Genomic DNA, 243,793 nt, shown 5'->3' with positions numbered 1-243,793 from the left:
GAAATAAAACAAAAGGACCACTAACATGAAAAACAAATTTTAAAACAAAGTACTGAAACATAAAAGGCCAAGAATCCCAAAGAAGAAAAAAAAGAAAAAAGAAGAGGAAAAAAAGCAAAAGTAAAGAGAAAAAAAGGAAAAAGAAAAAAGAAGTAAAACGAGGAGAAAAACAAAAGGGGGACTGGGAGATGGTGGTGGTGAAGAAGTTGTAGTGGAGGGAGAATGTAGTCTACCTGAGGGGTCCTAGAGGGTGAACTTCTTGGTTCTGAGTTTGTTAAGTTCTGTGTGTTAGAAGATGCTCAGTCCCAATTTTATATAAACCAGCAATACTTGTAGAAAGCCCCAGCATTGACCATCAAAAGAAAAATGAGATAAAAGGGGGCAGAATGGGAATGAAGAGAGTTTATAATCTCACAGAATGTACCAGCACGGTATACCACTTGGTTCTGTGTGCAGGCTGGTCATGTTTTAGAAGGTATTAACTTCCACCGTTGTAGAACAAAATGAGGCAGAAAAAGCAAAAGAAACAAAACAAAAAAACATATTTTGTATATCCCCCCAAATTAAATGGAGTATGTTGAAGTGAATCTAGAAGTGCAAAATATATCTAAGACCTGTAATTGTAGAAATATGAAATTCAAAAAGGAAGAAACTTAAAAATGAAGAGGTGGAAAAATATTGTGGTTAAGGTGGGTAAAGAGAAAAAATATTGAAAACTTATAGTCTGATATAAAAACGAGGTGTACTGGAAAATGGGGTGGGGAAAGGAGGGTATCCTCTAGTTCTATGTACTATAAATCTCTCAACCTCACCTGGAGCTTTCCAGAGCAGCTCGGTCAAGAACTTGCTCTTCCCCCGTCCTTCCAGCTGGTCTTCTGGGGGAGGGGCCTGCTGTGCTGGTTCTCAGGTGTGTGCACCTGGGGAGATGCTCCGCCCCTGCCGGGTGCCGGGCTCGGTGGGAGCTGTTGACCCCGTGAGGCCCCTGTCCCCTGGCGGCCCCGCCCCTCCCAGGCACAGGGTGACACCAGGAGGGACAACCCTACTGGTGGCGGCCAGGTCCCCAGCCCTGGCGTCAGCTCCCGCAGTACCGACCGCAGCTCCCCGTCCGCACTGGCCTGGATGCTCCGGGGGCGGGGGGGCACTGACCCGCACAGCTCGGGGGCACCCGGCAGCGGTGGCAGGAGCGTCCCCGCTGTCCTGGGCCCTCCCCGCCCCCCTGTCCCGGGGGGAGCGCAGGATCCTGGGCTCCGGGGCTTGCGCTGCTGGGGTCGCTCCCGGGGCCGCGGCTCCCGAAGGCAGCAGGGCGCAGCCCCCTCCGCCCGGAGCCCCCGCCTGACCGACCGGCTGCTCCTCTCACTGCTTGGGATGCTTGCTGCCTTTATAAAGGCTCACTGCAAAACAAACGCTGAATGCTATTTTTGCTTTTCTCTCTCTCTCTCTCTCTCTTTTTTTTTTTTTTGTAAAAGAGAAAAACCTCTTTGGATTTCCTTTGGTTAGCAAAACCAGATACTAATGGAGGTCTTTTGTAAAAGTGAAGTAGAATAATGCAAACTTTTGAAAATTGGGGCAAACCTATAGTTTCTCTTTTTGTCACTTCTCTGTTGCTACCATCACTACTAGATAATGTTTTCATATACCTTCTTGATTCACCTAGAAACTTCCCAATTGTCTTGTCTCTAGTCAAGTAAATGATAGCAGGTACTATTTATTAAACATTTATTTGGTAGCAGACTTTGGGCCCAGTGTGTTACATAAATTATCATATCTAACCCTCACAATGATCTTGCAAGGTAATTTAATTGGTCTTTCTGTTAATACTCATTGCTTCAAAGGCCTCAGTAGCATCCTAACTACTTTCAGAACATTTTTCAATTCTTTAATGCTCTACTCACCTATTTTTTAGTTATTCCCCATTGGCCCTCTTAACTAATAATATCCCATTCAAACTCAATTGCTCTGCTCCCTAAATGCTACTTGTGCTTTTCTTTAAAATTGAGATATAACTGACATATAACATTGTATTTAGGTTTACGTAATTTACATATATATTATAGAACTATCACCACATTGTCTAGTTAACACCTGTCACCACACAGTTACAATTTTACTTATGAAGAAATTTTTTACATCTACTCTTACCAACTTTCAAATGTGCAACACAGTATTAACTTCTCTGTTTTTCTCAGTCCTTGCAAGCTCAGTTCTACAAATACTTCCCATCCCAGCACAAATGCCACCTCTTGTATGAAACCTTTATCACACTGAGGCTAAATTCTTAAGAGTTCTTTATTCTGATGACATTTACTTTTAACTTGTTATATTCTTTTATTGTCTTTTGTGTTGAGGACAGGGATGGGATCTTATTCATCTGTGTTGTTCCTACATCTTCTGCAATTACATGGTTCTCAACAAATGTGTCAAATGGATTTATACCTCTTTGAACTTGAAACTTATGTTGACAATTATATTTTCCAATTACATTGATAATTACCTTAAGAATGATATTAAGGATTACATACACATAAAAACACGTTTGATTCTTTAGTACTTCTTCATATATTAACTACAGAATTCTCACACTCAGATTTTGTCTCCAAGTTAAATTCTAAGAATCTGAACTCTGTCATGCCCTTCACCTTTCCTGTCAATAAACCAAACACCAAGTCATGCATAATAAATTCTTGTTGAATAAGTTAGTAAAAATGCCTGGGAGGATTGACAGCATTATAGCAGCAATGAGTCTTCAGGCCCAAGTGACAGCAAAACAACCTGTGGAATGACTTACGGTAAATTGTAGACCATCTCTGTTACAGTACAGTGTAATTCCGGATAACTCATCAAATTTCTTAGATCACTTTCAGAATTTGCTACATTCTCAAATTTTTAATATTAAAGATTTCTTAATCCACTAAGTTAATGTGATATACTGGATCAAGTAAACATTTTCATTCATTTTAGTGTACATATTATAGACATTACTGCTTTAATTATAAAGCTATTGATGTCAATTAATTAAATGCACCCAAAAAATTGGAGACTTGAAATGGAAACAGGGATCTAAAGAGACGTTTAGTACTTTACATATAATTTTTTTTTATTACTCACAAAGGAGAATTAAAAAATTTTCAGCAAAAACCATACAGGAAATGAGAGGAAAGAGCTAACATACCAGGAAGAGATGTTATTTTAGCATGTTTTAACTTAACTTTTAAAATGATGCTGAATAGGGATGCCTGGGTGGCTCAGCGGTTGAGCATCTGCCTTGGGCTCAGGGTGTGATCCCGGGGTCCTGGGACGGAATCCTCCCCCCCCTTCACATTGGGCTTCCCGCAGGGAGCCTGCTTTTCCCTCAGCCTCTCTCTCTGATGAATACATAAATAAATCTTAAAAAAAAAATGATGCTGAATACAGACTTCCAAGTGTCCTAATTCTACACTATGTGTGGTAACATACTATTCCAGTACCATAAAGCCATTCAGGTAGCATTGTAATGACTTTTCTTCCTTTGCATTAATGCCTTTATAAACAACTGTTGAAGAATACTTAATGATAACACTGTATACAAAGAACTGAGTAGTTTGACTTTGTACTCGTTGGCCAAGATCCCAGGAATCCACCTGACCTACCAAACTGGAAGCAAAGGAAAAAGAATTTGGCTTTTGATTATACAAATCCATTAATTCAGTCAAATTTCTAGTAAAAAGTGGAGTATTAATTTTAAAAAGTAAACAGACCTTAGATAATGTAAGAAGCTATCTAGATTTTTCACTGATTTATTCAACAACTATATGTTGAATGTCTATTGGGTGCCAGTGGCTGAGGTGACAATGATGGAGACAAATGACAAGGTCCCTCTTTAAAAAGGAAGATAGGCTTTAAATAATTGCATATAAATAATCTCATTACAGTAGTATAGTACTATGTCCTTTTTAAACTATGTCCTCAATCTGTAAGTGACTGCGGTATCTCATGCTGAGTGTGGTAAGGAGAGGGAGTTATGTCATATGTAAGGAGATCTGTAATGAAACATTAAGTCAAAGAGAACAAATGGGAAGACCCCGATTTGTCTTGAACAATTTTAGAAACCAAAAGAAAACTAGAGTGCAAATAGCAAGGAAAGAATATGTTGAAAAGAAGCTAGTGAGGAAAAAAAAAAAAGAAGCTAGTGAGGTAAGCAGGAATAGACTAAAGAGCTTTTTAAGCCCTAAGGGGATGGGGGTAGGGGCCTGGGCTTCATTGTAAAAAGTTCACCAGATCACAGAGTTTCAAAGGTCATATTAGGATTTTGTATTTAAGAGTTAGAAAAGAATTAGTGGTTAATAATTAGTTTAGGTCTCTCACTGGGATTAAAGTTGGGCCATAGGTAATTCAGTAAATTAGTTTCTGGAAATGGCTTAGAGAATTCTTTTCAGGCAAAAGATGAATAATTCCAGGTTGTTTTGCTTTAAAGTATGTAAATATATTCATTTATTGAGCACCATCTAGGCACAATTCAATGAATTTCCAAACATTACCCAAATCCCCTTGAAATCCAAGGTCTTCCTAAACTGATAGGGAGAGGGGAAGGGTGACCACATAGTAAAGCATAGACAAAATTGGCAAAGGTACTGTTTTAGAACATAACTATAATTTTTTGAGAGCCTTTAGCAACTTTCCACGAACACTCTCACTGCCCTCTCCACTTTGATAACTAATAAATTTCAATGTAGTTTCAAAGAAAGTCTTAGGTCTACTCTTCTCTATTTTCAACTCCAGACTATAACTCCACGTGACGAGGTTTAACAATATCATTATAAACGTAATGTGAAAGAGTATACAATCAGTATCCCAAATAAGATAATGGATATAAAGATTCAATAAATATAAAATCTTTTTTTTTACTTTTTAATATAAAATCTATCTTCTTGCTTTGTCTTTTTAAAAATATTTATTTATAACTAAACAATTACATTGTGTGTGTGTGCGCGCGCGCATGTCTTCCCTATGTTCCTTTGTTCTTCTTTTTTAAATTTTAATTCCAGTATAGTTAACATACAGTGTTATAGTTTCAGGTACACAATATAGTGATTTTAACAATTCTATACACTACTCAGTGTTCCTCGTGAAATAAAATCTATCTTTTATTTAAAATGAGGCATAATCTGAAATACCACAAAGTCAAACCCTGAGAATAAGCTGACCAATAAAAATTGCTTGCTTTACAACAGAATATAAGTAACTGCTCTGTGATCGAAAAATACAGTAAAAGCAAAGAATACTTATAAATAATTGAAGGTGTCCATATTCATTTGTTATTCTAAATTTAAAAAGAAAAATTCATGTTTTTATCATTTTGGAAAATCAGTTAATTATGAAAAAACACCTCAGTATAAAAATAGACATATCAGAGGGAAACTAAAGAGTATGTAGAACCTTTTCATACTAGCATCAGAACTTCTTGTGAATCTAAGATTTAAAAATAAAAAGTTAATAAAACATATCGGAGGTGCATAAACACATACCAAATATACTGGGCCTGAAAAAAGATTACTTATTTTGGTCAATGTAGAATTTGGTGGTGAAATAAGAGAAAAAACTTAAAACAATGAAATCCAGAGTGAAATTTTATACCAGAAGTAATGCACAGTCTATGGAAAAAAGATTTAAAGCATCAGGTTTACCACTACCAGCTCAGGTTTACCACCCACTAGCTGGGTGACCTTGGACAACATCATGTAACCTTTCAAGAGTACTGTGAAAATTAAATATGTGAAGTAAAGTTTGTAAACTGCAAAACATTGTGCAAATGCTAGCCATTAATTCAAATTTCCCAGCCTTAATTCCTTTTTGTAAAGGGCTATCTTCATTTTATATAATGTATTCTTTCAACGGGATAAGAACGCACTTTAAAAATGGTATTCAAACGCAGAAATACAGCAACTCAATTTATTACATGCAGATTCCTCTGCATTGTTGCTAACAGTTCACTGGTCCAAAATTACTAAAATACTTAAAAAACTATACATTATGTAAACAAAACATAAATAAGACAACATAGTTCTTTGTACATATAGTTTAGTACAGGTTGTTAGGGATTTAGGAATATGTACAATTTTACACAATGGACTGCATTTTCACAATGCATAAATATATATATATATATTTATATTTTTACAGAAACAAAAACAAGATTTCACTAATGACACAAGATATCGTATTGTAGATACACGTTCCAAAAGTCCAAATTCAAGAAGAAACATGTCAATGCAAATGTGCAACAGCTAGCTTACTCCAAACTAGTGAAACTTGACTGTTCAATTTATGTGACACAGACAGGTAAATCCTAACTGTCTATTTTAAGCATTCTTTGAAAACATACTCATACCAATGAGTGAAATGGAATAGATCTTTTCTTCCCCAAGAAAACAAAGCCTTGTTGCAAGCTAATGAAAAGATACATTAATACACACACACACACAACTATGTATAGCATGTTTTCAACAGTATAATAAAGTTAAAATTTTTTTGAGAGTCAAAACAATGCCCCATTATTTAAAAACTGGCTCATTTAGTCTAAATTCAAGATGCAGCTGTGTCGGGATTCTCTAAATCAGATGAATGAAAAGTAGGGAAGACAGAGGCAGGATTTCGACTGGCAGATACGACAATTTGAGACAGAGATGGAGAGACAGAAGAAACCTTAGATGCTGGAGTATTTATGGTATTCAAAATGGCTCCTTCTGGGCTAACCAACAATTTTTTGACTGATGTGTCCAAATGAAATACTGATGTATTACTTGGCAGTGGAGGATTAGTAGAGCAAATGGCAGAAACCAAAGATGTCTTAGCCAAAAGAGGAGCGGGAGGAGACTTAATTACTGAAGTCAATGACACTGTTGGTGTGGGAGGTGGAACAGAAACTTTAGCAGTTGTGTTTATGATTTGTGGAGTTGTATGTACTGTGGGTAGATGACTGGCATTCCCAAGAGAGTTTACAATTTTTGTAGAGCTTCTTAGAGACTGTTTCACAGGCTGCCCACTTAAAGAATTATTTGATGTTAGTGTAATCTCGGCAGGGTTATCTACTGATGTAGGTGGAAGGCCTTGGCCACTGTTAAGAACTAAGGGAGGTCCATATTTTGGATTAGTAGATATAAGAAGAACATGGCTGCCAACTCCAAGACCTTGTGGTGGAACAATAAACCGGGTTCCATTAATCATGATCTGAGTGCCAGGTGCCAAAGGTGTACTGGTGTTGATGACTATTTTTTGCTGAATACAAGATTCACTGAACTGACCCCCTATCACACTATTTACATTAGATGGTGCTGTAGCAGTGTGAATGGCAGAACCACCTGGAGCTGAACTGTAACTGGGAGTTGATTTTACTAAAGCAGGAGATATTTTTTGCTGGTTTGGCAGAGAAGCAAAATTGGAAATATTAATTACTTTACCTGGACTTGGTGAAAGGGGTGGCAATTCAGTCTGAGGTTTATTTGTGTTTATATTTGTTGGCACTGTAGTTGAAGTCCCTGGTGACTGAAACTGGACAGAAGTCCAAGATTGTCTTTTAGAAAGAGATATAGAACGTGTGGCTCCTGGTACTGTTGCCACTTGTGGAACTGTGTTGATTATTTTAGGGGATATAGTCACAGGTGTAGGCAAGCCAACAGTAACAGGGATTTGCAAAGCTGACGTTAAACATTTAGGAGACACTGTTGGTTGTGTAGCTGAAATCAGAACAGATGATGCAAGATGTCCTGTTTTCACAGTTGATATAGCCACAGTGTTTCCGAGATTTGATGTGCAAAGTCTATTTGACAACATAGGCATAATTCTTGAAGAGGTATCATTTCCACTGACTAAAACAGGAGGTCGTGTCCCAACAGAAGCAGAGGTTGAGGTCACTGAAAGAGAACCCAAAGACATATTTGCTCCTGTTACTGAAAACATGTTTACTGCTCTTGTTGCAGAAACCACTGATTCATTAACAGGAGTAATATTTTGACTCACAAAATTTGAGCTTACGGGAATTGAATTACCACTTGTTGACAATGGCAAAACATAGCCTTTCGTACTTTTTTCTTCTCCTTTTGGGGTTACGTTTTGCAATATGTTAATTGATGGTACAGCAGGCACACTGCCTGAACTATTTACAATTGCCTGACCTATGTTCAATCCAATTTTCACATCTTTTATCTGAGACACAGTTGGTGATGAATTTATTTTTATTGGTGCTCCCACTGTAGATGGAATTAGCACTATCTGGGGTTGTTCTGAACTCTTAACATATGTTTTATTCAAAGGGGGAGGAAGAGTTTGTTTTAATGGTTCTGCTACAATAGCTGGAGTTGAAGAGCCACTGGGAATTGGAGCGTTAATAAAAACTAATTTCTGGGCAGAAACACCTGTAGATGTTGGTGCAGGTGTCACATTAATTGCAGTTCCACTGCCAGAAGAAAGAATAGATGGAGCTGACACCAACATAAGTTTGTGAACTGCAGTCCCGCTGATCGCATCTCCATCTGTTGCTGCTGTTGCTTCTGATCTTGTAACAGGGAAATTTTTCATGAAATAATCTACTTGTTGCTGTTTACTTGGAGTATGAATAACATTTGCATTGGTTTGTCCAAGATTTCCTGTTGATATGCTAATTACACTTAGTGAATTATTTGCTGTTGATGGTAGTAGAACGCCAGAAGAAACAGAGGACTTTAAGGGAGAAGAAGGCATGTGTGAAGCTTTATCTATCATGTGGCCCAAATTACCACTGCAGGAAGGTTGGCCTAATGTAAGCCTGAGATTCTTACCCACTGACGGATTAAAGCCAGTTGGAATAGAAACAGAAGTTGGTGTTTGGCTAAAAGGTGGGAGACTAGATGTAGTAGTTATTCCAACTGCAGGTGAAAAAACAGAGGATGATGAAGTTGTAGATTTGGGCACCAGAAATGCCTGAAGCTGAGGAGCAAAAGTGAAAACTGAACTTGCAGATAAGCTATTAGGTGAATTTTGATCTGGACTGGTCTGTACTTTTACAACTCCAGTGTTCCCACCTCGTGTCCTAACAAGAATTGACTGTGAATCTCTTATACACACAGTTTTCAGTTCTTGCTTTGCTTCAGAAGAATCAGCAGTTTGTTGTGCAAAACAGTTAAGGGAACTACCAGGATCTGTAGATCTACTTAGTGTAGATGCTGATAACAGAGGCTGAACTGTTGAGGAAATGGATGAAGCAACTGGCTGGGAGAATGTAGCTGCTGAAACTGCATGCTTGCCTTTTCCTGACTCACTCTGGCTAGTCTTAACTGGTGGTGTTAAAAAATTACTTATGGAGGTTGTAGGTGACAAAGGTTGTGGCCTACCACTACTCACATTTGACAAAGGTGGAATAGTCCTATTGAAAACTATATTAGGTAGTTGGTTAGAAACAGTTCCCACTGAGCTGACAAGAACTGATGCTAAAGAAGAGTTTACATTTGCTGTCTGTGGGAAAGATGAACAATGTTGTTCTGTACCTTTCTGTTCAAGTGGCAGTATTTCTTTTGCAACTGCTTTCCCTTCTTTGTGCTGAATCACAAAATTCTTAGGCAGAATGAGAACCTGCTGCATGATTTTTTCTCCTGTTTTAGGATCTAGCACAGGTTGCATCTGAATCTTCACAGAGCTGTTTTGGAGATCTATGGGCAACCACTGGCCACAGGGCATTTTGTAGACCATTTGTAAAGGACCTTTTGTACTGCTGTGGCAGGTCAATGCTGGCTTTATGGGGCTTGCTTCTGGAGGAGACAGAATTGCTTTATCCACTGCAGGAGGACTTCTACCTGTGGAAGGGGACAGTTGATTTGTTAAGGTCACTTTGTTCCCAATATTCTTTGCAAGCAAGGCCTGAATAGGTTTGGTCCCTTTCTGGAGAATAGATACTGGTGTTGAATCCACTGAGGCAAATGACTCTGGAAACAGTGGCTCCGTATGCTTTAATTCATTCACACAGTCAATCTGCATCTCACCTTCTACATTCTCAACTGTTGTCTCATTTGTGCTTAACTTTGCTCTCTTCCTTGGGGAAAGCTCTTTTGTGCTATCATCCAGATAATTTGTTTGTTTGGACTGTCGTTTAAGTGTTTTAGGCAGTATCTTCGGAACATCTTTAGAAGGCAATTCCTTTTTCAACGACTTGCTTCTGGCCATAGGAAAATCTATTTCAGACAGTTTCTTATCATCTAAAAAAAATTACAAAAGTATTTTGTTTAAATAAAACAGCAACTGAATAGCAGTAATAAGACCAATTATAAAAAAGGAAATCAATCTCTGAACGGGTAATTTATTAAATTTATTATAGGATGATTCAAAAGTCTCAGCACCCTGATTGGAAATTAATGTAACATGATCTTTGATACAGCAATCTTGATGACATAACAATAATGAGAAATTTGTTTTTGTTCAAACTACTGATTCTGCTGTCAATACAAATACAAAGGAAAATTTACATCTCTTAAAGAGATACTCGGGATCCCTGGGTGGCGCAGCGGTTTGGCGCCTGCCTTTGGCCCAGGGCGCGATCCTGGAGACCCGGGATCGAATCCCACGTCAGGCTCCTGGTGCATGGAGCCTGCTTCTCCCTCCTCCTGTGTCTCTGCCCCTCTCTCTCTCTATGACTATCATAAATAAATAAAAATTAAAAAAAAAAAAAAGAGATACTCAAGCCAGCAATTAGAGCTCAGAATTCTAATCCAATTTCAGAGACTCTAAAGGATGGAAAATGTCCAGTTTTTCCTGGTGCTTACTTATTCATTCCTACAGTAAAAAATTTATGTTCATATATGGTCAAGCTGGGTTGATGAGAAGTTACTCCTTTTCAATGCACTAAAGACATGTAAAACAACATTTCTAACTGCAAATTTTCATACTAAACTCTTATGTAACTAAAGGGAGTTATTTAACTAGATTTAAAGAAAAAAGTAACTAGATTTATGGAATAACATAATCTGATAAATTGAAATGAATTACAAATAATCTTTTTTTAAAATTTATTCATGAGACACACACACACACACACACACACACACACACACACACAGGCAGAGACACAGGCAGAGGGAGAAGCAGGCTCCATGCAGGGAGCCTGACGTGAGACTCAATTCCAGGTCTCTAGGATCACACCCCAGGCTGAAGGTGGCGCTAAACCGCTAAACCACTGGGGTTGCCCGAATTACAGATAATCTAATCCAACCTCCTTATTAGAAAGATATGTCTACTCTGAGGTTTCATTTGGCCATCAACCTTGGTCATTCCTCATAAAAGTCTTCACAGTATTAGGGACTTGTCAAGTTGAATTTAAATCAAATTTAAGAACAGTGCTTCAAAATAGTAATAATAAAAAGAAGAGGATGAAGCTGTTTTAGAGATCTATGATTGTAGATCAAAGATGTGTGGTCTATAATGCGCAAAGACATGCCTACAGTTCAGAGACAGGCAGTGGCTCCAAAAACTCCTAGAAATATAATAATGACTCCAAGGAACCTTTTTATAAGGACAAAGGACACTTAAAAATATACCAGATTTCCCTAATCAATACACATCATTAACACAGATTACCCTTTACGTTAACAAAAGTTACTAAAACTTCTCTTTGTGGTATAAGTAATTTTATTTTTTTAAAGATTTATTTATTTATTTGACAGAGAGAGCAAGAGAGCATAAGCAGGGGGAGCAGTGGAGGCTTCCCAGCAAGCAGGGAGTCCAATGCTGGACTTGATTCTAGGACCCCAGGATCCTGACTTAAGTAGAAGGCAGACACTAATTGACTGAGCCACCCTGGTGCTCCTTTAGTGTTGATTTTAAAAAAGTTTTAATAACTACCTGAATCAAAGTGTTCTTTTTCCAGGATATCTAGAGGTTCTGTCGCATCTACACACTTGATAATTTCTAATTTAGGAGATTCTTTTCCAGGATCTCCTTCACCTTCTTCAGTAGTCCACAGTTCTCTAGTAAATTTATCATGATCAGGCTGTCTTCTGAAATCATCATAGTCTTTCTTTAGGCGGCTCCTGAAATAAAATGCCCAACATAACAAATAATACACATGTATTAAACTCTTGGAAGCTAAAGTAAATATTTTATTTTTTTATTTTTTGTTTTTTTTGTTGTTGTTGTTTTTTTTTTTTAAAGTAAATATTTTAAAAAATATCTTGAAATTAAGTCACTAAAAGCTACATTATCAACAATAGCCAAACTATGGAAAGAGCTCAAATGTCCACTGACTGATGAATGGATAAAGAATATGTGGTGTGCATGCACACACACACACACACACACACAGAATATTACTCAGTGAGCAAAAAGAATGAAATCTTGTCATTTGCAACAATGCGGATAGAACTAGAGTGTATTATGATAAGCAAAATAAGTCAGAAAACAGCAACTGAATAGCAGTAACAAGACCATGAGATTTCACTCGTAGAATTTATGAACAAAACAGATGAATATATGGGAGGGAAAGAGAGCAAGAGGGGGAAACAAACTATAAGAGACTTAACGATAAAGAACAAACAGGGTTGATGGAGTGAGGTGGTTAGAGGATAAGCTAGATGGGTGATGGGTGTTAAGGAGTGCACTTGTTATGATGAGCCCTGGGTACTGTATGTAAATGATGAACCACTGAACTCTACTCCTGAAACCAATATTGCACTCTATGTTAACTAACTAGGATTTAAGTACAAATTTGAAAGAAAAAAAAAAAAGCCACTGAAAGCTATGTTTTAATTTCAAATGTGTCTAAGATGCTTAACTCAGATTATATATAATTTCAGAATACAGTGTTTGAACATATCACCAATTTGTCTAAAGGCTGCTATAAGACCTATTAAATGAGACAGAGGTAGTTTTTTTTCTAACTGCATGAGACATAGATTTGATATAGTTTTATAATTACTGATTATAATATGGTGAAAAGGCCATTTAAAAAAGTTAATAAAATTCTAGACACTCCACCAAAAAACTAGAATAAATGAATTCAGTAAAGTTGCAGGATACAAAATTAATACCCCGAAATTGGTAGTACTTCCATATACTTACTAATAACAAGTAGTAGAAAGAGAAGTTAAGAAAACAATTCTATTTATAATTGCACTGAAAAGAATAAAATACATCAGAATAAACTTAACCAAAGAGGCAAAAAAGACCTGCACTCTGAAAACTATAGAACACTGATGAAAGAAATTAAAGATGACACAAATGGAAACATATTCCATGCTCATTGACTGGAAGAATTAATATTGTTAAATGTTCTTATTGCCCAATGCAATCTACAGATTCAATATAATTACCAAAATACCAACAGCATTTTCCACAAAACTAGAGGAAGCAATATGAAAATTTCAAAAGACCCCAAACTGCCAAAGCAATTTTGAGCAACAAAAACAAAGCTGGAGGTATCTCAATTCCAGATTTCTAGATATACTAGAAAGCTGAAGTAATCAAAATAGTATGTTACTTAAACAAAACTAGACACACAGATCAAGGGAAGAGAATAAAGAATGCAGAAATAAACACACACTTACATGGTCAATTAATTTACAACGAAAAAGGCAAGACTATACACTGGGAAAAAGTCTCTTCAATAAATAGTGCTTGGAAAACTGAACAGCTACGTGTAAAAAGAATGAAGCTGGACTGCTTTCTAACACCACACATCAAAATTAACCTCAAATTAGTTAAAGACCTAAATGTGAGACCTGAAACCAGAAAAATCTTAAAAGAGAACACAGGCAGTAATTTCTCTAGTATTGGCATAGCAACATTTTTCTAGATTTGTCTCCTAAAACAAGAGATATAAAAGCAAAAATAATTTTTTTTAAAGATTTTATTTATTTATTCAGAGAGAGAGAGAGAGAGAGAGAGAGAGAGAGAGAGAGAGAGGAACAGAGACACAGGCAGAGGGAGAAGCAGGCTCCATGCAGAAAGCCTGACGTGGGACTTGATCCAGGGTCTCCAGGATCACGCCCTGGGCTGCAGGCGGCGCTAAACCGCTGCGCCACCGGGGCTGCCCAAGCAAAAATAAATTATTGGGACTATAAAAAACTAAAAAGTTTCTGCACACCAAAGGGAATGATCAACAAAACAAATAGGCAACCTACTGAATGGAAAAAAGTATTTGCAAATGACATATCCAATAAAGGGTTATAACCAAAATATATAAAGAACTTACACAGCGCAACATCAGAAAGCAAACTACCTGATAATGAGCAGAGGACTTGAATAGACACGTTTCCAAAGAAGACATACTGATGGCCAACAGACATATGAAAAGAAGCTCAGCATCATCAGAGAAATACAAATCAAAACTATAATGTGATTATCACCTTACACCCGTCAGAATGGCTAAAATAAAAAAAATCAAGAAGTAACACGTATTGGAAAATGTTATTTCTCCATTAATGAAAACAAACAACAAAACAAAGCACCCTCTCTTGATTCCAGCAACTGCCCTATTTCTCTGCTCCACTTTATAACAAAACTCTAATTCCTCTCCCTTAATTCTCTTGAATAGACTCTACCTTACTGAACACTTCTTTTTAGTCTCCTCTACTGAGTCCTACTCCTCTTCACCATCTCTAAACGTCAGAATGCTCCAGGGTTCAGTCTCTCTTCTTCGCTATCTATGCTCACATTCTAGGTAATTTCTACCAGTCAGAGCTTAAATATAATCCATATTCTGACAATTCCTCAATTTATGCCTCCAGTCTGGTTTACTCCCTTGAACGGGGACTCATACTAAAGTGCTGGCTCAACTAGCATCCAACTGGATATCTAAAAATCCTATCAAACTTTACAGGTTGAAATTTTTTTAAAAAACATTTTATTTATTCATGAGAGACACAGAAGGAGAGAGGCAGAGATATAGGCAGAGGGAGAAGCAGGCTCCTTGCAGGGAGCCCAATGTGGGACTCGATCCTGGAACTCCAGGATCATGCCCTGAGCCAAAAGCAGACGCTTAACTGCTGAGCTACCCAGGTATCCCTACAGGTTGAAATTCAAACTCTTAAAGAATTCCTGCCCTGCAGACCCCCTACTCCTTTAGTTTCCCCCATCTAAACTAACAACAATTCCATTATCAGTTGTTTAGACCAAAAATACTGGGCATCATCTTTTTACTGTTCATTTTTTTTTTTTTACACTCTATATCCAATGTTTAAGAAAATTCTGCCAATCCCACTTTCAAGACACATCCAGAATCCAACCATTCCTTGCCATCTGCATTGTTACTCTTGGGGAACATTATCAAAAAGATGAGACGGCCAAGTGACCCATGAGTTGGACCTGGGTAGGTTCTGCTTGCCTTTCCTGTTCCCAGAGGCTGTTCCAAGAACACAGCCTTGAGATAGTGATATAATACTGAAAACACCTGCATACTATATGGCTGCATCCAGTTAACACCTCTCCTATAAACCTAAGATCTGGCAGGCAGGTGCAGAGATCCATTTGTCTTGCTGCCACCCAAGACAAGCCTCACTGAATTTAAGATCTATTTACTTATTCAGACACCTACAAACCTGGAGTGGCCTGCTTCTTTTTTTATCTCTCCCTGCCCTCTGAATACAAATGCCAGTTTCAGATTATACCAGGGAAACTCCTAAGAGGGTTGTGAATCAAGAGCTACCACCTTGTTCCAAGCCACCATCATTTTTTTTTTTGCCTGAATTATTGCTTTTTGCAACTGATTTCCCTGTTGTCCCACACTACATTAATCTCAATATAAGAGGCTGTGTAAGTGCTTTAAAAGGTAAGTCAGATCATGTTCCTCCTCTGCTTAAAACTCTTCAATGTTCTGTCACCTTAGAGTAAAAACAAAATGTAAAGACATACACAACCTGTCTATGGTTTCCTATACTATTCTTGTTTTTTTTTTTAAATTTATTTTTTATTGGTGTTCAATTTGCCAACATAGAATAACACCCAGTGCTCATCCCATCAAGTGCCCCCCTCAGTGCCCATCACCCAGTTACCACCACCCCCCGCCCACCTCCCTTTCTACCACCCCTTGTTCGTTTCTCAGAGTTAGGAGTCTCTCATGTTCTGTCTCCCTTTCTGATATTTCCCACTCATTTTTTCTCCTTTCCCCTTTATTCCCTTTCACTATTTTTTATATTCCCCAAATGAATGAGATCATATAATGTTTGTCCTTCTCTGATTGACTTATTTCACTCAGCATAATACCCTCCAGTTCCATCAACGTCAAAGCAAATGGTGGGTATTTGTTGTTTCTAATGGCTGAGTAATATTCCATTGTACACATAAACCACATCTTCTTTATCCATTCATCTTTCGATGGACACCAAGGCTCCTTCCACAGTTTGGCTATTGTGGATACTGCTGCTATAAACATCGGGGTGCAGGTGTTCCGGCGTTTCACTGCATCTTCCTATACTATTCTGATTATTGACTCTTACTCCTCACTCACTCAGCTCTTGTGACATTTGTCTGTTTGTACTTCCTCCAAATGCCAAACCTTAGATCTTCTGCCTCTTCTTTTCCCTCAGATATTCATATGACTTTATCCCTCACTTGTAGGTCTCTGTTTGAATATCAACTCATCAGGGGGCCTTTCCCTGAAACCTTAGTAAAAGAGTATCCATCATCTAATCCAATCAGGCATTTCCTGTTCTCCTTATCCCACTTTATTTTTCTTCACAGAGCTTATCACTAACATTTTGAGTTCATCTGTTTCTTCCAAGAATGCAAGCCACAGATGAAGTTAGAAATTAGTAACACAAGGAAAACTGGAAAAATTTACAAATTTATGGAAATTAAACAACATACTCTTAAACAACCAATAGATCAAGAAGAAATTATAAGAAAAATTACAAAATACTTATAAATTGAAATGAAAACAACATACCAAAACAATGGGACATGGTAAAAAACAAAAAAAATCTCAAATCAACATCCTAACTTTATAACATTAGGAATTTGAATAAGAAAAACAAATTAAATCTAAAGCTAAGGGAAGGAAATAATAAAGATTAGATCAGAGATCAAGGAAACAGAGAAAAGAGGAAATCAATGAAACCAAAAGACCAAAAGATTTAACAACCCTTTAGATTGATGAACTTAGAAAAAAAAAAGAGAGACTCAAATTTGGAAAATCAAAGATGAAAGTGAGGCCATTATGACTGATTCTATAAAAGGAATTTTAGGAGTACTATGAAAATTGCCTCCAAATTGGATAATCTAGATGGATAATCACAAATTCCTAAAAATAAAAATCTACCAAGATTAAGTTACAAAAAAACCTCAGAAAATCTGAATACACCTATAACTATTAAAGGAGAAATGAATCAATAATTTAAAAATCTCTCAACAAGGAAGAGTCCTGATCTGAAGGATTCATTGTTGAATTCTACCAAAAACTTAAAGAATACCATTCCTTTTCAAACTTTCCCCAAAAATCTGAAAAGGAAGAAACACTTCCTAACTTGTTTGAGGCTAGCATGACACTAATGCCAAAGCCTGACAGAAACATCACAAGAAAACTAGATCAGTATCTTTTTATTTCATTTTTTGTTTATATTTTAATTCTTGTTGGTGAACATATAAAGTGTACAATATAGTGATTCAACAATTCCATACATGACCCCCCAGTGCTTATCACCAGAAGTGCACTCCTTAATTGCCACCACATATTTAACTCACGCCCCACTCTCTTTCTGATAACCATTAGTTTGTTCTCTATAGATAAGAGTCTGTTTCCTGGTTTGTCTCTCTCTCTCTCTTCTTCCCCTTTGCTTGTTTTGTTTCTTAAATTCCACATATGAGTGAAATCATATGGTATTTGTCTTTTTCTGATTGATTTATTTCAATTAGCATTATACTCTAGCTCCATCCACGTCATTGTAAATGGCAAGATTTCATTCTTCTTTATAGTTGAATAATAATATTCCAGTGTGTGTATGTCTATGCCACTTTATCAATCAATGGAGACTTGAAATGCTCCCATATCTTCACTACTGTACATAATGCTGCTGTAACATAGGGGTACATGTACCCCTTTGAATTAGTCTTCTTGGATTCTTTGGATATCCAGTAGTGACACTGCTGGATCATAGGTCATTTTTTAACTTGAGTAGCCTCCATATTGTTTTCCACAGTATCTGTGTATGCATTCCCATCAACACTGTAAGAGGCCTGGTTCCCCTTTCTCTACATCCTAGCCAATATCTGTTTTTCTTATGTTATTGATTTAGGCCATTCTGACAGGGGTGAGGTGATACCTGTAGTTTTGATTTGCAGTTCCCTGATGAGGGGTGATGAATATCTTCTGTGTCCATTTTGCCATCTGGAGGTCTTCTTTGGAAAAATGTCTGTTCATATCTTCTTTATATATTTTGGATACTATCCCTTTATCAGATATGTCATTTGCAAATATCTTCTGCCATTGTGAAAGTTGTCTTTTAGTTTTGTTGGCTGTTTCCTTCTCTGTGCTGAAGCTTTTTTTTTTTTTTTGAAGCTTTTTATTTTGATGTAGTCCAATAGTTATTTTTGCTTTTGTTTCCTTTGCCTCAGGAAACATTATCTAGAAAGACACTGCTATGGCCAATGTCAAAGAAGTTACTGCCTGTGTCTTCCTCTAGAATTTTGATGGCTTAAGGTGTCACATTAGGTCTTTAATCCATTTAATTTAGTGTATGGTGTAAGAAAGGGGTCCAGTTTTCCCAACATCATTTACTGAAGCGTCATTTTCCCACTGGATATTCTTTCCTGCTTTGTCAAAGATTAATTGACCATATTAACTGTGGGTTTATTTCTGAGGTTTCTAATTGGTTTCCATTGATCTATGTATCTATTTTTGTAACAGTACAATAAATACTGTTTTGATTACTACAGCTTTGTAATATAACTTGAAGTCCAAAATTGTGATGCCTCCTGCTTTGCTTTCCTTTTTCAAGATTGCTTTGCCTATTCAGGATCTTTTGTGATTCCATGCAAATTTTAGGATTGTCTGTTCTTGGTCTATAAAAAATGCTGTTGGTATTTTGATAGGGATTGCATTAAATGTGTAGATTGTTTTGGGTGGCACAGACATTTTAATAATATTTGTTCTTCTAATCCTTGAACATGGAATATCTTTCCATTTCTTTGATCTTCTTCAATTTTTTTTTCAATTTTTTAAACCACTGTTTTATAAATTTCAGAATACAGGTCTTTTACTCTTTGGTTAGATTTACTTCTAGGTATCTTATTATTTTGGGTGCAAATGTAAATAGGACTGATTCCTTAATTTCCCTTTTTGCTGCTTCATTATTGCTGTATAGAAACAACAGATTTCTGTACACTGATTTTGTATCCTGTGATTTTATTGAATTTGTGTATCAGTTCTAGCAATCTTTTGGTGGAGTCTTTTGACTTTCTATGTAGAGTATTATGTCATCTGCAAATACTTAAAGTTTTACCTCTTTCTTGCTGATTTGGATGTCTTTTATTTTCGTTTTCTGACTTTTGTGACTAGGACTTTCTGTTCTATGTTTAATAAAAGTTGTGAGATGGGACATCCTTCCCTTGTTCCTGACCTTGGGGAAAAGCTCTGTTTTTTCCCATTAAGCATGATGTTTATTTATTTTTTTTAAAGAAGGATGATGTCAGCTGTGGGTTTTTTAATGTATGGTCTTTATGATGCTGAGGTATGTTCCCTCTAAACCTACTTTGTTGAAGGTTTTTATCATGAATGGATGTTGTACTTGGTCAAATGCTTTTTTGCATCTATTGAAAAGATCTTTAAATGTCTAGTTATTTTCACCTGTGAAGAATTCACCTGGTCCTTGAGTTTTCTTTGTCAGGAATTTTTTGGTTACTCATTCAATTTTGATTGGTTATCAGTCTTAAAATTTTCTATTTCCTTCTGTTTCAGTTTTGGTAGTTTATAGGTTTCTAGGATTTATCCATTTCTTCTAAGTTGTCCAATTTGTTGGCATATAGTTTTTCATAATATTGTCTTACAAGTATTTGTACTTCTGTGGTATTGGTTATTTCTCCTCTCTCATTTGTGATTTTGAGTTTTTTTCTTGATAAGTCTAGCTAAATGTTTATCAATTTTATTGCTATTTGTTCAAAGAACCAGCTCCTGGTTTCAGTGATCTGTTCTATTGATTTTTTTTTTTAAGTTTCTGTATCATTTATTTCTGTTCTAATCTTTATTCTATCCTTCCTTCTGCTGGTTTTCAGTTTTGATTGTTGTTCTTTTTTTGCTCTCTTAGAAGTAAAGCTAGGTTGCTTATCTGAGATAGGTGTTGCTATAAACTTCCCTCTTAGAACTGGTTTTGCTGCATCCCAGAGATTTTGGACTGTTGTGTTTTCATTTTCATTTGTTTCCATGTACTTTTCCATTTCTGCTTTGACTGCCTTGTTGACCCATTCGTTGTTTAGTAGCATGTTATTCAACCTCCACATATTAGTGGTCTTTTAAGATTTCTCTTATGGCTGTCTTCTAGTTTCACAGCATTGTGGTCAGAAAAGATACGTGGTAGGAGTCTGATCTTCTTCAGTTTGTTCAGGTTTGTTTTGTGGGTCGATATGTGATATATTCTGGAGAACGTTCCATGTCTATCTGAAAAGAATGTGTATTCTGTTCTAGGATGGAATGTTCTGAATATATCTGTTAAATCCATCTGGTCCAATGTGTCCTTCAAAACCACTGTTTCCTTGTTGATTTTGTTTACATGATCTGTCTGTTGATCTAAGTGGGGTGTTAAAATCCCCTACTATTATTGTATTATTATTGATTAATCCTTTATGTTTGTTATTAACTGTTTTATGTATTTGGGTGCTCCTATGATGGGTTAATAAATATTTACAGTTGTTATCTCTTCTTGTTATTGTTCTCTTTATCTTCATATAGTATCCTCCTTTGTCTCTTGTTACAGTCTTTCTTTTAAAGTCTAGTTTATATAAGTGTTACCACTCTGGCTTTCTTTTGGGATTGATTTGCATGATAGTTGTTTTCTTCATCTCTCCACTTTCAGGTTGCAGGTGTCTCCTGGTCTGAAATGAGTCTCTTATATGCAGCATATAGATGGGACTTTTTTTTTAATATATACATTCTGTCACTCTATGTCTTTTGATTGGAGCATTTAGTCCATTTACATTCAAAGTAATTATTGATAGTATGTATTTATTGTTATTTTATTACTTGTTTTGTGGTTGTTTCTGAGGATTTTCTCTGACAGCTGTCTTTCATGTTTTGCTGATTTTCTTTAGTGATGTATTTGGATTTCTTTATATTCTTTGCATATTGTTATCAGTGGATTTTTATATATGGTTACCATTGGGGTTATATATAATCTCTTCTGCATACATCAGTCTATATTAAGTGACAGTCATTTAAGTTTGAACCCATTCTCTTCTGTTATTATATTTTATATTCTTTCGTGAGTTTCTTGACTGATATTTTTAACAAATAGCCACTTTTATTGCTTTTGTGTTTTCATTCCTTTACACTGTCACTCCTGGTCTCTCCTTACCACTCAGAGTCCCCTTTAATATTTCCTACAGGGCTAATTTAGTGGTCAACAACTCCTTCAGTGTTTGGGAAATTTTTCTCTCTCCTGTTCTGAATGACAGCCTTGCTGGACAGGGTGTTCTTGGCTGCAGATTTTTCCCATTTATCACTTTGAATATATTATGCCACTCCCTTGTAGCTTGCAAAGTTGTTGAAAAATCTTTTCCTAGCCTTAGCCTTTTTTTTTTTTTTCTAGCCTTAGCTTTTAAGGCACTTTCTTTATCACCATATTTTGACAATTAATTAGTGTGCCTTGGTGTGGGTCTGTTTTTGTTAATTTTGATGGGAGTTCTCTGTGTTTCCTGGATTGGATATCTGTTTCCTTCCTAAGATTAGGGAAGTCAGCTACTATTTCTTCAAAGAAATTTTCTGTCCTTTGATGAAGTCACTGAGTCCCCTAAGTGTATTCTTGTTTTGTGTAATTCTTTTTTCTTTCTTTTGTTCAGCTTGATTGCTTTCCACTACTCTGTCTTCAAGGTCACTAATTTATTCCTCTGCTTCTTTCATCCTGCTATATTCCATCAAGAGTATGTCTCATTTTGTTTATTGAGCCTTTTATCTCTGCTACTTCTTTTTTTTAAGATTTTATTTTTAATTAATCTATATACCCAATGTGGGGCTTGAACTCACAAGATCAAGAGTCTCAGGATCTACTGACTGAGCCAATCAGATGCCCTTTTATGTTAGTCCTTAACTCTGTGTTAAGGGTCTTACTCATGTCTTCTACTCTTTTCTTGAGTCTAGTGAGTACCCTCATGATCATTGCTTTAAACTCTCTATCAGGTATGTTCCTTATATCTGTTTGGCTTAGATCTCTGGCTGTGGCCTTGTCCTGTTCTTTCATCTGGGACAAATTTCTCTGTCTCATTTTGTTTGCCTCTCTGTGTCTATTTCTGTGTTAAAAAAGTCAGCTATATCACCTGCTCTTGAAAGAAGGGATTTCATGAAGAGGAGGTCCTAGAGTCCTCTGCAGTATAGTGTCCCCTGTTTATCAGAACCTGACAGTTCAGGAGAGTATTCTATATGTGTTGCTTACATCCTGCTGTTGTGTCTGAGTCACTTTTCCTTTCAGTGCAGTTGTCTGCACTGCCCGTCTGGTTGTGGAATGTGCTTACTCTGTGGTTAGAAGGACTCAGACAGACCTGTTCTCAGGGGGCATGCCCACCAGGGAAGTTGGGAATAGGGCATCAGTGTTAGCCAGATTGCCTTGGACCACTACTCCTATGCAAGATCACCCAAAGTGCTGTGGCTGCTGGGGACATGGAGCTGGTTGACAGTGCGTGACAATGGCTGGTCATGGCCTGTAGCAGTAACAGGTTTGCACTCAAGAGTCTGGGCAGGTTGCACAGGCAGCTTTAAAATTTGCTCTGGGCCCTTGGTCCAGGCTATAAGTGTCTATGCAGCCTCTTCTCCCACAGAAAGTTTATGTTTAACGCTGGGAGCTTGGGAGAACCAGTTTCCTCATTTTCAAAGAAGTCCACCAACATGCTCTGAAATCAATATGAACAAATCTGTCCCCTGTTGGCCTGTGGTGTTGTGTAAACTGCCAATTTTATGTTGCCTCTCTGAACAGGCTGCTGTCTCTTTAAGGGCAGCAGCCCAGCTATCATTTTCCCTTCAGGCTCCCCCAGTGCTGAGTCAGCAGACTTTTAAAGGTACAGATCCAATTCCCACTGGTTTACAAACTCATAGAATTCAGTTCTTCTGGTTTTCTGTTTTATTTTATTTTTAAAGATTTTATTTATTCATTCTTGAGAGACATAGAGAGAGAGGGGCAGAGACATAAGCAGAAGGAGAAGCAGGATCCCTGCGAGGATCCTGATGTGGGATTCAGTCCCGGGACCCTGGGACCACAACTTGAGCAGAAGGCAGACATTCCACCACTGAGCCACCCAGGCATCCCACTCCTCTGGTATTAAAGCCAAACATTATGGGGATTAGTCTTCCCCTTATGAGTTCCCAAACAAGTGTTTCTTTGCCCTCTCTGCATGCGCAGCTCCCTCCCTCTGCAGGTAGATTCCTTCTTTCTGACTTTCCTAACCTTTCAGATACAGCTTCTTCTCTATATTTAGTTGTGGAGTTTGTTCTGCCAATCTTCAGACTGCTCTCTGGTTTATTGACTTGGATGTGGATGATATCTAGTTGTAAACACTGGGTGGTGAGCTCAGGGTCCTCCCACTCTGCCATCTTCCCATGCTCCCCCATATCAGTATCTTTTATAAACAGAAGCAGAAATCAACAAAATACAAGCAAATCAAATTCTGCAGCATACTGAAAGGATTATATATCATGATGCAATGAGATCTATTCCTGGAATGCAAGGATAGTCCAACATATGAAAACTGATTAATGTCATACATTATATTAAGACAATAAAGCAAAGGAACCACACGATTATCTCAAGAGCAGAAAAAGCATTTGACAAAATTCAACATTCTTTCATGATAAAAACACTCAACAAACTAGGAATAGAAGGAAGCTAACTCAACATAAGAACAGCCATACAAGAAAAACCCATAGTGAACATCATATTTAATGGTGAAAGATTAAACCTTTTTCTTCTAACTTTGGGTACAAGGCAAAGATGTTCACTTTTGCTGTTTCTATTCAACATTTAACTGTTCTAGACCATGCATTAGGCAAGAAAAAAGAAAAAGCATCCAAATTGCAAAGAAAAAAAAAATCTCTTTTTACAGATGACATGATCTTACATGTAGAAAACCTTAAAGATTCCAAGGAAAAAATTGTTAGAATGAGGTCAGCAAAGTAGCAGGATACAAAGTCAACACAAAAGAATCAGTTGCATTTTTATACAGTAACAACAATCTGAAAAGGAACATAAAACAATTATTTTAATAGCATCAAAAAGAATAAAATAACTTAGGAAATATCATCAAGCCTTAAAAAGGAAGAAAATTCTGACCTGTTACAACATGGATGAACCTTGAAAATACAATAGGTGAAATAATACAGTCACAAAACCACAAATGTTTTATATTATATGAGGTACTTAAGAGTAGTCAAAGCATATGGACAAAGTAGAATGGTGGGGGAGGAGGATGGGGAGTTATTTAATAGTTACAGAGTTTCAGTTTTACAAACTGAAGAGTTCAGGAGATACAGTGGGAATAATAATATAACATTGATTATGAATGTATTTAATACTAATGAACTGTACACTTACAACTGGTTAAGAGGGTAAATTTTGTCTGTGCATTTTATTGCAATGGAAAAATATTGGGGGAAAAGAAGGAATGTAACCCACAGAGTAGGGCTCTATTTAATCAACACTACTTTTTCAAGGCTTAGGAAGTAACTTGGACACAGCAAGCACTGAAAAATATCTGTTGAATTATAAAGACTGAAGAAAGGGAAATTAAGGAATCAATCCCAATTAAAATTGCACCCAAAACCATAAGATATCTAGAAATAAACCTAACCAAATAGCTAAAGGAACTATACTCCAAAAACTACAGAACACTTATGAAAGAAATCAAGGAAGATGTAAAGAGATGAAAAAACATACCATGCTCATGGATTGGAAGAATTAATATTGTGACAATGTCTATGCTACCCAGAGCAATTTACACATTCAATGCAATCACTATTAAAATACCAAGGGCGGGATCCCTGGGTGGCGCAGCGGTTTGGCGCCTGCCTTTGGCCCAGGGCGCGATCCTGGAGACCCGAGATCGAATCCCACATCAGGCTCCTGGTGCATGGAGCCTGCTTCTCCCTCCGCCTGTGTCTCTGCCTCTCTCTCTCTCTGTGACTATCATAAATAAATAAAAATTAAAAAAATTTAAGAAAAAAATAAAATACCAAGGGCTTTCTTCACAGAGTTGGAATAAATCATCTTAAGAATTGCATAGAACTAGGAAAGATCCTGAACAGCCAGAGCAATGTTTGAAAAAAGAAAACCAAAGCTGGGGGAATCACAATGCCTGACTTTAAGCTGTATTATGAAGCTGTGATCATCAAGACAGTACAGTACTGGAACAAAAACAGACCCACAGATCAATGGAACAGAATAGAGAACCCAGAAATGAACCTTCAACTCTGTGGTGAACTCATCTTTGACAAAGCAGGAAACAATATCCACTGGAAAAAAGGACAGTTTCTTCAATAAATGGTGCTGGGAAAATTGGACAGTCACATGCAGAAGAATGAAACTAGACCATTCCCTTACACCATACACAAAGATAAACTCAAAATGGATGAAAGATCTAAATGTGAGACAAGATTCCATCAAAATCCTAGAGAAGAACACAGGCAACACCCTGTTTGAACTTGGCCACAGCAACTTCTTACAAGATACATCTATGAAGGCAAGGGAAACAAAAGTAAAAGTGAACTATTGGGACTTCATCAAGATAAGAAGCTTCTGCACAGCAAAGGAAACAGTCAAAAAAACTAAAAGACAACCTACAGAATAGGAGAAGATATTTGCAAATGATGTAGCAGATACACGGCTAGTGTCCAAGATCTATAAAAACTTATTAAACTCAACACCCCAAGAAACAAACAATCCAGTCATGAAACGGGCAAAAGACGTAAACTGAAATTTCACCAAGGAAGACATTCATAAGGCCAACAAGCAAAAGAAAAAATGTTCTACATTACTTGTCATCAGGGAAATACAAATCAAAATCACAATGAGATACCACCTCATACCAGTGAGAATGGTGAAAATTAACAAGACAGGAAACAACAAATGTTGGAGAGGATGTGGAGAAAGGGGAACCCTCTTGCACTGTTGGTGGGAATGAGAACTGGTACAGCCACTCTGGAAAACGGTGTGGAGAAATTTAATTTCAAGAAATTAAAATTAGAACTGCCCTATGACCCAGCAATTGCACTACTGGGTATTTAACCCAAAGATATAGATGTAGTGAAATGATAGGACACTTGCACCCCAATGTTCATAGCAGCAATGTCCAAAACAGCCAACCTGTGGAAGAAGCCATGATGTCCTTTGACAGAGGAATGGATAGGGAAGATACATATATGTGTATATATATGCGCATATATTATACACACACACACAATGGAATATTACTCAGCCATTAGAAAGGACGAATACCCACCATTTGCTTTGACGTGGATGGAACTGGAGGATATTATGCTGAGTGAAATAAGTCAAGTGGAGAAGGACAATCATCACATGGTTTCACTTATATGTGGAATATAAGAAATATTGAAAGGGATTATAAGGGAAAGGAGGGAAACTCAGTGGGAAAAATTAAAGAGGAAGACAAACCATGAGAAACTCTTAACCTTGGGAAACAATCAAAGGGTAGCAGAAGGGGAGGTAGGTCGGGGGGACGGGATGACTGGGTGATGAGCACTGAGGAGGGCACTTGATTGGATGAGCACTGGGTATTGCACTATATATTGACCAACTGATTTTAAATTAAAAAAACGAAAAAAAAATCTGTTGCATTATTTATCAATGGAAAGTTACAAAATGATTCCAGGATATCTTCCCATAATCATAAATTAAGAGCCCTAAAACAGGTAAAACAAATTATAAAGCTCAAATTACCTGTTTCTTTGAAAAGCTTTCATCAACTTTGGTTCCCATGGCAGCAATTCATTTAAAAGGCGTATCAATGTACCATGCAATTCTTTTACAGCTTGCCTCCGATGATACCATTTGCCCTAAAAACACAATGTTAAAGTAAATCCTTTAGATTTAATCCAAAGTGAATGTTAAGCCTATTTTCTGAGTAAAACACAAAATGAAATGCCAATACTCAAATGAGTATGTCTTCTGCAGAAGGTTGTAAAGGGGAAAAATAACCTGCAATAAATCTTATTTGTAATATTTTAAAGATTCTCAATTCTACAGGAGCAATCTAAAACCTATTTAATCAAACAAGGAGACAAGTTTTAAAACAATTTTTAATTGGATCAATTATAAATATTTTAATAAATCATTTACTAAGTACATGTAAAAATAGATGTATATAAATTCACTAAACATGTAACTGATATGGCTCACTTTTGTAAAGTTTTTATAATTATCCAAAAGCAGTCTTAAACTTCCTTAGAAAATTTTACAATTATTGCATTCAAAAATGTTTCCAGCCCAGACAAGAAGACAAGTGGTCATAATTTTTAATATTATAATGCTATCGCTACAGTAAGAGTTAATAATTACTGACACCCCCTTCTCCATTTGCTAAGTATTAGCGTAAGTATTTCATTCATATATCTATATCTAGTGGGGAAAGGAAAGGAGTGAAGAGGAAGAAGAAAGTGAGGAGGAGAGGAGGAAGGAAGGGGCGGAGCACACATGTACTCAAGCAGTTATGAAAACCTTTCTAATGTATGTGCATTTTAGACTCACTTAAATGATGAAACTAAGGCTCAGAGAGATTAAATGACTTGTTCAAGGTCCTATGACTTAACTTGTTCAAGGTCCTATGACTTAAACCTAGATCTATCTGATGCTGAAGTCCAAGCTCTTAGAACTACATCATCACCTCTTAAAAGCTGTATCACATAATTCAATCTGACATATGTTATAAAAATCTCTAGAAAAACACACACCAGTAAGCAAAAGTTATTCAAATACAATAGGAACACTAAGTCTATAGAAGTTGTATCTTAAGGTAGCCCCACTTCCCCCTTCCCCACGTTAGTATATACCTATGAACATCACCACCACCACCACCACCACCACCATCATCACCATCTTTATTTACCATTATATAACCATGTTGTATTTTTTTGAGATATAATTCACATACCATTCAGTCCACTCATTTTTTTTTTTTGTAACAAAAAATACACAACTATATATTATGGGTCATATTTAACATGCAAAAATTAGACTTCATCTCATCAACTTTTCAGTTAATCTGCACATATGTAGAACATTAAGGCAGGTAAATAAACAACTACATTTCTACTTCTGAGGTTTTTAAATTGTTTATTAGAAGAGCAGGAAGATGTGGAATTACATGTGTATGTGCATATAATGAATATGGAACCTAGGTTCAATGACTAATTCTTGTGTCTTCTTAATGGCATGACAAATGATAGTATTGTGAAAAAAATTTCAAGGAAAGTAAATATTTCATATAATAACCTAGACAGACCTTCTCGCTTGTCAAATACTTTCTCAAAGGGCCTAACAGTAAGTTATACCTTAAAAGTTTCTTTTTCTCCAGGAAAAAAAAGGGTAGGAGACAGTATAAAGCACTTATTCTAACCCATGCAAACAAAACCATTAAACAAAAAAACGATACTTTCCTCTAGGGAGAACTAAGTGACGACGATGAAAAGGCAGATGATAGTTACCCTAAAATCCTTTGCAGAATGATGTAGTATTGTTTCAGTTAAAAAAAAAAAAAGGCACATCAACATTACTTCTTTACTTTTCAACTATTATTTGGCTCAAAAATGAAATGGTGAGAATAAATGTTTACTAAGCTAAAGAAAGCAGAAAAAGGTATGAGTAATGAATTATACCACCTTTGTGGTATAATTATTTGGAAAAGTGTTAAAAGACTAGAGAGTGACAGGCATATCAAATTCTTTGTATCTGAGAGTTTTTTTGGGGAAGCAGATGCAACATTAACCTGGGCAGTATGCTGCTGTTTGGATTAGTGTCGTGGTGATGGTGTGGGAAATGCAGGACTAGTGGTACTGTCAGACCTTGGGACTGGGTAGATTGAGGCACAGGAAGAGGAGTCTGCATGGCTGAATGTCATTATTTCAAGACATCTGTCAGTTGTGTTTGTGTCTCTCTAAATTACAGCATTAATTTTTGTAGAAAAGAGTTCTAAAAAGATTAGAAGATTTTGTCTTTTGATTTTGTCTTTTTTTGTTGTCTTTTGATTTTATTCTGATTATTAAATTTTAATTAATCTAATGCCCAGAAAATATATTACTAAACTAGCCAAATATATAGAGAAGGTATCATAAATATTAATCAGAGTAGATTTCTATCTTTCATATAATTCTGTCTTATCTGCTGACCTATTTGAAAATGTCTATGGCCCTCTAACTTTATATAATGCTTTTTGGCCTTCCCTTTCCTTTTATTGTATATTCTCAACTTGGGGTTGTGATAGTATGTTATTTCATTATTTTAAAATGCATATGTAATAATTTTGTGTTTGGAAAACAAAAAGTCTATTATTCTTATAACAGAAATTATAGAAAGTAAAGATTGATAAAACTAGAAGATACATATAAAGAATACAGTGACCTCAGTGAAGGATATCACCATATCCAGCCATGGGGTATGTGTGTCCACAGTTTTTATGTTTATCAAAATAGGTTATACATTTAAAAAAGTTTGGAATCACTGCTCTGGGACTGGTATTTTAGGTAAAGTGTTTTAACCAATTGACAGTAACAAAGAAACTCACACTGCCTGCTTCATTATTTGTCTTCTTTGGTCAATACAACCAAAATAGAATTAAAACATGTCCCTTTCTACCTAGAGATAGTCTTAGAGTGTTACAATATACAATGAGACTAATATAAACAGAAAAAAAAGTTGTGAATTTTAAAAAGAAGTTAGACATGGCAACGATTTGCCTTAACTTGGGTTTAATGTAAAATCAAACAAATATCTCCTGAATTTAAAGCAAGTCAATAACTAAAAGCTAGCAATAGCTTTTCTGACTGATTAACTTTACTTACACAGAAAGGAAAAACTGAGAACAACTAATTGTGTTTCTTCTACGGTGAAATTATTAAAGCTAAAGAGAATGAGGTGAACATAATTTTCTAGAAGGAAATTGGCTCAGTGAATCACAGAGAAGAATTTTTAGATAGAAGTACACTTTCAGTTAGAATTCTAGGTCTTCTGAATGTTAAAATCCACTACATAATGCTGTCCCCCACTTGGTCTACACATATACAATTCCTAAAGAATAAAAGATCATATTGCACAAGTACTTATCCTTACATGTATGTGCCTCTGTAATGCAAAATTTAAAATCTATATAATTTATTTTCATTTAATTACAGTAGTACTTAAAATTACAGTTTCTAAAGTTTAAAAGTGAATTAAAAAAACAAGGCATACAAGTTTCTCATTCTTCAAATATATAAGAAAGCATATGGATGTAATAAAAATCAGAAAGCTCTTATAATCTTTATCTATAGTGATCAATATAGAATCAAAGACAAGTATGAGGATTAGATTAGTAAAAGGTCATTTGTGGAACAGTGTTATAATCATTTCTCTAATAAAAAATATATCTAATAAGCTTTATGTATATAAACGTAGCCTTAACATTTTTTACAGTTATGTGAAAATAGGGATAAATGAACTGTTTTCATTTGATATTATTTTCATTTACTATTTCATTCAATATTAGAATTCTCACAATATTCAGGGATAAAAATTATCTTCTAAGGTAATTCTAATGTATTATGTGAACTTAATTAATAACGTAAACTTTACTGAGGATCACTTTAAAAAAGAGGAGAGTAGTATTTTTCTTTTATACATTTACTGTAAAGTTTAACAAAGTATGAATTTCAAGCATATACCATGGAACCAAAGACATACAATATGGTCTAAATCTGAAGCTTACCTTTCAATACTTTCTCATCCAATGTCCACAGCAGCTGCAGATTGCCAGCTCCCTTTCCATGAGATGCCCCAAATGTCAAACAATGGAGGTTTTATAACCTCATAGGGATTATTACAAAAAGAAGCTGGTCTATGGTCACAAGATAAATCTTTTATTATATTATGCAGTTTTATAAGTTTTTGAATATGATACATTAGTAACCTAAGGAACCATATGGGAAAAGAAACTTTAAAAAAACTTACAAAACTACACAATATTATAAAACAAAAAGCTGAGTCAATGTGTGTGAAATGAGTGGGGAGGGAAACTTACCTTTCAACTAAAGAAGGACTCCATTCTGCTGCAGTAATCGGGGGTGGGCATGACAGAACCAGCATAAGTGCTGGCTGGGGTGCTGCAAGGACAGGGAGTTGGCAATCTACTGATGCTGGAGACATTGGACACCTAAAAGGAAGAGAAAAAGGAAAACAAATAAATTCCAGGTTTCTTATATGTCTCATCATCATGGACATATTTTATACATTTTCATAAATTTAGATGCTTTGAATGTTAAACTTAGGTGACAGTAACTTGTTTACCGAAACCATCCTGTTACTTATGTAGATTTTCTTATAACATTATATGTAAACAAAATAGCTATCAATAGCTATATGAAGAAAACTAAAATCATATATAAATATACAAAGTAAACAAAGAATGCTTTTATAAACTGAAAGGGTAAGCACCATTACTGTGGAGATAGTAAAAAAACATTTTTGTTAAGGAACAGTACAAAAACAGATGTACATAACAAAAGTATCAATGCCATTTTTTCTATACACTTTTACTTATAAATGTTAGATCACAGAAACTGGATCATATAACAAAATATTTTTTTTTCCAGGCTTGGCTCTTGTCACATAAATCCCATTGTGGAAAAGGGATTAAATAACAATAGATCTCACTTTTCAAATAAAATGCAAATAACTCTGAGAAAAGCCACAGATCTATGCACAAAGATGTCTCATTTAAAATCACTAGCAGTATCTGAAGATAGCTTGTAAATAATTTAAAAACATATGTATAAAAACAGCACAAATAAAATTAACTATATTAGTAAACCAATTATTTGACATTCTCCTTAGTCTAAACAATATTAAATGAAAAGGTAGTATTTACTTTTTTAAATTGTTTACCTAAAGAAAACTATCACCATACTCAGTTTTAGGTGTAAAACATCACATTCATTTTGTTGATATACAGTCCTTTGAAAAAGTGCTAGTTTGACGGAACAGTGAAATGTACGCATATTAACATGGGAAAAGTCAAAAGGTATTTTAACACTGCCAGAAGTTTTAATATGAACTATCACATGCTAGTATTTTCTCTCATCCATTTTCATTTAAGACTAATTTAACAGAAAAGGAAAGCATTTGTACTTTATTTTAAAGGCATCCTATATGTATATATTTTTTCTTAAGATTTTATTTATTTATTCATGAGAGACACACAGAGAGAGGCAGACACACAGGCAGAGGGAGAAGCTGGCTCCATGCAGGGAGCCCGATGCAGGACTTGATCCCGGGACTCCAGGACTGTCCTGGGCCGAAGGCAGGCGCTAAACCACTGGGCCACTCAGGGATCCCCCTAAAGGCATCCCATATTGAACATTTCCATATTATTTCTAAATTAGCATTTAGCTAGAAAGCATGAAAACAAACAACTATATTAGTGATTAGAATTTACTGCAAATTTCAATGTCCTTTAGCTCTGTAGAGAGGAAAAACTGGATGACATCATGTTCCTAGTAAGGTAGTTACTACTACTGGGGAAGAAAATCTAACAATATATACATATTGATGGTATATAACCACTTTCATTTACAAAGAAGAAAGAATCCTGGACTGGAAATTAACCGCTGGCTGAGTATCTGAATTTGACCCATTTCACTACATTAGGGGTAGCAAATTAAGTTGGTAACATTGGATCAAATCTATACTTGATATATCAGAAAGGTAGGTTCTCAAGCAAGTCACTACACAATCTAAATCACTAAGTAATGCTATATTTGGTGTCATTGGAGCATAAAAATTCCACATAAGTGACATGAAAACTGGGAATATCTTAAGAGCAAGGACAGCAGCTTACTTATTTTCACTTTCTCAGATTATATCACAAAGCCTAGCACAGAGTGGGCCCACAAAAAGTATTCAAACTACACGAGTAAATTTCTTAGTTAACTGAGGTTTTCTCCTTATATGCAAAAGGTTTTTTTAAATTGAGAGAAATATGTCTGCCAGATTTTCTGAACACACGATGAATATAATTTAATTCTTGATCATTATGAACAAATTATGTTACATTTTAATACACTGACTCTCAGGCCCTGTTCAAATTTCTCTCTGATCTATATATTTAAAAAAATATTTTATTTAATTATTTGAGAGATCAACCTCAAGCAGGGGTGGGGGTGGGGAGAAGCCCTGGGAAAGGGAAAAGCAGACTCCCCTGCTGAGAAGGGAGCCCGACTTGGAGTTGGATCCCATGACCCTCGGATCATGAGCTGAGCTAAAGGCAGACACTTAACCAACTGAATCATTCAGGCACCCCTACAATCTATATTTCTATATTAAATGGTTATTGACAATTTATACGTTTAGACTCCCAAAAGATGCTTTTATAGTTTCTTTTTTCAATTGCCTGTCAGTGTTTCATGTGTCAATAAAACTGTTCCTGTCCTAAGAAATGCACCTGCTACTACTTGTTAGAATCACATCTTCAATTAAAAAAATAGTTCCAGGTAGGCCTTTTCCTATAGTATTTTTAAATTTTAATTCCAGTGTAGTTAAATACAGTGTTATATTGGTTTCAAGTGTACAATATAGTGACTCAACAGCTCCATATATTACTCAGGTGCTCATCAAGATAAGTGTACTATCTCCATCACCCATTTTACCCATCCCCCCTCCCATCTCCCCTCTGGTGACCATCTCTTCTAATCTCTATAGTTAGGAAGAGTCTGTTTTTTGGTTTGTCTCTTTTGTGGACTCTGTGCCCTCTATGAGCCTCCTTTTTGTCACTCTGCAGATTCTGGGTTGACTTTTCAACCCAGGAGGAGAGACAGGCAGAGGGAGAGGGAGAAGCAGACTCCCTGCTGAGCAGAAAACCTGATACAGGGCTCAATCCCATGACCCCAAGATCATGATCTGAGCCAAAGATAGATGCTTAACCGACTGAGCCAACCAGGTACCCCTAAACTATTCTACTTTTAAATTTTGGGGTCTTTCCCAAGATTTCAATATCTTCTCTAATATAAAAAAACCAGAATGATGTGGAAATTTTTTTTTTTGCCTTAAGTACCCGAAGGATTTCAATTCAATTTTCCAGAACTCTTTTCAGTGTAAGTAACTATTAAGTGGATAATGCAAATTTAGTTGGTGCTTTGAAAATTATTTGACATGTAAGTGTTATATTTGTGTATGATATGTAATTCAGAAGGGTTTAAGGCAAATTATAAAAGCTACAGGTACAGAAGAATCTGTCAACTTCAACCCTTCCTTGAAGCTCACTCCATGCTGGGAATATACAGCATCAATCTGCCTGACGTAAAAATACCAGATAGCCCTTTTCCCTTTTAATTGCAACTTTCTTTGGAAGAAAAGGGATTTTCAAATACTTTTTTTTTTTTTTTTAAGATTTTATTTATTTATTTGGGGGCGGGACAGAACAAGCAAGCGGGGCAGGGAGGGGAAGAGGGAGAAGCAGACTCCCAGCTGAGCAGGCAGCCAGATGCAGGGCTCAATCCCAGGATCCCAGGATCATGACCTAAGCTGAAGACAGATGCTTAACTGACTGAGCCACTCAGGCTGCCCCTCAAATAATTCTTTTTATCAAATTTTCCTTAATGGTATTCAAACTATGCCAAATTGTAGTAAGTAGAAACAATGAGCACTATTGATGAGGGTTAAAATCCATTTCTTAGCAGAGTAGTTATAAAACGTTAAAAAACCCAAAGAACAAAATTTACCATAGATAAATGCAGACAATACATTCTTAGATAATTCAGTGACTAACTGAAGATTTGTCTTACCAGTCATATACTGCTGGTTCACATTTCCTGTCATCTAGCTTTCTTTTCTCACTATTATTTTGAGTATGTCAGTTACCATTTGATTCTTCATAAAATGCATGTTACTTTCCTCCACCCTACTCCCAAACATGTAATTAAGGGAAATGAGCAAGTATCTGGAGTTGTTTGGTTACTTCTGAATTAACATTGCTTGAAAAGATTAAGACTTTTATAAAAGGACAGAAGCTAGCCCAATTTACCTTGATTAAAATTAAAAATTTATCCCTAGGGTTGGGGATAAAATTTTAAGCTCTGTAAGTGAATTCTTTGAGGATAAGGACTTTGTTTTAATTTCTGAATCCCTACCAAGTTCCTGGTACTACCATAACAAACAGAAGACACTAAGCAAGTACTTGTCTTATGAATAAGACTTGAATCTGTAATTAAAATAGGTAAAGAAATATTTTTATCTGTGATGCAGGCCTTCCAAAAGGGTGTTTTAATTTTTAAAAGCTTTAAATATAGCTCTTTAACGACAAAGTGATCCCTGTTCCCCAACAGCTGAGATTATTTTGTTTTCTTAACCAGCAGTTTACCAGAAATCTAGAATAAGAAAATGATATATATAATGATGTAATTGTAAAAAACTTAAATAAAACTCATTTTAAGGTCAATTTAGAGATTATTGTAACCATATCTACAAGAAAATCCATTGAATAAAGTTAATTAGTGCATATTCAGGACTCAATGTATCCAATGTTTCTTACACTCTAGTAAAATAGATTTTGTACTCAACAGCAGCGAGCTATAAAGTAATTTTGATTTGATGCCTCACTGTGAACACATGAATAATGGATATGGAATAGAGAGAGGAGGGAAAAACCTCATAATCCTTCATTATAATAAAATTTCTGTTATGGTATTAGAAAGTAAGATTAATGTATAAATAGTCCCTGTGTCTTACGTTATACTACATGCAATTATGTTTTGGAGATCCATATAAACTCATGTTAAGTTTTAAACATAATTTGACTATATTTTTCTATTTATCTGTTTCTATTCCTTACTACATCTTCATTTTTTAAAGAATTTATCACATCATCTTTCTAAAAATAAAATACATATGCAATTATGTTATTTATAACTTCTTCATTTCCTATACAAAGGAAGATAAAGAGTGAACATATTTGAGAGAGGCCATAAATCATAATAAATTGAAAATAGTTGGCTATAAAGTCAAGAATCTTTTTAAACTGATGGAATTACAAAGGGTAAAGGTTAAAACTAACATTCACAAGTTTCACCAAATGTGAGTCTAAATTATAAGTATATGTTCTAATAAAGTACTCTCAATTATGGGATCAGATGTCTGATTCCACTTACTTCTAACTTTCACAATATCAACTTGTTTTCTCCCCACAGTAAATTTGCAGTGGCAGGCAAAGTGAGAGAATAGGGCCCTTAGCAAATACATGTTTATGCTAGGGCTTTGCAATTTCCACACAACTGACATTTGAGGCCAGGTAATTTTTTTGCAGAGGATTATCATTTGCATTACAGGGTCATTATAATGTAGGATATTTTTAGCAGCATTGCAGGCCTCTATCCATTAAATGCCAGTACTATCTCTTCAACAACCAAAAATGTCTTTGGACATTGTCAAAAGTCTCCTTGGGGGTGGAGGGGTGGGGTGGGGGAATCATTCCTGATTCATAACAGTGGCTTACACAGAACTCTGTGACCAAAAAATGGGGTGTCACAATCTGATCCAAGCTTCTGAATTCTCTATTTGGTCTTGCTAATGTACAGCCTTTGGTTAGGCAAGGGAAATATTATTATTGTATGATGAATTTAAATTATCTTAAAAACATAACAAAGATTAATTTTATCCATTACTTGAAATTCCTTTCCCATTCTTAACAAGTCTTTTTATATGTTGTAATCATTAGTCACATATTATTTTGTGTATTTAAAAAATTTAACATTTCACAAATACTTCTATATAGTAACAAGTATTTTATTTTTCTAGCTATATGATATACCATTGTGCTAATATTGTTTGGCTAATCATCTCACCACTGTTGGTCATATAGGCTTTTTCCAAATTTCCACTATTAGAGGTAGTCTGCTGAACACACCACTGTGTAAAATGCTTTCTTTGGGGAGAAGGGGCAATGAAATGGGAAAAATGAAAGTGAAATTCCTTTTTTTTTTTTTTTGAAAGTGAAATTCCAAACAGGATTACAAGATCAAAGAGCTAGGCAGTTTTATAGCTTTTCTTACATATTGATTATGATATTTATCCTAAGTGTTGAGTTATTTAATTGCTAAAAGATGTATTAGAAGAGAAAAAGGTCTTACATTTTAAATTTTAGTTTCTCTATATTAATAAGACTATTATTCATCATTATATAATCCAGACAAGGTTTCTTTTCTATTAAATAACATCTTTTTTTTTTTTTTTTGGACAAATTGTTCACACTTTTCCTTATACCCAATTTCTATATGGATCTTTCCTTATTAAAGAAAAATAGGTTGAAACCTCTTTGAAAATCTAAATTATGATATAAAACATAAGGAAATTAGGCAGATATGAGGGGGTCAAAAGGGTCACACAAAAAACTCAGAAATACAACCACTTCTGTTGTAAGCCTGGCAGAGTTTTCCAATTTTGATGATTTAGAAAGCAACAATGTCTAATAAATTTCAAACACAATAGGATGAGGCAAACTTATCAATATCTTAGCTCTATCTTTCTGGAAAACTAATATATTTCCTCAATTTAAAAAGATATTTTCCAAATAATTGGGCAAAACGCAAATTTTCTCTCTTAACTAAAACCACAAAAATAAAATGTTATTTCTCCTTTAACTTACTAAAGAATCCTATGATCTAAATAATAATGAGAAAGATAAAATTTAAAAACTATATACTTCTAATTTATCTCAACCAGATGTCTCACTTTAAACAAATCTCAGGTAGATAATTAAGTCTAGCTCAGCAGGATCTAAAGGATGTTGAGACTTTTTAGAATAATTTGCTAAATGAAGTAATGGTACCACTAAGTGTGCTAGAACAAACTCAAGAAAACTATTTTTCTCTCCTTATATTATTATTATTTTTTTCTCCTTATATTAACTATAAGTGGAATCAGTTGTCTGGCAAAAATAAACAGTCTAGATTTTATAAGACTATAAATCTTCCAATACAATGAGTAGCTCAATGGCAAAAACTCTAAGAGGTTAGGAAAGCTTTTATAATGGAATGTTGACAACGGGTAAGGAAATGGGATAATTCTTCCTTGTTGCTTTGGTGGAAAGGCCCCGCAGAGAAAAAATCCTCTAAAGAAGTGAAGTATTTGTATGGATCCATGTTAAATCCTCTATCACACAAATGTTTCCATCTTTAGCAATGGCATTCATGACAACCAAATGTCCATATGGAATACAACCTTTTTGTTATTAGAGTCATTATTATAGATATAAAGGTTGATGATGAGTAAAAGAATTGTTTTGACTCTAAATACTATTTTGACAGTGATATGTTCTTATGAAGATCAAAATTAATACTCTATTTGGCAATAGTGAAGAAAGCTGAGAGGCAATGAATCAGTCAAAATGGCTATCACTATCGCTAAGGTCAGGCTTTAATTATTAAGAAAGTCTCTTGGGTCCTTACTCTGAGTCCAATTCTTATAAATATTGTTACTTGTTTTGTAATTTATAGTGTATCAGCTAGGCAAATACATGGACAAACACAAGAAACAACAGGCAGACAATGAGGAAAGAGAACAAAAGCAAAAATACAAACACGTACCTTAAAAATATAAAGGTCTTTTGGTAAATGTTTAATTAGAGTTACTGATATCAATACATTTTTAGGGTATCAGTACAATTATGGATATTCATAATGATCCTTGAGTCATCAAAAAAGGGTTAAAATTTTGTTCAATATAGTAAAGGGAGGCATGGAAGTTTCTCATTAAATAATTAAAATAAGAAATTTTTTAAAAAAGAAAGAAATTTAGTCCTAAAGTTCAGGTTTCAGTTATCTAGAAAATTCAGTTAAGTAAAACACTTTATTCCCAAATGACAGAATGGCAGACAAATAACCTAGTATTTAATATTACTATAAATATTCAATAAAGTTAATTTCTACACCATCTATGACAATCAGTATTAGCTTCTGGAGAAAAATAAGGAATGATACTAAAATGTAAACCTTTACTGTCTATTGCTACCTTTATGCTTTGGGGCCATTATAAGCTGTCCATGAAAACAACCTTTTAGGCAGTTCAAAGGTAAATAGCTTATATGTTAGTAATCTCAAGAAGATTATCCCTACTAAGTACAGTCCTAAGAATTTCTATTTCTTGAAGAACAGAAAACATATTTTAAAACTAATATGTGGGGCACCTGGGTGGCTCAGTCGGTTGAATGTCCAACTCTTGGTTTCAGTTTAGGTCATGATCAGCGTCCTGCACTCAGACCAGAGTCTGCTTGTCCCTCTCCCTCTGCTCTTCCCCTTACTAGAGCTCTCTCTCTCAAATAATAAATCTTAAAAAGAAAAAACTAATATGCAAATACTAGGAGTCATGGACAAGTTAAAAATTTAGAGTCACAAAATTTAATTAATTAAACCCCATATGTAACCTGAAATTTTCTTATAAACATGCCTTCAAAGACTACAGTGTTAAGTATTTGTAATCTGTGTTTTCTTTTACCCTTCTAATCATTTCTGTAAAGGAAGGCAGTATGTGTATACCTCCTATCACTAATGTAAGTGATGTGGAAGGCTTTACAGAAAAATTCTAGGATGCTTGCAGAAGTCTTTTTCTCTTACAATGCATGCTATAATTACATAAATCTATTATGCATAAAACTATTCATTAAAAACAAATAAAACACTAATTTATAATACGGGAACAAGTTCAGATGCATCTGTTATGTTTACCTGCAGCATAAAAAACAATTAGCAAATATATTTAACAATTCTATTTAGATTCATGAAGAATAGACAACTCACTAAAAATAAACAGCTTCTGCAAAAATTATAATAGCCTGATTAAAAGAAGAGAATCAGTCCTTTATGAGGATATAATATCAAATATACTAAAAATAACTTTGTTGAGAAAATATTCTAAATGTTGTTTGAGAAATATATTACAGAGGTAAATTTTAAAACAACCCCTGGTGTTCCATATCAAGTAACTGCCCATATACCAAAGTATGTGTACATACACCACACACACATACACACACACACACACACACACACACGAACACAGAAGAATTTAACAAGGATTTAAACCATTTTTAATAGAAATATTTCTAAAAATATACAGTTTTCTGTATTCTTGGATTGTACATTGAACATAATGTTTTCCTGTTAAGTAATGGCTTATCACTATAAACAGTATTCTCTTAGACTATACTGATATTTTCAGGGATATCACATGAAACTTCTGAAATGCTTAAGGCTGTTTTACACCTATATTAAATAACCTCAGAAGGTTGTATTTTTATGGCACTTAAGTCTCCTCCCTTCAGAGTGCTACCAATATGTCTTTTCTAAACAGCATATCAAATGACTACCACAAATCTGCTGATATGAAGCTTGCTGTATCACTATCTTTATTTTATACATAATTCTAGATTAATAGGTTTGAGCAAAGACCTAACTAAAACTGAGTGGCTTCATGGCATTCCTAAGACATAAAATAAAGGGATTTTTAAAATAATGATTTATTTTCTTCAGTGCTTCAAGACTTCCCTATTTATTTACTGATGTATAATTGTGTTTCAAATCTGTAATATCACTGAATGTCAGTTAAGTAAGTATTACTGATTTAATAGCATAACTGAGTGTTTTACCAAGTGTTGAGTGAATAAATATAATGGTTTATACTCTACACTCTCAGAGAACAAAAAATGAAGCTAAAATTGTGAATTTTGAATATATAGTGAAAGTTTAAAAATGACCTCTAGCTAATAAAGGTGTTTTAAGAAGACATACTGTTAAATATATATAAAAAACATCTGGGGCAGGACTAAACAATTTATATCTGTTATTTATGTCACAGTTAACTAAAGTTTTTATTTTACTAAGTGATAAACTTCCATTAAAAGCATATGCTTATTAACTAAGAATATTTGCAAGGTAAGCATTACCCAAAAAACTACCAGTCAGAAAACAACCAACCAGTATATTGGGAAATATCTACAACTATACCTGATATAAACCAGGCAAACAAATTAAATTACTTGCCTTGGTACCATTTTTTTCTATGAAAAATGAAAACTAGACCACACAGGAGAAATAAAAGGAACAATGTTTCTATTTTTCATTGCAAATTTTTATGTAATCCAGAGAACAAGATTTTTTTTTAAAAAGCTTTAGAAAAAAGCAGGAATAAGTTTTAATGCTGACAATAACAGATAGAACTTTTGGATCAACACCTACCGATTTTTTTCTACTGTTTTCCAGATCTTTGAGTTCATTCTCGATTTTTGTGATTAATTCCCTGAGTTCATCAAGATTAGTGCAAATAAGCTAAAATAAAACACAAAAACACAGCTTGATAACACATAATATAAAACACCCAAAATGTGGTAACAGAAGTTGTTTTAACATACACTAAATTCACAATTATTTGTATTTGTCATAGCAAAAAGCAAAGAAGGCCCCACAAGTTTATGTTTTAAAAGATATTACTTTTATAATGTATCAACTCCAGGCTTAGTAAAAATAGCTGAAATTTCAACATTGGTGGTTTCATACCACACCCCCCTGTCTCAGCTTGCTTTATAATCCAGGTACTTTCTTAACATTATTAACTCTCAGCCCAGAATGACAAAGATCTGGAAACTCACCCTAGATTTCACAGGTTACTGAATCACCTTTAAGAATCATCATCAGGCAGTCTCCTAGTTGGTGAATAATGCAAACTTGGAGAACTGTCTTTATACCTTTGCTTTGGTTTGCTAACTATACACAATTAAACTAATTGTATTGCTGTTGGCATTGCTCAGAAAAAAGGATTTCCATGGTCTGTAATATATTCAAAGAAGTAAATGAAATTAAGTACACATTCTTAATATCATCTTAGTAGTCTTTAATAAAACCATCTCCATAGATAGCAAGTATTTCCTCTCACAATTTTGCGGCTCATTTTACTTCACCTTGGTAATTTTGGCAAATCACCAAAATAATTGGGTTTTAGTTACGAATAATCAAACTAGTTTGGCTTAACTACTAAAGCTTTAAACAGTGAAGTGTCAGCAACAACAAAAATATTAATAACTACATTTTAGTTCTTGTAAAATTATATGGAGTTCCCCCTAATATATTTAACTTTTTTCCTAAAATAATTTAAATTCATATTTTAAAAAATCTATTATGAAAAAGAAATAGGTTTCTAGAACAAAACTACAAGCACATAAAGAGGAAAAGTTTTAGATTAATGAAAGTCTTGTAATGCTTATACTGCGATAACTTTTTTGAAATTCTACATTTATAAAACTATTAATCATCATAAGATTTTATTATTCCATGTTTGTGACATTCATTAATCTTTGTGTAAGGGTACTGTTTTCCTAAAAGGCATATTTCTTGTAAGAGAAAACAAAAACAACAAAAGAAGCTACAGCAAGATCATTCCTAGTGACTACTGTGACAAAAATGGGAAAGCAGGACTCCTTTAAACTTCCTTTATTAGATTAAACCATATGAAATCACTGATATGCCTTTGATCTACATAAGTGGCAATATATGGCCTACTCAATCTAATAGGCTAAGAAAAAATATCACAGATATTATAAATTATAATTAGTATTAACAATTATTATTAGAAATGTTTACATAATTTCAAACTCACAGACCTGACAATGCAGAGAAAATATGCATAAGTAACCCAACTTAAATAATTCCAGAGTAGAAAACAGTTCACAATAATAGTGCTACTGCTATTTATTATAAATTACACATTGCCATTTGCCAAATCTAGAGGTATAGAAGAAATGCTGATAGGCAGGGGACTGGACAACTATGTAATTGCTCTAAAACTTGATAATGTCTTCAACTTCTATTTTGTTGGCCCTACATCAGGTTTTCAGTAAGTACTCAGCAGGAACTAAAACTTCCCATTGTATAATTTGCTATTTTTGATTGTCATGTCAAATTTGCCCCAGAGCTTGCAGATGGTTACATGCCTTTTTACTGAACTTGGTGCACTAATTAATATCACAGCACAGATTCCTCATTTGCACACATGGCAAAGCTCAGAGTTGTTTTTACTTGCATCTTAGGTATCTCATTATACAAAGAATAAAGGTACATTTTGCATATATATAGTTTGTAGAAACTTACAGTAACAATGAAAACATACACCATTACAACTAGACACACTCTAAGACACTTAAAACCTTTCAATTCATGGGATCAACAAATAATATTTCATTTGAAAGAAGAGGTAACACAGTTCTGAAGGCAAACTCTGAATGATTTCCACAGCTTAAGAGCTAGGTAAAACAGTACGTTGAAGTGGCTTACCTAGTTAGTAAGTTGTACAAAATCAATGCTTCTCCAACTTTAATGTGCATAAGAATCACCTGGGAATCTTGTTAAAATAGAGTTTTTGATTTAGTAAGTCTGAGGTGCGGACCTGAGATTCTACATTTCTAACAAGTTCCCAGGTATGGGCTGCAGATCATACTTTTAAGCAGTAAAGGTACTAAATGATTATGAATTCCAAATCTTCATGGCTCTTGAAACATTATGGTACTATGTAGCTAAAGAATATGAAGATTCAAAAAGACTAATTTCCAAATAGGGGATGAAATACTGATTTAAATGCACAATGATAAGATAAATATTCCTTAAATGACATGACTCAAATATAAATTTTGCTGAATTTGAGGTTGAAAATATTTTTAGCAATATTTACTTTGAATTTCTCTTAAAATGAGTTAATAGCTATATAACAACTTATAATCTCTTTCTATACTCTCTAGAATTAGATATGATATACACCTAGTAGAGATACTCAACATATAGAGCCAAGTAAGGTCTGAGAAAATTCTTGTATAAGAACATAATTTTTTTTTTTAAGATTTTATTTATTTATCCATGAGAGACACAGAGAGAGAGGTAGAGAGACACAGGTAGAGGGAGAAGCAGGCTCCATGCAAGGAGCCTGACGTGGGACTCAATCCTAGGTCTCCAGGATCACGCCCTGGGACTGAAGGTGGTGCTAAACTGCTGAGCCAAAAATAAATAAATAAATAAACTGCTGAGCCACCGGTGCTGCCCTAGGAACATAATTCTGATTGTGTTACTAACACTGAAGGAAAAAAATAATCTGATTCATGTCAATATACCCTCTACTCCTTCTCTTTTACTAGTAAGGCGTATGTGTGGCCTTTAAACTCGACTCAGCTTCAAATGGGTGCTTTTATAAACAGAATCAATCCAGAACTTCACCTATATAAGGGAGAACAGATGCATTTTTTTGATCAAGGCAAAACATTTTATTAAAACATCCTTCTCGTTGCCTTGAATTTGGAAAAACCAATCTGAGACTCAGGGCCTCCAGGGGTGAAAAGGAAAGCTCCCCAGTAGATCAGATTACAGTTGGATCACACTGCCAACACTCACAAGAGAAGGCTTTTCAGTCATACTGCAGAAGTTACAATAAGAATCACCCAGGAAAACCTCTTGAAAGCTATCACACTCTTCCTCAAGTTAACTTTTCACTTGAGGCAACCCATTACAAAGCCACAAAACCATCAATCTTAGAGCTGAAAGGACTAAAAATATGTAATTTTTAGACTAAAAAGGTTACCTCTCCACTTCATATATGAACTAATTAAAACTAACAGAGGCAAAGTATAAGATGACACACTGGTAGAGGAGACCACAGAATGTAGAACTCATCCACCTCTTACTCTATCATGTTCTTTAAGGAGTCTTTCTAAACAAAACAAAAAAATCTAGGAACTGAACATGTATAATAGTTTTAGGATTTAATTTATACCTAAGCTTTCATTTCTATTATTTCATTTCTATTAGTATTCTAGTGGTAAATATCTTCAACTCAAGAAGCAGGAATGTTTATATATAGAGGGAGAGGGGAGGTCCTATAGAAGTAAAAAGAATTCCATGACACATCTCAGAAAAATTACAAGATTAAATCATTTCTTACTTTAGCATTACTTCAAACTAGAAATTGTGCTCTTAGGGTTTATACTCAATAGATCTGAGAGGTATTTACATCATTTGTTCCAAAAAGGACATAGGTAGCATACAAAACTAGAGCAATAGAGCAAATCATATTAAAACACAAGGGGAAAGTAATGCAGAAGTCAACATTAATAGGTGCAAACTGGACCTCTCATTCAGTATCATGCTAATACAGCAAACCTACACTTTATTATAAAAATTATAAGCAAAATATTAAATTCAGGGTATAAATTTAAATTTCATATTGTATTTAAACTAAAATTACATTAACATCTTAAAACTATGAGGACAGGAAAATTCCTTCTCATTCCTTATGATCACCATACCAAGGAGAATGACTGCTTCAAAATCTGCAAATGCAGTATTGTGTGATGTGAAAAGTAAGTCTGATTAACAAGATGTTTATATTTATTAATGAGATACGTTTCTCTCAATGCACAATATTTAAAAATTGAAAGAATTTAAAAAGGGAAGTAAAGCCCATCCTGTTAGAAATGAAAAAGATGAAGCTGAAAACATTTACATTAAGAGGTAGCAATTCAAAATAATAATATAATCAAAAGGTCCTTAACACAGTGAAGTAGTTGAACTCTAACTTTAATTTTTCTAACTTTAATTTTTCATTTTGTTACACTGAGGGCCTCAATTTGTTACTTTATTTCATATCTTTTATTTTATTTTTAATATTTTATTTATTTATTCATGAGTGACACAGAGAGAGAAGCAGAGACATAGGCAGAGGGACAAGCAGGCTCCTGCAGGGAACCCAATGAGGGACTTGATCCTGGACCCTGGGATCATGCCCCGAGCCAAAGGTAGAGAGGCTCAACCGCTGAGCCACCCAGGCATCCCTATTTCATATCTTTTAGTTTTGCCATTGGTTAAATGGAGATACAGTTTTTTTCAGAGGTATGTCAAGGATCTGTGAGTTTATGCTTATGTTTGAAAACAATACTAATACATAAGTCTTAGCAGCTGGATTCTGGATTTCCTCTGCAAAATAGGCTTTACAGCAAATCATACGTATACTACAGTAGCGAGTATGCATTACATTCAAAGATCTTGGTTACCAATGAAAAGCAAAGTCAAGGTAACTAAGGCTCTCACATTATTTTAGAAACTGACCTCATTGAGACTTGACACACTAAGTTTTAAAAATACTTTCTATGACTTTGTAACAATTGCATACAAAATGAAAATTCACATAATATTAGATTCCTCTTTTAAATATTAAAATAAAAGGCTTTTGGCAAAAATTAATTTTATGAAGAAAATTGATATTTAGTTTTCAGTTTAACAGTCTTATAAAACTGATTTTAAAAAGTCAATTTAACAAAGTCATAATTGTTAAAGATGATATCAAAGCTTAAATCACCAACATGCTAAATACTATAAATAAAAATATTTCCTAATTTTTTTGCAACTACTACTAAATAAAAAAAATCTAAAAATTCCCCTACATGCCAATTATATAACCACTATAACACTACAGTAGGGCTAAGCATAAGTTTTCCCTTTGATTAGACATAATGATGCAAATAATATTACTTGGTTTTTCACTTTTCAAATTCTTGCAGGCTTAATCATGACATTTCATGATTTATGAAACATGACCAACTTCAAGATTTCAAGGTCTTAAGTAGCTGAAAAAAGTGGTAAAGGTCAATAATAGATGCTTTTAAGCCAGTTCTTAGTTGATTTTCCTACTCATAACACTATTTATGTCTGAAGCACCTGACATGCTTTTTTGAAAAAAATAAGAATAAATAAAATAGTAAGCTCTATCATTTAATCCTCACAATACCCTATGAAGTAGGTACTATTATTACCTGACTATACAGATAAGGAATTGGAGGCACAAAGGGGTTAAGGATACAGAGTTAGTGGTAAAGCTGGCATTAGAACCTATATCGCCTGGTCCCATAATCCATACGTTTAACCACTATGCACATTACTGGTATCCACCTAGATCCACTGAATCAAGGATGAAATCTTGGAAGATAAACCCAGGAATTTTCATTCTTAATAAAGGCATTAGATTATTTTTATGCTATCTAAAGTTTGAGAATCACTGACATAACTCTTGGAATAAAGGGCACAGATATGGTTAGTCCTTTTATAATACACACAAAAAAACAGATCCAATCCACCATTTGAATATCTATAGTGTATACCTTAAATAAAGGTGGGATAATTATCTTCTTAAACTGAGATACAGATATTAGGTATACATGTAAGTAAACATGGATTCCTCCTAAGCAAATAGGCAGACAAGGTTAATTTCTAGCTTTAAAAAAAGTCAACAAAAACACTACCAAATTAAAAAGTAAATGAGGGGTTAGGGTGACTGGGTGACGGGCACTGAGGGGGGCACTGAGGGGGGCACTTGACGGGATGAGCACTGGGTATTATGCTCTATGTTGGCAAACTGAACTCCAATTAAAAAAAAAAAAAAAAGTAATTGAGGCCAAAACAGGATTCACTCATTAGACTTAACAAAAAATAAACTTCACAATTTAATTCCTCAACACATTTATCTCTTAGCATGTTTTTAGAATATATACTACAAAGAAAACCTTCCAGCAATATTTTTCTATAAAGTATTTTTATATTTAATGCTAGAAATGTGATCTTTAAAGAACTTGGATAAAATGAATAATTTGCAGGGGCACCTGGGTGGCTCATTTGGTTAAGTGTCCGACTCTTGGTTTCGGCTCATGTCATGATCTCAGGGTTGTGAGATCAAGCCCCACATCAGGTTCCTTGCTGGGCATGGAGACTGCTTAAGACTGTCTCTCTCTCCCTTTCCCTCTGCCCCATAGCCCCCCTGACACCTTTCTCTCTCTCTCTATTAAAAAAAAAAAAAGAAAAAAAAAGAAAAAAAGAACAATTTGCAGAATCTGAAATGCTTTTGCGAAGGAAATAAATTCACTTCTTTATTATATAATAATCAGTGTCTTACATGTGGGGAATTTCCAAATAATCAAAGAAACAAACTATATAAAGTTCTTTTGAAAGGCAAAACTGTAGGTTTCATCCATAACAAAGTTTACTAGTAACTAATACTGTCTTATCTCCTGTTCTTTATTTGAAGCAAATGATGTATTTCCTAGGAGACAGCTGTCAATTTTCTTTTTTGAGTGATACCATGGTATTTGTATTATAAACTAGGCATAAGAACCAGTTCTCATGAGTCTATTCCCCATCCTAACCACACACACACACTCTCTCTCTCTAGGACACCTTAAGAACCAGGAAGGGGATTTTACTTATTTATTTTAAACACCTCAATTTGGCAAAACGCATACTTTCACTTTAAGTTTCTGAGAGTGGTAAGCAAATGGTCAGTAACTGATAAAGCATCACTTAGTACTGTGCCTTTCTAATTTTTTTGCTCATGACCCATAGTCAAAAATATATTTTACGTTGCATGCAAACACAACATCAAAACCAAACTTTCATGAAATATTACCCTTGCTATATCTGACACAATCATAATTTCTTTTCTATTTTAACTGTTAGTTTAAAAAAGGAATGCTGGTCATGTAATCCACTAGATTAATTTCATGCCTCACTAATAAATACCATTTGCCATTTTAACACTGTCTATGCCACTTATAACATATGAAAGTCCATCCACTAAGACAGGAATGGAGACAAATATCAACAGCAGGCCAGATCTCTTCTGAGATTTATATCCCTGGACCAATATTTTAAGGGATTGAGAGGGAAAGTGAATGGGAAAAATAGCATAGCAGAGGCTATGATGATATCAGTGACAGAATGACCATATACTATTCAAGTACTGAATGAGAGATACAAACAATAGAAAGGCCTCCCAGTAAAACAGTAAATACATATTTTTCACTAAATATTCTGTAACCAAGGTTACATTATATAAAATGATTTTGTAAAAATGTTTTTAATTCATTCTAAGATCATTAAAAATATTCTATCATAAAAAACTAAAAGAAAATGTCTATTTTCTTTCACTGCTTATTTAAAAATATTAAATTTTTACTAATCAACTTCTATAAAAACACTTCCAAAAATAAGATTTTTACTGAAATGTAGGTCTACATTTTTGAATAAATATATTAAATTAACATTACAAATTACCAATATTTTCATAGTTATTACTCCTTTATTTTTTTTCTTGACTTGAGACCGACAAAAATTAATTTTAACATCACTTTTATTTTTTGGCAATTAAGTGTTAGGTTATAAAACCTTTGGAACTGGATTGGACACAGTAATGCAAAGAAATTTTTTAAAAAGAATCATTTGAAGAAAATACATCTTTTATAAAACAGGAAATAAAAGTATTATTTAGAGTTAGATTCTCTATTTATCCTAGTACCAGCTACAAATGAAAAACTCTTCACATAATAATATAACAAATATACTTTTTTATTTTTGCAGAAATATTTAAAGACCACTCAATTAAATGTTACTTAGTATTCTCTCTGAAGTTCATATATAGCTAAGAGTTGAAAGATTTGTTTTGAGCTAATACATCTAACCATTTCTACAGTGTTCAAATAAATGAAAGTAAATTGCCTATTTACAATTACGCTTTGTTCTTGAAGAGTTTCATGTACACATTTATTTTCATATATAAACACTTAATATATAAATATATAAATGTATAAAATTTATAATATATAATATATATTCTATTAAACTACTTCTGCACAGCAATATAGCATATTAAAAAAACCAAAGAAATTTTTGGCTATCAAGGACGAAAACAGAGGTAAAAAATATTGAAGATTAAATCTTAGCTATGCCTTGCACTTGAAGGGAAAAAAGTCAAAGATGGAAACATTTCATTGAAAGTATGTGTGTTACAGTGGAATTTAGCCAATCTCTTGAGGAGCAATATAAACACTAAAACAGAAATTTAAACTAAAAAATGCTAAGACAAAATTGAAACATTACCTGAAATTCTGGTACAGTAGGTGACTTTGTGACAGTTTTCCTCTTCTTTGTGATTGCTTTTTTAGATATGGATTTTTTTCCTTTCAAGATTAAAAGAGAAAAGCTTCATAATACTGTTTATAGCACTTCATTAACAAAAAACAAATTACATAGAACCTTGAAAGTTAAAATATAACAGATGGTTGCTAGTGAGTCAAATAAAAATGATGAATCAAAACAAGTCCTAGTAAAAGCAAACATTAAACTATAACTACCTGTAACAGACATATTAACAAACACGGGTTTCTTTACATATGAATGAAACTATCAAAATCTGCGATGACTTGCACAGTATCAGAATTTACTGTAATAAGATTTGGCAAAAAAATGTCACATTACTACTGCTTAGTTAAAATCTAATTCACAACTTAAAATGATATTACATAAGGAAAAAAAAAACTTACCTTTTAACAATGACTTCCACAGTTGGAAACTTGCATAAAACTATACTCTGAAGACTATGGTCTTAAGCCAACCTAATGTGAAAATCCTCTCAGCAGCTTAGGAAACAAGGTTTTTCTATCCCTTTAGCTCTGCACTCACCTAATGGGCTGGGCTGCCTTTGAAAGTATTCAATAACCAGATTTAAAACAAAGTAAAGATATCCCTTTAAAAAGTGCAACTAGTCATTTGTGCAATCAGAAAACACTGGGGAAAAAAAATCCACATTCTTGAAGAAATCTAATTCATACCATAAACTGAAGTATATCTACTCTGGTGTATTTAACATGACAAAAGAGATACTATATGCATATAATCTCTATTTTTTGAAAGGAACATCTTAAATTATGTTTTGTTTCCACTTGCATTTAGCAAAAATCAGTAACAAACTGGCTGTTAATTATTCTACAAACATGAGATACAGGGCACTGGACAACTGATGGGGAAAACAAAGAATTATAAAATGGAAACCCTGTACTGCAGGAGATGAAAATCTATGTAGGGGAATAAAAAATTAACCGGAAACACTTAAAAGTTAATTTTAGTCCACAATCATTTGTAAACTAAAACCAGTTTAAAAGTTACTATTTTTTGCAGAAGGGAAAATGAGTACACAAAGTAACTCTGTTCAACACAACCCCTATTGCTCCTTTCTAAGTATTCTATATAGATTATGATCTGTCATGCAAACAGTCCATTTGATTGCAACATTTTATTCAACTTGTAGGCACAATTCCATTTACAATATAATTGTATTTTCTTCTGTATTCCCTTTTTAACCATATCACAGAACTATAATTTGATAATTTCTAACTTTTGACTCAATCAAATGCATGTATACTATGTCCGAACTACTACAAATTTTGAGTTACTGAGGTTCACATGGATTTTACTGTCTTATTCTAATAAGTATCAACTGCTGCCAAACGACATTTACTTTTAATTAAAATGACCTGTCATATTCAAAACCCTTATCACTATTATTTGTTTCTGTGCTTACACAGAACCTATACCAAAATTAAGCTTCTACAAAATTAGGTTAGGGAGTGGTCGGTTTAACCAATATTTAGGGAGAAGTGATTAAATTCCTGGTATCTCTATAATACAGCTAGAGTAATTTCTAAACTGGGTGCAATAGATACCTCTGAAGGTATCTCATGACTCCAGAGAGAAGAATGCCTTTCCTCTATAAACTACCATATTTTAAAGTTCATAGGAAAAGATTTAATCGCCTCACCGAGTCTGGGAAAGTTATAGAAACAATTTGAAGGAGATGAAATCCTTCCTTACCCTCCCCTCCCCCTCCTCACAGCACCGTTCTAATTAGCTTTTTAAAAATCATTTGATTTTGTTTTTACTCATAAGCACAAGAGGTCACCCTTGATATTCCCAATAAATTCCATATTGTAGCCTCATAGGCACTAATATCAGGTACATTTTCAGTTAATTCTAGAAGTCACTCTTATTTTAATGGATTAAGCACCTCAAATGGTTACTGGGTATTTCCTTTCACCATATCATTAGTTTATTTATTTATTTATTTATTTATTTATTTATTTATTTATTTTCATTAGTATATTTAAATGTGATTAAGTAAACAGAAGTAGTATTCTGGTTTAAGCTTGAGTTTTGGAACTAAACTACCTGAGTTTGAATATCAGTTCTAATCAACTATTAGCTGCAAGTTACTTTATTTCCTTGTGTAGTTTTTTTTCTTTTCCCTTGTGTAGTTTCTTGTGTGTTTCTTATCTAGAAAACAGAGATAATGATATCACCTACTTTCTTTATGAGAATTAAAGGAATTAAGACATGTAAAGAACTTAGACTACTGTTAATCACATGGTTAAGTGATTGTTATCTCCCTTAGGTAAGCCATGATGATAAAGGTCTAAACCAAATATTATCTTTAACCTTCTTCAAATTCTTTTACTAACTTACTCCTGCTCTTAGCCCTTCTTGCTCATATGTCCTCTGTGCTACCACTCTACTTTGTATGTATATTAGTGTAACATTTATCATGCAGTATTATAATGATTTGTGTTTCTCGTTCTTACTAGGCCGAATTATTAACAGAAATCACATTATTCATTTTGTATTTACAGCATTTTTCATTAAAGAAGTTATGAGAAATGATCCTTAAATAGAATAACCCTATTTTTCTATTTCAACAGAAATTTCACCAGTCTGGAGATAGGAAAAGGAAAGCAGGTAATTGTCTATAATTCTTAGGGCCCATCTGAGTCCATTATTTTTTTAATAAAGAAAACACTGACAATAAATAGTTTACACAATTTACCAAAGAGTTTTATAACATGATCTAGGAGTGGTAGTAAGAACACTAACATTTATTGAGAGCCTATTATATATCAGACATTTAGCAAGATAATTTATGTAAATTATCTCAGTTAATTCTCAAAACAATCTTCTAAGGTATGCAATACCTCACTTTAATGTGGGATAACAAAATTTAATGTGGGAAGATAAAAAATATTCCTTAAGTTACCCAAGTGTTACACTGTAAGTAAGCACCATAGCCAGGGATTCTAACTCCAAAGTCCAAGTTCTTTCCATTATGTAATTTACCTCTTGAAAATCATGGTTACCATTTATTGATTCCTATCACATGCCATGCACTATGTTAGTAGTATGCATTTGCTATTCCAATTAATCTCTGTTAATGATTGTAGCAAGGTAGGTATTACCTCATTTTTCACAGATAAAGAAACAGACCACCAATAAGGTAAATAAACTGATAAAGGACTTGTAGCTAATAAGCACTGGAACATATATTTGCACTAGATCTGTCTCACTTCAAAGCTGTGCTCTTTTTATGATAAAATACTGCATTCCTTCAAATGTTCTGCAGGAATGTAATCTGCTTCTGATTGATTTTCAGCATCTCTTTTGGTGAGAAGATTTGCATATACTATTAATATCTTCATTCTATACCCTCATAAGAATTTGAATTCAAATTTTCTGTATTCTTCAGTAAAAATCTGCTCTTCCTTTTTATTATACTACTTTTAAAATGGAGCATGGGAAACTACAAAACCACATAGCCTTATGTGGTAATCTGTTTTTATTCCATGGCAAGATATATACAGGCAAGTTACATACTGCCCCCCAGTGGGCTTCCATTCCTCTACCAAGAGCTTGATCATATTACCCACCTCCACCCCCCACCTCCACTGCCCTAAGTCACCTGGTCCCATAAAACAGATTACAATTCTCAGATCTAGGATTGTACTAAAGTCAGAAGTCACTTTAAAGCATTTACAGAATTTCAACACAATTCTTGGGCCTAACACATAGACATGGGTAATATAGTTTTAAGAAGCTTCCTTAGGCTGCACTTGAACACTAATTACTAGGCCATATTAAGTTTTCCTTATCTATTTTCCAGGCACAAGTTGACATATGGCCTAGTAATTAGTGTTCAATGCAGCGTAAGGAAGCTTTTTAAAACCATAACCGCTATAGTAAGGAAGCCTGACTTGACAGAAAAACAATATAACTAAAAATATATTTTACATTTTAACTTAGACTCAGAATTCTAGTCTTTCAGAATGTGGGGATACACCTCTTAACTAGAAAAATGAAGATGTGCCTCAGTTTTTTAATTCTATAAAATCTATATATTGGAGAATAACAATAGCATTTAGTGGAGTTTTTATGAAAATTAAATGAGACAATATGTATAAAAAAGGCTTAGACTATTGCCTGGTATACAGTTAGCATTACAAGTATTAGCTTTTGAAGAGGAAAAGAGCAGAAAGCATTAAAGTAAAAGGACAAGGTGTTCTATCAGTTCTTTCATTCTCTTGTATCTTGGCACCTTAAGTTGGTCCTCTAAAAATTTTCCTATGTGTATCTAAAGCCACATAGAACCTGTAGTTAGGTTCTATAATGTTTATCAACAAAATACTGTGAAATTTCTTATAATAATGGGCCTGGATGTGATCCAATATTGCAGATTACATTGCTGTCTCAGTTATTCCCTATAAAGAAGCTTACTGCTTTTTGCACATTAAGTCTTATTTTAAGCTCATTTCCTTGCACTGGGCACCTGGTGCAATTATTTAAAATAGCACTGCCTGCCCAAAAAGAGATCACCCCAAATTGGCATATTCTTCTCATCATTCAAACTGCTTCTAAAACCTCAACTTTGCAACTTTTTCCTTAAGCTTTTCTGTGTTTTTTTTTTCTTCAGTGATACCAGCTTAATTATACCTCCACACTTTTGCTCGTATTAGTAACCAATTTTCATTTATCCCATCCCCATTATTTTTCAGTCCTTTATCCTCCGTGAAACCTTCTGAGACTACGATAGCACACTGATTTACCCTCTGCTTGATCTTTTATTATATACTTAACAATTATTAAAACAAATTACTTACCATTTCTGAACCTTAGTTTACACACTTATGAAAGAATAACATCAATTGTCTTACTTATTTTAAGCAGTCTAGAGAAGCTACCACAAAATGATTTCATTAAAAATAATGACCATGTGAGGAGGGGGAAAAGACCCTCCAAACCAAATTGGTTTAAACGAATAACTTAAAACACAGTAAGCTTTTTCTAACAATTGATGTATATTTAATCATTTTGCCTATTTTTTCAGATTTTATAAAAAGCTTTCTAACTTTTAAAATCTACTTGATTTCAGCCAACTCTACCTGCTCTACACAATCTATAACAAAACATCAAGAACAACCAAAGGTTGGTTAAATAACTACAAAACACACATGACAGAATCCCATGCAGTCATTTAAAATGCTACAGAAATCTATTTATCACACAAAGATATTTACAGTATATTGTATGCAGAAAATAGACCGTAAAATGGTATGTATTAATCTAATCCTATTCAAAAATAAAAATGCTTGAAAAGATACAAAAGACATATTAAGGGGTTAAGCTCAGTTGTATCTGAGTTAACCATATCATGTGTATTCATGTATTTATTCAACAGATTCTTAAACAATGTGTTGTGCTAACCTTCTGTCCTCAAGAATGTTATAAAATAAGAGAGACAATTATCAAAATAATCTAGAAATAAATGCAACCATTATAAATAAATTTTACAAATTTTATAAAGTAGAAGTATATGGTGCTATAAGCATGTACAACAGAAACTATTCCAATGTTTTTCTCTTCTATAATGTTTCTAAGAGTAAGAAACAGACTTAAACACTTGCCATCAGGGAAATACAAATCAAAACCACAATGAGATACCACCTCACACCGGTCAGAATGGTGAAAATTACAAGACAGGAGGATGTGGAGAAAGGGGAACCCCCTTGCACTGTTGGTGGGAATGTGAACTGGTACAGCCACTCTGGAAAACTGTGTGGAGGTTCCTCAGAGTTAAAAATAGAACTACCCTACGATCCAGCTATTGCACTGCTGGGGATTTACCCCAAAGATACAGATGCAGTGAAATGGCAGCACACCTGCACCCCCCCCAATGTTTATAGTAGCAATGTCCACAATAGCCAAACTGTGGAAGGAGCCTCAGTGTCCATCGAAAGATGAATGGATAAAGAAGATGTGGTCTATATATACAATGGAATATTGCCATTAGAAATGACAAATACCCACCATTTGCTTCATTGGTCTCATTCATTTGGGGAATATAAAGAATAGTGAGAGGGATTATAGGGGAAAGGAGAGAAATGAGTGGGAAATATCAGTGAGGGTGACAGAACATGAGAGACTCCTAACTCCTAACTCTGGGAAACGAACAAGGGGTAGTGGAAGGGGAGGTGGGCGGCGAGATGGGGTGACTGGGTGATGGGCACTGAGGGGGGCACTTGGCAGGATGAGCACTGGGTGTTATGCTATATGTTGGCAAATTGAACTCCAATAAAAAAATATACCAAAAAAACCCAGGCTTAAATAACCAAATTAAAATGAACTGAAAAATTAAGAACTAGAAAGAAAACTCTGAAAAATAGATAAAAATGCTTAAAAGTTGCAAAACTGCTTCACAGTGCTCTAAAATTATCAAATCATTCTCAATTGATTTTTCTTTGTACTTTCTATTAAAAATTATCTCCCAGCTACTAAATGCAGAGATTCTACCAAAAATTAAAGCCTGTAGTAATGTAAGATGGATATTAACTATAGATAGAATTTAGTTCATCCTAAGTGAAGATTCGTGGATGACATAACTTATCCCATAGCATGTTCTACAAGAATGCTATTACTTGAAAAAAAAGTTCTATGTTCAAATAAACTTGAAAAATGCCAGGTTAAACAAAACTAAACAGTTCCTTTTCTTCAAGACTTCCCAGTCCTTAAAACACAGGCCCAGAATCACCTATCCACAGTTCTTAAGTTCAAAGAGTTCTCAAAACTGGGACACCTGGGTGGCTCAGCAGTTGAGTGTCTGCCTTTGGCTCAGGGCGTGATCCTGGAGTCCTGGGATCAAGTCCTGCATTGGGCTCCCTGCATGTAGCCTACTTCTCCCTCTGCCTATGTGTCTGCCTCTCTCTCTCTCTCTCTCTCTGTGTGTGTGTCTCTCATGAATAAATAAATAAAATCTTTTTTTTTTAAATGGTTCTCAAAACTAAAGTTTTAAGAATAATTTATATGGTAGCAAAACCTGAACAAACTGTTCTATGGTTCTTTATCGTCTTTATCTCATTTAATCTATTCACACATTTTTCTGTAGAAATTATGTTTACTTACAGGTGCTACCCAAACTCAACAGGAGATGTAACTTACTAAACATATACATCATAATATCCTTCTATAATCTAATGATTTCTGAATTCCAAAACATACCCGATACAGGAGTTTTGTAAAGTGCATGGACCTGTACTAATGCACAAAGTGAACTTATCAGAGGAGGATTTCCACATTTTCCAAACTTGTCACCATGGAGCCCACTTTTAAAAAGACTGAAAGAGGAAACATTGAATTAGGGTTTGCCCAAAACTGACTGTAAAAAGCCACAATGTCTCACAACTAATAAAGGAGCCCAGGGCAAAGCCTCAGAAAGACAAGTGTAGAAAATGATCTAAAACAAATGTTTTGTTGTTGTCGTAACATTTTATGTAACACTGTTAGAAGAGAGTTTAGTATCTGATAAAGAGAGAATGGGCATATGCTTACCCAGTACTATTAAGGGAAAAAGGAACTGTATTTGCCAGATTTAAGAATTTTTGTTACTGAAGACTTTCTAAAATTTGCTCTGAAGATAAAATTAGAAAGTATAGAGGCAAGTGCATTATTTTATTTCATACCTGTAAGACTTCTGTACCCACCTAAATAAACATGCTCAGAGAGGGTACATAAATAACTTGCTGAATTTGCTTCCAAGTTTTTTTCATTCACTCTTCTAAAACTGGACATGAAACTCCCACAAATTTTCTCTCTGATCTACAAATATTCTGAACTTCCATTTAAAAAATGTGGTAACACTTTAATTGCTTACAATATAAATTCCTTTTAATCCAATGCCAAGCAGTTAATATTGGTATAGTCTGTATAGGAACTACATCAATATCTACCCCTGTAAGTCATAATCACCTTAGGTCATGAATAAACACTTAATAAAAGGTTTCAGATGACAATGGTAATAAATAATACAATATTGCATACTTATGTATGAACTAGACAAATAATTCTAATTTAAAACAATTATTTAATATTTTAGAGGCTAACAATTCAAAGAGAACTTGCCAAATCAAACTAAATTTATATAACTTAATGGGTTATTATAAAAGTTAAAAGGCTTATTTCTCAAAGTTACTTTAAGCAACTGTAGTTTTTCATCACCTGGGTCAATGTAGACCACTTTGCAATTTTCAGTTTAACAAATTAAGCCTGTTAATAGTACTTTTATGCTTCCTTATCAATGATACATTACATATTATAAAATATATTTGATTGTATTTATTTAAATAACTAAGATATAACAGTGACTACATCAGCTAAACAAAATTCACTCCCTCATTTGCCAAATTATTGAATTATCTTTGTTACTGAGCAAAGACATAAAAACTGAAATCCAGAAATAATGATGATAAACCGAAACTCGTTTTAGTGAACAAGTTTTTCCCAACCAGACAACTTTTATAACTTTTTAATACATGGAGTTAATCATCTGTTTTTATCTCACATATCTTCTCGACAAACAAGACATAAACTGATTAAAAGGCAAGCAATAGGAAAAGCAAAAACATCTGAGTAAAGAAAAGATAGAACAACCAAGCATTGAAGTATTGGTTCCTATCATTTATGAGAAGTGGTTTTATTTTTTCTTAGTATTTTTTCTTAGTATACAAAACCTCTTCTGCTCTGGGTTTTAATCATGTGGCAAAATATAAAACTTCACCCCTTAAATACACACACACACACACACACACACACACACACACGCACACTTTTCATTCTATTAGAGTCTTCCATGATGCCTAATTGAAAGAATAACATGAAGTATGCTTAAATGTAATCCTCACCCATTTGTGTTAGCTTACCGGATTTGTGCTTCTTGTGTTTTGCTTTCTTTTTGATGATCAGTAACTTATTCTGGATCTCAGGTTTGTAAGATTTGAATGCCAGAGAATGAAGATTTTCACGCTTTCTCTGTAAGTTTTCATTTAAAACATCTTTCAATTTCTTTTTTTTCTTTTTCTTTTTTTTTGCCCTCATTTTAGTTAACTTGATTTTCTTGTGACTCTGCTCTAACAGAATGTCCCTTACAACTTTGTGGCAGTTAATTTCTGGATGATCACTGTGACTTCCATTTACATGTATTTGGCAAGATTTTAGAGCATTTTCTTTTAATGGACTGGGTTCAGGCTTTACTCTGGAAGCTTCACCATATTTTTCTTGATTTTCTATAAACCTTATTTCACCTGGACTAAGAGGCTCTCCAAAGCCAGTAACTTCCCCTGGACTCCCTGGTTCCTCTAAATTTTCTTTATAACAATCAGTTTTTTTAATTTCACAGGGCCTGTGAATTCTAATTTCACAGCTAGATTTCACATCCATTTCATCAGAGATGTCATGATTATCCAAGTTCATTTTAGTAGAACCCCAAGTTGCATCAAAATTAAGTTCTTGCTCTTTCTTGAAGCCAGAGGACAGGCCTCTACTACACCTATGTTCACCATTGCTTGTACTGACATAGTCACACTTTAATTTCTCCAGTTTAATCCGAGGTACTCTTTGTATTTTAATGGGTGGAACTGGAAATTCTGGGGCCTGAAAAGGTCTCTGTTTATAAATCCGTACATCTGCACCACAAAACTGTGGAAAATGCACATAAGCATTTTCCAAATAATCATAACCAAGGATAACTTCCCTGCATTCATGAATAGGCTGTCCAAGTACAGCATCTTGAACTTCTTTTTGTGTTTCATAAACAAAGTCACAGAGACCCTTAAGTAACCACACTTTTTGGTAAAAAGGCAGTTCATGAAAAGGTTTTTCTTCCAATGGATTAACTTCTCCAAGAACTTTAAAAAACTGAGGACATAACCCAAGCTTTTCAGCACAGTTATCGGGATTTTCAGTCTGCCCTACAGCAGTGTACCACTGCTGTACTTTCTGCCTTAGTGCTGCTTCCCAGGTCCTATAAGGCAAAGTAGGTCTTCGATGTAAGGTAGGTCTGCGATGAGGAGGACTTAACAGAGAAGTCATTATTTTAGAAAGAAAAGCATTACACTGAGGCATTAGAAGACAACGTTCCAGTTCGTAAAAGACTATTTCTGGCAAATTTAGAATTTGCTGGGCTAAACAAAGAAAATGCCCAATAGCTGGAATTTCCCACAAAGTCTCCATACAAGTTGGAGCTGCTTGAGCTAGTAGTTTTCTTTCCCATTCTTCCATTTCCTTTTGACTAGCTTCTTCTGCTTCTTTTCTTTCCTGCTCCCGAAGCCTAAAGAAAATTTGACAAATTATACTCTTATTAAAATAGAAAATACTAAAAATACTAAGTTTTTAGTGTCACATTAATCTTCAGTTAACAAGGCAACTAGCTGTTCCAGGTTTTAGCATCAGAACAGTGTCCCATTAAGATGTACACTCTTTGTCTTCAGATGACGAAATATACATATAATTTGATCCTGGGTTTTATCATTGACATAACTGCCACCCAAAGTAAAATTCTTCACCTTATGATATGTATAAACTTCCAAATAAATGAAAAAAATTTTTTAAGCATATTTATTAAACAAAAGCATAGATTACTTTCTAAAAGTAATATGTTGTCATTTAAGAGCTAAAAAGGTATTTACATCCTTCGACTCCATAATTCCACTCTTAGAAAATTATACTAAGATTGTATTTGTCAGGGCTAACTGGTCAGTGTTAGCTTTTAACCATATGACAAAAGCAAAATTATAAAGAAGTTGTACTATTAGAAATAGAACTACCCCATGACCCAGTAATTGCTCTACTAGGTATTTATCCAAAGGACACAAAAATAGTGATTCGAGGGGGCACATGCATCCCAATGTTTATAGCAGCACTGTACACAATAGCCAAAGTATGGAAAGAGCCCAGATGTCCAATGACAGATGAATGGATAAAGAAGATGTGAGACAGATAGACAATGAAATAGTACTCAGCCATCAAAAAGAATGAAATCTTGCCATTTGCAATGACAGGGATGGAAGTAGAGTGTATTATATGCTATATGAAATAAGTCAGAGAAAGACAAATACATATGGTTTCACTCGTGTGGAATTTAAGAAACAAAACAGATGAACATAGGGGAAGGGAAGGGACTTATTTTATCAAATAAAATAAGATAAAAACAGAGAGGGAGGCAAATCGTAAGAGACTCAACTATAGGGAACAAACAGGGTTAGGGTTGGTTGTAGGGGGTGGGTGGGTGAGGGGATGGGGTAATTGGATGATGGGCATTAAGGAGGGCACTTGATGTAATGAGCACTGGTGCAACTGATGAATCACTAAATTCTACCCCCGAAACTAATACACCATATGTTAACTAAACTGAATTTAAATTTTAAAACTTTTTAAATAAAGAAAGAAAGGAAGAAAGAAGTTATATTACACAACTGGGAAATAAGCTGGCTATTATTATGTAGCCACATGATCTAAGGGACGTACATACCCAAGAGAAATGAAAAGACCTATCCCCACAAAAACCTGTATATGAATGTTCATAGCATGATTACTCACAATAGCCAAAGAATAGAAACACCCCAAATGTCCATCAATTGCGCAATGAATAAATAAAATGTGGCATATCTGTACAATAGAATATTTGGCAATTAAAAAGAAAAATAAAGTGCTGATATATGTTACAACACAGATGAACCTTGATACTATGATACTAAGTGAAAGAAGCCATCCACAAAAGACTACATTTGTATAATTTAATTTACACGAAATGTCCAGAAATCTATGGAGATAGAATGTAGGTTCATAGTTTCTTAAGATTGGAGAGCTTGAGGGAAATGGAAAATGGGTATTTTGGTTTTGTTTTGAGAATGACTTGTTAGTAGTCTTTCTTTTTCCAGTGATGAATGTTCTAACATTGACTGTGGCCATGGGTGAACAAGTCTGTGCATACAATAAAAGCAACTGAATTTTATACTTTAAAATAGGTGATTGTATGGTGCATCAATTATATTTCAATGAAGTTGCCAAAAAAAGAAAACATAAAGTTTGGGAAGGAGAAATAACAGCAACAAAGGAGGGAAAATATAATAATTTATTTTACTTGTGATTTTTCAAGAGGACTGTTCCTCTAGAAAAGGTGTGTAAAAGTACTGAGGTATTTCTATTCCCTGAGCTCTAGAGGAAAACTGAGGCATGGTATCTGACACTGGCTATTCATCTGTACTCTCACAGTGTTATCTGCAAAACAAATACACAGTAAGAATACCACTCTGGCAATATCAGAACATTCTCTTTTACAAAACAGGCCTACTTATATACTTCTAGCTAAAGGATCACACTATAACTACCTTGGCATTACAGATACAACAAATTATCAAGTAGTCCTGGTTTATTTTAAACAATTAAAAAAAAACTTTCATAAGTGATTGGACATTTATGCATACTGATTATATTTAAGCAATCAATGTTAGATAATCTCCATAAAATTAAAATTTTTTTCAAATGTACTTATAGTTTTGAAGACTTTAAACCTTTACAAAATGGAGGTGCTGGTGGGCTGGTAGAATCTGGTTTCCTAAATACAAAGCTGGGACTCTGAAACCCCACACAATCAGTAGAAGGTTGTACCAGAAACGACAGTCCCTTCCTGTCCCCAATTAAGGAGCTATAAGGAAAATTGTCTTCACAATAGATGTGGTAGATGGAAAAAAATAAAATCTCTCCTAAGAAATTGTAACTATAAGCTGATTCTCAATGGATCTATTGTCATTCACATTTCTGGGAGCTCAGAAAAATATCACACTAAGAAAGAAGTTTAATGTGGTCTCAGCCAAATTTGTTGTCTGGTACTCAAACAGAAAAAAAAAAAAATCTCTAAGGAAGTGTAACTTACACCTAGATCTTTAAAAATCCCCACTGATATAGTGACAAAAACTTAGGTCACAAAGATTAACAAAATATAAAAAGAAATAAGGTACTATGAGGGGCACGAAAAAAATATGGTCCCTCAAAACCAAAGATATAGGAATTATAGAACATACAAAATACAACGTTCAGTGAAAAGAAACTGAAAACATGGTTGAAAAAAAGACTACAAAAAAAAAATTAAAAAAAAAAAGAAAAAAAAAAAAAAGAAAAAAAGACTACAAAAAACAACTAAGCACTTGTGGAAAGAAACTGAAGAGAACTTCTAAACATGAAAAACATAAAAAAATGAAAAAAGTTAACTCTTCAATAGCCATAATGAAGGCCAACAGACAATGGAATATAGTTAATATACTTAAAAATAACTATCAATGTAAATTCATATTCAGAGTAAAAATAACTTTCAAAAAGGAAGACAAAATTAAAATATTTCAGACAAACAAAAACTCAGTATTTGTGATGAACAGACCTCATCTATAGGAAATTCTAAAAGATGTTTTTCAGATGGGAAGACAGGCCTCTGCCTAAAGATCAGAGACAGGAAAAGAGCAAAAAAGTGGTGATATATAATCTAAATACTCATGGTATAAAATAATGATAAAAATGTTTTGTGGACTTTCTTTTTTAAAAGAAGGTTTTATTTACTTCAGAGACAATGATAAAGAACATGAATAGGAGGGGGCAGAGGGATGGGAGAGGGGCAGAGGGAGGGGAGAGGGAGAAGCAGGATCCCCACTGAGCAGAGAGCCCAAAATGGGGCTCAATCCTAGGACCCCAGGATCACAACCGGAGCTGAAGATTAACTGACTGAGCCACCCAGGTACCCCTGTTTATAGACTTTAAAAAGAAGATAGAATTAAAATACATTATAACAAAAGGAAATAAACTGTGCAAAAAACTATTAAAGTATTCCAGGGTGCCTGGGTGGCTCAGCAGTTGAGTGTCTGCCTTCGGCTCAGGGCATGATCCTGGAGTCCTGGAATTGAGTCCCACATCAGGCTCCTCGCAGGGAGCCTGCTTCTCTCTCTCCCTGTGTCTCTCATGAATAAATAAATAAAATCTTAAAAAAAAAAAAAGTCAAAGTATTCCAAGGTTTCTGCATTAATCAGGAAGAGGGTAAAAATATGGATTGATAGATTGATTTTAGGCTTTGATAGTAAACAACGAATGTGAAAATGTCTAGGGTAACTACTAAAATAATAGACTTTATAATATTCAAATTAGCAGCGATGGAAATATGGAAGAAAAAATAATACAATATTCAAAAGTGGTGGGGTGCAGCCAAAGCAGTATTTTGAGGGAAATTTATAAATGAAGAATATATTTAAGATGGTGGAGCAGGAGGATCCTGAGCTCACCTCATCCTATGGACACCAAGGCAACTACATCTAACTCATGGAACTAACTGAAAATGACATGAAGACTGGCAGAACAGATTTCTATAGGTAGTCACTGAATGGCCACCCATTGAAAAAGGTAGAAGAGGCAGACACATAATCAGGAACCAAAGCCCTGGCAAAACTAACCACAAAATGGGAGGGATATCACAAGGACAGGAGTGAGGGGATTAGTCACTACACCCTGGCCTTGGGGATCCACATGGGTAAGACAAGTCTCCGTAACATCTAGCTAGCTTTGAAAATTAGTGAGGCTTAACTCCAGGAGTTTTAAAAATAAACAGAGCTTAACTCCAGGAGAGCAAGAAGGTGAGAGCAAGACCATGTCCCTGCCCCTAAAAGCCAGTATGCTAAATAGCTTGGCCAAGGCACAGCACAGAAGTAGTATTTTGAAAAGTGCCTGGGAAGACTTGACTAATCTTAGGACCTTTGCCAGAACGGCAAGGATACGTAGATCTCTCCAGGGAGAAAAGCTCTACCAAGCACCATTTTTCTTACCCTCTCCCAGTGTAGATAGTCAGATGCAGTTAGAGAGGTAGTGCTATCACTCTTCATCAGTCCTTCTAGCAAAATGGGCCTTGCCCTGGCATTATTACCCTGCAGACCCAAGCCACTCAACCTGCCTACACAAGAATGCAACCTTCCGAAACAGCCCCTGCCCTGCCATACCATTAGGCAGTTCTAGCTGGGACTGACACCACTCCAAACTGACTCCCTGGATGGGGGTGAGGGATGTGTGGAGGACGAGATAACCCTATATGCCAGCGTGTCCATAGTGTCCATAGTTTCTGCAGCCAGACCTCTTAGCTGGCTGTACAATGAGCAAGCCCTGATCTTCAATACACCTGTAGCTGTTACAGAGGCTAACTGCAGCCAGCTAGTTTAGGGCCCCACTGCTCCTACCAGTGCGGTCACAGCAATGGCTCAGTCACAACTGGAGGGAATGTGCGCCCCACATGGGGGGGACACGATGGAGCACCTAGTTTGGGTGCCTGGGGGGGGATTGTGTTACAAGGTACCCTCAGGACCTCTACAGGAGGCCACTTCTTTTAAAATTTTTTAAAGTTTATTTATTTAGGTAATCTCTACCCCAAACATGGGGCTCAAACTCACAACTCCAAGATGAAAAGCTGCTCGTTCTTCTGACTGAGCCAGCTAGACGCCCCTCAGGAAGCTACTTCTTACAAGGCCAGAAAGTGCAGCTGACTTACTTAATTAGTACAAAGACACACAGGGAGTTTGAAAAAAAATAAGGACAGAGTAACATGTCCTAAATGAAAGAACAAGATAAAAATAACAGAAAAACAGCTAAACAGAACAGATATAAGCAAAATGATTAATAGAGTTCAAAGTAATAGTCATAAAGATACTCACTAGCCTTGAGAAAAAGTGGATGAACTCAATGAGAACTTCAACAAGATAGAAAATATAAAGAAAAGCCAGTCAGAGAGGAACAATACAATCAGTGAAATGAAAAATACACTAGAGGGAGTCAAAAGCAAGTCAGAGGATGCAGAACAGATCAGTAATCTGGAAGACGGGGTAACAGAATGCAACCAAACAGAAACAAACTACCAAAAAAACAAAATGAGAGCAGGTTAAGGGACCTCTTTGACATTATAAAATATAGTAACATTCACATTATAAGGGATCCCAGAAGGAGAAGAGGAAAAAGGGGGCAAAAAACTTATTGAAGAAATAATAGCTGAAAACTTCCCTAATCTGGAAAAGAAAACAGACATCCAGGTCCAGGATTCAAAAAAAGCCCAAACAGGATGAACCCAAAGAGGTCCAATCAAAATGCATTATAATTAAAATGGCAAAAATTAAAGATAAAGAGAGACTGCTAAAAGCAACAGAAGAAAAACAGTTACATGTAAGGGAAACCCATAAGGCTATTTCAGCAGAGACTTTTCAGGTCAGAAGAAAATAGCATGATACATTCAAAGTGCTGAAAGCAAAAAACCTGCAACCAAGAATAACTATCCAACAAGGTTGAAAGAGATAAGAAATCCCCCAAACAAATGCTAAAGGAGTTCATCACTACTAAACCAGTGTTACAAGAAATATTTAAGCAGAATTCTTTAAGTGGAAAGAAAAGACCGTAACTAGAAGAAAGAAAATTATGAAAGGAAAACATTTCAATGGTAAATGCAACCATATAGTAAAGGTAATAGATTAATCATTTAGAAAGCCAGTATGGAGGCTAAAATACAAAAGTAGAAAAATAAATTATATCTAGAAATTAGTCAAGAGATACACAAAATAAAAAGATGTAAAATATGACATTACATAAAACATGGAGGAATAAAAACTTAGTGCTTTTAGAATGTGTTTGAACTTAAATGACCATCAACTTAAATATAGATTGCTATACACACAAAATGTAATATATGAATCCACTGGTAACCACAAACCAAAAACCTGTAATAGACAAAAAAAAAAAAAAAAAAGGAATTCAAGCACAATACTAAAGAAAGAGGGAGGGCGGGGCAAGATGGCAGAAGAGTAGGGGTCCTCAACTCACCTGGACCCACCAGCTTACCTAGACAACTTTCAAAACTTCCTGAACACCTACGAATTTGACCTGAGATTTAAAGAGAAAACAGCCAGAACACTACAGAAACGTTTTCACTTCCAGCAAAGTAGGAAGGTGGAAAAAAATAAAAAATCAAGTTGGGGAGGGTCACCTTGAGGACCCAGGTGAAAGCAGAGTGGCGAGAGCCTCCCGGGCAGTAAAGCCCAGCCCTGGAGAGGCAGGAACTTTAAAAATCTGTCCCGGAATTTTCCCTGGATGGAAAAGTCCTTAGGGAAATCGGACAAAATCTTAGGAGGGGCAGTGAAGCCTCCAGATTTCCCGAGTCACTATTAGAGGACGGGAGCAAAAAGGAAAGTGCACCACAAACCGCCTACGGATCTTGGTAAAGGGTTGGTGCTCGCAGCCCTGAAGGCAATTGGTTAGGTGGGCCGGCTCCGGACAGAAGTGGCTGAGTCTCCAGCCTTCGGGAGCCACGCCCCCCTAGCAGACAAAGCTGGTGTTCCTGCATTACCCCTGGAACACATGGGACAGCAAGGACTCTCCTGCAACTGCTGTGCAGATCAGTGCACCTGCGTCACCGCCAGGAGCATCTAGGCCAGTGAGTACTGGGAGACTGCATTAGTTACTAGCAGGGAGCTGACTGACTCTAGAGCTGGAAATCTGGGTGCAGCCATTGTTGTTTTCCTTCCTTGTTTCACATGTACCTCGGAGAGGCGGGGCTACCAGGGAACAAAGGCCTCACAGGATAAACAGCTCACACTGAGCCCTGCACCCAGCAGGGAGCCAGGCATCCTTGCCCAGGCACAGACACCTGAAAATCAGCATAGCAGAAGACCAGCTCGAAGAACAGGGTAAGAGCCAAGTTCTTGACAAAGCAGAGCTGGAAAGCTCCAGGGCCAAGGGAATATTAAGGGAATAATATAGTATATAGAACTAAAGGGTCCGTCCCCCTCTTTTTTAAAAAATTTTTTCCTTTTCTCATTACAACTTGCTTTTATATCAGACTAAAAATTTCCAATATTTTCCCTCTTTTCCCACCTTAACTACAATATTTTGCCACCACTTCATTTTTAAGTTTCTTCCTTTTTGACTTTCATATTTCTACAATTACATGTCTTAGATATATTTTTCACTTCTGGATTTCCTTCAACGTACTCAATTCAATTTTGGGAGATATACAAGATATGTTTTTTTGAGTCTTTTGTTTTCTCTGCCTCATTTTCTTCTAAAATGGCAGAGATTAGTAACTTCTAAAACATGACCATCATACACACAGAACCACCAAGTGGAATACCAAGCTGGTTCATTCTGTGAGATTATATACTCCCTTCATTCCCAGTCTGCCCCCCTCTTTTGTCATTTATATTTTGGTGGTCAATGTTGCAGCTTTCTACAAGTATTGCTGGTTTATATAAATTTAGGATTGACCATCTTCTAACATATAAAACTTAATACACTCAGAACCAAGATCACCTTCTAGGACCCCTCAGGTAGACTACATTCTCCCTCCACTACAACTTCTTCAGCACCACCATCTCTCAGTACTGCCTCCCTTTTTTTCCTAATTTCTATTTTTCCACTTTACTTTTTCCCTTCTTCTTTGGGATTCTTGGACTTCTATTTCTTACTATTTGTTTTAAAGTTTGTGCTTTTTCATTTTGGTCCTTTTGTTTTATTTTGTTCTGATCTGCATTTCATTTTCTAGGCTCTGACCTCGTCAAAATCATCTAGGGGAAAATTTACTTAGGTCATAGATGATATTCTTGACTCAGCCCGCTCATACAGCCACTCTGCACTGAAGAAAATGACTAGAAGGAAAAATTTATCGCAAAAGAAAGAATCAGTGACAGTACTCTCTGCCAGAGATAAAGAATATAGATTACAATTCAATGGATTACAATTCAATGTCAGAAAGCCAATTCAACAGCACAATTATAAAGCTACTGGTGGCTCTGGAAAAAAAGCATAAAGGATTCTAGAGACTTCATGACTGGAGAATTTAGATCTAATCAGGCTGAAATTAAAAATCAAATAAATGAGATACCATCCAAACTGGAGGTCCTAACGACGAGGGCTAATGAAGTGGAAAAAAGAGTGAGTGACATAGAAGACAAGTTGATGGTAAGGAAGGAAGTTGAGGGAAAGGAGAGAAAATGAGTGGGAAAAATCAGAGAGGCTGACAAAGCATGAGAGACTCCTAACTCTGGGAAATGAACAGGGGGTAATGGAAGCGGAGTTGAGCAAGATGGGGTGACTGGGTGATGGGCACTGGGGGGGGGGGAACTTGATGGGATGAGCACTGGGTGTTATACATTATGTTGGCAATTGAACTCCAACAACAACAACAACAAAAAAAGGGAAGGAAACTGGAAGAAAAAAGAGAAAAACAATCAAGAGACCATGAGGAAAGGCTAAGGGACATAAATGATAGCCTGAGAAAGAAGATTCTATGTATAATTGGGGTACCAGAAAACAGTGAGGGGGAGAGAGGGTCAGAAACCATATTTGAACAAATCATAGTTGAGAACTTCCCTACTTTGGGGAAGGAAACAGGCATTCAGATCCAGGAGTTAGTGAGGTCCTCGCCAGAATCAATGAAAACCATTCAATACCTCGTATTCACCTTTAATAGTGAAACTTGCAAATTCCAAAGATAAAGAGAAAATCCTTAAAGCAGCAAGAGACAAGAAAGGCTTAACTTATATGCTGAGAAATATCAGATTAACAGCAGACCTTACCACACAGACCCAGCAAGCCAGAAAGGGCTGGCATGATCTATTAGGGGTGCTAAATGAGAAGAACATGAAACGAAAAATACTTTATGCAGCAAGACTCTCATTCAGAACAGAAGGAGAGACAAAGAGCTTCCAAGATAAGCAGAAATAGAAAGAAAAAGTGACCATTAAACTAGCTCTGCAAGAAAGAGTAAAGGGGACCCTATAAAAGAAAGAGGAAGCCCCCCAAAAATAATCCAAAAAAACAGGGACTGAATAGGTAATAGGATGACACTAAATTTCAACAGTTACTCTGAACGTTAATGGGCTAAATGATCCCACCAAAAGATGTAGGGTGTCAGACTGGATAAGAAAGCAAGATCCATCTATATGCTCTCTACAAGAGACTCAGTTTAGACCTAAGAAACTCCAGCCTGAAAATGAAGGGGTGGAAAACCATTTACCATCCAAATGGTCCTCAAAAGAAAGCTGATAGCCATCCTCTCAGATAAGTTTATCCCAAAGACTGTAGTATGAGATGAAGAGGGACACTATATCATACTTAAAGGGTTTTCCAACAAAAAGACCTAACAATCATGAATATTTATGCCTCTAATGTGGGAGTTGCCAAATATATGAATTAATTAATATCCAAAGTAAAGACATACGTAGGTAATAATGTGCTACTAGTAGAAGACTTCAATATGGCACTTTCTGCAAAAGACATACCTTCTAAGCACATCATCATCAAAGAAACAAAGGCCTTAAATGACACACTGGACCAAATGGATTTCAAGATATATACAGAGCTTTCCAACCAAACGCAACTGAATACATATTCTTCTCAAGAGCATGGAACTTTCTCCAGAATAGAACACATTCTGGGTCACAAATCAGGTCTCAACCAACACCAAAAGATTAGGATTGTCCCCTGCATATTTTCAGACCACAATGCTTTGAAACTAGAACTCACTTACAAGAAGAAATTTGGAAGAAACTCAAACACATGGAGGTTAAACAGCTTCCTACTAAAAGATGAATGGGTCAACCAGGAACTTAGAGAAGAATTTAAAAGATTCATGGAAACTAATGAAAATGAAGATACAACTGCTCAAAATCTTTGGGATACAGCAGAAGCAGTCCTAAGAGGGAAATACATTGTAATATAAGCCTCCCTCACAAAATTGGAAAAAACTCAAATACACAAGCTAACCTTACACCTAAAGGAATTGGAGAAAGAACAGCAAGTAAAACCTACACCAAGCAGAAGAAGAGAGTTACTAAAGATTTGAGAACTCAATGAAATGGACACCAGAAGAACTGTAGAACAGATGAACAAAACTAGGAGTTGGTTCTTTGAGAAAATAAGATAGATAAACCATTAGCCAGCCTTGTTAAAAGAAAAAAGACTCAAATTAATAAAATCATGAATGCAAGTGGAGAGATCACAACCAATAACAAGGAAGTACAAATGATTTTTAAAATGTATTATGAGCAGCTTATATGCCAATATATTAGGCAATCTAGAAGAAATGGATGCATTTCTCGAAAACCACAAATTACCAAAACTGGAACAGGAAGAAACAGAAAACCTGAACAGGCCATTAACCAGGGAAGAAATTGAAGCAGTCATCAAAGACCTCCCAATACATAAAAGTCTAGGAACAGATGGCTTCCCTGAGAAATTCGATTAATAAACATTTAAGGAAGAAATAATACCTATTCTACTAATGCTGTTCTGAAGGATAGAGACTGATGGAATACTTCCAAACTTATTTTATGAGGTATCACCTTGATTCCGAAACCAGAAACAGACCCCACCCAAAGAGAGAATTATAGACCAATATCCCTAAAATGAACACAGATGCAAAAAGTCTGAACAAGATACTAGCCAATAGGATCCAACAGGACATTTTTTTAATTGGAGTTCAATTTGCTAACGTATAGCATATCACCCACTGCTCATCCCGTCAAGTGCCCCCCTCAGTGCCCGTCACCCAGTCACCCCAAACCCCCCACCGATCTCACTTTCCACTACCCCTTGTTCTTTTCCCAGCGTTCTTTTCCCACTTAGAGTTCTTGTCTCTCATGTTCTGTCATGAGAGACTCCTAACTCTCACTGATATTTCCACTCATTTTCTCTTCTTTCCCTTTTATTATCTTTCAGTATTCTTTATATTCCCCAAATGAATGAGACCATATAATGTTTGTCTTTCTCCAATTGACTTATTTCACTCAGCATAATACCCTTCAGTTCCATCCACATTGAAGCAAATGGTGGGTATTTGTTGTTTCTAATGGCTGAGTAATCCATTGTATATACAGACTACATCTTTATCCATTCATCTTTCAATGGACACCGAGACTCCTTCCAAAGTTTGGCTATTGTGGACATTGTTGCTATAAACATTGGGGTGCAGGTGTTCCAGCGTTTCACTGCATCTGATTCTTGACAGTAAAGCCCCAGCAGTGCAATTGCTGGGTCGTAGGGTAGTTCTAGTTTTAATTCTTTGAGGAACCGCCACACAGTTTTCCACAGTGGCTGTACCAGTTCACATCCCACCAACAGTGCAAGAGGGTTCCCCTTTCTCCACATCCTCTCCAACATTTGTTGTTTCCTGTCTTGTTAATTTTCCCCTTTCTCACTGGTGTGAGGTGGTATCTCATTGTGGTTTTGATTTGTATTTCCCTGATGGCCAGTGACGCGGAGGAGCATTTTCTCATGTGCTTGTTGGCCATGTCTATATCTCCCTCGGTGGAATTTCTGTTCGTGTCTTTTGCCCATTTCATGATTGGATTGTTTGTTTCATTGCTGTTGGGTTTAATAAGTTGTTTATAGATCTTGGATACTAGCCCTCTATCTGATATGTCATATCTTCTCCCATTCTGTAGGTTGTCTTATATTTTTGTTGACTGTTTTTTTTTTTTGCTGTGCAGAAGCTTTTTATCTTCATTAAGTCCCAATAATTCATTTTTGCATTTGTTTTCCCTTGCCTTCATAGATATGTCTTGCATGAAGTTGCTGAGGCCAAGTTCAAAAAGGGTGTTGCCTGTGTTCTCCTCTAGGAACATTCCTCATCATCTTAAAAGCCATTTATGAAAAGCCCACAGCAAATATCATTCTCAATGGGGAAACACTGGAAGCCTTTCCCCTAAGATTAGGAACATGACAGGGATGTCATGTCCACTCTCACCACAGCTATTCAACAGAATACTAGAAGTCCTAACTTCAGCAATCAGGCAACAAAAAGAAATAAAAGGCATTCAAATTGGCAAAGAAGAAGTCAAACTTTCCCTCTTTGCAGGTGACATGATACTGTACATAGAAAACCCAAAAGACTCCACCTCAAGATTGCTAGAACTCATACAGCAATTCGGCAGTGTGGCAGGATACAAAATCAATGCCCAGAAATCAGTGGCATTGCTATACACTAACAATGAGACTGAAGAGAGAAATTAAGGAGTCAATCCCATTTACAATTGTACCCAAAAGCCTAAGATACTTAGGAAAAAACCTAACCAAAGAGGTAAAGGATCTATACCCTAAAAACTATAGAACACTTCTGAAAGAAATTGAGGAAGACACAAAAAGATGGAAAAATATTCCATGCTCATGGATTGGAAGAATATTGTGAAAATGTCTATGCTACCCAGGACAATTTACACGTTCAATGCAGTCCCTGTCAAAATACCATGTACTTACTTCAGAGAATTGGAACAAATCATCTTAAGATTTATATGGAATCAGAAAAGACCCCGAATAGCCAGGGGAATTTTAAAAAAGAAAACCATAGCTGGGGGCATCACAATGCCAGATTTCAGGTTGTATTATAAAGCTGTGGTCATCAAGACAGTGTGGCACCGGCACAAAAACAGACACTTAGATCAATGGAACAGAATTGAGAAGCCAGAAATGGGTCCTCAACTCTCTGGTCAACTCATATTCGACAAAGCAGGAAAGATTATCCACTGGAAAAAGGACAGTCTCTTCGATAAATAGTGCTGGGAAAATTGGACAGCCACGTGCAGAAGAATGAAACTAGACCAACCTCTTACACCATACACAAAGATAAACTCAAAATGGATGAAAGATGTACATGTGAGACAAGAATCCATCAAAATCCTAGAGTACACAGGCAACACCCTTTTTGAACTTGGCTATAGCAACTTCATGCAAGATACATCTAAGAAGGCAAAGGAAACAAAAGCAAAAAGGAATTATTGGGACTTAATGAAGATAAAAAGCTTCTGCACAGTAAAAGAAACAGTCAACAAAAATATAAGACAACCTACAGAATGGGAGAAGATATGACATATCAGATATAGGGCTAGTATCCAAGATCTATAAACAACTTATTAAACCCAACAGCAATGAAACAAACAATCCAATCATAAAATGGGCAAAAGACACGAACAGAAATTCCACCGAGGGAGATATAGACATGGCCAACAAGCACATGAGAAAATGCTCCTCCGCATCACTGGCCATCAGGGAAATACAAATCAAAACCACAATGAGATACCACCTCACACCAGTGAGAAGGGGGAAAACTAACAAGACAGGAAACAACAAATGTTGGAGAGGATGTGGAGAAAGGGGAACCCTCTTGCACTATTGGTGGGAATGTGAACTGGTACAGCCACTGTGGAAAACTGTGTGGCAGTTCCTCAAAGAATTAAAACTAGAACTACCCTACGACCCAGCAATTGCACTGCTGGGGATTTACCCCAAGGATACAGATGCACTGAAACAGCAGGACACCTGTACCCCAATGTTTACTGCAGCAATGTCCACAATAGCCAAACTGTGGAAGGAGTCTTGATGTCCATTGAATGATGAATGGATAAAGAAGATGTGGTCTATATATACAATGGAATGTTACTCAGCCATTAGAAACGACAAATACCCACCATTTGCTTCAACGTGGATGGGATTGGAGGGTATTATGCTGAGTGAAATAAGTCAATCAGAGTAGGACAATCATTATATGGTTTCACTCTAATGAGGAATATAAGAAATAGTGAAAGGGATTATAAGGGAAAGGAAAGAAAATTAAAGGGAAAAATTAGGGAGGGTGATAGAACATGAGAGACTCCTAACTCTGGGAAATGAACAAGTTGTGGAAGGGGAGGCAGGCGGGGGAGGATGGGGGTGACTGGGTGATGGGCACTGAGGAGGGCACCTGAAAGGATGAGCACTGGGTTTCATAGTATATGTTGACTAATCGAGTTTCAATAAAAATGTATATATATAGGGATCCCTGGGTGGCACAGCGGTTTAGCGCCTGCCTTCGGCCCAGGGCGCGATCCTGGAGACCTGGGATCGAATCCCACGTCGGGTTCCCGGTGCATGGAGCCTGCTTCTCCATCTGCCTATGTCTCTGCCTCTCTCTCTCTCTCTCTGTGACTATCATAAATAAATAAAAATTAAAAAAAAAGTTTAAAAAATGTATATATATATATAAAGAGAAAACTAGAAGCCAATATACCTTGTGAATGGAAAAATATCGACAAAATATTAGGAAACCAAATTCATCAATACATTAAAAGGATAATTCACCACCAACAGGTGGGATTTATTTTAGGTTGCAAGGATTGTTTAATATTTGCAAATAAATCAATGTGATATACATCATATTAACAAGAAGGATGAAAACCATATGATCCTCTTGATAGATGTACAAAAAGCATTTGACAAAATATAACGTCCATTCATGATAGAAAAAAAAAAAAACCTCTCAATAATATGGTTTTAGAGAGAAAATACCTCAACATAATAAGGCCATTAAAAAAGAAAGAAAAAAGTCTCACAGCTAACATCATAATCAATGTGAAATCCGATACAAGGCAAGAATATTCAGTCTCACCACTTTTATTCAACATACTATTGGAAGTCCCAGCCACAGCAACCAAATAAGAGAAAAAACTAAAAGGCATCCAAATTGGTAAGGAAGTAAAACTTTTACTATTTGCAAATGATGTAATACTATATATAGAAAACCCTAAAGAATCCACCACAAAATTATTAGAATAAGTGAATTCAGTAAAGTTTCAAAATATAAAATTAACATAGAAATCTGTTGCATTTCTATACAGTAATCACAAAATAGCAGAAAGAGAAATTAAAGAAAAAAATCACATTTACATCTGCACCAAAAAAAAACCTTGTAAATAAATTTATCCAAGGAAGTGAAAGACCTATACTTTAAATATATTATAAGACATTGATAAAAGAAACTAAAGATAACAGAAATAGATATACTATGCTTATGGTTTGCAATAATTAATATTGTTAAAATGTCCATCCTACTCAAAGCAATCTATAGATTAAGTGGAAGCCTTATCAAAATACCGACAGTTATTTTTTACAGATATAAAACAAATAATCTTAAAATTTGTATGGAACCACAAAGGCCCTAAATAACCAAATACTCTTAAGAAAGAAGAAAGCTGGAGGAATCATGACCCACAATTTCATACTATACTATAAAGCTACAGTAATGAAAACAATATTACGCTGGCAAAAAACAGGTATATAGATCAACAGAACAAGAGAGCCCAGAAATAAACCCACACTTACATTGACTTACATCGTCAATTAATCTACAACAAAGGAGGCAAGAATTTACAATGAGGAAAAGATAATCTTTTAAATAAATGGTGATAGTGGGAATGTAAACTGGTACAATCAGTGTGGAAAACAGTATGGAGGCTCCTCAGAAAATTAAAATAGAAATGTACTGTGATTGAGGAAGACATAGACATGGTCAACAAGCACAGGAGAAAATGCTCCGCATCACTTGCCATCAGGGAAATACAAATCAAAACCACAATGAGATACCACCTCACACCAGTGAGAAGGGGGAAAATTAACAAGACAGGAAACAACAAATGTTGGAGAGGATGTGGAGAAAGGGGAACCCTCTTGCACTGTTGGTGGGACTGTGAACTGGTACAGCCACTCTGGAGAACTGTGTGGAGGTTCCTCAAAGAGTTAAAAATAGATCTGCCCTATGACCCAGCAATTGCACTGCTCGAGATTTACCCCAAAGATACAGATGCAGTGAAATGCTGGGACACCTGCACCCCAATGTTTATAGCAGCAATGTCCACAATAGCCAAACTGGAAGGAACCTCCGTGTCCATCGAAAGATGAATGGATAAAGAAGATGTGGTCTATGTATACAATGGAATATTACTCAGCCATTAGAAATGACAAATACCCACCATTTGCTTCGACGTGGATGGAACTGGAGGGTATTATGCTGAGTGAAATAAGTCAATCGGAGAAGGACAAACATTATATGGTCTCATTCATTTGGGGAACATAAAAAATAGTGAAAGGGAATAAAGGGGAAAGGAGAAAAAATGAGTGGGAAATATCAGAAAGGGAGACAGAACATGAGAGACTCCTAACTCTAGGAAATGAACAAGGGGTGGTAGAAAGGGAGGTGGGGGGGATGGGGGCGAATGGGTGACGGGCACTGAGGCGGGCACTTGATGGGATGAGCACTGGGTGTTATTCTATATGTTGGCAAATTGAACACCAATAAAAAAAAAAAAAAGAAATGTACTGTGATCTACTAATTCCACCACTGGGTATTTACCCAAAGAAAATGAAAATGCTAATTTGAAAAGATATATGCACCCTATTTTTATTGTAGGATTATTTACAATAGCCAAGATATAAAAGCAACTGAAGTAGAGTTTGAATAAATAGAAAATGTGGCAAGTGTATATAGAAAGGAATAAAATTCAGCTACATAAAAGAATTAGATCTTTCCATTTGCAATAACAAGAATGGATCTAGAGGGTATGAGCTAAGTGAAGTAAATGTGACAGAGAAAAACAAATACCATATTTCACTAACAATGTGGAATTTAAAAGAGTAAACAAAAGAATTAACACAAAAACAGAAACAGAATCCTAAATAAAGAGAATAAACTGGTGGTTGAAAGGAGAGGGAGTGGGAAAATGAGAAAATAGCTGAAGGGAATGAAGAGATAAAATCTTCCAGTTATAAAATAAGTAAGTCAGAGATGAAAAGTACAGTAGAGAACTGTCAGTAATACTGTAATAACACTGAATGTAAACAAATGGTGACTGTACTTATCATAGTAAGCGCTGAGTAATATACAGAATTGTTCAATCACTATGTCATACACTTGAAACAAATAGAACATTGTGTCAACTATACATCAATGAATATTTTCTTTTTTAAAAGAATGTACATTTAGGAGAGAGGTAAGATAGTGAGGAGTAGAGGAGCCTAATTTCGTCTGATTCCTAGCAATCATCTAGATACTCATCAAATCATCCTGAACACCTGCAAAATCAACCTGAGATCTAAGAAAAGAATTGCTGCAATTCTACAATATAAAAGTGACCACTTTTTTACAAAGTAGGAGGTGTGGAAACGTGGTTCTGAGGAGATATATCAGAAGATAAGCCACGCAAGGGAGGGAGGGAGCCTCCGTAAGCTGGGTACCAGAAAGTGTTATAAGCAGTAGAGTGCAAAATCAGAACTATTAGAAGTCTGCCTGAAAGACACCCAGGAGGCAAAGCAGGGCAGAATCCCAGGTGGGACAGCATGGTATATCAGGATCCCTAGAGTCACAAAAAGAAAGGGGGTGCCTGAGAGTGAGAGTTTACAGGCATTGAAGTAGGGAAGCCAGCTGCAAGCAGTGAGGCCAGGCACCTCCTTTCTGCTCAGTATTGCCATAAACCATGAATCACAGTACACCTGTGCAACCACTCTCCCAACTGGGGGCCAGCAGGAGGCAGAACCCCAGCGAGAATCTTCTCTTTCCTTTAGGAGGAGTGGTTAGGGGGAGTGCTGGAAGAGTCCATAAAGTTTGGAGACTTGAAAGGGGGTCCTGTGCATGAAAAAAAGAACGCTGGGTCACAGGATAGGTGAACACAGATTTCCAATGGAAACCATGCAGACAAGAGCTATTGCTTTTCTGCAAGGACTCACTGAAGAATGGGGGGGACAAACTTTCAACTCCAGGGCTAGAGATGAAGGCACTGCCATTTCAATCCTCCACAACAGTTCCAGAGAGACAAACACTGAGTTCAGCTCCCTGCCAAAGGCAGTGAAATTCTGCTTGGGCAAAAAAAATTGAAAATCACTACAAAAGGCCCCTCTCCCAGAAGAAGAGCAGGAACTTCCCACTAATACCAAGTTTATCAATCATACAGAATTGTAAAAGTCCAATTCCTGGGTAAAGACCAGCATTCATGTTTTTTTCTTACTAGTCTTTAATCCTCCAGTTTTATATTTTATTTTCCTTTTCAGCAATCATCTTATTTTATCAATTATTTTTAAAGACTTTTAAAATTTTTATTGTTACAGTTATGGTGTGTGTATATATATATATATTTTTCAGTTTTATATGTACATACACACACACGTATGTTTTCATTTTTGGCTTCCTTTCATTGGATTCAACTTCATTTTTGTATCCACATACACACCTATATTAGGTTCTAGCTTCCTCTAACAGGCCAAAATACACCCAAAATCTACTTTATTATTCTGTTCTATAAAATTTCTTGTTTGTTTTTATTCTCATTTTTCCTTTCTTTTCTTTCCTTTTCTTCTTTTTTCTTTTCCTTTTCTTTCCTTTTGTTTTGATTTTGTTTGGGTTTCTGTTCTCTTCTGATTTGTGTAGTATATATTTTCCTGGTGTCCCTGTTATTATTATTATTTTTTATTTTCCCTCTCTTGCATTTACTCTTTTCTGGACATAATGACAAGTTGGATGAACTCACCCCAAAAAACAGGCAGTACTCAATGCCAGAAATTTAATTAATATGGATATAAGTAAGGTGCCAGAACTAGAATTCAAAGCAACAATTATAAAGATACTAGCTGGGTTTGAAAAAAGCATAGAAGACACTGGAGAATAACTTACTGGAGAAATCAAAGAACTAAAACCTAATCAAGTCAAAATAAAAAGGCGATTACTACAATGCAATCAAACAGGGAGGCTCTAACTGCTAGGATGAATGAGGCAGAAGAAAGAGTGATATAAAAGACAAAATGATGGAGAATGAGGAAGCTGAGAAAAAGAGAGATAAATAACTCCTGGATCACCAGACATCAGCAAAACCATAAAGCAAAACAATATTAGAATAATTGAGGTCCCAGAAGAGGAAAGAGAAAAGGGGCAAAAAGTTTATCTGAACAAATTATAGCTGAGAACTTCCCTGATCTGGGGAAGGAAACAGGCATTCAAGTCCAGGAGGCACAGAGAACTCCCCCTCAAAATCAATGAAAATAGGTCAACACCTTGACATATAATAGCAAAGCTTGCAAATTTCAGAAATAAAGAGAAAATCCTGAAAGCAGTTTGGGACAAGAGGGCCTTAACCTACAGAGTTAGAAACATAAGGCTGGTAGCAGACTTATCCACAAAAAACTGGCAGGCCAGAAAGGGCAGGCATGATATATTTGGGGTGCTAAATGAGAAACATACAAATCCAAGAATACTTTATTCAGCAAGGCTGTCATTCAGAATACAAAAATATAAAGAACTTCCAGGACAAACAGAAACTAAAAGAATTTGTGACTATCAAACCAGCTCTGCGAGAAATAGTAAAGGAGACCCTATAAGCAAAGAGAGAACCCAAAAGTAACACAGACCAGAAGGGAAAAGAGACAATATACAGAAGCAGGGACTGTGCAAGTAATACAATAGCACTAATTTCATACCTTTCAATAATTATTCTGAACATAAATGGGGTAAATGCTCCAGTCAAAAGGAACAGGGTATCAGAGTGGATAAAACAAAAACAAAATCAAAACAAGACTCAAGATACCTCCAGATTGAAAATGAGGGGTTAGAGAACCAGTTTTCATGCTATTAGACATCAAAAGAAAGCTGGGGTAGCAAACTTATATCAGACAAAATAGATTTTAAACCAAAGACTACAATAAGAGATGAAGAGGGACATTATGTCATAATAAAAGGGTTTAACCAACAAGAAGGTCTAACAATTATAAATATTTATGCCCTTAACTTGGAAGCAGCCAAATATATAAACCAATTAATAACAAAATTAAAGAAATACACTGATAATAAAATAATTGTATGGGACTTTAACGCTCCACTGACACCAATGGACAGATGATCTAACCAGAAGATCAACAAGGAAATGAAGGCTTTGAATGACACACTGGACCAAATGGACTTCACAGATATATTCAGAATACTCCATATTCATGAATTGGAGCTGTCTACATAACCCAAAACAATCCACACATTCAATGCAATCCCTATCAAAATACCGTCAACTTTTTCCACAGAGCTGGAACATAATTGTAAAATTTGTATGGAACCAGAAAAGACCCCCAAGTAGCCAAAGGAAAGCTGAAAAAGAAAATCAAAGCTGGTAGAATCACAATCTCAGACTGCAAGCTGTATTACAAAGCTTTAATCATCAAGACAGTACAGTACTGGCACAAAAACAAGTAACAGATCAATGGAACAAAACAGAGAATCCAGTAATGGACCCTCAGGTCTATCACCAACTCATCTTCCACAAAGTAGGAAACAATATCCAAAGGAAAAAAGACAGTCTCTCCAACAATGATGTTGAGAAAATTGGAGAGCCACATACAGAAGAATGAAATTCTACCGTTTTCTTAAACCACACACAAAAATAAACTCAAAATGGATAAAACATCTAAACTGAGACAGGAATCCATCAAAATCCTAGAGAAGAAGACAGGCATTGAGCAACCTCTGTCACCTCAGCCACAGCAACTTCTTGCTAGATACATCTCTAATGGCAAGAGAAACAAATGCAAAAATGAACTACTGGGACTTCATCAAGATAAAAAGCTTTTGGGATGCCTGGGTGACTCAGTGGTTGAGCATCTGCCTTTGGTCAGGGCATGACCCTGGGATCCAGGATCAAGTCCCACATCAGGCTCTCTTTGAGAGCCTACTTCTCCCTCTGCCTATGTCTTTGCCTCTCTCTCTCTGTATCTTATGAATAAATAAATAAATATTTTTTAAAAAATTTTATTTTTTTATTTTTATTTATTTATGATAGTCACACACACAGAGAGAGAGAGAGAGAGAGAGAGAGAGAGAGGCAGAAACATAGGCAGAGGGAGAAGCAGGCTCCATGCACCGGGAGTCCGACGTGGGATTCGATCCCGGGTCTCCAGGATCGTGCCCTGGGACAAAGGCAGGTGCTCAACCGCTGTACCACCCAGGGATCCCAATAAATAAATCTTTAAAAGAAAAAAGATAAAAAGCTTTTGCACAGTAAAGGAAACAGTTGGCAAAACCAAAAGACAACTGACAGAATGGGAGAAGATATTTCCAAATGACACATCACATAAAAGGCTAGTATCCAAAATCTGTAAAGAACTTACCAAACTCAACACATACAAAAAAACAAATAATCCAATCAAGAAATGGGCAGAAGGCATAAACAGACATTTCTCCAAAGAAGACATACAAATGCCCAATAGACACATTAAAAAATGCTCCATATCACTCAACATCAGGGAAATACAAATCAAAACCACAATGAGATACCACCTCACACCAGTCAGAATGGTGAAAATTAACAGGATAGGAAACAACAAATGTTGGAGAGGATGTGGAGAAAGGGGAACCCTCTTGTACTCTTGGTGGGAATGCAAACTGGTACAGCCACTCTAGAAAACTGTGTGGAGGTTCCTCAAAGAGTTAAAAATAGAGCTACCCTACAACCCAGCAATTGCACTACTAGGTAGGTATTTACTCAAAAAAAAAAAAAAAATAGTGATCCAAAGGGGCACCTGCACCCCAATGTTTATAGCAACACTGTCCACATAGCCAAAGAATGGAAGATCCCAGATGTCCGTGGACAGATGAATGGATAAAGAAAATAAATGTGAGATATATATATAAATATCTGATGAAAGATATATATACTTATACATACATATATACATGCATACATACACACACATATATACACAATATTACTCAGCCATGAAAAAGATGAAATCTTACCATTTGCAACGACATAGAACTAGAAGGTATTATGCTAAGAGATATATGTCAATCAGAGAAAGAATATTATATGATTTTACTCATATGAGGAATTTCAGAAACAAAACGGAGGAGCATAAAGGAAGGGAGGGAAAAATTTTTCCTTTTATTCAGAAAGACAAAATCAGAGAGGGATATAAACCATAAGAGACTCTTAACTATAAGAAATAAGCTGAGAGTTGCTGGCGGGGCTGGGGAGGATGAGGTAACTAGGTGATGGGCATTAAGTATATGTGCTGCTGAAGCGAGCACTGATGGACATTAAGGAGGGCAATAATGATATAATGAGCACTGGGTATTACAAATAACTCTTGAATCACTGAACTGTACCTCTGAAACTAATAATACACTGTAAACATACAGTGAATTTAATACAGTGAATTTAATTCATACTAAATGAATTTAAATAAAACTTTTTTTTTTATAAATTAATTTTTATTGGTGTTCAATTTACCAACATACAGAAAAACACCCAGTGCTCAGTCCCACATCGGGCTGCCTACATGGGGCCTACTTCTCCCTCTGCCTGTGTCTCTGCCTCTCTCTCTCTCTGTGTCTCATGAATAAATAAATAAAATATTTTTAAAAAATTAAAAAAAAAAAAGAACAAAAAAGCAGCAGCAGCGCTACCACCACCGCCTAAGCCCATGGCTAAAGTAGAACTACAGTAATGTGATCTTTCCATACTTCAATGTCTCCCAATATGACCCTTTCTTATGAGGATTTCAAAGTCCCTGTCTAGAACTGACTTTATAGTATTCTCAGGCACTCTCTGACCGTTTGACAGAAGAATTAAAAGGTTGATAGAATGTCAAGTATCATGATAGGTGGCAGGTTAATTATACACGGGAAGGAAAGATTTGTTTAGCACTCCCACGTTATCATACAACATGTTGTTGCCTAAATGTCACACTTCCCTTCTGAGGACTCAAATCTTGGGATGGGCTAAAAAAAAAACTTAAAAACCTGCCTATCCCACTATCTGTATGGCACATTACAAATTCAATATTTATTTTATGTTTAATTTAGGATGCTAAGGTCAGAGAAAGAAAAGCATGCTTAGGTCAGAAAATTTAGAAAACAGAGTTTAAAAAAAGGCTCACCATTCCTGTGTTTTTATGTGAACTCCAATTTGGTTCCACATAAGTTAATAATTTCTTGGCACTGAAAAGAAGGCAAAAGGCCATTGCAGCTAGGAAGCAAGAATCAGGAAAAGAATGATAAGAGGTTAGACAGGTATGGTGAAACTTAAAGGTGAAAGAGGGTTTTATTAATAATATTAAGCCATTAATAGTTTTTGTGTGTACTTGCTTTGTTTTGGGGAGATCACAGGTACTAGGATAGGTAAGTGGCACCATCAAATTTGCACGTGGGAAAATTCACTCTAGCTTTAATGTAAAAAACAGCCTGGAATTATGTAAGTATGGACACTGTTAAACCAATTAAGAGAAGATTACCACAGTCTTAAGTGAGAAATAAAGGAACTAGACGGTGGTAGAAAACAAAGAGGAAAGTGGGCAAATTCAAGAAAGATTTAAGAAATAAAATGGTCAGGATTTGGGGATGGATTTGTGAGGGAAAGGAAAGTGTCATGGATGCATCCCAGGTTTCTAACTTTAATGATCAAATAGATGGTGGTGCCTCCTGCCAAGGTAGGGAACACTACAGTGGGACAAAGTTTCAGGGAAAATCATGCTTTCTTATTTAATTTTGGACGTAATCATTTTGAAGAAAATACCTACAGTATCTTTTGTTTGCCACCAGCTTTACACTCTATCCTTCTGTATAGCTTATCTGTATATTCTGTATAGCTTATCCGTGTCAGCAGGCAACCTCACCCACTAGCTTCCCTTTGGTTCAGTCAAGGGAACCCCGGCAGATGATCCAAGAGGAAAGGAGGGTGAAATAGTTATTCCCTTGGCTCCTTCTCTGTGAGGCTGTTTTGGGCTGTGTCCTTCAATAGGAGGTGTCATCTCAATACAGTCTCTTCTTTGTAACTCTCTTCTGGGTATGAGTAACTACTCCCTTTTCCTCATTCTGGTTAATAGCGTTATTTCCTAACATTCTGCTATATTTCAACCTCTGAAAAGAAACCGTCTTCGAATGATCTTAAGTTGAATGTGGCACTTATTTCCAGACAGTTGAGAGACACTGGCACTGACAGAGCCCACATCCAGAAAATGTGTGAAGTAGGCAATTAGATCTGAACCTTAGAGGAGAAGTTTGGGCAAAAGACATGTATCTATGAGTCTTCTGCAATAGGTGATATAGGAATAGATGAGATCACTTACAAAGAAAGTAAAACATGAGAAAAGGAAAGCTCTTGGACAAAAACTTGAGATTTGGCAACATTTGGGCAGTAAGAACTAGATGGAACTAAAATATTGGACAAGGATGACACTTAAGGCCAAGGGAAAGTGAATGGAGTTAAAAAGTTGGAAGATTCATGTGTTGTTGGAAAGGAGTAGGTATATTAAATTTACTTTCTAAATTAACAATGCATAATGAGACATTTTATTGCTATAGTGTATTAAACAGTATACAGAGAACCAGTAAGATGGTAACTACTTTATCTTCACAACCTTAAGAGTATATTATAATGGTGGGGCACCTGAGTGGCTCAGTGGTTGAGCATCTGCCTTTGACTCAGGTCGTGATCCCGGGCTCCTGGGATCAAGTCCCATGATAGGCTCCCCACAGGAGTCCTGCTTCTCCCTCTGCCTATGTCTCTGCCTCTCTGTGTCTCTCATGAATAAATAAAATCTTAAAAAATAAGTATATGATTATGGCAACATTCCTTAAAATATTAAAGAACTTGCTACAACATTTAATTAAAAACATAATGAATTCACACACACACACAGACACTCCTATCTCTATCTTCATCCTTAAGGAAGACATGTACAAGAATGTCTAAAGTAGCATTCTCTAAGAACAAAACACTACAAAAAATCAAAAATATCCATCCCATCAGGTAAGTAAACTATAATACAGTCAATAACATAATATAGTAGCACTTGAAATAAACTAGAATGAAATAAATCAGCACAGATAAATCTGAGACACAATGTTCAATGTAAACAGAAAGCTGGGGATCCCTGGGTGGCGCAGCGGTTTGGCGCCTGCCTTTGGCCCAGGGCGCGATCCTGGAAACCCGGGATCGAATCCCACATCGGGCTCCTGGTGCATGGAGCCTGCTTCTCCCTCTGCCTGTGTCTCTGCCTCTCTCTCTCAATCTGTGACTATCATAAATAAATAAAAATTAAAAAAAAAATTTAAACAGAAAGCTGTTAAATCATTTATATAAAAGTTAAGTCATGCAAAAAATGCTATATATTATCTACAAATACCTACATGTGCTTAAAACAAAAACTGCATAGAAATGACCTCTTTTTATGGTCATGAAGGAGTAAACTGGAGCAAACTTACCTTCTGACTATAAACAATTACAAAACTGAACAAAATATATGAGGTGGAGCCACAGTGGAAAACAGTATGGAGCTTTCTCCGAAAGTTAAAAATAGAACTAACTTATGATCCCAATCACACTATTGGGTATTTATCCAAAGAATACAAAAACACTAATTTAAAGGGATATATACACATTTACATTTATAGCAACACTATTTACATTAGCAATGTTACGAAGCAGTCCAAGTGCCCATCAATTGATGAATGGAAAAAGGAGATGTGTTAATACATGCAATAGAGTATTATTCAGCCATAAAATATAATGAAATCTTGCCATTTGCAACAACACGCATGGAGCTAGAATATTAAGCTAAGTGAAATAAGTCAGCCAGAGAAAGACAAAAATCATACAATTTCACTCATATGTGGAATTTAAGAAACAAAACAAAGAGGAAAGATGAAAGAGAGAGTCAAACCAAGGAATAGATTCTTAATTATAGAGAACAATCTGATGGTTGGGAGGGAGGGGGAGGATGGGCTAAATAGGTGATGAGGATTAAGGAGAACACTTATTGTGATGAATACAGGGTAATGTATGGCACTATGAACTTACTATGTTATATACCCCCAACTAATATAACACTGTATGTTAACTAATTAGAATTAAAATAAAAACTTTATATTATAAATATATATTTATATATTTTATATATATAAAAATTTATATATATATGAATGAATCAAATGTTTTCAGATCTGAATATTAAATAGTGCAGGACTGTGATCTCCAAGAAATAAAGCAAATTAAGTGATCCCTACAACTGACAAGCTTTCTGAGTAAAGACAATTTCCAAACTCTGAATACAAAAACAGGGCAACCCAAACAGTTCAATGGATTTCAGCTAAAGAGATGGACATGAGCATTGGGGGAAAACAAGGCACCTAGAAGTTGTGAGATAATTCTGAAAAGAAGGCAGCTATGCAGAAAAGAGCTTCAGAAATCTACACAAAGATCCTCTTCAGGTTTGCTGAGTACTAGCCTGTGACTGCACAGTGTAAAACTGCAAAAAGTTTAAAAAGAATGACCAGGACACTGTAAGCACAGAAGCTTAAAGACAATGGGGAAAGCATCTGGAGTGGAAAGTCCTCATCCCTTGGAAGCATTCTGTGGAGAAGCCCCAGAGGTCATGCATTAGTAAATAGGGCCAAACTGGAGGGAATACTATTCTAAATCCACTCTAGAACTTAAAATCTGGACTTGAAATGATCATCAAGCTGATCTACAAAGAAGCTAACTGCTTGCCAGAATAAAGCCCAATTCTCTTTTTTATTTTTTAAAGATTTTTAATTTATTTATTCATAGAGATACAGAGAGAGAGGCAGAGACATAGGCAAAGGGAGAAGCAGGCTCCTCATAGGAAGCCCGATTGGGACTTGATCCCCAGACCAGAATCACGCCCTGAGCTGAAGGCAGAAGCTCAACTGCTGAGCCACCCAGGTGTCCCAAGCCCAATTCTCTTTAAGAAAGAAAATAAAATTTCAGATATGCATCAAGGTAACATTCATATTGTCCAAATTCCAATTAAAATACAAAAACAAACAAACAAAAAATCACTGTACATGCCAAGAACAGAAACCAGGAGAAAACAACCAGGAGAAAAACTAGCCAAAAGGAAGACCTAAAAAAACTAAGATAATGGAGCTAACAGAGGAGGACATTAAAACCCAAACTTAATGATGAGAACTTCTATATTCTTAAAAAGAACTAAGTATCTAGAGTTGAAAAAAATACAAATCTGAAAAAGTTCTCTGGATTAGACACTGCAGAAGAGAAAACTGGTAAATTTAAAAACTTTCACAGACAAAATTGAAAGCCTATACATCAGAAAACAAAATGAAACCTAAGCAAGAGAAAGATAGCAGAAAATTTATCTGAAGAAATAACTGCTGAAATCTTCCTTTGTCTGAGAAAGGAAACAGACATCCAGATCCAGAAGGCAAAGATAACTCCCAACAAAATCAACAACCACAGACCCACACCAAGACACGCTGTAATTAAATTGGTAAAATATAGTGATAAAGAAAATATCTTAAAAGCAGCAAGACAAAAGAAGTCCTTAGTTTCCAAGGCAAAATCCATAAGGCCACTTGTAGATTTCTCAACAGAAACTTGGCAAGCCAGAAGAGAGTGGCATAATATATTCAATAGGCTGAAAGGGAAAAATCTGCAGCCAAAAATATTTTATCAGGCAAGGTTATCAGTCAGAATAAAAGGGGAGATAAGGAATTTCCCAAACAAAAGCTAAAGGAGTTTGTGACCACTAAACCAGTCCTACAAGAAATATTAAAGGGGGCACGTCTGAGTGGCTCAGCATGGTCCCAGGATCGAATCCTGCATCACGCTCCCTGCATGGAGCCTGCTTCTCCCTCTGCCTCTCGCTCTCTGTTTCTTATGAATGAATAAATAAATAAAATCTTAAAAAAATAAGAAATATTAAAGGGGATTCTTTGAGTGGAAGGGAAAAACCAAAAGTGACAGTAAGAAGGAAGGAAACATAAAAACAGTAAAAGTGAGTATTTCTGTAAAAATCAGTCAAGGAGCTCATTTAAAAAAAGATGGAATATAATATATACCAAAGTTGTGGAGAGGTGAGGGGAAGATTAGATTCAAACTTGAACAACCATCAACTTAATGTAGACTGCTATTTGCAGAAGAAGTTATATACAAACCTAATGGCAACTATATATAAAAAGCACTAATAAATATGCAAAGAATAAAGAAAAAGGAATCCAAATATATTACTAAAGAGTATCAGCAATGGGACACCTGGGTGGCTTAGCAGTTGAGCGTCTGCCTTTGGCTCAGGGCGTGATCCCAGGATCCGGGATCGAGTCCCACATCCCCAGGATCTGGGATTGAGTCCCACATCAGGCTCCTTGCAGGAAGCCTGCCTCTCTCTCTGCCTCTCTCTCAGTGTGTGTCTCTCGTGCATAAATAAGTAAAATCTTTAAAAAAAAAAAAAAAAAAGAGTATCAGCAAAATATAAAAGGATCAGAGAAAATTTCCAGGAACAACCACAAAACAAGTAATAAAATGGCAATAAATATATTATCTATCGATACTTTCAATGTAAATGGACTAAATACTCCTAATAAGACTCAACTCTATGTTGTCTAAAATAGACACATATCAGACCTAAAGAAGTTGCAGATTGAAAGTGAGAAGATGGAGAAACAGTTACGCAAATGGAAGTCAAGAGAAAGCCAGGTAGCAATACTTGTATCAGGCAAACCAGACTTTGAAATAAAGACTGTAACAAGAGACAAAGAAGAGCACTCTATAATTATAAAGCAGACAACCCAACAGGAAGATATAACAATTGTAAATATTTATGCACACAACATTGGAGCACTCAATATCTAAAACAATTAATAACAAACATAAAGGAACTCATTAATTATATTAGTAGGGGCCTTTAACATCCCATTTGTTTCAATGCACAGATCATAACACAAAATCAACAACAAAACAATGGTGTTGAATGACACAATGGACCAAATGGACTTAACAGATATATTCAGAACATTCCATCCTAAAAGAGCAAGATACATATTTTTTTCAAGTGCACACAGAACATTCTCCACAATATATCACATATTAGGTTATAAAACAGGCCTCAACAAATACAGTAAGATTGAAGTCATACTATGCACCTTTTCTGACAACAGTATGAAAACTAGAAATCAACCACAAGAAAACACTTAGAGACCACAAATACATGGAGATTAAACACATGCTACTAAACAATGAATGTGTCAACAAGGAACTCAAAGATAAATTTAAAAACGTGGAAATAAATGAAAATTGAAACACAAAAGTCCAGAATCGTTCGGATGCAACAAAAGCAGTCCAAAGAAGAAAGTATATAGCAATATAGGCCTACCTCAAGAAGCAGGGAAAATCTCAAATAAACAACCTAACCTTACACTGAAAGGAGCTAGAAAAGAACCATAAATGATGTCTAGAGCCAGTAGAAGGAAGGAAATAATAAAGATTAGGGCAGAAATAAATAATGTAGAAACTAAAAAACAACAGAACAGATGGAAAAAACCAGGAGCTGCTTCTTTGAAAAAATTAATAAAATTGATAAACCTCCAGCCAGACTTATCAAAAAAGGGAAAGGACCCAAATAAATAAAATCACCAATGAGAGAGGAGATACAATAGCAATCAACAACAGAGAAATACAATTCTTAGAAAATATTATGAAAAACTATATTTCAACAAATTAGACAACCTAGAAGAAATGGATAAATTCCTCGACACTTATAAATTACCAGAAGTGAAGCAGGGAGAAATACAAAGCTTGAACAGACCAATAACCAGCAAAGAAACCAAATCATTACCCAAAGAACTCCCAATATACAAAAGTCCAGGGCCAGACGGCTTCCCAGAGGAATTTTACCAACCATTTAAAGAAGAATTAATACCTTTTCTTCTCAAACGATACCAAAAAATAAGAGAAGGAAAGAAAACTTCCAAATTTATTCTATAAGCCTAGCATTACCCTGGTTCCAAAACCAGATAGATATAATTAAAAAAAGAGAACTAAAGCCATTATCATTGATGAAGACAGATGCAAAAATTCTCAATAAAATACTAGCAAATGGAATTTAACAATACACTATAAAAATCATTCACCCACCATCAAGTGGGATTTATTCCCAGGTTGCAAAGGTGGTTTGATATTCACAAATTAATCAACTTGATAAAACACATCAACAAGAGGATAAGAAGCATATGATAATTTCAATAGATGTAGGAAAAGCATTTGACAAAATACAACAAAGAACAACCTCCATTTATGATGAAAAGCCCACAATAAAGTAGTGTGTTCCAAATCTAACATAATAAAAACTATACATGAAAGATCCACAACCAGTATCTTAGATGAGGAAAAACGGAGAACTTTTTCTCTATTATCAGAAACAAGACAGGGATGTCCAGTCTCACTACTTTTATTCAACATAGTATTAGAAGTCCTAGTCATAGCAATTAGACAATGAAAAGAAATAAAAGGAATCCCAATCAGCAAGGAAGAAGTCAAACTTTCACTCTCTGAAAGGAGCTGATGTTATATACAGAAAAGCTAAGAGTCACCAAAAAACGGCTAGAACTAACAGACCAACTCAGTAAAGTCGCAGGACACAAAATCAACATACAGAAATCTATTACATTTGTACATGCCAGCAATCAAGCAGCAGAAAAAGAAATTAAGTAAGTGGAATCCGTTCCATTTCCAATTGCACCAAAACCCATATGATACCTAGGAATAATCCTAACCAAAGAGGTAAAAAACCTGTACATTGAAAACTATAAAACAATGGTGAAAGAAATTGGAAATGCACAAAGAAATGGAGAAACAGTCCATGCTCTTGGATGGGAAGAGAAATTTTGTTAAAATGTCTATACTACCCAAAACTATCTATATATTCAATGTAATCCCTATCAAAATAACAGCAGCATTTTTCATAGAGCTAAAACAAAGAATCCTAAAATTTGCATTGGAACCATGAAAGACCCCTATCCCAAATAGCCAAAGCAACCCTGAAAAAGAAAAGGAAAGATGGAGGTGTCACAATTCCAGACCTCAAGCTACATTACAAAGCTGTAGTGATCAAGACAGTATGGTACTAGCATAAAAACAGATCAATTGAACAAAATAGAAAACCCAGAAATGAATCTACAATTATATGGTCAACTAATTTCAAAAGAAGCAGGAAAGAATATGGGAAAAAGCAGTCTCTTCGACAAATGGTATTGGGAAAACTGGACAGTAACATGCAAAAGAATGAACCTGAACCACCTTCTTATACCATATTCAAAAATACACTGAAAATGGATTAAAGACCTAAATGTGAGACCTGAAACCTTAAAAAATACTAGAGGAGAACACAGGCAGTAACTTCTTTGACATCAGCCATAGCAACTTCTTTTTAGCTATTTCTACTGAGGCTAGGTAAACAAAAGGGAAAATATACTGCTAGGATTACACCAAAATAAAAAGCTGTGTACAGTGAAGGAAACCATCAACAAAACTCAAAGGCAACCTACAGAATGGGAGAAGATATTTGGAAATGACATAGCTGATAAAGAGCTAGTATCCAAAATATATAAAGCACTTATAAAACTCCACACTCAAAAAACAATCCAATTTAAAATATGGATGACATGAAGACATGAATGACAGAAGACACAAATAAGACATTTTTCCAAAGAAGACATTAAGATTGGCCAACAGACACATGAAAAGATGCTTAGCATCACTGATCATTAGGGAAATGCAAATCAAAACTACAATGAGATATTACCTCACACCTGTTAGAATAGCTAAACATCAACAAAACAAGAAACAACGGGTGTTGGCAAGGGTGTGGAGAAAAGGGAACCCTCTTGCACTGTTGATGGGAATGCAAATTGGTGCAGCCACTCTGGAAAATATTATGGAGGTTCCTCAAAAAGTTAAAAATAGAACTACCCTATGATCCAGCAATTGTACTACTAGGTATTTACCTGAAGTATACAAAAATACCAATTCAAAGGGACATAGGCTCTGATGTTTATACCACCATTATCTACAATAGCCAAATTATGGAAACAGCCCAAGTGCCTACTGACTAATTTATGGATAAAGAAAATGTGGGGTATATATACAAGGGAATATTACTCAGCCATAAAAAAGAACACAATCTTGCCATTTACAAGGACATGATAGAGCTAAGGTGTATTAATAGTAAATAAAATAAGTCAGTCAAAATAAGACTTATGATTTTATTCATATGTGGAATTTAAGAAACAAACAAGGAAAGGTTAAAGAAAAAGAGAGAGACAAACCAAGAAACAGACTATCAACTACAGAGAACATACTGAGAGTTACTTAGAAGGAAAGTAAAATGGGGGATGGGTTAAACATCATAAAAAGATATGCATGCAATAGCAGACTTTCAAACTACATGAAGCAAAATCTTTCAGAATTCAAAGACAAAGAGACAAAGGTCCATACACTAAAATCAACTGTAGTTCTACATATTAGCAACAAAAAATTGTAAGCTGAATATAAAAATGATTTATAGTTTCATCAAAAATATGAATATGTGGATAAAGATAACCAAATATGTGGAAAATGTAATCACTGAATACTAAAAAATATCACTGAAATTTACAATTATCCAGAAACTTATATTCAAAGTACTTACATCCATAATATATATAAGACAAAATCCATGCAATTTCAATCAAAATTTCCTCAGGCTGGTTTTTTTTTTTTTTGGTAGGAGTTTACAATATGATCTAAATTCCACAGAAATGAGAAAATCCTAGTATAGCCTAATAATTTTGAAAACAAAAAAACAAAATACAACGCTGGAAGACTTTTATTATCAAATTTCAAAGCTTACTATAAAGCTATAGTAAATGGACTAACCATATGGAAAAAAATAAATTTTTACCTTTACTTCAAACCACACACAAAAATTAACTTCAAATGTATCACAGGCCTAATCATAAAAAATAAAATTTAGAGGTGCTCCTGGGTGGCTCAGTCGGTTGTCAAACTCTTGATTTTGGCTCAGGTCATGATCTCAGGTTGTGAGATGAAGTCCGTGCAGGCTCTGTATTAGGCATGGAGCCTGCTTAAGATTCTCTCTCTGGCCCTCCTACCCCTACTCTCTCTCTCCCTTTCTAAATATAAATTAATCAATCAAAATAAAATAAAATTTAGAGATTTCTGGGGGAGACAGGGAGAAAATTCATAATCTTAGGTAAGCTTTCTTAGGTCATAAAAAGCACAAAACATTAAAAAAAGAATAAATCTAAAGTGAAAATGTTCTGTTTCTTAAAAAACACTGAAAATGAAAAGGTAGGCAAAAGACTAGGAGAAAATATTTGGAATAAATATATATCTGACAAAGCACTTACATCCATAATATATAAAAGAATTCTTAAAATTCAATAATAAAATGCACAGGAATGATAAAGTGAGAGTAGTGGTTTCTTCTGGGGACAAAGGAAAAATGTAGGGAATACTGATTTAACTATGTTAATTTCTTTAAAAATTACTGAATAGTGGGTACACAGACTTTTATTACAATTTTATTTATTCCTTGCTTCAATTTAAAACTTAAAAGTTAACACTAAACTCAAATAAAAAGTTTAATTCATATTACTATATGAAATTATTGTAGACCCTAAGATATTTAGTGGATTTTTGCCTGTATCTTATTCACCTATGTTTGACATTAAGCACAGGACACACAAACATATGTAAAACTGGAGAAAAGAAAAAGACTTAGATTCCTAGTTTCCTACTAGATATTTCCCTCATTGCTTCAAACAACTTACTGAAAAGAGTTCACTGATCTTTCCTCATACTATAGACTCAGGCTCTTCTCTTTTCTTTGCTGGTTTCATCTTTATACGTCATAAGGACAGTGTATTACTTAGGAGCACGAGCTTTAAAGCCAAAATGCCTGGGTTCCAATCTTGATTACCATTCAAAAGTTGCCTGACCTTGGGCAAGTTAATGAATCTCTCTGTACTTCAGGGTAAATGTTAAGTACATTAGAGCTAAACCTGGCAAATAATCATGTTCCGTAACTATTAACTATTCTTTTTATCTTCTTATTGCTGCTATAACTATTATTACAACTATATCCTGACTTATCTTTGTCTCTTCCTTTGTTCCCCCTTAGTATTAAGGAAGGTACTAAGTCTTTACTTGACCACACAACAATCTGACCTCTCTCTCCCTATTTCTGGTCATCAGTAGTGAAGATCTAGACTCCTATAGCTTTCTTCCTACAGGCCTTTTCTCTATTTTCTCTCTATTCCAATCTATTATATACTATTGTCAGATTAATCATTATCCCTTTTCATAAGATCCCCTTTCCTACAGCAGGAGTAGTTCTGTGAGGTTCTGTAGAAGGGGAAAAAAAGGATTTCCAGTGGTTCTGAATTAATCACTAGAATAAAAAGTATGGGGGATAAAGTCTCAAGGTTGAATTTTAATCATACAAATATCAAAGCAAGCTAAATTATGAAAGTAGCAAAGACATATAAATTGCCTTTGAGTAGCAATAGCAGTTCCCTATTACATCAGCAATCACTCTTACTATAGTTTGAGTCTGAGATTTGATTTAGTATGAAAATCACCAATCATTTTTGAGTAATCACTTACTTCTTAGGGCCCTAGTCTCTTTTGTTATAAATAGTTATATAAATGCCATCAATCTATGCTCCCAGACAGTAGAAGGTAACACTGATTAAGCACAACATTTCTGATGAGCCCAGGGTAAGCTGAGTTAGCCAGAAAGTTAATATCCAATGGAGGAACTGGGAGAGGTGAACTTATACATCATTTTGAACTATATAATCTCTGAAGTTTCTCCTAATTTTAAAGATTGTGAATCTATTCTAAATATATACAAATCTATATAAAACTCTTCTAATTTAAAATTTGATAACACTTCTATATTCATTTATAATTCATTTAGTAATACTTCTAGAAATCTAGGAAGCATTCTGAAATCTTCTGTAAAAATTATTTTTGTATAGCTTCAAGTAATTTGGTTTGAAATTTAAAACTGTATTTTTAAACAAATTTCATTATGAATTCATACTAGGGTGGCAATATATTTTGTAACACTATAAAATGCACCCAAATTTGATATGAGCACACAAAGGTTATATAGCTGTTCTTTGAAAACCAGTCCTAGAAATCTAAACATGAAACTTTTTTTTTGTTAACATTTACCTTTTTTCTTCTTTTGCTCTCAGCTGTTCTTCCTGTCTCAAAACTTGGACCATTATAGATTCAAAAACTCCACTTGTCAAGCCTGCCAAACTTCGTGGTGTTGACCGACGCCTTGTTGAGGTACATGCAGTTCCCTTTTCATCCTCCAATCCGTAATAGCCTTTAGATGTAACTGCTATCGTTGTCTTTTCTCTCAAGTGCCTTGGAGAAGAATAAGTCAATTCATAAGGTCAAATCTTCTGGGTAAGCAACAAGTCCCCTTAACCAGCATCTTAAGAATAATCTCTTTTGCTAACTGTATAAAAAGTATATAGTTAAACCTTACTTAGCTACACTCAAGATTTTTATCTGCCCTATATTTAATTTCTAATTTTCTATACCCATATCATAAAAATCAGTCTAAGAGACAGTCCCTTCCCTACATTTAAGAAATACACAAATCTTGGTGCACTTAGGTGGCTCAGTTGGTTGGGTGTCTGACTTTGGCTCAGGTCATGATCTTCGGATCCTGGGATCAAGCCCTAAGTGGGCTCCCTGCTCAATGGGGAGTCTGCTCTTCCCTCTCGCTCTCCTTCTGTACCTTCCCCTGTGTGTGCTCCCTCTCTAATAATTTTTTTTAAAAACTTTCTTTAAAAAAAAAGAAATATATAAATCTTTCACATTAAAATTAAAGATTAAAACACTATTAAGGGAAAAAAGTTTATTGTTTGCAAAATTAAATGCAGCTAATCTATACATTTCTTCATATATTTCATACTACCTATTATTGGTATAGGAAAATGTAGAATATTATCAAAACATTTTAAAAGAAAATTCATGGTACATAAACACTTGGGAGAAATTATAAACAAATAAGTACTACAATATATTAAGTATTATAATATGTAATTGCAAATCTGGAAACCTGACTTACCTATAAAAAGAATCTAGGAATCAAGATTCTCTCTTCAATGTCACACCTATGTCTCCCTACCCTATAATATTCATTCTATTAATGCACTAAGATACTAATCTAATACTTGAAAATAATACTGATAGAAAAGTTTCTCAGTAGTTTAATTATCCATAAATCCCCTTAGTGAATTTGAAATAATTGATTAAAAACATTTATACTAAAAAGGAAACATTAATCTTATCAAGTTTTTTAGTCTAAATCAAAACCTGATCTTGACCTTTCATCTATAAAAAGGGCTTATCATAAAAAGGCATCAGGGAAAACATCTGCTTTTCTATCTTTGTAAAATATGCCAGAACATCTGAAGTTTTTTTTTTTAATGGTATATACACTTTTTAAAAGATTATTTATTTATTCATGAGACACACACACACACACAGAGGAAGAGACATAGGCAGAGGGAGAAGCAGGCTCCCTGAGGGAAGCCTGATGTGGGACTCAATCCCAGGACCCCAGGATCATGACCTGAGCCTAAGGCAGATGCTCAACCACTGAGCTACCCAGGCATATGACATCTGAAAATTTTAAACATGTTGTTTCTACAAGCGCAAAATCAAGTCAATACCCCAAGTAAGTATTAAATAGGCTAGATGAATTGTATGTAAATTAAAAGTTGACCCTGTAATCAAATTTTCCTGCTTTCCTGTAGGCTTTTCCTAATACAAAATAGGGTAAGGTTTAACAAAACAAACCTTTACAGCATGAAATACAATCAAATGCCTTTCCATCTTGGACTTTGTTCACAGTGGTTTGTGATATATAATAAACACAGTGGTTGTGATATATAATAAACACAGTGGTTTATTACCCCAAGAAGAACTGATTGCTATAAGCAATCTCAGTCTCAAGGCCATCTGAAGCAAGGTTCTATTGAACTATGGCACTGCTATATGTTTTCTTTGTTATAAGGACATAATGTTGTAACCAATTCAGCTTTAAGTAACACATGAACTTTTAGTTTTCAAGTAATCCTGAAGAACCTAGGCTGATCGAGCAATAATGTTTCAGGCTGTGATTTTTTTTATGTACAATAGCATATATCTATCTGTACGATGGCTAACTGGGCCAAAAGGAATGTGGGCCAAAAGATAATAAGCTGACTGGTAATAACAGACACTGAATGAGTATATCTGAGATCATTTTAAAGGTGAACTAACTAGTTCTATAATTTTAATTACTTCTTCATCAATACTATTGGAAGAGAACATTAATGAACAATATTGCATTGAAACATGATAGCTCAAAGGTCACAGTGTATGTAGAGCACTGGGGATAAAAGGAGTTGAGGGAAATAGTAAGTCACATGGCTAAATTATTATGTAATAAACGAGTCAGAAACTTTATCCTTTAACTTCACTCCTACTTTTTTAAATAGTTATTTTCTCAGAACAAAGACCAAAGAGAAATTAATATCCTTCACTTGTCATCAGAAATTAAAAAGGTATGTATTTTGATATTTGTCATTCAAGATTAAAATACAAGAGAGAAAACTATGATGTCTCTTTCATATCAACGTGCAAAGATTAAAAAGATATATCACTCAGTGTTGGGGAGAATATGAAAAGAAAAATTTTCATAAAACATTATTGGATATATAAAATTGGCACAGCATTTCTGGAAATCAATTTGGTAATGATCATTAAGATTTAATGTGCACATATCTTTTTGACCCATCACAGTCCTAAGAATTTACCCTACAGACGTATCTCCACAACTGTGAGCAATCTCTTTCTCTGCCCCTTCTTCTCCCACACAGAGTATTACTGAAAAAGAACAACCTGTAAACATAAATGTCCTTTTATACAACATGGATTAAACAATGTATACCATAATATGGAATAACATCCATTCATCAAAAGGAATTAGGAAGTCTGTATATACTCACTGTAAAAGATGTATTACATCGCTGAATGTAAACCAGTTTCTGAATATATCTTTTAACCCAAAAGGAATTATATATATGTAAATGTAAAAATACATATGGCACTAAGCAGTATGTGTGGTTGTTTGAAGTTCTAACTCTCACCTAGACTATTGCAATCTCTTCATGACAGGCATCCTGGCTTCTATTCTGATCTCCTTACAATCTATTCATGCAGCAACCCAGGTAATCAGATCATATCATTCCCCTACTCTGTCTCCTCCAAAGACTTTCAGTTACACTTAAAATCCATAATTCTGAAGACCTACAAGATCCAGTGTAACATGACCCTTATCTACCTCAGACTTCACTTTCTACCACTCTGTTCATTATAGCTTTGTATTCTGGCCACAAACGTCTGTGTTATTCTCAGTCACACCAACATCAGCTTTGCCTTTCCCCTTGTCCTCACATAAGGCACTCCTCTCCCAAATATCTGTATGGCTAGGTATTAACATTTCTTCCAAATCAGTTCAAATGCCAGCTTATTTGAAAGGACTTCCCTGACCAACATAACTAATAAAGGATTCCCGGTCACTCCTCTTTGTTCCCTTACTCATTTCTTTTTTTTCCCCTGTTTATCACTACATTATACTGTATAATTATCTATTTATTTGGTAATTTTCGATCCTACCAGAATGAAAGTTCCAGAAGATAAAGATTTCGTTTGTAACGGATGTAACCTCAGAGCCTCAAACACATACACATACACACACACCCACACGCAATATTTGGAAGGATATAAGCAATTTATTCGTCATTTTAAATTTACATACATAATTTAAGATGAAAAATTCCAGTCAACTATTTTCTCTACAGTAAAATACCTATTAAATATTTGTTACTAACTACCTAGTCTTCATTTATCAGAGAATAAAATGCAGAAAGATAAAAATAAGTAAGTCTCACCTCCAAATAATACTTGTCAGATAATTAACAACCAAAACACTACACTAAAATAACTCTCCTTTTCTAAAATTCAAGTTTTCCTACCTATTAGGAAAATTATTTTATAAAATCAGTCTGACAATAGTTTGAAAATAACAGATTGCTAACTATTAGCAAAAGCTTAGCAATAATTACAGTTGACTCACTGAGTTTTAGTTATCCTTTTTTCTTTTTCACAAAGCATGAAATGTCTTTTCTGTGTTGCTAATACATTCCAAATTTCAGAATTCAGAGGCTTAATTCTGTTTCAAATTATTAAAGTAGTAAGAAAGTGAATTGATATTAAGCTTTACTTATGGTTAATGTATGTACTAACACTACCCTCTCCCCCACTAAAAATGGATGTTTGAAAAGGTTTCATTATGTGATTTTTTTGTTGTTGTTGTCACCTATAAAATTCTATCTGCATAATTATAACTTGGAAATAATTATCTAATCTGTTTAAAAATACTATAGTGTTTCAGTCATTTTTGTAATCTATTTACTTAAACATTTTTTCAATGCAACTATAGCCCTCAGGGTCTTGGCAAGATAAACTAAAAAGTAGATGATGCTTAGGGATGCCTGGTGGCTCAGTGGTAAAGCGTCTGCCTTCGGCTCAGGTCATGATCCTCAAGGTCCTGGGACAGAGTTCCACATCGGGCTCCCCATGTGGAGTCTGTTTCTCCCTCTGCCTGTCTCTGCCTCTGTTTCTCATGCATAAATAAATAAAATCTTAAAAAAAAAAAAAAGGAGGTGATGTTTAATGAAGAGACTATTCACAAATGTATAGCCAAGGTTAAGGAAAAACTAGAAAGGGATGCCACTCTTGGGCCAGGTAGGTAGCTATGCTCAAAAGGAGAAAGAGAAGGGATAGTTATGGAACAAAGAATCCTATAAGTATCGAAGAGGGCCACAGAATGATGGAGCACAGTTACTGACAATTTGTTGCCCAGCAAAGAGAAAGCTGTTAGAATACCCCAACCCTCTCTGTCCTCCTGTCAGTGCCTCCCACCGACTGAACCCAATCAGATGCCAGAGCACAGGCAGACCGGTTGATGCAGTCCTTAGAAATCAACCTTCTGGAACACGGAGCACAGAGCACACTGCACAAAGATGGAGAATAGATTTGGAGGGACAAATGAAAATTATCCAGCAAAACAGAACTTTCACATCAGTATTCAAGAGCAACTAATTAAAATTAGGGACGACAGGACTCTTACTGGTGAATTTCAACAAAAACTTTTGCCTGTTTGATAAGCATCACACTGTAGTCAGCCCAGCTTACAATGCCCTTCTTCTACCTGGATTTATGCATCTTTAGGAGTTCTGAACTACAAAAGCTATTAAAACCAAGTACCAAAATAAACTTAAAAGAAACCTTTCAAATAGCTTTATAGCTAACTATTGAACCAAGATTTTCAAAACTAATGAAGTATCACAATGCTCTCACCCATACTAATGTTTTGTAACATTAATGTTAAAACTTATTTTTAAAATAAGCTTAAACTTTCATGTTTAAGTATCTAGACTGTAACACTTTACAATATATAAAACATAATAGTACAGAATATGATTAAATGATTCATATAGAAAAATTGAGGGTACATAGTCAAAATATTTTCTTCTTTGGAAACCAGATCATTAAAGTTTGGAAATCACTGCTCTCAGATTCAGCTGCACCAAATACTCAAAAAAGTCTTCAGGAAAAAATAAGTCTTCATACCTACAAAAAGTATTTTTGCATTTATCAGACTATGAAATTTATTTCTCACTTGATATTCTTTACATTCTATTCTCTCAGTTAACTTTTATTCCCCCCCACATTTTTAAAAAGAGGCTTTATTTATTTTAGAGCAATAGAGCACAGGGGAGAAGGGGCAGAGGGAGAAAGTCTCAAGCAGATTCCACAATGAGCACAGAGCCCACAGGAGGCTCCATCTCACAATCTTGAAATCACAATCTCAGCAAAACCAAGAGTCCCAGACTTAACCAACTGCCACCACTCAGGCATCCCATCCCCTCTGCCCCTACATTTTTAACTCATCGTGTCATCCAGACCTCCAATCCTTTATTCGATTCCTTCATTTGCTCTAATGATAATTCAGCCTCTTTTAGCCATTCACATAGACAAGTATTGGGACCAACATTAAGACAAACCTCTTATCTCTCTTTTTTTTTTTTTTTTTATTTATGATAGTCACAGAGAGAGAGAGAGAGAGAGAGAGAGAGAGAGAGGGGCAGAGACACAGGCAAAGGGAGAAGCAGGCTCCATGCACCGGGAGCCCGATGTGGGATTCGATCCCGGGTCTCCAGGATCGCGCCCTGGGCCAAAGACAGGCGCCAAACCGCTGCGCCACCCAGGGATCCCTCTCTCTTAACAATTATCTGTCTCAGGCATTCCATCTCTTTCTTGCATCTCAGCCAAAAACTCCTTCATTCCTAATACCTACATTACTAAGCACTACAGGAAAAATCACCACCTTGTACTTGGTTGCCTGTATAACCTAAATTGAATTCAACCCCACCTAAGAGGACTTTTTTTAACAGCAATTTAAAAACACAATCATTATTCAAACAGCAATTTCAAAATATAATCAAACACTTCACTCCATTACCCATCATAAAACTTAGTAACTGATTTTCCCCACCACTTGTTTCATAGAGAGAACGGTAGGTTTTTTTGTCTTTTTCTTTATGTAGGCTCCATACCCAGCATGAAGCCCAATGAAGGGCTTGAACTTACAACCTTAAGATCAAGACCTGATATCAAGAGTCAGACGCTTAACCAACTGAGCCACCCAGAAGCCCTGAAGTTTTTGTGGAAGAGCTCCCACTTCCTACTTCTCACTGAACAAAATTATCTAAATGTTACTTTAAATTGCAGTGAAAAAATGTGCTCTTCATTCTCTTGCCAAAAGCTAATCCCACCACAAGTTTTCAGAATTCATATTCCATTTACTATCTTCTACAAATTCAACATCTACATGCTAGCTGTCTTTATAAGCATACAAACATGTAAAACTTTATCTTAAAAACAAACCATCCCCCCTCCCCCCCCCAAAAAAACCACCATTCCCCTTGATGGGACAACTCAGTCAGTTAAGCATCTGACTCTTGGTTTTGGCTCAGGTTCATGATCTCAGGGCATGAGATTGAGCCCTGAGATTGAGATTCTCTACCTCTCCCTTGCCCCTCCCCCTGCTCTTGTTCTCATGCTAACATAAAATCTTTAAATGAAAAAAACCATTCCCCTTGAAAAGAGTGACATCTAAATTCTCTGCCATTTCATGTTTCATTCACATACCAACCTAGCATTTGCCTGCACTTACTGAAATCACTATTCCAAATGATCTATTTTTAAACCTCAAACAATATTTTAATGAAATTTTTTATTTGAATTCCATTATAGTTACCAAACGCTATTTATTGTATTACTTTTAGGTGTATGAAATAGTGATTCAACAATTCCATACATACTCAGTGCACATTATCCTAAGTGTACTGTGTAATCCCCATCGCATAGTTCACCTATTCCCCACCCACCTCCCCCCGATAACTATCAGTTTCTCTATAGTTAAGAGTCTGTTTGTTTTGTCTTCTCCCCCTCCTTTGCTTGTCTTACTTCTCAAATTCCACCTATGAGTGAAATCATACAGTATCTTTTTTAAAAAATATTTTTACTTATTCATGAGAAACACAGAGAGAGAGAGTGAGAGAGAGAGAGAGAGGGGCAGAGACACAGGCAGAGGGAGCCCGATGTGGGACTCGGATCCTGGGACTCCAGGATCATGCCCTGGGCTGAAGGCAGGCGCTAAACCACTGAGCCACCCAGGGATCCCAGTATCTATCTTTTCCTGACTTAATTTAATAGCTTCATCCATGTCATTGCAAATGACAAGATTTCATTTGTTTTTATGGCTGAATAATATTCCACTGTAGATCCATGCCACTATTTCTTTATTCATCTTTCAGTTGATGGACACTTAGGCTTCCTCCACAATTCCTCCTTCCACCATAATTATCTACATAAATTGTAGACAATGATGGTATAAACATAGGGGCACATGTATCCCTCTGAATTAGTGTTCTTGTATTCTTTGGGTAAATACTCAGTAGTTCAACTACTGGATCACAGTCATTCTATTTTTAACTTTTTGAGGAAACTCAATACTGTTTTCCAGAATGGCTGCATCAATTTGCATTCCTGCCAAGAGTGCACAAGTGTTCCTTTTTTCCACATCCTCACCAACATTTGTTTCTTGTGTTGTTGATTTTAATCTTTCTGATGATAGCTTACTGTAGTTTTGATTTGCATTTCTCTGATGATCAGTAATGCTGAGCATCTCTTCAGGTGTCTTTTGACCATTTGTATGTCTTCTTTGAAGAAATGTCCTCCCGAATTTTTAACTGGATTATTTATTTTTTTGGTGTTGTTTCATAAATTCTTTATATATATCCCAATACTGACCATTTATCAGATATGTCATTTCCAAATATCTTCTCCCATTCTGTAGGTTGCTTTTTAGTTTTGTTGATGGAAGTTTCCCTTGCTGTGCAGAAGCTTTTATTTTGAGATAGTCCCATAAGTATATTTTTGTTTTTCTTTCCTTTTGCCTGATGAGACATATTCAGAAAAAAGTTGCTACAGCTGATGTTGAAGAAGTTAGTGCCTGTGTTCTCTTCTAGGATTTTCAGAGTTTCATATTTTACATTCAGGTCTTTTGAATTTAGTTTTCTATATGGTATCAGAAAATGGTTCAGGTTTCATTCTTTTGCATGTTGCTGTCCAGTTTTCCCAACATCATTTGTTAAAGAGATTTAATTTTTTCTCAGTTGATATTCTTTCCTACTTTAATTAGCCCTGTAAGTTTGGGTCCACTTCTGGGTTTCCTATTATCTATGTGTTTATTTTTGTGACAGTACCATACTGTTTCGATCACTACAACTTTATAATGTAACTTGAAATCCAGAATTGTGAAGCCTCCAGCTTTGCTTTTCTTTTGCAAGATTGCTTTGGCTATTTAAAGTCTTCTGTGGTTCTGTGCAAATTTTAGGATTCTTTGTTCTAGCTCTGTAAAAAATGCTGGTGGTATTTTGACAGGGATTGCATTGAATCTGTAGATAGTTTTGGGTGTTATAGACATTTTAACAATATTTGTTCTTCCAATTCATGAGCATAGAATGCTTCTCCATTTCTTTGTGTCATATCCAATTTCTTTCACCATTGTTTTATAGTTTTCAGAGTGCAGGTCTTTTACCTGTTCGGTTAGGTTTATTCCTAGGTTCTTATGGTTTTGGTTCAATTATAAATGGAACTGATTCCTTAATTTTTCTTTCTGCTGGTTCATTACTGGTGTATAGAAATGCAACAGATTTCTGTATGTTGGATTTTGTGTCCAGCGACTTTACTGAATTTATGTACCAGTTCTAACAGTTTTTTGGTGGAGTATTTAGGGTTTTCTATACATAGTATCATGTCATCTCCAAATAGTGAAAGTTGACTTCTTTCTCATAGACTTGGATTCCTTTTATTTCTTTTCATTGTCTGATTGCTGTGGCTAGGACTATGTTGAATTAAAGTCCTAAGAGTGGACATCCCTGTCTTCTTCCTGACCTTAGGCAAACAGCTCTCTTTGGAAAAATGTCTATTCATGTTATCTGCCTACTTTTCAATTAGATTATTCATTTCTTGGGTGTTGAGTTTTGTTAAGTTCAACATCACTGATCATCAGGGAAATACAAATCATAAACCACAATTATACTACGAGGTATTTACCCCTCAAATACAAAAATACTAATTCAAAGGGATACATGCACCCCAATACAATAGCCAAATTATGGAAAGAGCCCAAGTGTTCATCAACTGATAAATCGATAAATAAGATGTAGGCTATATATACATGGGAATATTACTCAGACATAAAAGAAGAATGAAATCTTGCCATTTGCACCAACACAGATGGAGCTAGAGAATTTTTATGCTAAGTGAACTAAGTCAAAAAAGATAAATACCATATGATTTCACTCATATGTGGAATTTAAGAAACAATACAAATGAGCAAAAGGAAAAAAGATAGAGGCAAACCAAGAAACAGACTCTTCACTGTAGAGAACAAACTGATGGTCACCAGAGGAGAGATGGGCAGGGGGATGGGTTAAATAGTAGGTGAGAGGGATTAGCAAGGGCACTTGTAATGAGCACCAAGTAATGTATGGAAGTGTTAAATTGCTATATTGTACACCTGAAACGAATATTACACTGTATGTTAACTAAATGGTATTTACATAAAAACATAAAAAAATAGATTGGAACACACTAAGAATTCAATGTATTATATAAATGGTATAACAAAACAATGGAAAAAATAACGCTGCAACAACTGGCTGAATGTGAGAGAAAATAAAGGTGGATTTCAACCTCATTCCTTGAACAAAACAAAGTCCAGAGAGATCCATTCATTTGTTCGTTCATTCATGTATTCCTTCATTCGATATTAATTACTTATAGATAGTGAACTAAGTGTTGACAACACAAGATCAACAAAGGCAAGATTCCTATTCTTACTTTAAATATACAAAATAATATACAAAAAGTGAGTGAACAAACACATACATACAAACATAAGTTCTAACTGTAAGTTACATACTGTAAGTTCTGGGAAAATGGTCAAGAACAAAGACAGTCAAGAACTGACAGGAGGAGCAGCCATGACAAAAACAAACAAATAAATAAATAAATAAAATCTTGAGGATAGAGCATTCTAGATAAAAGAAAGAAAAAGTATCAAGGCTTTCAGGTGAGGAATGGATTGGCTGGTAGGTACAACAGAAAACCAAACTCCTTACTATAGTTTAAGTGCCAATAAAGTACTTTAAGCAGGAGAGTGACTTCCCTTACTGTACATTTTTAAATGTTCACTCTGGCTGCTAAGTAGAAAATGGGACTCTAGGAGAAAAAAGCAGAAAAAAAAAAAGAAAACAACTTGTGAGTAAATAATACATATGATACAGATGAGATAAAAAGACTACCAAGTGATAAGTGATTACCTCTGTCTGATGGGATGGGTGATTTTTTATTTTAATTTTTTGACAACTTTCTATTTTTTTCAAATCTTCTTCAAAAAAGAGTATGCTTGGCAGAGTATTTATAGAATATGGAAAGAAATGAATAAATTTTAACTATTAGAGAAAAAAGATTTAAACTGCTATTAAAAAACTAAACTAGGGCAGCCCCGGTGGCTCAGCAGTTTAGCACCAGCTTCAGCCCAGGGTGTGATCCTGGAGACCCAGGATCAAGTCCCACGTCGGGCTCCCTGCATGGAGCCTGCTTTTCCCTCTGCTTGTGTCTCTGCCCCCCACCCCACCAACCTCCTGGTCTCATGAATAAATAAATAAAATCTTAAAAAAAAAATTAAACTAGATCTCAGTTATCCTATAGTGAAGGATATAAATGGTTCTCCTACTTGTTCAGTACTCTGTGGATCACCATGAAATACTGTCATATTTAACTGTTTCTTAAAACCTTTTATTTAACATGTTATTTGAGATTATATTCTTATAAATTACATTACACATACATATTTGGGTCTATAAAAACTGTCAAATTACCATAATTAGCTGATACTGTCGATGTGTATTTGCAATTTATTAATTATATTTGCCATATTCTTTTTTTTTTTTTTTTTTTTTGCTTCCTGGCAAACAAAATTGTTCAAAATAACCTATAAAACTTGGTAGACAGAATGACATATTGGTAGAATTCTGTATTGTACCTACCTTTTCTTTCCTGTGAATTGGGAGAAGACTGAAATTATTCAATTAAAAAACACCCAAAGTCCAACGTAACATTATTTAGATATTTAAATATAGCATCTAATCTAAATTATTTGGCAAAAACAGTGCTGTCTTTCTCTTCTTTCTAGCATTATTCTTGGACTTAATATAAAACAATTTTTTCCAGATAGATTTCTATATAATCCTCCACCAAGCTTGCTACTGAAGAGAAATAAAGTCAAATGCAAAATTAAAATTGAGAAGCCAAAAATTAAGGGACAGAAAACAATCAAATTAATGTAAGTTTTCTTTTCTAATTCGTGTCATTTAAGTGTCCTTTGTAATTCTCCACCTTAAAAGCTTTAATAACTAATTTAGAATATCAAACTCTGTATTAGGACAGCACATTAGGCCCTATGTGATCTGGCTCCATAATCTGCACTGCATAACACCTGCCACTACTTTTCTATATATAACTACACTCCAGCCAAACTGCTGGTCATTCCCAGCAAATGGCGGTCATTCCCTAGCATATGGTGGCTTTTTTTGCCTTTATACTTTTGAATATTCTATTCTTGTTGACTGAATGACCTTCACATCAACTTAGTTTATCAACTCCTATCTTTCCATATTTATCTCTGAATCCCTCTACAGTGCCTTATCAAATAGTAAGCACTGTAAATACATGTTGAATATAATTAACTGTCTTAATACATTAACATACACTACCTTCTATTATGCTTTTAAATACTATGTCCATCCTCTAAGGGAAGACACGGTTATCTGCATTAAACTTAACCATTATCTACTGAACTTCTCTGTACCTGAAGAGCCAGATTCTAGCGATACAAAAATGCATGACATAATCTTAAAATTTAATGACGCAAATATATATGCAAACAGACAAACAGTATCATGGTATTCAAAAACTTCAATACAAACCATATGAATCCAAAAGGTATACCCTGTAAGAACAGAGAAGTACAGCTACCCCATGCTGAAAAGAAGAGAGAGGAAGAGATGGGCAAAGAAGTTTTCTTGAGATGACAACTGTGCTGAGTCTTTAAGAACAAGCAGGAATTTTGACTTCTTGTAACAGAATATTTCATTTGATCTTTTTTTTTTTTCCATATGCTCATCTATTGCATTAATTTAAGAACTACCAAACAACTATTATATATGCCTTAGACTCTGAAGATGCAATGGTGAATAAAACATATTCCCTGATCTCTTGGAGAGTACAATAAGATAGAGAGCCAGATATATCCCTAACAATTTTCTTACATGCTATATATAAGCAGATGCAAAACGAAGAATCATAAGGTACAGGGGAAAGAGCAATTAATTCTGTATCAGGCTTTGGGGAGGTGTTAAGATCTGAACTGAGTTTCAAATAATAATTAGGAATAGGAAAAAGAGACTTCTAATTAAAAAAAGGTACTCTAGATGTTTTGAAATTGTTCTGAATTTGATAAAGTTAATTGTCAATGACTATAAATGGAATTCTAGAGAAAACCAATATCTAATTCAGTACAAGTGTCGGTGGCAAAACCAGAAGTAAATTCACTTTACTCACAAAGGTATGACATCTCTAGTATAGTAAGTCATACATTCACTATCACTAAATTCTAGAATATCAAGAAAACTATTTTAAAGACATTCTTCCTCTAACTCAACTGCAAAGTAAAACATTACTCAAAGGTCAGAGTTATACAAGTCTCTTTAAACACTTAATAGTATAAATGTGGGCATAATGTAAACATATTTACCTTCGGGTAAATACTTGGGTATTATTTCTGTTAAAAGCCTAATTTTTCCTTCATTTAGTTAACTGGAATTTTTTTCCATTTTAACCAAACATTATTACAACTTACTGGATACTTACTAATTTTGTGGTTTAAATACTAATTTTGTGGTTTAAACCTATCCTTCTTAATCTTTCTTGGTCTATGTGACTCTGCTGACCTAATAAAGTTTTTTTTTTTTTTTTTGCATTCTCTCCCTAGAAAAATTTAAATATACACACAAATACACACACTCTTCTGCATACTGTATAGAGGGATGGGGGTGTGTAGAACTCCGGTTAAAAAGTTCACATTTTATAAAGGCTTGGAACTCATACTGAACAACAAAAGAGAAACACAAAATTTAAAAATCAACCAAAAGGCTATGAGGTCAATTAATATAATACTTTACCTGATATAGTGCAGAGCAACACTACAATAGCTAACCTTTGATCTCTTTCCACTGCTCCCAAAAATAAGAAACACAAAGAATAGTATTCATGTCCAAAGGTGATATATAAGATCATACAAACAAATTTAAATGGATATAAACAGATGAGAATAAAACCCATAGTCTTTAACCTCAGACTTTTAAAAATATTGATGTTATTTTATAGTAACATGATAATATTAACCCAATGTAGTAAAAGGAATTACTCCTAGAATTAATGTTTTAATATGATTCTAAGTTAAAAATTTTCTCAGATTATATATAAAGTAGCTTGCTCTTGAAATTACTTTCATGTTCTAAACTCTACTAGAGGAAGAAACTGAGAAAAAACTACTTGTCATATAAAGTTCAATAGATTAATTTTAAACATGAAGAAAAAACTCCAAAAACCTCATAAAATCACTACTCATAATACTCCTTTAGCAGAGTCAGCCAAATTACATTATGCCATCATGCTAAATCTAAAAATTCATAATTTTTTAAAAAGATTTATTCATTCATGAGAGACACACAGAGCGAGAGAGAGAGAGTGAGAGGCAGAAGCACAGGCAGAGGGAGAAGCAGGCTCCATGCAGGGAGCCCGATGTGGGACTTGATCCTGGGACTCCAGGATCACAGCCTCGCCTGAAGGCAGGCACCAAACCGCTGAGGCACCCAGGATTCCCCTAAAAATTCATAACTGATTTATTTATTTTTTTTTAAAATTTTTTAATTATTTATTTATGATAGTCATACAGAGAGAGAGAGAGAGAGGCAGAGACAAGGCAGAGACATAGGTAGAGGGAGAAGCAGGCTCCATGCACCAGGAGCCTGACGTGGGATTCGATCCCGGGTCTCCAGGATCACGCCCTGGGCCAAAGGCAGGCGCCAAACCGCTGCGCCACCCAGGGATCCCTCATAACTGATTTAGAAGGCAAAACTAGAAACTGATAAACTCATCATAAGCTCAGGAACTAATCTTGACCCTTGCCTCAAAAAAAAAAAAAAAAATTGATTCTAAATTTGATGGAGCTTCCAGAACCAGCTACCTATTTATAGGAAATACAGAGAACAAAAGAATGGAATGCTATCAGCAAAATCCAAAACTAGACTCCAAATAACCTGATTTCTTCAACAAAACCAATGCAAGAATGAAGGGGAAGAGTAGGGGAGAAATAAGAGAGAGAAGGAAGAAAGAGAAATCTATAAAGAGACATACAAACTGATCACAAATGTGTGGACTTCCGTTTGAATCATGTTGAAACAATATAAAAATTTAAAAATTACAATTTTTGAAAAAACTGGAAATGTGATTTTTGCTATTAGGAAATTTGTTTTGGTTTATTATGGTACTATAGTTACATTTTATTTTATTTATTTTTTTTTTAATTTTTTTTATTTATTTATGATAGTCACAGAGAGAGAGAGAGAGGCAGAGACACAGGCAGAGGGAGAAGCAGGCTCCATGCACCGGGAGCCTGATGTGGGATTCGATCCCGGGTCTCCAGGATCGCGCCCTGGGCCAAAGGCAGGCGCCAAACCGCTGCGCCACCCAGGGATCCCTATAGTTACATTTTAAATCAAAAAGTTACAAACTGAAGCATTTACAGAATAATCTGTTGTCAATGATCTGCTTCAAAACAATACAGAAAGGAGGTATACAAAAGGTATGGATGGGGCAGAACCAGCCATGAATAAATACTATAGGGGACTGAGTAATAGGCATGTAGGGGTTCAAACATTCTGTTTTGCTTTCATGTATATTAGAAATATTCTAATAAAAGGTTTTAACACAATGTGAAAAAATCTAAAATCAGAAATTTTTCTGTGTAATAATTTGTGACAAACATGACTTTCAAGGTCTCTCAGTTTTTTTTCAGAGGAATAATACAAATACCAAGTATTGTCTCCTCACCCCATCCCCAACACACTCACTTTTTACCAGTTATTTCTGCAAACACTATTCCACATGAAAATATGAGTATAGGATTCTCCTCTCACTTCTCTCCTGCCTCCCCTTCATTCCAACTATAATTCAAACTGCAATGCAAATAAGGGCTGACAAGGGTAAAGGCAGTAGTAAATACTTCAACCAAAACTCTAAATTCTGAGAAGTCAAACATGACACAGTGTTACTATATCCTGAAGTAACAGTCCTCAAACTTCATTGTGCATAAAAGTCATTCAGGGAGTTTATTAAAAAGGTAGATTTCCTTATCTCCACTCTGAGAATCTCAGTTAACAGATTTAAATATGCTATTCTGCAGCTAGGAAATCTGCTTTTTAACACCATTTTATGTTGGGGATCTAGGAAATACCTTTTGAGGGATATGCCCCCAATACCTTTGAAAATGACCTTTAGGACTTATAACCATGTATTGCTTAACTGCAAGCCAACATTTATAGAAGTCAAACAGCAACAAACCAAAGCAGAAAAAGTCCCTGCCCTCATAGATTTTACACTCTAGCAAGAGAGAGGAGAAAAAGGTACAGGTAATTACTCCTGAAACTAATAATAAACTATAATGTTAACTAAATTGAATTTAAATTAAAAAATTTTTAAAAAAGATATACGTAATTAAATCCTATTTTAATGCTACATTGCAATAAATGCTTCCTTCATAGGAAGGAAAACAAAGTTAAGGAGGATAGATAATGACTAGGGAGAGGAACACTTTTTTTTAATTTAAATTCAACTGGCCAATATACAGTACATACTTAGTTTCAGATGTAGTGCTCAATAATTCATCAGTTGTTTAGAACACCCATGCTCATCACTTCATGGGTCTCCCATTATGCACATCACCAAATTATCCCACCCCCTACCCACTTCCCTTCCAGCAACACTCTGTTTCCTACTAGTCAATGCAAGTCTATGAGAGTCAAGAGTCTCTTATGGTTTTTCTCCCTTTCTGATGACTTCCCATTCAGTTTTTCCTCTCTGACCCTATGATCCTCTGCCCTGTTTCTTGTATTCCACATGAGTGAAACCATACGATAAGTGTCTTTCTCTGGTTGACTTATTTCATTCAGCATAATACCTCCAGGTGCATCCACTAAGATGCTTAGGAAAGACCTGCAAATAAGGTAGCATCAGAGAAGTGAATAAGTTGAGAAATGAGTTTATCTCTAGGAAGGGTCTAAATTTAAACCTACTTTTCCTCAAGTACAAGTATTTAAGACAAACATAAAATATATCTTCAATTTTATTGATTATATTCTAACATTTTTACCTTCCAATTATAGTAATTCAGATTTTTAAAAATTAAGCTTAGGGGCACCTGGGTGGCTCAGTCAGTTAAACATTTGCCTTTGCCTTAGGTCATGATATAAGACCAGGGTCCTGAGATAGAGCCTCACACCTGGCTCCCTGCTCAGCGGGAGACTGCTTCTCCTTTTCCCTCTGCTATTCCCCTTGCTTGTGCTTTCTCTCTCCCTCTCTCCCCCTCTCTCTCTCGAATAAATAAAATTAAAAAAAAAAAATAAAACAAAAATAAAAATTTAAGCTTATAGGCTAATTGTTTCCACGGGAAAACATTTCTATGTTGTAAGTTTTTCAGATGACCTGTTCCTCTCTTTCAATGCAAATGAAGTGGACTCTGTTCTTATTTTTAGAACAAACATGAGAAAAGCCCTTGAATTCACTTGGAAGTATATATTTCCAGATATGCTAAGACATTTAAAGAGATATAAAAGAGCTATCGGAGAAGTTATTTTTGTGAACATATTTTCAGATAGATGGCTATACTCAAAGCTTTAAAATAAAATTCTGGGGTGAATTATCATTAACTATTTCAACTCCTTAAAAGTGTACTTACAAAATCTATATATTTTATATTTTGAATGGTAGTACAAAAATAACAACAGTAGGGATCCCTGGGTGGCGCAGCGGTTTGGCGCCTGCCTTTGGCCCAGGGCGCGATCCTGGGGACCCGGGATCGAATCCCACATCAGGCTCCCGGTGCATGGAGCCTGCTTCTCCCTCTGCCTGTGTCTCTGCCTCTCTCTCTTTCTCTCTGTATGACTATCATAAATAAATAAAATTAAAAAAAAATTAAAAAAAAAATAACAACAGTAATACATGTTCATTATAAACAAACAAAATTAGGAATGGAAGGGAAAATTTAAAACACCCACAGTTCCACTACCCAGTTATGACATTTTACATGTATATACTACCTTACAACTTTGGTGTTACAAATTTTTAATCTAATTTCTTAACGTACACACTTTTTCCAGTTGTAAATACTAATTTCCTTTAAATAAAATATTTTTTTAACCAGAAAGTAATATATTTAATACAGATAATCTAGGACATACAGAAAAGTTAAAAGAAGAAAATGAAAAATATTCAGAATCTTGCTACTTAGCAATAACCACTATAAACACTTTGTTCATGTTCCTAAGTCTTTTTTTCAAAGTGAACATACTTAATATACTAACTTTTAAGCACAATTAATTCTGGAACACTCCGAGGTCCCAAGTGGAAGATGATATAACAAAGAGCATGGTGATAATACTACCACTGGGGTTTATTAGTCTTTCCCAATTAAAAAAAGAAGAGCCTCAAATAATTTCAAAGATTCATATTACTATGCAAGTTCCTTGGAAATGAAAACAGCTATTATTTGCTATGGGCATCTCTAATTTTATGGAGATAGCCTAGAGATGATTTGAAAGTTGAACTACAACTATGAAAGGGATCCAATCTCTCTGAAACATGAATTTTCCCTGCTCTAGTTTTTTTCCTTAGGAAAAATAATAAATAAAAAGACACAATACAATGAGAAACATGCCATAAAGGCAAAACATATTTGAATCTATTAAGATTTTTATTCTACTAAACCTAAATCATTCTCAAATTAACAAGTGGAACAAAATCTCCTAAAATAATAGACTATAAATTTACAATATTCCCAATAATACCTTTTACTTATTCCAGAATGAACTCACTTCAGTTTTATTAATTGCCTATCCTTAATTATTTCAACGTTTAGTATACGTTATACAGATTTTAATTGCATTCTTCTTATGTCTCATCTTTCCAGTTTGAAGACAATCAATCCTCACACAAAGTTCTGTTTTTGGTCCTCTTGTATTTTTACTAGATTCCCTCCTCAGCAATTTTAATCATTCCATTTCTTCAACCACCATCCTTCCACAGATTCTTTTTTTTTTAAAGATTTTATTTATTTTATTTATTCACGAGAGACAGAGAGAGAGAGAGAGAGAGAGAGAGAGAGAGAGAGGCAGAGACACAGGCAGAGGGAGAAGCAGGCTCCATGCAGGGAGTCTGATGTGGGGCTTGATCCCAGGTCTCCAGGATCACACCCTGGGCTGAAGGCGGCGCTAAATGGCTGAGCCACTGGGGCTGCCCAAATTAATTCCTAATTAAACATCTCTAATCTAACCCTAGTCACTCTGCTGAATTCTATCTGCAGCCTTCTAATAATTCTCAGTTGCGTATCTTCAAATGAATGCCTCATGTTCCCTTAGCATCACTATCACCTGGGCTCAAGTTCACTTTGTATATCATCCTTTCCTTCATACCCCACATCCAACAGCTTGCCATTTGATCACTTTCACCTCCTTCACAGTAGTCTTCAAACTATACGCCATCAAAAATCCAAAAGTGATTATGTTCTCCCCGTTTGTAGGGGGAAAAAAACTAATGTACTTCAATTAAGGGTTTCATCCCACAATCTGTTTAAGCTTTTTGGATCCCCTAACAAAAAAATCTCATAATACAATTAAACATAATTTATCAATATTTCTCAGTGTTCTGCAAATGGTACCATACTTCCAGATCTGACAATGGCACAGGTTAGAGAATCACAGTTTTAACATATTTAACCTTTTATTATAACTGTGTATGTACCACCTTTTAAACCTTTTGGGCGGGACGCCTGGGTGGCTCAGTGGTTACGTGTCTGCCTTTGGCTCAGGGCATGATCCTGGAGTCCTGGGATCGAGTCCTGCATCAGGCTCCCTGCTTCTCCCTATGCCTATGTTTCTGCCTCTCTCTTTCTGTGTCTCTCATGAATAAATAAATACAATCTTAAAAAAAAGTAAACCATTTGGGGACAGGAACTGTTCTCTAAATTCTAACACATAACAGGTGCTCAATAAATGTCTTATTAACTGAAATCCTTCATCCTTTCATCAGTACACTTAAACATTTTCTGACTCTTCTCTCAATAACACAGTAATTTTTTTAGAATGCAACTGTAATAAATAGAACTACATGGAGTTTCAAGGTCTAACATTCTATAGTTCTGAACACGAGGTAAATCCAAGTTCTATTACCAAAGGTCCCCAATTTTTAAAGATTTACATTAAAAAGATAGAATTACAGAATCCAGTAGAGGTGGGGGAAGTTAGATTACTAGGGAGAGAGAAATATCCTGTCTAAATTCCCAGTTAATTTCTGGAATTTGATCTCAACTGAGAATAAGCAAGTCAACAAAATTCAAAATTTTATCTAGGAAGTAACTAAAATTGGTCTATAAAATTTATTTTTCAGTTTGTGTACTTGGGAACCTCTAGTATTTTTACATTTTTGAGGTTTATGATGATGCTGTTGTACTCTCACCCCCAAGAAAAACATTCTGTCAAAAAGCAATCACAAAACTAAGAACCTTTAGCTATATTTTAAGAAAACATTTAAGTCCATTACATGTACCATTTTTTAACAGCAAGTTAATTGAGAAATCAAAAATAATTTTAACAAGGAAGTATTACAGATGACTTTCACCAAAATATTATTTTTTAAGTTTTTAAATTTTAATTCCAGTAGAGTTAACATATAGTATTCTACTAATATCAGGTGTACAATTCAGTGATGCAGCAATTCTACATTGCTTAGTACTCATCATGATAAGTATACTTTTTAATCCCCATCACCTATTTAACCCATTCCCCCCCCAACTTCTCCCTCTAGTAACCATCAGTTTGTTCTATATAGTTAAGAGTCTCTTTCTTGGTTTGTCTCTTTTTTTTTACCTTTGCTTGTTTGTTTTGCCAAAACATTATTTTAAGTTGCCAAAATTAAAAATTTAAATTCAGCTCTGTTGGAGGGTCACAGGTGGTAACTCTTCTACAGCTATAGCCTTTCAAAACTACAAAAAGCCATCTTCTAGCTACATAGCAATATTCTTAAAGATTTCAACAATATTTTGGGATGCCTGGGTGGCTCAGTGGTTGGGTGTCAGCCTTCAGCTCAGGGCATGATACTGGGTGCCCTGGATCAAGTCCCACATCAGGCTCCCCACAGACAGCCTGTTCTTCCCTCTGCCTGTGTCTAAATAAATAAAAACTTTCAACAATATTTAAAAATTTAAAAGCTTTCAAATATATCATTATTTAAAATTTGGAGGAGTCAAAAATTCTTATTCATATTTGACAGTTTCTACAGATCTGCACATAACTTTCTATTAAGTATTTTTTATTCTTTTTCACTTAGTAGATGAATTTCTCCCTATTTCTAATGCTAATTGCTATTTCTCTCAGTTGTTTCAAATAAACGAATGAGATCCCTTCTAAAATAGAACTTTGAGAAGAGTTATGTTGTCTTAGTCCTAGTTCTATCACAAATTATACATATAAAACATATTGTTATTTATTGCTATATTTATATATAAAATTATATTTACGAATTCATAGATTTTTATACATGTAATGCTATTATATACATGAAAGGCAAAACAAAAATAGATATTTAAAAAAGAATTTAAAAAACAACATTATACTATAGTTGTAATATTTTCTTCTCTCACCTCAATCATTCAATCATCCTGTATACCTGCTGTGGTGCAAACACTACTCTAGAGACCACACTGTAGCCATAGAGAGGTACTTGTAATTCCCAGAAACACTATACTGTTTCATAGCTTGCATTCACTGTAGTTGAGCATTCTAGTAGACTGCCCCCCTCAAGCCCTCTAAAAAATATCCAGCAGCAATCTTCAACTTCTTTAATAATCAGGTCACATATAAGCTTTTTTTTTTTTTTTTTTTTTTAATATTTATTTATGAGAGACACAGAGGCAGAGACATAGCTAGAGGGAGAAGCAAGCCGACTCCCTGCAGGAGCCTGATGTGGGTCTCGATTCCAGAACTCTAGAATCAAGCCCTGAGTCGAAGGCAGAGGCTCAATTGCTGAGCCACCAGGCATCCCACGTATAAACTTCTTTACCAAACCTTTTACCTAATCTCTTTACCCCTTTTCATTTCCTCCTCTCATTTGCCACGCCCATGTTTCAGACTTAGGTCTCCCTCTTAAATTCTCCTTGCACCTTTTCATATGCCCACTATAGAATCATTATCTTTTTAAGTTTCTGTTTCCCTACTCACTATAAATCACTTTAGAGCAGGGGACTTATCTTTTGATCTCAGGGACTTGAACGTCTACCTTTGGCAAATACTCTCATATTTGTACAATTAACTAACCTAGCCTAACACTTTCACAGTATGAATGACTGAACTGAGATTCAAATTAAACACTGTGTCCCCAGTCCAGGGTACTAATGCCATTGGGCTGCTCTATGATAATAATGTGGCATCTTCTCTAATGTACCTCATTTCTTATTCATAAAATACTCATAAAAGCTCAGCAGTATATGAAACAGCTGTAAAGTTCTCTTTACAATAATCTAAAACTAAGAATTCAGTATTTCACACATATATATAAAACAAAAGAAAAATTATATCTAAGTGATTTTTTAAATTACTAAAACACCACATAATTTACAAATAAAGTATCTGAATCAACTGCTGAAAATCATACTCATGTGTCCAGTCTATAGAATGTTGTTCTGTAATGTCTATGTATCTTAATTGCATACCAAACAGTTATAAACAATGCTTTTCTCAAAGTTATGCCCATTCAAAGTATTTATTTAGTAATAACTCAGATTTTAGGCTCTTGCAGAAAAAGAAATGAATTCCTAATATCTACAAGTGTGGACCAGCAAACCTATTATTTACAAAATGTTTACATACATCAAATACAATAAAAGCAAGGGACTCAAAACTTAAATCTGAGACCATCATATTATTTTTTTGCTACTAAATTGCAAGAATTTTATCTCTCTTGAATTAAGAATGCCAGAAATACATTATTACGTTTATAAACAACATAACATTTTAAGTTTAATTTCTTTTTTTTTTTTTTTAAGGTTTTATGTATTTATTCATGAGACACACAAAGAGAGAGAGGCAGAGACACAGGCAGAGGGAGAAGCAGGCTCCCTACAGAGAGCCTGGTACTGGATCCGGGTCTCCAGAATCACACCCTAGGCTGAAGGCGGTGCTAAAGGGCTGAGCCACCCGGGCTGCCCTTAAGTTTAATTTCTAAGTATGGATTTAACTATTAGATCATATGGGAATACAGTATTCTGAGCATTGGCCACCAGGAATCATTCTAAGCATTCAGAAATTAAGTTTATGAAGAACAGAAATAATCCCCCTGCTTTTTGTAAGACTCAAGAAGTATTTATTATACACCCATTGACTCTGAAAACACCTGTAATTCATCCAAACCAATATGCTACTTCTTAGCAACCATTTTCTCTCATTCTATATCCCTGTTTCCACACTTATAAAACTGGATGCTGGGCCTAGATGAATTCTATGGTGCTTTCCAGGTCTAAAATCTTGTGACATCAATTTGGAGTATACCTTACTACTTTAAAAAAATGACATGTGAATGGATTTTTTAAAGGAGTCATAACTATAATGACTGTGGAGACGAGTAATAAACCCACAAATATAACATCACTAAATAAAATATTAAAAGAAAACCCGTGAATAATTATTACTGAATAATTCTACTTTATGAAAGAATTCAAGAAGGGATTCCTTAAATAGAGACCCTCTAGTGAGTCAGGCACGATGTTAACTAATGTTTTCAGTAAAAGAAGTCACTGACAGTCTTGCAAACATCATATGGGAAGCCAGTGACAGATTAGACTACTTTTAAATTACCATTATAAATTAAGGAGCAAAAACCTACAAGTTCTCAGGAGCTATTCATAAAAGTACTGGTATAATGCCCGGTTTCAGATATGAGGAAAATATTCACTTTATTCAACTATTACTAATACTGTCATGGTTATAATTTATATGAGACTATGGAATCGACACTGTTGACTTTACATTTATTACCTCATTTAATCCTACAGTAAACCCCATGAGGTACTATCCTCATTTTACAGAAGAAACTGAAGCCAAAATGGTAAAGTGACTTGCTCAAGTTCACTCAGCTCATTAAAAAAAAAAAAAAAAAATCAAACTAGTATTCCACTTCAACTACCATTTCCAACATTGAATCATTTTTCTATTCTATTCTATTTTTCTATTCCTGAAGCATTTCCACTTGAGAAAGCAATTTGGTCACATCAAATATATAATTATAAATACGTTTATTTTGTACTTATTGTGTTACATTACTTCCTCTCAGTTAAGAAAAATAATTGAATATATGGGTGTAGAATACCAAGAGCACAGTGCCACCTGAATTGACTATGATTTCTGGTCGAATAAACACAAATGTCTAAACGTCTTAAAAATTTTTTGTTGATGTATCCACCATTACGGCCAAAATGTAGTCTGCTCACATGAAGCTAGGAGAAAAGATCAGGAACACGCCAGAGTAATTATTAATCATTTAAAAACAATCCATAACTTTACGACGGCCGACGTAGGTAGTGAAACATTTTTTGAGTGGTTTGAAACGACTACCTTTTTACATGAGCCAAACACATTTTTCTAACAGTATTTCATTCCAGAAACTTTTTAAATGTCATGTTAAAACTGTCTAAAAGTTGTGACCTAACCCACTAAAACTTTTTCTCTACCCTATCCTATCCCCGTCATTCTTCCCGTGGGCATCACTTTACACCTACAAACTTGACCTGTTTTTCGGCGCTCAGGGCTCTAATCCCTTTCAGGTCGGTCTTCATCTGGGTGTCCACCTCCAGCACGGCCCTGAAGGCCCCCAACCAGAGCCGCTCCTCCTCCTCGGGCTCCCGGGCACCAGCTCAGCACCTATCAGCTACGCCCCCGGCCCCTGGCCCAACCCATCCTCGGACACGTGCGAGGCAGTTTGTGTCACTCCATCAGTCCCACTTACCGAGAGAGAAGCGCCAACTTTTGCTCCAGCATCATCTCCAGCTTCTGGCCCTGTTTGGAGATCCAATGGTCCACCCCATGCAGGCGGTAGCACGTTTCCAGCATCAACCTGAAGTCCGCCACGAAGTCGGTGATGCCCCCATACAGGCCGCTGGCGAACTTCTCCTCCATCTTCAGCAGACACATGCCCTGCCCGAGCTGCGGCGGGAGGGTGCGACCGCCCCGGCCCCAGCTGCGCGGCCCCTCGGCCACCTCCTCCTCCCCGGCGGCAACGCCCCCCAAGGGCTGCAGGAAGGGGGCGGTGAGGCCCCGGTGCTTCTCCTGCAGGAACTCGCCCAGGATGCGGTAGCCCTGCTGCAGCTCATAGGTCAGCTCCTGCTCCTTGCAGCCCCCGCCCCCGACCACCATCGCCTCTTCCTCCTCCTCCTGGTCGCCCTCATTCTCCCGCGACGAGGCACTCCTCCCTTGGGCCGGCCCTGAGGCCGGGACCGCCGCTGCCATCGCCTCCTCGCCGTCCTCTTCCTCGGGCGCGGGTGGCGGCCGCTCCTCCTCCCCGGCCGGCTCCATCTGCCCCGGCGTCCTGGGCACGCTCATGGCCCCAGCGGGATCAGGTGGGGCGGTGTGGAGCCGCCGCTCGAGGCGCCGGGGACGCGTGAGCGCGGGCCGCCTCCTCAGGGCACGGTGGTGCAGCGCAGCCCCAGCCGCATCGGGTTCTCTCTCCGCCGCCCGCTCCGCTCACTACGCCGGGGGTGGGGTGGGGGGGAGTGGGGGGGTCCTGAGCTCGCGGCCGGCGGGGCGGGGTTACATGGCGCGCGGGGGAGGGGGAGAGAAGAGGAGAGCCGAGGTGCCCTCCCCCCCTCCCCCCAGCGGCGGCGCGCGCCAGGCCCTCCTCGGCCTCACCCCTCCGCGCCCCTCCCGCCCGCCCGCCCGCTCTCCGCAGGCCCCGCAGGGCCAGGCGGCAGAGGCCTCGGCGCCCCACCCCCTCCGGGACGGCTGGGAGGGGGCGAAAAGGAAGTGGGGCTTCTTCTCTCACCGCCCCCGAGGGGGCCGCAGGCCTGGGCTGCGGCGTCTGGGGCTCCTCCTCTCCCTCACACCCTCTCCCGCCCCTCTCTACCTGCGGGGTACCCGGGCAGGAGGAGGCGGCGCGCGGACCCGGCCCGGCGGCAACTGTCAGTTAGAAGTCCCGCTGGGCCGGGGGCGGGGGGGGCGGGGAGGAAGGGGAGGGGCAAGGAGAGAAGGGGGAGGGCCCTCAAGCTACTCCCGGGCTCTGGGGCAGGCTGTGGAAAGACGCAAATAAAGAGACCCTGTCGCCATCCATGGTGCGCATGCGTGGTAGGACAGCCCCACCCACTCTCTCGCGTCCCGCCGGGCTTCGCGAAAGCACAGGCTTCGGCTCAACTGCCCGCCCCGAGGCTTGGTAGGTGGCGCGGCCGAATGATGTCATCAGTTTGTAGACGACTGTTAAGGACGGAATGGAGAGGGTCGCAGCTGTACTCGTCGCTGCCAGAGGCCAAAAAGGGCTTTTAAAAACGTGTACCGCAAGCCCTTCTTTCTTTTGCGAGATCCTAATTAGCCCTGAAAACTAAGATTAATTCTGAAGGAACTTGCTAGATAACTCTCCTTAATGGCAAATGAATGGTGAGAAGGCACAAAATGTAAATCCTATCCTGTTGTAAATGTTATATCCACTGCATCCACCGTCCCCTTTGTGACTGCCAGATTTTTAATATAAAACTAGAATTTTCAAAAGTTTATAGAGAGGAGGTTCAAGGACTCAACCAGCTGAATCCTACGTTCACATGCAAAAGAACGAGATAATTTGTAGAACTCAAATTTCTAAAACTCCGGTCTCCGGAGTTCCTATTTAAGTAAAATCATGTCATGCGTTAAAATTAAAAACCTATTATCACCTCGATTCTTGAGATTTGCTAAGAATAAATGAAGGGAATGGAAGCTTATTAAAAATCCTTGGGATTAAAAGCAGTCTTCAAATAATTCAAGTCTAAGTTGTACAGCTTTAGTCAAGTCGTTAGCCTTAAAACGTCACTACCCATTTAAAAATTACTGTTGAGAGAATGTCTAATAAGTGGAATCATTCACTTTATATATTGCTTAAAGTAAGTGGAGAGAAAGGAGCTAATGGTTCCATAAAGCAGGTATTACTATTTTCTCATGTTCTTTTAGAAAGATGCACATATCTTTCTACTTACACAGAATGTTCTAGCTTGAAACCTGCAATAACTGTCCTAGAAGCCAAGCATTTTAAAAGTACAAGCTATCTGGGACTCCTGGGTGGTTCAGTGGTTGAGCCTCTGCCTTTGGCTCAAGGTGTAATCCTGCGTCTGGAGATTGAATCCCACATTGGGCTCCCTGTGAGGAGCCTGCTTTTCCCTCTATGTCTCTGCCTCTCTGTGTCTCTCATAAATAAATAAAATCTTTAAAATAAAATAAGTACAAGCTATCTAATCAAATGGTCAGGATACTTAATTTTTGGTTATTGTGAACTTTCAAAGTACTGATAACGTCACAACTTCAAAGCTTGGTGGGGGGCAATAAGTTAAATAGCAATATTAGGTAAAATAGTTAAATGGGAACAGTTGAGTATTGACACTCCCATAGACACATCCATTATCCAGTTTTCAAGGTCGTCTCTCATCAGACATTTGTAATTTATTAGGCATTTACAGCATTCTCTCCTCAGAGGCCTTATATGTATCTCAGCTCACAGGAACAAAGCCAGGGACCAGTCTAACTTCAGCAACAGGCAAAGAAAAAATGTGTCTGACTGGACATCCCTCATTTCTTTTGACAAAGCTCAAGAATCTGGACCTACCCTCCCCCAGCAAATATCCCCTCATCTTTATCTACCAACCCTATTTTATATAATACAGATTGCATTTATTGAACCCTGTGCCACCAAGCACTTTATGTGATTATCTCCTTTAATTCTCCCAACAATCCTAGATATCATGCCTATCTTACAGATGTAGAAACTATAACTGATGCTTAGGTTGAAAAAGTAGTTTGCCAAATTCAAATTTACGTCTATCATACTTAAAAATTCTCTATGATGTCTTATTCCAAGTCATCTGGCAGGATTTCCAGTTCCTCATGCACAAGAGTGTAGGGAATTGCTAGAAATTTGATCAAGGGCTTCTGAAAGAATATTAAGATAAATAGGTTTGAGTTGAAGGAACATCAGCTATAAGTCATGGAGAAGCCAAGATGATTGCGATCTTAGCTATTACAAAAGTAAGATTGGGTCCTTAAACTTAAAAAAAAAAAGACTATCATACAAGAAATACATTGGTTGTAGGTAAATTAGAAAATATAGATTAGAAGGAAAACTGCCATTTAATCCCACCATCCAGAGAAAACTTCTATTAATATTTTGTGGTAGGATTTTTCTATTTATTCATGTATACTTTTATCTATCTTAAATAAAATTAAGGCTATACCATACTTAATGTCCTTTCCTTTTTTCCCCATATTAATAATAAATCATTGCAATAAATATAAATTCCATAGCTAAAACCTCAACTTCATATTTAGTCCACAACAGCCTAGATGGCCTGTTTAACTGGCAGGGAGTGAATCAGGGAAAATCTAATGAAAAAGGAATTCTAAACCATAAAAAAACACAGTAGCGGTACAAACAACAGCACTAACAGGTACCATTTATTAAGCACTTACTTGGTCTTAAATATTTGCTAAATACTTTACATACACAGTACTCACAATAACCTCAGGAAATCATGACATATATTTCTTCTTAAGTTTTGGATCAATGATTTGCTGACTAGAAAGCTTTTCTTCCATATAAAAAGCTTGACATTAAAGATCAACATTCCAATTAACAAAATTAACTCTAGATTTATAGAACAGTTTTCTTAAAATGCACATCTACTGCTAAATGATCTCAAAGCTTTTTTTTCATGCTTAAAGATAAAATTAATTTTGCTTCCCTTTCATTTTCATAATACAATAGTATCTATTAAGAACTTCTAAATAGAAATCTATCTAAGCCCCATTTTGAACCAGGGCTTCTCTTTTTGTTGGGCTGCTTTGCATGGGGAAAATGGCATACATACACAATGTAATATTCTGCTCAAACACATAATATTGATAGACTCCCACAAATATTGATTACTTTTTGTAAACACTGAGTAATAGTGTTACATGCTACCAATGTTACATGTACCAGGACAGCCTATTCAGTAAACATAGTTCTTAAGAGTCCTGAATAACTTGAAAAATAAGAGACCAGACAGGCTAAGATTTTAAAGTTCTCTTAATTCTCAGCTGGACACCTGGGGGACTAGAATATGAATATGCCTCACCCCGTTCCCAGGAGGACAATATGAAAAAGTTCACACACTACATAGAGAAGACTCCCTACATCCATGGCAATATCTCAAAACTCTCTCCCAATTTCAGCATCCTACCATTACCATGATAGTATCATCAAGGAGGAAGAAGCTTGCCACTATTTTTCATCCACAATTCCAAAGATATTTGTCCTGGAAGTTCTCCTATCTTTGTAAGCTCTCAGCATCTTGTGATAGGCAGTATAACATCTTAACACAAGTATATTGTTTGCCCAGCATCAATAATTCATACAAGCAGCAACAATTTATACACTTCACATCAACTAGGGGAAAGTTGACAAACATTCTAAGACAATGGAAGCATGGTTATCACCAAGTTCTGTGTTTAAGAGATAAAACATGCAAGGTGAACACCAGGCTAGAACACTGACTAATTCTGGAGAAACATATAGGAAAGGAATATAACTGTTTGGCAGGGAAAGAACAGTTCTCTCAATTATAATGGAATACATTCACAATAGTTATTTAGAATTACTTTTATGGTAAAAGACAGTCAAGTGACATTAAAGTGCATCAAGCAAAATTTAGCAGCTCCTGTAAAGCTTCCTGCTGCTCATCATCAAGTTGGGATATGCATTCCAACCATAATTCTTCAGAAGTCTGTACCTGACGCACAACATTAGCTAGGCGTTTGGCACAAGGATCTTCATAGTTAATAGTCTCATTAACTTTTCCTTCTGCAATTATACTGATTATTTTGGGAAGATTGGAATTATTTGGACCAAGTACAACTGGATGATTACTTTCAATTAAGTCACAGAGAAAACTCAAAGACTGAATAGCTTCCTCTTTATCCTCATGCAGTGGAAGCCATGATAACCAATGTGGAAGCACTTCATCTACATTTACACAGTTAGGCTTAAACCTCAAAATCTTCCCTACTGCTGAAATACAGTTCTCTGTAGCAATGACATTTTTTTTGGTTTTGGAATTTGCACACTTAATAACTTTTACCAGCAGTGGAACAGCTTCTGAACATAAAGAACGATAATCATCTCCACCAAACTGTGCCATAACACCCAGGCCATAAGCAGCAGCTTGTCTGACTTCAGGGTTATTGTCTCGCATATTTAGTAGCATTGGCCACCTAAAATATTCTACATATTTAAATGAGGTTGGACTGCAGTGCTCTATAATATCATCAAAAATGCACAATCCCCACTGTCTGTCTGGCCATGGCCTACTTGAACAAATTAGATTTACAATTAATGGAAGCAGCTGTTCAAACCATGGTAAAATCTTTTCCTTATAAGTACTAAATAATGAGTGCAAAATATCTGATACTTTGGTCAGAATATAAACATCACATTCATCCTCATCTTGTAGAGACATTTCAACCTGTTGGTCATAGTTTTCTTCCTGTCTTTTAACCTGTCTCAATTCTTGGTTTTTAAAATGCCCTTCAAGTTTTGCTTTCAGTATTTCTCCTAGTTCTTCCAAGTGTTCATCATTAAGGCACCCATCTCCCATTACTTCAATGGATTTTGCAAAAGAATTCATTACTTCTGAGAGTACATCTGTATCAGGTTCAGTCCCAATAGCCTTGATTAAAGGATCACATATGAATTGCCACATCTGTGCAAGATACTCTGGGCCACGAATTCTTGCACATTCCAGGAGAAAAGGCATAGACTCTGCTGCTGCCACTCGAACATTGTCATGGAAATAAAATTTCAATAAAGGAACCATAAGCTTTACAACTTGTTCTGTATATTCCACAAATCCTTCCCCTAATTCCTTAGCATAGTAAACCAACATTTGACAAGCAGTTGCTTTTGCTTCAAGTCCTGAAGTTTTAATTCCAAAACTTTGTTGGTCTCCAAGATTTACAAATTGCCATCCATCATCATCACTCATATTTTCCACATCTTGTGTGTCTAAGAGAGCAACATCAGGTTTTGCTGAAGCAGTCTTAATGAGAGGCTCAATAACCAGTGGAAGATACTGTTGAAAATCACTTCCAAGAATTTTACACATTCTGGCCCATGCTGAAACCATGTAAGATGTCTGAGGGTCATCATCTTCCATATTATTTAAGTCTGATTGTGTCTTCAACAATAGCTGCATCACATTTGATGCATCTTGCATAAATTTTTCCTTTCCAACAGCAAGACCAACATGGCTAATGCACTCAATAGTTTTTCCTTTCAGAAGCTTGAGTTCCTTTTGAATAGCAAGCTCAACAATGTGCTTTAGTGATGGCATAAATATATCATAATATGGAACAAATTTTTCTTCTATCGTATCTGCAACTGAGGCAATGGTTGTCACAAGCTGTTCCAAGGCCAATTTAGTTCCATTCCGAATCAACTCTTGAAGTTTAATCACCAAGATAGAATGTAGATTTCTCACCATACTATCCAAATATAGAACTAGCAATGCTTTGGGGCAGTCTTCTATAAAAATAATAAGTGCAGAAGCCGCATGTGATTGCACACGCTGATTACCTTGATTTTCCATGGTACGCAACAGAGCTGCAATCACTGTTTCATGGAATTTCTTTTGGAAGTTAGGCGCAAAATCTGTAGCCATCTGTCCAAGCGTAGTACAGGCTGCAGCCCTCACCCTTGGGTGAGGATCCTGAAGAAAAAGCAAAACAGAGTTAACTGTTTCATCTAGAATTGATTCCATTTGCTGATGGCATCCTTCTCCAATGGCAGATAAGGCCATTAATCCAGCATGTCGATATTTCCAGTCAGGGCTCTGAAGCATCTGCATGATGTGCTCCTTAGTCATTGGTAAAACAAGTTTTCCACCGAGCCCACAAGCCAGTCTGTCTAGTGCACTCTCAGCAGCAACTGCATTGCTGTCAAAATCATCTTCTTCCATCTCATCAGCATTTACCCAGTCCTCATCATCTTGTAGATCAACCATCATTGCTAATATATGAGGAACTGCCTGTGCAATTATATTTGTATGTTTTTTCAACATTGGGGTTGCAGTTTCAGACAAGGTCACTATTATTTCAAGGGCCAGCTGGCGTTGCAGATTACTAAGTCTAGAGTCTCCACATAACTTCAGACTCAACTGCAGAGTGTCTTCTAAATAAGGACCCAAGTATTTAGGTACAGTATCTGCAATCTCAACAAGGGATTCTAGCACTGAATCATCATCCTGGTAGCATGAGTCACTCACAGCCTGTAAGATTCCGGGAAGCAAGTCTGAAAAGTCTTTGAAAAGAGCAATATTATTCTCATTAGCAAGTACAAATGCAGCTGCAGCTCTAGCAGATAATGTCCTGATTGCTGGATGTTCTTGATCCTGAATGCACTGGTCCAACAACCGTTTGATGATATCCAAATCATGCCGCTCTTGGTTCCCAAAGATCCCAGGAAAGTGCCAGAAAACATGAAGTGCAACTTCCCATAGAACTACATTTTTAGAGTAGATTGAATCGATAAGGAACTTCAGACCTTCGGGCCAGTGGTTAGTGCCATCCTCATCTATCAAATTCCTGGCCAGCACTGCAAAAATATCACAAAGTTTTTTCCTCATGCTAGCATGTGTTTCTAACTTAACAGCCAGTATCAGTTCAATCTTGACGTCCCTCTGAACATCAGAAGGCAGATTTGGATAGACTTCCTCAAACCCAGAGGACAAAAGCCGTCGTAGCAGTGCGGCAGCCATTTGTCTCACCTCATAACCTGCTCTTCTATTTCTGACAGCATCTAAGAGGAATGTAGTCTTACACAGACCTGGGATATTTTCATAGATTTCCTCTGCCTGCCTCCGCACCATACAGCTTGGATTGATCAAGTTCTTCAGAAGCTGATAAAACTCTTGCTTTCCCGACACAGTAGCCGGTCCCCCTGCAGACACGGCCGCCGCCATCGCGCTCTGTCAGAGAAATCGCGACCGGGAAGGAAAGAGGGGGTCTGCGGCCAGAAGCGGTGACGTCAGCGGAGCGCCGGCGGGGATGGGAGGGGCCGCTGGCCCAGGCAGCCGGCGGTTTGGCGGCGCAGCGGGGCTGGGCCGCCGGGCGTCCGGGGATAGCAGGATGCGGTGGGGGCGGCCGCCGTCCTCCAGCTGTTGGCCAATCAGATTTAAAATGGATTAAATCTGATCTAAAATGGATAACTTTAAAAAAAAAAAAAAAAAAAAAAAAAAAAAAAGCACTTGCAGAAAGAGAGAGAGAGAAAAAAAAGAAAATTATGATATTGAATGTATTAGAATGGGATTATGGGTGATTTTTCCGGCTTTATTTCTAAACTGTTGTTACCCTGATAATTTTAAAACAATAATTACATCTTGAAAACTCCCCAGGTGAAAAGCCAGTCACAAAAGGCCAAATATTGTATGATTCCATTTATAGTAAATGTCTTGAAAAGGCAAATCTATATAGTAGATTAGTGGTTGCCAGAGGCAGTGGGAATGAGAGAATGTAAAATGACTGCTGTCAGGTAATGGGTTTCTTTTGGAGTAATGAAATGTTCTAAAATTAATTGTGGTAATGGTTGCACAACTCCGTGATTATACTTAAAATCACTGCATTATACAATTGAAACTGGTGAATTGTATAGTATGAATAATAATACCTCAATAAATCCGTTTATCAAATAAGTGCGATAAAAGATAATGATTACCATCCCACTACCACATCTAATGAGTAAGAACAGTGGTGCTCAGACTCTAGTGTGTCAATCACCTGGCCTATGGATGATAATAAAGAATGAGGAAGACAACTAAATATAGTGGACAGTGACCTGGGCTAGTAATCAGAAGACTTGAATCCTGGTCTTATCTGTAAATTAATTTTGTATCCATGGTCATGTCACTCAAGGTTTTCTTTGTATATTGCCTAACTTAAGATGCGTTTACAGTTTTCCTTTTAGTAGGAAGATGCTGAGATTATTCCAAGAAACAAAACAGTCTCATAAATTACATTGTAATATGAAATACTATACTCATTTAGGAAGAAGTATTACTCTCTAAACTGTGGGCTTAAAACCGACAGCATCAGAATCACTTGAGGTACTTACTTTTAAATATACATATTAGGGCCCAAGATCTAAACTACTGAAGCAGAATTTCTGGGGAATGCAACCCAAGAACGTTTAATTTTAACAACATACTGGGTTTTCATTTTACACCAAAATTCGAGAACCCCTGATTAGATTAGTTCTGGTTCTGATTCCAAGATCTTGACTACAATTTTATATCTTTCTCCAGATTACTGGTTTTCCTACTGTTTCTTAAATAAGTTTAACTGCAGGGCCTTTGCATTTGCTATTTTAGGAAATGTTAATAATTATATGAGGGTCAGGGGAAGGAGAGGAGGCTTCTCTTAACACCATATCTATTAGTATATTAAAGACTTATTTAAAAATACAATAATATCACCATAGACCTACCACAATGTTTTAAATTTTAAAATTTGACAATAGCAATGGTTGGTGACAATGCGAGGAACAAGGAACTCAGTTATGTTTTTGGTAGTAGTATAAGTAAATTGGTACAACTACTTTGAAAAAATGTTTGGAAAATGCTGGGCTAAGATTATGCAACTATTCATTCAATCTCTCAACAAACATTCATTGAGGTATACTCAAGCATGGTGCTGGGTGCTGGGGTTAAAGATTAAATACATGAGGATGCTCAGGAGAGACAGTAAATGCCACTTGGCATAGTTATCTCTGTGGGGATGCCAAGTTGGCCAAGGAACCAAATGAGATTGTAGAGGCAACTAATCTTCTCTGAGTGTGAAGGAGATCAGGTAAGGCTTCCCAGAGGAAGTGATAACAGGGCCTTCTTTTGAAGGATGAATCTTCATTAACTATTTGGGAAAAAAAAAGAGAAGAAAGTTGTTCTAAATGGAGGAAACAGCTTTATTTAAGGGCAGAGAGGCATTAGAGCCTGGTGTAGTTAAGTGTTCTGCCACTATTTCAGAATTGCTGGAGCACTGAGGACAGGACTTGAGGGGGCCTGAGATGCCACAGGAGGCAGAAAGGAGGAACACAGAAAGTTAAATAAAGGCCACATCATGAAGGGTCTTATATTCCGTGTTAAGAAATGTAGATTTTGGGATGCCTGGGTGGCTCAGCGTTTGAGTGCCTGCCTTTGGCCCAGGGCATGATCCTGGAGTCCTGGGATCGAGTCCCAAATGGGGCTCCCTGAGTGGAGCCTGCTTCTCTCTCTGCCTGTGTCTCTGCCTCTGTATGTGTGTGTGTGTGTGTGTCTCTCATAAAAAAATAAAATCTTTATTTAAAAAGTGTGGATTTATTTTCTAAAGGCAACAAGCTGTTTAAGGATTTTAATCAAGGACTGTGATATAATCAATTTACAGAAAGATTACTTTGATAATAGTGTGAAGATTGGAGGCAAATAGGAGGCCAATTAACATAGTTCAGTTAAGCTGAAAGTCTAAACTATAACAACATGGAGGGGGGGGAGGGGAAAGAGGGCAAGGATTCAAGAGTTTTTAAGAAAGAATGTCAGTGGCACTTAGAGAAGGGGAAGCTTTGGAAATTTTCCCCCAAGTTTTAACCTGGGCACCTGGCTGGAGGTACTACCATTTATCTATTTATTCACCTATACATTGATAAATAGAAGTGTTAATGTGGACCAAAAGACGGCTAACTCTAGATGAAAAAGAGGCTTCCTTAAAAAGTTGAGTCCCAGAATCTATATTGAGTTCTCTAGTTGCTTCCACATGCTATAGTGACAGTCATCATTTCAATAGTAGGAGGTAAACTGAATCCATTTTAGGAAATGTATGATCTTTTATTTTAGAAAAACCACACATTGATTTAAAATCTTAAAGTACTTCCTCTCTATGTTGTATAATTTTCTTCTACTTACTCGTTGCTCTGTTATTTCCTCCCCTCCACTTCTGCCCCAGGAACACATATAATAGCCAAGATTTCAAGACTAGACTTGCAGAGTTGGTTAGAATTGAGAAACTTTATTAAATTTTATAATTAAAGTTGGCTTTTTAAATTGTTTGTACTGTTGAGAGGCCACTTAAGAATGTTTCCATAAGATAGCTCAACACCAGACAATTCAAGTGTTTATTAGCAGCTTACGAAGTGGAAAAAGTACGAAATAAGTTGTAAATTTCTTCCAAGATCTGACAGATTTAGAGTCAAATGAGAGAGGGGACAGAATTAAATTGGACATAGTTGATATTTTTATAAGAATAACCTAGAATAGGGCACCCAGGGATGCTCAGCGGTTTAGTGCTGCTTTCAGCCCAGGGCCTGATCCTGGAGACCCGGGATCGAGTCCCACTTTGGGCTCCCTGTGTGGAGCCTGCTTCTCCCTTTGCCTGTGTCTCTCCCTCTCTCTCTCTCTCTCTCTCTCTCTCTGTGTCTCTCATGAATAAATAAACAAAATCTTTTTTTTTTAAAAAAAGAACAATGCCTATAACGGATTTAAAAATATCAAGTATATAAACAAAAGTGATGAGTCTCTAATATTAACAAAAGCCACTAATTCATTGATTATTTTTAGAGGTTGCTAGGTCACCATGAAATCAATAGAAATAATCAAGATTTTTCCTGTCTTTCCTGTACAAATTGTATTTTAGGATAAACAAATTGTTCATGAGAATACATTCTTCTTCACAGAACTGCAGCTAATGAGGGCGCAAATAATACTAAAATCAGAAAATTTCTGTGTTGTAACCCCAAATGAAATCATGAATCTAGGTAATAATAACCAATAGATGTTAAAACCATTAAGTGAAACAATGATTGGGAATGTAATAATAGAGGGATTAAGCTGAAATCACCTGAAATTACTGATTAATCTTATTATTAAAGTGGGATAAATCAGACATGTCATTGACCTGTTGTCTTTCAGCTCCACATCCATACTTCCTATAATTTGTTCTCTGATCCTGAGATTAGGCTCTTGAAAAAAAATATTTTCTTTCTGGGTGCCTGGGTGGCTCAGTCGGTTAAGCGTCTGCCTTTGGCTCAGGTCAGGATCAGGTCATGATCCCAGGGTCCTGCTATTGAGTCCTGTACAGGGCTCCCTGCTCAGCAAGGAGTCTACTTCTCCCTCTATCCCTTCCCCTGCTCATGTTCTCTCTTTCTCTCTCTCTCTCTCACACACACACACATTCTCTTTCTCTCAAATAAATAAATTATATTAAAATAAAAAATCTTCAAAAAGATTATTTTCCATAGCTGAGTTCCTGATGATTTCACCAATAGGAGCCATTAGAGATTTGGAGGATTTAAAAAAGGACAGAAAAAAAATGATTAATCAATCATTCCTGTTTTTCCTTTTCTTGTCATTGTCCCAGCAATGGCCCTTCCTCCTGGTGGCAACCATTTCCTCCCTCGTGCAACACTCAGAAAATCTAATCTCTCTCATCTATGCAGAGATACCACCAGTAGTCTGGGGTACCCCTTCCTCAGAAGTTTCACCCACAGCTCTGGAAAGTCCCTCCTCTGAGCTTAACAAGACCAGTTCCATTTTGTTTCCTCAACTTTGGGGATTTTAACAGTTCTTTCAGTTATCATCTTTTGATTATCTCAATTCTATTGATTTACTCTTTCAAATCTCCCACACCTCCATAACCAATCCCTTAAATAAAATCTCTTCTTGAAGTAGAGACCCGGCATGTGATTTGTTCTCCTAACTAGACCTTGACTCATGCCAGGCATTAAGTGATACAATAGAAAGTATACTGAACCAACTATGAAGCATTTGTATTTTAAATCAGGTTTATTAAGATATAATTTATATGCAATAAAATTCACCAAGTCCAGTAACCATGACCACAATTATATATAGAATATTTTTGTTACCCAAAAAAGTTCCCTTGGGTCCCTCAGTAGAAAATCTCCTTCCCCTACTCCTGGCTCCAAGCCACTACAGATCTGATTTCTGTTGCTATGGCTTTGTTTCTTCCAGAATTTCATATAAATGAAATCATTTAGTATGTGGCTTTTTGCGTCTGGCTGCTCTCTCTTAGCACAATGCTTTTGACATTCATCCATTCTGTTACATATTTGTTTCTTTTTATTCCATCATATGAATCTGCCACAATTTGTGCATTCATCAACTAAGAGACATTTGAATTGTTCTCAATTTTAGGTTATTATGAATAAAGGTCCTATGAACATACTAGAACAAGTTTTTATGTGAAAATATGTTTTAATTTCTCTTGACAAATACTAGGAGTGGAATTGTTTGGTTTAATGATAAGAAGTGCTCTTCAAAGTAGTTGTACTATTTTGCATTCCAGCAGCAATGTATGAAAGCGCCGGTTATTCTACATCATTGTCAGCACTTGGGATTGTCAGTATTTTATTTTATTTTTATTTTTATTTATTTATGATAGTCACACAGAGAGAGAGAGAGGCAGAGACATAGGCAGAGGGAGAAGCAGGCTCCATGCACCGGGAGCCCGACGTGGGATTCCATCCCGGGTCTCCAGGATCGCGCCCTGGGCCAAAGGCAGGCGCCAAACCACTGCGCCACCCAGGGATCCCGATCCCAGTATTTTAAATTTTAGTCATTCCAGTGAGTATGCAGTGGAATCTGACTGTGATTTTAGCTTGCGGGTTTTTTTTTTTTTTTAAGATTGTATTTATTTATTCATGAGAGACAAACAGAGAGACGGGCAGAGACACAGGCAGAGGAAGAAGCAGGCTCCTCACAGGGAACCTGATGCAGGACTCAATCCCTGGACCCAGAATCATGCCCAGAGCCCAAGGCAGATGCTCAACTGCTGAGCCACCTAGGCATCCCTAGCTTGCGTTTTCTTAAGAACTAACAGTGTTGACATCTTTTCATGGGCTTATTTGAGTACCCAGTTGTATATCTTCTTTGGTTAGGTGTTTATTCAAACTTTTGCCCATTTTTTTTTTTAAGTAATCTCTATGCCCAATATGGTGCTCAAACTCATGACCCTGAGTTAAAGAGTCACATGCTCTACTGATTGAGTCACTTAGGAGCTCCTCCCTTGCCCATTTTTAAAATTCTAAATTTTTTGTCTTATTTTTGAGTTTTGAGAGTTATTTTTTGGGGGGAGGCCAGGGGCGGGGGCTGATGAGCTGACACTGGGTGTTGAGTTCTTTATATGTATTGTATACAAATCCTTTACTAGATACATATTTTCAAATATTTTCTCCCTTCCTTTTTCTTAATTATGTTTTAGAAAAATCAAAAGTTTTAAATTTTCATGAAGTTTAATTTATCAATTTAAAAATTTTAAGGTTTGTGCTTTTTATAACCTATTTAAGAAATCTTTACCCAACCCAAGATGACAAAGATTTTCTCTAATGTTTTCTTCAATAACTCTATATTTTAGGTTTTATATTTAATTCTAGGATCTATTTCAAGTTGATTTTTGTAGATGGAGTGAGGCATGTGAGGTTCATTTCTTTTTGCATATGGACTTAAAAGTTGCACCACTTTTCCCCCACTGAATTCTCTTGATATCCTTGTTGAGTTGACCATATATACATAGATCTATTTCTGAGCCTTTTATTCTGTTTCATTTATCTATGTCTATACTTACTCCAATATCACAATGACTGTCTCAATTACTGTAGCTTTATGATAAGTGTTGACCCAACTAGTTATACTCTTCCATCATTCTGTTTTTTGTAATAATGACCCAATTTCTCATCAAAAAAGGGAAGGAAAATTGTTACAGAATAAAAGAAACAGAACAGATATAAAATCACCACTCCCATTGAAAATGTTAACATAGTGAAGATATTTATTTTTTGTTTTTTTTCAGCCATTCATTCTGCTAATATCTCTTTTGTTATCAGCTCATCTCCTTTCAGTGCTCTACTTTTGCCTTTAAAGTAAATAGGAAACATCTATAATCCAACTTATTAATGTAGGTCTTTTTTTTCCTAGATTTATTGTGAAGAATCATTGTTAATAAGATTCTGAATAAGAATTAAGATGGTGGCATAGTAGAATGATCCTAGGCTTGCCTTGTCCCATGAACACAGCTAGATAGTTATCAAATCGTATTTCTTGAATACCCAAGAAATTGACCTGTGGATAACTAGATGGAGAGAAGAGGCCAAATTGTGGAAAGTAAGAGGTATGGAGATGTGGCTTGGGGGAGAAATAGATCGTGAGTATTGCAGAGGGGAAGAAACGCTCAGCACCGAGAAAGGTGTGTGTGTGTGTGTGTGTGTGTGTGTGTGTGTGTGTGTGTGACAGAGAGAGAGAGAGAGAGAGAGAGAGAGAGAGAGAGAACAGGGGAATCACACAAAGAGAACACTTCCCCAAAGCCATTGGCTAGAAAAACAAGAGGGGCTGATTTCCATGAGTTTTTGCAACCACTTGGACTCAAAGACTGGAGTTTTAGAGGTTCCAGGCTTGGCTGAGATAGAACCTTGAGGGTGCTGCCCTACTCCTGGAGAGAAGGCATATAAGCAACCTGGGGGCAGATGGGGCAATCTTAGGATCACCTAAGAGACACAGGGAGAGACCGTTTGCTTTTCTTGGAGTGTATCTGTGAGAAGTGGGGTTCACAGAGATGCCTCTCCAGAGACAAAAGAGCCAGTGGGTTCCATTTCCCTCCTCAACCCCTCAGCAAAGGTGCAGAAACACCTACTGAGGGTGGCTAACAAGGACACTGGCTCTTTAGCCATCCTTGTTCCAAATCCCATGCACCTACACTCTGGTGCAACTGCCCTTTATAATAAAAAAAAAGCTAAAAGTAGGGAAGCCTAGGTGGCTCAGCAGTTTAGTGCTGCCTTCAGACCAGGGCCTGATCCTGGAGACTCGTCAGGATCGAATCCCACGTCAGGCTCCCTGCATGGAGCCTGCTTCTCCCTCTGCCTGTGTCTCTGCATCTCTCTCTCTCTCTCTCTCTCTCATGAATAAATAAAATCTTTAAAAAAAACGTTGAAAGTAGAACTATCTTATGATCCAGCAACTGCACTACAAGGTATTTACCCAAAGGATACAAAAATCCTGATTCAAAGGGATACATGCACCCTGATATTTATAGTAGCGTTACCAACAATAGCCAAATTATGGGAGAAGCCCAAATGTCCATCAACTGATGGATGGATAAAGATGTGGTACACATGCACTGGACTATTATTGCTCAGCCATCAAAAAGAATGAAATCTTGCCATTTGCAATGATGTGGATGGAGCTAGAGGGTATTATGCTAGGTGAAATATGTCAGAGAAAGACAAATAACATATGATCTCACTCAAATGCAGAATTTAAGAAACAAAACAGATGAACATAGGGGGAAAGAATAGGGGGAGGCAAACCATAAAGCAGACTCTTAACTGTAAAGAACAAACTAAGGGTTACTGGATAGGAGGTGGGCAGGAGGATGGATCAAATGGGTGACAGGTATTAAGGAGGGCACTTGTGGTGTTGAGCACCAGGTGTCATGTACAGGTGATGAATCACTAACTCTACACCAGAAACTAATATTACACTGTATGTTAACTAATTGGAATTTAAATAAAAACTTGATAAAGAGATTCTAAAATCAATGAGCATTGTAATTTTTAGAAAGTACTCTCTAGGCTACAGTAAATTTAAGATAGTTTTAAGCTGGTTAAAGTCCATACCAATTTGTTAAATCTAAATATAAACTATTTGTAATCCATATACACTGTGCATTAAAAAGTTAAATGATGAGCTAGAAAAAAATTATTATTTTTTCTTCTATTCTTATTTTTTTCAGTGTCAACTTAGTGATTTTGAATATTTCAACTTTTCCACTCAGACCTCCTCCCAAAAATAACTGAAGAGAAAGATATTCCTGACATATAGGGCTGTAACCTAAAGCAGTTTATGTTTTAACCTAAAATTTTTATGTGAATATATTTCAATTGCTAATATTTTCAAGTTTATTCCTATGAACTTGTTTTCTTCCTAAGCCTTTTATATTTCATTTATTTAACAAGTATTTATTGCTTGCCTTCTATGTGTCAGCCATTGTGCTGAGGCATTGGGGATACAATGGTGAATAAAATAGACAGAAAGCCTACCTTTTTTATTTTTTAAAGATTTTATTTATTTATTTATTCATGAGAAACACAGAGAGGAGAGAGAGAGAGGCAGAGGGAGAAGCAGGCTCCATGCAGGGAGCCTGACGTGGGACTTGATGCTGGCTCTCCAGGATCACACCCTGGGCTGAAATGAAGGCAGCACTAAACCGCTGAGCCACTCAGGCTGCCCAAAGCCTACCTTTATGAAATTTATAATCTAGTCTGGAATTCATTAGCTAATGCCAGGAAGACCATCCATGGTCAAACTATGGTTTTGTGTATTTTCCAGCATATTAGCTCTTCCCTCCAGATGTATGAGAAACACAGTAGTAAAATATTGTTGTCATCTTTAAGAATTGCGTGGCAATAACTCAAAGTATCCAAAGTTGAATAAAAATATAATGAATTGGAGGGAACAGAAAACTCACTGTGTGAGTACTCAACTGGTTTCTTCTCTAAGTGATTGGGAATATTTACATAGTTCTTTCAAACAGCAATCAATTTAATGCCACAGGGTCTTCCTCCATGGGAGTTAATTTAATGCTCATAACAAATAAAGAATGACACAGACAAGTTTTTAAATAAAATACAGATTAAATTACTAAATAATTGATGCGGAGAAAAGTTATAATAGTGATTGATGGAGGATATCAACCATCCAGACATTTTATGTCATTTGTTCTTAAATTAGGATGTTTGGCTCCTACTCCCAGGATGTGAGAGAGCCCAGTAGAAGCAATGCCCAGGGACAGAAGTGGTGGGGAATGAGAAAAAATCCAAAGTAGGCATCAGATTTGGTTCCACTAAAATCAATTGTAAATTATATCAGCTATAATTTTAAGAGAAAAGACAAAGCAGACATTAAACTCTGTTATAAATATAAAAAACTCAGAAAAGTGTTTCTATTATTCTGCTACTAATATTAAGATTATAAAAATGAGGATATATCTGATTAGAGACAATGTTTTTCACAATTTCTTGTGTAATAGACAAAATAGAAGTTACAAAAATTATAATGTATTCGGTAACATAATCCTGAAAGATGATAAAACATTGTTATTTGCATTTTCAGCTGATGTGAGAAATAACCCTGACTTTCTACATAAGTTGAGGAAATTGTACATTTATGTAGAAATAATAATGAAATAATAAAGAATAAATTATTTATCTGCTTAATTGGAGTTCTTATTAGTGTAAAACTGACACTGGTGTACTGATCTGTTTTACAGCCATTGTGTTGTCATGGGTCTAACTGTATTGGTTTGCTTAGAAATGGGCTTTCTTGGTATGCTGGATTTTTCAGTTCTGGAACAGTCCCAGGCAAAGAGGGAGAGTTCGTTTTCCTAACTTTTAATCAATTTTTAAGTATTAGAAAAGTATGGTTTCTTTTTTTTTTAATTAATTTTTATTGGTGTTCAATTTACCAACATACAGAAAAACACCCAGTGCTCATCCCGTCAAGTGTCCACCTCAGTGCCCGTCACCCATTCCCCTCCAACACCCGCCCTCCTCCCCTTCCACCACCCCTAGTTCGTTTCCCAGAGTTAGGAGTCTTTATGTTCTGTCTCCCTTCCTGATATTTCCCAACATTTCTTTTCCCTTCCTTTATATTCCCTTTCACTATTATTCATATTCCCCAAATGAATGAGAACATACACTGTTTGTCCTTCTCCGATTGACTTATTTCACTCAGCATAATACCCTCCAGTTCCATCCACGTTGAAGCAAATGGTGGGTATTTGTTGTTTCTAATTGCTGAGTAATATTCCATTGTATACATAAACCACAGCTTCTTTATCCATTCATCTTTCGATGGGCACCGAGGCTCCTTCCACAGTTTGGCTATTGTGGCCATTGCTGATAGAAACATCGGGTTTCATCAACGCAGGTGTCCCGACGTTTCATTGCATCTGAATCTTTGGGGTAGATCCCCAACAGTGCAATTGCTGGGTCGTAGGGTAGGTCTATTTTTAACTCTTTGAGGAACCTCCACACAGTTTTCCAGAGTGGCTGCACCAGTTCACATTCCCACCAACAGTGTAAGAGGGTTCCCTTTTCTCCGCATCCTCTCCAACATTTGTTGTTTCCTGCCTTGTTAATTTTCCCCATTCTCACTGGTGTGAGGTGGTATCTCATTGTGGTTTTGATTTGTATTTCCCTGATGGCAAGTGATGCAGAGCATTTTCTCATGTGCATGTTGGCCATGTCCATGTCTTCCTCTGTGAGATTTCTCTTCATGTCTTTTGCCCATTTCATGATTGGATTGTTTGTTTCTTTGGTGTTGAGTTTAATAAGTTCTTTATAGATTTTGGAAACTAGCCCTTTATCTGATATGTCATTTGCAAATATCTTCTCCCATTCTGTAGGTTGTCTTTTAGTTTTGTTGACTGTATCCTTTGCTGTGCAAAAGCTTCTTATCTTGATGAAGTCCCAATAGTTCATTTTTGCTTTTGTTTCTTTTGCCTTTGTGGATGTATCTTGCAAGAAGTTACTGTGGCCGAGTTCAAAAAGGGTGTTGCCTGTGTTCTCTTCTATGATTTTGATGGACTCTTGTCTCACATTTAGATCTCTCATCCATTTTGAGTTTATAGAAAAGTATGGTTTCTTAAAAGATATTAACTCTAAAGGTTAAATTAGATGCAAGGTAAACATTTTTGACAAGAATCCTTTATAAGTGATGCTATATACTTCATACACATCACATCAAGATGTGCATAATGTTTGTCCTATAATTATTGTTACTAAGCTTTAAATGGTAACTGCTTAATCTCTGTTTTGTTTTTCCCCTTGAGCTCAGTAAGTTATCTTTGGGCTGATACTTTACAACCTGCAAACTATTCTTGCCTGAATAAGTTTTTTCTTCCAGGAGTGGGAAAAGGGTGATTAATTTTCTAGTTTCATAATTTCGTCTATGTTTATAAGGTGGCATTTTTCTTTATTGAAGAATTCTCCCTAGTTATCTCAGTCCATTCAGCCACTTTGAAGGAGTGATTAATTCTTTCTCTTTTATTATCAATTTTCAGAGTAAGGAGTTGTGTAATAGCCACCTTCACTGGCCTTCTCTTTTTTTTGAATTGTCAAGAGCTGTGAAAGGTCTGGTTTTATCCTACTTCAGAGCTAACAAGTTAGCTTGCCATAATTTCATGAATGACATTAAAAGATATAAGACTCCTGCATCAGAGACAAAAAATAGTTTATTAATCACAGTAGTAGCAGTAAAGTATCAGCATTTTTCACCAGTTCCCAACTCCTAATTTCTACAGCATGATGCAAAGAGGGATAGGTGACAGGTGCATACACTGTGGATTGTGTTGTAGGAGAGAAACACTGAGAGTTTAGATCCTCAAATCTTTTATAGCAAACAGTAAGTTTGATTTCTTTTTCTCCAGAATGAGATATATCTTTTTAGTCTGTACAGTAATTATGCTTACTCTTTTCCCCAGAGGGAGTTATTATCTCCAGCCTCTAGTATAATTGCTTCATAAAAATCCTCAGTAAGATAGTTCAGAATGGCTTTAAATACAAGATGTGAAATGTGACAGATGACAGACCATAAGTATCATTATGTGCTGGTTCTCCTTTGTCTCCTTCCCTTCTTAAAATTCCCTGACCTGGGACGCCTGGGTGGCTCAGTGGTTGAGTGTCTGCCTTTGGCTCAGCACATGATCTCGGGGTCCTGGGATCGAGTCCCACATTGGGCTCCCTGCAAGGAGCCTGCTTCTCTGTGTATTTCTCTTCTGTGTATGTCTCTGCCTCTCTCTGTGTGTCTCTCATGAATAAATAAAATCTTAAAAAATAATCCCTGTCCCTTTCTGTAGCCAAGAGGTTGACATCTACAGACTGCCTCACCCAGGCTCCTTTGCTCTCTGGCTTCTGATTGGATTAGCCAGTAAGGCATCAGCAAGAGATTTGGAAGAGGGGTTTAAGTATTCATTCCCTTCTCTCCACCCTGTTCTGTCTTCATCTTGTTGCAGTTCTGGTACTGGCTGCATTTCTTATCAGGAGGCCCTTCTTCCATGCTACAAACTGTATCTACACTCAATCTCTCTCTCATATCCCCTGTCTTAAAGATGGTAAAAGTATATCATTCTTCCTAGTGCCTGAGCTTTGTCATGTTCTATTAACCTTGTCTGGGTCTTTATAAATAATACGTTCAAGGGCACCTTGGTGGCTCAGTCAACTAAGTGTCTGTCTGCCTTTTGCTCCTTTCATAATCCCAGGGTGCTGGAGATTGAGCACCACATTGGGCTCCCTGCTCAGCAGGGAGTCTGCTTTGCCCTTTCCGTCTGCCCTTCCCCCCCAAATCGTGCTCTCTCAAATAAATAAATAAAATCTTTTTAAAAAACTTTCAAAAAATAATATTCTTTCAGTACACTCTCTCTAGTTACATTTTAAAAATATATTTTCTGTTTTTTGCCAGGACACTAACATGAACTCATAGATTCCATTAATTTTGAAAAGAGAAAAAAACAAAATTTAATGAAACCAAGGATAAAAAAGTAGTTTAAGCAAAAAAAGATATTTTTAAAATAGGAAAATACTATTAGTTTCAGTATGCTAATTTGTGTGACTATATTTGTATAAGATCAAAACCAATAAAATCCTTTAAGGATAATTTACAGAATGTGACTATGCAGTAGCAATGAGATTATTTGAAAAATCAAAGACTCAAAACTTCAAAAGATTTTTATCTAAATTGATAAATGGCAGGAGCAGATGATTTACCAACAAAGAAACATAGACTCTAAGTCCTAACATGAAAAATTTTCCAATTTTGGTAGCAATTAAAGCAAAGCAAATTAAAGGCACAACTACGTTTCTTCATAATTATAATTTTTTTTTTTTTATTTATTTATGATAGTCACAGAGAGAGAGAGAGAGAGGCAGAGACACAGGCGGAGGGAGAAGCATGCTCCATGCACCGGGAGCCCGATGTGGGATTCGATCCCAGGTCTCCAGGATCGCGCCCTGGGCCAAAGGCAGGCGCCAAACCGCTGCGCCACCCAGGGATCCCGTTTCTTCGTAATTATAAATCACACCAGCAACACAGCATTGGTGGACTGTTAGAAAATGAATATATTGCTGGTGGCCTCTGATGTCTTAGTTGATGATCTAGAATGGTAGTTACAAAAGTCTTCGATGCAGCAATTACACTTTGAGCAATAGTTCTGTGTTGTCTTAATTTTTTCATAGCCATGTATCTCTGCCCTAATTGCATAAAAAAAAGGAAGTATGAAGTGGTGGTTTAGTAAAGGCTAGGTTTCTGAAGATGTTCCCATCTCCATAGAGATCATGTAGGCCCTATTCTACAGTGACTTGAAGCTTCAGACCCAGAAAAAGTCCTACTTGTCTCCTCTCAGCATAGCTCACAGTTGCTCCATAAGCCACATGGCTTAAAACAGAGCGAGTATTTGAAGTTAATGGTATCTGGTTCCACTATTGCTGTAGTGGGAGATTCCAACTGCTCATAATGCTTTAATCTGTCCAGAAAAAGCTATTTAGACTTGGAAAAGATCTGGAAGATTCGTAAAATTACTTTTTTCCCAACTGCTGAAAAATATACCTATAGGGAATTTCCTTCCAGCTGATGGGAGAGCTCTCCAGGTTCTGTTTTGGCACCTATGATGAGCGACAGTCACAAATATGCATGGTTGGCCCAGAACATAAGTGACTTTCTTCTTTATATTTATATGTCAATATGAATTTAAAGCAATGGCAATTAATTTCTTGAAATAGTTCTAGTCAGTGTGATTTTCCCGAGAAGACTAATTCTACAGAACAAGACAGGGAGATGTCAATGATACATAAAGGAACATTGAATAAGCAAAATTCTTTTCTTGGTAAAGAGAAATTGAACATTAAAGGCCCTAAATAAAAATAAAACCATCCATACTAATTACCTTACATTTGTAGTGGGAAGACCTTAAGAGGTAGACAGGGCTAGTTTAGAATTTGAGCTTCATCCTTTAAGAAGTGTGAGACTTTGGACTAGAGGCTGGGAAGATGTCAGAGTAGGAAGACCTTAAGCTTTGATAGCCATGAGACAGCTGGGTAATACATCAGCATAAATAACCCATAAAATGACCCAAAGATTAGAAAAATAAACTCCACAACTAAAGGTAGAAAAGAAAAAAAAAAATAAAGGTAGGAAAGAGGCTTCATTAAAGAAGGTAGTAAGAGGGGAGATGTGGTTTGGTAGTGAAACCAGACTGTGGCCATCTATGGTTAGGAGGGAGCTAAGGTCTCAGAGGAGAATGAAAATCAGACTACCAAATCATGGAGCCTGCATAGGAAAGACCAATCCCTTTAAAATTTGGCTTTGAAAGTGAGAGGGGCTGAATTTTGTGAGTTCCCAATCAGCAGGACTTAAAGCCTGGAATTTTAAAAATCAGCAGGTTTAGCTCTGGGAGAGCTCAGAGGGTGTTAGGAAGCTGAGTTCCTGCATTTAAGAGACAGCAGATGGATGCCTGTGTGGCTCAGTTGGTTAAGTGTCCAACTCTTAGTTTTAGCTCAGGTCATGACCTCAGGGGCCTGGAATTGAGCCCTGCAATGGGCTCCGCATTCAGCAAGAAGTCTGCTTCAGCTTCTTTCTGTTGTTCCCCTCTGCCCCTTCCCCCATTCATACTCTGTCTCTCTCTTTAAAATAAAAAAAAAAAAAAAAAAAAAAAAAAAAAATAAATAAATCCTTAAGAGTGAGAAAGATAAGGAGAGAGAGAGAGAGAGAGAGAGAGAGAGAGAGAGAGAGAGCAGAACCAGCTGTTTGAAAACACGTGGATAAATAGGAGTGAGAGTTAATGACTTAGAAGACAGAGACATGAAAAATCAATCAAGTATAAAAATTAGAGAAAAAAAGTATGCAAAATAAGAATAGACTTAGGGAACTCAGGAACTCCATCAAGCCTAATAACAATGGTCTTACAGGGATCCCAGAAGAAGAGACAGAAAAGAGGATAGAAAAATTTATTTAAAGAAATAATAGCAGAAAATTTCTCTCATCTGGGAATCAAAATAAGCAAGGAAGAAGTAAAACTTCCACTACTTTTAGATGACATAATACTATATATAGAAAACACTAAAGTCTCCAACAAAAAACTACTAGAACTGATAAATGAATTCAATAAAGATGCTGAAAATTAATGGAAAGACATTCCATGCTCATGGGTTGGAAGATCAAATATTGTTAAAATGTCTACAGTACTCAGAGAAATCTACAGATTTAATACATCACTATCAAAATATCAACAGCATTTTTCATAGAACTAGAAAAAACAATCCTAAAGTTTGTATGGAACCACAAAAGATCCTGAAGAGCCAAAGCAACCAGAAAAAGAAAACCAAACTGGAGGTTCACAAGTTATACTACGAAGCTATAGTAAACCAAACAGTAGGTACTGGAATAAAAATAGACACCTAGATTAATGGAACAGAATAGAAAACCCAGAAATAAACCCACAATTATATGGTCAATTAACTTTTGATAAAGCATGAGAAATATCCAATGGGAAAAAAAGCAGTTTCTTCAACAAATGGTGGTGGGAAAACTGGACAGCAACATTCAAAAAGAATGAAACTGTACCACTTTCTTACACCATATACAAAAATAAATTAAAAATGGATTAAAGACTGAAACATGAGAAATGAAACCATAAAATACTAGAAGCAAGCACAGAGTATAATTTTCCTGACATAAGCCTTAGCAACATTTTTCTAGATATATCTCCTGAAGCAAGGGAAACTAAAGGAAAAATACACTATTAGGACTACATTAAAATTAAAAGTTTCTGCACAGAGAGGGGAACATTCAACAAAATAAAAGATAACCCATGGAATGGGATAAGATATTCAAAATTGACATATATGATAAAGGGTTAGTATCCAAAATATACAAAGAACTGATACAACTCAACACCCCAAAAAACCATGTATTCCAATTAAAATATTGGCAGAAGACATGAACAAACATTTCTCCAAAGAAGATACCAAGATGGACAATAGACACATGAAAACACACTCAACATCACTGATCATCAGGGAAATGCAAATCAAAACTACAATGAGATATTACCTCATATCTGTCAGAATGGCTAAAATCAGCAGCACAAGAAAAAAACAGATGTTGGTGAGGATGTAGAGAAAGGAGAGCCCTCTTGCACTGTTGGTGGGAATGCAAACTGCCGCAGTCACTCTGGAAACCAATATGGAGGTTCCTCAAAAAGTTAAACATAAAACTACACTATTATTTAGCAGTTGCACCACTAGATATTTACTCAAAGTATACAAAATACTAATTTAAGGGATACAGCACTCCAAAATTTATTCCAGCATTATCTACAATAGCCAAATTATGGAAACAGCCCAAATGTCCATTGATTGATGAATGGATAAAGAAATGAATATATATATCCATAAATATTTATAAATGGAATATTATTCAGCCATAAAAATAATGAAATTTTGTCATTTGCAATGACATGGATGGAGGAGTATTATGCTAAGCAAAATAGGGAAAGGCAAATGTCATATGATTTCACTTATGTGGAATTTAAGAAACAAAACAAATGAATGAGAGAAAGAAAGAGAGAGGATGGGGAACTACATTTCTTCCATAGGCTGGATCCCACAGGTATGTGGTGTACAGGTGAGACTGGATACTAAAACTTGGGTTTCCAGTTGTAAATATTACTATGCTCAAAGGAAGGTAACCTGATAACTGAATAATACCAAGGGACTACTTAGGTTTGGTTAATGAACATCTCAAGTGGTGGCCTGAATTGTGTATCAAAGCCTGGTTCATTTATTTTGCTCTTTGGAAGACTCAGGATCCTTTGTGTAACTTTATTAGATGGGAATACCTTTTTCCCTTATGCCCTTGAGCTGGCAGTTTGAGATAAGGGCTTGGATGTAGCTAATTTATTTGGAAAGTAATCCTATGGAGTAGGTATATGGGACAGAAAATGGAACAATGGAACATAATGTTGCATTACTGAGCTGGTTATGGGCATGAACTGAAATCCGAATTGCTGAAGGGACTATTTGAACAAAAACAAGAGGGAGACTTATTCCTCTGCTCCTGCCTCTCATTTTGGGGGACATTAATCTCTCTGGTCTATACCTTTGTGAGTGCTAAGCAGGCACTATGAGCACTCACAGAAAGGAACCAGAGCAGCCCTCAGGCAGGAAGTGAGAGAAACAAGGCACAGGCTTGAAGCGAGGTGTTGTCAGTGCCAACAGGAAGGAAGCCTGAAGGAAGGAAGCCTACAGTGCCAAGAGGAAAATGTGTTTGCCACAACCATGGCTGAGGCTTAGAGGATGTGAAGTGGGGTTCAAGTGGGGTTCAAGTGAGATAGATATCTCTACCAAAGGGAAAGCCTCAGTAATGACTGAACAATATAGGGTGTGTAGATACTTTTAGAAATTTATCTTCCTTCAGGTTAAAAGAACACATATTTTTTTAGACTGGAAACTCATTTAATTTGATTAAATACAAATGTAATCTTTTTGGTATTTCCTTGTTTGTGGTCTAAGGTTGAAACCTGCTAACTATCACAATACCTTACATAACAGGTGCTAAACACAAACAAACCTCTCTCCCCAAAATAGGATGTTTCCTTCTTCTTCTTTTTTTTTTATGTTTCCTTCTTCTAATCACACACCAATACATACAAGCACACACACACATAACACATACAAACACACCCTTCTGTTACATCTCTGGACACTTATCACACTGCCTAGTACCCAATACTCAGGTCTATGAACACCACTGCTCTTCTCCGATGGCCCACATAAGTCAGAGGCGCTTTGGGGCCCACAGGCCTCACATTGACTCAGACCTCAGAGTGAGTCCAAGAGGAGGAATCCTAGAAAACAAGAGCAGAAACCACCCCAAAGCCCAGTCATGTCTGAAATAACCCTGATTCATACCAGTTACAGAGCTTGGGGGGAATGGGCCCCCCAAAGCAGTTTTCTAAGCCTTGAGACTCCACAAGAAGAATGACTGGGGTAGGGGTATGGGGGAGAGGTGAGGAAACTCCTGCGCTCACCAACCTTGAAGCACGTGGAGAATAGCAAGTAGCACAGGGAATATATGTCGGGGGTGGGTAGATTGGTTGTGTGTCAAATGGAAAAGCAGGCTGATGGTTTCCTTGTTGGAAAATCATTCATGGAATCAGATGGACACAGGCAGTGAAGAAGGTTCACACTACAAATACCGTGTTCTCATCTCAGAGCAAATTGTAGTTCCACAAGGAAGTATATGTGTCAGCTAAGCAGACAGAACACAATCTTATACCAGAATGTGTCCCTCTGCCCCTGAAATGGGGCTTCTGTCAACCCCCCAGCAGCGATGGGTAACAGCTGCTGTTCTCAGCTCACCTGACTGAGCCAATCCGGAAATTCTTCATGCCCTGGGGAGGCTGCCTCCCACTGCACCCCTGGGCGGTTAGGGAGGACTTGTCTTCTGAAGAGACAGCACCTGTTTGCCTCCACTGCAGCTTTTGGCCCAAGCCGAGCTCCGCCGAAGTGGGGACACCGAGGGGAGATGGCCCTCAGTTCTCCTCTCCTCAGCCTCAGTGTGTCTTTTTGTAACGTGGGCTGGTGTCATACAAAGGGCAGGGAAGCACACACATGCCCAAAACTCTTGCTGGTCAGAGATTCCCTGACCAGCAGTGTCCTCGCCAGAGCTTGTTATGTGTGTCTGTGTTGTGAAGTTTGGGACTCTGGAGAGAAACTGGGAGTGGGAGGGGTAAATGTTGACCTAAGAAAGCTGATCATTCTTTGGTTGTTGGTCTCTGTTCTTGGGGCAGGTGGGGGTCGGGGGGAAGCCTGACCTTGTGTCTTGGTCAGTAAACTCATTTACACAAAATGAAAATAAATAAAATAAAATAAAATAAAATAAAATAAAATAAAATAAAATAAAAAAATAAAAATAAGAGGAAATATTTTTTTAGGAAGTGCTTTGATTCCATTGTGAGTTTGTACCTGTGTGATTTTAGCATTTGACTCTGAAAATCCAAGAAACTGACATGGGATCTCCCTGCTTCCCAAAAAGATCTGGCTTGATGTCTGATGTGTATCTCTATTTATTATTCTGAAGAGAATTCCTATAAGGAATAATACTTCATTTACAGCACAGCTCCTCAAACTTTAATCTGCGTACAAATAACTCAAATAGACACTCATCTACCACTTCTGTTTTGTGTTTCTCCTCAGCACTTAACATCTCCTAATATCCTACATATATAACTTATTTCTCACATTCATTTTCGTGTCACCCTACAAAGTAAGCTTTACAAAATCAGGGATTTTTGTGTGTTGTATAGTAATGTCTGGCTCATAATAGGCACTCAATATTTGTTGAATGAATGAATAAATATTTAACTCATCTATCGAAATTGCATTTTAAAGAATACTAAGCACTTGTTAGATATCAAGCACTGCAAGAGGCACTTTGTGGAATACTAAGATAAAATAACCCTGGGCAAAAAGGAAAAAACTAAACACTGGGCCTGCCCTCCCTTCAGGAATTGACAGCCTAGTAGGGAAGACAGACGTGTATAAATAAATGTAATAAAGGCAGGAGTGATCCAAGGAATTAAGTATCTATTCTGACGTGAGGTAGCGTGGGGACACTAAGTGGAGGAGGTAGCACTTAAAGGGTGGTAGAATTTTTACCTATGGGGAAGAGGAAAAAATTCCAGACAAAGGGAACAATTGGAGGAGAGATCAGGAGAAAGAAAAATATTCTTAATGTTTTTTTGAGGGATATTAATTTCTTTACTGCAACTGAAGCATGGAGGAGGGTTGTGTGGGCAGTAAAATTAGAAAAGGTTATGTGGAACTTGTTATTATGGAAACGTGAGATCATGGTCTTTCATAAGGGTCCTTAGTTGTAGCCAAATACAAAAAATACACTTGCCCAAGCCCCTATTGACCTTTGCATGTGTATTTGCAAGGTTCCACCAGTATCCCTGGTGGCTGCCTAGAGCTAAAGTCCACTAACTGAAAAGATGATTTGGGAGACAGTGTAAGATGTGAGATGACTAGGAGGAGGCTGAGGCTTGAGACAAAGAATTGAGGTAGAAAACTTGCAAACCCCAGAGAGGGTTTGTGGAGAAAAGAGAAGAAAGATCCAGCTCAAATCAGTGAGAAGAGATCGGTAGGACTCTTATCTGCTAAATGTTATTGGGATCTATAGACTAGAAACTAGCTTTAGCACTCCTCCTTCTTGCCTTCCTGGTTCCATATATTTCTCCTTTCTCTATTGGGACTGTGTAATGCAGGTTCTAAAAAGTCTTGGGAGGTAGGATAACATAGTAAAGAGAAACAATATAGATTCAAAGGACTTGCCTTGCTTCATGACATTGGTAAGTACTTAAACTCTTTAAGCCTCAGTTTCTTCATCTGAAAAATGGAAAAAAAGAGGAATAAATCCATTGAAAAGCTTGAATAGGAAAATATTTAAGCACTTAGTTGAACATCTTGCTGTGATAGTTGAGGTAGATCATGTTATACTACACTAATAAATAATCCCTAAATATCTGTGGTTTAAAATGAGCTTTATTTCTCAATCATGCTACATGTCCACTATGAATCAGCAGGAGAGCTCTTTCCATTATAGACAGAGTAGCTACTATCTGGAAAATCACCCTTCCCTATGTCAAAGAGAAAGAGAATCCTGGAGGGTCTCACACTGACAAATAAATGCTTGGCCCAAAAGAGATACATATCACTCTCACTGATGACTCATTGGCTGGTGCCAATTTTATGGCCTCACTTACTACAATGGGGCCAAAAGTGGAATCCTACCATATGCCCAGGAGATAGGAGAGCCTGAAATATTTGGTGTTTATTATTCCTATTATAATCTAAGATCTATGATGTTGTTTTCCTTTCTACACTCCCAGCCTCCTTTCTTGAACTTCCATTTCAGGGGGCTGCAGTACAGTAACCGCCTCTCACTTTAATGGCCAGAGAATCCTCACAGTGCTTTCTAGTGGTCCTAGAGTTACTTCATTAGCCCTTGGAGGGAAGTTAATTTCAACCCCCCAGAGTACAATTTACCTAGCAGAGCTAATAATAGCATTAATTGTTATAGCATTAATTGTCCGGTTTGCCCCTTTGTAGGCCTCATAAAAGCACTCAGGATAAGTCCTTATGTTCCAAGACCACCCTTTCAGGAGTACTCTGAAATTCATCCTTTCTTCCTGGAAAGAATACCCAAATTTCAAGTATTTAAAGGCCTGAATACAAAACTCAACATTTTTTCACTGTTCAGACTGTTTTTATTGAATATAAACTCCCCTCTGGCTTCAATACCTTCTCCCTTCTTATAATATATATTATGTGTGTAAATATTCAGAGATTAAGCCAAAACTGTTTCATAATTCCTGAAGACCTATCTGCAAATCCAACTAGAATAATGATCCTTAATTACAAATAATAGAGAGGAGTTGCTTCTGAAGGAACCATAATTTCATGTTTCTAAGTCTCCCATTGTGTCTTCCTAACGGGAGTTCAAGGACACTTGGTTACAACAGAATTTCAAATAATTAGTTTCCTTTGTAATTTAATGTATTGTATTTTCTGCATTTAAAGCCATTAGTCTGAGAGGACATCCAAAACTTCACCAGACTGGGACGCCCAGGTGGCTCAGTGGTTGAGCATCTGCCTTTGGCTCAGGATGGGGTCCTGGGATCAAGTCCTGCATCAGGCTCTCCATAGGGAGCCTGCTTCTCCCTCTGCCTATGTCTCTGCCTCTCTTTCTCTGTTTCTTTTTTTTCTTTCTCTGTTTCTATCATGAAAAAATAAATAGCATCTTAAAAAAAAAAAAAAACAAAAAAAAAACGGCTTCACCAAACTGCTTAAGTTACTTGGCCTGTTTAAGAACAGCTATAAAAAGTTCTAAACGCTAGTTTGGGGCAACAATTTAATCTTACCACTGGGTGGTGCTATTGCTCTAAGTAAGGAAGAGCAAGGCACACTCCTTGAGGACTGGAGGAGTAGAGGTCTTGTGGTCACAGTTACAATACTCTTAGACATAAAAGACGTTTTCAAATTCTTAGCAGATGAAATGCAAATCTGTTAACTGACACGCTGTGATCTAGTATATAAAATGTGATCAGTAATGGGTTTTACTACTTTAAAGAAGTATGTAATAGAAATGCAAGGTTTTGAGGACCTGTTAGCCAATCCATTCCCTAAAGATTTATTCTACACAATATTATAGATTTTCTTCAATGCACAGATGGCTCATTAGGTATCAGGATATCTCCCATTGTCTCCATTCTGGATTTTGTTTGTAGATAGCATACTTAAAATGCAATAAATTCCAGCTAGATTCAATCATTTATTAGATGCAATGGCAAGTTCAAAGTTGAAAGTTATGTAATTGAAATTATAGGAAGAACCCAAAGAAGAAACAAAATAGAACTGGTTATGCTGACAAAAGTAACATATACTTGAAACAAATTGCTTAAAAACAATGAAACAATTTGCTTCAAGAGAATCTGAGGGAGAAGAGAAGAGGGAAGATGGTGGAAGAGTAGGGGATCCTTATTTCATCTGGCCCCTCAAGATATCACCTAGGTATCTATCAAATCATTCTGAATATCTGTGAATTCAACTTGATATCTAAGAAAAGAATTGCTGCAATCCTACAAATAGAAAAGTGACCACTTTTTGCAAGGTAGTAGGTGTGGAGAAGTGAATCTGAGGGGATATATGGGAAGATAAATGCCAAGGGAAGGGAGCCTACATAAGCTGGCTACTGACAAGTGATATAGCAGCTAAGTGCAAAATTGGAACTTTTACAAGTCTGCTCCTGTGAGGGACGTCCCTGCCTGAAAGGAGCTCAGGTGGTGAAGCAGGGCAGAGTCCTGGGTGGGACAGTGTGGTCTCAGGATCCCCCGGGGTCACAGAAAGAATGAGGTATCTGACTGTGGCAGAGATTGTAGCATTGGAGAGGCCTCTCAGCTGGGTGTTGCCATGAATCCTGAACCATGGCACCATTGGCCTACCACCCTCCAAGTAGGGGCCCAGCAAATGACAACTGCTTCAAGACCCTGCTGCTTCCCTGGGGAGGAGGGCCTGGGTGCTCCTGTGAATAGGCAACTGCTCCACAGCAGGGTCCCAGCAACCAATGAGGCTTCCATAAGAACCATCCTTTCCCCCCATTCCCTATCCTGGGAGGATTGGTGCAGGTATGGACCACAGGAGTCTGCATAGTTTGGCTTACACAAAAGGGATTGACTGCTTTTCCCTGAGGGTGCACTGAAAAGTGGGGGCAGAGATCACTCAGCTCCAGGGATGGAGATCAGGTCTAAGCAATTTCTACTGTTTTTTTTTTTTTTTTTTTTTCATCCTCCAAATTTGCAGCAAAAGCCTTCAGGGAACAAAAGCCACACAGAGCAACTGAAAGCCTATTTACTGAGCCCCCCCTGGAAGGGGCTGTGCCACTCTACTGAGACAAAGACACCTGACAATCAGTGTAGCAGTGCTCTGCCCTCAAGACCAGCAGGAACATCAGGCTAAGACCAAGTTTATGGATCACACAGAACTGAAAAACTCTGATGCTAGGGGAAAATAATATACAGAATTCAAGGTATTTTCTCATGAGACTTTAGTCTTTCAGTTTAAAATTTTCTTCATTTTGGCTTCCTTTCACTGTATTCAATTTTATTTTTGTATATATATGTTTTTCTTTACAATTTTGGGATTTAGTGTCTTCTAACAAAAAGATCAAAATACACCTAGGACCAAGTGGATCATCCTGCTTTGTCCACCTGTAAGATTATATTCTCTCTTCTCTCGCTTTTCTTTTTTAGATTCTATGGGTTTGGCTAGTGTGTATTTCACTGGGATTGTGGTTGATATTTTTTATTTTGTTCTCTCTTTCCTCTACACTTCTCTGGACAAAATGACTAAAAGGAGAAATTCATAACAAAAGAAAGAACCAGAGGTATACTCTCTGCCATAGATCTAATTGATAAGGATATAAGTAAAATGTCAGACCTAGAATTCAGAATGATTATAAAGTTACTAGGTGAGCTTCAAAAAAGCATTAAAAATCCTAGAGAATATCTTAGTGCAGAAATAAAACTAATCAGGCCAAAATTAAAAATACTTTGACTGAGATGGAGTCTAAAATGGATGTTTTAACAGCTAAGGTAAATGAGGCAGAAGAGAGAAAGTCAGGGATATAAAAGAAAATTATGGAAAGGAAGGCAGCAGATGAAAAGAGACAAAAACAACTAATGGACCATGAAGAGAGGCTTCGAGAAATGAGCAATACCATAAAGCAAAACAATATTAGAATTATTGGGGTCCCAGAAGAAGGAGAAAGAGAGAGAAAAGGACAGAAGGTATATTTGAGCAAATCACTGCTGAGAAATTCCCTGATCAGGGGAGGAAAACAGGTATTGAAGTCCAGAAGGAACAGAGATGCCCCCTCAAAATCAATTAACACTAGATCAATACCCCAACATAGAATAATGAAGCTTACAAATTTCAGACAAAGAGAAAATTCTGAAAGCAACCTGAGACAATATTCCATTGTGTATGTACATATATACATAGATATATGTAACACATCCTCTTTTTAAAAAAAGATTTTATTTATTCAGGAGAGACACACAAAGAGGCAGAGACATAGGCAGAGGGAAAAGTATGCAGGCTCCCTGTGGGGAGCCCAAATGGGACTCAATCCCAGGATCCCAGGATCACCACTTGAGCCAAAGGCAGACACTCAACCACTGAGCCACCCAGGAATCCCTATACCACATCTTCTTTATCCATTCATCTGTCAGTAGACATCTGGGCTCATTCCATATTTTGGTTAATGTGGACATTGCTGCTATGAACATTGGGGTGCAGATGCCCCTTCATTTCACTACATCTATATTTTAGGGGTAAATATCCAGTAGTGCAATAGCTGGTTGAAGGGTTGCTCTATATTTAACTTCTTGAGGAGCCTCCATACTTTTTCAAGAGTGACTGTATCAGCTTACATTCCCACCAACAGTATAAGATGGCTCCCCTTTCTCCACATCCTCACCAACATTTGTTGTTTCCTGTCTTGTTAATTTTAGCCATTTTACTGGTGTAAAGTGGTACCTCATTGTAGTTTTGATCTGTTTTCCCTGATGACAGGTGATGTGGAGCATTTTTTCATGTGCCTGTTGGTCATGTGTATGTCTTCTTTGGAGAAATGTCTGTTTGTGTCTTCTGCTCATCTCGACTGGATTGTTTTTTGGGTGTTGAGTTTAACAAGTTCTTTATAGATCTTGGATACTAGCCTTTTACCTGATATGTCATTTGCAAATTATCTTCGCCCATTATGTAGGTTACCTTTTACTTTTGTTGGCTGTTTCCTTTGCTGTGCAGAAGCTTTTTATCTTGATTAAGTCCTAATAGTTCATTTTTGCTTTTGTTTCCCTTGCCTTTGGAAATGTGTCTTGCAAGAAGTTCTTATGGCTGAGGTCAAATAGGTTGCTGCTTGTGTTCTTCCCTAGGATTTTGATGGATCCTTGTCTCACATTTAGATTTTTCAACCATTTTAAGTGTATCTTTGTGTATGGTGTAAGAGAATGGTCCACTTTCATTCTTCTGCACATGGCTGTCCAATTTTCCCAACACCATTTTTAAAAGAGACTGTCTTTTTTCCAGTGGATATTCTTTCTTTCTTTGTTGAAGATGAATTGACCATCCAGTTGAAGGTCCATTTCTAGGTTCTCTATTCTGTTTCATTGATCTCTGTGTCTGTTTTTGTGCCAGTGCCACACTGTCTTGATCACAGTTTTGTAATACATCTTGAAGTCAGGCATTGTGATGCTTTGTTTTTCTTTTTTCAATATTCCTCTGGCTATGTTTTTTTTTTTCTGGTTCAACTCAAATTTTAGGATTATTTGTTCCTATTGTTTCTGTGAAAAATGTCGATGGTGTCTTGATAGGGATTGCATTGAAAGTATAGATTGCTCTGGGTAACATAGACATTTTCACAATATTTATTCTTCTGATCCATGAGCATGGAATGTTTTTTCATCTCTTCCTCAATTTCTTTCATAAGTGTTCTGTAGTTTTTAGAGTACAGATCCTTTATCTCTCGGAATATTACCTTACCAGATATCTTATGGTTTTTCATGCAATAATAAATGGGATAGATTCTCTAATTTCTCTTTCTTCAGTGTCATTGTTAGTGTACAGAAATGCCACTGACTTCTGTGCATTGATTTTGTAGTCTGCCACATTGCTGAATTTTTGTATGAATTCTAGCAATTTTGGGGTGAAGTCTTTTGGGTTTTCCACATAGAGTATCATGCCATCTGGGAAGAGTGAGAGTTTGACTTCTTCTTTGCCAATTTGAATGCCTTTTATTTCTTTTTGTTGTCTGATTGCTGAGGCTAGGACTTCTAGTACTATGCTAAACAAAACTGGTGAGAATGGGCATCCCTGTTGTGTTCCTGACCTTAGGGAAAAGCTGTTTTTCCCTATTGAGAATGATATATGCTGTGGGCTTTTCATAGATGGCTTTTATGATATTGATGTATGTTCCCTCTATCCCTATAATGTGGAGAGTTTTAATCAAGAAAGGATGACACATTTTGTAAAATGCTTTTTTCACATCTATTGAGTTGATCATATGGTTCTTGTCCTTTCTTTTATTGATGTGATCTATCATGTTGATTGACTTGCGGATCTTGAACCACCCTTGCATCCCAGGGATAAATCCCTCTTGGTCGTGGTGAATAATCCTTTTAATGTACTGTTGGATCCTACTGGCTAATATCTTGGCCAGTATTTTGACATCTGTGTTCATCAAGGATATCGGTCTGTAAGTCTCCTTTTTTGATGGAGTCTTTGTCTGGTTTTGGAAACAAAGTAATGTTGGCCTCATAGCACAAGTTTGGAAGTTTCCCTTCCATTTCTGTCTTTTGAAACAGATTGGTAAAATAGCTATTATTCTTTCTCTGTATGTTTGGTAGAATTCCTCTGGGAAGCCATCTGGCCCTGGACTCTTGTTTCTTGGGAGGTTTTTGATGACTGCTTCAATTTTCTTGCTGGTTATAGGTCTGGTCAGGTTTTCTATATCTTCCTGTTTCAGTTATAGTAGTTTATATGTTTCTAGGAATGCATCCATTTCTTCCAAATTGTATGATTTGTTGGTATATAGTTGCTCATAATATGTTCTTAAAATCATTGGTTTTTCTTTGGTGTTGGTTGTGATCTCTCCTCTTTCATTCATGATTTTATCAGTTTGGGTCTTTTTTCTTTTTGATGAGTCTGGCAAGGAGCTGATCTATCTTATTACTTCTTTCAAAGAACCAGCTCCTAGTTTCAATGATCTGTTCTACTGTTCTGGTTTGTAATTGCATTGATTTCTGCTCCAATATTTATCATTTTCTTCTCCTGCTTCATTTAGGCTTTATTTGTTGTTCTTTCTCCAGCTCCTTTAGCTGTAAGGTTACCTTATATACTTGAGACTTTTCTAATTTCTTTAGAGATGTTTGTAAAAAAAAAAAAAGAAGAAGCTGCATAAGTGAATTTTTGGTGATTAGAGTTAGATATGTGAGAATACATACCAACTCAGAGAATTAGTGAAAAGAAAGGATGAATACTCATGTAGGAAATTTTTTAAGGTACAGGAAATGAATAAACTGGAGGAGACTGTTTTACTGAGTTCTATTACTCAATTTTCATTTATATTAAGCTCTTTTGTCAAGGAAAAGATTTTACAACACTTTCTTATCAGATCTAAAAATCAATTTTCATGAAACTTGATGAAAATTAATGTCTCATGAAACATTAATTTTCCTGGCCTTTTGTTTGGGGGTAAGGAGATGTTGAGAGAGTCAGCAAAGAACTAAGTGTTAGGAAACATGACAGACTCTTTTCAGCATTTTTAGGTAAAAGGGTCTGGAAGAAAGCTGCTCTTTCCAATTAGATTTGTAAATTCTTCATGGCTTTAAAAAGAGAAGACTTAATTTGTTCATTTTTATTTTCTATGGTCCACATGAAGACATATATTTTGAACCAGAAGTCTGGTTCAACTCTACTGACAAAAAGGGATATTCCCAGGTTGTTACAAATGTATGTGTATGGGATGTAATATTTCGGAGAGGTTGAATAAAACTGGCTTTTATCCATGAATACCTCAATTTCTGCTCTAACCACAAGAGGAAAAAAATACCTTTAGCGTAATTTTTCTTAGCACTCAGAAACCTCCTCATTTTTTACTTTTTCCAGGATAACAGAAAGAAGGCGTTTCTACTGGGGCACCTGAGTAACTCAGTCAAGTTAAGCACCTGCCTTCCACTGGGTTGGTTATCCTAGGGTCCTGGGATAGAGCCCCACATTGGGCTTCTTGCTCAGTGGAGAGACTACTTCTCCCTCAGCCCATCCCCCCACTTGTGTTCTCTCTCTCAAATGGATAAATAAAATATTTTTTAAAGAATACATTTCTATTCTTAGTTTTACAATGACAAGTAGGAATCAGAACTTACTTTCTGTCAATATAAGTGTAGTATGCTGTCCTATTAAATAAACAATTTATTAATAATAATATTTTGCATTTTTATTTAAGCTAAAAACAATTTATAATCCAATTAGTCATGGAATCAGTTCATATGTTGAGGGAGATAATACTTTGAATTACCTCAAATTTAAGTAGTCTTAGGACGGCTGGGTGGCTCTGCGGTTGAGTGTCTGCCTTCAACTCAGGGTGTGATCCCAGAGTCTCAGGATCGAGTCCCATCTCAGGCTCTCCTCGAGGAGACTGCTTCTCCCTCTGCCTATGTCCCTGCCCCTCTCTCTCTCTGTTTCTCTCATGAATAAATAAATACAATCTTTAAAAAAAATCAAGTAGTCTCATTAGTAAACTGATTTTTTTGCTCCCACACTATTAAGGTTCAGCCATGAAGTTGGAATCCAGGAGAAGGAGAATATGACTTACAGGAAGTCTCAAATTTGAATGTTGCCTCTTTGGGCCTGTTTCAGTCAATGTTCTTCAGATAAAGAATAAATAGGATAGATGATAGACAGATAGATAGATAGATAGATAGATAGATAGATAGAAAAGAAGATTTATTGTAGCAATTGGCTCACATGATTATGGAGGCTGAGAAATCCCATGATATTCTATCTGCAAATTAGAGACCAGGAAAGTCAGTGGTATAATTCAGTTGAGTCCAAAGGATTGAGAACCAGAGAAGCCAATGATATAAGCTCCAGCTTGACTCCAAAGGCCCAAGAACTAGCAACACCCATGTCTGTTGTCAAAGGGCAGAAGAAGATGGATGTCACAGGCTTCTTTGCTGTGTGGTGATCTTGGATGTTGGAGCAGCATCCCCAGCCTCTACCTACAAGATACCAGTATCACTTTCCCCTCCCTGCAGTTGTGAAAAATAAATATGTCTCTAGATATTGTCAATATCTTCCCTTGGAGGCAAAACTTCCCCAATTGAGAGCCAGCTCTCTAAAGGTGGGTAGTTATTCCACTAACTTTGGGAGCCAGTGTGACTTACTTTAGTCAAGGAAGAGATTGAAATATATAGGAAATTTGATCTCTTGTGCATTTTCCATTGCCATGAGAAAAATGTCTCCAAGATAGCTGCACCCTCTCTAGCCTAGGCTCTAGAATGAGACATATGGAGCACAGCCACTTCAGCTGTGAGAGGTGCCTCAGCTACTACAGCCTTATTCAACCTCAGGCATTTGGGAAATAAGTACTACACATATTATATGCCACTGAGATTTTGTAGTTGTCATGCAGCAAAAGCTGACTGTTACAGACCCCTTAGCCAAAGTAAAGTATGTCCAACTCTTAGTAATACTGATTGGATTCTCCAATTGCTTACTACATCTTAAGACTATCCCTCATTCCTTATTTCCTTCCTTTGATTGTAGATAATCCTCTAGGCAGAGGATGCTTCTGCTTCATAGCAAACAAATCCATCTAGCTCTCCCTGAGAGCTACCTGTAACCACCTGGCCACCTACTTAGAATGAACTTAGGTGATGAAACTGGTTTGGTTTTTTATTATTGAATTTTATGAGGGGTTCTTTATGCATACAGGATGTAAGTCCTTTGTCACATATATGGATTGCAAATATTTTCTCCAAATTTGTGGCTTATTTTTCACTTTCTTAACAGCACCTCTTGATGAGCAAAAACTTTTAATTTTGATGAATCTGTTCTATCACTTTCTTCCTTTATGATTAATGCTTCTTTCTTCTAAGAAATCATTGCTTAGATTGCAAATATAATCTCCTATATTTCCTTTATCATTTTAGCTATAGTGCTTAGCTTTTATAGTTTAGTTTTTATATTAGGGCTATTATTTATCTAGAATTAATTTTTGTAAATGGTGTGAGTTGTAGGTCAAGATTAATTGTCATCTAAAAAAAAAAGATTGTCATCTGTGTAATTGCCTAATTGTTCCAGCAATATGTGTTGAAAAGATATTTCTTTCCCCGTTTAATTGCTTTAGGTACTTAGTCATAAATTAATTGACGAAGTTATATGGGTCTATTCGTGGGCTCTATTTATTCTGCTCATCTATTGGTATGTCCTAATGTCTATACTGTCTATTAAAGTTTAGTAAATTTTAACATGTTTTATGTTGTTGCAAAATAGCAGGGCACAAAGTAAATATTGAAGGATCAGAACCATTTTTTAAAGGCATAGAAGTGATTGAAAGTAAATGAAATCAGATTATTTGGTATACCTTGTTATTGGTAGGACTTTGGATGATTGTTTTCTTCTTCCTACTTTTACATATTTTCTAAATTTTCTACAGTGAAATTGTACTATGTTCATAATTGGGAGGAAATTTTATTTTGTTTTGGTTTTGTTCTTTTTAAAGTTTTTGTTTAAATTCAAGTTAGTAACATACAGTAATATTAGTTTCAGGTGTACAATATAGTAGTGATTCAGCACTTCCAAACAACACTTGGTTCTCATCATAACAAGTGCACTTCTTTAATCCCCATCACCTATTTCAGCCATTCCCCTTTCCATCTCCCCTCTGGTAACCTGTTTGTTCTCTATAGTTAAGAGTCTGTTTTTCGCTTTGCCTCCCTCTCTTTCCTTCCCCTTATGCTCATTTGTTTAGTTTATTAAATTTTACCACATGAGTGAAATCATATGGTATTTGTCTTTCTCAGATGAGCTTATTTCATTTAGCATAATGCTCTCTAGCTCCATCCACATCATTGCAAATGACAATTTTCATCTTTTTTATGGCTAAATAATATTCCATTGATACCACATCTTTATCCATTCATCAGTCAATGGACACTTGGGCTGCTACCATAATTTGGCTATTGTAAATAATGCTGCTATAAATATAGGAGTGCATGTATCCTTTTAAATTAGCATTTTTGTATTCTCTGAGTAAAAACACCTGGTAGTACAATTACTAAGTCATAAGTTAGTTCTATTTTTTAAAACATTTTATTTATTTATTCATGAAAGACACAGAGAGAGAGAGAGAGAGAGAGGCAGAGACACAGGCAGAGGGAGAAGCAGGCTCCATGCAGGGAGCCCGATGTGGGACTCGATCCCGGGTCTCCAGGATCACACCCTGGGCTGAAGGCGGTGCTAAACCACTGGGCCACCCAGGCTGCCCATCTATTTTTTGACTTTATGAGGAATCTCCATACTGATTTAAGAAATTGAAAACAACACAAAGAAATGGAAGACATTCTATGATCATGGACTAGAAGAACAAATATTGTTAAAATGTCTCTAATACCCAAAGTGATCTACACATTTAATCCAATCCCTATCAAAATAGCAACAACATTTTTTTTTTTTAGCAACAACATTTTTCACAGACAGAAACAAGCAATCCTTATATTTGTTTAGGAATTTAAAAAGAGTCTGAATAGCCAAAGCAATCTTGAAAAAGAAAAATAAAGCTGGGGGCATCAAAATTCTGTACTTTAAGTTATACTTCAAATCTGTAGTAATCAAAACAGTATGATATTGCCTCAAAAATAAACAGATCAATGGAAGAGAATAGAAAACCCAGAAAAAACCCCCACAACTATATGGTTAATTAATCTTTGATAAATCAGGAAAGAATATTCAATGGGGAAAGTCTCTTCAACAAATGGTGTTGGGAAACAAATGGTGTCAGCTACATGCAAAAGAATGAAACTGGACCACTTTCTTACACCATGCACAAAAATAAATTCAAAATGATTAGAGACCTAAATGTGAGACCTGGAACCATAAAAATCCTAGAGGAGAGCACAGGCAGTAATTTTTCTGACATCAGCTGTAGCAACATTCTACTTGATATGTCTCCTGAGGCAAGGGAAATAAAAACAAAAATAAAGTATTGGGACTACATCAAGATAAAAAGCTTCTGCACAGTGAAGGAAGCAATCAATAAAACTAAAAGCAACCTACTGAATAAGAGACGATATTTGCAAATGACATATATGATAAGGGGTTAATATTCAAAATATATAAAGAATTTATATAATTCAACCCCCCAAGTAATCCAATAAATATTGGCAGAAGAAATTTCTCCACAGAAGATATCAAGATGACACGAGAAAAAGCTCATCACTCATCATCAGGAAAATGAAAATCAAAATTACAGTGAGACATCACCTCACACCTGTTAGAATGGCTAAAATTAACAACACAAGAAACAACAAGTGTTGATGAGGATACAGAGAGAAAGGAACCCTCTTTCAGTGTTCAGAATGCAAACTGGTGCAGCCACTGTGGAAAATACAGTAGGGAGGTTCCTCAAAAGTTAAAAACAGAACTATGATACAATAATTACACTACTTTGGAGTATTTACCTCCAAAATACAAGAACACTAATTCAAAGGGATAAATGAATCCCTTTGTTTATAGCAGCATTATTTGCAATAACCAAATTATGGAAACAGCCCAAATGTCTATTGACAGATGAATGGATAAAGAATATGTAGTATGTACACATTATGGAATATCATTTAGCCATAAAAAAGAAGGTAAATTGCCATTTGCACTGTGGGTTAAGTTAAGGAGTATTATGTTAAGCAAAATAAGTCCGTAAGAGAAAAATAAAAACCATAGGATTTCACTCATATGTGGAATTTAAGAAACAAAACAAACTAGGAAAAGAGAGTGAGAGAGAGAGAGAGAGAGAAACAAACCAAGAAACAGACTCTTAGCTATAGAGAACAAACTAATGGTTACCAGAGAGGAGGTGGGTGAGGACGGATGGATGAAATACGTGATGGGGATTAAGAAGGGCACATATTGTGATGAGCACTGAGCAATGATTGCTGAATCACTGTATGGTACACCTGAAATTAATATAACACTGTATGTTAACTATACAGGAACTAAAATTTTGAAAAAGACATAAAGAAAACTAAAATGCATATTATTAAGTTATAAAACTGGATATGAAAAGGCTACATACTGTATTATTACAAGCTATGCCATTTTGGAAAAGGAAAAACTATGATAATAGTGAAAATATTAGTGGTTTTTAGGGGCTTGGGGAGCGGAAAGAATGAGTAGACAGAGAACAGAGGATTTTTTTGAGCATGGAAACTATTCTGTATGATATTGTAATGATGGATGTAAACTAAGGACTTTGGGTGATAATGATGTTTTAAGGGATGTTCATCAATTGTAACAAATATACCACTTTGGACAACCAAAGATGTTGATAGTGGAGGCGATTGTGCGTGTGTGGGAACAGGAGGTATATGGGAAATTTATATATATTTTTTAACATGAAACTGCTCTAAGAAGTAAAGTTTATTAATTAAAAAAAATCACAGCTCTTAGGTATAATAGCTCTTTTAAAAAATCACATCTAAAAATTAATTAATATTTTTTTAATATAATCAAATTTTCAATGCCAGGGCTTAAATTTCCCCATATATACATGAATATCTTTTTATGCTTAATTTGTTTATATCTCAATCTGTATACTTTACAGTTAAGTTGATGTATCTCTAAAATTCTCTTACTCTAAAAATTTGGTAATGATGTTTAATATTTCACTATGTATAAATAAATATATTTGAATTTTTAAGCCATGGATATATATTTTTTAAAGGCTTAAAACGTATTTTAATAAGTTGATGCTGCATCACTACTCCATTTCTCAGAAAAACTCCAAAGGTATCAGAGACAAATCAAACATGGTACACCAATTTAAAAAAAAATGCACAGCATAACTACCTAAGATAGGCAAGGCTAAGAGCTACTACCTGACCTTCAGCATACAGCAACCCTGTTCCCAAGATTGTACTAAGGCTATCAAGAAAAGCTGTGAACAGCATCATAGACATAAAAGGGCCATTCCTGGGTTGTCCTTACCCAGAAAAAAGATGGAGGCAACTTAACACAAGATTTTTTAAAGATACACTAAAATGAAAATCTCTAAGAGAAAGGTCTTGCTTCAGACATGAAGGGGTAATATATGGGATATAACAGAATCATATGTATGTTGTCTGTGACCTCTGTGGACATTTGCCTGAATTCCCACCTGTGAGTGAATGGAGTGGGGCTAAGGTCATTGGGGGATATTTGTTTTTGTGGTGTATGTGGCAGTGTCTATGGGGTTGGAGGATATAAGAATGAGAAAGCAAAAAGAACAGGATGGACAAGATTGGAATGATCAAGATTAATGGGGGCTCTAACTGGATTTTTCTAACCATTTTGCCATGGTTCCACCCCTCAAGACCCTCAACAATAACATGAGACTTCAGGAATGCACCACACAGAATCAATTAGTTAAACGATATACCACACAGAACTGATTTGTTAAATATCACCCCTCCCTTGCCCTCTGCCTCCAGTAAACTCCCTCAGAGTAGTACAGGCAAGGAAGACCTAACTATTGGGAGGAATCCCTAACACTTTTCCAGGGCTGAATTCTGACTAGTTCAAAAAGGCTCCTTCTTTTAAGGGTTTTTGGGAAACTAGACATTGAAATTTTTATTAGTATTTGTGACGTTTGTTTGGAGCAAATTCAGCTCCAGGAGCTGCATGGTTGAATGCAGGAGGGGGTCCACCAATTGCCCCAATTCCTTCCATTGTAGCAGCCTGGCCAAAGCATTCAGTTGTTGGTGGGGTCAACCCCAAGGTTCCGTCTGGCATCATAGTGGCAGGTCCTGGAGGAGCTGGGGTACCAGGTGGCACTGGAGCAGGGGGCATGGCACCTCTATTGTTTATGCCCATAGCACCTCCCATAGCCATCTGGCCCACCCATATCTCCTGTTCTTTCGCATCAGGGAATGTTCCCTTGAATCCTGCCTGCTGTCGCCGCATCATTTCTTCTTCTTCTTCTTTTTTTTTTTTATCATTTCTTCTTTTTGCTGCCACATTTCTTCCTCTCGGTGTCTGAGTTCCTCCTCCTGCCTGAGCTCCAGTTGCTTTCATTTTTGCACTTCTTGGTTGTGCAGCTCTTCCATTCTCCTAAGTCCTTCTTGACGCCTCATCAAATCCTGTCTCATTAGCATGACCTGGTGCTTATAGCGGGCAGCCTCCACCTCCATCTCCAGCTTCTCATGAGCTTCCTTGATGTGGCAGCCCACTTGGTCCTGCTGCTGCTTCTCCATCTCAGTCAGTGCCTTCCAGCACATAGCATACTCATACTCAAAGGATCCAGGCTGTGCAAATCTGGGTGGCTGCTCTCGCTCCTTGTGAAATTGCTCTGGAAGTCCCTCTTTATCATCCAACTGGTCCATGGGCTCCACAGTCCCAGGCCGAGAAAATGTGGTTAGCAGGAAGGAGCCTTCCCCTGCACCTGTCCAGAGCTTTCCGAGCAGCTGACTTCCCTGAGAATTCAACAATGCCTTTTCCTGAGGGCCTTCCTCCATCATCCATGATGAATACAGCCCTTTCCACCTGGCCAAACGCAGAAAAGGCTTCCTTCAGCAGTTCATTGGAAACATACTGAGGAAGGTTTCCGACCATAAGGGATGCACTATAGCAGGCAAAGCGCACACGCAGCTGCTTTCCATGAAGTGGCATGTTGTCCAATTCTACTTTGGCAATCTCCACTAGGGTTTGTGTTTCCAAGCGGATAAAGCCAAAGCCCTTATCCTTATGAATGAAGACTTCACCTGCTTTCCCATATTTCTCAAATAGTTTCCTCATCTCCTCCTCAGTGATATCAGGAGGAAGATTGCCCACAAAGAGCCGGCTACGTTGGGTGAAGGTCTTCTCTCCTGGTTCCCAAAAATTCCTCAGGTCAATAGTCAAGCCTTCATTTTGGCTGCTGGCTTGTTGCCCATTTGCAGGTATTGGTAAGCCATGGATATATTATTTGTAACCACTAGTATATCATTTGGGGCTTGTCTATATACTAATACTTACTGGTATTAAGGAAAGCTTATTTTTTTTTTAAAAAAAGCATAAATCTTTGTTTATACTTTCTCTGCTGAAAACCCTTCAATTGTTTCTCTCAGCCTCCAAAAAATGTCCAACTTCTACAGGATTTTCAAGATTCTTGAAAGTTTTTCAAGAAGGTGTTGACTCCTTTCTTTCTTTTGTTCGAACTCTCATCTTTTCCAACTGTCCCACTGCAATCACACTGATTCCTTTTCAGGTTCCAGAATAAGCTATAATCTTCATCTTTAGTGTTTCTTTGAATAAACTGCTTCCCTACTTGATGGCTTCCCTACTTCCTATTTCTCCTGTGACATCTACTCATTATTTAGCTTTAAATTAGGAGATGATTTCCCTAACCTAAGATTCAGTTACAGAGCACTCTGTGCTTACAGCTATCACAGGTCTTATTACACTGGAAATCAACTGTCAATTCATACATAGTTCTCTTGAATTGGATTATGTCTTATAATTTTTGTAACTTTGATTGCTCTTAGAAATGTTCGATACATGATAGGTTCTTATTAAATATTTATTGAGTGCATGAGTTAGATATTTTGCCCAAGGTCACAACTTAACAATTTTTTGTTAGAGTTAGTATTGCCAAATGGTTAATTTTGAACCATTTAGGCTTATAATTTTCTTTTCTCCCTCAATTTGTGTTCCTTTTCTTCTCTTTTGTTAGAATGCAAGCTCCATGATAACAGGGATCTTCATCTGTTTTGTTCATTGATGATACAAACCTTACAGAAGAAAGCTAGGACATAGTAAGCACTCAATAAATATTTATTGAATGAATAAACTCCCTTCTCTAGAAATAATGTAGAGCAATGCTTTCTTATCAACTTTATTGAGGTATACTTTACATATGGTAAAATATATCTATTCTAATTGTATAGTTTCATGTGTTTTTGACAAATCATTATGCCCATATAACTACTATTATAATCAAGATATGGAACAATTTCATCACTTCAAAAGTTGCCTTGTACTCTTTCTCAGTCAATAAGTCCAGACCCAGGGCAGCCTGGGTGGCTCAGCGGTTTAGCACCGCCTTTGGCCCAGGGCATGATCCTGGAAACCTGGGATCAAGTCCCACGTCGAGCTCCCTGCATGGAGCCTGCTTCTCCCTCTGCCTGTGTCTCTTCCTTTTTTGTCTGTCTCTCTCTCTCTTTGTGTGTCTCTCATGAATAAATAAATAAATAAAATCTTTAAAAAATAACAATAAGTTCAGGCCCAGGTAACCACTGATGTATTATTAGTATAGATTGGATTTGCCTTTTCTAAAGTTTCTCATAAATGGGATCATATGATATGTATGTTTAAAAATCTAATTTTTTCCCCTCAGCATAATGTTTTAGAGATAATGATTTATAGTAAATTTCTTGTTTTATGTGAGTTTTGTTGTATCCATGTCATGGCTTGACTTTTAAGCATTCTTTCTCCCCACATTTTAGCCCAGTACTGGATATTCCTATGCCCAGTGTTCCTGTTTCCAGTTTCCTGCAGTGTTATTGTAGGAACCAGGTGGTGGCACCAGCCCACTGCACAGAACCCACTTCAGAGTTCTGAGCCCATGTCTCAGTGTCCTCTAGTTAGATGATGTATGGCTGAAAGAGGGTCTGAATATGATTCTTTCTCTAAATGATTAATTGTGGCAATGTTTTTCCTTGGCAAGTTTTCTTTATTTTTATAATTCTTTCTTTAAGAAATGAGACTTGATAGCTTTAGATTTGGGACCACAACTTTTAGAAATAAAATGTATGAGTCCTGAAATCAGACTTCAGAATTCAAATTCTGTCTGTATCACTAACTAGCTATGTGACCCTGGGCAAGTTAACTAGTCTGTAAACTACAGGTGCTTTTTAGGGTCACAGTGAGGATTAGATATGTTAAATTGTGCTAAGTACTTAGAAGAGTGCCCAGCATGCAGTACCTCTCAGTAAGTTTTTGTTGATATTGTTACCTATGTCGTTGAAGGAATATTTTATGATATATAAATACAAATATATTTATCTCTGAAACCTGAATATATACACAAGAGTCCTTAAAACTTTCTGGCAGTCACTTACTTTTGAAACTTTGATATGTTCTGAGTGCTCTGATTTATTTTTGAGAAACTTCCATATTTTTATTATACAATTCAAATCCTGCTCAAATCCCATGAGAAAAAAGATCTTGTCCAAATCTTAGGATGAAGTGACAACCCCTTAGACATACTTACTTTCCTTGAGGAAAAGACATTTCCTTATAAGTGAATATATTTTCTCAATAAATGAAGGTTTAATTTCCACATGGAAAGATGATGTCTGACAAACTGAATTATTATGTCAGTCAGAAATAACCTTTAAAAAGTATAATTAAAAATATAATTTTAAATTTTAAATCACTTATTTAAAAGCAAAGGATATTTTTGTAAAGCAGAAGTGGAAAACACTAACATCTAAACTAATATGTGTGTAGATAGTTAAACTATTATCTCTTAGCTTCAGATCCATTCTCTGTTCACCTTTATGATGTAGGGGCTGGGATTCTCAAACCCCATTACTTCTTTGCCAGCTGGCTCCCTGTTAAGCCAGGTCAACAGTGCTAGAAGGAGACCAGAAGACTGGAGGAAGCAGAAAAGCCTGCCCCATCCTGTCTCCTTCCAATTTCTTTCCCATCAACCAAGCAAAGGCACCTTGAATGCAGTGACTTTCATTAACCACAGTTGATTCTAGTTTGCAATGATCCCAGTACTCCTAGAACCAGCTCCATTGTACCATCCAGAGACATTAGCGCCAGCTAGCTCATGTCCCTTCTTCAGAGGTCTCTGTCTTGCTCTCTGGTCCCTCCTCCAAACACCTGGAGCTCCACTAACTGCTGAGCAGCAACGATTCCTCAGGGGTCTGAATCTTAGCCTGAAGAGTTTCTTCCTTCAATCTTCTTAGATTTAATTTCCAAACACTCTCTTTATTCTATATCTATAGCAGTGATAACTGCTTTCTTCAATATCCATTTTCACAATAGTTTCAGTATTCCGTTTGCTTTGTCAGTTTTCCAATACCTGTTAATAATACTTTATATTAAATATGTGGCAATATGTCATGTAAGTCATCATCAGTAAACTTTCCAGACCACCTGTCCATTTATTTATTTATTATCAACCTGCCTTTCTTTTAATCTATTTATCTATTTATCTAGTCAGTACATTTTTATCAAGAGGTTTACATTTTGTGGAGAGCACTTGTCAGTCTGAGTTGGGGTAAACAATTCTCTTTGTGGTGTGGTTTGAAATATACTTTCTGGCACCAGCATATCTCTCTCTTTAGCTTGTTGCTTACTAAAATTTCCATCATGAAGAGAGTCATCCTTTTGATGAGTGATGAGTTTTGTATCTCTGGAGATCCTCTTAAAATGCAAGTACTCAGGCATCTGGAGTGGCTCAGCAGTTTAGCGCCGCCTTCAGCTCAGGGTGTGATCCTGGAGACCCGGGATCGAGTCCCACGTTGGGCTCCTTGCATGGAGCCTACTTCTCTCTCTGCCTGTGTCTCTGCCTCTCTCTCTCGAATAAATAATAAATAAAATCTTTAAAAAATGCAAATACTCCTTAGAGGGTAAGGTATAGTGTCATTGATATTATAACATAAATTAATGGATCATATTGGAACATTGTAAGTCTTCATAACTAGCCTATGAGCCCTGTCTTCCATGTCCTCCTGTATCCTCTGGACTCTCTTGGTGACCATTCCCTCAATGAGTATGTGTCAAATGCATGGGGCAATTGAGGTAGGGAAGACTTGAGGTATAGGACAAGAGGCAATGTCTGAGTGTGGTGATCTCATAGCCAGGAAGCAGCCTGAGAGCAATGGCTGTCTGGGAGAGGAAGGAGCAGAGAAATGGCAGGAAAGAATGTTGAGGATAAACTTTATTTCAAAAATTATGTCTCATGCTGGCTTCCTGAGGCAGAGATTGTGTTTAAGAGAAATAATAGAATAGAATAATCTTTTATGGGAAAAGTAATAAGAAATTATTGATTGAATCATAGTATTGGCCCACCCCTTCCTCTACTCTATCCCATCTATATTAATGTAAAATTAGTCATGAAATCAAGTTTACTAAGAATCACTGACCTAGGCAAACTAAGTAGGTGGAATAAATCAGAGATAAAAAATTGTATTTCTTGGGGCACCTGGGTGGCTCAGTCAGTTAAGCATCCAACTCTTGATTTCTTCTCAGGTCATAATCTCTGGGTTGTGAGATCCAGACCAGCAGTGGGCTCTGCACTGGGTGTAGAACCTGCTTGGGATTCTCTCACCCTCTCTCTCTGTCCCTCCCCCCAGTCCCACTTATGCTATTGGTCTCTCTAAAAAACCAAACAAACTGTATTTCTTCTGTAATCCATTTCCTCCCCTCAGGCAAGATCAGTTTTCCTTAAGCAGTTATGGGGGGGGGGGGGGATTGATAAAGACCAAATCAGCCCCTGTTATCTCCATCTCTCCTCATTATCATTTACAAGGTTTCTAGCACTGACATTTTTCATCAGCTTTTTTCTTGTCTCCAAAAATTGTCAAATAAATGTTTATTTATATCAATATCTATGTCCAAATCTATATTTCTTTTTTTCTTAAGAGAGTTGTCCTTACAAAGGGCTTCTTTGTAGGATAAGCTGCATTGTAGAAGTATTACAAAATCAAACGAAAAGATGGCTCAAAGGGAGTAATGTCAACATCATGGTAGAAAAATAAGACATCTTTTGTTTTTGTTCCCCAACTCAATGACAATAATTTGGTATTTATCCATAGATAAAAGAGCTTTTATGAAACCTGTGGGATCAAGTACCATCTGACAAAAGACCCAGGAGGAGTCTCACTCACATGTGTATTGAGCAATAAGTATACAAACCTAAGTACTGGCTGTGTTTTCTGCAGCGGTCCATGAACCTGCTCCAGCCCACCTTAACCACTGTCCACTGTCTAGGGCCTCCTCAAAAACACTGTCATAGACACTCACCTATAGATGAGAGAGACTTTGTGAAAGTCCAGGCTTCTGAGAAGTTCCAGCACACTGCTGGAGGAAACACAAACAAACAAACAAACAAAAATATATTTATATATACATATTTTTTTTCTAAGTTTGGACATACTGGATTAAGAGAATTAGCTTGACTTTACCCACATCACCCCTTTCCTCAGGCAGTACAGCTCAGGGTCAGGAAAGATCTTCCTCAACCTGTAATTTATCCTGTGGGGGAAAGGGAGAGCATGTGAGTGCACTGGCTTCCCCAGTTGTGCAGGACACTGCAAAAGGGGATCATTTCTCTCTTACCTACTCAGAATACTGAATAATGAGATATAAAGTTTAGGGCATGTAGGGGGTCCTGGGTGGCTCATTTGGTTAAACATTTGCTTTCATCTCAGGTCATGATCCAGGGTCCTGGGATCAAGCCCCTCATTGGGCTGCCTGCTCAACGAGGAGCCTGCTTTTTCCTCTTCCTCTGCCTGTCGCTCCCCCTGTTTGTGTGTGTGCTCTCTCTCTTTCTGTCTAATAAATACATAAAATCTTTTAAAAATTAGGGGAGGGAAGAGACTGGGAGAGAGGCAGATAAGACTCTCAAGGGGCATTAAAGGGGTACAGATCCTAACTTCACTGTGGTCCCCATCAAGAGGCTTGCTTACGAGCCACTGGGAATGCCACACTTGTGGATGCCCCCAACTAGCCTACAGGCATCCCCAGCATCTAATGAGCCTTGCCCTCCCCTCCTATGACCAACAGCACTCCTGATAGCAGTGGTGGGAATAAACTTTGATAGATATCTGGTTGAGAATGTGGCGAAAGCTGGGCTGAATTTGAGGGTCAGGCAGAGATCACAAATTTGAGCTTTAGTGCCACCTTTGGGAAAACGAAAAAGAAGCTATCCTTACTCAGCCGAATGGAGAGAAGGCATAAAAACTTGAAAATCCTGCCACAAGAGGGAATAAGTAGCACAGAACAGTTGTATCTATATAGAAAGTTTGAGAAAGTCTCAGAATCCCTATCAGGGTTAATGGAAGATATTTCTTATTTGAAGACAATTGGTAAAGATGGAGAAGGTGACTGCTACTTCAAATGCAAACACAGCAATGCAACACTTTAAGTAACATGAAATTGAAAGAAACATGACATAACCAAAGGATCACAATAATTTCCAGGGACCAACCCCAAAGACATGGAGGTCTGCAATTTAAAGAATTAAAAATAGCTGTTTCAAGAATTCAGTGAGGTACAACAAAACACAGAAAGACAATTCAATGAAATAAAGAAAATGAGAAGTTAAACAGAGATAGAAACCCTAAAAATTCAGACAAAAAGTTTTCGAGCTGAGGAATATAATGAATAAAATTAAAAATAAAATAGAAAACATCAGCAAAAGAATGACTCAAGCAAAAGAAAAAAATATTTGAGAAAGAAGACATGAACTATGAAATTATGTAGTCAAAGGAGAATCAAAAAAATTGGGGAGGGAAAGGAGTTAAGACAGTCGAATAGTAAGGGGACCCTGCGCTTGCCTCGACCTTCCAACACAGCTAGATCAATATCAAATCATTTTGAACACTTAGAAATTGATCTAAGGATTAAGAAAACAGTCTTCAAAATTAGAGGGTGAGAAACCAGCAGGTATGACGTGTGGAGACATGAATTGAGGAAGAGAAAAGCCAGGGTGCCACAGAGGAAAATGAGTCCTTTCTGCAGAGAAAGTGTTGCAGAATTGCAGGGTTCTTGTCTCAAAGTCGAAGAATGAATCTTAAAAACAAAAACAAAGAATGAATCTTGTGGACACAAAATGGTAAACCAAAAGTTTTTTAATTGAAAGTGAGAGCAAAAAGGAAAGATGAAATCTCTCTAGAGTGAGAGGGATCCTGAAGATTGCCACTGAGGGCTTTTAGTGGCAGTCTTTTATTAAGAACTGACTGGGATTCTTGTGGCCTTGAGGTTCTTGTGCTGACTTGGTTTGTTCCCTTACCTTTTGGTCAGCTCTGTCTCCACTTGCCGGGAATAGTTTTGGAATCCAATCAGGGAAGTCAGGGCTTCCTATCCCACCTGCCTACAATTTAATCCCTTCCCTACTCACCGGACAGGACCTGTAGGCAGAAAGAGCTATACTGGGAGTGTAAAGAGTGATTCATTGTATACTTTTTAGTTACTAGGGGTTAGGGAGAGTGCAAGTCTCCAAGAAATCTGGAAGCAAAACTTTCAGGACCTTGAGGGGCCAGATGCCACCAAGATATGTTTACTTTTAAACATTAAGGTAGAAACACAGCCATGAGTTCCTTGAGGAAGGTCATGCTTTTTATGTTTCAGATATCTATCAGTGGGCTGCAAGCTGTAGAAGATTTTGATTTAAGCTACATTTCTTATGCCTTTGTTTCCCACATCAAGAAGACAGAGAGAGACACAGAGAGAGGGAGTGAGAGCAGCATGTTGGGTTCATGCAAGAAAAACACTCCCCCAAAAGCATTGTTTAGGGAATTGAGAGAAACTGACTATTGAAAGTTTTTACAAAAATAGAGCCCAAATTCTACGGGTTTAGAAGTCCATGCCACTTGCCAGAGTCAAGCCAGGCACTCAGCAGTGCTCATATGGAGAGGGAGGGCAAACAACCAGGATTGGACAGTGGACAGGGTTCCTCTAGTTTGCACAGGGAGAGAACATTCCCATTCCTGGAGCAGATTTGAAAGAGGGTATATTGCCTTTCCAAGGACAAAAGACCCACCAGGTGCCATGAGTGGCTGTTCATCAGTAAGGGACAGAAACATGCACAAAGGTAGATAACCTGGTTGCAGCTCTTTGCTGTGCTTCACCATAAACTCCAATCACTTGTGCAGCCCTGAGACTGCTTTTCTGGGAAAACAAAACAAAACAAAACAAAACAAAACAGCAACAGAAACAGCTCTGCAAGTTTCTCCTCCAGGGGATGGGAGTGGGTCTGTGCCTTGCAGGGTCCTTTAATATTTGGAATGTTGAATCCCAGCCCAGGACCAAACACAGGAGAACTGTGGCATATCATTGGCCTGGACACAGGTGGGTTGAGGGCAGGGATCTGATGGAAGCTTGGGACTGAAGAGATTGTTTGATTTTATGTGAGGGCTTCCTGAACAGCAGTAGGTGGGCCTCCCCTTCCTGGGATGGGGGGTGGTGGAGGTGGGAGTGGTGGTGACACCATCTTCCTCTCACCCATTAGCACAGACTTCAGTGTGCAACACAGCGCCCCCAGTGGAGGCTGGAGGCATTTACACCAAACCCTGCCCCCGCTGCACCCAGGAGGGCATCTTTATAATAGGGGAGGTCTGACTGTGAGACAGCGCAGTGGGCCTCTCTCCCAGAGGACCAGTACCGGCTGCCCCACATCCATTAAGTCTACTGATCATAGAGTGCTTCAAAACATCAGCTTCGGGATCCCTGGGTGGCTCAACGGTTTGGCGCCTGCCTTCGGCCCAGGGCGTGATCCTGGGGTCCCGAGATGGAGTCCTGCGTCAGGCTCCCTGCAGGGAGCCTGCTTCTCCCTCTGCCTCTCTCTCTGTGTCTCTCATGAATAAATAGACTCTTAAAAAAAAACAAAAACCAAAAACCGAAAAACACCAGCTTTAGTTGTGGTGGAAATAGGACCAGGCTTTTTTTTTTTTTTAACTTTGGAATCAGTAAAAAAAAAAAAAAAAAAAAAAAAAAATCTATCTATCTATCTATCTATATATATATGATATATTTTGTCTTCTTACCTTTTCTCTCTTTAATTTTTTTTATTTTTTTATTTTTAAAGATTTTATTTATTTATTCATAGAGATGCAGAGACAGAGAGAGAGGCAGAGACACAGGCAGAGGGAGAAGCAGGCTACAGGCAGAGAGCCCGACGTGGGACTCAATCCAGGGTCTCCAGGATCACGCCCTGGGCTGCAGGCGGAGCTAAACCGCTGCGCCACCGGGGCTGCCCTTCCCTCTCTTTTAAAATCAGAATTCCTTTTTATATTCTTTCTTTATATTCTTTCTTTTTCTTTGGAATCAGGTTTATAGTTTTTTGTTTCTTTTTTGGTTCCTCTTCATCTTCTCTTTTGGGTCAGGCTTTCTTTTCTTCTCTCTCTCTCTCTCTCTCTTTTTTAACCAGGTTTAACAAACAAATCAAAGCACACCTAGTTAAGCGTCCAAATTCACCACTACAAGCAAGGAGGAACTCTGCAGAGGACTAAGCTAGGAGAAAGAGTAGCCAAGACACAACAGCAGAGAGCACACAGCATATGCCATAAACACATCCTGAAGCATTAGACCCTGGACAATGCATGACCTCTTCTTAATATAGCATTACTCTCAAAAGCAGAAAACATAACAAGCTTTCATTACACGCAAAAGACAGAAACTTAGCCAAAATGACAAGACAGAGGAATTGCCCCCCCCCCAAAATCAAGAATAAACCACAGCAAAAGATTCACTTAAAACAGATATAAGCAATATATCTGAACAAGTATTTAGGACTATAGTCATAAGTATATTACTTGGGCTTGAAAAAAAAAAAAAACATAGAAGACACCAGAGAAACCCAGGCTGCAGAGATAAACAACCTGAAAACAAGTCAAGACAAAATAACCTCTTATTTTTCAGGGTCTTTTCTAACTCCACACAAATATTAAGGTGATTTGTTCCAAATCTGTGAAGAAAGTCTATGGTGTTTTGACAGGGATTGCATTGAACGTGTAAATTGTCCTGGGTAGCATAGATGTTTTCCACAATATCTATTCTTTCAATTAATGAGCATGGAATGTTTTTCCATCACTTTGTGTCTTCCTTAATTTCTTTCAAAAGTGTTCTGTAGTTTTTAGGGTATAGATCCTTTACCTCCTCGGTTAGGTTTACTCCTCGGTATCTTATACTGCTTTTGGGTGCAATTGTAAATGGGATTGACTCCTTAATTTCTCTTTCTTCAGTCTCATTGTTAGTGCATACAAATGCCACTGACTTCTGGACATTGATTTTGTGTCCTGCCACACTGCCGAATTGCTGTATGAGTTCTAGCAATCTGGCGGTGGAGTCTTTTGGGTTTTCTATGTACAGTATCATGTCATCTGTGAAGAGGGAGAGTTTGACTTTTTTGCCAGTTTGAATGCCTTGTATTTCTTTTTGTTGTCTGATTGCTGACGCTTGACTTCTAGTACTATGTTGAATAGCAGTGGTGAGAGTGGACATCCCTGTCTTGTTCCTGATCTTAGGGGAAAGGCTCTCAGTGTTTCCCCATTGAGAATATTTGCTGTGGGCTTTTCATAGATGGTTTTTAAGATGCTGAGGAATATTCCCTCTATCGCTACACTCTGAAGAATTTTGGTCAGGAATGGATGCTGTATTTTCTCAAATGCTTTCTCTCCATCTATTGAGAGGATCATATGGTTCTTGTGTTTTCTCTTGTTGATATGATCTATCATGTTGATTGTTTTACAAGTGTTGAACCAACCCTGCATCCTGGGGATAAATCCCACTTGGTCATGGTGAATAATCTTCTCAATGTGCTGTTGGATCCCATTGACTAGTATCTTGTTGAGAATTTTGCATCTGTGTTCATCAGCGATATTGGTCTATAATTCTCCTTTTTGTTGGGGTCTTTGTCTGGTTTTGGACTTAAGGTGATGCTGCCCTCATAAAATGAGCTCGGAAGTATTCTATCTTTTCTATCCTTTGGAACAGCTTTAGTAGAATAGGTATTATTTCTTCTTGAAACGTTTTATAGAATTCCCCTGGGAAGACATCTGGCCTTGGAGTTTTGTGTCTTGGGAGGTGTTTGATGACCGCTTCAATTTCCTCCCTGGTTATTGGCTTGTTCAGGTTTTCTATTTCTTCCTGTTCCACTTTGGGTAATTTGTGGTTTTCCAGAAATGCATCCATTTCTTCTAGATTGCCTAATTTATTGGCATATAGCGCTCATAATACGTTTTTAAAATTGTTTGTATTTCCTTAGTATCGGTTGTGATCTCTCCTCTTTCATTCATGATTTTATTAATTTGAGACTTCTTTCTTTATAATAAGGCTGGCTAATGGTTTATCTATCTTATCAATTCTTTCAAAGAACCAACTCCTGGGTTTGTTGATCTGTTCTACAGTTCTTCTCGTCTATTTCATTGAGTTCTGCTCGCATCCTTATTATTGCTCTTCTTTTGCTTGTTGTAGGTTTTATTTGCTTTTATTTCTCCAGTTCCTTTAGGTGTGAGGTATATTTGATTTTTTTCCAATTTTTTGAGGGATGTTTGTATTGTGATGTATTTCCCTCTTAGGACTGCTTTTGCTGTATCCCAAAGATTTTGAACGGTTGTATCTTCATTTTCATTAATTTCCATGAATTTTTTAAATTCTCTAATTTCCTGGTTGACCCTTTCATCTTTTAGTAGGATGCTATTTAACCTCCACATGTCTGAGTTTCTTCCAAATTTCTTCTTGTGATTGAGTTCTGGTTTCAAAGCATTGTGGTCTGAAAATATGCAGGGGACAATCACAATCTTTTGGTATCGATTGAGACCTGATTTGTGGCCCAGTATGTGGTCTATTCTGGAGAAAGTTTCATGTACACTTCAGAAGAATGTGTATTCCATTGTATTTGGATACAAAGTTTTGTATATATCTGTGAAATCCATCTTGTCTAGTATATCATTTAAAGCCCTTGTTTCTTTGGTGATGTTGTGCTTGGAATATCTGCCATTTGCAGAAAGTGCCATGTTGAAGTCTCCCACTATTAGCGTATTATTATCTAAGTACCTCTTTATTTTGGTTATTAATTGATTGATATACTTGGCAGCTCCCACATTAGGGGCATAAATATTCATGATTGTTATGTCTTCTTGTTGTATAGACCCTTAAGTATGATATAGTGTCCTTTTTCATCTCTTGCTACAGTCTTTGGGATAAACTTTAATTTATCTGATATGAGGATGCTACCCCTGCTTTCTTTTGAGGACCATTTGAATGGTAAATGGTTCTCCAACCTTTCAGTTTCAGGCTGGAGGTGTCTTAGGTCTAAAGTGTGTCTCTTGTAGGCAGCAAATATATGGGTCTTGCTTTTTTATCCAGTCTGAAACCCTGTGTCTTTTGATGGGATCCTTTAGCCCATTCTCCTTCAAAGGAACTATTGAAAGATATGAATTTAGTGTCATAGTAATACCTATTCAGTCCCTGGGTTTGTGGATTATTTTTTGGGGTTTCCTCTTTCTTTTAACAGGTCCCCCTTAATATTTCTTGAAGAGTTGTTTTGGTGGTCACATATCCTTTCAGTTTCTGCCTATTTTGGAAGCTCTTTATCTCTCCTTATATTCTGAATGAGAGCCTTGCTGGATAAAGTATTCTTGGCTGCATGTTCTTCTCATTTAGTAACATGAATAGATCCTGCTAGCCCTTTCTGGCCTTCAAGGTCTCTGTGGAGAGGTCTGCTGTTAATCTCATTTCTCCCCATATAATTAGGAATCTCTTGTCTCTTGCTGCTTTAAGAATGTTCTCTTTATCTTTGGAATTTGTAAGTTTCACTATTAAATGTTGAGGTGTTGAACGATTTTTATTGATTTTGGTGGGGGGACCTCTCCATTTCCTGGATCTAAATGTCTGTTTCCCTCCCCAAATTAGGGAATTTCTCAGGTATGATTTGTTCAAATATGCTTTCTGGCCCTCTGGCCCTCTCGGCACTTTCTGGAGCCCCAATTATACATAGATCCTTCCTTCTGAAGCTATCATTTATTTCCCTTAACCTTTCCTCATGGTGTTTTGTTTTTCTCTTTTTTCCTCAGCTTCCTTCTTTGTCATCAACTTGTCTTCTATGTCACTCACTCTTTCTTCCACCTCATTAACTCTGGTTGTTAGGACCTCCAGTTTGGATTGCATCTCATTTAATTGATTTTTAATTTCAGCCTGATTAGACCTAAATTCTGTAGTCATGAAGTCTCTGGAATCCTTTATGCTTTTTTCCAGAGCCACTAGTAGCTTTATAATTGTGCTTCTGAATTTGCTTTCCGACATCGAACTGAAATCCATATTCTGTAACTCTGTGGCAGAGAGTACTGTTTCTGCTTCTTTCTTTTGTGGTGAATTCTTTCTTCTGGTCATTTTGCTCAGTGCAGAGCGGTTGTATGAGCAGGCTGAGTCAAGAATATCAACCACGACCTAAGTAAGTTTTTCCCTAGATGATTCTGATGAGGTCAGAGATCAGAAAATGGAAACAAAGATCAGAACAAAATAAAAGGACCACTAGAGTGAAAAACAAATTTTAAAACAAAGTAGTAAGAAATAAATGGCCTAGAATCCCAAAGAAGAAGGAAAAAGAAAAAAAGAAGAGAAGGAAGCAAAAGTAAAGAAAAGAAAAAAGAAAAAAGAAGAAAAAATGCAGAAAAAAAGGGGAGGACTGTGAGGTGGTGGTGGTGAAGAAGTTGTAGTGGAGGGAGAATGTAGTCTGCCTGAGGGGTCCTAGAGGGTGATCCTCTTGGTTCTGAGTGTATTAAGTTCTGTAAGTTAGATGTTCAGTCCCAAATTTATATTAACCAGCAATACGTGTACAAAGTCCCAGCATTGACCACCAAAACATAAATGACATAAAATATGGGGGCAGAATGGAAATGAAGAGACAGTATTATCTCACAGAATGAACTAGCATGGTATACCTCTTCGTTCTGGGGGCATGCTGATTTCTTTAGAAGGTATTAACTTCCACCATTGTAGAACAAAATGAGGCAGAGAATACAAAAAATACAAAACAAAAAAACATATCTCGTATATGTCCCAAAATTAAATTGAGTATGTTGAAGTGAATCTAGAAGTGCAAAATATATCTAAGACCTGTAATTGTATAAATATGAAAGTCAAAAAGGAAGAAACTTAAAAATGAAGAGGTGGTAAATATTGTAGTCAAGGTGGGAAAAGAGAAAAAATATTGGAAATTTTTAGTCTGATACAAAAATGAGTTGTACTGGGAAAAGGGGGGAAAAAGGAGCTGGGTACCCTCTAGTTGTATCTACTATAAATCCTTGGATTTCCCCTGAAGCTTTTCAGCCTGCTTGGTGAAGAACCTGCTCTTCCCCCGTCCTTCCAGCTGGTCTTCTGGGGGAAGGTCCTGCTGTGCTGATTCTCAGGTGTGTGAGGGAGTTGCCTTGGGGAGTTGCCCCACCCCTTGCTGGGTGCCGGGCTCAGTGGGAGCTGTTGACCCCGTGAGGCCCCTGTCCCCTGGCGGCCCCGCCCCTCCCAGGCACAGGGTGACACCAGGAGGCACAACCCCACTGGCGGCGGCCAGGTCCCCAGCCCTGGCGTCAGCTCCCGCAGTACCGACCGCAGCTCCCCGTCCGCACTGGCCTGGATGCTCCGGGGGCGGGGGGCGCTGACCCGCACAGCTCGGGGGCCCCGGCGGCGGTGGCAGGAGCGTCCCCGCTGTCCTGGGCCCTCCCCGCCCCCCTGTCCCGGGGGGAGCGCAGGATCCTGGGCTCCGGGGCCTGCGCTGCTGGGGTCGCTCCCGGGGCCGCGGCTCCCGAAGGCAGCAGGGCGCAGCCCCCTCCCCCGGAGCCCCCGCCTGACCGACCGGCTGCTCCCCGAGGCCCCGCCGGGCGCTCCAGCCCTTTACCGCGCTCGGCCCGCGGGGTGTGGGGCGCCCTCCCCCGGGCGCACGTCCTCTGTCAGCGACCCCGGGGGGCTGGAGGCCCCACGGCCCCTCCTGCGGTTCTGCCCGGGCTCCCTGCTCAGCGCCTTTCCCTCCGGGAAGAATCCGGGGCGGATTCCACGTTCCCGCTTCTCCGGGGCGGGGCCTCCCTGTGCGGGGGCTTTCACCGCGGCCTCGGCCCGGCGCCTCGGGGCCTCCCCCACTGGATTCTTTTTTATTTCATTTTTCCACACCTCCCTACCTTGCTAGAAGCGAAAACCCTTCCCTCTGTAGCGTTCCAGCTGTTCTCTCTAAGTCTCAGGTCGGATTCACAGGTGTTCAGGATGGTTTGGAAGTTATCTAGGTGAGTTGGTGGGGCCAGGCGAGGTGAGGACCCCTACTCTTCTGCCATCTTGCCCACCCCTCTAAATTTTTTTTTCTAAATTTTTTTTTAAATAAAGCACTGTTCCTAAGGATACTCACTAGACTGGAGAAAAGAGTGGAAGACATAAGTGAGATCCTTAACAGAGAAATAATGAATAACATAGTGGAGATAAAATACTCAATAAGTAAAATGAGAAACATGCTTTATGGGATGAACAAAAGAATGGAAGAAGCAGAGGAATGAATTAGTGACCTAGAATACAAGAGTAATGGAAAGTAATCAAGCAGAATAGAGAAAAAAAGTTACACACACCGAGAATAGGTTAGGGGACTCAGTGACTCTATCAATCATAAGAACATGTGTATTATAGGAGTCCCAGAAGAGAAAGAGAGAGAAAAGGGGGCAGAAAATCTATTTGAGGAAATCATAGCTAGAAACTCTCCTAATTGAGAGTAGGAAATAAATATACAGATCCAAGAAGCACAGGGAACTCTCATCAAAATCACAAAGCAGATGCACATTGAGACATGTTGTAATTAAATTTGCAGAATATAGTGATAAAGGAAAAAATTTAAAAATAGCCAAAGAAGTTCTTACCTTACAAGAGAAAACCCATAAGGCTAGCAGATTTTTCAATAGAAGCTTTGCAAGCCAGAAGAAAGTGGCAGGACATATTGAAAGTGCTGAATGGGAAAAATCTGCAGCCAAGAATACTCTGTCTAGAGAGGCTATCATTCAGAATACAAGGAGATATAAAGAGTTCCCCAAACAAAAACCAAACGAGTTTGAGACTACTAAACAAGCTTGCAAGAAATATTGAAGGGGACACTTTGAGTGAAAAGGAGAGACCAAAAGTGACAGTATTAGGGTAGGAAACACAAAGGCAGAAAAAGGACTATTTTGTAAAAAATCAGTCAAGGAACTCATCAAAAAAAAAAAAAAAGATATAAAATATAATAGCATATACCTAAAACCTGAAGAGGAAAACAGAAAGGAATGGGAAAAGAATGACTATCAATATAGATTGCTATTTGCAGTAGAAGTTATATACAAACCTAATGGTAACTATATTTCAAAACCCACTAATAAAAATGCAAGGAATAAAAAGAAAGAAATCCAAATATATCACTAGAGAAAATCAGCAAAACATGAAAGAAAGACAAGATCAGAGAAAATCTTCAGAAACAATCACAAAGAACATGATAAAATGGCAGTAATGAGTATCTATCAATAATTACTTTGAACAGAAGTGGGCTAAATGCTCCAATCAAAAAACATAGAGTGATAAAACAGACTTTTAAAAAAGACCCTTATATATGCTGTCTATAAGAGGCTCATTTTAGATGTAAAGATACTTACGATTGAAAATGAGAGAATAGAGAAACGTTTATCATACAAATAGATATAAAAAAGAAAACTGGAGTACTGATACATGGAACAAACTAGAATTTAAAACAAAGACAGCAACAACTGTATGGTCAATTAATCTTCAACAAAGCAGGACAACGGTTTTTGAAAATGGTGGAGTAGGAGGGCCCTAGGCTCATTTCACCCCATGAATACAACTAGGTAACTATCAAATCATCCTAAGTGAAACTAACCTGAAGACTGACAGAACAAACTCCATAACTAAGGGAGGGAAGAGGCCACATCAAAGAAGGTAGGAAGAGCATTGACATGATTTAGGGGAGGAACAGATTGTGGATGCTGTAGAAAGGAGGGAACCATGGTCATGGAGAAGGGTGAGAGAGAGAGAGAGGACAGGAGAATGCACAAGGAGAACATTTTCTCCAAAGCCAGTGGCTTGGAAAATGAGACAGACCAAATTTCATGAGTTCTTGGAACCAGCAGGGCTTAAAGCTTAGAGTTTTAAAAGTCACTGGGCTTGGCCTGGATAGAGCCTGGCAGCACTGCCCTGATCTTGGAGAGAAAGTAGGGAAACAAAGTAGGGACAGACTGTGCAGAAATGGTGATCTGAAGAATGCTTGAGGTAGTAGGGATACAAATGCCTTTCCAGGAGCCACTTGAGGGAAGAAGCTCAATGCCAATACAGGCTACCTAACTGCTTATACCAAGCCCCATCTCTCTTTGCTATGGTGGGACTGCCTTTTTCAGTCAAGCTTGCCTGTTCCAGCATAGTGGGCCCCACCTGCAAAAGATGAGCACAAACCCATCCACCGACACTACATCTCCTAACCAACATTCTTCTGCAGGGCTTCACTTCTGGTGGAGTTGGTGTCAGGTCTCAATTCATAAGCAGACCAGAGCACATCTAGTTAAAACTCAGAACATTCAAGCCAGGGATCAAACACTGCCCACAGCAGCCAAGGAGAGCCTCTGCAGATGACTGGCCTGAAGGTTAGAGCAGCCAAAACACAATAGCAGGCATATGTAGCACACACCAGAGACACTCCATGGGCACTACATGACCTTCCTAAGGCCATGAATTTCAGGACCAGGAAACATACTGGCTTTTCTAACACAAGGAAGAAGACAGAGACTTAAACAAAGTGCCAAGACATGGAATTTATTCCAAATGAAATAATAAGATAAAGCCATGACCAAAGATCTAAGTGAAACAGATATAAGTAACATGCCTGATGGAGAATTTAAAACAACAATCATAAGTATACTTACTGGGCTTGAGAAAAGAATAGAAGATAACAGTGAGACCCTTACAACAGAATAAAAAGAGCTAAAAAAGAATCAATCGTGCAATAAAACTGTGTAATAAACAATAAAATATAAAATAAAAATTAAAAAAAAGAAATAAAATAAAATAAAAATTATATTGCAGGTAAGTTGTGCAATAAACAAAGTTGGAAACATACTTGGTGCAATGAACAGCAAGCTGGAAGCAGAGGAATTAATTAGAGACCTGGAAGATAAAATAATGGACAAAATGAAGTTGAAGAAAAGAGAGAAAGAAGAATATGCAATGTAGAATAGACGGGGAACTCAGTGACTCCATCAAACGTAATAACATTTGTACTATAGGCACCCCAGAAGAAGAGGGGGAAAAGGGGGCAGAAAATTTATTTCAAGAAATAATAGCACAAAGCTTTCCTAATGAAGGGAAGGAAATAGACCTCCAGATCCAGGAGGCACAGAGAACTCCCATTAAAATCAACAAAAGCAGGCCAACACCAAGATATGTTATAACTAAATTTACAAAATATAAGGAGTGGCATGATATATTCAAAGTGCTGAGTGGAAAAAATCTGCAGCCAAGAATACTCCATCCAGCAAGGCTGTCATTCAGAATATAAGGAGAGATAAAGAGTTTTCCAAACAAAAACTAAAGGAGTCCATGACCACTAAACTGGCACTGCAAAAAATATTAAAGGAGACTCTTTCAGTGGAAAGGAGAGACCAAAATTGACAAAGACAAGAATAGATCAGAGAAAAACCTACATAAACAACAAAAAACATGCAATAAAATGGTAATAAATGCATTATCTGTCAATAATGACTTGAATGTAAATGTACCAAAAGCTCCAATCAAAAGATATAGGGTGTTAGAATGGATTAAAAAAAAAAAGACGTATCTATATGCTGCCCACATGAGACTCATTTTAGACTTAAAGACACCTGTAGATTGAAAATGAGGGTGTGGAGAAACATTTATTACACAAATGGATGTCAAAAGAAAGTCCAAGTAACCATACTTGTTATATCATACAAGCTAGACTTTTTTGTTCTTGTATTTTTATCCTACTTTGGAATCAGGGTAGCCCTGGGATCATGGGACAATTTCGATGTGTTTCCTCTATTCCATTATTTGTAAAAATTTTGATAAAGGCAATCATTAATTATTTTCCTAAAATGTTTGGTGGTATTCACCAATGAAACTATGTGGTCTTGGGCTTTTCTTTGGGGGAGATTTCTGATTCTCAATTCATTCTTGTTATTGGTCTAAGAATATTTCCTACTTCTTGGATTGAAGATTCATGATTTAAATGTGGCAACTTGGTGTGGTTTTAGGAATTATCTGGGTTTTTTTCCCCCTAAGTTATCTGATTTGTTAGTATATAATTGTGTGTAGAAATCTGGTATCTTCTGTTACGTCATTTTATCTCCCATTTCTCATTTTGGTTTTTGAGTCTTCTCTCATTAATTTCTTAGTTAATGTAGTTAAAACATTACCTTTTATTTTTTTTAAAGGTCATTACTTTCAATGTTATGTTATTGTTTATTCTTGTCTCTATTTTATTTATTTCTGATTTTCCTTTGTTATTTCTTTCCTGTACTAAATTTCAGCTAAGTTTTTTTCTTTTTTCTAGTTCCTTGTGGTATAATGTTGTTTATTTCAAAATTTTTTCTTAATACAAGCACTTACAGCATAAATTTCATTCTAACATCTACTTTTGCCGCATTCCATAGATTTTGGAATTTTGTGGTTTCTTTTTCCTTCATTTTTTAGACATATTTTGATTTGCTTTTTGATCCATTGCTTGTGTTGTAGTGAGTTGTTTAAGGTTTACATATTAAATATTTACATTGTAGATTTTCCAGGTTTCTTTTATTGTTGCTTTTTAGTTTTGTACCACTGTGGTTGGAAACTATACTTGGTATGGGGAGCCTGGGTGGCTCAGTTGATTGAGGATCTGATGTATTTTTTAAGATTTTATTTATTTTATTTAAGATTTTATTTATTTATTCACGAGAGACACACAGAGAGAGGCAGAGACACAGGCAGAGGGAGAAGCAGGCTCTCCCTGGGAAGACCCATGCAGGACTGGATCCCCAGACCAAGATCATGCCCTGAGCTGAAAGCAGATGCTCAACTGCTAAACCACCCAGGCATCCCTGTTATGTCTCCTTTTATATGACTTAAACAGGAGATTTTTCTGTATGTACTTGAAGAAACCGTGAGTACTATTTTTTGAGGGATGGAAAGATATATCCAGGAGGCACAGAATATATATATATATATATATATATATATATATATATATATAATTTTGACATTTTAAGAATAGTTTAATTAACTTTTGCCTTATTCTTAAAGAGTTCCTTCGATGGGAACAGAGTAAGAATTTTATATCAGAAGGAAAGAAAAAACACTTATGAACATGTATAATGCCTCCTCAATGTGAAAAGCAGTAACGATAATAAATAGCAAAAATCAGATAAAAATACTTCTATTATAATAGACACCATATTGAAAGTGCATTTAAAATTAGCAATGCATAACATTTATTTCCTTGACATTTGTCTTCCAAAGAGTTCACAGTGTTTCAGTGTCAGTTGAAACAGGGGAAGAATCTCAGGGAAGAATCCTTCACATAATAGGACCATTGGTGATAATGTCTCTCAGTTCTTTCCAAATCCATAAAGATGCATTTCCTGATGAGTGACTGAGCTTGGGGTCCAAGTCCCTGCTCCGCTGTGTCGGGTATACTTGGACACAAGCTCGAGCTTGTAAATAAACCCTCGTGTGTTTAGAATATATATATATATATATATATATATATATATATATATATATATATATTCTGGATTTGGATGTCTGTTTCATTCCCTTCATTAGGGAAGCTTTGTGACATATATATATATATATATATATATATATATATATATATATCTTTTACAACCATGTATTTTGGAGTATGCTTCAAATAAAAAACATTCTTGTTTAAAAAAAGAAGCAGGAGAGAATACACAATGGGAAAGAATCTCAGCAAATGGTATTGGGAAAATTGGACAGCAACATGGAAAAGTATGAAACTGGACAACTTTCATATTTGCAGATGATATAATACCACTATATATAGAAAATCCTAAAGACTACACCAGAAAAACCCCACTAGAACTGATAAGTGATTTTAGTAAAGTTGCAGGACACAAAATTAATATACAAAAATCTGTTGCACTTCTATACACTAATAATGAAGTAGCAGAAAGGGAAATTAAGAAAAAAATCCCACTTACAATTATACCAAAAAGAAAAAAATACCTAGAAATAAACTTACAAAGAGGTTAAAGACCTGTGCTCTGAGAAATATAAAATATTAATGAAAGAAATTGGCATTAAAAAATGGAAAAATATTTCATGCCCAGAGATTACAAGGATTAATAGTGCTAAAATGTCCATACTACTCAAAGCAATCTACAGATTCAATGTAATCCCTATCAAAATACCAACAGCATTTTTCACAAAATAAGACAATCCCCAAATTTGTGTAAAACTGAAAAAAAAAAAAAAAACCAGAATAGCCAGAGCAATCCTGAGAAATAACAAAGCTGGAGGTATCACAATTCCAGATTTCAAGATATACAAAACCGTAATAAAAAAACCAGAATAGCCAGAGCAATCCTGAGAAATAACAAAGCTGGAGGTATCACAATTCCAGATTTCAAGATATACAAAACCGTAATAAAAAAACCAGAATAGCCAGAGCAATCCTGAGAAATAACAAAGCTGGAGGTATCACAATTCCAGATTTCAAGATATACAAAACCGTAATAATAAAAACAGTATGGTGCCAGTACAAAAACAGACAACGTAGACAGAATAGACAACCAAGAAAAAAACCTATGTATATGTGGTCAATTTCTCTATGACAAAGGAGGAAAGAATATACAAAGGGAAAAAGACAGTCTCTTCAAAACATGATGCTAGGAAAACTGGACAGTTACATGCAATACAATGAAACTAGATGATTTTCTTACACCATACACAAAAATAAACTCAAAATGGATTAAGGAGCTGAAACCATAAAAATCTTAGAACATAGGCAATGATTTCCCTGACATTGGCCAGAGCAACATTGTTCTAGATATATCTGCTAAGGAAGGGAAACAAAAGCAAAAATAAATGATGGGACTTTATCAAAACAAAAAACTTTTACACAGTGAAGGAAATCATCAACAAAACAAAAGACTACTTACTGAGTGGGAAAAGATATTTGTAAATGATATAACTGATAAGGGGTTAATATACAAAGTATATAAAGAACTTGTACATCTCAACACCAAAAACAAACAATATGATAAAAAATGGGCAGAAGATACCAACAGACATTTTTCCAAGGAAGACAGATGGCAAGTGGACACATGAAAAGATGCTCAACATAACTAGTCATCAGGAAAATATAAGTTAAAACCACAATGAGGGGATCCCTGGGTGGCGCAGTGGTTTAGCGCCTGCCTTTGGCCCAGAGCGCGATCCTGGAGACCTGGGATCGAATCCCACGTCGGGCTCCCGGTGCATGGAGCCTGCTTCTCCCTCTGCCTATGTCTCTCTCTCTCTCTCTCTCTATCATAAATAAATTAAAAAATAAAAGTAAAAAAAAAACCACAATGAGATATTATCCTATACCAGTCTGAATGGCTAAAATCAAAACAAAAATAAATAGGAAGTGTTGCTGAGGATATGGAGAAAAAGGAAACTTCATATATTGGAAATATAAATTGGCAAGCCACTGTGGATAATGGTATAGTAGTTCATCTAAAACTTAAAAATAGAAAAACCATATGATCCAATTATTTCACCATTGGGTATTTATCCAAAGAAAATAAAAACACTAATTTGAAGAGATATATGCACCTCTATGTTTATTGCAGCATTATTTACAATAGCCAAAGTATGGATTCAACCTAAGTGTCCATTGATTGACAAATGGATAGAGAAGAAGCAGTGTACAAACACACACAGACTCACATGCATGCACTGAAATATTATGCAGCCATAAAAGTGATGCAGTTGTTCCATTTGCAACAACTTGGATGGATCTAGAGGGTATTATGGGAAGTGAAATAAGCCAGACTGAGAAAGACAAACACCATGAAATATTATATATATAAATATATATAATATATATATGGAATCTAAAGAAGAAAGTGAAAAATATATATGGGATATATATATATATATATATATACACATATATATTTGTTTTTTTCACTTTTTTCACAGTGTGTGTGATAAATACCTACGATTTGCTTCAACATGGATAGAACTGAAGGGTATTATGCTGAGGGAAGTAAGTCAGCCAGAGAAGTACAATCATTATATGGTTTCACCCATACAGGGAATATTAAAAATAGTGAAAGGGGATAAAGGGGAAAGGAGAGAAAATGAGTGGGAAATATCAGAGAGGGAGACAGAACATGAGAGACTCCTAACTCTAGGAAATGAACAAGTGGTAGCAGAAGGGGAGGTGGGCAGGGGGATGGGGTGACTGAGTGACAAGCACCAAGGAGGGTACTTGACAGGATGAGCACTGGGTGTTATGCTATATGTTGGCAAATCGAACGCCAATAAAAAATATATCAATCAATCAATCATGGGGGATATAATGTACAGCCTAATGAATATAGCTAATAATAATGTATTGCATATTTGAAAGTTGCTAAGAGAGTAGATCCTAAAAGTTCTTATCATAAGAACAAAAATGTGTAACTGTAGGATAATGAATGTTAATTAGACTTATTGTGGTGATCATTTTGCAATAACATGAATATTGAATTATTAAATTGTATGCCTAAAACTAATATAATGTTACATATCAAGAGGAATTAGAATGGCTGGGGAGTAAGGAGACCTTAGACTTGCCTCATCCCTCAAACACAGCTAGATAAATATAAAATCATTTTGACCACCCAAGAAATCAATCTGAGAACTAAGATAGTAAAATGCACAACTAGAGTTGGAAAAAATAGGACACCATGGAAAGTAGGAGCTGCTGAGAGTTGATTTGGTGGAGAGAAGAGCTGCAGCTGCAGTTATGGGGAGGAGGCCTTGATTGTGGGGAGAGGAGCAAGGGAGAGAGAGAGAGAAATACACACAGGGAATTGTACAAGAAAAACTCTTTCCCAAAACCATTGACTGAGAAAAGGAGAGGAGCTGAATACTGCAAGTTTTTATAAGCAGTGGAGTACAGAGACTGAAGTTTTGGGGGCCTGACCATGACCAGGACATTCTTGGTGGGTTTAGTGGTGCTCTGGTGAGGAAGGAGGGCAGACATCCAGGTGCTGGCAGTGTGGTCTAAGGATACTCTGGGTCAAATGGGGGAGAGCAGTTTCCCCGCTTGGAGTGCATTTGGGAGAGGGCGCACAACTTCTCTTGGGACAAAAGACCCACCAGGCGCCATTGAGCTGCCCCATTCACTAACATAGCAATGGGGACACTGGCTGAGGGCAGCAAGCCTGGCTACTGGCTTTCTGCTGCACTCTACCATAAACTCTGAACAGCTGTCCTGTTGCACAACTGAATCCTGGAAAAAACTGGCAAATGGCCAGAGTGCAGCAAGACTCTCCCCCAGAAGATCAGCGTGGGCCCATGCCATGTGGATCTCTAAAATTTGGAGTTTTGAAACCCAGCCCTGTGCCTAAAATAAAACACAGGAGTGCTGTGCCACCTGTCAAGTGGACAGCTCAGATGCAGGAAAGGTGAAGGCAGGTAACTGGCAGAATCCAGAGACACAAGAGAGGGAATTGTTTTCCCTTCTGTGAGGCCTTCATGAAGAGTGGTGGGCATGAGCCCCCCAATACCAGGGAGGAGTAAGCAGGGCAAAACCATTTTCACCCAACCCATCACCACTGACTGACTTCAGTGAGCAAAACAGTGCCACCACGAGGAGGCCCAGAGTTGTTTACACCAAGCTCTGTCCCCTTGTGCTCTAAGGTGCATCTCCTCTAAGGTAAATCCACCTTAGATTAGAATCAGCACAATAGGCCCCTCCCCCAGAAGCCCAGCACAAACACTTCCTGCACACCAAGTCTACTGATCATAGAGTGCTGCAAAGCTTCAGCTCCAGGGGGAGAAGATATTTATTTTTTTGTTTTTATTTTATTGTTATTGTTATTTTTTATTTTTGCTTTATTTTGGGGAGAAGGGTCTAGATTCTTTAAATAAGTAAACCAAAACACACCTAGGATCTAATTTCCTTTTTTTTTCTGGACAAAATGACAAGACAGAGGAATTCACCCCAAAGAAAGAACAGGAAGAAACAACAGCCAGGTATTTAATCAATACAGATGAAAGCAAGATGTCTGAACTAAAATTTAAAACAACAATCAGAAGGATATTACCTGGGCTTGAAAAAAGCATAGAAAACACAAGAGAATCCCTTACTTCAGAGGTAAAAGAAATAAAATCTAGTCAGGCTGAAATTTAAAATGCTATAACCAAGATGCAAACTCGAATGGATGCCATGACAGCAAGGATGGACAAATCCGAGGAAAGAGTCAGTGATATAGAAGATAAAATTATAGAAAATAATGAAGCTGAAAAGAGGAGGGAAAGAAAAGTATTGGATTACGAATATAGACTTAGGGAATTCAGCAACTCCTTAAAGCATAATAACATTCATATTGTAGGAGTCCCAGAAGATGAAGAGAGAGAAAAAGGGACAGAAAGTTTATTTAAGCAAATTATAGCTGAAAACTTTCCTAATCTGGGGAAGGAAATAGACATCAAAATCCAAGAAACATAGTGAATTCCCATTAAATTCAATAAAAGCTGGCCATCACCAAGTCGTTCCATAGTCAAATCCACAAAATACACAGACAAGGAAAGAATCCTGAAAGCAGCAAGGGGAAAAAATTCCTTAACCTACGAGGGAAGACAGATAAGGTTTACAAAGATCTGTCCACAGAAACTTGGTAAGCCAGAAGAAAGTAGCAAGATATGTTCAACAAGCTGAGCGGGAAAAATATGCAGCCAAGAATACCTTATCCAGCAAGGCTGTCATTCAGAACAGAAGGAGAGACAAAGAGTTTCCCAGACAAACAACACTAACGGAGTTCATGACCACTAAACCAGCCCTGTAAGACATATTAAAGGGAACTTTTTTGGGGAAAAAAGACCAAAAGCAACCCAGCTAGAAAGTAATGGAGAACATCACCAGAGAAACTAACTTTCAGGTAACACAGTGGCAGTAAATTCACATCCATCAATAATCACTCTGAATATAAATGGGTCAAATGCTCCAAGCAAAAGACATAGGGTATCAGAATGGATAAAAAAACCCAACCCAACTATATGATGCCTATAAGAGATTCCTTTTAGACTTAAAGACACCTGCAGATTGAAAGTAAGAGGATGGAGAACCATATATCATACTAATGGACATCAAAAGAAAGGTGAAGTAGCCATGCTTATATCAGACAAAGTAGATTTTAAATCAAAGACTGTAACAAGAGATGAAGAAGGATATTATATCGTAATTAAGGGATCTATCCATCAAGAGGATGGATTGTAAATATATATGTCTCCTACTTGGGAGCACCCAAATACATAAATGAACTAATAACATTAGAAACTCGTTGATAATAATATTAGTATGGGACATTAATGCCCTACTTACAGCAAAGAAGTGATCATCTAAGCAGAAAATCAATAAGGAAACAACGGCTTTGTATGATACACTGCACCAGATGGACTTAACAGATATATTCAGAACATTTCATCCTAAGGCAGCAGATACAAGATCTTTTTGAGTGCACACAGAACACTCTCCAGAATAGGTCACATACTGAGTCACAAGTCAGCCCTCAACAAATACAAAAAGATTAAGATCATGCCATGCATCTTTTCAGGCCACAATGCTAAGAACCTTGAAGTCAACCATAAAAAAAAAATTGGAAAGACCACAAATACCTGGAGGTTAAAGAGCATCCTACTAAAGAATGAATAGGTCAACCAGGAAATTAAAGAATTTTAAAAATACCTGGAAACAAATGCAAATGAAAACATGACAATCCAAAACTCTTGGAATGTAGAAAAGGCAGTTCTAAGAGGGAAGTATATAGCAATAAAGACCTACATCAATAAGCAAGAAAAGTCTCATATATACAACCTAACCTTACCTAAAGGAGCTAGAAAAGGAACAACAAATAAAGCTTAGAGCCAGCAGAATAAGGGAAATGATAAAGATTAGAGCAGAAATAAACAATATAGAAACAAACAAACAAAAAACAAGTAGAATAGATCAACAAGAGATGGGTCTTTGAAAGGATTAATAAAATTGATAAACTTCTAACCAGACTTATCAAAAAGGAAAAGAGAAAGGACCCAAATGAATATAATCAGGAATGAAAGTGAGAGTTCATAACCAAATACACAGAAATACCAAGAATCAGAAGAGAACATTATGAAAAATTATATGCCAACAAACTGGGCAATCTGGAAGAAATGGACAAATTCCTAGAAACCTACAAATTACCAAATCTGAAACAGGAAGAAAAGAAAATTTGAACAGACTCATAACCACCAAGAAATTGAGTTAGTAATCAAAAATCCCCCAACAAACAAAAGTCCAGAGCCAGAGTGCTTCCCAGGGGAATTCTACCAAATATTTAAAGAAGAGTAATAACAATTCTTCTCAAATTGTTCCAAAATATAGAAATGGAAGGAAAACTCCCAAATTCCTTCTATAGGCCAGCATTATCTTGATTCCAAAACCAAATAAAAACCCCACTAAAAAGGAGACTTACAGGCCAAAATCCCTGATTAACATGGATGTGAAACTTCTCAACAAGATTCTAGCAAATTGAATCCAACACTACATTAAAAGAATTATTCACCATGATCAAGAAAGATTTATTCCAACAATAAAAAAATTTTTTAAATAAAGTCCTTTTTTAAAAAACTCTCTCTTCATTAAACTCTTTTTGAATTAAGAAAAAAAAAGAAAGATTTATTCTTGGGCTGCATGGGTGATTCAATATTTGCAAATCAATCAATGTGATACACCACATTAGTAAAAGGACAAGAATCACATGATCCTCTCAATAGATGCAGAAAAAACATTTGACAAAATATAGCATCCTTCTTGATAAAACCCTGAACAAAATAGGGATAGGTGGAATAACACAACATCACAAAGGCATATATGAAAGATCCACAGTGAGTATCACCTTCAATGGGGAAATACTAAGAGCTTTTCCTCTTAGGAACACAAAGATGTCCACTCTCACCATCACTACTTCACATACTATTGGAAGTCTTTGTCTCAGCAATCAGACAACAAAAATAAATAAAAGGCATCCAAATCTGCAAGGAAGAAGGCAAACTTTCACTATGTGCAGATGACATGATACTCCATATAGGAAACCTGAAGATTTGACCCCCAAAATTGCTACAATTAAAGTACGAATTCAGAAAAGTTGCAGGATACAAAATCAATGTTCAGAAATCTGTTGTATTTCTATACACCAATAATGAAGCAGCAGAAAGAAAAATTAATCTCATTTACAACTGCACTAAAAACCATAAGATATGTAGGAATAAACCTAATCAAAGAGGTAAAAGATCTGTACTTGAAAACTATAAAACACTGAGGAAAGAAGTTGAGGAAGACACAAAGAAATGGAAAAACATTCCATGTTCATGGATTAGAAGAACTAATATTTTTTAAATGTCTAACTACCCAAAGAAATCTACATATTTAATGCAATCCCTATCAAAATACCAACAGCATTTTTCACAGAACTAGAAAAAAACAATTCTAAAATTTGTATGGAAACACAAAAGACCCTGAATAGCCAAACAACCATGAAAAAACAAAGCAAAGCTGGAGCATCATGATTCCAGACTTCAAGTTATAGTACAAAGCTGTAGTCATCAAGACAGTATGGTACAGGCACAAAATAGACACATAAATCAATGGAAAACAATAGATACCCCAGAAATGAACCCATACTGAGTTATAGATAATAGAATTCGAAATGAAGTATTACTCAGCCATAAAAACGAATGAAATCTTGCCATTTGCAATGACACGGATTCAACTAGAGAGCATTATTCTAAGTGAAATAAGTCAAAGAAAAACAAATATCACGTTTTCAATCATATGTGGAATTTAAAAAACAAAACAAGGGAAAAAAGAGAGAGAGAGACAATCCAAGATAGACTCTTTTTTTAAAATTTTTATTTATTTATGATAGTCACACAGAGAGAGAGAGAGAGAGGCAGAGACACAGGCAGAGGGAGAAGCAGGCTCCATGCACCAGGAGCCTGACGTGGGATTCGATCCCGGGTGTCCAGGATCGCGCCCTGGGCCAAAGGCAGGCGCCAAACCGCTGCACCACCCAGAGATCCCCTAAGATAGACTCTTAATTATAGAGAGCAAACTGATGGTTACCAGAGGGAAGGTGGGTTGGGGTATGGGTGATATAAGTGATGGAGATTAAGGACTGCACTTGTCATGATGAGCACTGGGTAACGTGTGGAATTATTGAAGCACTGTACACCTGAAACTAATATTTCACTATTACTTTTGTACTATTGCAGTGGAATTTAAATAAAAACTTAAAAAATGAGGGACACAGCGGTTGAGTGCCCGCCTTTGCCTCAGGGTGTGTGATCCCGGAGTCCAGGGATTGAGTCCGACATCGGGCATGGAGTCTGCTTCTCCCTCTGCCTATGTCTCTGCCTCTCTCTCTCTCTCTCTCTCTCTCTCTGTCTCTTATGAGTAAATAAATAAAATCTTTAAAAAAACTTAAAAAACGAGAGAGAGAGAAAAATAAATAAAAGCTATTTCCTTGAAAAGACCGATGAGAACAACCTTCTTGAAACTGTTTATGGCAAAACAAAACAAAACAAAACAAAAAACCAAAAAAACAATTAAATACAAAAAATGCATAAAATTAAGAATTAAAAAGATAGTTATCAAATAAAAATGTAAAATTATGAGACTATTCATGCAAATCTATAGCAACAGATTTTAATACTAGGTAGAAATTGATGGTAAGCTAGCAAGATACAAATGGCTAGAATTGACCTAAGAAGAATAGAACATAAAGAGATCAATTTCTAAAGAAAAAATTTAAAAGGTAATCTGGACCAAAGAGGTCCATGCCCTAATCTTCTGAACCTGTGACTATGTTGTTTTATATGGCAAAAAGATTTTGTAGATTATGCTTAGGAGATAAATTATCCTTCATTATCTGGGTGGGTCCAGTGATGTAATCTGGTCCATATATGAGGAAATACAATAGGGTAAATAATAGCCCCCAAATATATCCCTGGAATTTGTGAGTGTTAGCTTATGTGGGAAAGCAATTTTTGCATGTATAAATTTGAATTTTGAGAATGGAGTGATTAACCTGTATTATCTGGGAGTGTCCTAAATATAATCATAAGTATCCTTGTAAAAGTGAAGTAGAGGGTAATGTGATCACAGAACAAAATGTGAGCATGGAAGCAGAAAGAGACTTGAAGATGCTATAATGCTAACTTTGAAGATGGAGGAAAAGGTGGACCCTAAAAGCTGGAAAATGCAAGAAAATGAATTCTTCTCTAGAGCCTGTAGAGAGACTGCAGCCCTGTAGTCACCTTGATTTTAGCCCAGTAAAGGTGATTTTGCATGTTTGCCCTCCAGACCTGTAAGAGAATACATTTTGTTGTTTTAAGACACTATTTGGTAATTTATTATAGTAGTAATAGGAAACTAATGCTGGTGATTTTCGGTCTACTGTTAAAACAAGGCACCAAGACCAGATGTTTCATAACTATGCTCTCTCTTAAATAACAGATAATTCTGATACAATGTAAGCTCCTTTATATACTTTATAAAGCCAGCATAATCTTACTACCAAAACCAGATAAAGACTATGAAAATGTACAACTTTCAGTCCAGTTTCACTAATGAATCCAGACATAAGAATTCTAAATAAATTATTAGTAAACAAAACAGCACATAATAAAATGAATGATATATATTATTACCAAGTGGTGTGTATTTTAGGAATGCAAGTATTAGGTCCAAAATTAATCATTTAATATAATTCATTACAATAGCAAATTAAAAAATAAAAACCATGTGATCATATGAATAGTTGTTGAAAAGGCACTGATAAAATTTAGCAGTCTCTCCTAACAAAATCTTTACATAAAACAGAAATAAAAAGAAATCAGTAAAAAAATGAAAAAAGGCAAATAACATAATAACTGCTCATTCCTTCAATAAATATTTAATTATGTACCAGTATTAGGTACACTCTTGGGTTCTAATAGTGAACATGATATAATTTGTTCTCCCTAAATATTACAGATAGTGGGAGTGTCAGGCAATTTACTGAAGCCTTTGATGTACAGGTAGGATATGAGAATCCATGAGAAAGCAATAAGCCCATTCAGGGCCATGTCATAATGGAATTCATGCAGAGAGTGATTTCAACTGAGATCAGAAAAGTGAGTAAGATATATCCAGATTAAAGGGAAACTGATTGGAGAAAATATTTCTGGAACTGAGAATAGCCCTTACAAAGTTCTATACATGAAAGAATTAAACTAAGTTGAGTGTAGCTAAAGTATAGAGCAGGAGGATGGTGAAGTGTGTGATAAAACTGGTAAGGAAAGCTCAGCCTAGATCAAGAAGGATCTGGAAGCCTTATCAAAGATCTTGGATTTTATCTTATGTGTAATGTGAAGACATTAATGAGTTTTAAGCAGGGGAGTTGTGTTGGCTCTTTTCTGTTTCCCTTACCTGCAGATCCATTCTCTGCTCTTCTCTGCTCTAGAAATCTGATCACCACAGGGGCCAGTCTGTCTTGCCTACTGGCTTCTAATTGGGTTCAGACAATGAGTTGTCTATGCTGTGCCTCCATGCTTCAATGCTATCTCTGACAATAGGTGTGTCTCTCCTAGACCACAGGTTTTTCCAGGTTTTCATTGAGTAACTATTTTTTGACCCCCAGGTCTTAAAAATGAATACAACTTCCCCTATTTCTAGTCTTAATCTTGCCCATATCTCTGTAAATAGCCTTTTTGTCAAAGCTTTCCATTTGGACCATCTCAATTAAAACGTATTTCCTTTTGAGAATCTGACTGATACAAGAATGATTAGATCATGTTTCTGTTTTACAAAGGTCCCTTTGACAGCTTTATGGGGAACATATTGGAGGGTGGCAAGGCTGGCTTTAAGGAGACTAGTGAGGGAGCTGTTCTGGAGGTAAGAGGGGATGGTGGCTTGGGGTGAGGTAGTAGGACTAGAGAGTGAGCAGTCCAGCTCTTGGCCAAAATCCTGTGTGTGATTTTTCAGCGCCTACAATGGGCAATTACAAAGGCCTTACCAAGCAGTTATCATGAGGAAAAAGCTGTCCTCTCACACCAGACTCAGTGCACTGCCAGTGTACTACAGTGTGTTGTAATGAAGAGTTCAAAGCCTTCTGGCCAGCCATACTTAAATATATCTGCATTCCTAACCCAGACACCTGCATTTGGAAGTCCCCTTATCAGGGGACCTGGAAGACATTTTCCCTACTCTAGCAGAGTACTCAGTATTTTTTCCACTCCTAGCCCTCCTCATCCCTCTCTTCCTCTTCTTTGGCCCCACAATCCATAAAACTATAGAAGTGTTTTGTTTGGGGATCCCTCAACAGTGAGTTAACCCTACCTGCACACTGTTCCATGGCAGAAAATGAAATTGTGGAAGTCAACACTTTTTCTGGTTTTAGCTTCTTTGTACTATTGTAGTAAGTGGCTAAAGACTTAACTGTTAGTGTCATTTTGGCTCCTTTTTGATCAACATCTGACTGCTCAGCTCTCTCCAGGTTATTTGAACTCTTAGCAGAGAAAAGTATGTGGATTTCAGAGACAATTGGAAGAAAGTGCTGATACGTTTGACTATTGGTTAGATTTGGGGTAAGAGGGGTAGAGAACAGTGAGAAAAAATAAGAAGCCAGGGAAGATGTCTAGGTCTCTTTTTTTTCTTTTTCTTTTTTAAAAAACATTTTATTTATGTATTTGAGAGAGAGTGAGTGAGACAGAGCGCAAGCAGGGGCAGAGGGTGAGGGAAAAACAGACCTCCCACCGAGCAGGCGGCCCTATGACATGGGGCCTGATGTCAGGACCTGGAGATCACGACCTAAACTGAAGGCAAACTCCCAACAGACTGAGTCACTCAGGCACCCCACTGTCCAAGTTTCTTATTTGGACAACTGAGAGGATTATGTTCCTGTTCACTGGAACATGTAACAAGGAGTACGAGCAGAGTGGCAGGGAATACTTCCTTTTGGGGTCTGTGGGTCATCCAAGTGAGATATTCAGAAGACAGTTGGATATGTGAAAAGGAATTTAGAAGAGAAGGATCTGGATTGTGATATAGATTTCAGAGTCATTGATTTATAAAAGGTAACTATGGACATAAATAAAATGGCCCTGGGAGAACACATATACAAGAGAGAAAAAGATGTCCTAATTAATCTTAAAGGTCACCTCTTGAGGTTCTCTAGATAATTTTCTGATATATTTTTCTATGACTATATCAAAGCCTTTCTTAAACTTAGTGAATAGAGATAGCAGGTTATAATAAAGAATCAAAATTTAGAGTTAGCCCCATCATACTCTCCTTTGATCTCCACATTGCCCTCCCCCCACCCCCCCACCACTGTCAAGCTGGAGAATGATGACCCAACCAAGTCATCTCTTCTCTTATCTTTCCATGGAATCACAATACCAACCTACCCAAAATTTAGAGCTCAACTCTTTGAATTTTTCTTTATTTGAAAACAGTAATGAAAATAATACCATTTACCTCATAAACCCTATATTAAATGAGAAAATATAGATAAATTAAAGTACCCATGACAGAGTTTGGAACATTTTAGATACTTAGTATATGTGAACACTGCTGAAAACTCCATGTCATCATAATTGCAGACGGTATATTACTTGAAATAATATGTTTGTACATTTGTATCAATTTTGTAAAGGATTCTTTTGGTTTACAAATTATCTCTCCTAAACAGCAAAGGGTACTCTCTCTAAACCAAACCTGAATAGGCTCTTTACAAAGAAAGGGAATAATTTCTTGAAACTTTAAAATTTCTTTACATTTTCTATCGTGAAACCGAATCAAGCAGAAAGCTAAATTCCCAAGTAGCCAGAAATATGGGGGCCACTGTACATAACCTCCCAAAAGGGTGAGATTAAAACAATTTGATAAAGATGGGGATTTCCTGATTTTCTAGTTTTATTTATATTGTCACATCCTTTTGTCTTATCTAAAATGTTCTTTCAAAATAAAGACCTGGCAAGAAGCCTGTGTAGACTCCCTGCTCACTCTTCCATCTCTTGTTCCCCCATTTTGGGAGGCAGTACAGATCCCACAATTCTATGGAAGGAATACAGGTTTTGGAATCAAGCAGATGGGTTTAAATATGAGCTTTACTACTTACTAACCAGATATGCAGCTTTGAATTAGTTACTTAACCTCTATAAGTTTTAATTTTTCCACCTGTATTAAGAACTTCACTGGGATTCTGGTGTGTATTAAACTAAGTTATATGTGTAAAGCCCCGTACGTACTTCAATTATCTCATTTGATGTGTAATGTACCCAATGAATGGCAGCCATGATGACATTTATTATGGAACTTAGACCAGTCAGGAGAATAGAGTGGGCCCAGAAAACATTCCGTGAGAGGGAAAAAGAATGGAAAGGAGTAAAGAGGGTGGGAAGATATTGTTGTGGCCTTTTATTCACTTCTCAGGGAAATTGGGAGGAAACATGAACACATGAGGTTCACTTGGGAGCTGTCCTGGATACAGAAAATGCCAAGAAGGGTTAATCAGGTCAAAGAAAGGAGTTAAAATTTCATTAAAACTTCTCTTTTCTTTCAAACAAAATTTCCTAACAAAAATAAAAATCCACTTAGAAATGGGGCTGTAATTCTCAGGGAGGAGGAATAGATATTATTATTCCAGAGAAATCCAGAATTGGCTCAAGGTAGGAGGAGGACATCAAGATAATATCTGGCAATAGGGACTGCAAAGATAGCTGGTTTTGTTTGTTGGTTTGCATATTTGGTTTGTTTTCTGCCCCCAAACCATTTCTATATCTTCAAGTGACAGATCACTATTTCACTTTAGGAAAATTTCCTTTCTCAATGAAGTTGACATCCTTTCCAATATTGCCCAATTTGATTCTCTTCCCTTTGACTTTGGATCCTCAGTGGGGATTTAAAAATGTAAAATAGAGTGAATCCTCTTAAGCAGAAGTGCCTTGTAGAAACCCTACATTTACCCTACCTATGCCAGCTCCTGGTTCCCAGGTCCTATTGTTTGCTAAACTGAATTCTACAGGTTTCCCTTAAATTCTGAGTCATCTATTATCCTTCCAATAAATCCCTTTTATGCTTAAGTCAGAGACACTCAGTTTCTCAGCCATGGCACTGAATCACAACACAGTTTATGAGAAAAGAGGGCTCTAAAACTAAGGGGATGATGGGAGTCAATACTGTGATACTACTCCCTGGGAAAACTGATTTTTAGTTTAATTCCTGTCCTTTTTTCTATATTGCAGGGTGCTGGAAATCTGCAAACTAGATTTTTCTCAGTTTCCTTGCCACGTAGTTGCCAGTTTGATTCCTCCAAAAGAAGGTCTGAGAGAAAGACTAAAAGGCAAGGGGAAGGAAGAAGACATCCTTCCACATTTTCTGCCTTATGATCTATCAACGGCAGCAAATCACAAGCTCCAGAAGTCCTGACACTGATCCCAGTAGTGTCTGTGTGACTGTGGGCTGTCAAGGTCCTGCAGCTTAGTAAGAGTGCAGATTCTCATCTTCCAAGAAGACAGTAGCGCCAACCACAGAGGGGAGTCAGTAGCATAGCTCTTGTTAGCTTTGGGTATCATCACTGGTCCCCTTTGGTCCTTTTAGAATTTATTCCCTCTATTTGAAATGCCTAGGGTAATTTTGCTTTTCTGACTGCACACTGACCAATAACTGAGAGTGATTTCATATTAAACTTTTGGCAGAAATGTTAATACCTGAGTATAATTCACAAGGTATAGTGCAGTCAGACGTACCTGTGTTTAAACCTGGTTCCCAGGGGGACCCCTGGGTGGCTCAGTGGTTTAGTGCCTGCCTTCAGCCTGGAGTGTGATCCTGGAGTCCTGGGATCGAGTCCCGTGTGAGGCTCCTTGCATAGAGCCTGCTTCTCCCTCTGCCTGTGTCTCTGCCTCTCTCTCTCTCTCTCTGTGTGTGTGTGTGTGTGTGTGACTATCATAAATAAATAAAAAATTAAAAAATTAAAAAAAAGAAAAACCCACAGCTAATATCATATTCAATGAAGAACTGAGAGCTTTTCACCTAAGATCATGAACAAGACAAGGAATGTCTACTTTCACCACCTTTATTAAACCTAAACTGGAAGTCCTAGACCTAGCAATCAGACAAGAAAAAGAAATAAAAGGCATCCAAATTAGTAAGGAAGAAGTAAAACTTTTACTACTTGCAGATGACATACTATAGATAGAAAACCCAAAACACTGCACCAAAGAAGACCTCCTAGAACTGATAATTTAGAAAGGGTGCAAGATACAAATCAATAAATTGACATCTGTTGCATTTCTATGCACTAATAATGAAGTAGCAGAAAGAGAAATTAAAAAAACAATCTCATTTACAATTGCACCAAAAAGAATAAAATGCCTAGGAATAAATTTAACCAAATATGTAAAAGACTATAAAGACTCCAAAAACTATAACATATTATGGAAGTTATATAGAAGGGGCACCTGGATGTCTCAGTCAGTTAAGTCTTCAGTATATGTCATGATCCCAGGGTCCTGGGATCAAGCCTCACATTGGCTTCCTGCTCAATGGGGAGTCTTCTTCTCCCTCTGCCCCTCCCCCGTTTGTGCTCTCTCCATCTCTCTCTCTCTCATAAGTAAATAAAATATTTTTTAAAGAAAAGAGAGACGGGCACCTGGGTAGCTCAATGGTTGAGTGTCTGCCTTTGACTCAGGTCATGATCATGGGGCTCTGGGATCAAGTCTCACAGCAGGCTCCCTGTGGGTAGCCTGCTTCTCCCTCTGCCTATGTCTCTGCCTCTTTCTGTGGGTCTCTCAGGAATAAATAAATAAAATATTCAAAAAGAAGAAAGAGAGAAAGAGAGAGAGAGATAAAGAAGCTGAAGATGCAAAAAAAAAAAAAAAAAGAAGAAGAAGAAGAAGAAGCTGAAGAAGCAGACAAGTGGAAAGATATTCCAAACTCATGGACTGGAACAATTAATTTTGTTAAAATGTCCATACTATCTAAAACAATCTACATATTCAATACAATCCTTATCAAAATAGCAACAGCACTCTTCACAAAAAGGAAAATAATCCCCAAATTTGTATAGAACCACAAAAGACCCAGAATAGCCAAAACAGTCTTGAAAAAGTAAAACAAAACTAGAAGTAGCACAGATTTCCCAGATATACTACAAAGCTGTAGTAATCAAAACACTATGGTTCTGACAAAAATAGACATATGGATGAATAGACAGGATAGAGAGCCCAGAAATAAACCCACAATTATATGGTCAATTGATATTTGAAAAAGGAGTCAAGAATATGCAACAGGAAAAATTTTCTTAAATGAATAGTTTTGGAAAAAGTGGACAGCAATATGCAAAAGAATGAAACTAGATCACTTTCTTACACCATATGCAGAAATAAACAAAATGGATTAAGGACCTAAATACGAGATCTAACACCATATAAATTCCAGAAGATAGCACAAGCAAAAATTTCTCTGACATCACTGTAGCAAAATTTTTCTAAATATGTCCTAAGGCAAGGGAAACAAAAGCAAAAAATAAACTATTGGGACTACACCAAAATGAAAAATTTCTGCACAGGAAGAGTAACAATCAACAAAACTGAAAGACAATATATTGAGAGAAAATATTTGCAAACGATATACCTGATAAAGCTTTAGTATCCAAAATATACAAAGAATTTATAAAATTCAACACAAACCCAATTTTAAAATGGGCAGAAGATATGAATAGATATTTTTACAAAGAAAATGTGGCCAACAGATGCATGAAAAGATGCTCAATATTACTTTTCGTCAGGGAAATGCAAATCAAAACCACAATGAGATATCATCTCATCCCTGTCAGAATGGTTAAAATCAACAACACAAGAACTAACAGATGTTGGTGAGGATGTGGAGAAAAAGGAACCCTCTTGCACTGTTAGTTGGAATGTGAACTGGTGCAGTCAGTCTGGAAAACAGTATAGAGGCTCCTCAAAAAATTAAAAATAGAACTACCTTATACTCTAGCAATTGCAGTACTAGGTATTTACTCAAAAAATTAAAAATATTAATTCAGGGGCAGCCCTGGTGGCTCAGCGGCTTAGCACCATCTTCAGCCCAGGGCGTGATCCTGGAGACCCAGGATCGAGTCCCACATTGGGCTCCCTGCATGGAGCCTGCTTTTCTCTCTGCCTGTGTCTCTGCCTTTCTCTCTCTCTCTCCCTGTCCCATGAATAAGTAAAATCTTTTAAAAATATATTAATTCAAAGGGATACATGCACCCCCATGTTTATAGCAGCATTATCTATAATAGCTAAACTATAGAATCAAACCATGTCCATTGACTGATGAATGGATAAAGAAGATATAGTGTGTGTGTATGTATATACATATACATATGTATATAGTGGAGTATTTCTCAACCGTAAAAAATAATGAAATCTTGCTCTTTGCAACTACATGGATAGAGCTAGAGTATTAACAAGTACCATGTAATTTCACTCATATGTGGAATTTAAGAAATAAAACAAATGAGCAAAGGGAAACAAAAGAGAGAAATACAGGCAAACCAAGGAAAAGATTCTTAACTATACAGAACAAACTGATGGTTACCCGAGGGCAGGTGAGCATGGGAATGGGTTAAATAGGTGATAGGGATTAAGTGCCCTTGTTGTACTGGGCACTGGGTGTTGTATGGCAGTGTTGAATCACTATTTTGTACACCTGAAACTAATATTACACTGAATACTAACTGGGATTCCAACAAAAATTTCAATAAACATAACCCAAATAAGTGTTGGCGAGGATATGGAGAAAAAGGATCCCTCATGCAGTGTTGGTGGGAATGCAAACTGTTGCAGCGACTGTGGAAAACAGTATGGAGGTTTCTCAAAAAATTAAAAGTAGAATTAACATATGATCCAGTAATTGCACTACTGGGTATTTGCCCAAAGAATACAAAAACAATAATTCAAAAAGATATATGCACCTCTATGTTTATTGCAGTATTACTTAAGAGAGCCAAAGCATGAAAGCTGTCCAAATGTCCATAGATAGATGAAGGGACAAAGAAGAAGTGGTGCATATATGGAATACTATTCAGCTGTAAAAATGAATGAAATCTTGCCATGCACAACAACATGGATAGAGCTAAAAAGTGTGCTGGCGAGCAGCATGGCTGCGGCCTCGGGTGGGGAGAAGGAGAAGGAGCGGCTGGGGGCGGGGGGCGGCTCTGGCGCGGCGGGCGGGAACAGCACGGGGGAGCGGCTGCTGTCTGCGCTGGAGGATCTGGAGGTCTTGTCAAGAGAACTTATAGAAATGCTGGCAATTTCAAGAAACCAAAAGTTGTTGCCGCCTGATGAGGAAAACCAGGTCCTGGAGTTGTTAATTCACAGAGATGGAGAATTTCAAGAACTGATGAAGTTGGCACTTAATCAGGGAAAAATCCATCATGAAATGCAAGTTTTAGAAAAGGAAGTGGAGAAGAGGCACAGTGGTATTCAGCAACTACAGAAACAGCTAAAGGAAGCAGAGCAAATACTGGCAACAGCTGTTTACCAAGCAAAAGAAAAACTCAAATCAATAGAAAAAGCAAGAAAAGGTGCCATCTCCTCTGAAGAAATAATTAAGTATGCACATAGAATAAGTGCAAGTAATGCTGTGTGTGCTCCACTGACCTGGGTTCCAGGGGACCCACGGAGACCATACCCAACTGATTTAGAGATGAGAAATGGATTATTGGGTCAAATGAACAATCCTTCCACGAATGGTGTAAATGGTCATTTACCAGGGGATACACTTGCAGCAGGCAGAATGCGGGATGTCCTTGCTCCGCAGTACCCATGGCAGTCAAATGACATGTCAATGAATATGTTACCACCAAATCACAGTAATGACTTCTTGTTGGAACCTCCGGGGCATAATAAAGAAAATGAAGATGATGTAGAAGTTATGTCAACAGACTCCTCGAGCAGTGACTCTGATTAAAAACATAAAAGACAATTTATACAGAATTGAATATCATGGGGAACACTTGGGTGGCTCGGCTGAGCGTCAGACTCTTGATTTTGGCTCAGGTCGTGATCTCAGGGTTGTGAGGTTGAGCCTCGTATCTGGCTCTGTGCTAGGCATGGAGTCTGCTGAAGATTCTCTTAAGATTCCCCCTGCCTCTCTCCCTCTCTAAAAACCAAACAAAACAGAATCGAATGCTGTAGAATTCTGTTTCTAAAACTATTGTAAACCTGTAAAAAATAGCCAGGTAATACTGGCTATAGTGGAATGGTGCGGTCCATCAAGAATCACTGGACTTTTCTTTTAAAAGCCAAAAATCATGGTTTCAGTTCTAAACCACTAAATAAATATTTAAAGAATAATCCAAATTTATTGTTGGGAAAAAATTACTCAGTGCTGTTCTATGCTGTTATATTCCAGTTATGTTGGACTTGTACATAGTAGGTCTGGAAATACATGCTGAGGGAAGTGACTGCTGTACATACACTAATCAGCCCCTGGAATTAGTTAGAAAAGCATTTTAAATAAGGGCAGTGGATCACTGAATGTCTATCGTATCTCAGAATAACAAAACCCTCATTTTAAAGTGAAGGCTGGTAGCTTCAGTCACAGTAACAGGGGAAATTGTCTCAATTTGTACTATCTGTAATTATTGTAAGTTTTGTAAATAAACTCACTTTTTTGTAAAAAAAAAGTATTATGCTAAGTGAAACAAGTCATTCAAAGACAAATACCATATGATTTCACTCATATGTGGAATTGAAGAAACAATAAAAATTAGGGGGAAAAAGAAACAAAGCAATAAACAGACTCTTAACTATAGAGAACAAACTGATGGTTTACCAAAGGAGGAGGGTGGTGGTTGGGTGAAATAGATGATGGAGATTAAGAGTATCCCCAAGATACTCATCATGGGAACTGGTTAATGGATTGAATTGTTGAAATACTATATGGTAAAACTGTAATCATCAAGATAGTATGGTACTGACATAAAAATAGACACATACAACAATGAAACAGAATGGAAAACCCTCAACTCTATGGCGAACCAATCTTTCACAAAGAAGAAAGGATATCCAATGGAAAAAAGTCTCTTCAACAAATGGTGTTGGGAAAACTGGATAGCTACATGTAAAAGAATTAAACTGGGTCATTTTCTTACACCATACAAAAAATAAATTCAAAATCGATGAACTACCTAAATGTGAGACAGAAATCCAGCAAAATCCTAGAGTAGAACACAGGAACCAATCTATTGACCTAAGCTGCAGCAACTTCTTGCTAGACACATCTCCAAAGGCAAGGTAAACAAAAGCAAAAATTAACTTCATCTGGATAAAAAGCTTTTGCACAACAAAAGGAGTAATCAACAAAACTGAAAGGCAACTTATGGTATGGGAGAATATATTTGCAAATGACATATCAGATAAAAGGATAGTATCCAAAACCTATAAAGAACTTATCAGATTTCGGAGTTGAGAAGATGGCAGAGGACTGGGGTCCTCACCTCGCCTGGCCCCACCAACTCACCTAGATAACTTCCAAACCATCCTGAACACCTGTGAATCCGACCTGAGACTTAGAGAGAACAGCTGGAACGCTACAGAAGGAAGGGTTTTCGCTTCTAGCAAGGTAGGGAGGTGTGGAAAAATGAAATAAAAAAGAATCCAGTGGGGGAGGGCCCGAGGGGCCGGGCCGAGGCCGGGGTGAAAGCCTCCGCACAGGGAGGCCCCGCCCCGGAGAAGCGGGAACGTGGAATCGGCCCCGGATTCTTCCCGGAGGGAAAGGCGCTGAGCAGGGAGCCCGGGCAGAGCCGCAGGAGGGGCCGTGGGGCCTCCAGCCCCCCGGGGTCGCTGACAGAGGACGTGCGCCCGGGGGAGGGCGCCCCACACCCCGCGGGCCGAGCGCGGTAAAGGGCTGGAGCGCCCGGCGGGGCCTCGGGGAGCAGCGGTCGGTCAGGCGGGGGCTCCGGGGGAGGGGGCTGCGCCCTGCTGCCTTCGGGAGCCGCGGCCCCGGGAGCCACCCCAGCAGCGCAGGCCCCGGGATCCTGCGCTCCCCCTGGGACAGGGAGGGGTCAACAGCTCCCAGTGAGCCCGGCACCTGCAGGGGCGGAGCATCTCCCCAGGTGCACACACCTGAGAACCGGCACAGCAGGCCCCTCCCCCAGAAGACCAGCTGGAAGGACGGGGGAAGAGCAAGTTCTCGACCCAGCAGCGCTGGAAAGCTCCAGGGGAAGTCCAGGGATTTACAGTGTATAGAACCAGAGGGTTCCCCCTCCTATTTTTTTTCTTCCTTTTTCCAGTACAACACGTTTTTATATCAGACTGTAAATTTCCAATTTTTTTCTCTTTTCCCACCTTAACTACAATTATTTACCACCTCTTCATTTTTTAAGATTCTTCCTTTAACTTTCATATTCTATAATAACAGGTCCTAGATATATTTTCCACTTCTAGATTCCCTTCAACATACTCTACTTAATTTGGGGAGATATATAAGATATGTTGTTTTGATGTTTTTTGTATTCTCTGCCTCATTCTGTTCTACAATGAGGAAGTTAATACCTTCTAAAACGTGACCAGCATGCACCCATAACCAAGTGGTATACCATGTTGGTTCATTCTGTGAGATTCCTCATTCCCGTTCTGCCCCCCTCTTTTATCTCATTTATGTTTTGGTGGTCAATGTTGGGGCCTTCTACAGGTATTCCTGGTTTGAATAAATTTGGGACTGAGCATCTTCTAACATACAGAACTTAATATACTCAGAAATAAGAGGATCACCCTCTAGAACCCCTCAGGTACACTACATTCTCCCTCCACTACAACTTTGTCACTACCATCTCCCAGTCCCCCCCTTTTTTCCTTCTTTTTTTTTTTTCCTTTTTTTATTCTCCTTTGGCATTCTTGGCCTTTTATTTTTTGCTACTTTGTTTTAAAATTTGTTTTTCACTTTACTAGCCCTTTGTTTTATGTCATTCTGATCTTTGTTTTCAATTTCTGGTCTCTGACCTCAGGAGAATCATCTAGGATGAAATTTACTTAGGTTGTAGTTGATATATTTTTTTTTTTCCCACATAGCTGGCTGGCCTACCTGGCTGGCCTCCTTTATGCAGTTGAATTTATAAGGTGCCACCAAGGTTAAGACAAGTAAAGTTCCAGTTTGAGGGCCTCCATCTCCCTCCCCTGAATCCTGATTCACTGGCTGCCAAAGCTGGAAGGGGTTTGGGATAGGGTGCTTGGTCACGGGAAAAGCTGCTATGGTTGGCCCAGCAGATGGCAGAAGGGAAGGTTTCACTTCTTCACAATTTGAATGACATCATCGTCCTCCAAAATAATTGCCAGATTATACATCTCTTGTGGTGCTGCATTATTCCAGGACTACAGTGGAGGATTTCTGCATGAAGATTCACCAAAATCTTATCAAAGAATTTAAATACACTCTGATCTGGGGTCTGTCTGTGAAAAATAATCCTCAAAAAGTGGGTATATTTTCCTGTTTCCTTCCACCACATCAATGAGGTTTTCTGCTGTGGCATCACTATGCAGAGTGACATCAGCATTGTGAATTTTGTATTCAGCCAGAATGCTCTTCACAGTCTCAGCATCCAGCTCAATCAGAGGACAAGTGGCCATGAGATTAATGCCTCCTTTATCCTTCTTCTTAAAACTAATGTTGGGGGGTTTGCTGTTCAAATGAAGGCCTTCCAGCTAATTTTCAAATATCTTTTTATGTCCCAAGGATTTCAGGACATCCAGAACAATCAAGATCAAGTTACATGTTCGGGCCACTGCAATGACTTGATGGCCTCTACCTTTCCCATCCTTGGCACCCTCAATGATACCTGGAAATTCCAAAGGTGGATCTTGGCACCTTTGTATCTGATGACACCAGGCACAGTGGTCAGAGTAATGAACTCATAGGCTTCAACCTCAGAATATACACCTGCCAGGTTACTAAGTAGTGTTGACTTCCCCACTGATGGAAAATCCACAAACCCAATTCAAGCATCACCTGTCTTGGCCACATCAAAACCTGCACCTGGCCCACCACCACCACCACCTTTTGGGGTAATGAATTCTCTATGAAGCTTAGCAAGGTGAGATTTAAACAGCCCTAGGTGGTGTGCTGTGTCCATGTTCTTTTGAGTCCGAGCCATCTCGACTTCGATCTCCGTGATCTTCACTATGGTGCTGCTCATGATGGCAAGTCACTGGGAGGTTCCTGGGGAGTGTAGTGGTCTCTGCACAAATTACCATCTCTCACACAAACCGATATTCTTGACTCAGCCCGCTCATACAGCCACTCTGCACTGAGCAAAATGACTAGAAAGAACTCATCACAAAAGAAAGAGTCAGAAACGGTACTCTGCCACAGAGTTACAGAATTTGGATTACAATTCGATGAAATAAAACCAATTCAGAAGCACAATTATAAAGCTACTGTTGGCTCTGGAAAAAAAGCATAAAGGAATCAAGAGACTTCATGACTGCAGAATTTAGACCTAATCAGGCTGAAATTAAAAATCAATGAAATGAGATGCAATCCAAACTGGAGGTCCTAACGATGAGGGTTATTGAGGTAGAAGAGTGAGTGACATAGAAGACAAGTTGATGGCAAGGAAGGAAGCTGTGGAAAAAAAGAGAAAAAAATTAAAAGACCACGAGGAAACATTAAGGGAAATAAATGATAGTGTCAGAAGGAAAAAATCTACGTATAATTGGGGATCCAGAGAGCACGGAGAGGGACAGAGGGTCAGAAAACATATTCGAACAAATCATAGCTGATAACTTCCCTAAATTGGGAAGGGAAACAGGTATTCAGATCCAGGAGATAGAGAAGTCCCCCCCCCCCCCAAATCAATAAAAACCGTTCAATGACTCAACACTTAATAGTGAAACTTGCAAATTCCAAAAATAAAGAGAACATCCTTAAAGCAGCAAGAGACAAGAGATTCTTAACTTATATCGGGAGAAATATGAGATTAACAACAGACTTCTCCACAGAGACCTGGCAGGCCAGAAAGGGTTGGCAGGATCTATTCAGGGTACTAAATGAGAAGAACCTACAGCCAAGAATACTTTACCCAGCAAGTCTCTCATTCCGAATAGAAGGAGAGATAAAGAGCTTCCAAGAAAGGCAGAAACTGAAAGAATATGTGACCACCAAATCAGCTCTGCAAAAAATATTAAGGGGGAGCTGGTTAAAGAAAGAGGAAGCCCAAAGAAATAAACCAAAAAACCAGGGACTGAATAGGTATTACTATGACACTAAATTTATATTTTAAAATAGTTCCTTTGAAAGAGAATGGGCTAAATGGTCCTATCAAAAGATGCAGGGTTTTGAACTGGGTAAAAAAGCAAGACTCATCTATTTGCTGTCTACAGGAGACTCATTTTAGACCTAAGGACACCTCCTCCTGAAAATGAAAGGGTGGAGAACCATTTGCCATTCAAATGGTCCTCAAAAGAAAGCTGGGGTAGCAATCCTCATATCAGATAAATTAAAGTTTATCACAAAGACTGTAGTAAGTGATGAAGAGGGACACCATATCATACTTAAAGGGACTATCCAACAAGAAGACCTAAAAATAATTAATATTTATGCCCCTAATGAAGGAGCTTCCAAGTATATCAATCAGTGAATAACCAAAGTAAAGGCATACTTAGATAATAATACACAAATAGTAGGAGACTTCAACACAGCACTTTCTGCAAATGTCAGATCTTCTAAGCACAACATCACCGAAGAAACAAGGGCTTTACATGATACACTGGACGAGATGGATTTCACAGATATATACAGAACTTCACATCCGAACACAATGGAATACACATTCTTCTCAAGGGCACAAGGAATGTTCTCCAGAATAGACCACATACTGGGTCACAGATCAGGTCTCAACTGATACCAAAAGATTGGGATTGTCCCCAGGATATTTACAGACTACAAGGCTTTGAAACTAGAACTCAATCACAAGAAGAAATTTGGAAGAAACTCAAACACGTGGAGGTTAAAGAGAATTCTGCTAAAGGAAGAATGAGTCAGCCAGGAAATTAGAGAAGGATTAAAAAGATTCATGGAAACTAATTAAAATGAAAATACAACTGTTCAAAAATCTTTGAGATATAGCAAAAGCAGTTCTAAAAGGGAAATACATTGCTATACAAGTATCCCTCAAAAACTTGGAAAAAGTTAAATACACAAGCCAACCTCGCACATAAAGGAACTGGAGAAAGAACAGCAAATAAAACCTACACCAAGAAGAAAAGAAATAATAAAGATTCGAGCAGAACTCAATGAAATAGAGACCGGAAGAACTGTAGAACAGATCAACAAAACCAGGAGTTGGTTCTTTGAAAGAAGTATTAAGATAGATAAACCATTAGCCTTATTAAAAAGAAAAAAAGACTCAAACAATCATGAATGAAAAAGGAAAGATCACAACCAATACCAAGGAAATACAAAGGATTTTAAAAACGTATTATGAGCAGCTATATGCCAATAGATTAGGCAAGTAAGAAGAAAAGGATGCATTTCTGGAAAACCACAAACTAGCAAAACTGGAACAGGAAGAAATAGAAAACCCGAACAGGCTAACCAGGGAGGATACTGAAGCAGTCATCAAACACCTCGAAGACACAAAAGTCTAGGGCCAGACGGCTTCCCAGGTGCATTCTATCAAAAGTTTAAAGAAGAAACAATACCTATACTTCTAAAGTTGTTCTGAAGGATAGAAAGGGATGGAATACTTCCAAACTCGTTTTATGAGGCCACCATCACCTGAATTCCAAAACCAGACAAAGACCCCACCAAAAAGGAGAATTATAGACCAATATCCCTGATGAACAGAGATGCAAAAATTCTCAACAAGATACTAGCCAATAGGATCCAACGGTACATTAAGATTATTCACCATGAGCAAGTGGTATTTATCCTGGGATGCAAGGGTGGTTCAACACGAGTAAAACAATTAACATGATAGATCATATCAACAAGAGAAAACACAAGAACCATATGATCCTCTCAATAGATGCAGAGACAGCATTTGACAAAATACAGCATCCATTCCTGATCAAAACTCTTCAGAGTGTAGCGATGGAGGGAACATTCCTCAGCATCTTAAAAGCCATCTATGAAAAGCTCACAGAAAATATCATTCTCAGTGGGGAAACACTGGCAGCCTTTCCGCTAAGATCAGGAACACTACAGGGATGTCCACTCTCACCACTGCTATTCAACATAGTGCTAGAAGTCCTAGCCTCAGCAATCAGGCAACAAAAAGAAATAAAAGGCATTCAAATTGGCAAAGAAGAAGTCAAATTCTCCCTCTTCACAGATGACATGATACTGTACTTAGAAAACCCAAAAGACTCCACCACAAGATTGCTAGAACTCATACAACAATTCGGCAGTGTAGCAGGGTACAAAATCAATGCCCAGAAATCAGTGGCATTGCTATATACACTAACAATGAGACTGAAGAAAGAGAAATTAAGGAGTCAATCCCATTTACAATTGCACCCAAAAGCAAAAGATACCTAGGAAGAAACCTAACCAAAGAGGTAAAGGATCCATACCTTAAAAACTATAGAACACTTCTGAAAGGTATTCAGGAAGACAAAAAGAGATGGAAAAATATTCCATGCTCATGGATTGGAAGAATTAATATTGTGAAAATGTCAATGTTACCCAGGGCAATTTACACATTTAATGCAATCCCTATCAAAATACCATGGACTTTCTTCCGAGAGTTGGAACAAAGCATCTTAAGATTTGTGTGGAATCAGGGCAGCCTAGTGCTGCCTTTGGCCCAGGGCCTGATCCTGGAGACCCGGGATTGAGTCCTATGTCGGGCTCCCTGCATGGAGCCTGCTTCTCCCTCTGCCTGTGTCTCTGCCTCTCTCTCTCTCTCTGTCTCCCATGAATAAATAAATAAAATCTTAAAAATAAAAAGATTTGTGTGGAATCAGAAAAGACCCCAAATAGCCAGGAGAATATTGAAAAAGAAAGCCAAAGCCAGGGGCATCACAATGCAACTTCTTGCAAGATACATCCATGAAGGCAAGAGAAACAAAAGCAAAAATGAACTATTGGGACTTCATCAATATAAAAAGCTTCTGCACAGCAAAAGAAACAGTCAACAAAACTAAAAGACAACCTACAGAATGGGAGAGGATATTTGCAAAGGACATATCAGATAAAGGACTAGTATCCAAGATCTATAAAGAACTTCTTAAACTCAACACTGGAGAAGCAAACAATCCAGTCATGAAATGGGCAGAAGACATGAACAGAAATCTCACAGAGGAAGACATAGACATGGCCAACAAGCACATGAGAAAATGCTCTGCATCACTTGCCATCAGGGAAATACAAATCAAAACAACCATGAGATACCACCTCACACCAGTGAGAATGGGGAAAATTAACAAGACAGGAAACAACAAATGTTGGAGAGGAGGTGGAGAAAGGGGAACCCACTTGCACTATTGGTGGGAATGTGAACTAGTGCAGCCACTCTGGAAAACTGCGTGGAGGTTCCTCAAAGAGTTAAAAATAGAACTGCCCTATGACCCAGCAATTGCACTGCTGGGGATTTACCCCAAAGATCCAGATGCAGTAAAATGCTGGAACACCTGCACCCCGATGTTTGATAGCCAAACAATAGCCAAACTGTGGAAGGAGCCTCGGTGTCCATTGAAAGATGAATGGATAAAGAAGATGTGGTCTATGTATACAATGGAATATTACTCAGCCATTAGAAACGACAAATGCCCACCATTTGCTTTGACGTGGATGGAACTGGAGGGTATTATGCTGAGTGAAGTAAGTCAGTCGGAGGACAAACATTATATGGTCTCATTCATTTGGGGAGTATAAGAATTAGTGAAAGGGAAAAAAGGGAAAAGAGAGAAAATGAGTGAAAATATCAGTGAGCGTGACAAAACATGAGAGACACCTAACTCTGGGAAATGAACAAGGGGTAGTAGATAGGGATGTGGGCAGAGGTTTGGGGTGACTGGGTAATGGGCACTGAGCAGGGCACTTGATGGGATGAGCACTGGGTGTTATGCTATATGTTGGCAAATTGAACTCCAATAAATTTTTTTTTAAAGAGAGAAAGGTGTGGAGAGGAATGCATAGAAATAAGCACAAGGAGCACAATTCTCTCAAAGTCATTGGCTGGGAAAATGAGAGGGACTGAGATTCATGAGTTTTTGTTCTCAGTGGGAGCTCAAAGACTGGAGTTTCAGAGATCCCTGAAATTGGGTGGGATAGAGACCTGAGGACACTGCCTTACTCCTTGAACAGAGGCAGGCAGGCAATCTCAGGGCAGACTGCCTGATCTGAGGATTGCATAAGTGGCTAAGGGAGAGAGACTCTTTGTCCTTTTTCAAGCACATCTGTAAGAGATGGTATTGCCTCCTCAAGAATAAAAGAACCCAGCAGGTACTATTTCCCTCACCAGCACCTCAGCATAGCTGCAGAGACATCAGCTCAGGGTAGCTAACCAGCACAGGCTCCTTAGCCAGTTTGCTCCAAATCCCTTGCCCACACACTCTGATATGACTGCCCTTTTCGGTCAAACCTGCCTCAGTCCTAGAGCAGAGAGACCCTTTACCAGAGGACCAGCACAGATCCCTGCCACACCAGGTCCCTGAAGTTTGGAATTTGAAAAGGCAGCAGACTGGCTAGTCTAGAGCCCAAGGTGTACTACAGTGCTCCAGGCAGGCAAATGACCCAGAGACACGGTGAATTCAGTGATCTGAAAAAAAATACAAAACAACTTGTTATGCATCAGGGAGAAATTATTCACTCCACTGAAAGCGCTTCCCTGAGAGCAACAAGCATGGACCCCCCTCTCCTTGGACAAAGGTATGGGCTGACACCATTTCAACCCCTTTGCCCATCAGCATAAACCAACTTCAGTAAACAGCACAGTACCAACACTGGCTGCAAAATCTGCCTACACTAAGTCCTATCTCCTGTGCTCCACTGGTACTGCTTTTCTAGGGCAAGTGTGCCTAATGACCAGCACAGCAAGTCTCTCCCCAGAAAACCAGGAAAACAACAACAACAACAACAACAACAACAACAACAACAAACCCTACATGTACCATATCTGCTGGCCAGAGAGTTTGGCAAAGCTTCATTTCTAATGGAAATAGCATCAGGTCTTTTTAAGCAAGCCCAGAGCATACCTCGTTAAAACTCCCACACTCTGGCCAAGGACCAAAAGGAAACTTCAGTCAAGAGGAAACTCTGCATAGGACTGATCTGAGAGATAGAGAAGCCAAAACACAGCACCAGAGTACACACAGCACATACCAGAGGCACTTCCTGAAGTGTCAAGCCTGGATTTTATATGACCTCTTCTTTACAAAGCCATTATTCTCAGAAGCAGGAAAACATAACAAACAGGCTTTATTAACACAGAGAAGAAAACAGAGACCTAGAAAATGCCAAGACAGAGGAATTCATCCCAAAAGAAAAAACAAGAAAAGGTCACAGTCAGGGATCTAATCAATACAGATATAAGTAATATGCCTCATCCAGAATTTAAAGCAACATTCAAAAGGATACTTGCTGGATTTGAGAAAAGCATAGAAGACATCAGGGAAACTCTTATAATAGAGCTAAAAGAGCTAAAAACTAATCAGGCCAAAATGAAAAATGCAATAACCGAGATTCAAAGCCTTCTGGATGTACTGACCTCAAGGACGGGTGAAGCAGAGGAACAAACCAGTGATACAGAAGATAGAATTATGGAAAATAATGAAGCTGAACAAAACGGGAAGAAAAATCTTGGAACACAAAAGTAGACTTAAAGAACTCAGTGACTCCATCAAGCATAATAACATTTGTATCATGGAAGTCCCAGAAGAAGAGAGGGGAAAGGGGGCAGAAGTTTTACTCTAGGAAACTAGAGCTGAAACTTCCCTAATCTAGTAAAGTACAGGCATCCAGATCCAGAAGGCACAAAAAACTTCCATCAAAACCATAAAAAACAGGCCAACACCAATACCTATTATATTTAAATTTGCAAAATATAGAAATAAAGAAAAATCCTGTAAGCAGCAAGACAAAAGAAGTCCCTAATTTACAAGGGAAGACCAATAAGGTTAGCAGCAGATCTCTCCGCAGAAATGTGATGGCAAGAGGGAGTGGTATGATATATTTTACATGCTGAATCAGAAAAAGTCCGCAGCCGAATACACTCTATCCAGCAAGGCTATCTAAGCAGAATACAAGGAGAGATAAAGATTTTCTCAGAGAAACAAGAACTAAAGGAGTTTGTGACCACTAAACCAGCCCTCCAAGAAATATTAAAGGAGACAATGAGTGGAAAAGAAAGACAAAAGCAAAAAGGAGGGTATCCCTGGGTGGCTCAGCGGTTTGGTGCCTGCCTTTGGCCCATGGTGTGATCCTGGAGTCCCCAGATCGAGTCCCGCGTTGGCCTCCTGGAAGGAGCCTGCTTCTCCCGCTGCTTGTGTCTCTGCCTCCCTCTTTCTCTCTATGTCTATCATGAATAAATAAATAAAATCTTAAAAAATAAAAGCAACAAGGACTAGAAAGCAACATAGACAATCTCCAGAAACAATACAAAACAAGTAATAAAATGGCGTTAAATTCCTATCAATGATCACTCTGAATGTAAATGGACTAAATGCTCCAATGAAAACACACAGGCTGTCAGAATGGATTTTTAAAAAAAAATCTATATGCTGCCTTATAAGAGACACATTTTATTTTTTTATTTTTTTAAAATAAATTTATTTTTTATTGGTGTTAAATTTGCCAACATATAGCATAACACCCAGTGCTCATCCCATCAAGTGCCCCCCTCAGTGCCCATAACTCAGTCACCCCCACCCCTCACCCACCTCCCTTTCTACCACCCCTAGTTCGTTTCCTAGAGTTAGGAGTCTTTCATGTTCTGTCTCCCTTTCTGATATTTCCCACTCACTTTTTCTCCTTTCTCCTTTATTCCCTTTCACTATTTTTTATATTCCCCAAATGAATGAGATCATATAATGTTTGTCCTTCTCCGATTGACTTATTTCACTCAGCATAATACCCTCCAGTTCCATCCACGTCAAAGCAAATGGTGGGTATTTGTCGTTTCTAATGGCTAATATTCCATTGTATACATAAACCACATTTCCTTTATCCATTTATCTTTCGATGGACACCGAAGCTTCTTCCACAGTTTGGCTATTGTGGACATTGCTGCTATCAACATCGGGGTGCAGGTGTCCCAGGATTTCACTGCATCTGTATCTTTGGGGTAAATCCCCAGCAGTGCAATTTCTGGGTCATAAGGCAGATCTATTTTTAACTCTTTGAGGAACCTCCACACAGTTTTCCGGAGTGGCTGTACCAGTTCACATTCCCACCAACAGTGCAAGAGGGTTCCCCTTTCTCCACATCCTCTCCAACATTTGTGGTTTCCTGCCTTATTAATTTTGCCCATTCTCACTGGTGTGAGGTGGTATCTCATGGTGGTTTTGATTTGTATTTCCCTGATCGCAAGTGATGCGGAGCATGTTCTCATGTGCATGTTGGCCATGTCTATGTCTTCCTCTGTGAGATTTCTGTTCATGTCTTTTGCCCTTTTCATGATTGGATTGTTTATTTCTTTGCTGTTGAGTTTAAGAAGTTCTTTATAGATCTTGGATACTAGTCCTTTATCTGATATGTCCTTTGCAAACATCTTCTCCCATTCTGTAGGTTGTCTTTTAGTTTTGTTGACTGTTTCTTTTGCTGTGCAGAAGCTTTTTATTTTTATTTATTTAAAAAAATTTTTATGATAGTCACAGGGAGAGAGAGAGAGAGGCGCAGAGACACAGAGAGGGAGAAGCAGGCTCCATGAACCGGCAGAGGGAGAAGCAGGCTCCATGAGCCCGACGTGGGACTCAATCTCGGGTCTCCAGGATCGCGCCCTGGGCCAAAGGCAGGCTCCAAACTGCTGCGCCACCCAGGGATCCCTGCAGAAGCTTTTTATATTGATGAAGTCCCAATAGTTCATTTTTGCTTTTGTTTCTCTTGCCTTCATGGATATATCTTGGAAGAAGTTACTGTGGACGAGTTCAAGAAGGTGTTCTCCTTTAGGATTTTGATGGAATTGGGATCCCTGGGTGGCGCAGCGGTTTAGCGCCTGCCTTTGATGGAATCTTGTCTCACATTTAGATCTTTCATCCATTTTGAGTTTATCTTTGTGTATGGTGCAAGAGAGTGGTCTAGTTTCATTCTTCTGCATGTGGATGTCCAATTTTCTCAGCACCATTTATTGAAGGACTGAAGAGACACATTTTAAACCTAAAGACATTTGCAGGTTAAAGGTGAGGGGATGGAGAACCATTTGTCATGCAAATGGACATCAAAAGAAACCCAAAGTAGCAATACTTATATCTGACAAACTAGAGTTTAAACCAAAGACTGAATAAGAGTTGAAGAAGAGCACTATACCATAACAAAGGGCACTATCCCACAAGAAGATCTAACAATTGTAAATATTTGTGCCCCAACTTGAGATCACCCAAGTGTATAAAGCAATTAATATCAAACATTAATATCACTGATAATAATAAAATAATAGTAAGGGACTTTAACACCCTACTTACAGCAATGGACAGATCATGTAAGCAGAAAATCAACAAGGAAACAAGGGCTTGGATGACATGCTAGACTAAATGGACTTCACAGATATATTCAGAGCATTTTATCCTGAAGCAGCAGAACACACATTCTTTTCAAGTGCACATAGGACATTCTCCAGAATATGCCACATACTAGGATGCAAATTAGTTCTCAACAAAAGGATTGAAATCATACCATGCACATTTTCAGACCACAATGCAATAAAACCTGAAGTCAACCATAAGAAAAAATTTGGAAAGACCACAAATACATGGAAGTTAAGGAACATCGTATCATCCTATGAAAGAAGAATGGATCAACTATAAAACCAAAGAAGAGATTTTAAAAAATACATGGAAACAAATGAAAATGAAAACATAACAGCCCAAAACCTTTGAGAAGCAGCAAAAGCAGTCATATAATAAACAGGCCTACCTCAAGAAATAAGAAAAATCTCAAGTAAGCAACCTAACCTTGTACCGAAAGGAGCTAGAAAAAGAACAACAAATGAAGCCTAAAGCCAGCAGAGGAAGGGAAACAATAAAGATTAAAGCAGAAATAAATTTTATAGAAATAACAACAACAACAACAACAACAAGAACAAACAGTAGAATAAAACAATGAAACCAGGAATTGGCTCTTTGAAAAAATTAATAAAATTGATAAACTCTTAGCCTTATCAAAAAGAAAAGAGAAAGAACTTAAATACATAAAATCACCAAGGAGAGGGGAGAAATAACAACCAACACCACAAAAACACAAACAATTAAAAAAGAACATTATGAAAAATTATAAGCCAAAAAGTGGATAATTTGGAAGAAATAGATAAATGCCTAGAAACATATCAACAACCAAAAATGAAAGAAAGAAATTAATAACTTCAACAGACTCATAACCAGCGAGGAAACTGAATTGGTAATTAAAGTCTCTCAATAAACACAAGTCTAGGGCCAAATGGTTTCTCAGGGAAGTTCTACCAATGATTGAAAGAAGAGTTAATACCTATTCTTCTCAAACTATTCAAAAAATAGAAGCAAAAGGAAAATTTCCAAACTCATTCAATGAGGCCAGCATTACCCTGATTCCAAAACCAGAGAATAACTTCACTAAAAATGAGATCTACAGACCAATATCCCTAATGAACATGGATGCAAAAATTCTCAACTAGCAAATCAAATCCAAAATAGTCATTCACCTCAATCAAGTGGGATTTATTCCTGGGTTTCAAGGGTGATTAAATATTTGCAAATCAAACAATACACTACGTTAATAAAAGAAAGGATAAGAATGATACGATCACTTCAATAGACGCAGAAAAAGCATTTGAAAAGTATAACATCCATTCATGATAAAAAAAACCCTCAACAAAGTAGGGATAGAGGGAACATACACCAATGTTATAAAGATTATATCTAGAAAATCTACAGCTAATATCATCCTCAATGAGGAAAAACTGAAAGCTTTACCTCTACAGTCAGGAACAAGACAGGAATGTCTACTCTCATCATGGTTATTTTACATAGTAGTAGAAGTCCTAGCCTTAGAATTCAGACAACAAAAAGAAATAAAAAGCATACAGATTGACAAAGGAGTCACACTCACTATTGCAAAAAGATAATACTCTACATAGAAAACACAAAGAATCCACCAAAAATTGCTAGAACTGATACATGAATTCAGTAAAGTTGCAGGATACAAAATCAATGTACAGAAATCAGTTGCATTTCTATATACCAATAATGAATCAGCAGAAAAAGAAATCAAGGAATTGATCCCATTTACAATTGTACCAAAGTCTATAAGATACCTAGGAATAAACCTAACCAAAGAAGTTAAAGACCTGCACTCTGAAAACTATAAAACACTGACGAAAGAAATCAAAGATGACACAAAGAAATGAAAAAACATGCCATCCTCATGGATTAGAAGAATAAATATTGTTAAAATATCTATACTACCTAAGGGATTTTACCCATTTAATGCAATCCGTTTCCAAATACAATGAGCATTTTCCACAGAGCTGGAACAAACAATCCTAAAATTTATAGGGAACAAGAAAAGACCCTAAAGAGCCAAAGAAATGTTGAAAAATAAAACCAAAGCTGGTGGCATCAGATTTCCGACTTCAAACTATATTACAAATCTGTGATCATCAAGACAATATGGCACTGGCACAAAAACAGACACATATATCAATACAGTAGAATAGAAAACTCAGAAATGGACCCACAACATTATGGTCAACTAATCTTTTACAAAGAAAGGAAGAATATCCAATTGAAAAAAAAGTCTCTTCAACAACTGGTGTTGGGAAACCTGGACAGCAACATGCAAAAGAATGAAACTGGACCACTTTCTTACACTACACAAAAACAATTCAAAATGGATGAAAGACCTAAATCTGAGACTTAAAACCATCAAAATCATAGAGGACACAGGCAGTAACCTCTTTGGCATGGTTATAGCAAGTTCTTATTAGATTAAGTCTCCTGAGACAAGAGCAACAAAAGCAAAATTAAACTACTCAGACTTCATTGAGATTAAAAGCCTTTGCACAGTAAAGGAAACAATTAAAAAAACTAAAAGGCAACCTGAATGGGAGAAGATATTTGCAAATGACATATCTGATAAAAGGTTAGTACCTGGGTGGCTCAGCGGTTTAGCGCCACCTTCAGCCCAGTGGGTGACCCTGGGGACCCGGGATCCAGTTCCACATCAGGCTCCCTGCATGGGGCCTGCTTCTCCCTCTGCCTGTGTCTCTGCCTCTCTCTCTTTCTGTGTCTCTCATGAATAAATAAATAAAATCTTTAATAAAAAAAAAAGGTTAGTACCCCAAATTATGTTATGAAACATCCCAAAAACAAATAATCCACTTAAAAATGAGAATATGTAAACAGACATTTCTCCAAACAAGACATACAGATGGCCAATAGATACATTAAAAAATTATCAACATCATTCATCACCAGAGAAATACAAATCAAAACAACAATATCACTTCACACCACTCAGAAAGGCTGAAATTAACAACACTGGAAACAACAGGTGTTTTTGAGGATGCAGAGAAAGAGGAACCCTCTAATATTGTTGGTGGGAATGCAAACTGGTATAGCCATTCTGAAAAACAGAATGGAGGTTCCTCAAAAGGTTAAAAATAATATCCTATGATCCAGCAATTGAAATACCAGGTATTTACCCAAAGGATACAAAAATGCTGATTCTAAGGGATACATGAACCCCAATATTTATAGCAGCATAATCAACAATAGCCAAATTATGAAAAGAGCCCAAATGTCCATTGACTGATGAATGGATGAAGAATATGATTATTTAGCCACAAAAAATAATGAAACTATAACTTAAACATAACATACTGAGTAAAATAAACAATTACCATATGATTTCACTCATATGTGGAATATAAGAAACAATACAGAAATCATAGAGGAAGGGAAGAAAAACTGAATGGAAATTCATCAGAGAGGGAGAAAAACCATGAGACTCTTAAGTAAAGGAAACAAACTGAGGGTTGCTAAAGGGGAGGTGGCTAGGGGATGGGTTAATTTGGGTGATGGCATTAAGGGGAGCATGTGATGAACACTGAGCATTATATGCAAATGATGAATTACTGAACTCTACATCTGAAATTATTGATATATGTGGCTAATTGAATTTAAATTTTAAAAATGAAAAAAAAAGAGAAAGAAATGTATGCTGTTTCAGACTATCCCATCCACCGAATCTCCCATGCCTTATTTCAGCCATATTATAATCATCATCCTGTATAACATTTCTTCTTCATTAAAGATTTGATTACTAACTTAGTCATTCTCCATCATTTATCTTGTCATAATTATTGGTGATTCTAGTACACATGAAGGTAATCCAAGCAATATCTAAGTTATATCTCTTCACCTGCGGTGAAGTTGTCTTCCAATCCACTAAAGGTACTCCTTCCAATGGTCATGCCTGAAAGTAATTATTGTACCATTAACGAAATCTGTATTTCAAACATAACTTCTTTCCAGTCAGCTATTTTTCCTATTCCCACAAGTCTTTGAACTCACTAGCACCTTCAACTCACTGATATTACCACCTTTGTACTATCCATAATTTGCATTCTCACTTTCTTCTCATCTAGTTGACATTTCATTATCAGTCATTTTTATCACTTTCTTGCATACATTCTCAGCTCCTTTGCTCCTATCTCCCTTCATCATTCTCATCTAACGTATTCCAACCTTTGTTATATCCAATTCTCTGTTTACTCAGCACTTTCACCAAAGTGTATGAACGTAGTCCAAGAAAAACAGTCAGCTAGCTAAAGGTCTCACTTTAAATGTAAGACCCTCAAATAAAGTGGTCCTCAAGATTATCCAGTATTTTTTCAATTCTGTTAACATTTAGCAACTTCTTTACCTTCCTCACTCTGTTCACGATCTTTCTTGTTTTCCCTTGAAGAAAATAAAAGAGAACTTTCATATCTTCCCACATCCATCTATGCCACGTACTCTGCCTTCCTTTTTAAAATAATGGATATGAGCTTAGCTATTCCATGTGTGCATTAGATCCCATCCCCCTAGGTCTGCTCAAAGATTTTGACACTGTGATTACTCCTTTTACCTTCATCATCGCATTCCCCTTCTCTACTCTCTAATTCATATCAACATACAAACTGTTGCAATAATCTCTCATAATATCCTTCTTTAGGTCCACATCACCCCTCTATCTACCATCTTTTTTTCAGCAAAATTCTTGGAGTTACCTACATGATTTCTGCATTTGTCCTGTTCTCTCTCTTTAAGGCTTTTGTCTCCATCCTCCAACTAAAGCAGCTCTTGGTAAGATAATCATTATCTCCACACTGTCAGAACCAATGAAGAGTGCTTAGTCACATTCTCCCCTAACTTTTTTTGAAGAAATTTGACACAGTAGCAACACTTAAATACTTTTTCCATTTAACTTTCAAGACATAACATTTTCCTGGCTTTCTTCTTACTTATTCAAGCTTCTTCTTACCTTAGTTGTTAGACTCTCTCCAATCCATTAATGTTGGAATGCTTCAGGATTTCATCTTCAGATATCTGCTCTTCACAGTCTACACTCCTTTCTGTTATGGACAGAATGTTTGCATTCCCAAAATCCATATATTGATGCCCTAATCCCCAATGTGATGTTACTTGGAAATGGGGCATTAGGGGTAATTAGAGTTAGATCCTGAGGTACTGAGGATGAAGCCATGGTGTCTGATAGTATTATTCCTCTTAAAAGAAGAGAGACAACAGAAAGTTTGCACTTTTTCTCCACACATACTCAAAGAAGAGGTCATGTGAGCACATAGCAAGATGCAGTCACTTGCAAGTCAAGAGAAGAGGCCACAAATTTCTGTGAGAAATAAATTTCTGTTGTTTAAGCCACCTAGTCTATGGTATTTTGTTATGGTAGCTGAAGGAGACTAAGACACCTCCCAATGCACCTCAACAAGTTATATGATTTTCTTTTAAGTTTTTTAAAAAAACTTTCAATACGCTAAACATCATTACATTTCCAGCATACACTTGCATCCCCTAGTAGATGCCTAGTAGACGTCTTACATTTAATTCAGCCCCAGATTAACTTGGTCTCTCCCTGTTCCTCAGTATCTCAGTTAGTGACACCTCCTCAACCCCTTGGGAGGACCAAAATCTTGGTATTATCATTGATGCTCTATTTTCACATTTCACCTGCAATTTTTAGAAAATCCTACTGCTTACATCTTCAAAATATACCCCAAAGTCCTGTTACCCTTTGATCTAAGCCATTATCATCACTTTCCTGGATTATTGTAATAGCCCCAAACTGAATTCCTCAAAAACAAAAACAAGACTCTTGTCCACTCTTGTCTCTAAGTTTTTATAGCAGACAAATAACTTTTTAAAAACATAAGTTACAGAATGTCAAATGACTACCAAACATCCTCCCATAGATTTCATCATACATAAAATAAAATTCATAGTCCTTACCATGGTCCACAATGCCCTACATAGCTTGGCCCCTTGCCTACTCTGATCTCTCTTCCTTTTCTTCTCCTCATGCACTAACCGTCAGACATTTTGCATTCATTATTCTTCCTTGAACATATTAGCTTGCCTCAAGGCTTCTACATCTGCTGTTCTGTCTGCCTGGAGCTTTTCTCCAGATAAATAAGTAAATTTCTCCTCATTTAATTAAAATTTCTGTTTAAATGTTACTTACCTAAAGAAGACTTCCCTGATCAGTCTTTTTAAAATACCAGACCTTGACATAATCTGTGCTCTTATCAAGCTTTATTTTTCTTTATAGGTTTTACCACAGCTTGATATATCATACATCTATATGCTTATATTATTTTTCCCTCACTCAAATATAAGCTCCCCAAGGTCGGGGGATTTTTCTTCCATTTTTACTGACGTATGTTCTGTGTATAGACTAGTGGTTGGCACTTCAGAGGTGTTCAGTAAATATCTGTTGATTGAATGAGTGTATTGAGTTGTAAAAACAAGAGAGGCTATTACAACTTGTAAGTTTTTCCAGAGGATGGGCATTTTCTTTAAGTAATATACTGGAATTCTAATGTTGCCAGAGTAATTTTCAAATTTTAACTATTCAATATTGAAAATATGAGGAAGGAAAACAACACAATGCAGAAATTATGCTTCTCATTCATTCATTCATTCATTCATTCAACAAATAGTTATTCAGTGCCTACTCTGTGCCAGGCCCTGTCCTAGGTATTGAAAATGAAATAGTAAATAAAACATACAAAAACTCATGAGGCTTATATTTAAATAGGAGGATGAGGAAATAAATGAGATCAATTAGTAAGCTATATAACACTTTAAAGAGTGATAGCCCAAGAAGTAAAAGGGAAAAGAAACACTAGAGGTTAAACAACCAGAATTCAATATATTCATTGTAAAGAAATTAAGGGAGAACCAATACATGAAAAATACTTTAAAATATGACTAAATTATGGTGTCTAGAAATAAATATTTGGAAGACAAAAATAAAAAGTGCAAGATAATGTTTGCTATATATGTCAAGGTAGTTGTTAATTATGAGAGGAGTGACAGAATTATAATAGGATGGGGCATGTGGAAGGGGCTTCTGAGGTGAGTGACAGAATTCTGTTTCTTGCTCTGGAAGACTGTTACAAGGGTATTCACTTCATAACGATTCATTCAGCTATACAATTATTTTGGGTAGTTTTCAGTATCTGTGTTTTATTTTACAATAAAAGATTAACCAAAAAAATAATAATGGAAAGCAAAGAACCAATACCAATAAGATTAATTACCAAACCAATACTCTTGTAGTTAACTATCAACTCTGAACAAAATATAAATATAAATACTTAAAGGAAACTGAATCATGAACTGAAGGGGGTCAATACTTGACAGAAGGGAAGAAAAATCAATCTCCCATTTCGTTAGTGTAGCCTTTAGCTATGTGCAGTAGATAATACTCTGATAGAAAACTGTAGTTTTTACTGCCTTAGGAAACAGAAAAGAGGGTTTGAGTTTAGGGTAACACATCCACTGGAAAGGTAGAGAGGAGATCTCAGGAAGAAAAAAGCCAAAAAGTGAAAGTCCAAAATTCTGGGTATAAAATTTGCTCAAATCTCTGACCCTTGATCATGTATATTGGGGAAAGACTCAAAGTAGATCAGTTAAGACTAAAAGAACTGAACTAAAATTTGATCTACACCCATTGAAGAGGAAAAGTTAACTATATTCTTTTAAAAATCAATATTCTTCATAGGAACGCTCAGATTCCAGAGCTCCTACAATATATAATTCACAATATTGAGGGTATAATCCAAAATTACATGACATTCAACAAAGCAGAGATAATATGATTAATTTATAAGAGAAAATATCAACATAAAAAAATCTAGAATTGCCCTGATGTTGGAATTAGCTGATAATTATTTTGAAGTTTATAGCTGAAGCTGTGCTTGGTGATATAAAGGGAAATACTCACAATTAATAAAAAGATGGGAAATTTCAGCAGAAGAAATGAGACAGTTTTTTATAAGCCCAACTGGAAATTCTCAAACTGAAAAACAAAATAGCTGAAATAAAAAATTCACAGGATGGACCTGAGAACAGACTGAAATAGCAGAGAAAAGAAGCAGTGGACTTAAAAATAGAGCAATAGGAATTATCCAATTTGAAGAGCACAGGAAAAAAAATTTTTTTAAGTTAATAGAGCCTTGTGGAACAATAGGACAATATCAAAAGTTCTAACATGTATGTAATTGGATATCTGAAAAGGAGTAGAGAGAATTGAGAGGAGGAAAATGGCTAAAATTCTCAAATTTAGCATTAAGTCATAGATTCACAAATTTTAAAAGACCAGTGAAGGCCATAAAGGATACATAAGTAGGAAAAACCCTTCCCATTTACATCATGGTTAAGCCAATAAAAATGAAATAAAAATGTTTGAAAGCAACCATAGAAAAATAATACATTGCATACAGAGAACAACAATGTAAATGACAGCTTCTTCCTCTTAATAGGAATTGGGGCCAGAAGACAGTAAAATGATATCTCTAAAGTACTGGGTATGTGTGTGTGTAACCTATTAACTCAGAATTCTATATCCAACTAAAATATCTTTTATGAATGAATATGAAAGAAGATTTTCAGATAAAATCTAAGAGAATTCATCACCATCACATCTGCAGTCAAAAAATAATACTGAAATAAGTTCTTCCGTCTGAAGAGAAATAAAAGCAGGTAGAAAGTTAGGTCCTCAGGAAGGAATAAAAGATCATTGTATATAAATATAAATATAAAAGACTGTTTTTCCTTAATTTCTTTAAAATTCACATAACTATCTGGACCAAAAACTATTACATTGTATTGTGGGGCATATGTAGATGTAATGTATATGATAACTATAGCCTCAAGGGGGAGTAGGTAAATAAATGGACCTGTGTACTTACAAGGTTTCCACATGTTATGTGAAGTAGTACAAAATTAATTGAAAGCAGACTGCTAAAAGCTAGGGATGTGAACCAACATCCCCAGAAAAGCCTTTAGAAAAGTATAGCTAAAAAGCCAGTAGGTAGCCCTTTTCCTCCTTGGCTGCTTGAAGTTCAGCCACCATCATGAATGACACAGAAACTAGTTAGACCAGGAAGTTCATGACCAACCAGCTACTTCAGCAGGAATTAATGGTCACCAATGGTCTTCATTTCAGAAAGGCAACAGAAAGTAAGACAGAAATTCCAGAAAAACTAGCCAAAATGTACAAGACCACACCAGATGTCATCTTTGTATTTGGATTCAGAACCCATTTTGGTGGTGGCAAGACAACTGGCTTTGGCATAATTCCTTGGATTATGCAAAGAAAAATAACTTAAACACAGAATTGCAAGACATGGCCTGTATGAGACAGAAAAGGCCTCAAGAAAACAGTGAAAGGAACACAAGAACAGAATGAAGAAATTCAGGGGCTGCAAAATCCAATGTATATGCTGGCTAAACGAAATGAAGAATCTAGCAGTAAGCTGGGGATTAAACAACAGAAGGAGTAAAGATGCCACAGTGACTTTATTTGTGGTGATTGTACAGATTTTTCATGAGAGAGGACTAATAAAGAATTTTAAAAAACAAAATAAAAAAACCAATAGGTAAATTAAAATGAAATTCTAAAATATATTCAATTAATCAAAAAGAAAATTGGAAAGAGGGAAGAAATAAAAAAAAAACCACAAGAGTCAAAGTGAAACAAATAGTAGAAAGGTAGACCTAAATTCAATCATATCAATAATTACATCAATTGTTAACAGACTAAATATTCAAATTAAAAGGCAGAGGCTGTCAGAATGGAGTAGAAGAGAAATCCATCAATATGCTGCCTACAAGAAATTTACTTTAAATATAAAGACACAGGTTTAAAGCAAGTGGATGAAAAAGATACACAAACAGTAAGAATAAGACTACAGTAGGTCTATTAATATCAAATAGATTTGAGGGCAAGATATTATGAGGAAAAAAGAGAAACATTTCAAAAAATAAAAGGAAGACAAAACAGTAATGAGGGGCACCTGGCTGGCTCAGTCAGTTAAGCATCCAACTCTTAATTTTAGCTCAGGTCATGATCTCAGGGTTATGAGATAGATTCCCATGTCAGACTCCTTGCTCAGTGAGGAGTGTACTTGAGATTCTCTACTTCTCGCTCTGCCTATCCCCCAACTTGAGCTCACTCTTGCTCTCTTGCTAAGATTGATAAATAATTCCTTTTTAAAAAACAAACAATAATGAATATCCCTGTACCTACTAACAGAGTTTCTAAGTACATAATGTCAAAATTGACAGAATTAAAGAGAGAAACAGACAATTTCTGCTAGATGGCTGTAGATTTTATACTTCTTTTTTGACAACTGATTAGAGCCAGATGAAAAGTTCTGTGAAAACATAAAAGATAATTACAACACTATAAGTCACCTTGAGCTAACTGATATTTAGGGAACACTATATCCAGGTGAGAAAACTTTGGTGACTTGGACAAGGTGAAGATTAGTGAAGTGATGACAAGTGATCAAATTTTAGATATATTTTAAAGACTGACTTGTCAAAACATTGGTTATAAATCAGTAAAATGAGGATAAAGAATATTAACCTCACTGAGTCATTATGGATTTAAATGAGATAGTACATCTAAGGTGCTTAGCATAGCACATGACTCAGAGTGTGCAATCAGTACACTTAGCAATTAGTACACCTAGCAATTAGTCTTACTATTACAATCTGGGGAAATCATTCACTCAGAAAACACTTATTGAGTCTTCCTGTGTACCAGGTCCTAAGTTATGTACAGAGAAATCATATTTGAGTAGAATGAGGCTCATCAAAGAGCTCACAGCAGCATATGGATGAAATGGAAACCAAACACTGCACTTGATTATAGTAACAATGGGAGCAGGATGCCCAAGGAGCAATAACAATGTGACATAAAAGCTACCACTTTCATTGGTTAAAATGTCTTTCAAGAGGACACACCTGTAATTCTATGCATTTTACCACTTCCACAGTTTTATTTTTGAGCCCCTATGCAGCGTCATGCAGGGTCAAATCACCTAACAATAGCTTCAAGTCAAGAGAATATGGTGGAAGAGAGTGACACCTGATTCAGGTTGTCAGGGTTCAGCTTTAGATTCTTCTAACCAAACCCAGAGTATTTGGCTTCTGTGTTTTTTCACTTAAGGAAAAATGGCCTAGATTCTGTGGAATTAGACTAGAAAAATAAGGAATCTAAGAGCTGGGGACTCAAGAGAGAGCATTTACAGTAAATATTTGAGTAGCATATTGTCCAAGTCATACCACACTTTGGACAAGAAATATTTTGACAATGGAGAAAAGAGCCCTTTCAAATTAAAAATTTTAAAGAGATTAATCCCAGACATTCTATATGGGTTGGAAGAGGTTGGAAGAGGAATAAGGAAATTGTGTAAAATGATCCTATGAAACCAGTGGGTCAGAAATAGTTTCTACATGCATTGTGTTAGCATCTACATCTTTATTACATCTCCCATGAGCAAGTGCTGGGCACAATGGGTACAAATTAAAATGACGCACCATTAGAGGTTTCCTTCAGGAAACCTATCTCTATTCTGGGAGGAAAATCAGTGACTCAAGGTTCATGTCATCAGCTCTGACTCAGGCTAGTTTCCTGACCCTCAGAGAGAGATAAATGCCAAATACAAAGCCTAAAGAAGGAAACCCCTTAGCCTTTTGGCTGGATTCCTTCTGTACGCCCTTCTAGGCCCACACTCTGCAATCCCACATCCCAGCTCTGTGACCACAGAGGTTAACACCATGGGCTATCCTACTTGACTTTACTGCTTTCAATCTTCTGATAAACATTCACTGAATAATGCTGCATAATCAACAAGTTTACATTATTACAATAAATTTCTGTTTCATGTTACACAAGAACTAATCTAAAAAATCTGTTATAAGGTCATGAAGATTTGTCCTTATTTTTTTTCTAAGGTTTTTATAGTTTTAATCCTTACATTTAGGTCTTTAATCCATTTTGCTGTACTTTGTATATGGTGTGAGGCAGGGTCCAACTTCAGTTTACTCAATGTATATAACCCATTGGCACAATATAATCTGCAAAAAAGACTATTCCTTTTCCCCACTGAATAAATAGCCTTGGCACTCTTGTCAAAAATCATTTGATTATATATGTGAAGGATTACTTTTAGGTTCTATTCTATTCCACTGTTCTATATGTATAGTTTTATGCTATTGTCATACTCTTTTGATTATTTTAGCTTTGCAGTAAATTTTGAAATCAGGAACTATGAGTCCTCCAATTTTGTTCTTCTTTTTCAAGATTATTCTGGCTACTCTGGTCCTTTGCAGTTCTACATGAATTTTAAAATCAGTTTGCCAATTTCTGCAAAAGAGCTGCCTTAGAATTCTGATAGAATTACTCTGTAAATTAATTTGGGGAGTATTGCCATCTTAATAATATCAAGCCCTTTGATTCATGAACATGGGACATTTTTCCATTCATCTAGTTCTGTAATTCCTTTCAATAATGCTTTGTAGTTTTCAGTGTACAATTTTTACACCTTAGTCAAATTAATCCAAAGTATTTCATTCTTTTTGGCATTGTTGTAAATGAAATTGTTTTCTTGATTTTTTTTAATTCACTACTCTTGTATAGAAATACAACTGATTTTTATGGCTAATGTTGTAACCTGCAACTTTGCTAAATTCATTTATTAGCTCTAATTGTTGTGAGGTTTTTATGGATTCTTTGGAATTATCTGCAAGTATCTGCAAACAGATGCATTTAAAAGCAAGTATCTGCAAATAGATGTATAGATGCTTGTCTCTCACCAAACTTAATGACATATTTAACCATTAATTTTTCAAATATTCTCTCTGTCCCTTTTTCTTACTTCTTTCCCACTGAAACTTCTATTATGTATATGTTGGTATGCTTGATGGTGGCTCACAGGTCTCTTAGACTCTGCTCATTCTATTTTTTTTTTCTCTTTTTGGTCCTCTGTTGCTTCCTAGTCTGGCTTGGAAGGTTCAGAAACTGAAAGTGCAATGTGCACGTGGAATAAAAGAAGAGACAGACACAAAGTCGTGTGGGGATTAGGGAGCCCATGCAAAGCCGCAAAGGACCTGAGCTCATAAAGGCTGCTACTTTTATTAAGTGCATTGCCTAGCTATACATGTTCAAAAGAGAGATCCTTACATCAAGTCTAATGTAGAGACAGGCTGAAAATAACTTCTAACAAACATCCCTCCCATATAGGGTGCACAAGGTAGTTTCAAATATGATGAACAGCCCACTCTGGTGTTCCAGTTGGTTGCATCCTGCATTCAGGACTTACTGTTCTTCTCTATGTAGAAACTTCTCTTTGTTGTGCCATGGGAGGTATTTCTCAGGATTATACATTAACAGCCTCTTTTCTTAGATCTATTTATGATACAGCAGGCCTGTTTCCCACAGTCCTCAGACCAAAAAAAATAAATTCACCTATCATGTTCCTTTTCATTGCTCAAATCTACTTCTAAAATCCTCTAGTGATTTTTCACTTCAGTTATACTTTTCAACTCCAGAATTTCTAGTTGCCCTTTTCATAATTTCTTTTTCTGTATTGTTATTCTCTCTTTGGTGTGACCTCATTATCTTGGTCTCCTTTAGCTCTTTGAACATATTTAAGACAGTTAATTTAAAGTCTTTGTCTAGTAAATCCCACATCTGGTTTTCCTAAAGGTTGGTTTCTCTCAATTTCTTTTTATCCTGTGAATGGGCCATATTTTGTTATTTGCATGTTTCATATTTCTGTGGAAAACTGGACATGTTAAATACTATTATGTGGCAACTGTGGAAATTCAATTCTTCTCATTCCTAGGGTTTTGTCATTATTCAATAATAACCTTATTTAGGTGTACTTTTTGCCTTAAAGCTTAACATAAAGTAATATTATTTCTAATGATCAAGGTTTTCCTAATATATTTTCATATATTTTCCTATCCTTTAATTTCAGTTTATAGATTTTAAAATATATCTCTTAAAAACAGCATAGATAGATCTTTTCAAGTCTAATAATATAAGTTCTTTGACTGGAGTAGTTGATTCATGTATTAAAATCATATTTTTGTGTTAAATCTCCTATATTTTGTCTTGCCTTTCCTATGTTTTGTTTTCTCTTCTTTCTTGATTTCCATTGTACAGTATATAGATTGCTATTTTTTTCTGATTTTATTTTTCTCTTCTCAGTTTTGAAATTAGTTTTGTGCCCAACACCTAAATTTTGAAAATCTTCCTAGAAAATGTAATACATAGGCTTAAAGTATCAGAACCTACTATGATCAAGCACACTACTAGATACTTACCCAAAGGATACAAAAATATTTATTCAAAGAGGTACATGCATTCTGATGTTTATAGCAGCATTGCCAATAGCCAAACTATGGAAAAAGCCCAAATGTCCATCTGACTGATGAATGGATAAAGATGTGGTATACACATACACACACACACACACACACACACACACACACACAGGAATATTACTCAGTCATCAAAAAGAATGAAATCTTGCCATTTGCAATGACATAGATAGAGCTAGATGTATTACGGTAAGTGAAACAAGTCAGTCAGAGAAAGACAAACACAATGATTTCACTGATATGTGGAATTTAAGAAACAAAACAGATGAATATATGGGAAGGGGAAATTAAAAAGAGAGAGAAAGAAGGATACAAACCATAAGATATGATAGAGAACAAAACTGATGGAGTGAGGTGGGTGAGGGATGGGCTAGATGGGTGATGAGTATTAAGGAAGACACTTGTTATGATGAACACAAGTTGTTATATGTAAGTGATGAATCACTGAATTCTACTTCTGAAACCAATATTGCATTATACATTAACTAACTAGAATTTAAATAAAAATTTGGAAAAAAAGTATTAGAACCTAAAATTCAGCAATATTTTTATTTCTTCCCTGGTTAATATATGAACTTTACAAACTTTCATTCTTATCATTAACTTCCAGACCTATGGGCTATATTTGTCATGTCTTTATTTCTGGCTTATTTTTCCTAACATTACAAAATATTATTATCATCATTTACGGTTAATATTTGTTTAGCATTCCTTCCATATTTATTATATCCTTTGTTTTTCAATTCCACTTGAATCTCAGATATACTATTTGGGAACTTCCTCTGCCTAAGGTGTTTCCTTTACAATTTTATTTTTTAAAAATCTGTTTAAAGCAAACCCTCGGTTTTAGCTTTCTTTCTTTAGAAACAAAATAACATCACTAGATGTTGCATATATTCATATCTACCCTGAAAAGAGGTAGCTGGAAGGGCCGATTTGATATTTGAGAGGAACAAAGAAGGAAAAAGAACTATATAAAAATGATAAATGCAAGGGCATCTGGGTGGTTCAGTCAGTTAAGCATCTGCCTTCAGCCCAGGTCATGATCCCAGGGTCCTGAGATTGAGCCCTGAATTGGGCTCCATATTCAGTGGAATGCTTGCTTTTCCCTCTGCCTGCTGCTCCCTCTGCTGTGCTCTCTGTCTCTCTCTGTCAAATAAAGAAAGAAATAAAATCTTTTCTAAAAAAGTCATAAATGCAGCTGAAAGAACCAGTGAATCATTAGGGTGACCACATCTGTGTTCACCTATTACTCTGACCTAATTATTAATAGTAATTATTAATAATACTTTTTTCATTATTAAAGATTTTATGGTATTGAATAATAAATTTTATGGTCACTTGAATAAAGCCCAAATGATAGAACACCTGGGAGCTCCATAGTTGAGCATCCGCCTTCAGCTCAGATAGTGATCCGGGGTCCTGGGATGGAGTCCTGCATTGGGCTCCCAGCAGGGAACCTGTTTCTCCCTCTGCCTATGTCTCTGCCTCTGTCTTAAATAAGTAAATAAAATCTTTTAAAAATTAAAAAAAAAGTCCAAATGATCTGTAGTCCTCCTAGCTTTGGGAACCATCCTTTCATTTGCATTTAACTTAAATAGGGACTCCTGCTTAGATGCAATGAAGTACTTTGTGGCGGTCCACTGTTGCCACTGAAAATAATCAGAAAGGGCAGATAATGTACCTCCCAAAAAGTTTAAAAGTAGGAGAAGGCAGTGAAAGCACTAAGGATGAGAAGTCAACATTCCCAGGAAAAATGAGCTGATAGTTATAGATGCTTTTTCTCCAGTAGAATTTGCCCATTCTGCATGCAGGACATAGGGGATCTGGATTTGGGGCAGAAGGCTAAGGCTAGGAGACAGCAATCAGCAGGGCCTTTGGTTTTCTTATAGAACTGGAGAGCAGACCCAGAGTCCTGAAGGGCCAAGAACTCCATGACAAATAGGAGTGGAGCACTGAGTCTGACCTACAGTTTTCTCCTTAAAATATTTGCCAAATTATGTAGTTGCATGGAGGCAGAGACTTTAAAAAAAATCAAAAGGCTTCTTAAAAGCTGAGCTGTAGTTTTTTAGTCTTACTATATTGATGAGACAAGAATTATAGTGCATGATTGCTAGGGGAAATTTAATCATTTAAAAAAATGTATTAGGGGCAGGCTGGGTGGCTCAGCGGTTTAGTGCAGCCATCAGCCCAGGGTGTGATCCTGGAGATCCCAGATCGAGTCCCACATCGGGATCCCTGCATGGAGCCTGCTTCTTCCTCTTCCTATGTCTCTGCCTCTCTCTGGGTGTGTGTCTCTCATGAATAAATAAAAATCTTTAAAAAATGTATTAGTCCAAAAGAAGCAAGAAAAGAAAGAAAATAAAGCATAAGCAGGGGAAAATAAAGCAAAATAAAACAAGATATTACGAATACATCCAAATATATCAATAATTATAATAAACGTAAATAAAGTAAATATTTCATTTCAAAGACAAATGATAAACTGGTTTTAAAAAGATACACTGCCGAGATCCCTGGGTGGCGCAGCGGTTTGGCGCCTGCCTTTGGCCCAGGGCGCGATCCTGGAGACCCGGGATGGAATCCCAGTTTGGGCTCCCGGTGCATGGAGCCTGCTTCTCCCTCTGCCTGTGTCTCTGCCTCTCTCTCTCTCTCTGTGACTATCATAAGTAAATAAAAATTTGAAAAAAAAAGATACACTGCCTAGAACACTTCTTATATATATATATATAATCTTAAATATATTATATATATATATATAGTGTTCTATATATATGTGGAACATTGTGTGATAATGAAGAGTTCAGCAATCATAAGGCCACACTATTTATCTCTTGTAATCTCAGTATTTGCAAGAATTCCCAGGGTAGAGCAAGCTAACATTCCTTTGGCTGTTACTTGTCATCTCTACCTCCCTTTATTTCCTGATCAGAACTGGTCAATTTTGGCTTCTGATTGCTTGCCTTCTTTCTATAGTGCTTTATCCCAAGAGTAAAAAAGCCTTCTTCCTTCATTCTTCACAAACACAACACTGGCTTGTAGCAGACTATTGCTCAAGTTTGGCTATGACAAAAGGACATCACTACACAGAATAGGAAATAACTTTAAACTGAGTAACAAGTCAGTGTTCCTCAGTTACTCTGTTGTTTTTTCCAAAGGGGACTCAGTCATGATCATATCTTTCTCAAGACCCAGTCAGCCACTGCTTGCTATCTCATTCTCATTTTCCCATGGATTCCAGAACCTAACATTCTATTCCTCAGTATGCCAAGAGGAAAACTAAAAGTTCCTGTTACTTAGTTTTACAGAACACTTATTCTGCCCCTTTGTTTCAAGATCACCCTTCTAAACATGTAAACTGAATGGCTGGGGTGGGGTAGGGGTTGCTAGGCACAAACAGTCCCATTCCTTCCAAGTACAATAGAAAATCTCCCTCTGATGTATAATCTTAGGATGCAGAAACAGTCCAAGTTTTTTAACATTTAAAGTATTCCTTCAAGCCTTTATTTCTTGCTATGGTTATATTACAGATGTCAAAAGAGGGGAAAAGGGTGTGTAGGAGCAAATTTTCTCTTGAGGTAAGAAGATCTGGGATCTACGGTGCAGGATTTGCTTCTGCAACAAAAAAATATGTCTTCTGAGATTTTGAGATGAATGAAAGGATAGATAAACAATGTGGAGCAGAAAGGCAGGTCAGGTATGCTGCGATGCATGGAGTATCTGAGAGGTTTTATTTGCAGATGAGCAGCATATTACTGATAGGCAATATGGAGCAACCCTATATAAAAAGGAATTTGGAAGAATAAACTGACTCTTAGTGAAGGTTGTAAATGAAGCTAATGGCCAAAATTAAAAATACAAATGACAATAGAATTTTTTTAAGGTTTAGAGTGCTTTATTTTTTTAAGATTTTTATTAATTTATTTGAGATAGAGATAAAGAGAGAGCACAAGAAGTGGAGAGGAGCAGAAAGAGAGTGAAAAGCAGACTCCCCAATGAGCAGGGAGCTGAATGTGATGCAGGGCTCAATCCCAGGGTCCCAGGATCATGGCCTAAGCTGAAGGGAGACACTTAATCAACTGAGCCACCCGGACGCCCCTAGAGTGCTTTATTTCTATTTTGATTGCTGTTTTTAAATTTTCACCTTTTAAAATGATCTATTTCTTGAAAATCCTTTACAGTATATATACCACATCACTAAGTAGCATATAATTTACTAATAACTAGCTAATGATTAACCATCTCCTTGATGGCCATCTAGAAAATCTTTTTCTAAATTGAAGTAGAAGTGACTTGTAAAATTATTTTAGTTTCAGGTATACAACACAATGATTAGAAATTTGTATACATTGTGAAACAGGAGTCATCACATTAAGTCTAGTTATCGTCTGTCACCTTACAAAGTTAATATAATATTATTGACTATATTCTCTATGTTGTACATTGCATTCCCATGACATCTATTTTATAGCTGAAAGTTAGTACTTCAAAATACCATTTACCCATTTTGCCATCCCCCAACCCTACTCTCTTCTCTGGCAATGATCAATCTGTTGTCTGTATTTATGAGTCTTGGTTTTGCTTTATTTTGTTCATTTGTTTTGTTTTTTAGATTTCACATATAAGTGAAATCATGTAGTATTTGTTTCTTTTTGACTTATTTCACTTAGCATAATACCCTTAAGTTCCACCTATGTAATCATAAATAGCAAAATTTCATTATTTTTTTTATGGCTGAGCAATATTTCATTACACACACATACACACACACTCCGCATCTTCTTTATCCAGTAATCTGTTGATGGACATTTAGGCTGTTTCTAGAACTTGGCTATTGAAAATAATGCTACAATTAATATATACAGTCTATTTTTTCCAAATTAGTGTTTTCATGTTGTTTGGATAGATATTGGATAGATAACCAGAAGTGGAATTTCTGGATCATATGGTAGCTTTATTTTTAATTTTTAAGAAACCTCCATACTGTCTTCCATACTGGCTGCACCAATTACATTCCCATTAACAATGCACAAGGGCTCCCTTTTCTCTACAGCCTTGCCAACACTTGTTATTTTTTGTCTTTTTGATAATAACCATTTTGACTGGTGTGAAGTGATATCTCGTGTTTTTAATTTGCATTTTCCTGAAAACTGGTGATGTTAAGTATTTTTTCATGTGTCTGTTTGTCTTTTCTATGTCTTCTTAGAAAAAAAACTATTCAAATACTCTGTCCACTTTTTTTAAAATAAAGATTTTATTTATTTATTCATGAGAGACACAGAGAAAGAGAGAGAGGCAGAGACACAGGCAGAGGGAGAAGCAGGCTCCAGGCAGGGAGCCCGATGTGGGACTGGATCCCGGGTCTAGAGGATCAGGCCCTGGGCTCAAGGCAGGGCTAACCTGCTGAGCTACCTGGGCTGCCCTCTGTCCACTTTTTTTTTTTTTTAATTTTTATTTATTTATGATAGTCACAGAGAGATAGAGAGAGAGGCAGAGACATAGGCAGAGGGAGAAGCAGGTTCCATGCACCGGGAGCCCGATGTGGGATTCGATCCTAGGTCTCCAGGATCGCGCCCTGGGCCAAAGGCAGGCGCCAAACCGCTGCGCCACCCAGGGATCCCCCCTCTGTCCACTTTTTAATTGAATTGTTTGTTTTATTGTTGAGCTGTATAAGTTCTTTATAGATTTTGAGTATTAATCCCTTATCAGATGTATGCTTTGTAACAATGTTTTCCCATTCAGTAATTTGTCTTTTCATTTTGACGATTTCCTTCAGCATGCAAAAGCTTTTTAGTTTGGTGCAGTCCCAATTATTTATTTTTGCTTTTGTTTCCACTGCTTTTGGGAAAAGATCCAAAAAAACTGCTAACATCACTGTTAAGGAGCTTAGTAACTCTGTTTTCTTCTAGTTTATGGTTTTGGGTTTTACATTCATGTCTTTAATCCATGTTGAGTTAATTTTTGTATATGGTGTAATATAGTCCAGTTCCATTCTTTTGCATTTAGCTATCCAGTTTTCCCAACACCACTGATTATAAAGACTGTCTTCTTTCATTGTACATTCTGGTCTCTCTGTTGTTGTAAATCTATAAAGCATATATATTGACCATATATTCTTGGCTTTATTTCTGGGCCCTCTATTGTGTTCCATTGATTTATGTGTCTTTTCTTAATGCCAATACCATATTGTTTTGATTATAATAGCTTGGGAGTATACTTTGAAATCAGTGAGTGTGCTATGTTCAGCTTTGTTCTTTCTAAAGAATGTTTTGGCTATTAAGGGTCTGTTCTATTTCCAGACAATTTTAGAATTATTTGTTCTAGTTCCATGAAAAATAGTGGAATTTTGATAGGGATTGCGTTGAATCTGTAGATTGCTTTGGGCAGCATGGGTCTGTTAACAATATTAATTCTTCCAATCAGGGATCATGAAATATATTTCCATTTATTAGTGTCTTCTTCAATTTCTTTCATTAATGTCTTACAGCCTTCAGAGTACAGGTCTTTCACCTCCTTGGTTAAATTTAATCCAAGGCATTTTATTCTTTTTGATGCAAATGTAAATGGAATTTTTTTCTTGATTTATTTTTCTGAGAGTTTATTACTATATAGAAACACAACAGATTTTTGTATATGCACTTTTACTGAATTCATCAATTCTAACAGCATTTTGGTGGAGTCCTTGGTTTCTTCTATACAGTATCATGTCATCTGCAAATAGTAATAATGTTGCTTCTCCCTTTCCAATTCGTTTGCCTTTTATTCACTTTTGTCGCCTAATTGCTGCTGCTAGGATTTCCAATACTATGTTGAATAAAAAGTAACAAAAGTAGACACCCTTGTCTTGTTCCTTATCTTAGAGGGAAAATTTTCAGCTTTTCACCATTGGCAGTAATGTTGGCTGTGGGTTTGACATATATGTCTTTATGTGGAGATATGTTCACTCTGTACACACTTTAAGATTTTTTTCTAATCTTGTCAAATGTTTTTTCTGTATCTATTGGAATTATAATATGATTTTTATCTTTCATTTTGTTAATGTGGTTTATCATGACTGATTTATGGGTGCTGTATCATCCTTGTATCCCTGAATAAATCCCACCCCATGATGGTGTAAGATTCTTTTAACATATTGTTGAATTCAGATTGCTAATATTTTCTTGAGGATTTTTACATCTGTGATCATCAAGAATATTAGTTTATAATTTTCTTTTTTTGTGGTGTCCTAGTCTGGTTTTGGTATCAAGATATGCTGGTTGCATACAAGTTTGGAAGTATTCTCTCCTCTGAAATTTTTTGAAAGAGTTTAAGAAACACAGGAATTAAATGCTATTTGAATGTTTGGTAGAATTCACCAGTAAAGCCATCTGTTCCCGGATAGGTTTTTTGTGGGCTTTTTTTTTTTTTTTGGTAGGATTTGAGTTACTCATTCAATATTCTTAACAAAATAGGTCTATTCAGATTTTCTATCTCTTCACGGTTCTGTCTTGGAAGATTATAAATTTTTAGGCATTTGTCCATTTCTTCCTGGTTGTCCAATTTATTGGTATATAATTATTCGTACTAGTCATCTATGATTCTTTGTATTCCTGTGGCACCAATTGTAATTTTATTTCTGCTTTTATTTATTTGAACCCTTTTTTTTTCTTGGTAAGTCTGGCTAAAGGTCTGCCAATTTTTTTATCTTTTTGAACACATTCCAAAACTACATTTTTATTTCCCTTTTATGTTATTGATGCCACTCCTTATGTCTTTTTATATATTTCTAAACTATTATGGTTTTAGTTGATTTTACTACTTTTGTCTTCAAAATTCTTTTTTTTGTCTTCAAAATTCTTAATAGTTTTATAAGTGATTAGTCCTCTTCCTTTACTATATATTTAAATTTTCCAGTGAGATTTTTACTTTTGTCTTTCTTATTATTTGTTAGTGCCATTTCTTTTCAGCTTAAAGAAGTCTCTTTAATATTTCTTATATGGCCAGTTAGTAGTGATGAATGCCTTAGCTTCTGTCTAAAATTTTCTTTATCTCTCTTTCAATCTGAATGATACCTTGCTAGGCAGAGTATTCTTGGTTTGAAGTTTTTCCCTTCAGTGCTTTGAATATATCATTCAATTCCCTTTTGGCTTGCAAAAATTTTGCTAAGAAATCTGTTGACAGTCTTTGGGGTTTCCCTAGTATGTAACAATTTGGTTAAAAAAAAAAACGTCATGATGCTTTTAGATTCTTTAACTTTTGACATTTTAATTATAATGTATCTTGCCATGGATTTCTTTAGGTTCATTTTATCTGGAACTCTCTGGGCTTCCTGGATTTGGAAGTCTGTTTCCTTTCCTAGGTTAAGGCAATTTTCAGCCATTATTTCTACAAATAAGTTTTTTGTCACTTTCTTTTCTCTTTCTGTGATCCCTAAAACACAAATGTTATATCCCCTTGATGTTATCCCAAATGTACTTTCAGTTATTGCCATTTTTTTCTTTTTTCCTCTGTTACTCTGTCTAGGTGAGTTCCACAGTTCACTGATCCATTTCTGTTTCATCCAGTCTGCTGTTGAACCCACTAGGTTATTTTTAAGTTCAGTTATTGCATTCTTAAACTCTGTGACTTCTTTTTGGTATTTTCTTAAGTTTTATCCCTCTACCTGAAGTTCTTATTGTTTCATCATTTCTTCTACAAGTTCAGTGAGCATCTTTATGACTATTACTTTGAATTCCTTATCAGATAAATTACTTATCTTCATATCATTTATGTCTGTTTCTGAGGCTTTGTCCTGTTTCTTTTGTTTGGAACATATTTATGTTTTCTCATTTTGCTTGACTCTTTATTTTTATGTATTATACAAAAGAACTAC

The 243,793-nt window shown here is 36.8% G+C and overlaps 2 protein-coding genes and 3 pseudogenes across 5 annotated transcripts; 1 reads left to right on the top strand and 4 right to left on the bottom strand.

Moving 5' to 3' along the window:
- Positions 1-5,911: 5,911 nt before the first annotated feature.
- BRD10 (bromodomain containing 10) lies at positions 5,912-121,963 on the bottom strand. Of its 3 annotated transcripts, XM_026001359.2 has the most exons (8): positions 121,186-121,963; positions 96,262-96,462; positions 59,290-60,695; positions 50,321-50,400; positions 41,603-41,692; positions 27,075-27,190; positions 11,839-12,026; positions 5,912-10,199 (listed from the first exon to the last, which is right to left on the bottom strand). In XM_026001359.2, exons 1-8 carry the CDS (start codon positions 121,776-121,778, stop codon positions 6,559-6,561), a joined length of 6,315 nt encoding a protein of 2,104 aa, XP_025857144.1. In that variant the 5' UTR covers positions 121,779-121,963; the 3' UTR covers positions 5,912-6,558. The 3 variants fall into 3 exon arrangements, with proteins under 3 accessions (XP_025857144.1, XP_072584504.1, XP_072584506.1); XM_072728403.1 differs by lacking the exon at positions 41,603-41,692; XM_072728405.1 differs by lacking the exon at positions 96,262-96,462.
- Positions 121,964-124,844: 2,881 nt separating this feature from the next.
- On the bottom strand, positions 124,845-129,560 carry RANBP6 (RAN binding protein 6). Of its 2 annotated transcripts, XM_026001361.2 has the most exons (2): positions 129,268-129,467; positions 124,845-128,152 (listed from the first exon to the last, which is right to left on the bottom strand). In XM_026001361.2, exons 1-2 carry the CDS (start codon positions 129,401-129,403, stop codon positions 128,082-128,084), a joined length of 207 nt encoding a protein of 68 aa, XP_025857146.1. In that variant the 5' UTR covers positions 129,404-129,467; the 3' UTR covers positions 124,845-128,081. The 2 variants fall into 2 exon arrangements, with proteins under 2 accessions (XP_025857146.1, XP_025857145.1); XM_026001360.2 differs by having other exon boundaries at positions 124,845-129,560.
- A 35,914-nt stretch (positions 129,561-165,474) lies between these two features.
- On the bottom strand, positions 165,475-166,780 carry LOC112921927 (non-POU domain-containing octamer-binding protein-like; annotated as a pseudogene).
- A 39,225-nt stretch (positions 166,781-206,005) lies between these two features.
- Positions 206,006-206,818, top strand: LOC112921928 (mediator of RNA polymerase II transcription subunit 4 pseudogene; annotated as a pseudogene).
- Positions 206,819-210,273: 3,455 nt separating this feature from the next.
- On the bottom strand, positions 210,274-211,043 carry LOC112921905 (developmentally-regulated GTP-binding protein 1 pseudogene; annotated as a pseudogene).
- Positions 211,044-243,793: the final 32,750 nt, after the last annotated feature.

Source organism: Vulpes vulpes, chromosome 12 (assembly GCF_048418805.1).
Source record: "Vulpes vulpes isolate BD-2025 chromosome 12, VulVul3, whole genome shotgun sequence".
Taxonomy (NCBI): Eukaryota; Metazoa; Chordata; class Mammalia; order Carnivora; family Canidae; genus Vulpes; species Vulpes vulpes.
Note: the sequence above shows the minus strand (reverse complement) of the source record. Positions and strands in the feature narration are given on the sequence as shown.

What these genes read in the sequence shown, in the direction of transcription:
- BRD10 (XM_026001359.2), bottom strand. Translation starts at nt 121,778, where the DNA reads ATGAGCGTGCCCAGGACGCCGGGGCAGATGGAGCCGGCCGGGGAGGAG. An exon ending in AAAACAGTAGAAAAAAATCG is followed by an intron (nt 27,191 to 41,602) that starts GTAGGTGTTGAT and finishes TTGTGTTTTTAG; the next exon opens with GGCAAATGGTATCATCGGAG. An exon ending in AAAAGAACACTTTGATTCAG is followed by an intron (nt 10,200 to 11,838) that starts GTAGTTATTAAA and finishes AATTTTTTTTAG; the next exon opens with ATGATAAGAAACTGTCTGAA.
- RANBP6 (XM_026001360.2), bottom strand. Translation starts at nt 129,403, where the DNA reads ATGGCGGCGGCCGTGTCTGCAGGGGGACCGGCTACTGTGTCGGGAAAG.